The sequence below is a fragment of the Pelophylax lessonae genome, assembly GCF_965119305.1.
Source record: "Pelophylax lessonae genome assembly, chromosome: 11".
Classification (NCBI taxonomy): domain Eukaryota; kingdom Metazoa; phylum Chordata; class Amphibia; order Anura; family Ranidae; genus Pelophylax; species Pelophylax lessonae.
In genome coordinates, this window is record NC_138778.1 from 86,888,259 (window position 1) to 87,176,616 (window position 288,358).

The following is a 288,358-nucleotide window of genomic DNA, read 5'->3' on the forward strand; positions in this document are numbered from 1 at the left end:
CGTTTTCTTCTGGTTCCCAGGAGTTATCCTCGGGAGGGTAGCCGTCCCACCCAATTAGGTATTGTAGTCTTCCCCGGTGGATCCTGGAGTCGAGGATCTTTGCGACAGCGTATTCTTCTTCACCCTGTACCCTCACGGGTGGTGGAGGGGGCGAGTGGCGGCCTGTGAAGGTGTTCTCCACATATGGCTTGAGGAGGGAGCAATGGAAAACAGGGTGCACCCTAATGGAGTCCGGAAGATCGAGCCGGAACGTGACCTCATTAATTTGCGCAGAGATCCGGAATGGACCCATATATTTTTGGGCCAACTTTTTGGAGGGGACCTTCAATCTGAGGTTCCTGGTGGACAGCCACACCTTGTCTCCCACATGGAAGCCCGGGGTGGGTCTGCGGCGTCTGTCTGCTCCCTGTTTAAAGCACCTCTGGGCGAGCTGGAGGTTGTTAATAATGTTCTTTTGTGCCTCCTGTAGGGTTGTTAGGTGTTCGGCCACTGCTGGGAGGGTGGAGGCGACGGGTAGGTGGGGAAAGAATACCGGGTGCGAGCCTGTGTTAGCAAAGAAGGGGCTGTGCTTGGTTGAGCTGTGCTCCGCATTGTTGTAGGCAAACTCGGCCGTGGGGAGATGGTCAAGCCAGTCATCCTGCAGGTGGGAGCTAAAACGGCGTAGGTACTGCTATAGGGTCTGATTAGTTCTCTCCGTCTGCCCATTTGACTGAGGGTGGAAGGCGGAGGACAGGTTCACTTTAACCCCGAGCGCCAGGCAAAAGTTTTTCCAGAACTTAGAGGCAAATTGTACGCCTCGGTCGGAGACCACGTCGTCCGGGATCCCATGCTGCCTGAAGACCTCTCTGAAAATAAGATCGGCCATCTGTTTGGCGGTGGGTAGGCCTTTGTAGGGGATGAAATGGGCCATCTTGGTGAGGCGGTCGACTACGACCAGGATGGTGTTCATCCCTTTTGAAGGAGGAAGGTCTACCACAAAGTCCATGGAGATCGAGCCCCAGGGGCGGGAGGGAATCGGGAGAGGTTGTAATAGACCCACGGGAGAGGAACGAGGAGTCTTATTGCGGGCACAGACCGTGCACGAGGAGATGTACCTCTTGATGTCCTCCTTGTATGTTGGCCACCAGAAGGAGCGGGAGAGAAGCTCCTGGGTCTTTCTTGTGCCTAGATGGCCGGCCAGCTTGGAATCGTGGTTGAGTCTGAGTACTTTGAGCCGTGCGATTTCTGGTACATATAACTGTAGGTCCTGATGAAACCAATGACCGTTCTTAAACGTAAGGCTGACATTCCTTGTGGGATGGGCAAGGAAGGGGTCATTTTCGTATCCTTCTTTGATTGTGCCCAGGAGTTCTTTAGAGTAGGTGACCCCTATGACCCTTCTCTGGGGTAGGATGTTGTTTTGGCCCTTGTTACTCTGCGAGGGCTCGGAAAACATTCTGGAGAGGGCGTCAGCCTTACCATTCTTTGATCCGGGGCGATAGGTGATGAGAAAGTTAAAGCGGGAAAAGAATAGGCTTCATCTGGCCTGTCTGGCTGAGAGTCTCTTAGCGCTGCGGATGAACTCGAGGTTGTTTTGGTCAGTTAGTACGATTATGGGGTTGGTGGCTCCCTCCAGCAGGTGTCTCTACTCAGAGAAGGCATCCTTGATCGCCAGTAGTTCCTTGTTCCTGATGTCATAATTCTTCTCGGAGGGGGACATCTGGCGGGAGAAATATGCGCATGGGTGTAGTAGCATCTTCTCCCCTGTCCGTTGTGACAGAATAGCCCCCACCGCGGAGTCAGATGCATCCACTTCGACTGTAAATGGCAGCTCGGGGGTTTGGGTGGATTAGGATTGGAGCAGAAGTGAAGAGGAATTTCAACTTGGTGAAGGCCTCCTGTGCCTCTGGTGTCCAGGAGAAGGGGACTGATTTCTTGGTGAGTTGGGTAATTGGTGCTATGATCTTGGAGACGTTCCGGATAAACTTCCGATAGAAGTTGGCAAAGCCAATGAATCTTTGTATCTCCTTCTCGTCTCTCGGAATGGGCCAGTTCATCACGGCTTGGACCTTCCCCGGGTCCATACTTAGGCCCTCTGGGGAGATGATGTATCCAAGGAACTGAGTGGTGGTTCGCTCAAACTCACATTTCTCTAGCTTGATATAGAGAGAGTTCTGTCGGAGTCTCTGCAGTACCCTGCGGACGTGTTCACGGTGCTGCTCGAGGTCTTCGGAGAAGATCAAGATGTCGTCCAGGTAAACGACTACAAACAGATCGAGCATGTCCCTGAGGATGTCGTTAATGAAGTGCTGGAAGGTGGCGGGAGCATTGCAGAGTCCGAAAGGCATGACTAGGTACTCGAAGTGACCATAACGTGTCCGAAAGGCGGTCTTCCATTCATCCCCAGGGCGGATTCGGACGAGGTTGTAGGCCCCTCGAAGGTCAAGTTTGGTGAAAATCTTCGCTGCCCGGAGTCTCTCGAGGAGTTCTGAAATCAGTGGGAGTGGATACCGGTTCTTTGCGGTAATGTCGTTAAGCTTCCTGTAGTCAATGCAGGGACGCAGGGAGGAGTCTTTCTTCTCTACAAAGAAAAAGGGGCTCCCGCAGGGGAGGTAGAGGGCCGGATGAACCCCTTCCTTAGGTCCTCGTCCAGGTACTATTTCAAGGCCTTGAGTTCAGGCTCCGAGAGGGGGTAGATACTGCCAAAGGGTATTTCAGCCCCGGGCAACAGTTCTATAGGGCAGTCGTAGGGTCGGTGTGGTGGCAGCTTGTCTGCGTTTTTCTTGTCGCAGACATCCTGGAACTCGCGGTATTGAGGGGGTAGCAGATCCTTGACGGATAGTTCAGAGATGGTGGTGTCTTCGGGTGGAAGGACGGGTTTGTGGGAGCAATTTAGCGAGCAGAACTCGGACGGGAACCGTATGCAGCGGGTTTCCCAGTCCACCGAGGGGTTGTGGGTGGCCAACCATGGGATGCCCAAGATCACCGGGAACTTCGGGGAGGCGATCAGCGAGAAGTGGATCTTCTCGTGGTGATCGGGTTCTATAAGGAGTTGTAGTTCGATGGTCTCGTGAGTCGCCGGCCCCGAGGAGAGTGGGGATCCATCGACGGTTTCCAGGTCAACAGGGGCTGCCTTGATTGTCAGTGGAATGTTCTTTTCGCGTTTTAGGTCCATGAAGTTGCCTCCCGCCCCGGAGTCTAACATCGCAGAACAGGGGAGTTGTCGATGAGGATGGGGATGATGAAGTGGGATCCATGAGCCGCCGTGTTGTTATCTTCAGGGGCTGCTGGCGGGGTTGGAGTCTGTGATTGCTCCTTTAGCTCCGTGACGGCAATAGTTCTTTCGAATCTTATTGTGGCATTTGATGGCAAAATGACCCTGCTCTCCACAGTAGAGGCAGAGGTTTTCGGCCAGCCGTCTCTCCTTCTCAGCTGTGGATAGAGACCTCCTTAGTGCGTCGACCTGCATAGGTTCAGGTGCTGACTGGGGGTCGCGCTGGGCGGTAGAGGAGAAGGAGTAAGTGGGTCTGTGGTCCGAGGACCAGAATCTTTCCCTCTTCCTCTCGGAGAGTATTTGATCTATCCGGATGCATACTTGAATAAAGTCATCCAGATCGTCCGGGGCTTCAACTCTGGCGAGTTCGTCTTTTATTGCTTCGGACAGGCATCGCCGGAATTGGCTCCTCTGTGCTGCTGGGTTCCAGCACCAACGTGACCCAACGGCGAAATTCGGCGGTATATTCGGCGACGGAGCGTCTCCCTTGTCGCAGACTATGTAGTCGCGCCTCGGCCGTCGCACAGCGGTTGGGGTCATCGAAGACTAGGCTCATGGCGGTGATAAAGTTGGTTAGGTTATTCAGGAGCTGATTGTTAGACTCCACGTATGGCGACGCACATGCTAATGCTTCATCCGTCAAGGGATTGATCATGAATAGCACCTTCTTTTTATCGGTGGTGAAGGGGCCCGGGTTCATCTGAAAATAGATGCGGCATTGGTTCAGAAATCCCCGATACTGGCGTCTGTCACTGACAAATTTTGATGGGAGTGGCATGCGGGTGTCTGCGGCCGGGCCGCGGACGTCTAGGAGTTGCCTCTGTAGTTCAATAATCTCCTTCTGTTGGCTTTTGACTACTTCTTGGAGCTAGGCAAATTGCTCCTGATACATAGTACCAAATTCTTGAAGTTCCGTGACCTGTCTACACAGTGTGGTCATTGTGGACTCCATAGTTGGGCTGATTATTCTGTAACAATCCTACAGGCTCACCTGAGTCAGAGGACTGCTGGCCGGAGGTAGGAGTGGAGCCCAGTGGCAAAGACCGCAGGCAGGTAGTAGGTGCTGGATACCGGATGGACACTGCGTAGTACTCTGATGAGGACACGGGTTCATCTGAGGTGCGGAAACTAAGTGCTAGCTGGTTTTCACTAGAGCCCCTGATGGTGGGGATAGACTGCGCTGCAAGCTAACACCAGGACGCGGTCCTCAGAAAAACCCAGCCAGGCAGAGTGCAGGTTCGGTCCGAAGGCAGAGGAGCAGACAAGGGATAACCAGAGAGAGGTCAGACGAGCCAAAGGTCGAGGGCGGGCAGCGGTAAGCGTGGTCAGACAATCCGGATCGGCAACAGAAGTAGCAGTTCAGTAGGTAGGGACAAAGCAGAAGAGTAGTCGGTAGTCAATTCCTGGTCGGCGTTGGATTTGTGGTAGTAGATAAGAGCAGCAGGTGAGGAGTAGCTTGATCAAGGCTCAGGAGCTCAATAATCAGCAAGCTGGAGTGCAAGGGGCTAGACTTATATAGGGAAGTACCAGGTGTGGGGAATCAAGGGTGATGAGCAAGGCTTGGCAAGACTAAGGTTGAAATAATAGGCTTCAGGGAGGAATGTCCAGAGAGGAATGTCCAGAGAGGAATGTCCAGAGAGGATGGTAGCCTAGTAAGCAGGGCTACCGCCTGGGATGTGGCTGGTCACAGGTTCAAATCCTGACACAGGTGAAGATGCAGGCTGTCCGCGATCAGTAATGTTGTTCGCCGGGAAGCTCCTGCGTTCCGCGGCTCTGGCTCCGGGTGCCGGTAATGACGTCGAAGACTCCTCTGATGAAACGCGTAGGGCGGAGTCTTCAACGTCATTACGTCATTTCCGGCACCTGGAGCCAGAGCCGTGGAACGCGGAAGCTTCTTGGCGAACAACATTACTGATCGCGGACAGCCTGCATCTTCACCTGTGAGTCACTACACGCATTTGTTTTGCATACATTTAGGATATGATACCAGGGGGTTTCCTTCTCTACATTTTTCTTTGAGGACTATACGATCTACCAAAGAATCAGAAGGAGTGGAGGAGCCCCTAAGCAGTATCCCCCAGCAAAAAAGCCATACCAGGTTGTATACAGGGTACGACACCTAGCGATCACGCTGGTGTCTGCAACCCGGAGCCTTTTCATTCGTTTTTTATAATTGAAGGGCTCTTTTATTTAATTTTTCACCTCTGCTCACTGCAGCACATATTATATAGTTTTCTTTATAATGTATAATCACTTCTAACTTGTTTTGAGATCGGATGTACACTGCACTTAATATATTTAATTTTAAATAAAAGTCACTGCCCTTTCTCAATTTTGTGATTTCTTTGCACTTGCACTTTGCACTGCATCCTTGCACTATTAAAGGTACAGGATATATTTTTCACTACAACCGGTCTCTGTAAAATAAACTGTGAGTCACATGTGCACTTTATAATTTATATTCATTTCATTTTAAAGGCACATACAGCACTTTATTATCCATTTATTTTAATACCACTACTCACGGTATTTATTTGTTCACTAAGTGTACCTAACTTTTAAACGGTAGCGCCGTTCACAACCCCACTTGCACACATTCCATCCTTTAACCCTTTTGGGTTTGGTTGTTGGCAGCTTACACCGTAATATCAACCTACATTCACTGCATATTCCATAGCGCTGGTCATCCCAGTTTAAATTATAGCAGGTTAGGTGACAATGAGTATAAAACAAGTGGAATTTGGGTGAGCCAAGATTGTTTTCATATAGGAATAGCTTGGTTTCTGATTGAGAATGTCCTATTGAAATGCATGGGAAATAGGTGCCAAGATTGGTGCCATATTCCATGATTTATATCACATGGCTCAGGCCCAATTGAACTTTTCTATATAGAAGGATGCCCAATTAGTATAAAAAAAGCGAAATTTGGGTGACCCAAATGTTTTTTTAAATGGGAATTGCTTGTTTTCTTATTCAGAATTTCCAATTGAAATGCATGGATGATAGGGTGCCAAGTTTGGTGCCATATTTCCTGATATACAGTGCCTTGCGAAAGTATTCGGCCCCCTTGAACTTTTCGACCTTTTGCCACATTTCAGGCTTCAAACATAAAGATATAAAACTGTAATTTTTTTGTGAAGAATCGACAACAAGTGGGACACAATCATGAAGTGGAACGAAATTTATTGGATATTTCAAACTTTGTTAACAAATAAAAAACTGAAAAATTGGGTGTGAAAAATTATTCAGCCCCTTTACTTTCAGTGCAGCAAACTCTCTCCAGAAGTTCAGTGAGGATCTCTAAATGATCCAATGTTGACCTAAATGACTTATGATGATAAATAGAATCCACCTGTGTGTAATCAAGTCTCCGTATAAATGCACCTGCACTGTGATAGTCTCAGAGGTCCGTTTAAAGCGCAGAGAGCATCACGAAGAACAAGGAACACACCAGCCAGGTCCGAGATACTGTTGTGGAGAAGTTTAAAGCCGGATTTGGATACAAAAAGATTTCCCAAGCTTTAAACATCCCAAGGAGCACTGTGCAAGCGATAATATTGAAATGGAAGGAGTATCAGACCACTGCAAATCTACGAAGACCTGGCCGTCCCTCTAAACTTTCAGCTCATACAAGGAGAAGACTGATCAGAGATGCAGCCAAGAGGCCCATGATCACTCTGGATGAACTGCAGAGATCTACAGCTGACGTGGGAGACTCTGTCCATAGGACAACAATCAGTCGTATACTGCACAAATCTGGCCTTTATGGAAGAGTGGCAAGAAGAAAGCCATTTCTTAAAGATATCCATAAAAAGTATAATTTAAAGTTTGCCACAAGTCACCTGGGAGACACACCAATAATGTGGAAGAAGGTGCTCTGGTCAGATGAAACCAAAATCAAACTTTTTGGCAACAATGCAAAACGTTAAATTTGGTGTAAAAGCAACACAGCTCATCACCCTGAACACACCATCCCCACTGTCAAACATGGTGGTGGCAGCATCATGGTTTGGGCCTGCTTTTCTTCAGCAGGGACAGGGAAGATGGTTAAAATTGATGGGAAGATGGATGGAGCCAAATACAGGACCATTCTGGAAGAAAACCTGATGGAGTCTGCAAAAGACCTGAGACTGGGATGGAGATTTGTCTTCCAACAAGACAAAGATCCAAAACATAAAGCAAAATCTACAATGGAATGGTTCACAAATAAACATATCCAGGTGTTAGAATGGCCAAGTCAAAGTCCAGACCTGAATCCAATCGAGAATCTGTGAAAAGAACTGAAAACTGCTGTTCACAAACGCTCTCCATTCAACCTCACTGAGCTCGAGCTGTTTTGCAAGGAGGAATGGGCAAAAATTTCAGTCTCTCGATGTGCAAAACTGATAGAGACATACCCCAAGCGACTTACAACTGTAATCGCAGCAAAAGGTGGCGCTACAATGTATTAACTTAAGGGGGCTGAATAATTTTGCACGCCCAATTTTTCAGTTTTTTATTTGTTAAAAAAGTTTGAAATATCCAATAAATTTAATTCCACATCATGATTGTGTCCCACTTGTTGTTGACTCTTCACAAAAAATTACAGTTTTATATCTTTATGTTTGAAGTCTGAAATGTGGCAAAAGGTTAGAAAAGTTCAAGGGGGCCGAATACTTTCGCAAGGCACTGTATGTAATTTGGCTCAGGTCAGATTTAACTATTTTATATGGAATAGTGCCCAAAGGGTTTAAAAAAAGTGCAATTTGGGTGAACAAAAATGGTTTTCATATACAGTAGGAACAGCATGGCTTCTTAACCACTTACCGCATACTAACATAGGTCTACGTCGGTAAACTTTGCGGTAGTGTACCGGGATGATGCCTCTAGCTAGAGGCACCATCCCGGTACCGTGGTTTAGAGCCGACGGTTGGCTTTCCGTCGGTACCGACCGATGCGGCTCGGGAGCCGCTCGATCGGTACCCGGGGGGGCGGGAGGGGACGTCCCCCCCCTCCCGCCGCCTTCCGTGGCTTTGCCCGGGGCTCCCGTCCCACCGGGAGCCCCGAGCACCCAGCCGGCCCATCCGCCGGCTGGATGGAGTCCCGATGAATGCCGGAAACGGCATCGATCAGGTCTCTGATGACGTAACCCGGAGGCGGCATCCATGACGTCACTTCCGGGTTACTGTGCTGCAAAAGGCGGCAAATTTGAAAAACGGCTGTATGCAAAAATGCCGTTTTCGGCGTTTTGCATACAGGGAAGTGTAGTGGAGGGGTCGAGGGTCTTTTAGACCCTCGATCCCTCCATAAAGTGTACCTGTCACTACGTATTGGTGTCACAAGGGATGTTTACATTGCTTGTGACAGCAATAAAAGTGATCAGATTTTTTTTTTTTAAAACTTTAATAAAGTTAAAAAAATAAATAAAATAAATGGGAAAAAAAAAAAATTTAGCCGCCCCCGTCACCGTTAGCTCGCGCACAAAAAAAAAACGTATACGGAAGTCGAGCCGCAAATTAAATCGCTGTTCAAACCACACATGTGAGGTATCGCCGCGATCGCCAGAGCGTGAGCAATAATTTAAAAAAAAGAGCTACACTCTAACTCAAAACTGGTAACCGTTAAATAAATTTAAAGCGTCGCAGATTGAGATCTCTATTGACCGTAGTTTGTCGCGATCCCACGGGGGGCGCAATTTTAAACCGTAACATGTTGGGTATCTATTTACTCGGCGTGACATGTTCTTTCACAATATACAAAAAAATGGGCTAACTTTACTGTTTAGTATTTTTTTAAATTAGTGAAATGTGATTTTTCAAAAATTTTCCAAAAAAATGGCGTTTTAAAGACCGCTGCGCAAATACCGCGTGATAAAAAATATTACAATGACCGACATTTTATTCTCCAGAGTCTTTGCTAAAAAAATATATATAATGTTTGGGGGTTCTAAGTAGTTTTCTAGGAAAAAATACTGGTTTTAACGCGTGAACAAAAAGTGTCCGAAATAGGGCTGGGGCTTAAGTGGTTAATCGGAATGTCCAATTAAAATGCATAGAAGACATGGTGCCATGATTGGTGCCATATTCCATGATTTATATCACACGGCTCAGGCCAAATTGAACTTTCCTATATAGAAGGATGCACCATTAGTATAAAAAATGTGGAATTTGGTTGAGCCAAGATGGTTTTCATATAGGAATAGCTTGGCTTCTTATTTGTAATTTCCCATTAAAAAGCATAGTTGTCAAGGTGCCAAATTTTATGATTTATATCAGTTGGCTCAGGTCAAATTGAAATTTTCTATATAGAAGGATACCCAATTAGTATAAAATAAGTGGAATGTGTGCGAGCCACGATGGTTTTCATGTAGGAATTGCTTGTTTTCTTATATAGAATTTCCTATTGAAATGTATGGCTGTCATGGTGCCGAGTTTGGTGCCAAATTTTATGATTTATATCACTTGGGCCAAATTAAAGAGGTTGTAAACCCATTAAAATTTTTTTTTTTTTTTGCAACCTGAAAAAGAAACACATAATGAGCTAGTATGTATCGCATACTAGCTCATTATGAAATACTTACCTTAGAACGAGCCCCCGCCGTGACGCCCGCTTACCTCTATGACGGGCGACATGTTCAAGAGGAAGTAAACCCTCCTCTGACACTTTTACCTATAGGTAAGCCTATAATAAGGCTTACCTATAGGTACTGTAAATATCTCCTAAACATGTACCGTTTAGGAGATATTTACCTTACATGCAGCCAGTGACGTCACTGGCGCATGCGCTCTGAAGGAACGGCCGCTGGTGCCGTTTCTTCAGAGCCCCGTGCCGTGACTGTCGGCTCCCGCGCACGTGCGCGGGAGTGACGTCACCGTGGCTCCGGCCAATCAGATGGCCGGATGCCGAGATCCCAGAAGATGGGCGACTGGACATGTCGCCCGTCATACAGGTAAGCGGGCAGGATGGCGGGGGCTCGTTCTAAGGTAAGTATTGCATAATGAGCTAGTATTCGATGCATAGTAGCTCATTATGTGTTTCTCTTACAGGTTGCAAAAAAAAAAAAAAATGTTGTATGGGGTTTACAACCTCTTTCAGTCGCCCGTCTTCCAGGATCGCAGCATCCGGCCATCTGATTGGCCGGAGCCACGGTGACGTCACTCCAGCCGACGGTCACGGCACGAGGCTCTGAAGGAACGGCACGAGCGGCTGTTCCTTCAGAGCGCATGCGCCAGTGATGTCACTGGCTGCATGTAAGGTAAATATCTCCTAAACGGTACATGTTTAGGAGATATTTACAGTACCTATAGGTAAGCCTTATCATAGGCTTACCTATAGGTAAAAGTTGCTGAGGAGGGTTTACTTCCTCTTAAAACTTTACCTAAATAGAGGTATGCCCAATTATATGAAATCAAGTCACATCTGGGTGAGCCAAAATGGTTTTCATAGAGAAAAAAAGTATTTATTCTGAATTACCCCATTAAATACATGGCAGTTAGTGAGATGGAATTGTTGCTAAATTTCACAATTTTGTTATAAACTTTGCACATAGTAAATACTCACTTTCGTGCATAAAGACCCAACATGAATAAGAAGCTGTGTGAAAAGGATAACTTCTGCATTTGAATAGGAAGCTAGCCGAATAAGGAGCCAACTTTAGCATCACATGATCCGTCTTTATTATAAAAGTCCAAAAGCAAGGGAAATTTAGAACGAATACAAGCACGCAAACTGTTATCAGCCAGATATTCACACCAGTCCTCCCACAGCCATAGAGTAATCCCAGCTGGCAGCTAGACAGCGCTCTACAGGAAGTACGTCATGAAAAACACGGCGTGAAAGGACAGCTGCGGCGTAACTACTTCCTTTCTTTTCAGGGCGGCCATTGAGTTGAAACGAGTGAGTACTTGGAGCTCTCCATGCAATCTGGGTCCATCACGGGTGTTGTGTTATCGCTGAATGCTGGAAACGTGACTATATCGTAGTGCAGGGATTGCGCTTTGTTCCAGCGGTTTAATATTCGGGATCTCTCTTAAGGGTTAGCTGGGCGGGTTGTTTCTGGTCAGGCGAGTCCCATCCATAGATGTGATTATATGGCTGCTTGTGGCCTACTCTATAGCGAGCTATTCGCCGATTTCTCTAAGGTTTGGATGTGTTGAGTAGTGGAGTCCTATACGTAGCTCACCTCATTGTGGACTTGTCATTACTAGGTAGTCATACAGTTAATGGCTATTCTGCTGGTGTGACAGAGTTATCACAAATCAATCAGTGTTCTATCTGGTTTAAGCTAACCCTGAAAGATTGGGGGGGAGAGTAAGCCCAATAAAATACTTTTTTTATTTTATATTTTTATAGCTAAAGTCAGTCTGTCTGCTCTGTTGTAAATGCATTCCCCTGCCTGCCAGTGTGTATTTTATTGTGGTGGGGAGGGGAGTTTTATTTTTGTATGAAGAAAGTAAGCTCTCCCACATGGGCAGCCAGCAGGGTAGTAGTACATGATGCAAACGCTTGGCTTGCAGTTGTGATGGGTTCTGTTAAAACTAAAAAAAGTCTGAAAGCTGCTAAAGTGTTTATTTTTGTTCTACTTGCTCTGTGCATGGTTTTGCAGAGTAGCGGCATCCTCTACTTGGGTCCTTTGCTGGCGCTCCTGTCCCTTCCCTCCTGCTGTATGCCCCTGCAGCTAGAAGCTTGCTATGGGGGCAGCCGAGCCACGGCTCTGTCTATTAAGACAGCCGCATTTTGGCCGACCTCACTCTCATAGGCTCACTGACTTGACAACTTGGCAGCCAATGGTGCCCCCTAAGGTGTCTCAGCCAATCAAGAGGGGGGGAGTCCCGAACAGCTGAGATTTTTGGATTAAGATGGGTCTCGGGTAAGTATTAGGGGGGTGCTGCACACTAAAGGTTTTTATCTTAATGTATAGAATGAATTAACCTCTTGCTGACCCCCCACCATAGCATTACTGCGGCAGGGCGGCTCAGCTGCGCAAAATCACGTAGTACTACATGATTTCGTGCACAAGGTTTCGGCGGTGTTTAGCCACAGCGGGAGGAGCGGCGGCGATTGCCGCTGCCCTCCTGCGATCGTCAGGGAAATTGACCGAAGACCAGTCTGCTTATGTAAACAAAAGCAGGTGGATCTTCTGTCAGAGGCAGGGAGAGATCAGAAGTCTCTCTGCCTGTCACAGAACTATCCCCGCACTTCAGGCATACATTTAAAGCGGCGTTCCGGCCACAGAATCGTTTTTTTTTTTTTTTTTTTAATACCTCCCAAACAGTGGCCCACCAACCTTTATATATCAGCTAATCCAGTTTTATACAGTTAAATAACAGGCAATCATAAAATCTTACTTTATATAATCTTTGCAGAGCGTCGCCATCTTTGTCTGGGTTACCCGAGTCCGCAGTGGGGAAATGTCTGCCCTGCTTCTAGAGGGAGGAGGCCTGCTAATCCAGCGCGAAATCTCGCGCATGCCCAGTACTATGCGATCGGCATAGTATGTGTTTCCGCCTAACCGCGTCATTTTCTGTTTGGAAATAACGCGATGAGAGGAGCGGCCGGCCACCTACGTCACTGCCCATTGCATTCTGGGAGCGATGAGTAAGAGCTCCCAGGACGCATTGCGGGACAGGAAGTGACGGCGCGGGCCGAGGAAGGAGGTAGTGAAACCGGGAATATCCAATTCTTTTACAGGTGACAATAAGGAAGCGGATGCCATAAAATCTAAAGATTTTGTGGCCGGAACTCCGCTTTAACCCCTTTGATCATCCCCTATATTAACCCCTTCCCTGCCAGTGTCCTTTATACAGTAACAGTGCATAATATTTAGCACTGATTATGTCACTGGTCCCCAAAAATGTCAGGGGTCCGATCTGTCCGCCACAGTGTCACAGTCCCGCTATAATACGCTGATTGCTGCCATTGCAAATAAAAAGTCCAAAAATCTACCCCATAGTTTGTAAAGGCTATAACTTTTGCGCAAACCAATCAAAATCCGCATGGTGGCGGGAGCCTGCCACTCCATGACTCTTTACCAAGGGAAGGGTGACATGATAAGCTGCTTTTGAATGTTTCTTCCACATCCCAGGTTGAAGTGCTTCAGCATGCAGTTATCACATGTTTGAATCCTGGCAGAGATCTGCAGCATTTGGCACATGCGTGGGCTCTTGTGCTGCGTATGAGCGTGTCAATCCTCACTGAACAGGAGTTTCAAGAGGGCAGCACAGAAGAGCGGTGCAAGGAGAACTTGGGCTGCACAGAAGAGTTATTAAAGGATACGGTCACCTTTTTTAACCTGTGACACCCATATTTGGGGTGTAACATGTTACAGATGTACCAGTCACCGCACCCCCATTCCCTGTTACGACAGTCGTAATCTAAAAAAAATGAAAAGTAATACTGGCATGAGGGACTCCGGCCCCATTATTCATTCAGTGAATGTGAAAACTAAAAGTATGGACATCCCTTGCGGCTGTTGTCTTGTAGTTTTCAAAACTACCAGGGTGCTCTAGGTAGTTTGAGTCTTTCTGTCAGAGTGTAACTGCCTGCTTGTATTAGAGGTACGGGCGCTACAGTCTGCAGGACCTTGGCAATACACCCACAATCTGCTGATCATGGATGCAATGCTCTATAGGCCCCTAACAAAACTAATGCATATATTTTTATTTTTTTTATAAAGGTTAACTTATCCTTTATGGGGACAGAGTTTAGTACACGAATGGTGAAGTTCTTCTTTAACCAGTTCTGGACTGGAAAGATTTCCCCTCTTAATGACCAGGCCATGTTTTGTGATTCGGAACTGCGTTAACATTAACAGAAAATTGTGCGGTCGTGCGACAATGTCCTGAAATTAAATTTGTCTTCCCCCCCCCCCCCCCCCCACAAAGAGGGCTTTCTTTTAGTGGTATTTAATCACCTGTGCGATTTTTTTTTTTTTTTTTTATTCCAATTCTGCTATATAACATTCCCAAAAAAAAAAATTTTTAACTTTTTCATCCTTTTAGGCCAATTTGTATTCTACATATTTTTAGTTAAAAAAAATTGCAATAAGCGTATTTGATTGGTTTGCGCAAAAGTTATCGTGTCTACAGACCAGGGGAAAGATTTGTAATTTTTGTTTTTCTAGTAATGGCAGCGGGACTGCTACATTGCAGCGGACAGATCGAACACCTAACTGCCGATTACTACAGTAATCAGTGCTAAAAATATGCACTGTTACTAGGACATTGGCAGGGAAGGGGTTAACCTAGGGGTGATCAAAGGGTTAGGTGTGAGCCTAGGGGAGTGTTTACTAACTGTATGGGCTTGTGAAATGACCACAGAGACCTGTGATCCTATATACCAGCCCTGTGCATCGGCTTCCCCGCTTCCTAGTGTGGGCAGGAGCCCGCTGCCGGTGGCATGCGCCTGCCCTCCCAGCACCATGCGCGTGACCAATGTACGGCTACGTCTGTTAGCACAGGAGAGGCAGCCTGCCGCAATAAATGTGCAGCGGGGCGGTCTTAATGTGGTTAATGGTGAAATTCAGGCTTTTTGTGGGTACTGTTAAAATATCCGACCCTTAACTGAGTGACGTTAAAAGTGTAGGCTAAAATTTTAGATTTTAGGACAGGGCTAATATGGTATTAAACTCAAAACCAGAATGTAATCTATTACAGTTTACTATTTCTTAAAGCGGCTCTACAGTAATTGTTTTCATCTTTTAAATCTTCTGCCCTTGCTTTAACTTTGGATAGTAAAACATTTTTTTTTTTTCCTGTGGCTTCGTTCACATACTGGCTTCTCGGATTTGCCGCGAGTCTGCCCGCGATCCCCAATCATTGCGGGGTGCTTGTGAGATTCCCGTGACTTGCAATGGCACCCCAAATGTGGCGCCAGTTTGCCGTGATTGTTGCCCGACTATTCGCGGTAGAATCGCGGGGTGCCTGTCGCCCAAAAGTATAAGAACTTGGGTCATAGAACAGCCATCAAGAACAGTGGAGCTGGATGAGGGTGGAGATAATGGGAGACTGCAGAGATCCAGGAGTGTGTGTGTGTATATAATTGCAAAAGTGAGTACACCCCTCAAATTGTGTGACAACACTGAAGAAATGACACTTTGCTACAAAGTAAAGTAGTGTGTACAGCTTGTATAACGTATAACAGTGTCAATTTGCTGTCCCTTCAAAATAACTCAACACAAGCGGAGTGCCACCCATTTTTAATAGGTTGGATTACATAGTTCTATGTAATCCCCTTTAAAACGGCTTTTACCAATGGAAACTTTTTTTTTTTTTTTGCTATTAAATACCTTAATTTCTGCTTTATTCCTCCTCTCCTCACTTCCGGGTCCGATCGGCGATGACGTCATTCGGCGATTCGCAGTGTGTGCTGGGATGTATTCCATTCCAGAAATCTCGCAGGAGCTGAGCTGTACTGAGCCGTGCCTGCCCCGCCTCCGCCCCGCCTCCTCTCAGTGACTTGTATTGTATGCAATGTATTCAGTCCGTTCTCTGCCCCGCCTCCTCTCATTGAGTTGTATTGTATTCAGGCCATTCTCTGCCCTGCCTCCTCTCAGTGAGTTGTATTGTATGCAATGTATTCAGGCCGTTCTCTGCCCCGCCTCCTCTCATTGAGTTGTATTGTATTCAGGCCATTCTCTGCCCTGCCTCCTCTCAGTGAGTTGTATTGTATGCAATGTATTCAGGCCGTTCTCTGCCCCGCCTCCTCTCATTGAGTTGTATTGTATGCATTGTATTCAGGCCGTTCTCCACCCCGCCTCCTCTGTGAGCTCAGTAAGGATATGATTTCAGTCCTCGCTCACTGAGAGGAGGCGGGGCAGAGAACGGCCTGAATACAATGCATACAATACAACTCACTGAGAGGAGGCGGGGCAGGCACGGCTCAGTACAGTTCAGCTCCTGCAAGATTTCTGGAATGGAATACATCCCAGCACACACTGCGAATCGCCGAATGACGTCATCGCCGATCGAACCCGTAAGTGAGGAGAGGAGGAGTAAAGCAGAAATTAGGGTATTTAATAGCAAAAAAGAAAAAGTTTCCATTGGTAAAAGCCGTTTTAAAGGGGATTACATAGATCTAAAGTTACAAAAATGGGTGGAACTCCACTTTAATGTCTAAACTGCTGGCAACAAAAGTTAGTTGGGCCCAATTAGCCATTTCCCCTCCCTGTTGTCATGCGACTCGTTAGTGTTACAAGGTGAATGGGGAGCAGGTGTGTTCAATTTGGTGTTATCGCTCTCTTATACTGATCACTGGAAGTTCAAAATGGCCCCTCATGGCAAAACTCTAGGTAGAGCAACAATTCTTTTTCAGATCCTCAAAGATGGCCTAGGGCCCTAGGCTATAAGAAGATTGCCAAGACCGTGAAACTGAGCTGCAGCACGGTGGCCAAGACCATATAGCGGTTTACCAGGACAGGTTTAACTCGGAACAGGCCTTCCCTTCGGAGATTGGACCTCACTGCCTTGCTAAAGAAGCGGAGGGTGAAAGTGATGGACTGGCCAAGTCTCCAGACCTAAACCCTATTGAGCATCTTTGAGGCATCCTCAAATGGAAGGTGGAGGAGCAACATCCACTCCTCCATGACATCCACTCCACTGACATCACGGAGATTGTGAAAGAGGACTCCAGTGGCAACCTGTGACGCTCTGGTGAATTCCATGCCCAAGAGGGTTTAGGCAGTGCTGGAAAATGGTGGCCACATAAAATATTGGCACTTTGGGCCCACTTAGGGGTATACTCACTTTTGTTGCCAGTGGTTTAGGCGTTAATGGCTGTGGTGTTATTTTGAGGGGACAGCAAATTTATACTTATACAAGCTGTACATTCCTTTACATTGTAGCAAAGTGTAATTTCTTCAGTGTTGTCACATGAAATGAAATATGCAAGATTTACAAAAACGTGAGTCGTGTATTCACTTTAGTGAGATACTGTGTGTGTGTGTGTGTATATATGTATATAAGGGATGCACCGAAATGAAAATTCTGGGCCGAAACCGAAAATGCAGGATGCCCTTGGCCGAAAACCGAAAATCACTTTCCCCAAATTTTTTTAAAAATGGATAGAAGAGAGGCATACACCAAAAACAGGCAGCGACGTACACCTGTCGCTGTCACAGTATATGTACTGTGATGGGTTGGCAAGAGGTTAATTTAATTACCAGTGGTATTTTTATTATGCAGCATGAGGGGGTTAATGTATTGCCACTGCTAGTCACTGATGCATTAGTGACTGACTAGTGGCAGTTAATTAACCCCTTTGTGCTGCATTAGTGCAACCAGTATCAGTGTTAATTAACACTGGTTGCACTGATACTGGTTGCACTAATGCAGCACAAAGGGGTTAATTAACTGCCACTGGTCGGTCACTAATGCATCAGTGACCAGCAGTGGCAATACATTAACCTTCATGCTGCATAATACTCCCCCCACTGCCTCAGCGTCCCCCTCGGCAGTACACCCCCCTCCCCCCCTCTGGCTCAGCGTCCCTCCCCATCCCAATGATTCAATCTCCTTACTGTCACTCTGCTGAGTGCTCCTCCGGTGTCCTTCATTCAAAAGAAGCGCCTCTGGCTGGCGGCCCACCTCCCGGGGATGTCAAAACTACGATGTGTATGAATGAAGTGACACACCGGGCGGGAGGGCGGGCGGTTGGCCGCTAATAGATATAACTATGTGAGCCTTCACTTCCCTGTCAGCGGGACTGTGTGTGAATGAACTGACCTGACACCGGGCGGGGGGAGCGGCCGCTAATAACTATAACTGTGAGCCTTCACTTCCCTGTCAGCAGAGATACGCGCCTGACAGGGAAGTGAAGGCTAACGTAGTTACAGCTATTAGCGGCCGCTCCCCCTGCCCGGTGTCAGTTCATTGTGTGTGCAGCTCTGTCTGGTTGCACAGAGCTGCAGCTTGGCTCAGGTGCCCCCCATAGCAAGCTGCTTGCTGTGGGGACACTCAACAGGAGGGAGGGGCCAGGAGCTCCAGCCAGGGATCCTAGAAAAGGAGGATCCAGGCTGCCCTGTGCAAAACCACTGTACAGAGGAGGTAAGTATGTTTTTGTTTTAATAGAAAGACTTTACAATCCCTTAAGGTTGACCCAGGTGTTTTTCATTGCCCTTCTCCGTGAGCTTCCTGTCTGGGTCCAATCAGATGTTACCACCACTGTGCCTTGGTCTTCAGCCAGGGCGACGCGTAGATTGTGTGGTGGTGGGTGGCACAGCAAGTTCTGGCCTTCGCCATGCATATTCCCGGCATTGAGAATTGGCATGGGAAGTGAGTTCTGTACCCAGATTTATTTTTCTTTTTAAGCAGATTTGTCTACAGTGGAGAGTTCGGGGGGGGGGGGGGGTGGGGGTTGTCCTGATCTGCAGCCTCAGGAGGTTCAATGATTAGGAGAGACTACAGGTACCTCAGGCGGATACATTGCATGCGCTATGTTCCCTTGTCTGCTGTAGAGTTCTTGGGATGGCAACTGTAGGGCTTCCGGTCCTCTGGGTGGCCCCAGACTGCTCTGTAGTAATGGGGGGGGGGAGATTGGGGGGAACAAATCCCAGTACCTTAGTTTGTAGGTACTATTCCCTTTCCTGCAAACCAATCGATATATACTTATTGCGACTTATTTTTTATTTTTTTTTCTTATTAAAAATGTGTAGCAGACTTATCCACCTACTCCTAAGCTTGACCCATGGTTATTGTAGCCGTTATTTTGTTAGCGCATCTGGCTTGTATTTATCTTGTCACTCTGTTTACCAATTGTTACCGGTTTACTTTGTTCTCCAATAAAATGTTTGAACCAAAAATGTGTAGCAGAATACATTTGGGCCAAAAACTTTAAAGACATTTTTAAATTTTCTTTCTTTTTTTTTTTTTTTTCTCCCTTGGATTTTTTTTTTTTTGTTTTATTTTAAATACAGGTCTCAGACCCTAGCTCTACAGTTGCATATCCATCACCCTCTCCTCCATACCATTTTCAAAACAGAGCTTGGGGCCATGTGTTTTGTGAGTTATAACCCGGAGTTGGGCTTTAACAAATGGGTGGCTAGTTATCTTTGGTGGCTGAATTTTGCATGGTAATAGGTTACACCCTCTGCTTTCAGTTTACTTATTTAGCCTTTGAGTAAAACTTTGTTGGAACCCCTGTCAATTTTTTTTTTTTTTTCTTCATTATTTCAGTCTGTAGCCTTGCATCTGATTTAACTTGTAGGTCTGCACTATTTTAAGACCGTTTCAGGTACATTTCAGTCAGTTATCTATTAACTTTTCCTTTTTCAATGAAATAAGTAAGGCATGTAATAGTGCCATGTGTAACTGCTCCAGTCTTTATACCAGCCCTCAATTTTAATAGTTTATTATGGGAAAAAAATACAACATGCAGCACCTATTTACATTGGGAAATATGTAGGTATAATAGAGAAAATTACTTTCTGTCTAGTTTTTTTTTTTTTTTTTTTTTTTTAAGAAAATCTATTTTATTGCAATGCCTTGTCTAACATTTAAAAATTTTCCACAGAAATGGGCAAATTCATGAAACCAGGGAAAGTTGTCCTTGTTTTAGCAGGACGCTATGCAGGCCGCAAAGCAGTCATTGTAAAGGTATGTGGTTTTTCAGCTTTTACCTGTGCAATATGTAACCTTTTTTTTAACTAATTTGTGATTGGGAAATTGATGCTTGTTACCCTGATGCTTATACCATATTCTCTGGTTTAGCAGGCTGTCTTCACTCCCCTGTGACATGCACATGAATGTCCTTCTATTAGTGGGAGACTACTTCCCTCACAAGGATTTGTGACAAGCACTCCTTGTCAACAAAATTTTTTGTTTTGGTCATTTTATTTTTTACCAATTTTGAGTAGATGGTGCTGTCCATCCCATCAGTACACCATCCATCTGGCTGATTTATAGATGCTGCTTACCTGACACATCACCTGTTGTCATTGGGTTGAATGCATAAAGGTAAAAGATGCAGGGTTTTTAATGCTCAGTCTTATCAGATGTAACTTGATTAGTGGGATCGTGACAAAAACCTGCAACTGTTAAACATCGGGTGTTTAGCCTTCACTTACTAATCCGCTCACTGTATAGAGATTTGTAACGTTTAATACATGAAGCTTTTGAGGCAGCATTTTGAACAAATGTCATGTTCTCTTGAACAGAACATTGATGATGGCACCTCTGACCGCCAGTACAGCCACGCCCTGGTTGCTGGCATTGATCGCTATCCTCGTAAGGTGACTGCCACTATGGGCAAGAAGAGAATCGCCAAGCGTTCTAAGATCAAGTCATTTGTAAAGGTGTACAACTACAACCACCTCATGCCAACCAGGTATGTAGAGATATTTATAATGAAATGGATATAAGCTTTCAAAATTACAATGCAAGTTAAAAAGCCACTGTGCTCAGACCACAGCCCCACATACCTTAGATAAACGGAACAAGAAGTCCAGCAACGTGCTTTGTTGGCACATAAAAATCTTCTTATAGATCTATCAGAAGTAAAAAGTATCCTATGCAGAAGTGTTGACGCATTTCAGTCCAGGTGTGCTTTAGTCATGCTAAATCGCTGAAGAACACAAAATTGCTACCTGGTTCAGAAGAGGGGTGGAGGTAGAATATTTAACCCTTTCTGCAGGATAATTCTGTCCGCAAACCAGAAGGTGAAGAGATAAACAGAAACAAGACTATGCACATTAAATTAACCTTATTTCCTGCCTGACCTATTGTAAAAAGGTTGAGTAATAAAAAGATTTTCAAAAAAAAAAAAGGTTGAGTAAAGCCACCCTTCTTCCTGGGGGAAGACTCTCCGTCCTTTAATTTTGACCAGAGCTGCATTTCTGGTCCGATACCTTTACCTTTTTACCATGGCTGGTTCCACACTGCGGCCGGTTTTTGCCATAACTTTGGTTTCCCAGACTTTAACGGAATGGGCTAAGCTCCTGCGCAAGGATTTGGAAGGGGGACAACCTCCTGACCTGGTGGACCAGTTGGTCAAGGGGTTGCAGAAGTATATCTGTGATGTGGCCCCCTTAGCCTGTAGGGTGTCTGTGACAGCGGTGACTTTTCTTCACATGGCTGAAATACTGGTCTGCGGACCAGACTTTCCAAGAAGGTATTGACTGATCTCCCTATTGTAGGAGACCACTTGTTCTGAGCTTTCATGGAATACATCATTAAGGGTCTTACTGGAGGTAAGATTACTCTGCTTCCACAGATTACCAGGAGCAAAGAGTCTCGTTGCAAACGTGGCCCTTTCTTCTCGGCCCATGCCCGGTCCTTTCGTCCCTCGGGATATAAGGACCAGGGATCAAAGTCTGCATGTAACCCCGCAGGGGGTTCCAAGAGGCCCTGGTAGATCAAGAGCGGCTTTCTCCAGGACCAGATAAGCCTGCTTTTGCCTGAAGGGGCGTCTTCACCTGTATCTGGGGTGGGGGAAGTCTTTGCTTCTTTCCAGATCCATGGATCTTCTTGATTCATGACAAATGGGTCCACGAGTTGTATCGGTCCGGTTACAAGATTGAGTTCTGGTCCTTGCCTCAGATTAAGTTCTTTCCTTCCAACCTGCATTTGGCCCCAGATAACTTGCACGGTCATCTTGGGGCGGTACAGGATCTGCTTTCAGAGCCTGGTTTCTTTCGGTGTCTCGTGTTTTGGAGTTTCTCCAAAGAGGTGTATGTCAGCGTTTGGGTACTTTCAAAGGCCAGATTTCAGCCCTAGTGATTTTTTTTTTTTTTTTTTTTTTCAGCGCTTGTTGGCCACAAATTCCTTGGTTCACACCTTTTTGTTCAGGGGTTATCCACCTGGCTCCCCCAGTGAGATCGGTTACCTCCGTGGGACCTCAATTTGGTGCTGTCGGTTCTTCATAAACTGCCTTTTGAAAATATTCATGAGGTTTCTCTGCTTACTGTCACAGAAGGTAGCTGCCTTGGTGGCTATTACTTCTGCGTGCAGGGTGTCGGAGTTGGCTGCGTTGTCTTGTTAACCCTATCTGGTGGTTCAGAGACAAAGGGGTGCTTTGTCCCTGCCAGTTGTTCCTAAAGTCATCTCTGGTTTCCATTTAAATGAAGACATTGTATTTTGCCTTCCTTCTGTCCTAAGCATCCTAAAGAGATGGCCTTACATTCTTTGGATGTGGTTCGGGCACTCGTGGTGTACCTGGCGGCGACTGAGTTGTTCCAAAAATCAGATTTCTCCTTTTTGTCCTTGCGGTTGGACCCCATAAGGGACTTGCTGCGACCATTTCTAGATGGATCAGACAGGCAGTGGTGCATGCATATTCATTAAAGATCAGGACCTCCTCTCCCTGTTAAGGTGCATTCTAGGACGCTTGGGCTTCTGTCATCAGGCATCGGTAGTGAAGGTTTGCAAGGCAACCATCTGGTCGTCCGTGCACACTTTCACAAAAATTTTATAAGCTGAATGTGTTGGGCACCTGCGGATGCTTCATTTGGCTGCAAGGTTTTGCAGGCTGCTGTTGGAGAGGATTAGTCCTTTTTTTAGGATGTTTTTGTTCAAACAACCAGGTAAAACAGGAGCTCATCTATGTTTAGCCTTTGGGGAAGGGTTTTCTTGCTGTGTTCCTCCAGCCCCTCACATTGACACTGCTTTGGGACTTCCCAAGGGTCAAGAAGATCTGGAGCTGTGTCCATCAATGAACGTAAGAACTGGATTTTTGTCTTACCGTAAAATCCTTTTCTCTGATGTTTGACGGACACGCAACCCAACTCAATAGAGGGGTGGGTGCTATGTTCTTCTGACACTGCTTGTTACAAAACTGAAGACCTATAACAGGAAGTGGGAGTATACCCCCTGTAACTGTCCTATAGGCGTAGTCAAACCTTTTTTTTTTTTTTTTTTTTTTTTTTCCCCCGCCTAGTGTCCTACTCCTGTAGGACAGCATAAACCCAATGGTCAGGAAGATCTGGAGCTTTGTCCATCAATGAACCTCAGAAGGATTTTACAGTAAGACAAAAATCCAGTTTTTACCAGTATATCTCCCTTCCACCCTTCATATAGCTTCATGTCTGACTCCTAGTTAAAATGCCCATATATATCCTACTTCTGGGTGTATTTTAGATAGAGATATAGGTAACCTATATTACTTTCACTGTTTCGCAGTATAAATTAACCCCTTATAGTAGCAATTATCTGCTCATTACTATAAAGGGCTAATTTTTGTTTTTTTAACCCCATTATAACAGGTGATACAAAAAAGCATGCTGCTGCTACTAAACTTCTTGGGCCTGGTTCACGCCTATGCATGGGTTATTTTTGGTGCTTTTTGCTGAAATGCACTACAGTTAATGTACCATGGATTTCCTATGGGACATGATCACATATATGCATTTTTCAGCCGCTGCAAATTTTTGATAGGGTCAAGAATATTTTTAATGCAAAAGGTTCTTATTTTGGTTTAATAGACTTCAAAGGAGAAGCAGCAGAAAAGCATGCAGTAGATTTTTGCCGCCATTTGTTTTTTTTTTTTTTTTTCTCCTCTATCGTTTATTGACGGACGCAGTCTTCTGATCTTCATATCAGTAGGGTTATGCTGCCCCCTACAGGAGTAGGACACGAGGCAGAAAAAAGTTCTGGCCACGCCTATGTGCAGTCCCAGGGGTATTCCCTTTCCCCTGGATCTAGGGGACGGGCTAAATATATAGATCCAGTGGTCAACCCCTGCCGGCCAACAAGCACGCTCAGGCCTTAGCTCCGCGCTAGGTCGGCCGCAACTTAGTCCCACTGGACGTTAAAGGTCGCACAAGGTCACATGCGACTGGATCTAGGCCTGAGTCACATCGTTGCTAATTTGGCCGACAGCCCCCCCCCCACTTTGGCAGAGAGGTGTTCAGTCAGATGGCACCCCCTGTTCCTGGTATGGGGAGTAAATGCTCAAAGAATGGGACCGCCCAAAGCGTTACCCTGGGGTGCCTAAGCGGATTGCTAGACACTACCCTTTTGAGGTGACTGAATAAAGCTACCATGATCCCAGTGGCAGATTCCCCGTCCTTTAAGGATCCGGTGGATAGAAAGACAGCTTGTGGGCCGCAAAATGTACTCCCTGGCGGGGTCTGCGCTAAGACCGGTGTTTACGGTTGCCCTTGTCTTGCAAGCATTGACTGAATGGACTAAGTTACTATGCTGTGACCTGAAGGGGAAAGATCTTCCTCCTGCCTCTGTGGAGCTGTTGGATCAGTTGGTGCAGGAGCTGCAATTTGTTTGCGATGCCACGCTGGATACTGCTCCCATATTGGGCTGTCTGTCGATTTTGGCAGTGGTCCTCTGGCGTATACTTTGGCTAAAGTGCTGGTCTGCGGATCAGACTTTAAAGAAAGCCGTGACTGATCTACCTTTTCAAGGAGATCTCCTGTTTGGGGCTACCCTGGATGACATTATCAAAGGTCTAACGGGGGTCTCCTGCAGGCTAACAAGGGTAAGGACCCTCGTCGCAGACGGGGTCCCTCCTTTTCGGCACTCGTGTTTTTTTTTTTTTTTTTCGTCCCTTAGGGTCAATCGATGAGGCAAAGCCCTTCAAGACTCCCTCGGGTTGTTCTAAGTGGCTCTGGTCTGGCAAACAAATCTAGTTTCTCCAGGCCTGAGTACAAGGCCACTTCAGCCTGAAGGTGTGCCCTCGCCCATATTTGGGGTGGGGGGGCTTCTATGCTGCTTCCCAGACCTGTGGCTATCCCGGATACAAGACAAATGGGTTCAAGAGGTCATAGGGTCCGGTTTACAAGATCAAGTTTCGATCCGTCCCACCAGTGAGGTTTTGCCCTTCCAATGTGCGACTGTCTCCGGATTGCTTACAGGCTCTTTGGGGCAGTTCCGGACCTGGCACAATAGGGAGGAATACTTCCAGTTCCGTGTGCGGAGTGTTTTTTCAGGGCTTTTATTCAAACCAGTTTACGGTCCCGAGGAAGGAAGGAAAGGTGCGTACAATCCTGGACTGGAAGGCACTGAATTGCTTTGTGTGAGTTCAAAAATTCAAGATGGAATCAGTTTGCATGGTGGTGGCTTCCCTACATCAGGGGGATTTCCTGGCCTCCATAGACCAAAGATGCCTACCTTCACATCCTAATATGTGCAGGACACCAGTCTGTTTTGCCGTGGGAGAGGATCACTATCAATTTGTGGCGTTACCTTTTGGTTTTTCCTCTACTCATCGGGTCTTCAGAGGTGTTGGCTCTGGCTCCGGTCCTGGGTTACCTGGACAATCTGCTTCTACATGCGGAGTCTCCCACGGTGCTGGAAAAAAATTTGGAAATCACCATGAGAGCTCTGGAGGAGTTCGGGTGGATTCTGAACCTTCAGAAGTCGTCCTTGGTCCCTTTAATGAGACTGGACAGGACTATCTGGGCTTGACTTTGGACTCGTCCTCAGCCAGGGTGTTTCTTCCTCTGGAAAAACTGCAAAAACTCCAGACCGCGATTCAGCTGTTGCTGTCCAGCAAATGGTTGTCCCTTCTGACCTGTATGAGAGTTCTGGGACTGATGGTGTCATTCGAGGCGGCCGCCTTCGCTCAATTCTACATGAGGGTCCTCCAGAAGGAAATCCTTCTCAAATGGAATAAGAATCCAAATTCCCTGGACAATCGGGTCCAGCTGAGCCAGGTGACCAGGGAGTCACTGATATTGGTGGCTTCGGTCCCAGATGCTCAAGCTTGGTAAATCCTTCCTCCCTGTATATTGGACATTTGTCACCACGGATGCCAGTCTATCCGGGTGGGGAGGGGTTCTCGGCAGGTTTTCTGCTCAAGGAGTCTGGTCCCTTGAAGAGTCCAGGTTACTGATCAATGTTCTGGAGCCGAGCGATCAGGCTTTGCCTAGTCCACTAGACCGAGCACTTGCAGGGTTGTCCAGTGTGCAATGCCACGGCCGTGTCTTATGCCCATCACCAAGGGGGCACTGAAAGTGTCCTTGAGGCCTTGGAGGTGGCAAGCATCCTTTGATGGGCGGAATGCTTTGTTCCAGCTCTCTCCGCTGTTCAGATTCCAGGAGTGGAAAATTGGCAGGCGGATTACCTCAGGCGACAGGCCTTGGATGCAGGGGAATGGTCTCTCCATCTGGAGGTATTCCAGCACAGTTTCTCAACTCTGATCATCAGGGCACACTAACAGGCCAGCTTTGCAAGAAAACTGAAATGCATCACATGTGATATCATTTGCTTCTCGGAGATTGCAGTATTCTAGTCTGCATCTCCCCAAGGTATTACTTAAAATCTGGCCTGTTAGTGTGCCCTGAGGACCAGAGTTGAGAAACGCTGTTCCAGCAGTTGTGCCTTCGTTGGAGCACTCCAGATGTAGATCTTTTGGCGTCTCGGATCAAAGGGAAACTGTAGAGGTTTGTGGCCCGCTCCCGTTACCCTCTGGCAGAAGCTGCAGACACGCTGGTGGCCCCGTGGGGATCAGTATCAGCTGATGTATCATTAACATCTAAAACACATCGCTATAGACAGTACATGACCTAATTACCGTGACTAAACCATATGTAATTATAAAAATATATAAATGTAACTAATCCAAAAATAGGTGTCTTCTTTCAGGCGATAAGTGAATATAAAGTCCCAGTGCCAAAACACTATAAAAATCAGACATATATTATATGTGCAAGTGTCCAATGAGAGAACTTGAAAAGTGCTCAAACTTGGAACATCCAGCTGTGCCTCCTGTGTTCACTTATCCACTAAGACACCTACTTTATTTATGTGTGTGTGTGTGTATATATGTATATATATATATATATATATATATATATATATATATATACACACTATACCATATATAGTCACAGTAATAGGTCATGCACTGTCTATAGCGCTAGGTTTTAGTGGTTTATGATTTTCACTGAGTGATGAACAGCAGCGGCAGTTGAAGTTTCTGGTGAATTTATACACATTCTTTTCCGAAGCGCAGGGTGGACTTAGGGTCAGCTGATGTATGCTTTTCCTCCTCTCAAGTTGCTGCCGAGACTTCTTCGCAGGATCGAGACGGAAGGGATTCCAGTCATTCTTGTGGCTCCGGACTGGCCTCGCTGAGCTTGGTACACCGACCTGGTCAGGCTAGTTGCGGATGATCCTTGGAAACTTCCTCTCAGGGAGGATTTACTGTCTCAGGGGCCAATCTTCCATCCTGCTCTATGGTCGCTGGCTTTGGCGGCTTAGCTATTGAAAGCCAGGTGCTGAAGGACGGGATTGTCTGCTTCAATGATCCCCACTCTGCTTAAAGCAAGGAAAGCGACTTCTAGGAAGATCTATCATCGTATGTGGAAGGTGTATATTACATGGTGGGAGTCTCTTGGGGCTCCCCTCGCTGTTACTCAGTGGCTCGGATCTTGGCCTTCCTTCAACTGGGAGTTGATCATAAGTTGGGCTTGAGTACAATCAAGGGTTAGGTCTTGTCCTTGGCAGTTTTCTTCCAAAGGCCATTAGCCACCCATTCCCTGATGTGTAACTTCATCCGGGGGGGGGCCACACTTGGTACCTCCGTTGCCACCTTGGTACCTTAATTTGGTGCTGTTGGCTGCCTTGGTGGCTATTACTTCTGCGCGCAGGGTGTCGGAACCGGTGGCGTTGTCCTGTCGTCCTCTCTATCTGGTGTTTCACAGGGATAAAGTGGTACTTTGTATCTGTCCTTTCTTCCGAAGGTGGTTTCCAGTTTTCAAATAAGGACATCGTCTTACCATCTATGTTCTAAGCCAAAACATCCTAAGGAATTTGCACTGCATACTTTGGATGTGGTTTGGGCAATCGGTGTACTTGGGCGACTGAGTCTTTTCGGAAGTCAGATTTGCTATTTGTACTTATGAATGGCCCCAAAAGGGTTATCTGCGTCTGCTGCGACTATTTCCAGATGGATCAGACAGACGGTGGTGCAGGCTTATTCAATTAAGGGTCAGGTTCCTCCTTTCCCTGTTAGGTGTATTCTACACGGGCGCTTAGTGCTTCCTGGGCTTCTTGCCATCTGGCATCTGTGCTTCAGGTTTGCAAGACGGCTACCTGGTCCGTCTGTTCATACCTTCACAAAATTTTATAAGGTGGATGTGTTGGCATCTGCAGATGCCTCTTTTGGCCGCAAAGTTTTGCAGGCTGCTGTTTTAAGGGGGTTCTTGGTCTCCCTTGAGAGTTTTTGTGGTTTCAGGTGGGTCTCGTCTTGTTCTGATGAGTCCTATGGTGGTATGTTTAGCCTTGGACTTATTTTTCTGCGGTTCCCACCCCTCATTTTATGACACTGCTTTGGGACATCCCTACTGATATGCAGATCAGAAGACTGTCTGTCAATGAACGATAGAGAAAATTGGATTTTTGTCTTACCGTAAAATCCTTTTTTCTGAAGTTCATTGACTGATGCCGTACCCGCCCCTCTGTTTTGATTTGGATTGGTATTATTTTCTCTGGCACTGCTGTGATACAAAACTGATACCCTATAGCAGGGAAAGAGGGTATACTCCCCTGGGACTGCCTATAGGCATAGCCAGAACTTTTTCTGCCTAGTACCCTACTCCTGTAGGGGGGCAGCATAACCCTACTGATATAAAGATCAGAAGACTGCGTCCGTCAATTAACTTCAGAGAAAAGGATTTTATGGTAAGACAAATTTTTATCTGCCCAACAAATTAGCCCAAAAAAAGCATAAGTGTAAATCGCAGCAAAATGGCGTGTGAAAAAAACACAACACGTACTGCAGAAACAGATCAAAAGCAAACTGCATAGTGTGAACCTAGCCTTATGCTTGCCATACACTTATTGATTTTCGAACAAGAATACTCATGAAAAATCTTTACATTCTCTGAATGAGAGAATGTCGTTTTGGAAATTTCACTTGCTTTTAACATTCAGTTTTAAACATCTTTTCTGAACGTAAACTATACACTATCTGAAAATTCCTTTAACCAAGAAGTTTTCTATTCTGCTGCTTAGAATGTGTGCACAATTATTGGGTAGCTATTAGTGTGCAGAATTATTATGAAACTAAATGAAAAACCAACTTTTTCCAATCTCACTTGTTTTCATCTGTTAAAACTGAGAATAAACTTTTACAAATTTCTGACATTTCAAAAAATCTAACCAATATAGCCACCCTTTTCCTTAACCATAAGTCCTAAGCCTTTCATTATTGCAGTTTATGGTTTTATTGATCTGTTGTCAATCCAACATTTTGTGGAGCAGCAACCACAGCCTCCCAGACACTCCGACACTGTTCAGAGAGGTGTACGGTTTTCCCTCACTGTAAATATTCTTAAAAAAAAAAAAAAAAAAAAAAAGGGGCACACACGTTCTCAATAGAGATTTGGTCAGATGAAGGGGGCCATGTCATTATTTCCTCTTTAAGGCCTTTCACTGGCTTGTCAGGCTGTGGAGCACTTCAATGCATGCAATGGAGCATTGTCCTGCATAAATATCATGGTCTTCTTGAAAGATGCAGACTTTTTGTTGAGCCACTGCTTGAAGAAAGTGTTTTCTAATAATGGGCAGTAGGTTTGGGTGTTGATTTTGAGTCCGTGTGTGTGTGTTTATTTAATCCTGCATTTATTTTTCTCTAGATACTCTGTTGATATCCCTCTTGACAAAGCTGTGGTGAACAAAGATGTTTTTAGGGACCCAGCTCTGAAACGGAAAGCCAGAAGGGAGGCCAAAGTCAAATTTGAGGAAAGGTTAGTATTAGGGGAAAAAAAAATTAAGCTGCTTACATAAAATGTCTGTTATAGTGATGACTTAATCCTGACATTCAAGCATTGCTGCAAAACAAGTCCTGTTTTCAGTATTGTAAACCAGCATTTTTTTATTCCTTTTTGTAGGTTTTGTATTGCATATTCAAATTGATTTTCCATTGGTACTTGTAGCAGTCAATCTGTTACATTTTAAAGTATTCAGTTAAAAAGTTTTTTCTCCTTTTGGGTAGAAACGACTAGGATCACTGTCAGGTTTTTACGGTCGATCTCTATTAGATTTATCAAAAAAAAACGAACCTAGAGAAGTAAATGTAATTAGAATCACAATGCAATAGGAAATCTATATTGGGGCTTGATAAGTCATGTAGTCAGAAAGGTAAAGAATGAATAAATGAGGGTTGGCAGCATAGGTATAGTCTGGTTGAAAATACACAGGTTAATACTGAAAAAGTAAATTGAGATGGAAAGGGGATGTGGATAGAAGGGAGTTTGTAAGCATTTTGTGGAATGCATGGAACTGAGGCAGGAAGCTGTTAGGAATGTGTGAAAGGCTATATGGAGCCTAGTATTAGAAGTATGACAGTGGTGAAGGCGAGGGAGAGATATCCTAAAGTAAGCTGATAATTAAGGAAAATATTTTTTTGTATCTTTTTTAGCGAAGGACTTTATGGTAGTTATGCTGAGTGCAGATTAGATCAGAGGGGGTAGAACCAGCAAGCGAGCATGAGGGAGACTGAAATAGTATTTACAGTTCAGTGTGAGGGCAGATGGATTAAGTGTTTGTGAACAATGTTAAATTTGGGGTTAGTAGTATGACTTAAGGGTATGAGGGGAGGGGGGAGAGTGCAGGTAAATGTGAGGGCAGGGGGAAGCAGATATGATAAACTGTTGAAGCTGTAAAGCAAAATGGGGGAAAGGTAATGGATGGCTAGACTCAGACTGCATAATTTTGCTTGGAAAAAGTGCAAGAGGAGTGAAGCAGGGGGGTGCCCTGTCAGGTGAGCTTTGTGAAAGTAACAGAGGAGACAGTGGAAGTCGGAGAGAGAATTTGGGAATGGAGAGCTGGTAAGAGGATGTTTCATCACTCGGGTAGGGGCGATTGCTGGTCGTCTTAGACATTTGGACTAGAGAGGTTGTGGATAAATGAGTCTGCTGCGTGGTAACTCTGTTCCAAGCTACAATTAAGTCTTTCCACACTGTACACTCAAAGTTGCAAAGATTTGCCCTTGGGACTTTAAATGAGGTGTGACACGCCCAATGATGAAATATAAAATGCAAGTTTATTGGAACATACAATGTCAGCAAGTAAACAGACAAGTACCGTATTCTTAAACACATTTGTGATGTTGTATATAGTATATTATATATTCATGGTTAAATTTAGTATTCCATAGAAAAAACCATGGTTGTTATGAAAATGCTTCCTGGTAACCTGACACGTTTGGTCAGGTGATAATGCAATGCAATACATAATTTCTATGAAATAGTTTGTGGCATGTAATTAAGATAGTAGATAATGTCCTACTAAGGAGCCACCAAGGGACCCATACTTACAAATGTGTTAAAGAAATTGCATGCTCATGTTCAGTTGGCTGCCACTGGGAATGTCTGTCCCAGGTGCTGTGGGGCCTGGGGCTATTTGTTTTGGTTCTTGTTTTTATCCGGTGTTCCGTGAAAATTACCTACCCGTGAGAAAAACCTACCCTCGTCACTTCCGGTGCACCCTCAGTGTGTATAACGCGGCCGTTACATTAAAACAGCTGCCCTACAATATGAATCGTCTCCGCTCCTTCCCCTGACACTTCACTGATGTCGGCTAGTAAATATAAAAGCGGCGGCGGGTGTATGAGAAGATACATAACGGAGCCGCCAGACGCTTTTATATTAGCCGACATCAGTGAAGTGTCAGGGGAAGGAGCGGAGATGATTCATATTGTAGGGCAGCTGTTTTAATGTAACGGCCGCGTGGGTAGGTTTTTTTCACGGACACCCTAATACTTTCATACTACTGCGCATGCCCTGTAGTCAGCTCCTTATTTTTTCATTAGGTCTCCGGGGCTCTGAGCATGCGCACTGCTGCGCTGCTCAGCTGTTCATGCCCGGAAGTGACGAGGGTAGGTTTTTCTCACGGGGTAGGTAATTCTCACATTACATCGGCTCCATAGCCAGCCAGGCCATGTCTCCTGACATGCGAATTGGATGCGGAGAAAAATGCATCCGATTCCCAATAGTGAACCCAGCCTTAAGTGTGAAAATTCTACATGGAATCAAGTCAATGGTCACCTTCCTGCGGCAGGAGGGACTTGCTGTGGGATATAAGGGCATAACTCTACACAGCATATATTTCACAGCTGTACCAATGGATTTTGCAGTTGACAACAGATATATTAAGTCATCGTCCAGGACAGCCAAACTAGAGGCTCCACCCACCTGAACACGAAACACCTTCACAATAAGTGGTGGTAAATTGCATTAAAAAAAGGCACTGGGCAGTTTTAAGCACTAGCACATTATGACCGACTGTACCTAAAAACAAAGCCCTCCAGCGGCAGGGTCACCGCTAAAGATGCCTCCATCTTCACCTGGTCTTCCTTCCAGGTCAGCAAAGGGGTCACTCCCGCATGTGTGCAGGAGTTGCTGTTTATGGCACAGCTCTGAAGGAGTGGCACGGTGCATGTATTTTAGGAGAGATTTATTGTCCCTATAGGTAAGCCCTATTATAAACTTAATGGGTAAAAAGCATGCATGGAAGTTTACTTCCACTTTAACAAAAAAAAGCCATAGCATATGGCCCCACAGTAACTCCTTCAGGTCTCCGTGGCAGTGGCCTCTCAGGTACAGTCCCCCATGAGTCAGGGTCTTTGAACTTTGACTACAGCTCTAGCGTTGATTGCCCATCTTTGGTGGACCCTCTCTCCCTTATGTTGAAGTTTTCTCCACAGGGGGATATCTGATAGCATTTAATCACAAGCCCCCAACAAGATTCCTAGCCAACTCCACTCCCATCAGACGGATCAGTCTAAAGCGAATGTATTGAGGTTTCTAATGCAGATATTCTAAATCAAGTAGGTTCTGGAAGATCTTGAACAAAGCAACAAGATGCAAAAGATTCAGGATGGAATTAATATTTTCAGAGAGCTGCTGTCCAGAGTTTTGTGCTTTTTTTTTTTTTTTTTTTTTTGTTTATTTAACACTGGTCTGACTTTTACATCCTTGTCAGGGAAGTTTAAGTGGTAAAAGAAAAAGTAAGCATTTATTGCAGCTTATCATTTCTTGGATGAAATGGCTGCATTCATTTTCATTTTTAGGCTACCTTTTTACCATTTTTCACCTGGTGATCTAGTATGTCTGTTTTTTTCCCCCAAAAAGCATGAACAATGTATTGGTTACAAGGAGGAGACCATTTAACACTGGTGCTTAGAAGTATCCGCTTTTATTCTTTTAAAACCGTTCTCCTTAAAGGGGGGGCTGATGTAACAACTTGTAAAGCAGGAGCATTTTTGACTTACTGGGGGACCCTGGACAATGTTCTGTGAGCAGAGCCTCCGACTGCTCTGATGGAACACCTTGAAGATTATGCTGCGATCTCTGAGGGAGTTTGGTTGAATTCTGAACCTTCAGAGTTTACTCTGGTCCCCTCCACACAACTGGACTATCTGGGTGGATTCAGCCTCAGCCAGAGTGTTGCTTTCTCTGGAAAAACTCCAGAAAGGAGGCAATTGGGCTTCTGTTGTCCAGCAGACGGTCATCCTTCCGGGCTTGCATGTGGGTGCTGGGCCTTATGTTGTCTACCATTGAGGCGGTTCTGTTTGCAGTTCCGCACGCTATCTCTGCAAAAAAGATTCTGGTAAAATGGGACAAGAATCCAGTCTCTAGAGGTGGCTTCGTTCTCTGGCACTTCGACTGGGAAATCGCTCTCCCCGCTATACTGGGTGGTTGTCAACACAGATGCCAGCCTGTCGAGGTGGTAAGGTGTCCTTGGCACAGCTTGTACTCTGGGATGTAGACTAAGGAAGAGTCCAGACTGCTGATCAATGTACTGAACTCCAAGCGATCAGACTTTGTCTGGAAAATTGGGCAATTCGTCCTCAGGGGTGTCCGGTATGGATTCAATCAGATAATGCCGTGGCCTATGTCAATCACCATGGGAAGGCACAAGAAGTGTCCTGGCAGATTGGAAAGTAGCCAGCATTCTAAGGTGTATTAAAAAACAATATCGCACACATTGCAAAAGAAATGACTATCAAATATGGAGACAATCCATAAATAAAAATGGGGATTTAGTCCCACCATATGGCTATATCGTGCTCAAGCCCACCACTACGTCAAAGTACCCCATTATCAGTGGGTCCTACACTATCGGGGTTTGCTCCCCCAATTTTTTGCTTATGTATTCGGTCTGAACAGACTTCTGGGGTTGAGCACCCACTCCCCACACACACCTGTACTCTATCAGTGTCCACTATCAAGTAGATATAGGAGGAGTCCCTTGTAGTGCATTAGCACATCTCTCCCAGCAAGGAGTGTTGTCTCCAAGGGTTAGGCTGGATTCACCCCTTTTTTATGGATAGTGTAGGACCCACTGATAATGGGGTACTTTGACGTAGTGGTGGGCTTGAGCACGATATGGCCATATGGTGGGACTAAATCCCCATTTTTATTTATGGATTGTCTCCATATTTTGATAGTCATTTCTTTTGCATGTGTGCGCTATTCTTTTTTAATATACATGTCGCTTGGTCCATAGCTGCACCGGCTTTAGATATACATGTTCAGGGTTTGCTCCCCCAATTTTTTGCTAGCATTCTAAGGTGGGCAGAACAATTTTTCTAGCGTCTCCGCTGTACACATTCCATGGAAGGTATGGAGGTTTGTGGCATCGTCTCAGCATCCTCTGGCTGATACCTTGGCGGCAGTATTGTCTGATTTTATGCCTTTCCCCCTCTCAAACTTCTGCCAAGACTCGTGTGCAGGATCAAGGCAGCAAGGGATTCCGGTCTTTCTGGTGGCTCCAGATAGGTGCACCAAGATCGTTGAGGCCTATCTGGTCCGGCTGGTCGCCAATGCTCCTTGGAGACTTCCTCTCAGGGAAGATCTGCTGTCTCAATGGCCAATCTTCCATCCTGCTTTACAGTTGCTGGTTTTTAATGGCTTGCCTGTTGAAAGCCAGATGCTGAAGGATAGAGGTTTGTCTGAATTGGTGATTCCCACGCTTGGAGGTTAGAAAATCTACCTCCGTGGAAGATCTACCATTGTATTTGAAAGCTGTATGTTGCGTGATGTGAGTCTTTTGGGGTTCTCACTCGCTTCTATTTTGGTGGCTTGAATCTTGGCTTTCCTCCAATGGGGGGCTAAGCAGTGTCTGGCCTGGAGTACCATCAAGGGCCAGGTTTCCGCCTTGACTGTTTTCTTTCAATGTCCATTGGCAAAACTTTCCTTGGTGCGTACCTTTTTTTTTTTTTATATCCATGAGCTCTCCATTGCTGCCGTGGGTCCTCAAATTGGTCTGAGTTATCCAGGAATCTCCCTTCGTATATATCAGTAGGTTTCCCCTGCTTACCTTGTCCCGGAAGGTGGCCATTACTTCTGCGGGCAGGGTGTCGGAGCTGGCGGCATTGTCTTGTCCACCTTACCTGTTGGTTTACAGAGCTAAGGTGGTTCTTTTTCTCTGTCCCTTGTTCCTTTCAAAGGTCGTCTGATTTCCATTTGAATGAAGACATTGTGTTGCCTTCCGTATGTCCCAGGCCTAAACATCCTAAGGAAATTGCACAAATCACATTCAGGGAATTCAGAGCAATCAGGGTGTGCCTGGCAGCTACGGAGTCTTTTAAGAACTCTGACTCCCCATTTGTACTCACGGTTGGACCCCCAAAGGGTTGGCCGTTTGTCTGATCCACCGGGAAATGGTTGCAGCAGAGACAGTGATTTAGGCCTATTCAACTAGGGGTCTGGTTCCTCCTCTTCCTGTAGTCGCACTACTTGGGCGCTTAGTGCCTCCTGGGCTTTCTGTAAGACATCAGTGATGCAGGTTTGCAAGGTGGCCATCTGGTCGTCTGTGCACACTTTACAAAGTGGATGTTTTGGGATCTGCGGATACTCCTTTTGACCGCAAGGTTTTGCAGGCTGCTGTCTAGAGGACCTAGTCCTCTTTCAGGGGGTATTGTTTTCAGGTGAGCTCCAGTTGGGAACATGCAGCTACATGCATCCTGGGCTCACCAGTATACTGTTGGAGCCTTAGATGTCTGCAGCTACTTTCAGAGGTGCTGGAAGGAACATGGTTCTTTCCTGTGAGTCATGAACCTGAAATACACAGCCCTATGTAGTTTGGAATTTAGAGGTCATTTTATCCTGGATGGGAAAACATCACATGATAGCTTAGGCAGAGTACAATGGGAACGTTGGGTGTACTTTGGGTTCTTTGAAAAAAAGAAGAAAAAAACTATTGCATAGGGGGTTATTCTCTGAAATCTTGATAAATTGATAAGAATGCTTGCAATTTTACTTTGAATTATGTTGCTATTGATTTACTTGATCTTCTCTTGCAACAAATTATGACACCGTGTGCACTAAAACCTTGTGTATTTTTTACGGAAGATGGATTTTATACTGTTGTAATGCAACAAATTGCACTTTTTTTTTTTTTTTCCCCTAATGGGACCTCTGCTTTAAAAAATTATACGAATATATTTTGCAGTGTGTTTTGGTTTTAAATGCAGGAGTGCATTTTATAGTATGAAGCAAAAAGTTTATGCATTACAGAAAAAAGTAGAGTGAACAGTTTAGGCCTGTGCATGAATGAATTCTGCTTGTATGAGCATTGATAGAACGACTGTATAGTTTATCAAAGTACACAACTTTTTGTCCCATTTAACAAACAAAAAATAACCATACTATTTACTTTTGTAGGTACAAGACAGGCAAAAACAAGTGGTTCTTCCAGAAGCTGCGGTTCTAAAGCACTGTTCATTTGGTATACCAATAAACTTCTTGTGAAAAAAAAGTAAACCTGCTTGTCTTTTGCTTTGTATGCAAACAATTTATTTTTTTAATAGAATGTGCACTGTTTCCTGTAAGGTACTGGATACCCATTCAGCTTTACACTTGTTGAACATACACACTGGCTGATCTCATTGCTGTACATTTGCCCCTCTGTTCTCTTCCGATCACCATGTACTACTTCGGCTTTAACCACTTTAAGACCGGAAGATTTTCCTGCTTAACCACTTGCCGACTGCATAACGCCGATCTACGTCGGCAGTCAGCCCCTCACAGGCAAAGTGACGTAGGGCTACGTCACTAGCTTGTGAGGGTCTAGGGAGCGAGCGCGCGCCCCCGGACCCCCCCGCGCGTGTGACCGGCGGACCCGATGTCCGCCGGTCACTCGGCGGGGGAGAGGGAGAATGTCAGGCAGCTTGTGTAAACAAGCCACCTGTCATTCTCCTTGCTGTTAGGATACTGATCACTCGGATCTAGTATGTAGATCCGTTGATCAGTGTCCATACAGCTCAAGCCCCAGCCAATCACAGTAGAAAGCACGCCCCTAGGGATACACACAGCCCCTCCCTCCCAAATAAAGTTAACCCCTTCACTACCAGTGTATTTTTACAGTAACAGTGCATATATATAGCACTGATTACTGTAGAAATGTCACTGGTAACCCCAAAAATGTCAGTCAAGGGTCCGATCTGTCCGCCCCAATGTCGCAGTACCGCAAAAAAAATCGCAGATCGCCGCCATTACACGTTTAAAAAAAAAACAACAAAAATTACATAAATCTTTCCCTTTGTTAGTAAACGCGATAACTTTTGCGCAAACCAATCAAAATACGCTTTTTGCGATTTTTTTTTTTTTTTTTTTTTTTTTTTTTTTTTTTTTTTTTTTTACCCAACATAGGTAGCATAAAACAAATTGGCCGAAAAAGTAAAAAAATTTTGATTTTTAAATTTTTTTTTGGGGAATTTCATATAAAAAAATGTGAAAAATATTGCTATTCTTGCAAAATTGACGCTTTTTTTTGTTTATAGCGCGTGATCAAAAAATCGCACAGGTGATCAAATACCACCAAAAGAAAGCTCTGTTTGTGGGGAAAAAAAGGACGCCAAATTCGTTTAGGTACAGCGTCGCACGACCGCGCAATTGTCCGTTAAAGTCACGCAGTGCCGAATCGCAAAATACCCCCTGGTCGGAATGGGGGTAAAATCTTCCGGGGCTTAAGTGGTTAATGGCCAGGCCCTATTATGCGTTTCGTCACTGCGTTGCTTTAACCACTTAAGCCAGGGGTGGGGAACCTTTTTTTCTGCTAAGGGCCATTTGGATTTTTGTAACATAATTCGGGGGCCGCACAAAATATATGCATAAATGTAATAGGCATTCCTTTGCGGCAAAAAACGCTGTAAAAAAATTGCGTGACTTTGAGGTCACAAGTGTGAAAGGGGCCTTCAGTAATCAAGGTATAGTGTGCCCCCTTTCAATGCAGACTGACCACAGCATGCCCCCTTTCAATGCAGACTGACCACAGCGTGCCCCCTTTCAATGCAGACTGACCACAGCGTGCCAAGCCCCAGTGCACTTGACTTACCTGTTGTAGCGGCGGCTTCCTCTCTTCAGTCCCCGCGTCTCTTCGAGTCGTCCCGCCTCCTCCTCGGCCATTGGCGGAGGAGGATCCGTGAGACAGTAGCTAATTTTCATTCGCTATTGTCACACAAATGGGCGGGCTCAAGGCGCACTGCTCTGCGCCTCGGGTCCACCCTTTTCGGAGATTCAGTGTCAGAGCGGAGCCATCGGCTCCTTCTGACACGGGGGGGGGGGTGGCGGACAGAACGATCGTGCGGGCCGGAGGTTCCCCACCCCTGACTTAAGCCCTGGAAGTTTTGGCTGCTCAAAGACTAGGGCCTAAGTGCAGCCGTGCGACGCTGTACCCAAATTAAATTGACAACTTTTTTTTTTTTGCCTCCACAAACCGCTTTCTTTTGGTGGTATTTGATAACCTGTGCGACTTTTTTTTTTTTTTTTTTTTTTTTTTTTTTTATGAAATTCCCCCCAAAAAATGTAAATCTAATTTTTTTTTTTTTTTTTACATTTTTAGGCCAATTTGTTTTCTGCTACATATTTTTGGTAAAAATTATAGCAAAGAGATCCCCTAGGGGTGGGACTTTAAATGGCAAAGACCAGAGCTTGAGTAGATTTCTTCAAATTTTATTTGTACAATAGATAATATGAATTACATTGTGAGAATGAAAGACAAGTGAAAAAAACTGTATACATAGGTTACAAACAATTAGTGATTAAAAACAAGTGGCCAAGTGCTACATCACAGATAAGAATGGCTGGGATTTCTTGAAAGGAAGGGACCAGACGCGTTTCGGTTGGTAACCTTTCTCAGTGGTCCAACAGGAAAGAATCTCACACTTGAGGACACATCCTAAATGTGACGTGAAAGAGAGGGCCACAAAACATAACGAAGCCAGGAAAAGACCTATGGCTCGTGTTATCAGAGTCGCCAAATATCAGTTTCTCCAGGTCTGTATCTTGCCTTAAAACTGTTTTTGTAACAGTTTAGGTGTTTAATGGTAGACCAAACGTAGAGATATGGAGCGAGGGAGATGCAGTCATCCCACGAGGATCCCAGAAGGGACAGCCCGCACTGCAGGGCGTAGTATGAACAAGTATCCAAAGTTGGATCCCTAAAAAAGGGAATATAGTAGTCTGATCAAAAGATGTGTATCTCCATCTGGAGGGGAGTTCCTTGTATCACTGCATAGCTGTGTAATGGCGGTGCGCGTGCTCCCCCCCCCCCCCCCCCCCCCTGCAGGCTCCTAGGCGAGCGACGTAGTACTACGTCGCTTTGCCCAGGAGGGGCTGACTGCCGCAGTAAATATACTGCGGCCGGCAAGTGGTTAACTGACAATTGCGCGGCCGTGTGACGCTGTACCCAAATAAAATTGATTTTTTTTTCCCCACATCTTTCTTTTGGTGGAAATTGATTATCACCTGTGCGTTGTTTTTTTTTTTTTTTTTTTTTTGGTTGTGTTTATAGCAAAATACAAAAGGCTTGTGAGATGACCATAGAGACATATGATACTATATAGCAGGATCACATGGTCTCTGTCTTCATCTCAGGGAGAAGGACGGATGGCTGGGTTTACATCGGCTGTCAGTCCTCTGTCAGTGGGGGAGATCGCTGGTGTCATGGTGGCAATCGGAGCCGCCTGACACCCGCACTGGCTTCCCCGCCGACGGTCAGGGGTGGGAGCGCACCGGCACGCGCTTGCCCCCTAGCCTCCTGAGATCTAGCGACGTAGAGCTACGTCGCTTTGCCCAGGAGCGGCTGCCCTGCTGCAGTAAATGTGGCGGGCAGTCAAGTGGTTAATGACTCATTATCAGGGAGATCCTGTGAGGGCAGAAATGCAGACTTGGCAGGCACAGGACGGAATTATTCAGGGCATAAATGCATGTTTGCATACACCCTAAACACTGTTGACAGACAAAAACAAATGGAGTCCAACACACACCCAATCCCTAGCCAATGAGCTGGAGCAGATGTTTCCCACCCTAATATTGGTGGAAGCATGTATGTATGTGTGCAGTGTCAACTCGCAGCACACTTATACATGTGATGACACACTCTGCTTCACCCTGCCTGGCTCCCAAGACCACAATCTAGGTGCGAGCAGACAGACTGGTTGACAGTTTAGTTAAAGGATAAGTTCACTTCTTAAAAAAAAATGACTATCTCTTACGTCCTCTTGACAGTTGCCACTCACTCATACAATCTGCACGTCTGGGTATTGGCCTTCTCAGGAGTAAGCTAGGCAGAAGATTTTGTTAGAATATCCACAAAACTTTGCATAGACACACCTACAGGGGGCTGTCCCACTGGTCAATACCCCCAGCTAGCTTCATTCCCAATTCAGTTTGCTGCTGCCTAGCTTAGAAGTAGGCTGGCTTTTCCCTGGCTGGGACTGCGGTCAGCTTTTTTCTTTTTAGGTTTTATATTTCTCTCTAGAAAAGTATTTTTTTCTTTTAAAAGATAGCTTTTTATTTGTTCCTGCGCTTAGTTAGTCGGACTTCGGAAGACTACAGCGTTTGCGGAGCTGGGAATTGCACTGGTTATTCTAGAGCCTTACGGAATCCCAGCCTGCCATCGAGCGTTGGCGGGTTATTGCTACGCCCAAGCCTCGCAAACGACTATGTCCCTGACCTTGGGGTCGAGCCTGCAAAGTTTCTATCTTCGCCGGGATGTCTCAACTGCTGTACGCCTGCGTGTTGCTAGCGTCCCCATTCGGCTGACGGCACCCCCACTCAAGGTGGGAGGCTTCCTGTCGCAGAGCGGTGCCCACGCTGATACCATGATACTCCTGTCTCTGACCATGTCTGTCGGGGTGTGTATGTGGGCCCTCTGTTAATGGGGATGGCAGTTTGGTATGGGTTCTGTGATGTCCCCCTCATGTCTGTAGGTGCGATCCCTGTGTCCCTTCCCGGTCCCTCGGGGGGTGCTGTGGACGTTCCACCGCTGTATGGGGGGTTGCGGGGGTCTCCTATATCCCCGAGGTGCTTGTGCAACTATTTGGGGAGCAGTACATGGTGTGTGGGGGCCGCTTTTGGCGCAAACCGTGCGGCTGCCATTTTAGGTGTGGGCAGGCTGTTTAGCCACATAGTGAGGGCAGCAGCCATTTTCTACTATACTTTTGGCACCAATCGGGCGCCATCTTTAGTGTGGGCAAATGTCCTGCTGTGGACAGTGGCCATTTTCCCATAGACTTGGCAACCTTTTTTTTTTTTTTGTGGCTCAGGGCTGTTTCTGCCTCTAGGGGCGTGAGGTCACATCCTCTTCCCTTCAGATCGTTAAGCAGCATGGGGCAAGTATAGCACACTGTGGGGGGGCTTTTACTGTATTTCCTGGCCTGCATTCCTGCTAGCATTCATTTTTTTGCAGTTTCCTGTAGCACAGGACTTGCTCTCCATTTGTGGTGGGGACTGCAGGAATCGCCGATTTTAAAGGGCCAGCGTCATTTAAATTGAGATTTCTATTATGGAGTCCCAGGATAGCAAATTCCCCCCAGATCTGGTAGAGGGTTCAGGTACTCCTGAATCCCCTGCTAGTCTCACTGCTGCACTTGTGACTTTAGCGTCAGAAGTGGATTTGTTGATGTCTGACCGGGCTTCTAAGAAAAGGCCTATGCCCTCTGTCTTCTGACTCAGAGCCAGATTTGGTTGCCACGGACAGCGTACCCCCTGAGGGGTCTCAGTCGGATGTGGAGGAGGATGATTCCTCCTCAGGATCAGCACAGGACCCTGCTTATTAGCTCTGTTAAGGACACTTTATATTTGGATGATGAGCCCCACCTGTCGGGTAAGGGGTCTTCCTTTGGGACCCACAAAGCCCAAAAATCAGGTCAGGTTTTTCCTTGTCCCAAAGAGTTTCACGAAACCGTGAATGAACAATGGTACCGTATAAAACATAATTTTGTGGTGCCAAAGAGATTTCAGTACCGTTATCCCTTTGCGGATCCAGTGGATTCTCGCTGGACTGCTGCTCCTAAGGTAGACCACACTGTGTCCAGGTTAAATAAGGCCACTTTAATGCCCGTGGAGGATTAAAGACCTGGCGGATAGGCGGGTGGAAACACTTTCCCGCCACATCTATCTGGTAGCTGGTTCCTTGCTGAAACCAGTGTTCGCTTCGGTAATGGTCTCTCAGGCTGTTTTGGAGTGGGCCAAGGTGTTTAAGCACACTCTTAATTGCTGACTCCGCCTCTCCTGCTGCTCTGGAGATGGTGGATCAAATGGGGCAGGCTGTTCTGTACCTGTGTGACGCAGCCTTGGATGAGGCCCCTGCTGACTACAGGGGCAATTCTGGTGTCTTTCTGGCACATACTTCCCAAATTCCACAAGCTATGTGCCAGAAAGAGACAGAATAGTCGTGGTTGTCACTTTCCATACCTGATGACGAATTTTCCCATGAATAGCTATCGCTCAGTTCTTCAAGTAACTCTGTTTCGCTGTCGCTGTTTTCCAGTTCGTCTCAAAAGCGCTTTTGTGCCAAAAGAATGCTTTTTGGATGCCATGGTCGTTCAAAATTTTCCAGGCAGGGCACTGGAAAAGTCACCAGGTGCAATCCTGTGCTGAAATGGCATGATACAGTGTGATCTGTTAGTATCACAGCTTGGTATCATGACATTTGTGCTTTTACACTTTTGAATTTGCTGCCGGTTCCACCCCCCCTGTAGCAACGCTCACAGGGAGGGAACCGGAAACTCAATCGGCCGTGCACAGAGCGGGGAGAGACTGAGGACGCTGGCGGAGCGCAGGGAAGGCGAGTAAGATTGCTAGATAATCCCAGATGTGTTACTGCTTTTGGTACTGAAAGTTAACCCCGAGCCACACAAGAATATTACTAGAGGGGTTATGGATTGGCAAGCGGCTATAGCCGCTTGAACAGCAAAGGAAGCTTTAAGGATTCCAACTTTTTATCTGCTGGATCCTTAAAAACCTGGGCATTATCAACTGGACAGGTCAAATTCTTGTTCACAGAAGAAATGGCAACGTCTACCGAAGGCATACACCACTTCCTCTTGAAGTTCTCCATAGGATAAAGCAAAGAATTTCTTTGGAGGCATGAACAACCTGTCAGGATGATCCCAATCCTCATACACCAGCTGTTCCAGTAGGGGGTGTAAAGGAAAAGCCTGGGAATTCTGCTGAGGGCGCAAAGAAGAAAAGGAGGCTTCTGAAATTTCCAGGGGAGGTAATTTAAAACTAGTCCAAACCATTTTGGAGAGGGACTGAATCGGTAACCTCAGAGTGAGATGCTAAAAATGGTTCCTCGGAGTCTGAACCCTCTGCAGAGGAATCCTCAGCCTGAGCCTCTGCCAAACCATTAACAGATGCTTCCTGTACATCATCTTCTGCCCATTCTTGCTCTAAGCCAGGAGTTCCCGCAAGGCCCAGAGAGCCTAAAAACTCTAGTGGATCTCGGCTGGGCCCAGACACAGGAGAGGGGGATCTACCCTGTCCCCCCCCCCCCCCCCCCCCCACGTGAAACAGAAGCAATCATCCTGGCTATTTTACCTTTTTAAGGCTAGCCAAGGCAGATGCCAAGTCATCCTTAGTAACATAGGTAGACACGGAGGCATTAGAGGTAACAATACCTAATAAAGCGTAATGGCTCTGATGGGTCAGTTGCTTCAGGTCTCTCAGGGGAAGATAGCAGGATCAAGGCTAGGATTTCCTGATTGTGGAACAAGCCAGAAACTCCACATCTGAATGTGTTGAAAGAGATATTCCGGTTCGGGCTAATGCCTTCATGGTACCTACATTGTAACATGCGCAAACTAAGCAGGTAGCGGTAAAGTTAGCAGCTGTGGTAGTGAAGCCAGGGGCAATTCAATGCTCCTCCACCTGTGCACACAAAACCATCTTTGATTGATGCCCAGGGGTAATGAGCAGAGTGGGCCATCAATGAAAAAAGTTATCTGTCTAGGTAAACACCATTTACCATCAAGACTCCAGATGTTGTCTGGACCATGTGTAGTCCCACAAGCCATCCATCTCCTCTTTTCCAGCATTTCCACTTGACTGCAATTTCTTAAATTCCTCTAGCGACACATCAGAGGGGGTGGCTAGCATCAGGGTCTCTGCCACAGGGCTCAGAGCACCTTCCTTGCCAGACCATTATTCCTGATCTTTAAGGATAGTCTACAAAACGGGTATGGTGCCAGCTGATTGGGAAAAAAAAGCCAACGTGGTACCAATGTTTTTAAAAAAAAAAAAGGGTCGAGATATATCCCAGGTAACTATAGGCCGGTCAGCCTAACATCAGTAGTCTGCAAGATTTTGGAGGGGATGTTAAGGGACCACATACAAGACTTTAAATAATGAAAACGGTATTAGTAGTAATCAGCATGGATTCATGAAAAATCGTTCTTGCCAAACCAATCTATTAACCTTCTACGATGTAGTGAGCTGCCACCTAGATAAAGGTAAGCCTGTGGATGTGGTGTATCTGGACTTTGCAAAGGCCTTTGACACCGTTCCCCACAAATGCTTAGTGTACAAACTAAGGAATGTAGGTATGGACCATAGGGTGAGTACCTGGATAGAGAACTGGCTCCAGGGGAGAGTCCAGAAGGTGGTGATTAATGGGGAGTACTTGGATTGGGTGGGTGTGGAAAGTGGGGTCCCCCAAGGTTCTGTCCTGGGACCAATCTTGTTTAATTTATTCATAAATTATCTAGAGGAGGGGATATCTAGCACAATCTCGGTATTTGCGGACGATACTAAATTAAGCATGCCAATATCTTCTATGCAGGATGTGGAAATCTTACAAGCGGACCTGAACAAAATAATGGAGTGGGCAACAACATGGCAGATGAGGTTTAATGTTGAAAAAATGTAAAGTAATGCACTTGGGCGTCAAACATGAAAGCAAGCTACTCCCTAGGGGGGGAAACCTCTGGGTGAATCTAAGATGGAAAAGGACCTGGGGGTCCTAGTGGACAACAGGCTTGGCAGTGGCATGCAATGCCAAGCCGCTGCAAGCAAAGCCAACAGAATATTGGCATGTATAAAAAAGGGGATTCACTCCAGAAATAACGGAAATTTTTGTAAAATCTTACCTGTAAAATTCCTTTCTCTGAGTCCTCCGACAGTCGCCGTCTCTTCATATTCGTCACATATGGGGTATTAGACTTTGCTCCGAAGGAGTAGCTAGGCAACAGAATATGTTAACATTAAAGCTTTTAACATATCCCACCCTCAAGGGGTGGTCCCCTCAGTCAATACCCTCCTACTTCCTGCAACCATATCTCAGTTTTAGTGGAATAGCAGTAGAGTATACAACCAAACCCCAAAAGAGGGGCGGGGGCGGCGACTGTCGGAGGACTCAGAGAAAGGAATTTTACAGGTAAGATTTTACAAAAATTCCGTTTTCTCTTACGTCCTCCGACAGTCGCCGCCTCTTCATATTCGTCACATATGGGGACGTCCCAAAGCAGTGCAAACATGAGGGGTGGGAAACGCATCCGCGCCGAAAAGGCAACGCAGTCTCCGCATCAAAGAAAGGAACCTTACCAAAGGAAGGAAACCAGCTGGGCAACAGAAAAAAACAAGTGCTCAACAGGAGCAACAACCCAGGAAAAGACAAAAAACCAGGGGATATAAAACTTATCCCAACAGCCAGAGATCCCCAACAAGGGACCCTAGGGAACCGCCGCACTAAGAACCTTGCGGCCAAAGGAAGCATCCGCCGATGCCTGAACATCTACTTTGTAGAATCGTGTGTACGGTCGACCAGGTCGCCGCCTTACACACCTGGGCTACAGAAGCCCCATGACGACAGGCCCAAGACGTACTCAAAGATCTAGTAGAGTGCGCCTTCACAGGCACAGGGGGAACCTTCCCCTGCAAAGCATAGGCCTGTTCAATGGTCTGCCTGATCCATTTGGCGATGGTAGAGGCCGAAGCCGCCATGCCCTTCCGAGGACCCTCTGGAAGAACAAACAAGGAGTCCGTCTTTCGAAAAGACTCAGTCGATTTAAGGTAAACCCTTATCGCCCGAACAACATCCAGAGAATGCAATCTCACCTCCTTTAGATGTTTAGGCTTCGCGCACAGCGAAGGTAAGACAATATCCTCATTAAGATGGAATTCCGAAACTCGTTTCGGAAGAAAAGAAGGATTAGGTCGCAAGACCACCTTATCCAAATGAACAACCAGGTACGGAGACTTGCAGGACAAAGCTGCCAGCTCCGACACTCTGCGAGCCAAAGTGATCGCCACCAAAAAGGCGACCTTTTTGGACAACATAGACAACGAGATCTCCCTGATCTGTTCAAAAGGAGCACGTTGCAACACAGACAGAACGAGATTCAAGTCCCAAGGGGGCAAAGGATCCCTCCTAGGAGGAACCAGATGCCGCACACCCTGAACAAAAGTGCCAACCAAGGAGTTGGAAGCCACGGGACGTTGAAACAGAACGGCCAGTGCAGACACCTGACCCTTTATCGTAGCCAGCGCCAAACGCTGATCAACACCCGTTTGAAGGAAAGACAGCACACGGGAAACCGAGTACGTGTGGGGTGAAAACCCCCTGGACTCACACCAGGCAAAATAGGCCTTCCAAGTACGGTAATAAACCTTCCCCGAGGAAGACTTCCTCGCGTTGATCAAAGTTTGAACGACCTCTGGAGAGAGACCCCTCTCCTTCAGGACCTTGGTCTCAACAGCCAGGCCGTCAAAGCCAGCGACTGTAAAGCAGGATGGTATATCGGTCCTTGAGACAGTAGATCGTCTCGAAGAGGCAGACGCCACGGAGCGTCGACCGCCAGATTCACAAGGTCTGCGTACCAGGACCGGCGAGGCCAGTCCGGTGCCACAAGAATCACCGTGCTGCGTTCCGAGTGTAACCTGCGAAGGAACCTGGACAGCAACTGAATCGGTGGAAACGCGTACATCAGCCTGTACTGATGCCACGGGGCCACTAACGCGTCCGACGCATCTGCCCGAGGGTCGCGCGTCCTTGCCACGAACCTTTTCACCTTGTTGTTGAGACGAGACGCGAACAGGTCCACATCTGGAAGACCCCACTTCACGCACAACATCTGGAAGAGAGCCGGGTGGAGAGACCATTCCCCCTGATCCAGGGTCTGGCGACTCAGATAGTCCGCCTGCCAGTTCTCCACCCCCGGAATGTGAACCGCCGTTATCGCCGGGACATGAGTCTCGGCCCAAGACAGAATGTCGGCCACTTCTCGAGCCGCTCGGGCACTCCTGGTGCCCCCTTGGTGGTTGATGTAGGCCACCGCCGTGGCATTGTCCGTCTGCACCCGAACCGGGCAGCCCTGCAGCCGGTCCGTCCAGCGATGAAGACAGAGACTTATCGCACGCAATTCCAGAATGTTGATCGGAAGGGAAGACTCCCCCCTCCGACCAAGTTCCCTGGGCGGATAGAACGCCCAGAACACCACCCCAGCCCGACAGGCTGGCATCCGTGGTGATCACCGTCCACGAGACGAAATGACTTGCCCCCGGACACCATCGGGGACTGGAGCCACCACAGAAGGTTTCTTCTGGTGCGATGACTCAACGAGATTTGAAGATCCAGAGATTGAGGTCGCCCGTCCCACCTGGACAGGATCTCCGCTTGGAGACCCCGCGTGTGAAACTGGGCGAAGGGAATCGCCTCGAAGGCCGAGACCATCAATCCCAGACATCTCATGCATGTCTGCAGAGACGAGTGCGGAACGTCCCTGAGGGACCTGACTTCCTCCTGAAGAGTTCTGAGTTTGTCTTCCGGCAGGAAGACCTTCGCCTGCACCGATTCCAGAATCATTCCCAGGTAGGGAAGACGAACCGACGGGCTCAGTGTCGACTTTGGAAAATTTATCGTCCAACCAAACTCCTGCAGAGTTTGCATCGTGACAGACAGGTCCTTCTTCAGACCCTGGCTGGTCGCAGACCGAACCAGAATGTCGTCCAGATACCCCAGGACAGAAATGCCCTGGGCCCTCAATAATGCCAGAACCGGTGCAAGCACCTTGGTGAAGACCCGCGGAGCCGAGGCGAGACCAAAAGGCAACGCCACGAACTGGTAGTGATCCTCCGCAATGGCAAATCGAAGGAACCTCTGGTGACCCTCGAAAATGGGGATGTGAAGATACGCATCCTTCAAATCGATGGAGGCCATGAATTCCCCCGGAACCAGGGCAGCCACCACCGACCGCAGGGATTCCATGCGGAACTTGCGAACCCGCACAGAGCGGTTCAGAGCCTTCAAGTCCAGAATTGGACGAACCTTGCCCTCCTTTCTGGGCACGGTGAACAGATTGGAATAAAACCCCCGAAATCTGTCCCGATGAGGCACCGGAACCACCACTCCCTGAGCCCTCAGGTCCCGCACCGCCAGGTGCAGGTCCCGCAAACGCTCTGGAGACAGTTGAAGATTTGAGGGAAAAAATCTGCTCTCCGGCCGAGAGAGAAACTCGATCTTGTAACCAGATCGAACGATCTCCTGAACCCATCTGTCCCGCACACGGGCCAACCAGGGTTGAAGAAAACCGAGCAAGCGTCCCCCCACCCCAAAACTGGGTGAGGGCGCCCCTTCAGGCCGAACTGTTATGGGCTGCAGATCCGGATTGGCCGGACTTCTGTTTCCCAGACCAGGGCTTCTTCTGAGAGCCTTGACCTTTGAACGGCTTGCCCTTGTAGTGCGGCCGAAAGGCACGAAAGGACCCCTGAGGGGGCCGAAAATTAGCATGCTTCTTCCCAGAAGCCCCCTTAGCCTTGGGGAAATGGGGCAAGAGAGTGCTCTTACCCCCGGTGATCCCCTTAATCAACACATCCAAGGACTCCCCAAAAAGGCGAGACCCATCATAAGGCAGATTGGCTAAGGTCTTACGTGAAGATTGGTCCACCGACCAACATTTTAACCAAACCAGGCGGCGAGACAACACCGCCACGCTGTGCACACGTGCAGCCAACGGGACTAAGTCCAAGTCCGCATCACACAGATACATGACACCCTGGTGGATTTGATCCACCATATCCAGGGTCGCCGGCGAGGCCGAGTCGGCCACTAGGACGCGCCTAAGCATCTGCGTCCAACTTGCGATCGCCTGGGCCGCCATGAGAGAAGCAAACAGAGCTTTAAGCATAGAACCCGTAACAGAATAAGTATGACAGGCAAGAGACTCCAATCTCCTATCCGTGGCATCATGGAACACAGGGGAATCCTCTGCAGGAATCGCAGTGGCCTTGTTTAAAACCGCAATTGCGTGATCCACTGGGGGAGGCACACACCACCTTTCATCAGTGGAAGGCGAGAAAGGATAACGCAGCTTGAACCTACTTGGTACAGCAAAAGGTTTGCGCAGATTGCGCCATTGTTCCTTAACAGCGCGCTGAAAATCATCATTGCAGGGAAAAACCTGCGGCGTCCTGCGTTTTCTCTGCGTCCCATAGGCCGCCAAGGCAGCGGGGGGACACACTTCATCCTGCAAACGCAGTGTTTGCTTTATGGAAGCAATCCATTCATCCATGATTGCAAGCTCTTCAGGCGAGCCAGGGGGAGAATTATCAACCCCCTCAACTTCAGCCTCCACCTCGGACCCCACCAGATCTAGGGAGGAGCGGGACCCCGATAAGGAGGCCCCCGCCATAACAACCCCATCACCTTCACCCTCAGAATCAGAGGAAAGAGTTATTCTGGGTCTTTTAGTAGATTGAGCAGCCACCAGCATCTGCACCTGAGCAGCAAGGCCAGCCACAATAGTGGCTAAATCCCCCCCCTGGGGGGGAAACAGCGGTCCCCTGGCTTTCCACCAAGGCGGTAGGAAATTTGCCCTCCTGAGAATCCATTGCCCCTGTAATGCCAGACAATAAAGGGTTAACTGCCCCTTTAAGCAAGCCCGGCAAGCGCAGCCCACCGCACCACACTCAAGCACAATGAGACCCCCACAGGGAATATGCAAACTGAACACAGGCAATGGGTAGCAAGAACAGAAGGATAAAACCTGAGGAGACCCTCGCCGCTGCTGCTGCCTCGATCGGTGTTCCTGGAAAGAGGAAGTGATGCTGCCAGGGCGCTCTATGAAAGCCTATGGAGGCTACAAGAAAATGGCCGCCATGCATGTAAAACATGCGGCCGGAGCTTGTGTAGGCAAAATGGCGCCGAAACCGCCGCTCCACAGTGCAGTAATGCACACGTGACATCCCTGTATAGGAATACATGTCAGATCGCCGCAGCGATCGCTGTATATGCCCAAACATGCCAAAAAAACATGCCCCACAGCACACAGCTTCTCATACTGACCAGGCTGACACACACAGTGTCATACAGCTCCCCCCCCCCCCTTGCAGCCCACAGCATGCAGCCGAGAGATAGGGAGACAAGCAGTGTTAATAGAGGCAGGTTACACAGTCCCAGACTGACACCCCCCCAGACAGACAGGTCCCCACATAGATACACTTACCTCTCAATGGCGTGGGGGACCCGCACAGGCGAACAAGCCGCTGCACATGAGGCAGGGAGAGTCGCAATTCAAGACGCACAAAATGGGGGTTAAGAAACCGCACAGCGTCCAGTGAGGTAGCCACCTCACCAATCATCCCTGCACCGAACAGGGATGGGTCGTTCACTGTGCCAGCAGCGTTACCTGGCTGAACGCTCGATGGCAGGCTGGGAAGCCACTGACCCACGACCTGCGACCAGGGGGATCAGCCCGAGACCCAGCCCGCATGATCCTCTTCATCAGAAGAACTAACTAACGCTGACAAAAATAACAGCTAAGTAAAGGTAGAGAGAAAACTCAAACAAAATTTCAAAAAGAAGAAAGAGTCTGGGGCAGAAAGCCCCAGCACAGGAAAAGCCAGCCACTCCTGACAAGCTAGACATTAAAACTGAGATATGGTTGCAGGAAGTAGGAGGGTATTGACTGAGGGGACCACCCCTTGAGGGTGGGATATGTTAAAAGCTTTAATGTTAACATATTCTGTTGCCTAGCTACTCCTTCGGAGCAAAGTCTAATACCCCATATGTGACGAATATGAAGAGGCGGCGACTGTCGGAGGACGTAAGAGAAAGATTATTTTCCTACTCTACAAGACTCTGGTCCGGCCACATCTGGAGTATGCTGTCCAGTTCTGGGCCCTGGTCCTCAGGAAGGATGTGCTGGAACTGGAGAGAGTCCAGAGAAGGGCAACAAAAATAATTAGGGGAATGGAGGGCATCGGCTATGAGGAAAGACTACAAGCATTGAACTTATTCTCTCTGGAGAAGAGATGCTTGAGGGGGGGATATGATATCATTTTACAAATACTGTACTGGTGACCCTAGCATAAGCAACAAACTTTTTAGAGAAAGGGAATACAATAAGACACGTGGCCACTCACTAAAACTAGAGGAAAAACGGTTTAACCTTAAAATACGTAAGGGGTTCTTCACTGTCAGAGCAGTAAGGATGTGGAATTCGCTTCCACAAGCAGTGGTATCAGCAGGGAGCATCGATAGTTTCAAAAAACTATGAGATGGGCACCTTTTAAAGACCACAACATATAGGGGTATACAATGTACGGTTAACAGCAAACACACACACATCATAGGTTGAACTGGATGGACTGATGTCTTTTTTCAACCTCCCTAACTATGTAACCTTTGCAGCTCTATCTGCCAAGGCATTTCCATTGGCTTCCATAGTCGTCTCAGTAGTTACATAGATAGTGAGGTTGAAAAAAGACATCAGTCCATCCAGTTCAACCTATGATGTGTGTGTGTTTGCTGTTAACCGTACATTGTATACCCCTGTATGTTGTGGTCTTTAAGGTGCCCATCTAATAGATTTTTGAAACTATCAATGCTCCCTGCTGATACGACTGTTTGCGGAAGAGAATTCCACATCCTTACTGCTCTCACAGTGAAGAACCCCCTGCGTATTTTAAGGTTAAACCGCCTTTCCTCTAGTTTTAGTGAGTGGCCACGTGTCTTGTATTTCTTTTCTCTGAATGGGTTTTTCCATATGCTAGGGTTTCCAGTACAATATTTGTACATTGATATCATATCCCCCCTCAATCGTCTCTTCTCCAGAGAGAATAAGTTCAGTCCTTGTAGTCTTTCCTCATAGCTGATGTCCTCCATTCCCCTAATTATTTTTGAAAGCCCTCTGGACTTTCTCCAGTTCCAGCACTTCCTTCCTGAGGACCGGTGCCCAGAACTGGACAGCATACTCCAGATGTGGCTGGACCAAAGTCTTTTAGAGTGGGAGAATAATCTCTTTATTTCTGGAGTGAATCCCCTTTTTTATACATCCCAGTATTCTTTTGGCTTTGCTTGCAGCGGCTTGGCATTTGTAGTGGCAGTAGTATGATCCTTTACCTTTTTAGAATAGCTATCTTGTGTGGCAAGCAGAAAGCAATGAACGGTCAGTTTATTAACTCTGCATATTTCACCGGCTTCCCCGATTTAGCCTTCCAGATAGGACCAAAATCATGTGCCACCCCAAATGAGTATCTCCACTCTGTATAGATATTGATCCTCTGATCTTTATGGATCTCACAGGCTCTTGTTAGTGCCCACAACTCAGGACATATGGGAACCTAAGGAACCCTTCTCTGCAATTTCACTGGTTGTAGTCGCCGCATAACCCGTGTGTGGCTTACCATCTTGGGTGTAGTACCTGGAACCATCGACAAAAAAGGTTTTTAGGGTCTGAAATGGAGGTCTCCTTCACCCGCCTTACAGCTGCTGATTCCCACTCCATCAAAGAAAGGCAATTGTGTTCCTTGTGTCCTACTAAAGTTGGAAATTGATTAGTATTGTTAGTAAAGTTTTGAAAATTGTCATTTTCTCTAATCGCCTTCCAGGACGGCCCAAACATGAGAGATGATGGGCTCCTCCTACCGGAAACGCAATTAATCAAACCTAGTTAAAAGGCCCCACCCTTCCCTCCATCCTCAGTTTAGATTGTGTTTCTTCCTACGAAACATTTATTTTCACTGACCTGCAGACATTTTGATAGTCCTATGGTCCCCCTGTGAGCCAGGTTCAGCAAAGCCATTGAGAGTAGAGCTCTACCTGCCACCCCTCCCGGGTTTCTCACAGGTCGCCTTTTCCATCGGTAAAACCGTTGGTCACCCGGGTGACCCTCTAGGTTTTCGCTGTGCCCCGGCAGCTCTCCTCCACAGGATTCGGATTCAAATTTCCCGCTGGAAGTGACATCAGACGCGGGCGCCTCAAGCCTCGCGGTCGGAGCGGAAGGTGCTCGGCAACATCCGGTGACATCAGTTTCTGTCACGATGCGGAAGAGGAAAGTGGAGGAGACGCCAGAACCGCCTTCACGCGGTAGTGCAGACTCCCAAGCTACAGGAGCTCGGACAGCTGCCAGGGAGATGAAGCCTTCTACTCACCCACCTGGGAAGGAAGAAGCGCTGGGCCAAGCAACGGCAGCCAAACCCAGGTTGGACCTGGGTAAGTGCTGCAGTGCATCTAACTTTCAAAAATTGTCTAAAAAGTCTGCTGATGTCTTTTTTTCCTTGAAATTCTTGATGTTCCCTCTCCCTGTCCATAGTAGGACTGTTTAAGTGTCCTTTCTATGGGCCTCTTATCTTTGTCTAAAATTGGAAGAGTGATACTAATTGATGTTGTATCCTGTCTTCCAGAGTCCCAGAGCGGTGCTCAGGAAACCTCTACTGCTTCACCTGTAGGGTTAGGATATGTTGCCTCAAAAAAGTGTGGTAATTGTGCAGACAGATTACCTAGCTCCCACACAAAACCTTTCTGCTACAAATGCATCTATAAGCTGGCAGGGAGGGAATCATCAGCCCTAATGAAGGACTTCCTAAAAACAGTCCAAGAAGAGATGCTGACAATGATTCAGACTGTTAAATCCTCCCTAGGAAATTCAGGATCCTCGGTCTCTCCTGCAGGGGAAGGTACCTCTTCACAGGAGAGCCTTTCTGTCAGGCCAGGACAGGCCAGCCAGTCCTTTCCTCAGAGTCTGCCTTCAGGCCTACAAAGAAATACAGGAGGAAGAGGATATAGACCGCTCAGTCTCCCAATCCAACTCAGAGGAAGAAGGAGACAGGGACTCAGAAGAGGCAGAGGAAACAGAACCATCTAGGAATCTGTTTGGGCTAGATAACATGCAAGGGCTCCTTCAAGCAGTGTATGCCTCTGAAGAAATACCCGATTTGCCAAAAGGGACATCAGCCCAGGATAGACTCTATAAGGGTCTAGGTAATACTCCTTCTAGGGTTTTCCCCATTCACCAATCCCTTAAAGGGTTGGTTCTCCAACAATGGCAACGTCCAGAGACTAAGTTTAAGAAACCAGGGTCCTGGAAACTCAGATTCCCCTTTAAAGAAGAGGATATCGAATAGCTGATTAAAAGTCCTAAACTAGATGCACCCTTGGCTCAAGTGACCAAGAAATCTGACCTCTCCTTTGCTGATACAGGCAGTATTAAGGACGTCATGAATAGGAAAGCGGAGTCTCTCCTGAGGAAGGCCTGGGAGGCCAATGCGTCTACCATGGCTCCAGCCTTGGCTGCCTCCTGTGTAGCAAGAAATACCTGCTGTTGGCTCGACAGGTTGAACATAAACTTACCACTGGAAAAGACCCAGGATTTACAGCAGTGGTTCTCAATTCCGGTCCTCGGGACCCACTAACAGGCCAGATTTTAAGTATTACCTTGGGGGATGCAGACTAGAATACTGCAATCACTGAGCAGCAAATGAGATCACCTGTGATGTAATTTAGTTATCTTGCAAACCTGGCCTGTTGGTGGGTCCCGAGGACCGGAGTTGAGAACCACTGATATACAGGACTCCCTGTCCCTAATTGGGAAAGCTGTAGCTTACCTGGCGGATGCAGCAGTAGAGTCTGTAGTAGCCTCTGCCAAGACAGGTGACCTCTTAAATTCAGCTAGAAGAGCTATTTGGCTGAAAGAATGGGAGGGGGATCTTACCTCAAAGACAAAGCTTTGTGCCTTGCCCTTTGAGGGTTCCCTACTATTTGGATCTGGGTTAGACGAGGTCCTAGCCAGGTCCTCGGAAAGGGGAAAGAAATTTCCGGTGAAGAGGAAGGAAGTTCCCAGAAATTTTTTTTCAAAACCCCCAGGAGCAAAGTCAGAATAGACGGAGAAGGGAACCCAACAAGAGATGGGGTTTCAGGAAGGGAAAACAAAGGAACAGTTTGCTCTTTCCTTCCACTGCAGGTTCAAGAGACAACAAGTGACGCCAGTGTCAAGGTGGGGGGCAGACTGAATCAATTTCTCACTCAGTGGAAAGGAATTTCAGTCTCCCCATATATCTACACCCTCATTCAGGAAGGTTATTGCCTTCAGTTTACTTCAATACCACCCACTACAATTACCTTAACCCAGGTCCCCAAGAAACCTCAAATAAAAGAAGCCTTACTACAGGGAATTCAAGAACTTGCAGAACAATTAGTAATAATTCCGGTCCCGGAGAATCAACATCTCCAAGGGTTTTACTCCCATGTATTTGTGGTCCCAAAATCATCAGGCAAATTCCGCCTAATAATAAACTTTAAAGAAACTCAACAGGTTCTTGACGTACAAAAGGTTTTCAATGGAAAGAATCTATTCAGTATAGAAGAACTTATTAAAGGACGTCTTCATGGCCACCTTGGATCTCAGAGATGCTTATCTGCATGTTCCCATCCACCCAGAACATCAAAAATTCCTGAGATTTGCCATAGAGAACGAGGGAAAAACGACACATTGGCAGTTCAGGGCACTACCCTTTGGTCTGGCTGCCAGCCCAAGGATCTTTACGAAAGTTCTTGCAGAGGCAGTAGCTCACCTACACATGCTAGGGATTGCCCTGATCCCCTACTTGGACGACCTAATGATTTTTGGAAAATCAGAGTCCCAGGTGAACCTAGATACCCATCGGGTGATAATCTTCCTGGAAAGTCTAGGATGGCTCATCAATCTGAAGTCAGCCTTGGTACCATCCCAGCTGCTGAATTTTCTAGGTTTCCTAGTAGACTCAAAAGCTCAAAAACTATTTCTACCCCAAGAAAAAAGGGAAAAAATAGCCACCGCAGTCCAGACGTTAGTAGACTCCCCATCCTGCTCCAGGAGAGAAGTTCTGAGAGTATTGGGATTTATGTCAGCCAGTATACCAGCTTTGGTTTGGGCACAACTGCACGCAAGGGAACTTCTGTTTTACCATCTGTCGTCTTGGGACAGAAAAAGAGTCCTTAGACGAACATGTCGTCCTCACCCCACAGGTACAGGAATCCCTGATATGATGGAAAGACAAGACAAACCTGGGGAAGGGCAGACCCTGGGGACAATGGAATCCGGTAGAGATTACCACGGACGCCAGTACCAAGGGCTGGGGAGCCCAGGCACAGGGGATCTGGGATTATGCAACAACTCAAGCCTCCTCCAATTTCAGGGAGTTGAAAGCTGCAGGGGAAGCCTTGAAAGCCTTCAGAGAGAACATCCTCAACAGAGAAGTCCTCATCCTTTCAGACAATACTACAACCGTAGTATATCTGAACAGGCAAGGAGGAACCAGATCCAGACCTCTCCTAGATCGAACTACCGCAATCCTAAGCTGGGCCAAGGAAAGGGTAGTCTCCCTGGTAGCAGTACACATCAGGGGGAAAAACAACCTGCAAGCAGACTTCCTCAGTCGTCATCTTATTCAGGAGGGAGAGTGGGAGTTAGATCCCAAAATTTTTTAAAAGATAACTCAGACATTCGGAACACCAGAGATAGATTTGTTTGCCACAGCGCAGAACAAAAAGGTGGAAAATTTCTTCTCCCTTACCTAGACCAGAGGGATGACGGAGTTGGATGCACTGGCTCAACCTTTGCAATATGGCCTAGCGTATGCGTTCCCCCCTCTAATGTTGATCCCGAGAGTTCTTCAGAAATTGAACCAATCAGGGGATCTCCGGTTGATTCTAATTGCCCCTTGGTGGCCAAAGAGGCCTTGGTTTGCCACACTGAAGGCCATGGCTCTGGTTCCCCCATGGCACCTGCCGGTTTCACAAAGCCTACTATCACAGGGTCCGGTTTTTTGTCCAAGCCCGGAATTTTTTCAGTTAGCAGCTTGGCTACTGAAAACCAACTCCTAATTTCCAAAGGTTGCTCGCAGAGAGTGGTAGATACTCTCCTGTTGAGCAGGAAACCTGTTACCAAAAAAATCTACACTAAGGTATGGAAGATGTTTTGTACCTGGGGTAAGCAAAAAGGTTTTGCCTCCCCCTCAACCCCCCCCCCCCCCCCCCCGTAATCCTAGCGTTTCTACAGGATGGGGTGGATAAGGGTGTGGACATTAACACCCTTAGGGTACAAATTGCGGCCCACTCGGTGTTCCTAGACACCCGTCTGGCGGGAGAGCCACTAATAAAAAGATTTTTGTTAGCCAAAGAGTTACTCCTTTGTTAAAAGACAGGTTCCCACCTTGGGACCTGACAAGGGTCCTAGAGGCGCTATCTAGGTCTCCCTTCGAACCCTTGGGAGAGATTCCCCTCAGAGGCTGTCCCTTAAGTTGACCTTTTTACTGGCCATCACTACGGCTAGAAGAGTAGTAGATCTCCAGGCCCTCTCTATCAAAGAACCTTTTATGACTGTATGCCCGGACAGGATAGTTCTAAGACCAGATCCTCTGTATCTACCGAAAGTAGCATCTCCCTTTCACAGAGCACAGGAGATTAATTTGCCCTCCTTTTGTGATAACCCAAAGAACAGTAAGGAGGAAAAGTTTCACTGTATTGACGTAAGAAGGGCTCTGCTCATCTATTTAGATAGGACAAGACCCTTTAGAAGGTCAAACCACCTTCTAGTCCTTCACTCTGGACCTAGGAAAGGTTTGCAGGCCTCTAAGCCTTCAATATCTAGATGGATAAGGCAGGCAATTACCACCGCTTATGAGGCATCAGGTGTCCCAGCTCCTGTTAAAATTAAAGCACATTCTACAAGAGCCCTAGCAACATCCTGGGCCAAGAAGGCAGGAGCATCTTGGGAGCAGATCCGCAAGGCAGCCACTTGGTCCAGCCACGACACCTTCCTGAAACACTACAGGATAGAAGTTCTGTCTCAACAGGACCTAGCCTTTGGACGCAAGGTCTTGCAAGCAGTAGTCGCACCCTAAGGTAGGCCAGGGGTAATCTAGTATCCTCTCATGTTTGGGCCGTCCTGGAAGGCGATTAGAGAAAACTTACCGTTAGTTTACCGGTAACGGCTTTTCTGATGAGCCTTCCAGGACGGCCGGCCTACCCGCCCTATCAAAGGGTGCAAACAAAGTAAAAAGGGGTAAGTACCTATGGAATTAAATGTTAACACTTCCTTCAAGAAACTGGTTGTGGAAGATACTTTTTTTACAACTGAGGATGGAGGGAAGGGTGGGGCCTTTTAACTATGTTTGATTGTGTTTCTGGTAGGAGGAGCCTATCATTTCTCATGTTTGGGCCGTCCTGGAAGGCTCATCAGAAAAGCCGTTACCGGTAAACTAACGGTAAGTTTTCCACACCACCTTCTTCCCCCTTCTCTTCCTCCTCAACAGGAAGAAGGGACGCAGGGTTCAAAATAGTGCCTCGTTTAAGAGTGAGGTTAGTAGGTGTTGGGAGGGCCACTTCGTACTTAGTCAATCTAGCAGGTGTCTTGTTTGGACCTTATTTAGAATTTCCAGCACCGAATGGGGAGTATAGAGTGTCAACGGGGAGTCCAAAACTGTCACCTACCTTCTGTAACAATACAGCGCAGGCGGCCACAGCTTGTACACATACTGGTGAGCCTCGGATGACTGGGTCCAATACAGTTGATAGGTACATAATGGGTCTGTACCTGGGACCCTGTAGTTGGGTCAATATACCGGGTTGCATGGCCCTTACTTTCATGACAGAAAAGATAAAAGGGGAAGTCATAGTGCAGGTGCTTTGGACAGTTGCTGGGTCAGATTCTGTAGGATTGCCCAGTCGTCATCAGCCAATTAGAATGGTGTTTGTGAGGCTAACTCATAAAAAGGCCCCAGTTTGGATGAGATGTTGGGGATCCAATCTCTGCAGTAATTGACAAGTCCGAGAATGGCTCTCAGCTGTTGGGTGTTACGAGGTCTCTGGAGGTCCTTCAATGTCTGTATTCTCTGAGTGGTTAAATGTCGGGTACCTTAAGAAATGCAATGACCTAAAAAAAAACAACCTTCTCCTTGCATAACTGGAATTTCTCCTTACTAGCCGTATTGCCTGTGGATGCCAGATGGTTAAGCAATGATACAGTATGCTGATAACAGGCCTCCCGTGTGGAACCACAGAGCAACAGATCATCCACATACTGCAGCAATACAACCTCTGAATCCATCGGGGTCCACTAATCCAACACGAGCTTAAGTTTGCAACTATATTCTGAGGGACTGGTCACTGACTCCTGTGGGAGACATGACCAAGTTAGTTGTTGACCCTGGAATGTAAAAGCAAAAAGGTACTGGCACTGGGGATCCGGTGGTACCGAGAAAAATGCATTGGTTAGATCAATGACTGTGAAAAACTTTGCAGTTGGAGGTTTTGAGGCTAACAAGGTATGTGGGTTATGCACCAAAGGAGCATCACTGACAATGATCCTATTCAAAGCCCTCAAATCATGTACCAATTGGTATGTTGTTTCCTGGCCTTTGGCTGACTTTTTTGCCACTGGAAATAAAGGAATATTGCAGGGAAATTTGATGGGCGTGAGGACCTTTACCTATAGGTATCGGTCTATCTGGATTTTAAGACTATCCATCTGAGCCACACTCAAAGGGTACTTGGTAGTCGGGGAAAGATGCTCCCTGGTTTGACGATGATTGTAGTTGGTGGAACTGGCAGAATCCCCACATCATACTTATCAACCACCCAGAGCTTCGGGTCCACCTCAGCTAACACATCTAACTCAATAAACCAACCTGGTTCTGTTAGATATGGCAGTGCTACCATCGTACATAAGTGTTCGTCTGACAGTGTGCTGCTTACCACAATACCTGTTGGAGTGTACTCGATAATCGCCTGTATTTCTAATAAAATATCAGCTCATAACAGATTATTGGGAACATCATTTGATACCAATACAGACCTAACAGCTTCTGTCGGGCCTGTGAGACCTATCGTGGGAGTTGTCTTGCCTGAAAGGGGAGCCTTACCTCTAAGGTCTTGAGATCTTAGAAAAGGGGATATTTTATTTCCTCGACGGATAGATTGATGTGGGCCGACAACTGATTACCAACGCCCTATGATAAGTCATAGTCCTTGCTGACCATACCTACCATTGGAGTTTCTGAAACCTCTGGAATAAATTTCCACTTACCCCGCGGACCAGCCAGGTTGGTCGGACAATTACACCTGATGTGCCCTGACTTTCCACATCCATAGCAAACCTGTTCCTTTCTGATATGTGTGTTATCTCTGGACCCTCCGTGTATTCGCTCCAGCGAGCGCTCTGAGATATGCTCTACCGTTCGCTCTGGGTAGGGGGCCTGGGAGTCAAAAACCTTGGATGTCTTATCCTGCTTCTTCTGATCCATCTCCCTTTCTAGAGCAGTAAAAGTAGACAGAATGGCAAGCATAGATATCTTGTTAAATTGCGGTCTAGCTAATAGCCGGTCTCAAATTTTTGTGTAGATCCCCTCTAAAAACTTGGCTCTTAGCATAAGATGGATGGCCATGAGTCTCCCACCCTCAACTAGGGTATCAGGGCCAACCTCCAGATCAGCACCCAATGCAGCCTGCTTCAGGCGACTCCAGAAACAAACGCATTCCTCCCATGAATTTTGGCTCAGCTTCATCACATCAGTAGTGGAGGTCTCACCATACAGATCTGGAAGTTTTCCCAGGAGGGCCACACAAAATTCCCTCGCCCCTGATGTTGTCTGCTCCTGAGTGGTAATATGACAACAAGATATTATTGTATTTGCCATCTCATCTTCCACCTTAGGTCTCAGAATCTGGGTGCAATCCGTTAGGCTTATGCCGTAACTAAATTGAGTTTGCCCAAAAATACTTGCGAACGCCAGCGGATTCGTCCTATAGTCCGGCAGGTCGGTTGGATGCTCCTGATCTCTGAGGATGTAAAAGGGACATGCCACACTATTCAATCCTCCCCTTGCTCTCTCTCCTTTAGCATCAGGGGCACCTTCATATTGTTGTACCCGGAATGGATAAGTACCGGGTTCAAAAGCAGGGGTGTACCCGTGGAGGTGGTGGCTTTATCAGTGGATTAACATGAACGGTTTCACCCAAAACTGGTTCGGACATGAAATCCCCAGGGAAGTATACAGGGAAAGGATCTTGGAATCGAAGTCCCTTAGGGATTGTAAGCAATCCACACAATTTCTGTTCCTCACCAGAATCTCCCTTGACTCACACAAGGCTTGTAAAATTCCCCAAGTGAAAAGAGCCCATAGTTTGCCACAGAGTTGGAAGGAGAGGGTTCAGGTGTGATGACAGGCTGTTGAGAGATAGAGACAGTGTGAGGTGGGAGGGTGTTAACAATATGGAGGTCTGTACTGTGAGCTGAAGAAAACGGTTATGAAGGTGCAGAGATGGTAGAGTCAATAACAGGCTGTGAATCAGGAGAGACGGTGACCGGTTCGGTGTCAGCAGATCTGGCTCGTCTCTGTAAAGTTAGCCCAGAAAGCGATTCCTCCACTTCCCTCACCGGATCACTGGACTCAGCTATCACCTCAGGCCAAGTGTACATATTGTGGTTCTTCGGGACTGAAATTGCCTTCTGTACGCCTTGCTGATTGACCATAATAGGTCTCTGAAGCCACAATTGTGCTACGTTTAACATCTTTGTTGCCTGGAGCCTAGTCCTAAATTCAATAATGAACTTCTCCCATCTCCAGACATCAAAAGGTACCTTCCAAAGGGATACACCAACCTGTTCCCTTGGACCCCTTTGCCACTGCTTGTGGGGTTTTATAGCCTGAGCCCCAAATGCAGACTTCATGTACTGCAAAGCCGTATGGCTAGTTTGGGAGGTCTTGATTCCCCTCCCTTGCATGGATGGCCCATTGCCCATGACGATTCAAATTGCTCTTTCGCACCTAGTTTAGGAGAAACACTGTCAGACGCCTCCTTTGACAATGTTGGCTTGCTTCCGGAATCCAATTAGTTTACAAGGCTTCCCTGCCGGTCTGCTAGAAACCTCAACCCAGTGGATTTGTACAGCTATACAGCTCAGCAACTACCACCCGCTCCCCAAATCCGATTATTGTACACGGCAACACGTGGGGTGGGTTTCACTATCTATTCCTCACACGTTGAAAGCCGAAACAAGTGTGTCGCTTTCACCCATTTCACGTGGACCGGCCCAAAGTACACACGTTAGTTCGACCCAACCCAACCCATGCAGCCAAACAACCCCGAAAGCACAATGAAAGTCCTCAATATATAAACCTTGGCTCAGTCTATTCCTTGACGTTACAATAAAAAAAAAAAATAGATGCCGGTTACGGATTGCACACTGTAAAGTATAACCTCTCTGACGGTATTGCGTCCGTCAATTAACCTAAGAGAAAAGGCTTTTACAGTAAGTCAAAAATCCAGTTTTCTCTATCATTCATTGACGGACGCAGTTGTCTGATGCATATCAGTAGGGACGTCCCCAAGCAGTCCCCTAATGAGGGGTGGGAACAGCAGAGCAAAAAACAGTCCCCAAGGCCAAACATAGCCAACCAGGCAACACAGGACTCATCAGAACAACAAGATGAGGTCCACCTGAAAACCAAACAGGAACACCCTCAAGGAAGGCCAAGGGGCCCCCTAAACAGCAGCCTGCAAAACTTTGCAGCCAAAGGAAGCATCCGCAGATGCTAGCACATCCATTTTTTAAAATTTGGTAAAGGTGTGAACAGACGACCAGGTCGCCGCCTTGCAAGCCTTCAGCACAGATGCCTGATGGCGAAAAGCCCAGGAAGCACTAAGCGCCCTAGTAGAATGAGCCTTGACAGGGAAAGGTGGACCCTGACCCTTATTGGGATAAGCCTGCACCACTGTCTGTCTGATCCACCTGGAAATAGTCGCAGCAGATGCAGGCAACCCTTTCTTTGGACCTTCCGTGAGCACAAAGAGCGAGTCTAACTTGTGAAAAGACTCAGTAGACGCCAAATACACCCTGATTGCCTGAAGCACATCCAGGGTATGCAGAGCAAAATCCTTAAGATGTGTAGACTTAGGACACAAAAAAAGGTAACACAATGTCCTCATTTAAGTGAAAACTAGAAACCACCTTTGACAGGAAGGACGGAAGTACCACTTTGTCCCTGTGAACCACCAGATAGGGAGAACGACAGGACAACGCCGCCAGTTCCGACACCCTGCTTGCAGAAGTAATAGCCACCAAGAAGGCCACCTTCTGGGACAAGGTAAGCAGGGGGATCTCCCGAATGTTCTCAAAGGGAGGCCTCTGGAGAACCAAATTAAGGTCCCAAGGTGGTAGCGGAGGTCGCACCGGAGGTACCAAGTGTCGCATCCCCTGGATGAAATTACACATCAGGGAATGGGTGGCCGAAACTTGATCCTTGATGGTACTCAAGGCCAACGTTTGATCAACTCCCCATTGAAGGAAAGCCAAGATCCGAGCCACCGAATAGAAGCGAGGGTGGGTCCCAAGGGATTCACGCAACGCAATATACGACTTACACATGCAATGATAAATCTTCCTAGAAGTCGCTTTTCTCGCTTTAAGCAGATTTGGGATCATTGAAGCAGACAATCCTCTGTCCTTCAGCACCTGGCTTTCAACAGGCAAGCCGTCATAGCCCACGACCCTAAAGCAGGATGGAAGATCGGCCTCTTGACAGTAGATCCTCCATGAGAGGAAGTCTCCATGGAGCGTCTGCGACAAGCCCGACCAGGTCGGCGTACCAAGCTCGATGAGGCCAGTCCGGAGCCACAAGAATGACGGAATCCCTTCCGCCTCTATTCTGCGAAGAAGTCTTGGCAGCACCTTGAGAGGAGGAAAGGCATACATCAGCCGGTACTGGCCCCAGGGGGACACCAGCGTGTCTGCGGCGTCTGCCAGAGGGTCCCGAGAGCGGGCCACAAACCTCCTGCACTTTCCTGTTGATCCAAGACAGATCTAGGGCCAGAGTGCCCCAACGAAGGCACAGCTGCTGGAACACCTCCGGATGGAGAGACCATTCGCCTGGAGTCAAGGCGTGCCAACTGAGGCAATCCGCCTGCCAATTTTCCACTCCTGGACTGTGAACGGCAGAAAGAGCTCAAACAAAACATTCCACCCAATAAAGGATGCTTGCCACCTCTAAGGCCCTTGGTGATTGACATATGCCACAGTCGTGGCATTGTCCGATTGAATGCGCACTGGACAGCCCCGAAGGCACTCCATCCAGTGAACTAGGCAAAGCCTGATCGCTCTCAGATCCAAAACATTGATCGGTAACCGGGATTCCTCCAGCAACCGCACCCCTTGAGCAGAAAGCTTGCCTAGAACACCTCTCCACCCGGACAGACTGGCATCCGTGGTGATCACTGTCCAATATATGGGGAGGAAGGATTTTCCTTGTTTGAGTGTCGGGGACCGAAGCCACCATATCATGGACCCTGGTCACCTGGCTCAACTGGATTGTCTAGGGAATTTGGATAACAAGAACATGAAGAGAATGTGGCCATACACCAAGACAATGACTTTATAGTAGCAAAAATTTATTGTACAAATCTGGATACAATAGAATGGAAATGGTAGACGTGTTTCACGCGACCGACAGCATGCTTGTTGCCCTCCTTCCTAGGGACCGTAAACCCCTTAAAATTCAGAACTATTACTCCTTGTTGTAACAGGTCCTGCACCGCCCCAAAGAGCTTGTAAGCGATCCAGGGACAGACGCACATTGGAAGGGAAAAACCTTACCGGAGGAACCTTACCCTTGTTAGCCTGTGGGATAAAAGTACTCTTACCCTTTGATAATGTCCTCAAGAGTAGCCCCAAACAGGCGATCACCCTGAAAAGGTAGATCAGTCAATGCAGATCAGTCAAAGCCTTCTTAGAAGTCTGATTCACAGACCAGCATGTTAGCCAAAGTATACGCCGGAGGACCACTGCCAAACCCCACAGTTGGGCCAATATTGGAGCCGCATCGCAAAAAAGTGCAGCCTCTAAATCAACTGGTCCGTCGGCTCCGCAAAAGCAGAGGGAAGTTTTACTCCCTCCAGGTCACGGTGTAGTAACTTAGCCCATTTAGTCAAAGTTTGTGACACAAGGGCAATAGTAAACACCGATCTGTGCGCAGACCCGCCCACGTCTGCAGTGGCTGAATCAGATTCAGAATCGGACACATCAGATGAGGCAGGTAGGGGGCGTTTTTTGGCACCTCGCCCTTTACAGGCCACCTCCAGCCGGGACACAAATGATTCTAAGACCACCGCCAGTGCATCTATGGATAGCTGGGGTCCGGAGGGCCCTGCGGCCTCTTTAATATGGGGAATAATGTTCTGCAGGGTCCATGTTGCACCAGCGGAACCCCACAGCAAAAAAGTTTTACATTTTTTTTTTTTTCTAAATGTCCCATCATGTTATAGCGCCCCCAAGACGTCAGGCAGAATGTACAGAGACCCCCAGCAGAGTGAGAGAGACCCCCCAGACTCTCCACCAGCTCCAAAGATGCACCAGGAAGGCCCAGAATGTCTGCACAGCACGTGTCTGCAGCGATCTCGATCATCAGCACTAGGGTATAGGGAGGGGCTCCATCACAAAAAAACTCCTTAAGGGACTCCAAGAACATGGCCGCCATTGAATTCAATGGGGATCCACTGCAAAATGGCTACTCGGGTGTGACAAGATGGCCACCGATCTTCCTCAGCACATGGGCTACAAGAAAATGGTGGCCCCCTGTGGCCTACAGAGCTTCTAGGGGCCCTTGTGGGGACCCCCCAGCCTCCTGGACAGGATCGACAGGAAAAGGGGCCCTAGAGTGACAGGTGAAACCCCCCCCCGCACAATGATCGTTTGGTCGCCGGCGGCGCAGCCCCCGCAGCCACCATCGGCCTGCGCCCGGTCCCAGCCCCCAGGAGTAGCTCCAGTCGCCCCATAGCCCCAATAGTGAGGGGGGGGGACAGGTGGGCGGGTGCGTGACAGGACAGAGTGGAACCCGGGAAAGTAAGGGTCCGACCGTCCCAAGGAGGGGGCCCCGTTCACCCAAAACCTGCCGGGGGGGGAACAGTTTACTTACCATACCTGGAACAGGGGGGTGCCATCTCCTGACAGAACTCCTCTCTGCTGAAGTGGAGGGGCTGTCTGCCAATAGGAAAGCAGTGACTCGGGCCTGACCCCTAATATTGAATAGGCCTGAATCACTGTCTGTCTGATCCATCGAGAGGGTCGCAGCAGAAGCGACCAACCCTTTCCGAAGTTCATCTGTGAGTACAAATAGGGAGTCTGACTTCCTAAAAGACTCCGTAGCTGCCAGGTACACCCTGATTGCCTGAACCACATCCAGGGAATACAAGGATTTTTAGGCTTGGGACATAGGAAAGGCAACACAATGTCTTCATTTAAATAGGAATTTGGAGAGGACTTTTGGAAAAAACGATGGACAGGGATGAAGAACCACCTTACTGTCTCGCTGTGAACCACCAGGTAAGGTGAACAACAAGACAACGCTGCCAGCTCCGACACCCTGCGTGCAGCAGTAATAGCCACCAAAAAAAGGCCACCTTCTAAAACAACATAAGCAGCTGAACCTCCTGAATATTTCCGAAGGCAGGTTTCTGGATAACTGACAACCAAGTTGAGGTCCCACGGCGGCAATGGAGACTGCACTGGAGGATCCAAGTGTCGAACTCCCTGGATAAAGTTACGCACCAAGGAATGTGTGGCCAATGGACGTTGAAAGAAAAACCGCCAAGGCCAAAACCTGGCCCTTGATGGTACTCGGGGCCAGGCCCTGCTTAACCCCCATTGGAGGAAAGCCAAGATCTGAGCCACCGAAAAGGAGCGAGGGAGAACCCCAAAAGTACATCTTCCAAGTACGAGGTTAGATCTTGCTAGAGGTAGATTTTCTAGCCTTTAACAGCGTAGTAATCACCAATTCGGACAAACCTCCATGCTTCAGCACCTGGCTTTCAACAGCCAAGCCATTAAAGCCAGCAACTGTAAAGCAGGACAGAAGATTGGCCCTTGTGACAGCAGATCTTTCCTTATTCTTGATCTGTAAGGATAGTCTACAGACGGGTATGGTGCCAGCTGATTGGAAAAAAGCCAACGTGGTAACAATATTTAAAAAAGGGCAGAGATATATCCCGGGTAACTATAGGCCGGTCAGCCTAACATCAGTAGTCTGCAAGATTTTGGAGGGGATGTTAATGGACCACATACAAGACTTTAGTAATGAAAACAGTATTATTAGTAGTAATCAGCATGGATTCATGAAAAATCATTCTTGCCAAACCAATTAACCTTCTTCGATGAAGTGAGCTGCCACCTAGATAAAGGTAAGCCTGTGGATGTGGTGTATCTGGACTTTGCAAAGGCCTTTGAGACCGTGCCCCACATACGCTTACTGTACAAACTAAGGAATGTAGGTATGGACCATAGGCTGAGTACCTGGATAGAGAACTGGCTCCAGGGGAGAGTACAGAGGGTCGTGATTAATGGGGAGTACTCGGATTGGGTGGGTGTGGAAAACTGGATTTTTGACTTACTGTAAAATACTTTCCTGGTGCCTCCATGGCAGCATACTAGTGATAGAGCCCCGCCTCTACTCCTCCCTCAGGACTAGTGAGTAGCATAAAAGTAAGGCCCAGCCCCCTGTCCCATCATTCTCCTTTTTTTTCCTCATTCCTTCCTGACTGGTGAAGAATAAGCAGTATGTCCATACCTCTGCCTCCAGGCAGCTTTCCGCCGGGTTCAGCCTCTCCTGTGCGCAGTCCCGGTTCTTGGGTCGCTCAAAGCACTAATAAGGCCGGGAACCCCCTTCTGTGGATCTTTGGGGTACAATTTGCAGTGTTTCATCATAGGAACGCATACTGCCACTGTCTCTAAAAAATCTTTAAATGTTTGGCTTTGCAGGATTTTGCACAAGGACCGTCCTTTTTTTTTTTTTTTTTTCTCTTCCTCCCCCCCCTCTTTTCAGCTTGGATTCCCCTTTAGGTTTTCCAGTACTTGTTTGGTTGTTTGTGTGTTTGTGTTCGTTTTCATTTTTATCTTCCCCTTCTCTTTCCCTCTTTTTCTTTCCCTTCTTGCCTTTGTCTTACCTTTTCAGCCTGTCCCTTTAAGTTTTCTGTGAAGACATCCGATCCTGTGTAGATGGCTCCCAGTCCTGGGATTCCCCCTGCAGCGCCATGCAGATCGAGGCCGCCCCTTACTCCACAGAGTCTCGGCGTCTCTGCGGACCGCCTCGCAGGGCGGGGAGTAGGGCCGTGCACGAGGAACGCTCTGCGCATGCGCGGTGCAGTTGAGGCTCGGGCGGCCATCTTGGTTGTGGGAACCAGGTGTAATTTTGCCCTGAGTTCCCACAGAAGCTAAGGGGAGGGGGTTTGGTGCTCTCTTAGGCTGCTCTGCCTATTAAAGGGCCATTCCACCTGCTGTCCACCTGAAAGACAGCATCTTTCCCTGCTCCTACAGACTTGTTAAAGCCCTTGGTAGGTAGCACTTTGTAATACTTTTTTTTTTTTTTCCCTCCGCCCTCATTCCCATTTATTCAGTTTTCATTTGTCTTCAATAAAACTTTTTTTTTTTATTTATTCCTTCTTTTCTTCTCCCTTTTTCTGTTTTCCTCTCACAGCCGGTCCTTCTGCAACGCCCTACGATGAGCCACTCATCACGTAACCAAGATCCTCACAATAGGTATGGGACCACCTTTCTGTAAGTATTGAAGAAAGAAGGAAAAGAGTGCTTGTATGGACTAACAAGTGTCCTTTGTTCCAGCCCAACCCACTCCAAAAGATCCGGGAAGTCTTCGAGGCACCGCGACCATGACAGTCCAGATCGCAGATCAAGATCTTCCCACTATAGATCCTCAGAAAGATCTAGGTCAAGATACCGTCACTCTCCTTCTCCGCCATCACATTCATCAAGGAAGAAGTGCTGGTCTTGTGGCGCGGTACCCTTACCTAGAAAACTAGTTTGCCAGGACTGTTTTCGGGACTACGCAGCCAACTGGGAGTTGGAAAACCAACAAGTGGTGGATCTGCTAAAGCAGACAATGAAGGATTCCCTTTCGGAGTTGACAACTCTAGTACCCGCTCAGGCGGCTCCCTCTGCAGCTCAAGTTCCGGACAGGGATGATAGCGCTCCAGGCCCCTCGGGGCTAAACCCTTCACGCGCTGCGGCTCCATTACTGGGAGAGGCGTCTTCAGGTCACCCTTCGGAAGAATCCACAGAGGATACGGACCCGTCAGGCTTTAACTATGCCTTAATCCCACCTTTTATTCAGGCAGTAAAAACAGCAATTGCCTGGGAGGATCCTGAAGAACCCACTCCTAAGTCGAAAACGTATTTTCCCTTCCTTAAGAGGAAACAAGTATTCTTTCCTCTTATGGGCGAGATAAGAGAAATTATCGAAGAGGAATGGAAGAAGACGGATAAAAAGTTTTCATTGGGCCGTCTTAATAAACTCTACCCTCTAGCCGAGGCTGAAGCGCAATCATTGAATTCCATGCCGGTGGTGGATGCTGCAGTCATACGACTCGCCAAAAATGTGACACTACCTATGGAAGATGCAGCTTCCTTCAAAGATCCGCTAGATCGGAAAATGGATCTGGACCTAAAAAGGAGCTACCTGGCCTCGGGCGCAGCCTGTAAACCGGCTATTGCCCTTACATCTGTCTCCAATGCCATCAGGGCATGGACGGAAAATGTCGAGACAGCGCTACGCCAAAATGTCCTTAGAGAAGACATTGTCAAGGCACTGGAGGAACTGAAAATATCGGCCGATTTCATCGGAGAGGCCGCTATTGATACCATACGCTGTTCCGCACAATCAATGCTCCACACAGTAATGGCCAAAAGGGCCCTCTGGCTAAAACCATGGACAGCTGACCTTGCGTCCAAACAGAGTTGGTGCAAGATTCCGTTCGACGGCAAATCCCTCTTCGGAGAAAAGATGGACAAGGCAATTTCCAGGGTAACTGGAGGCAAGTCTGGTCTCCTGCCCCAAGACAGGAAAGTCAAAAGGACAAGAGTCTATTCGTCTAGATTCCGGCCCTCAAATTCCAGGGATTATAGGCAAGCCAGACAGAACAGGGATAACAGAAGACCCTGGAGAGGCACCCAGGCCTCTTTTTTTGAACACACGCAAAACCAAGGCTTTCACCACTCCCCAGGAGGCAACGAAGCCTTTTTGACGCCAGAAGATCGCAATCCCTTCCAGCCGGAGCCAGGCTACAGGCCTTTTTCCCAATTTGGGCTTCGCGTTGTCGGGACCCCTGGGTTCTGTCAACAATCCATCTGGGTCACCGGTGGGTGTTTGCTCATCCTCCTCCTCATGCATCGTTTCAGGAGTCAAGAATACCAGCCTCGCCATCAAAAGCATTGGCACTATCCCAATTCCTGACAGATCTTCAGCTTCAAGGTGCAGCCATACCGGTTCCATTGGCGGAAGCGTTACACCGGTTTCTATTCTCCACTCTTCTTAGTGCAAAAAAGGACGGGAGGTTGGAGACCGGTGATAGACCTCAAGAGGCTCAACCGACATATAGAGCTCGAGAGCTTCAAAATGGAATCCTTGCAAACTATAATCCAGGTCATTCAACCAGGAGATTGGTTGATATCTCTCGATCTACAAGATGCTTACCTGCACATCCCAATCTTCCCAACTTATCAGAGATTTCTGAGGTTCGCGGTAGGCGAGATACACCTTCAGTTCAAGGCCCTTCCATTCGGGCTCTGCACGTCTCCGCGAGTGTTCACCAAGACCTTGATAACTGTCCTAGCCCCCCTCAGGGAGAGAGGGTTGAGAGTGTACCACTATCTGGACGACATTCTCCTGTTGGCAAGCAATCCAGATCAACTCAGATCCCACAGGGAAATTCTCCTTCAGACTTTGCAGGAGTTCGGCTGGCTCATAAATTTTCAAAAAAGCAACTTGTCCCCAACACAACAGATGGTTTACCTGGGAGCCATGTTCAACACCCAAGTGGGGACAGTGTCCTTACCCAGCCAGAAGATGGATATTATCATACGGAGGATGTTCACTGTAATTCAGAGTACTCATCTGACGGCCTCTCAGTGTCTGAGTCTAGTCGGCACAATGTCCTCTTGTATTCCCATGGTGCCATGGTCCCACTGGCACCTGAGGTTCTTCCAAACAGGTTTTCTGTCACAATGGAGGAAACAACACCTCTCCCAGAAAATCCGAGTGACCGCCTTAATGCGCAGAAGCTTGTTTTGGTGGACGAAGAAGGAAAATCTTGCCACCCCCCGTCACCTAGGCTCATTCAACTGGACCATCCTTACGTCCGATGCGAGTGGGCACGGATGGGGCGCCCATTGCGGGGAGGTCAAGCTTCAGGGAAGATGGTCCCACGCAACCAAAGGAGTGGTATCCAACGTGCTGGAACTAAGAGCGGCATTTCTAGCTCTGATTTCCTTGGCACCCCTCCTCCAAGGCCACAGAGTCCTCCTGAGATTAGACAACAAGTCAGCAGTGGCATACCTGCTGAGACAAGGAGGTACTCGCAGCAGGACCCTCCTCCGGGAGGTCGAACCCATTATGCTGTGGGCAGAAAGGAACCTACGAGATCTCAGGGCCGTTTACATTCCAGGCCGGCTGAACACAGTGGCAGACGCTTTATCCAGGAGGTTCGCAGACAACAACGAGTGGTCGCTGCATCCACAAGTTTTTCTCCAAATTACCAACCTCTGGTACCCTCCTCAAGTGGACATGTTTGCCACTCCGGACAACTCGAAACTCCCCAGGTTCTACTCTCGCCTCCCCTACTCTGTCGGAAGCAGTCGATGCCCTGACATGCCCATGGAATTTCTCGACAGCTTATGCCTTTCCTCCCCGCCCACTGATTCTGAAGTTTCTCCGGAGACTTCTCACAGAATCAGTACAAGTCCTGGCAATACTCCCTTTCTGGCCGAAGAGACCGTGGTTCCCTCTAGCCATCCATCTCAGTGTGGAACCCCCCCATCAGGCTTCCACATTTTCCCAACCTACTGTCCCAGCAGGGACTGTATCATCCGAACCCGCAGAGATTAGATCTGCGGGTTTGGAAACTGAAAGGCAAAGGTTTCAGGCCTTAGGATGTACTGAAGTCATCTCAACACTTTTGAAGGCCAGGAAGCCCTCTACCAACGCGGTCTATTCAAAAGTGTGGAACAAATTCCTAGCGTTTGTCGCGGGGCAGGACTTCAACCCCGTCCTCTCCTCTACCTCTCAAGTTTTAGCCTTCTTACAGACAGGATTGGATTTAGGATTGGGACTAAGCTCCCTCAAAGTACAGGTAGCAGCAATCTCGGCTGCGACCAACAAGAGATGGGCCGAAGATCCTCTAGTGGTTACCTTTTTAAGAGGAGTGTTGAAAATTCGTCCTCCCGTTAGACGTTCTTTTCCACAGTGGGATCTTTCCCTGGTCTTGGAAGTTCTTTGTAACCCCCCATTTTCTCCAGTGGAACAGGCCTCTCTTTGGAACTTGTCATTGCAAACTGCCTTCCTCTTGGCCATCACCTCCGGCAGACGAGTCTCCGAGCTACATGCCCTAGGAATAAGTGAGGATCACATCACCTTTTTTCCGGACAGGGTCGAACTTCGCCCTAGGCAGGGGTTCATCCCCAAGGTCTCCTCCTCTTCTCATCTTCTAGAACCTTGGGCCCTTCCGGTTTTCCAAAACACAGATGCAACTCAGCACGACCTAGACATCTCTAGAGTTCTTCGAGCCTATCTGGAAATCACAAGCTCATTCAGACAGTCTGACAGTCTGTTTGTCATCCCCTTTGGGAAAAACAGGGGCAAAGAGTCCACCAAGAGGACTCTATCATCATGGATCATCAAGCTCATCCAGAAAACCTATAAAGTCAAGGGGCTATCTCCACCTTCACAAGTAAGAGCTCATTCTACTAGGGCAGTCTCGGCTTCCTGGGCGGCAAGGGCCAACGTTTCTTTAGAGACGGTTTGCAGGACCGCCTCATGGTCATCACGTCATACATTCTTCAAACATTATCGTATCGACCCAGGGTCGCTTACAACTGTGGAGTTCGGCAGAAGGACTATTCAGTCGGCCATGTCTTTGTCCAATTAAAGATTTGCATATTTAGCATTACCCACCCATTTGTCTTGCTAGTTATTTATCACTAGTATGCTGCCATGGAGGCACCAGGAAAACGGAAAATTGTTTCATACCGTAATTTTCCTTTCCTGGCGCCTATTCATGGCAGCATATGCTCCCACCCCTGGTATTCTATATGACAGAGAATGATGGGACAGGAAAATTATGGTAAGTATGAAACAATTTTCAGTTTTTAAGCTCATTGACAGACGCAGGACTGATATCTTGATATCCGTAGGGTTATACTGCCCCCTACAGGAGTAGGACACTAGGCAGGAAAAAAGTTCTGGCCACACCTATGGGCAGTCCCAGGGGGTATATCCTCTCTCTCCCTGCTATAGGATGTCAGTTATGTAACAAAGCAGTATCAGAGACTCATACCAACCCAACTCAAAATAGAGGGGCGGGTACTGCGTCTGTCAATGAGCTTAAGAGAAAAGGATTTTACGGTAAGTCAAAAATGCCGCACCCCCTGGATGAAATTCCGCACAACGAAGAATTCCGGCCACTTCCATGGCCGCCAGAACACTCTTGGTGCCCCCTTGGTGATTGACATAAGCCACGGCCGTGGCATTGTCCAATTGAATCCGAACCGGGCAGCCCCGAAGATGCTCGGTCCAGTGAACCAGGCAAAACCTGATCGCTCTCAGTTCCAACACATTTATCGGCAACCTGGATTCTTCCAGGGACCAGAGCCCCTGAGCAGAATCCCTCCCCACCCGGATAGACTGGCATCCGTGGTGACAATCGTCCAATAGATCGGAAGAGAGGACTTCCCCTGACTGAGCATCGGAGACCGAAGTCACCAAACCAGAGATTCCCTGGTCCACTCGCTCAGCCGGATCCGATTGTCCAAGAAATCGGGATTCCGGCTCCATTTGAGAAGAATCTCCTTTTGGAGGGTCTGCGTATGAAACTGAGCCTGTGGCGACTCCGCACAGAGGAGGAGGTCACCAAGATAGCCCAGAACCAATATGCCCCGCTGCCGCAACAGCACCAGAACTGGGGCCAAAACTTTTGTGAAAACCCGGGGAGCAGAGGCGAGACCAAAGGGTAACGCCCCAAATTGATAGTGGTCCTCTCCCACAGCAAAGCGCAGAAACCGCTGGTGTGCTGCGTAAATGGGAACGTGAAGATAGGCATCCTTGATGTCTATGGACGCCAGAAAATCCCCCTGATGCATGGAGGCCACCACTGTGCAAATGGACTCCACTCCTTGTTGCATCAAGTCCTGCACTGCCCCCAACAGAGCAGTTAGGCGATCCGCGGACAGTCGCATATTGGAAGGGAAGCACCGCACCGGTGGAAGCGATCGAAACTCGATCTTGTATCCCGACCGTATGACCTCGTGAACCCATTTGTCTTGAATCCTGGAGAGGCACGGGTCCGGGAACCGACGAAGACGCCCCCCCACCCCTGATATGGGTGGGGGCACACCTTCAGGCTGAAGCGGTCTTATCCTCAGGTCTGGATGGACCGTATTTTTGCTTACCAGACCAGGGTCTCTTGAAACCCCCCGGGGGGGGGGCTTTGGAGGGCTTCGCCTTGTCGCCCGCCCCGGAGGAGCGAAAAAACTTCTTGTGAGCTGAAAAGGAAGGTCCCTGTCTGAGGCGAGGTTCCTTACCCTTATTAGCCTGTGGTAGAAAGGTGCTCTTGCCCCCAGTGAGATCCTTGATAATCTCATCCTAGGTAGCACCAAACAGGCGATCCCCCTGAAAAGGGAGATCAAGGCTTTTTTGGAAGCCTGATCCGCCGACCAGCACTTCAACCATAGCATGCGCCGGAGGACCACCGCCGAGATCTACACACGCCCCAGCAATGGAGCAGCGTCCAGTGCGGTGTCACAAACTGTAGCCCCTGCACCATTTGCTCCAGCAACTCCGCCACAGCAGGGGGGGAGACTTCTCCCCTCCAGGTCATGGCGTAACAGCTTGGCCCATTCCGTCAACGTCTGTGAAACCAGAGCAATGGTAAACACTGGCCTCAAGGCCGACCCTGCCAGGGAGAATATGGAACGGGACACAGATTCCGCCCTACGATCAACTGGATCCCGAAAGGACGGGGAATCCTCCAACAGGATAACAGTAGCCTTATTTAGTCTACGGACGGCCTAGCAGATAGCGCCTAGCAATCCGTTTGGGCATCCCAGGGGGTCGTTTTGGACGGACTCACTCCTTCTTAATGATATCGTCAAAGCATTTGGGAAAGGGAAACACCTTCGCCACCCTGGAGGGCTTGCGAGTGCCAAAGGCAACTTCCGTATGAGCTGCATCCGCAGGTGCAACCTCCAGTTTTAGGGTCTCCCGGACAGACACAATCAGTGCGTCCACCAGTGCCTTGTCTTTCGCTATGGCGGAGGCAGAAAGGTCATCCTCACTATCAGAGGAGACGGGGCGCGAGACAGCAGCCCCAGAGGAGGAACCCGCAGCAGCAGCGACTGGCTCAGAATCTGAGGCATCAGACGAGACAGGGGTAGGCGGGGGTCGCTTTTTAGCCCCCCGTCCCTGACAGGCCACCTCCACCCGGGACACAAATGACTCCAGGACCGCCGAAAGCGCATCAATGGTGAGCGGAGAATCGGAGGGACCTGCGGCCACCTCGAGGGGATCAGGTGGGGACACATGTGCAGCAGGGTCCATGGCAACACCAGAGGAACCCGTCAGCAAAGTATGACAAAATTGAAAAAAAACTTTTTTTTTTTTTGCAAAATGAAACCCAGCGCTACAGCGCCCCTCAATGAGACAGCGTGCCTCGAGACCCCCGCAGAGAGAGAGAGACCCCCAAAAGGCTCACCACACGATGCACCAGAGTTCAAAAGGACTGCTCTCAGCATTGTCTACATGACAAGGAAGTCCTGTGGAGCGATCTTCCCGGGTCTAGGGAGGGGCTCCGCCCCCTCACACGCCCTCAGTAACTCCCACAGCTGCCCAGCTCTGCAAACAAAATGAGCTGGTGTACCAAGATGGCCGCCCCCATGAGCCACACGAGGGACTCCCAAAAAAATGGCGGCCCCGCACGCTGCGGTGGGAAGGGGGGTCCCCACATCACTAACAGACGATCGATCGGCAGGTAGGCCCTAAGAAGCCAGGGAGGAAGCCCCCCCGCACAAACAGGGGGAGGGGGGAGAGGGACACCACGGGGGGGGTGCACAGGGGAACAGAGGGGAACCCAGATTGGTGTGGGTCCGACCGTCCCAGGGAGGGGCCCGGGTCCCCACCAGAGTCAGCCATGAGGAGAAGGGGGGGAAGCATTTACTCACCATACCGGAACAGAGCAGGCGCCACTCCAGACAAAACCCCTCGCTGCCCAGTGGGGGGGGGGTGTCGGCCAAAGGAGACGCTGCGACTCGGCCGTCGAGCGGTCATATGCGACTTGGCGGGACATTTAACCCGCGGGCCAGACCCCGTCCAGCGGGACTATGTCGCGGCCGACCCAGCGCGTAGCTGGGTCTGCACGCGCTCGTAGGCCGGCTGGGGTGACCACTGGATCTCAGCATCCAGCCCGTCGCCCAGATCCAGCATAATTGCTTGAAGATCTCACAGGAACAACTGGAGAAAAAAGCTAACTAAAAAAAAAAGATTTATCTAAAAAAACTTGCCAGGACCAGAGATCCCAGCAAGGAACTTAGGTCCTTACTCCTGACTAGGCAGAAAAAAACTGACATCCTATAGCAGGGAGAGAGAGGATATACCCTCTGGGACTGCCCATAGGTGTGGCCAGAACTTTTTTCCTGCCTAGTGTCCTACTCCTGTAGGGGGCAGTATAGCCCTACGGATATCAAGAATATCAGTCCTGTGTCTGTCAATGAGCGACAGAGAAAGTGGGGTCCCCCAAGGCTCCGTCCTGGGATTAATCCTGTTTAATTTATTCATAAATGATCTAGAGGGGGGAATATCTAGTACAATCTCAGTATTTGCGGATGATACTAAACTCAGCATGCCAATATCTTCTATGCAGGATGTGGAAACCTTACAAGCGGACCTGAACAAAATAATGGGGTAGGAAACTACATGGCAGATGAGGTTTAATGTTGAAAAATTTAAAGTAATGCACTTGGGAGTCAGAAACTCGAAAGCAAGCTACTCACTAGGGGGGAATCCTCTGGGTGAGTCTACGATGGAAAAGGACCTGGGGGTACTGGTGGACAACAGGCTTTGCAGTGGCATGCAATGCCAAGCCGCTGCAAGCAAAGCCAACAGAATACTGGCATGTATAAAAAAAGGGGATTAACTCCAGAAATAAAGAGATTATTCTCCCACTCTTCAAGACTCTGGTCAGGCCACATCTGGAGTATGTTGTCCAGTTCTGGGCACCGGTCCTCAGGAAGGATGTGCTGGAACTGGAGAGAGTCCAGAGAAGGGCAACAAAAATAATTAGGGGAATGGAGAACATCAGCTATGAGGAAAGACTACAAGCACCTGAAGAAGAGATGATTGAGGGGGGATATAATATCAATGTACAAATACTGTACTGGCGACCCTAGCATAAGAAACCAAACTTTTTAGAGAAAGGGAATACACTAGGACACGTGGCCGCTCACTAAAACTAGAGGAAAAACGGTTTAACCTTAAATTACGTAAGGGGTTCTTCACTGTCAGAGCAGTAAGGATGTGGAATTCTCTTCCACAAGCAGTCATATCAGCAGGGAGCATCGATAGTTTCAAAAAACTACTAGATGGGCACCTTAAAGACCACAACATACAGGGGTATACAATGTACGGTTAACAGCAAACACATACACATTATAGGTTGAACTGGATGGACTGATGTCTTTTTTCAACCTCACAAACTATGTAACTATGTATATGTAACTATGAGAGGAAGTCTCAAAGGAGCATCAGCGACCAGCCATACCGGATCAGCGTACCAATACCGGCGAGGCCAGTCTGGAGCCACTAGAATGACCTGAATCCCTTCTGCCTCAATCCTGCACAGGAGTCTTGGCAGAAGTTTGAGAGGGGGTGGAAAGGCATAAATCAGACGATACTGACTCCAAGGAGCCACTAATACATCTGTGGCGTCAGCCAGAGGATCCTGAGACCATGCCACAAACCTCTGTACATTCCATGGAATGTATACAGGAGAAAGAGCTGGAATGAATCAGTCTGCCCACCTTAGAATGCCTGCTACTTCCCGAGCTGCCAAGACACTTCTTGTGCTCCCTTGGTGATTGACATAGACCACGGCTGTGGTATTGTCTGATTGAATTCGTACCAGACACCCCTGAAGACGAATTGTCCAATGATCCAGACAGTCTGATCGCTCAGAGTTCCAGTACATTATTCGGCAGTCTGGATTCTTCCAGAGTCCAGGCCCCCTGAGCACAATCTGTGCTGAGAACGCCTCCCCACCCGGACAGGCTGGCATCTGTGGTGAAAACCGTCCAGTACATGGGGAGAAAGGATTTGCCCTGTCTAAGTGCTGGAGAATGAAGCCACCTCTAGAGACCGTGGATTCTTGTCCCATTTCACTGAAATCTTTTTGCAGAAATCTCACGTGGAACTGTGCAAAAGGAACCACCTCAAAAAGGTAGACACCATCAGGCCCAGCACCCGCATGCAAGTCTGGATGGATGACAGTCTGCTGGACAACAGAAGCTGAATTGCCTCCTGCAATGTCTTGAGTTTTTCCAGAGGAAGAAACACTCTGGCTGAGACCGAGTCCAGAATCAGACCCATATAGTCCAGTTGTGTGGACAGAACCAAAGCAGACTTCTGAAGGGTCAGAACCCAACTGAACTCCCTCAGAGTAATCTCCAAGTTGTCCATCAGAGCAGTCGGAGGCTCCGCTCGCAGAAGATCGTCCAGGTACACTCGTACCGCAATCCCCTGCTGACGCAACAATGCTAGCATTGGGGCCAACACTTGCTTCTTGCACACGGCAAAGCAGAGTAAATCCCCCCTGATGTAGGGATGCCACTACCATGCAAATGGGCTCCATTCTGAACTTCTGTACCTGCACAGAGCAGTTTAGCGCCTTGAAGTCCAGAATTGGGCGTATCTTGCCTTCCTTCCTGGAAACTGTAAAGAGGTTTAAGTAAAATCCCTGAAAACGTTCTGAAGTCGGAACTGGAACAATCCCCCCTTGAAGTAACAAGTCTTGCACTGCCCCAAAGAGACACTGAAAGCGATCTGGGGACAAGTGCAGGGTTGAAGGGAAGAACTTTTCCTGAGGATAAGACAAACTCAATCTTGTAGCCAGGACCAAATGACTTTGTGGACCCAATTACCCTGTACCAGGGAGGTATACGGATCCGGAAACCAGCAAAGACATCCACCCACCCCAGATACGGGTGAGGACGCCCCTCCATGCAGATGAAGGCATGTCCACAGTTTTGGTAGAGCTCGCTCATGGCTTGCCAGACCAGGTCCTCCTGGAACCTCCGGTGAAGGCCCTGAAGGGCTTTGATCCCTTGTCTTGAGACCCTGAGGGACGAAAAGGCCTCTTATGAGCCGAAAAAGAATGGCTCGCATCTATGACGGGGCTCCTTGCCCTTGGTAGCCTGCGGAAGAAGAGTACTCTTCCCCCCTGTGAGACCCTTAATGATGTCATCCAAGGAAACTCCAGACGATCTCCACAAGGGGGAGATCAGATAAGGCCTTCTTAGAAGTCTGGTCCGCAGACCAGCATTTCAGCCAGATAATACGCCGAAGGACCTCTGCTGATACAGACAGCCTAGAAATCAAAGGAGCTCCGCAAAGGCAGGGGGAAGTGATTTCTCCTCCAGGTCCAAGCGTACAAGTTTAGCCCACTCGGTCAGGGTTTGCGACACCAGGGCAATAGTAAATACCGGCCTAGGCTCCGAACCAGCCAGCTAGAGCCTCTGTCCGCCTATCAGATGGATCTTTAAAGGCCGGGGACCCCTCAACCAGAATGAAGGTAGCTTTATTTAAGCTTTATTTAACCTGGAAACCGGCGAGTCCAATACAGGTGGAACCATCCACCTTTTAAGCAGAAAATCCTCATAAGGATACTGCATAGCAAAATGCTTAGGGACCACAAGAGTGTGTTTCGGACAACCCCACTGTTATGCGACAATGTTGTCAAAGTCAGCGGAAAAGGGGAACACCCTGGCTGCTTTGGAGGGCCTGTGGGTGCCAAAAGGGACCAGTGCCTCCCACGCATCAGCCGCATCCTAAATTTTGAAAGTTTTACGCACTAACACAATCCATGCATCAACGGCTAGAGAAGCAGAGGAGTCATCCTCACTATCTGAGCACTCAGGGTGCGTGGACGCAGACCCAGTAGGTTGATTCGTGGCACGGCGACCGAAAAAGATTCAGGATCTGATGAGACAGATGAGGCAGGGGAGCGCTATATACTAAGCTCACCCGGAAAACATAACAAATGGGAGGGCCACCGACTGCGATCCCGCAAAGGGGATGCCGACTAAGGGCCCAAGAATAGACCACCTACTGGATCCTCCGGAAAAAACAAGGGGGTCGTCCTTGAAGCCCCTCCATAGAGGATAACAAAAGAACAAAGATAGGAAAAAGTTCCACTTCAAAGGGAAAAAAAATGGCAGGACCAGAGATCCCAGCAAGGAACTAGGTCCTTACTCCTGACTAGGCAGATAAAAACTGGATTTTTATAAGAACTTACCGCAAAATCCTTTTCTCTGAAGTCCATTGACAGATGCAGCTCTTATGCTTCTTATACCATAGGGTTATGCTGCCCCCTACAGGAGTAGTACTAGGCAGTGAAAAAATGTACTGACACGCCTACAGGGGCTGTCCTTCACAGCATAACCCCACTTACACTCTGCCACAAGCCAGTTTCATAGCAAGCTGTGAAAAAGAAGACACAAACCATCCCCATAACAGAGGGGTGGGTGCTGCGTCTGTCAATGGACTTCAGAGAAAAGGATTTTACGGCAAGTTCTTACAAAAAAACTGTTCTCTATCGTCCATTGACAGACGCAGCTCTTATGCTTCTTAAACCATAGGGACGTCCCAAAGCAGTGTAGGCATGAGGGGTGGGAAGAACGCAAACAAAAAAAAGGTAACATTTTCCAAAGGCTTAACGTAGCCAACTGGGTAACAAAGCTCAACCAGGTACAACAGGAGCTTACCCATAGAAAGCAAATATAAACCCCTGAAAGAGAAAAACAAGTCTCTTTAAACAGCAGCCTGCAAAACCTTGCGGCCAAAGGATGCATCTGAAGATGCCAACAAATCTACCTTGTAGAATTTTGTAAAAATATGTACGGACGACCAAGTCGCAGCCTTACACACTTGAGTAACAGAGGCTTGATGATGAAAAGCACTCAGTGCTCTGGTAGGACGCGCTGTCACTGGAAAAGGAGGAACCTGACCATTCAATGAATAGGCCTGTACAACCGTCTGCCTAATGAATCTGGATATAGTCACAGCAGACGCAGCCAAACCCTTACAAGATCCCTCAGCAAGGACAAAAAAAAAGTGTCTGATTCCCTAAAGGACTCAGATAAACCCTAATCACCCAAACCAAATCCAGAGAGTGCAAGGCAATTGCCTTGGGATGCTTAGGTCAGAGTGAAGGCAAAGTAATGTCTTCATTTAAATGGAAATCAGACACCACTGTAGGAAGAAAAAAACAGATTAGGCCTGATAAATACTTTATCTCTGTGGACGACCAAATAAGGCGAACGACAGGAAAGCGCCGCCAACTCAGATACTCTGTGAGCAGAAGTAATAGCCACCAAAAAGGCAACCTTCTGATATAACAAAGGCAGAGATATGTCCCTATATTCTCAAAAAGAGGCTTTTGAAGAATAGACAAAACCAAAGTCGAATCCCACGGAAGCAAGGGGGATCGTCTCGGAGGAGCCATATGACATACCCCTTGAACAAAAGGTGAGAATTAAGGTATTAGCAGCCAACGGGCATTGGAAGTACAGTCAGGTCCATAAATATTGGGACATTGACACAATTCTAATCTTTTTGGCTCTATACACCACCACAATGGATTTGAAATGAAACAAACAAGACGTGCTTTAACTACAGACTGTCAGCTTTAATTTGAGGGCATTTACATCCAAATCAGGTGAAAGGTGCAGCAATTACAACAGTTTGTATATGTGCCTCCCAATTTTTAAGTGACCAAAAGTAATGGGACAGATTAGCAATCATAAATCAAACTTTCACTTTTTAACCACTTGCCTACCGGGCACTTTCACCCCCTTCCTATCCAGGCCAATTTTCAGCTTTCAGTGCTCTCACGCTTTGAATGACAATTGCGCGGTCATGCTACACTGTACCCATATGAAATTTTTATCATTTTTTTCCACACAAATAGAGCTTTCTTTTGGTGGTATTTAATCATCTCTGGGTTTTTTATTTCTTACAAAAAAAAAGACAGAAAATTTTGAAAAAAAAAAAGTTTTTCTTATTTTCTGCGAGTAAATTTTGAAAATAAATACATTTTTCTCCTTCACTGATGTGCGCTGATGAGGCTGCACTGATGGGCACTGATGAGGTGGAACTTATGGGCACTGATGAGGTGGCACTGATGAGGAGGTACTAATATGCCGCACTGATAGGCGGCACTGATGAGCACTGATAGGTGGCACTGCTGGGCACTGAGAGGCGGCACTGCTGGACACTGATGGGTGGCACTGATGGACACTGACGGGTGGCACTGATGGGCGGCACTGATGAGCACTGATCGGCAGCACCATCAGTATCCACACTCAGTGCCCATAGTGCTCATCAGTGTCTAGATGAGCAGGCACTGATGGGCACTGACTGGCAGCACTATGGGCACTGATGGGGGGCACTGATAGCGGGCACTGATGGTGGGCACTTAGTGTATTTTATTTACCTTGTGTAATCAGGGCACTGGTGATCAGTGCCCTGATTACATTCCTCTGTGTCCCCGAACGGCTGATTGGCTCTGCTCCTTCCTCACACTGCAGTCTCTGTGTGAGGAAGGAGAGCTGGCGATGAGAGATGATCTCATGTTTACATATGAGATCATCTCTCATTGCATGGGCCGATCACGTGGTAAATGGCCGCTGTGATTGGCCGTGTCCAAGGGACACGGCTGACACAGATTTTCCCTGATGCGCACTCACGGGAGCGCGCAGGGAGCCTGTCTGTGGGAGGCCGTTTAAAGACGGCCTCCCAGAAATTTGAGTCCGCGCTGTAGCCGTACTTCGGCTATAGCGCGGATCTGAAGAAGTTAATACTTGGTTGCAAATCCTTTGCAGTCAATTACAACCTGAAGTCTGGAATGCATAGACATCACCAGACGCTGGGTTTCATCCCTGGTGATGCTCTGCCAGGCCTCTACTGCAACTGTCTTCAGTTCCTGCTTGTTCTTGGGGCATTTTCCCTTCAGTAAGTGAAATGCATGCTCAAATCGGATTCAGGTCAGGTGATTGACTTGGCCATTGAATAACATTCCACTTCTTTCCCTTAAAAAACTCTTTGGTTGCTTTCCCAGTATGCTTCGGGTCATTGTCCATCTGCACTGTGAAGCACCGTCCAATGAGTTCTAAAGAATTTGGCTGAATATGAGCAGATAATATTGCCCCGAAACACTTCAGAATTCATCCTGCTGCTTTTGTCAGCAGTCACAACCTCAATAAATACAAGAGAACCAGTTCCATTGGCAGCCATACATGCCTACGCCATGCTTCACTGATGAGGTGGTATGCTTTGGATCATGAGCAGTTCCTTTCCTTCTCCATACTCTTCTCTTCCCATCACTCTGGTACAAGTTGATCTTGGTCTCATCTGTCCACAGGATGTTGTTCCAGGACTTTGAAGGCTTTTTTAGATGTTGTTTGGCAAACTCTATTCTGGCCTTCCTGTTATTGAGGCTCACCAATGGTTTACATCTTGTGGTGAACCCTCTGTATTCACTCTGGTGAAGTCTTCTCTTGATTGCTGACTTTGACATACATACACCTATCACCTGAAGAGTGTTCTTGATCTGGCCAACTGTTGTGAAGGGTTTTTTCTTTACCAGGGAAAGAATTCTTCGGTCATCCACCACAGTTGTTCTTCGTGGTCTTCTGGGTCTTTTGGTGTTGCTGAGCTCACCGGTGCGTTCTCTCTTTTTAAGGATGTTCCAAACAGTTGATTTGTCCACACCTAATGTTTTTGCTATCTCTTGTTTTTTTCAGCCTAATGATGGCTTGCTTCACTGATAGTGACAGCTCTTTGGATCTCATATTGAGAGTTGACAGCAACAGATTCCAAATGCAAATAGCACACTTGAAATGAACTCTGGACCTTTTATCCAAGGAGCTACCAATGTGTCTGTGGCGTCAGCCAGATGATCTCAAACTTTGGCCACGAACCTTTGCACCTCTTTGTTTAGCCGAGACGCAAACTAGTCGACCTTGGGGGTCCCCCAACGGACACACAGGAGACAAAATACCTCTGGATGAAGGGACCATTCCCCGTGATCCAGAACCTGATGACTCAGGTAATCCACTTGCCAATTGTCCACTCCCGGACAGTGAACTGCGGAGAGAGCCAGAACCTATCCTTCTGCCCACGTCAGAATCTCGGCCACCTCCTGGGCCGCCTGGGCACTCTTTGTGCCCCTTTGATGATGTAGGCCACAACCGTGGCATTGTCCGATTGGATCCGAACCAGGAGACAGCGCAGTCGATTTGTCCAATAGATCAGACAAATCGTGATTGCTCTGAGTACCAGAACATCGATCGGTAAAGAAGATTTCTCTGTCAACCAGACTCCCTGGGCACAGGGGTTGTCCAGCACCCTGCCCCAGCCCAACAGGCTGAAATCCATGGTGACCCCCATCCACAGCAGCGGTAGAAAGGACTTGCCCTGACGCAGGGCAGGCGACTGAAGCCACCAAAATGCAATGACCTCGTGAGTCTGCTCAAACTTATTCTGGCTAAGGACTGTAGATCCTTGTTCCACTTGACAAGGATCCCCTTTTGCAGAGGCCTGGATTGAAACCGAGTGAATGGGACAGCCTTGAAGGTCGACACCATCAGACTTGGGGCTTTCATGCATGTCCATAGAGAAGAGAGATCCCTTTCCAGCAGCAACTGGATCTCTCCCTGCAACTTCTGAATTTGTCCCGGGGAAGAAAGACCCTCGCCACGGAGGAGTCCAGAGTTAGTCCCAGGTAATCCAGTCGCACCGACAGGGTCAGTGCAGAATATTAGAAGTTGATGATCCACTCGAACTCTTGAAGGGTCTGAACCGTGATTGACAGATCGCCCCACAAGGCTGGGTGAGAGTTTGCTCTTAACAGGAGATCGTCCAAATATCCTAGGATCGCAATCTTTCTTTTGCGCAGCAATGCTAACACCGGGGCCAAAACCTTGGTGAAGACTCTGGGAGCGGAGGCGAGAACAAAGGGTAACGCCGCAAACTGAAAGTGCTCCTCCACCACCACAAAACTGAGATACCTCTGGTGTCCCCCGGAAGATGTGCAGATACGCATCATGTCAATAAAGGCTAAAAAAAGCTAAAGACGCTACTACCCCAGATCTCCCCCACCATTTTAGCCTGTCGACTCGATATGCAACCTCTCCTTTCCAGGTTTAGAGACAAAATTAATATATGGAACAGGCTTAAAATGTCCCTGGCAGGCAAGGAAAACTTGATCAAGATGATCTTAATGCCCCAGTAATACTAATACGTGTGCAAATAAATCAATAACTGATAAACAATAATAACATTATGACCTTATAATGGCAAACAATACAAGATTGACAAACACAAAAATTAAAATTACGCCCTATTTCATTGTGCAATCGGTGTATGCCATCCAAATGCAGCTACAAGCACAGTATATGATGTAATATAATGTTCTATGATGTTCCTTGCTTCCCAATGTGTTATTATATGTTCAGACCCACCAGCTGAACTACATTCAGACTCCATGTGAGGTCAGACCATAATACCATGGGAAAGAGGCAAACTGTAATGTGAAGCAAATGTACCATTTATTAGGACAATAGTGTTATTACCGGCGGGGCGTCACTGTATGCACCTCCATTTGCGTTGGTGACTTCAGAGTCTTTATATGGATAGCCGGTACCGCCATCCTGGATGCTTCCTGCAGTCTCAAGGACCCGGTGTTCCGTGAGAATTACCTACCCGTGAGAAAAACCTACCCTCGTCACTTCCGGTTGCACGGCAGTGTGTGTAATGCGGCGGTTACATTAAAACAGCTGTGCTGCAATATGAGTCAACTCCGCTCCTGTCACTGTCACTTCCCTGATCTCGGATAGTAAATATAAAAGCGGCGGCGGCTGTATGAAAAGATAAATCACGGAGCCGAGAGCCGCTTTTATATTTACTAGCCCAGATCAGGGAAGTGACAGGAGCGGAGATGACTCGTATTGCAGCACAGCTATTTTAATGTAACCGCCGCGTGGGTAGGTTTTTTTCACGGACACCGTGATCATTTCATCCTAGTGCGCATGCGCACTAGTCAGCTCCTCAGCTGATCCATTACGTATCCGGGGCTGTGAGCATGCGCACTGCTGCGCTGCTCAGCTGTTTCTGGCAGGAAGTGATGAAGGTAGGTTTTTCTCACAGGGTAGGTAATTCTCACGTTACACCGGCTCCACTTGCATCACTTCCAGTTCCAGCGGGGTTGCCGTTTCTGGCGGAAGTGACATTGAGAGGTCCGTCAGGACGTGACTTGTAATCTATGCTGCGCCATCTATCAGGCTTCAGCACGTATTGCATGCTGAGCACTGTAACTAGAAAGTTATTTAAACTGTCATTGAGCTGCATTAAGAACAGACTGATCGCACCTACACTCATCCAGGGGTGGCCAGGTGAACTTGGATTCAGGTCAATAATAATAATAATATAAAATATATAATATATATATGTCAATAGAGTATCAAAAGATTACTATTCTAATACATACTGTATATATGTGTGTAAGACAACTTCAACTAGACCTGAATCGCATTTTTAGGATACCAGCTTCAAGGCCACCCCTCAAGCGCAGGAGTCATTTGCGTTTTGTACATTTTCTGGTTTCATAATAGAAGGCTGATGTCTTTCTTGGCTCTTCAGAGTTGATATGCTTTGCCAGATAGCATGCTATACTACTACTTTCAGTTGGCCCACGCGGTCAAGGTGCAAGGACCGGCTACGGATTGGTCCATGTCACCTACCCCCATCTTTCATCTCATTCAATCAGTAAAGGAGATGAAGGGTTTTATTTCCCAATGCTACTCTATGTTGTTGCTGGAACACTGGAAGGGTTATCTGAAAAGGGCCCTGTCCCAATGGGAGTGGGATGTGGGGGCGCTGACAGGGGACCACTGGGAAGAGGCTCTTCAATCAGTAAAAACTTGCTCCCTTAACGTCTCACAAAACGTGTCCCAACTGTATATTTTACTTAGAGTACATTATACCCCTGTGAAGTTACAGAAGATGGGTAAACTCCCTGAACCATTGTGCAATAGATGTAGGCAAGCCCCGGGTGATCTGATCCACCTCCTCTGGCGGTGCCCCAAACTGCACCGTCACTGGGCTGAGGTTGTCTCCAGGCTGAACAGTGTTTTCTCAGTGACTGTCCCCCTAAAGCCTATCCACTGTCTGTTGGGCATACCCGAGGAGGTAGTACACGAGGAGAGGACTAGGTTAGCCCTCTCCAGGGCGATATTCCAGGCCAGAAAGGTAATACTTCTGGGTTGGAAATTGGCGTCTGCCCACTCGGTGAAGATGTGGGTGGCACCTATTGCAGATATATATATCTGAGGTCCGGTTGGTAACATTTTATTTCTGCAGAGGTCCGAATCTAATTTTTCTGCTATGACTCTTTCACGTCACAGCCCCCTTTAAATGAATGTCCTCAGTCCCCCTTTTCCTATCACAGCCCCCCTTACATCACAACCCCCAACATTAGCAACCCGCTTACATCACAATCCCCCATATCACAGCTCACCCCCGTCTGACATCACAGCCCTTCACATCACATACCCTTCATATCACAGCCCCCTTCTGATATCACAGCTCCCCTATATCACAGCCCCCATTCACATCATAGCCCCCCTCACATCACAGCCCCCTATATCACAGCTTCCCCCTCTCACATAACAGCTCTCCCATATCACAGCTCCCCACATCACCGCTCCCCCTCTAGCATCACAGTCCTCCATATCACAGCCCTCCATATCACAACTTCTCCCTTTCACATTACAGCCCCCAATATCACAGCACCCCCCCCCCCATTCTGATCCCAGCTCCCCCTCTCACATTACAGCTCCCCCTTCTTACATCACCCCATATCACAGCTTCTCTCTCTCACTTTACAGCCCTTTAGTATTATATCCCGTCCTCTCACAGTCGTCCCCCCATTTCTAAGCTCCCCCCTCTCACACCACAGCCACAGATATCACCCCCAGATAATCTTCTCCCTACCTTTAACTCAGTGTTGTGGAGGGCGGGGAGAGTGGCGGGGTGGACTCCTCTTCTGGGTGTGCTCGCCTGCTGCTGCCCCTAGGCTCTGTGCCGTTTGCCCTCCTCCTTGCTTTGGGTTCAGCGGCGGGCGGGTGCATTGGGGGAGGAGAGGGGTTGGACAGCTGCCACTCCCCCTGGAGACCTTCTGTTCCCCCTGCCTGCTCTGCTGTGACTTAAACAGCGGTAGGGGCGGGTGGGTGCATGCAGGCAGGGGTTCGGGGGACAGCTGCTACGGTGCAGATTTAAGTGCATCTGGGTCCGGACGCAGCCCAGAGTCCGCCTATTGAGGACCCCGGGGCTATGGTCTCCATGGTTGGATGTCCCTGGGCTATCCCTGAAGGAGCTGGTCGTGACAAGGGTACTGTAGTGCCCAGTAGGTTGAATGCTTGAGCAATCAAATGTTCCAACTGTACCCTATAGGAGAGTCTAAAGTGTGCTATATGCTCTGCGCAAGATTGGATGTTGTCATGGTAGATACTGGCTTTCGGCTGTGATGCATAATGTGAGCTTGATCATATCAGCAGCACGGTTATGGGATATTTTGTACTTGGTGATTTCTTTATTTCTGTATTGTCTTGTTATTACTTATTAAGCAATTCTGTTGTTTTTTTTCCTCTGTTTTTACTATCTTTTGTTTATCAATAAATATATATATTTTTTTTTTATCCAAGAAAATAAGTAGTTCAGAGACTTGAGGTTTAAATTAGGACACACCTTGCCCTCTTTCCTGGGCACCGTGAACAGGTTTGAATGAAAACCTTGAAATGGACCCTGCGAGGGAACAGACACAATCACTTCTTGTGCAAGGAGGTCCTGCACTGCCTCCCTGAGATCCTTCAAGCGATCTGGAGACAATCTGTCTGCCGGCAGAGACCGAAATTCGAACTTGTGCTCGGAACGAATCGGTTCGTGAAAACCCATTTGTCCCGGATCAAGGACATTCAGGGTTCCTGAAAGAAACACAGACCTCCCCCCTACCCCAGAAAATGGGTGAGGGCGCCCCTTCATGCAGAAGAGAATTTGTCCGCCAAACCTCTCCAGAGGCCCTGAATGCTTTACCTCTCTTGTGTCCCTAGACATGAAAAAAAAGAGAATTTTAGAGAATTGGGAACTCTTATCCCCCATTAAGCCTTTTATCAACTCATCCAAGGAGTCTCCAAACAATCGCTCGCCCAGAAAGGGGACATCTATTAAGGCCTTCTTAGAAGCCTGGTCAGCCGACCAGCTTTTAAGTCACACCATGCGGCGTATGGCAATCCCTACTGCTGACCCTCTGGCAACCAGGGAGCCGCGTCCAAGGACGCATCGCATAGAAACACCAGGGCCTGGGCCATCTGGTCCGTGAGTCCAATCAAGGTCAGGGGAACAATCTCAGTGTTCCAAGTTACCCCTAAGCACTTTAACCCATACCGTTACAGTCTGTGAAACCAGAACGGACACCGAGATCGATTTTTGTACCAAACACGCCAAAACATGGAGGTGGCGGGAAAAGGGATTCCACCCGTCTGTCCACCGGGTCCTTGAAGGCCGGGGAATCTTCCACGGGTACCACAGTATATTTGTTAAACCTGGAAACAGGGTGGTCCACCCTAGGGGGCACCGTCCAGCAGTTCGAGACCGAGTCAGCAAAGGAAGAAAGGCGTTTAGGCACCCCTCCATTGTTCATTCACAATATCGTTAAAAAAAATCCTCGGGACAAGGAAACACCTGACCCGATTTCTGGGCTTTGCAGGAGCCAAAACAACCCGCGTTCTTGACTGTGTGGGCTCATCAGTCAATTGTAAAGTTTACCTTACTGAACAAATCAGTGCTTCCACCATAGCGCGTTCCCTCGCTGTGGCTGAGGACAGGTCCTCTTCGCCACCTGAATGTGAGGACAGTGATCCCACAGGTAGGGGGCTGTCCGTGGTGACCATGTCAGTCTCTGAGTCAGAAGACAGAGAAGGTAGCAGCCATTTTTGGTTAGCAACATGTTTCATGACAAGATCAACCTTTAATGCCAGATTTTCCAATGCTGCAGAAAAAGACACTATGGACTGCGAGCCGGATGTACCGGCAGTCGCACTGAGGGGGTCTGATGGAGAATTTACCTCCTGGGACTCCATTTTGCAATGTGACAAAAAAACATGCACTGCCCCTTTAAATTCGCGATCGCAGTCCACACCGCCCGTTCGCGCTGTACTCGGGGTTATCCTTTAAACAGCGGCAGGTAGCAGAGTGCGCAGGGAATGCCCAGAAACGACCCCCATACTGTATCACCTCACAGAAGAACCAGCAACGTCTGCAGCATGGAGAACTGAGCATAGGAAATGACATCAATCCTCAAGAGGCCGAACTGCCTGTGTAGCTCCAGACTACAACAAAATGGCGCTAATACAACTTTTTAGGAAGTCCAGGGAAAATGGCCACATCACCTCACACACAGGGAGCCGATGCCAACACCTAAGATGGCGGCTGAACGCTGCCATGAGGTCAGGACCCAGATGCAAGGCCACACCAGGGATCTACCTAAAAAGACCCCACAGGATAGGGTACCGCTGTATACCCCACCACCACCCCTCGGGCGCCGAATATAGCGCTCCCCTTGCAGGAGCAGGGAGGGAAGGGCTGGAATCCTGATAGGCCAGGGGGATCTTTTAGAAAAAAAGGGGTCCTATTATCCCCAGGAGTGGGCCCCCTTCCTCCCCCCAGAGGCCACTAGGGACATGGGGGGGGCTCAGTTTACTCACCATACCATGGACTGGTGGGCTCTGCTCCAGACAGACCACCTCCCACTCTGAGTGGGGGTGCTGCAAGCCGAGGGGTGCACTGTGAGCGTTCCAGGTCGAGGTCAACATCCACTCGCAGGCTCGTCCCCGTCCACAGGGGCTCTGTCGTGGCGAGGCCTAGTGCGGAACTATAACCTGCTCACACTCGTTGGCCAGGCTGGGAAACTGTAAGGATCTAGATTATCCAGTGCGAAACCTCAGCCGGCTGTCGCTTGTAGTTCACCAGGAGGATCTGACACTAGCTACCGTTCGCGACTAAAGAGAAATAAACAGAAATATTCTTAAAAGAACCAAAAAAAAAGTCCCAGCAGGAAACCTAGGTCCTACTCCTTCACTAGGCAGCAAGAAACTGGCTTGTGGCAGAGTGTGTGTGGGGTTATGCCGTGAGGGACAGCTCCTGTAGGCATGTCAGTGAATTTTTTGTTACTGCCTAGTACTACTCCTGTAGGGGGCAGCATAACCCTATGGTATAAGAAGCATAAGAGCTGCGTCTGTCAATGGAGGAAAAGAACTGAAAAACGAAGTGCGAGTATACTCCCTGGGACTGAGCCATTGGCGTAATCAAGCTTGTTCCTGCCTGGTGTCCTACTCCTGTAGGGGGCAGTATCACCCAATAGTCAAGAAGATAAGGAGCTGTGGCTGTCAATGAATGAAAAAGGATCTTTAATACAGAAATGTTGGCTTACTAAAAAAGTATGTCCATTTATAGTATAGTATAGTATGCTACCAATACTTGGCCAGGGCTCCTTTTGCATGAACTACTGCATCAATGTGGTGTGGCATGGAGCCGATCCTCCTGTGCCACTGCTGAAGGGTTATGATAGCTCAGGTTGCTTTGGATAGTGGCCTTCAGCTCGTCTGCATTGTTGGGGCTGGTGTCTCATCTTCCTCTTGGCAATATGCCAGAACCAGAAATGTATTCATTTTTTTTTAAATTTATTTCTGCATGTGAGCACCTTTTTGTATGTAATACAGCGCTTGTGTATGAATCTACTGCACTATGGTCTGTTTTTATACACTTCTTTTTTGCGTGGATGCAGTGAATTACACTGGAAAGATTGCCTGTTTATTAAAAGGAGAATTGGAAGAAAAACTGGATTTTTGACTTACCGTAAAATCCTTTTCTCTTAAGCTCATTGACAGACGCAGGACTCGTATCGTGATATCCGTAGGGTTATACTGCCCCCTACAGGAGTAGGACACTAGGCAGAAAAAAAGTTCCGGCTATGCCTATGTGCAGTCCCAGGGGGTATACCCTCTCACTTCCTGCTATAGGATGTCAGTTTTGTATCAAAGCAGTGTCAGAGAAATCATACCAACCCAACTCAAACATAGAGGGGCAGGTACTGCATCTGTCAATGAGCTTAAGAGAAAAGGATTTTACGGTAAGTCAAAAATCCAGTTTTCTCTGTCGCTCATTGACAGACGCAGGACTCATATCTTGATATCCGTAGGGACGTCCCAAAGGAGTGCCATAAATGAGGGGTGGGATAACAGAAGAAAACATCCCATAAGGTCAAAAAACATAGCCAACCAGGAAACACAGGACTCATTGGAACAAAAGATGAGACCCACCTGAAAACCAAAAACAGAAACCCCGAGGTAGACCATGGGTCCCCTCAAACAGCAGCCTGCAAAACCTTGCGGCCAAAAGAGGCATCCGTAGATGCCAGCCCAACAACCATATAAAACATTGTAAAGGTATGAACAGACGACCAGGCAGCCGCCTTGCAAACCTGAAGCACAGACGCCTGATGGCGGAAAACCCAGGAAGCACTAAGTGCCCGAGTAGAGTGCGCCTTAACAGGGAAAGGAGGAACCTGACCCTCAATCAAACAAGCCTGCATCACCGTCTGCCTGATCCATCTGGAGAAAGTCACAGCAGACGCAGGCAACCCCTTCCTAGGGCCATCCGTGATCACAAAGAACGAATCCGACTGACGAAAAGGAGTCAGCAGTGGCCAGGTACACCCCGAGTGCCCGAACCACATCCAAGTTGTGCAAATTCCTTAGGATGGCTGGGCTGAGGACACAGGGAAGTCAACACAATATCCTCATGTAAGTGAAAATGGAGACCACCTTAGGAAAGAAGGACGGATCCGGACGAAGAATCACTTAATCCCCATGAACCACCAGATAGGGGGAACAAAAGGACAACGCAGCCAGTTCCGATACCCTGCGTTCTTAAGTAACAGCCACCAAAAAGGCCACCTTGTGGGATAAGGTAAGCAGGGGAATTTCCCAGTACCTTCAAAGGGAGGTTTCTGGAGAACCGACAACACCAAACTAAGGTCCCAGGGCGACAAGGAAGAACGCACCGGAGGAACCAGGTGCCGCACCCCCTGGATGAAAGTTGGCACCCGGGAATGAGTGGCCAGTAGCCTCTGGGAGAAAAATCGCCAAGGCCGAGACCTGACCCTTGATAATACTCAAAGCCAGCTTCTGCTCACCCCCCCCCCCCCCCCGTTGAAGGAAGGCCAAGACCCGAGCCACCGAGTAAGAACGTGGAGAAACCCCGAGGTACTCACACCACGCAATAACGGAATTTTTGTAAGAAGTTACCGTAAAATTCCTTTCTCTGAGTCCTCTGTCAGTCGCCGCCCACTCATACAGTCTTCACTTATGGGTATTGACCTTTTATCCACAGGAGCAAGCTAGGCATAAGACTTGTTAAAACACAAAACAATTTGCATAGACAGACCTGTAGGGGGCTGTCCCTCTGGTCCAATACCCCCCTGCTATCAGCATTCCCAACTCAATTTGGTAGCAAGCAGTAAATAGTCCAAGAACCCCACAAAAGAGGGGCAGGGGCGGCGACTGTCAGAGGACTCAGAGAAAGTAATTTTACGGTAAGTTCTTACAAAAATTCAGTTTTCTCTTACGTCCTCTGACAGTCGCCGCCCACTCATACAGTCTTCACTTATGGGATGTCCCAAAGCAGTGTAGACATGAGGGGTGGGAAGCGCAGCCGTCACAAAGGCAACGCAGCACCCAGGTCAGAGAAAGGAACCTTATCTGAACCAGAAAGGTAGAAAACACTGGGTAACAAACGCTCAACAGGAGCAAACAACCCAAGAAAGGAAATCAACAAAGGGGAAACCCCCCCCCCCCAACAGAAGGGGACAGACTAACGCCATGTCCCCTTCAAGGTACTGCCGCACACAGAACTTTGTGGCCAAAAGGAGGCATCTGCCGATGCCAACACATCAAGTTTGTAAAAGTTAGAAAAAGTGCGCACGGACGACCAAGTCGCTGCCTTGCACACCTGGGCCACCGACGCTTGATGTCGGAAGGTCCATGACGCACTCACCGCTCTGGTAGAGTGCGCCTTGAAAGGGAAGGGCGGCACCCGTTCCCTAATTGAATAGGCCTGTACTATCGTCTGTCTGATCCATTTTGAAATGGTTGCCGCAGACGCAGCCATACCCTTCGGAGAGACCCTGATCGCCCGGACCACATCCAATGAATGCAGGGCAAACTCCTTAGGATGTTTAGGATTCGCACACAGCGAAGGTAAGACAATGTCCTCGTTAAGATGAAAATCGGATACCACCTTAGGAAGGAAAGATTGGTGAGGTCGCAAGACCACCTTTTCCCTATGAACATCCAGGTAAGGGGAGCGGCAGGACAGGGCCGCCAACTCTGACACTCTGCGGGCAGGTGTGATCGCCACCAGAAAGGCAAACTTCCGTGACAGCACAGGCAGCCACGCCGTTAAAGCCAGTGACTGTAAAGCAGGATGGAAGATCGGCCCCTGAGACAGCAGATTGTCTTGTAACCGGAGCCGCCAGGGAGGCTCGACGACCAGTTGCATGATGTCCGCGTACCAAGACCGGCGCGGCCAGTCCGGGGCCACCAGAATCACCAACTTCGGTTCCGAGACCAAACTTCGAAGGAACCTGGACAACAAACTGAATCGGGGGAGGGGGGGGGAGGCATATATCAGTCGATACCGATTCCAAGGCACCACCAGCGCATCCGAGGCATCTGCCAGAGGATCACGCGTTCTTGCCACGAATCTTCCCACCTTGTTGTTTACACGAGACGTGAACAGATCCACATCCGGGGATCCCCAACGTGCACACAACATCTGAAACACCTCCAGGTGTAAGGACCATTCCCCCTGGTCCAGGGTCTGGCGACTCAGATAGGCCGCCTGCCAGTTCTCCACACCTGGAATGTGAACTGCCGAAATCGCCGGGACCTGCATCTCGGCCCAAGACAGAATTTTTGGACACTTCCTGGGCCGCCCGGGCACTCCTGGTGCCCCCTTGGTGATTGATGCAAGCCACCGCGGGAGCGTTGTCCGTCTGCACATGCACAGGGCGGCCCCGAAGATGATCCGTCCAACGAAGCAAAGCATAGTCTGATCGCTCGCAGTTCCAAGACATTTATTGGCAGGAGGACTCCTCCTCCGACCAAGTGCCCTGGGCAGACAGAGTGCCCAGAATGCCACCCCAGCCCGACAGGCTGGCGTCCATGGTGATCACTGTCCACAACGGCCAGAAAGGATTTCCCCTCCATCAGAGCCAGAGACTGGAGCCACCACAGAAGATCCTCTCTGACCCGGTGGCTCAAAGATATCCTCCTTTCCAAGGAATGAGGATGCCTGTCCCACCTGGCCAGGATCTCCGCTTGAAGAGACCGCATGCAGGTCCTGAGCGATGAGGATTCGTTGTCCCTGAGGGACCTGACCTCGTTCTGTAGAGTCCGGAGTTTGTCCTCCGGCAGAAAAACATTTGCATGAGCGGAGTCCAGGACCATCCCCAAGTAAGAGAGACGAACAGAAGGGGACAACATCGACTTCTGAAAGTTGATGGTCCACCCGAACTCCTGGAGCGTCTGAACTATGGTTGACCGATCGCGCAACAGAATTGAACTGGAACTCGATCTTAACAGGAGATCGTCCAGATAACCCAGGATCGCAATCTCCTGCGCCCGTAACAGGGCCAGAACCGGAGCCAACACTTTGGTAAATACCCTTGGAGTCGAACCGAGACCAAAGGGTAACGCCACAAACTGATAGTGCTCCTCTGTGATTGCGAATCGGAGGTACCCCTGATGACCTTCGAAGTTAGGGATGTGTAGGTACGCATCCTTGAGGTCGATTAGCCAGGAATCTCCCAGGCTCAGAAAGGCCAATACCGATCAGAGGGATTTCATATACGGAATTTTTGAACCCGCACAAAGCAGTTTAGCAACTGTAGGTCCAGAATCGGATGCACCTTGCCCACCTTTCTGGGCACCGTGAACCTTGGACATCTTTCTGAGCACCGTGAACAGATTAGAGTAAAAAACCCCGAAACCTGTCCCGATCTGACACCGGGATGATCACCCCCTGGGCGAAGAGATCCTGAACCGCCCGTTGGAGATCTCAGAAATGATCTGGGGTCAAATGAAGATTTGAGGGAAAGAATCTGTCTGCTGGGTGCGATCGAAATTCGATCTTGTCCCCCGACCGAATGAGTTCCTGAACCCATCTATACTGAATGGCGGACGGGGCCGCCGTGCCAGAGTGGGCAGCTTTAGACGTGCCCACCCAAGGCTTCTTCTGACCACCAGAGGCCTTAAAGGAGTTGCCCTTGTCTTGTGCCTGAAAGTCACGAAAGGACCCCTGGTTAGGTTTAAAGGAAGGGCCCCGCTTACAGCAGAAAAAAACTTACCCTTGGACACATGGGGCAGCAGAGTGCTTTTACCCCCAGTGACCCCTTAACCAAATCGCCCAGGGAGTCCCCAAAAGAGACGATTCCTTGCCTAAGGGATGTCAGACACCGTCTTCCTGGAAGTCTGGTCAGCCGACCAGCTCTACAGCCACACAAGGTGATGGATTATCACTAAAAGAAAAGGGGAATAACTGTGCTAACTCCTCTAAATGAGCAGCAACTTAAATTGCGACAAACAACTAGACAAGATATAAATAAATAAGTTGCGCTAGATTGAAAAATATTATAACGAAAAATATTTAACAAAAAAATCAGAAGTGATGGTGTTAACCATGAACTAAGTGGTGTAAACCATATATAATGTCCAAATAAATTGTCCAAATATTCAAGAGATAGATCCGGAATCTAATCCAAATGTAAGGTATAAGCCACCAGGTGTATAATCTCCTTACCGAATGCAGGTAAAAGATTCGCCCAAATGACAGAGAATGGTTCCAATCCAGCAACCTCAAAGTGACTCCTCAGACTTGTAAGATGTCTCAGTGATGTTGTGTCAAATGCATGTGAAATGAAAAGCAGATGACAGATGTACAGCATGCATTCAGAAAGAAATTAACCTGAATAGCCACCAAGATAGAGTTAGGGACTACCACCGATATCACCGCTGCTTACCAGACACTGATAGCAAATGAGCCAATGGTAATCTCATGCAGGTGTCTTCACGATAAGTCCGAATAGCTGAACTAATTGCTCCAAAGTGATCCAAGAGGGTTACATGGAAAAAGCAAAGCGCTCAATAGTGTAAAACCAACGATTTATTAATAAATATATAGAAAGCAACTTACAAACAAAAGGTTAAGAGAGCGTGGGTGTGAACGACCCGTTCAAAACCCACGCTCTCTTAACCTTTTGTTTGTAAGTTGCTTTCTTTATATTTATTAATAAATCGTTGGTTTTACACTATCGAGCGCTTTGCTTTTTCCATGTAACCCTCTTGGATCACTTTGGAGCAATTAGTTCAGCTATTCGGACTTATCGTGAAGACACCTGCATGAGATTACCATTGGCTCATTTGCTATCAGTGTCTGGTAAGCAGCGGTGATATCGGTGGTAGTCCCTAACTCTATCTTGGTGGCTATTCAGGTTAATTTCTTTCTGAATGCATGCTGTACATCTGTCATCTGCTTTTCTTTTCACATGCATTTGACACAACATCACTGAGACATCTTACAAGTCTGAGGAGTCACTTTGAGGTTGCTGGATTGGAACCATTCTCTGTCATTTGGGCGAATCTTTTACCTGCATTCGGTAAGGAGATTGTATACCTGGTGGCTTATACCTTACATTTGGATTAGATTCCGGATCTATCTCTTGAATATTTGGACAATTTATTTGGACATTATATGTGGTTTACACCACTTAGTTCATGGTTAACACCATCACTTCTGATTTTTTTGTTAAATATTTTTCATTATAATATTTTTCAATCTAGCGCAACTTATTTATTTATATCTTGTCTAGATGGATTATCACTGCAACAGCAGATAAGCGTGAGACTAAAGGGGCCTCAGCCAAGGCTGCATCACACAGGTATAAAACCGCCTGAATAATTTGGTCCACCATCTCCAAAGTAGCAGGAGGGGCGGAATCAGCCACAAGGGTGCGTCTGAGCACCTTTGTGCACTCCACCACAGCCTGAGAGACCATTACTGAGGCGAACACGGGCTTCAGCAAGGAACCTACCACCACATAGGAGTGGCGGGTAAGAGATTCCACCCGCCTATCCGCTGGGTCCCTAAGCACCGGATAAGCCTCCTTGGGCATCAGAGTGGCTTTGTGTAATCTGGATACCGTGTGGTCCACCTTAGGGGCCACAGTCCAGTGCGAATCCGTTGGGGAAGCAAAGGGAGAAGGGGACTGAAACTGCTTAGGTACCACAAAATTGCGCTTTAAATTGCGCCATTGTACAATCACCATTTCGTGAAACTCAGCGGGACAGGGAAATACCTGAGACGCTTTCTGGGTTCTGCGGGTCCCAAAGGAAGACCGCTTACCCGGTGGGTGGGGCTCATCCTCTTAAGTGTAGCGTGTCTGTAACAGAACTAATAAGCACGGGCATAGCAGCGCGTTCTTTGGCCGACCCAGAGAGGTAGTCGTCCCCCTCATCATCCTCCTCCCCTTCCGACTGAGAGGACTGGGACCCTTCAGGGGGCACACAGTCCATTCTAGCTCTGAATCAGAAGACTGAGAAGCCTGGGCCGTTTTCTAGAGGCCCGCTCAGACATCAACAGATCCACTTTAGACACCAAAGTCGCAATGCAGCAGTAAGGGAGCCCATCGCAGAGGATTCAGGCGTACCTGAGCCCCCACCCGAGCTGGGGGGAGTGTGCTATCCTGGGACTCCATAACACCCATATTAAAAAATGTATGGCCCTTTAAATAAGTGACAGCGGCGGATTCCACCGCAATGCATCTCAATGAGTACTAGTCTGTAGCGCTAAGGCACCGAACATAATACTGCCAGCAAAGGTAGTACCCCAAAAAACCAGCACACAAGCCCCCCAGAAGTGTTACCACGCTCCCAGCGTGATCAGGACGAAGGAAATGACGTCACGCCGCTAGAGGCCCAACAGTGGTCTGAGCTAAGCAAAAATGGCCACCAATGCAAAGTAATGGGGAGGCTCTGGGAAAATGGCCGCCGAGCCCTAAGCAAAGAAACATTGCCACACGCAAGATGGCGCCCGAAGGGAGCGAATTACACTAGAGAAAATGGCTGCTGACTGCCCATACATGAAGCCAGAACAGCCTGCCCACATCCAAAATGGCGGCCCCGCAATTTTTACACTGCAGCGCCCCCCACAACCATGCCTGTACCTCCAAAGTGACACAACACACTCCCGAGGGACTCAGGGACCCCCGCAAACCCCCCACAGCGCGGCATGACCGCAAATAGCGCCCCAGCAGGGACCGTGTGGGAGACACAGGGACCAACAGGCAGACATGAGGGGAATCACACAGACTCTGAACAGACTGCAATCCCCATGAGAGAAGGCCCCACACACACACCCCCGGGCATACAATGTCATAGACAGAGGGGGTTGCATGGTACTCACCGATCCATGCGAATTTGTGGGCGCCACTCTGCGACGGGAAGCCTCCCACCCCGGGTGGTGGTGGTGCCGTCAACCAAAACAGGATTCTAGCAACACACGGCGTTCCACAGTTTAGGCATCCTAGCAAAGTGGCCACTTTGCGGGCTTTGTCCCTGAGGACAGGGACAGGTCGTTTGCGATGCCAGGGCTTAAGCGTAGCCTGCTAAACGCTCAATGGCGGGCTGGGATTCCGTAAGGCTCTAGTACAACCAGGCTGATTCCCAGCTCCGCAAATGCTGTAGTCTTCCGAAGTCTGACTAAGCGCAGGAACAAATAAAAAGGTAACAGTGCAAAGAAAACACACTTAGCATAAAATAAAATGTAAGAAAACAGAAGAAAAGGCTGAGACTGTAGCCCCAGCACAGGGAAGCCCATCTTACTCCTAACTAGGCAAAATACAAACTGAGTTGGGAATGCTGATAGCAGGGGGGTATTGGACCAGAGGGACAGCCCCCTACAGGTGTGTCTATGCAAATTGTTTTGTGTTTTAACAAGTCTTATGCCTAGCTTGCTCCTGTGGATAAGAGGTCAATACCCATAAGTGAAGACTGTATGAGTGGGTGGCGACTGTCAGAGGACGTAAGAGGATTAAGACTTCCATGCACGATGAGAGATCATTCTAGAAGTCACTTTCCTCGCTTTAAGCAGAGTAGGCAAAACTGAAGCAGACAATCCCCTGTCCTTCAGCACCTGGCTCTCAACAGCCGAGCCGTCAAGCCAGCGACCGTAAAGCAGGACGGAAGATCGGCCCCTGAGACAGCAGATCCTCCCTGAGAGGAAGCCTCCAAGGAGCGTCTGTGACCAGCCTGACCAAGTCGGCGTACCAGGCACGACAAAGGCCAGTCCGGGGCCACAAGAATGACCAGAATTTCTTCCACCTCTATCCTGTGAAGAAGCCCCAGGCCGCAACTTGAGTGGAGGAAAGGCATACAGCAGCTGATACTGCCCCCACGGGGCCACCAGTGCATCTGTGGTGTCTGCCAGAGGATCTTAGGAAGGGGCTACAAACCTCTGCACCCTCCTGTTGAGCCCCCTTGATGGAAGGTCTGTCGGCTGAGAAAAAATCCGCCTGCCAATTTTCCACGCCTGGAATGTGAACAGTGGAGATAGCTGGAACAAGCGTTCCGCCCAACGAGTACGCCGGCCACTTTCAAGGCCGCAAGGACACTCTTGGTGCCTCCTTGGTGAGTGACATAAGCCACGACCGTGGCATTGTCCGACTGAACCTGCACTGGACAGCCCCAAAGATGCTCGGTCCAGTGAACCAGGCAAAGCCTGATCACTCTCAGTTCCAATACATTTAATCGGCAACCTGGATGCTTCCAGGGACCAGATTCCCTGAGCAGAAAACCTGCCGAGGACCCCTCCCCACTCGGATAGACTGTCATCCGTGGTGACAATCGTCCAATAGATCGGAAGAAAGGACATTTCTTCGACTGAGCAACGGAGACTGAAGCCACCATAGCAGGGACCCCCTGGTCCGCTCGCTCAGCTGGATCTGATTGTCCAGAGAATCGGGATTCCTGTTCCATGTGAGAAGATCTCCTTTTGGAGGGTCCGCGCATGAAACTGAGCAAAAGGTATCGCCTCAAAACACGCCACCAGCAGTCCCAGAATGCTCCAGCAGGTCCGAAGGGACGATCATTTGGTGGCCAGCAACAGCTGAGTCGCTGTTTGGATTTTCTGGAGTTTTTCCGCAGGGAGAAACACCTTGGCCAAGGACGCAATCAAAGCCAGGCCCAGATAGTCCCGTCTCCTGGAGGGGACCAGGGACGACGTCAGCAGGCACACAAGCCACCAGAACTCTTCCAGAGAGATCATGGTGATCTCCAAATTTGCCATCAGAACCTGTGGAGACTCCGCACTGAGGAGGTGGTCATCCAGGTACCCCAGGACCGATCCCGGTTGCCACAACAGCGCCAGAACCGGAGCCAAAACCTTTGAGAAGACCCGGGGAGCAGAGGCGAGACCAAAGGGTAATGCCACAAACAGATAATGGTCCTCTCCCACTGCAAAGCGCAGAAAACGTAGGTGTCCTGCGCAAATGGGAATGTGAAGGTAGGCACATTTGATGTCAATGGAGGCCAAAAAGTCCACCCGATGCAGGGAGGCCACCATTTCTGGGCACTGTGAACAGATGTGAGTAAAAACCCAGAAAAACGTTCTCTAGTTGTACCCAGTCCTGTACAGCCCCCAACAAAGCCTGTAGGCAATCCGGGGACAGCCTCACAATGGAAGGGAATAACCTCACCGGTTGAACCAATCGAAACTCGATCTTGTACCCCGACCGCATGACCTCGTGACCCAGTAGGCTTGAATCCTGGAGAGGCACGGATCTGAGAGTAGGCAAGACGTCCCCCCCACTCCTGACATGGGTGGGGGCGCACCCTCAGGCCGAAGCGGACTCGTTCCCAGGGCTGGAGGAACTTGATTTCCCGTTACCAAACCAGGGTCGCTTGGAACTCCCCGAGGGGGCCCGGAAAGGGCTTCGCCTTGTCGACCGCTCCAGAGGAACGAAAAAACAGCTGTGAGTTGAAATGGAGGGTCCCCGTCTGCGACAAGGGTCCTCACCCTTGGTAGCCTGTGGGAGAAAGGTGCTCTTGACCCCAGTGAGAACTTTGATAATATCATCCAGGGTAACACCAAACAGGTAATCCCCCTAAAAAGTCAAGGCTTTCTTCGAAGCCTGATCTGCTGACCAGCACTACAGCCACAGCATGCCCCGGAGGACCCCAGCCATGGAGCAGTCTCCAGTGTGGCGTCGCAAACAAATTGCAGCCCCTGCACCATCTGATCCAGCAGTGACTCCGACATGGCAGGGGGGAGGTTTCTCCCCTCCAGGTCACGGCGTAGGAACCTGGTCCATTCCGTTAATGTTTGCGAAACCAGGGCAATGGTAAACACTGGTTTGAAGGCAGACCATGCCAGGGAGAACATAGTGCGAGACACAGACTACGCCCTACGATCAACCAGATCCCCAAAGGACGGTAAGACGGAAGACTGTATGAGTGGGTGGCGACTGTCAGAGGACGTAAGAGGATTAAGACTTCCATGCACGATGAGAGATCATTCTAGAAGTCACTTTCCTCGCTTTAAGCAGAGTAGGCAAAACTGAAGCAGACAATCCCCTGTCCTTCAGCACCTGGCTCTCAACAGCCGAGCCGTCAAGCCAGCGACCGTAAAGCAGGACGGAAGATCGGCCCCTGAGACAGCAGATCCTCCCTGAGAGGAAGCCTCCAAGGAGCGTCTGTGACCAGCCTGACCAAGTCGGCGTACCAGGCACGACAAAGGCCAGTCCGGGGCCACAAGAATGACCAGAATTTCTTCCACCTCTATCCTGTGAAGAAGCCCCAGGCCGCAACTTGAGTGGAGGAAAGGCATACAGCAGCTGATACTGCCCCCACGGGGCCACCAGTGCATCTGTGGTGTCTGCCAGAGGATCTTAGGAAGGGGCTACAAACCTCTGCACCCTCCTGTTGAGCCCCCTTGATGGAAGGTCTGTCGGCTGAGAAAAAATCCGCCTGCCAATTTTCCACGCCTGGAATGTGAACAGTGGAGATAGCTGGAACAAGCGTTCCGCCCAACGAGTACGCCGGCAACTTTCAAGGCCGCAAGGACACTCTTGGTGCCTCCTTGGTGAGTGACATAAGCCACGACCGTGGCATTGTCCGACTGAACCTGCACTGGACAGCCCCAAAGATGCTCGGTCCAGTGAACCAGGCAAAGCCTGATCACTCTCAGTTCCAATACATTTAATCGGCAACCTGGATGCTTCCAGGGACCAGATTCCCTGAGCAGAAAACCTGCCGAGGACCCCTCCCCACTCGGATAGACTGTCATCCGTGGTGACAATCGTCCAATAGATCGGAAGAAAGGACATTTCTTCGACTGAGCAACGGAGACTGAAGCCACCATAGCAGGGACCCCCTGGTCCGCTCGCTCAGCTGGATCTGATTGTCCAGAGAATCGGGATTCCTGTTCCATGTGAGAAGATCTCCTTTTGGAGGGTCCGCGCATGAAACTGAGCAAAAGGTATCGCCTCAAAACACGCCACCAGCAGTCCCAGAATGCTCCAGCAGGTCCGAAGGGACGATCATTTGGTGGCCAGCAACAGCTGAGTCGCTGTTTGGATTTTCTGGAGTTTTTCCGCAGGGAGAAACACCTTGGCCAAGGACGCAATCAAAGCCAGGCCCAGATAGTCCCGTCTCCTGGAGGGGACCAGGGACGACGTCAGCAGGCACACAAGCCACCAGAACTCTTCCAGAGAGATCATGGTGATCTCCAAATTTGCCATCAGAACCTGTGGAGACTCCGCACTGAGGAGGTGGTCATCCAGGTACCCCAGGACCGATCCCGGTTGCCACAACAGCGCCAGAACCGGAGCCAAAACCTTTGAGAAGACCCGGGGAGCAGAGGCGAGACCAAAGGGTAATGCCACAAACAGATAATGGTCCTCTCCCACTGCAAAGCGCAGAAAACGTAGGTGTCCTGCGCAAATGGGAATGTGAAGGTAGGCACATTTGATGTCAATGGAGGCCAAAAAGTCCACCCGATGCAGGGAGGCCACCATTTCTGGGCACTGTGAACAGATGTGAGTAAAAACCCAGAAAAACGTTCTCTAGTTGTACCCAGTCCTGTACAGCCCCCAACAAAGCCTGTAGGCAATCCGGGGACAGCCTCACAATGGAAGGGAATAACCTCACCGGTTGAACCAATCGAAACTCGATCTTGTACCCCGACCGCATGACCTCGTGACCCAGTAGGCTTGAATCCTGGAGAGGCACGGATCTGAGAGTAGGCAAGACGTCCCCCCCACTCCTGACATGGGTGGGGGCGCACCCTCAGGCCGAAGCGGACTCGTTCCCAGGGCTGGAGGAACTTGATTTCCCGTTACCAAACCAGGGTCGCTTGGAACTCCCCGAGGGGGCCCGGAAAGGGCTTCGCCTTGTCGACCGCTCCAGAGGAACGAAAAAACAGCTGTGAGTTGAAATGGAGGGTCCCCGTCTGCGACAAGGGTCCTCACCCTTGGTAGCCTGTGGGAGAAAGGTGCTCTTGACCCCAGTGAGAACTTTGATAATATCATCCAGGGTAACACCAAACAGGTAATCCCCCTAAAAAGTCAAGGCTTTCTTCGAAGCCTGATCTGCTGACCAGCACTACAGCCACAGCATGCCCCGGAGGACCCCAGCCATGGAGCAGTCTCCAGTGTGGCGTCGCAAACAAATTGCAGCCCCTGCACCATCTGATCCAGCAGTGACTCCGACATGGCAGGGGGGAGGTTTCTCCCCTCCAGGTCACGGCGTAGAAACCTGGTCCATTCCGTTAATGTTTGCGAAACCAGGGCAATGGTAAACACTGGTTTGAAGGCAGACCATGCCAGGGAGAACATAGTGCGAGACACAGACTACGCCCTACGATCAACCAGATCCCCAAAGGACGGTAAGCCGCACCGTCCACTCTTTTAATGAGGGACTCCTCAAATGGATAGCGCCTAGCCATCTGCGTTAGGCATGCGGGAAAGGGAAAAAAACCTTTGTCACCCTGGAGGGCTTGCGAACGCCAACGGCAACCTGCGTAACAGTGGCAGGGTATCCGGACAGACACAATTAGCGCGTCCACCAGCGCCTCATCTTGCGCGACAGAGGAGGCAGAAAGGTCATCCTCACTATCAGAGGAGATGGGGTGCAAGACAGCAGCCCCAGAGGGGAGACCCGCATCAGCAGGGACTGGTTCAGATTCAAAATTTGAGGCAGCAGACGAGGCAGGGGTAGGCGGAGGTCGCTGTTTAGCACCGCGCCCCTGAAAGGCCACCCCCGCCCGGTACACAAATGACTCCAGACGAGCTGGGAACCAGAGGGCCCTGCGGCCACCACGAGGGGATCAGGTGGAGACACATGATCAGCAGGGTCCATGGGATACCAAAGGAACCCGTTAGCAAAATTTGACAAAATTAAAAAAATTTCATTTTTTTTTAACCACTTAAGCCCCGGAAGATTTTACCCCCTTCCTGACCTATTTTGCGATTCGGCACTGCGTGACTTTAACGGACAATTGCGCGGTCGTGCGACGCTGTACCTAAATGAATTTGACGTCCTTTTTTTCCCACAAACAGAGCTTTCTTTTGGTGGTATTTGATCACCTGTGCGATTTTTTGATCATGCGCTATAAACAAAAAAAGCGTCAATTTTGCAAAAATAACAATATTTTTCAAATTTTTTTATATGAAATTCCCAAAAAAAATGTAAAAATCAAAATTTTTTAACATTTTAGGCCAATTCTTTTTTTTACCATATGTTTGGTCAAAAAAAATCACAAAAAGCGTATTTTGATTGGTTTGCGCAAAAGTTATTGCGTTTACTAACAAAGAGAAAGATTTTTGTCATTTTTGTTGTTTTTTTTAACGCGTAATGGCGGCGATCTGCGATTTTTTTTTTTTGCGGGACTGCGACATTGGGGCGGACAGATCGGACCCTTGACTGACATTTTTGACACTTTTGGGGTTACCAGTGACATTACTACAGTAATCAGTGCTATACATATGCACTGTTACTGTAAAAATTACACTGACAGTGAAGGGGTTAACTTTTTTTGAGAGGGAGGGGTTATGCGTGTCCCTAGGGGCATGTTTCTAACTGTGATTGGCTGTGGCTTGATGTGTAAGAACAGTGATCAACGGTCCTACATAGTAGAACTGTATGATCACCATTCTTACACAGGGGAGAATGACGGCTTTGTTTACATTAGCCGCCTGCCTTTTTTTTCCTGATGTAACGGACGATCGTGAGTGCCCGGCGGACATCGGGTCCGCCGGGCACACGCGCGGTAGCGCGCCTCCGGTAGCGCACGCTCGCTCCCTAGCCTCACAGGCTAGCGACGTAGCCCTACGTCGCTTTGCCTGTGAGGGGCTGACCGCCGCCGTAAATAGTCGTGCGCCGGTCGGCAAGTGGTTAATATAAAAAAGTCTCCCAGTGCTACAGCGCCCCCCAGTGGCCAGGCAGCGTGCCTAGAAACCCCCGCAGAGATGGAGAAAAAGACCCCCAAAGGCTCACCACCCACCGGAGGATGCACCAGAAGTCCCAGGATGACTCAGCAGCGCTTGTCCTCACAAAAGGAAGGCCTGTAGAGTGATGTGCCCGGGTCTAGAGAGGGGCTCCACCCCCTCACACGCCTCCAGGACCTCCCACAGAAGCCCAGCTCTGAGTAAAACTAGCTAGGTGTACCAAGATGGCCACCGACATGTGAAGCACATGGAGGCTACAAGAAAATGGCGGCCCGCGCGGCTGCGGCGGTAAAGGGGGCCCCCGTGGACCCCCCTCCTGACTGACAGATGATCGCCGGCAGGTGGGCCCTGGGGAGTCAGGTAGGAACCCTCCCTGCACAACAGCCGTCCACACCGGCGGGACCCCCCGCCCCCCTCAGCGGCCTGCATGCAGATCCAGCCTCCCCACATATCCCCAGTGGCGACAGAGACCCCCCAGGAGGGGGGAAAAGGGGGGGAGGAAGGAGGCACCATAGGTGGGGGGTGCACAGTGGAACAGAGGGGAACCCAGAAAATTGGGGGTCCGACTGTCCCAGGGAAGGGCCTGTGCCCACACCAGAACCCGACATGAGGAAAAGGGGGAACATTTACTCACCATACCGGAACAGGTGGGCGCCAACTCCTGGCAGAAACCCCTCGCCGCCGTAGTGGGGGGGATGTCGGCCAATAGGAACGCTGCGACTCGGTCGCAGACCGGTCGAATGCGACCTGGCGAAATGTTTAACTCGCGGGCCTGTCCCCGTCCAGCTAGGGTCTGCACGCGCTCATAGGCCGGCTGGTGTGACCACTGGATCTCAACATCCAGCCCATCGCCCAGATCCGGCATAATTGCTTGTAGATCTCACAGGACCAATCCGGAGAAAAAACTAGCTAAAAAAAAAAAGAATATCTAAAAAAGCTTGCCAGGACCATAGATCCCAGCAAGGAACTTAGGTCCTTACTCCTGACTAGGCAGAAAAAAAAATGACATCCTATAGCAGGAAGTGAGAGGGTATAACCCCTGGGACTGACCATAGGCGTAGCCAGAACTTTTTTTCTGCCTAGTGTCCTACTCCTGTAGGGGGCAGTATAACCCTACGGATATCAGGATATGAGTTCTGCGTCTGTCAACTTTCTGCTCTAGCTCTTGAGTTTTGTAACAAGCAATGTCAGAAGACCATAAACCCCAACTCATTAGAGGGGCAGGTGCTGTGGCTGTCAACGAACATCAGAGAAAATAATTTTACGATAAGACAAAAATCCAGTTTTCGCTTTTGTTTTTTGACGGACACAGCTCCATTCTTCTTTGACCCTTGGGACATCCCAAAGCAGTGTCAATTAGGGGTGGGAAGAACACAGCAATAAACATACTTCCCAAAGGCTAAACGTAGCCAACCAGGTAAAACCGGAGCTTAACTAGGAAACAACTTGGGGTCACCTGGAAAAAATTTACACCCTCTAAAAGGACTAATCCTCTCCAACAGCGGCCTGAAAAACGTTGGCATCAACAGATGCCAACATATCTACCCCATAAAATTTTGTGAAAGTGCGCACGGATGACCAGGTGGCTGCCCGCAAACCTGCACCACTGACGTCAGGTGACCGAAGGCCCAGAGGCACTCAGCGCCCTCGTAGAATGCGACTTAACAGGAAAACGGAGGATCCAGACCTTTAACCTCTTTCAGATTGGAGAATTTTCCCCCTTAATGACCAGGCCCTATTTTGCGATTCGGCACTGCGTTACTTTAACGGATAAGTGCGCGGCCGTGTGACGCTGTACCTAAATAACATTGACATCCTTTTTTTCCCACAAATAGAGCTTTCTTTTGGTGGTATTTGATCACCTGTGTGATTTTTATTTTTTTTGCGCTATAAACAAAAAAAGAGCGACAATTTTGCAAGAAAAAAACAATATATATATATATATATATATATATTTCACATTCTGCTATATAACATTCCCCAAAAAAAAAAAAAAAACTTTTAAAATCAAATTTTTTTTAACATTTTAGGGCAATTTGTTTTCTGCTACATATTTTTGGTAAAAAAAAAAATTGAAATAAGCGTATTTTGATCGGTTTGCGCAAAAGTTATCGCGTTTACTAACTACAGGAAAGATTTGGCTGACGCAACAACGCCAACACTCATGAAAGCCTGAGGGGCTGAGATGATACCTCTTGACGATGCTCCTTGCCCACGGCAAGCGGAGGAAGCGCAAATGACCGACATAACGGAATAGGACGGTAAGCCTTCTTAACCACTTTACCACCGGAGGATTTTGCTGTCTTACGTCTGGGCCACTTTTTGCGATTCGGCACTGTGCAACTTTAACTGAAAATTGCGCGGTAATGCAACGCCGTACCCAAATTAAATTTACGTCCCTTTTTTCCCACAAACAGAGCTTTCTTTTGGTGGTATTTGATCATCTCTGCGATTTTTATTTTTTGCGATAGTAATAAAAAAAGCGACAATTTTGAAAAAATAATATTTTTCTACTTTGACAGTTAAAAAATATCCAATATATTCAATTTTTGTCATATATATAGGCCAAAATGTATTTAGCTACATGTCTTTGACAAAAAAATTCTCAATGAGCGTATTTTTACCAGTGACATTACTACAGTAATCAGTGCTATACATATGCACTGTTACTGTAAAAATGACACTGGCAGGGAAGGGGTTAATTTTTATTGGAGAGGGATGGCTTAATATATGCCTGGTGCTTACTGACGTGTGTGGGGGGAGGTGACTGAATGACACAGGGACAGATCGCAGGTTCAGCTATGCTGAACCCTGCAATCTGACCCTGCCTGTCACTTAGGAGATCCGCCCGCTTTATTTACACAAGCGGGTGGATTTCCACACTAGATCCCCGACGATCGGGGAAGAGCAGCGGCGATCGCCGCTGCTCCTCCCCTGGCCCGACTCCCGCTGTAACTGTAGCGCCGCCGAGAGAGGGGAATGTCTGGTGACGTAGGTCTACTTCGCCAGACGATAACAAGCCAGTGAGCAGTGGCCAAGTGGTTAATATTGATAGATGCCACTAACATACTAATAGACTCCATTCTAAACATCTGTATCCTCACAAAAACGGTTCAGAACTGGGAGGTCCAACATTGGACATACCACACTTTCGTTCCTAGGACCTGCGAACAGGTTTGAAATAAAAGCCATGAAACAAACGTTCTGATTCTGAGCCTAGAACAATAACCCCTTGTAGCAGCAAGTTTTGCACCACTCAAATGTGGTCTGGGAATAAATGCAGGTTGGAAGGAGAGAACTAGAGTAGATCGAAAACTTGATCTTGTAGCCGGGCCGATCAAATCATGGACCCACCTGTCTGATCAGGGAAGTCCACCAGTCTGGAGGAAGCAAAGACGTCCTCCCCAACCCCAGGCAGAAGAGGCCTTGTCCGCAGGTTTGGAAGGACCTGCTCTCGGCACACCAGACCGGGTCTGCAAGGAACCTCTGGAGGAGGTTCTTCCAGGGAGACAACGAACAGGCGATTCCCCCAAAGGGAAGATCATACAAGGCCTTCTAGATAGCCTGGTCTGTAGACCAGTATATTCGCCATATATGCGCCGAAGGATATTGCGGTCATGGACAGCCCAGAGGACTATGGGAGTTGCATCCAGAGAGGCATCACAGACGAACTGTAACCCCTGGACAAAAAAGCCCACCAGCTCCGCAAGGGCAGGTGGAGGCTGTTCCCCCTTCCAGATCCCAGCGCAAAAGCTGAGCCCATTTGGGAAGTCAGGGACACCAATCCAATGGTGAACACCGGCTCAAGGACTGAACCGGCTACAGTAAAAACATGTGGCGGAAGAAAGTCTCCACTCTCCTGACACAAAAGGATCTTTTTAAAAACCGGAGTGAGAGGATGGCCAAAAAGTAAGAGGGGCTTTTAAACTAAGTGATGGGGGGGGGGGTACAGATGTAGAATTAGCCAGTGGGGAGCAAGATTCAGAGGGCAAAAATGGGGACATTAGCGGTGTTCAGAGTTCCTAAACCCAAGGTGGGTATGGGGAAAAAAAAAATCACAAGAGCAGCCTAAAAACAACATCAAACGAGGATATATGCAACCGGCCAAAATTACGAGGTTTGTATACCAATGCCAGAAGCCTGGCCAACAAGATGGGAGAGCTGGAGCTGCTGATGTTTGAGGAGGACTTAGATTTTGACGACCATTCAGGAGTATTCCCTTTATAGCAGGGATAGAGAAGGTAAAAAAGGGGGAGGGGTATGTCTATATATTAAGAACAGTGTACAGGTAAATATAAGGGATGATAATAATGGAGCTATAGACAAGGCAGAACCCCTATGGGTAGAACTTAAAAGGGAAGGCACTATAGGGAAGGTAATATTGGGCGTATGTTTTAGGCCCCCCAACCAGAGGGAGGAGGGGGAGGCGAACCTCCTTTTACAGATAGGAGTGGCAGCAAGGGTGGGACATGTCATTATAATGGGGGACTTTAATTATCCAGATATAGACTGGGCAGAAGGAAGCGCGCATTCAGCCAAGGCTCGGCAGTTCCTAAATGTTTTGCGGGACAATTTCATGTGTCAGACGGTGAATGCACCGACAAGAAACAACAGTACTTGACCTACTGATTACCAACAATACAGACCTGCTCACGGATATAGAGATACGGGGCAACTTAGGAAACAGTGGCCATAGTTCAATTAGTATAGGGTATTAATCATAGTAACAGGAAACACAAGGGTAATATAAGGACAATGAATTTCAAAAGAGCCAATTTCCCAATACTGTGCTCTCTGCTAGAAAATATCAAATGGGATAGAACCCTGGGAACAAAGAACACGGAGGAAAAATGGGAGTGCTTCAAGAGCATACTAAACAAAGGAATTGGCCAGTGCATTCCAAAAGGGAAATAAATTTAAAAGAGCAAAACTAAACCCTGGGTGGCTAAACTCCACCATAAAAATGCATATTAAAACTAAAGAAAAGGCCTTCAAAAATACAAGACTGAGGGGTCATTGGCAGCATTCAAGTATTACAAAGAGTGTAATAAGAATATATGTAAATTACCGTGTGGGTCGGCCCATACCCCTAATAATCATATACAAAACCAAAAAGGCTTTTCAGGCCAGTTGGGAGAAGGAGGACCAAGAATCACAACAATTTTAAATAAAATAATATTTATTATTACATATTAAAAAAAAACATATGCAATTGAAAAATACAAACAAGATAAAAAACACAGTGCAGAAATATATTCCCTGGACTGGGAATGCCGATACTTAATGCTGATGTTTGTGCAAGTCCCAGATGACACACGGTCTATGGGTCCCAACAAGCCAACGCGTTTTGCATAGGGCTTCGCCAGGGCCAGAGAGACCAGACAAGACCGATATTTCTGCAATCACACATATATAAATACAAAAAACAGAAATTTATTCACTAAGAGAAAGAACATTGCAAAACAGCGATGTTATATTGTTTTTTCTCTTATTTGTGTATATATATATATATATATATATATATATTTGCAGAAATACCGGTCTTGTCTGGTCTCTCTGGCCCTGACTAAGCCCTATGCGAAACGCGTTGGCTTGCTGGGACCCCTAGACTGTGTGTCATAGTTAGTGAGGATGAAAAAAGACATCAGTCCATCCAGTTCAACCTATGATGTGTATGTGTGTTTGCTGTTAACCGTACATTGTATAACCCTGTATGTTGTGGTCTTTAAGGTGCCCATCTAATCGTTTTTTAAACTATCAATGCTCCCTGCTGATACTACTGCTTGCGGAAGAGAATTCCACATCCTTACTGCTCTTACAGTGATGAACCCCCTGCGTATTTTAAGGTTAAACCGCCTTTCCTCTAGTTTTAGTGAGTGGCCACGTGTCTTATTGTATTCCCTTTCTCTGAATAGGTTTTTCCATATGCTAGGGTTGCCAGTATAGTATTTGTACATTGATATCATATCCCTCCCCAATTGTCTCTCTTCTCCAGAGAGAGAATAGATTCAGTGCTTGTAGTCTTTCCTCATAGCTGATGTCCTCCATTCCCCTAATTATTTTTGTTGCCATTCTCTGGACTTTCTCCAGTTCCAGCACATCCTTCCTGAGGACCGGTGCCCAGAACTGGACAGCATACTCCAGATGTGGCCGGACCAGAGTCTTGTAGAGAGGGAGAATAATCTCTTTATTTCTGGAGTGAATACCCTTTTTAATACATCCCAGTATTCTGTTGGCTTTGCTTGCAGCGGCTTGGCATTACTGCCAAGCCTGTTGTCTACCAGTACCCCCAGGTCCTTTTCCATCTTAGATTCACCCAGAGGTCCCCCCCCCCGTGAGTAGCTTGCTTTCTGGCACCCAAGTGCATTACTTTACATTTTTCAACATTAAACTTCATCTGCCATGTAGTTGCCCACCCCATTATTTTGTTCAGGTCCGCTTGTAAGGTTTCCACATCCTGCCCAGAAGATATTGGCATTCTTAGTTTAGTATCATCCGCAAATACTGAGATTTTACTCGATATCCCCTCCTCTACATCATTTATGAATAAATTAAACTGGATTGGCCCCAGGACAGAACCCCGGGGGACCCTGCTTTCCACACCCGCCCAATCTGAGTACTCCCCATCAATCACCACCCTTTGCAACCTCCCCTGGAGCCAGTTCTCTATCCAGGTACTCACCTTATGGTCCATACCTACCTTCCTTAGTTTGAACAGTAAGCGTTTGTAGGGAACGGTGTCAAAGGCCTTTGCAAAGTCCAGATACACCACATCCACAGGCTTTCCTTTATCTAGGTGGCAGCTCACTTCATCATAGAAGGTTAATAGATTGGTTTGGCAAGAACGATTTTTCATGAATCCATGCTGATTACTACTAATAATACAGTTTTCATTACTAAAGTCTTGTATGTGGTCCCTTAACATCCCCTCAAAAATCTTGCAGACTACTGATGTTAGGCTGACCGGCCTATAGTTACCCGGGATATATCTCGGCCCCTTTTTAAATATTGGTACCACGTTGGCTTTTTTCCAATCAGCTGGCACCATACCCGTCTGTAAACTATCCTTAAAGATCAAGAATAATGGTCTGGCAATCACCTGGCTGAGCTGCTTAAGAACCCTCGGGTGCAAGCCACCCGGTCCCGGTGATTTATTTATGTTAAAGTTTCTCTAGTTTAGTTCTAAGTCTATCTTCTGTTAGCCATGGCGGTATTTCCTGAGGTGTGTTGTTTAGTTTGGCCTTACAAGCTGGGTTAGTGTAGCCCCCCAATTCTTTTGTGAAGACTGAAGAGAAGAAATATTTTAACACTACCGCCTTTTCCCTGTCCTCTGTGGCCAAAACTCCCTTATCGTCTTTTATGGGGCCAATGTGTTCTGGCCTCGCTTTCTTACTGTTTGTATACTTAAAGAATTCCTTGGGGTTCTTTTTACTCTCTTCCACTATATGTCTCTCATGTTCTCATCTTTACATTTCTTATTACACTCTTTGTAATGCTTGAATGCTGCCAATGACCCCTCAGTCTTGTATTTTTTGAAGGCCTTTCCTTTAGCATTAATATGCATTTTTATGTTGGAGTTTAGCCACCCAGGGTTTAGTTTTGCTCTTTTAAATTTATTTCCCTTTGGAATGCACTGGTCAATCCCTTTGTTAAGTATGCTCTTGAAGCACTCCCATTTTTCCTCTGTGTTCTTTGTTCCCAGGGTTCTATCCCATTTGATATTTTCTAGCAGAGAGCGCAGTTTTGGGAAATTGGCTCTTTTGAAATTCAGTGTTCTTATATTGCCCTTGTGTTTCCTATTACTAGAATTAATACTGAAACGAATTGACCTATGGTCACTTTTTCCTAAGTTGCCCCGTATTTCTATATCCGTGAGCATGTCTGTATCGTTGGTAATCAGTAGGTCAAGTACCGCATTGTTTCTTGTCGGTGCATTCACCATCTGACCCATGAAATTGTCCTGCAAAACATTTAGGAAATGCCGAGCCTTGGCTGAATGCGCGGTTCCTTCTGCCCAGTCTATATCTGGATAATTAAAGTCCTGCATTATAATGACATTTCCCATCCTTGCTGTCAATCCTATCTGTAAAAGGAGGTCCGCCTCCCCCTCCTCCCTCTGGTTGGGGGGCCTATAGCATACGCCCAATATTACCTTCCCCACAGTGCCTTTCCTTTGAAGATCTACCCATAGGGATTCTGCCTCGTCCATAGTTCCATTATTAATATCATCCCTCATATTTACCTGTACACTGTTCTTAATATACAGACATACCCCTCCCCCTTTTTTTACCTTCTCTATCTCTGTGATAAAGGGAATACCCCTGAATGGTCGCCAGTCATGAGAGCTGTCAAACCAAGTCTCTGTTATCCCCACAAAATCTAAGTCCTCCTCAAACATCAGTAGCTCCAGCTCTCCCATCTTGTTAGCCAGGCTTCTGGCATTGGTATACAAACCTCGTAATTTTGACGAGTTACATATATCCTCATTTGATGTTTTTAGGCTGCTCTCTTGATTTTTCCCCATACCCACCCTGGGTTTTGGAGCTCCGAACACCCTACCGCTAATGCCCCCATTTCTGCCCTCTGAATCTTGCTTTCCACTGGTTAATTCTACATCTGTACCCTCCCCCCATCACCTAGTTTAAAAGTCCCTCTAACTTTGTGGCCATCCTCTCACCCAGTACGGCTGCACCCTCCCCATTTAGGTGCAATCCGTCCCTACCAAAGAGCCGGTGGCCGACTGAGAAGTCGGCCCAGTTCTCCAGGAACCCAAAACCCTCCTTACTACACCAGCTCCTCAGCCACTTGTTAACTTCCCTAATCTCCCGCTGCCTCTCTGGTGTGGCTCGAGGTACAGGTAGTATTTCTGAAAATACTACCTTGGAGGTCCTACTCCTCAACTTAGCGCCTAAGTCCCTGAAATCATTTAGGACTCTACATCTTCCTCTACCTATGTCATTGGTACCCACGTGTACCATGACAGCTGGGTCTTCCCCAGCCCCACCCAGTTATCTGTCCACCTGATCTGCGATGTGCCGAACCCGAGCGCCCGGTAAACAACAGACTGTTCGGCGCCCACGGTCTTTGTTACAGATTGCCCTCTCTGTCCTTCTAATGATTGAGTCCCCTACCACCAGCACCTGTCTTTCCTTCCCCTTTCTCCCGGCCTCACTGGAGTTCTTCCCCTGGCAGCTAGAGGCGTCACTCTGCTCCAGCAATGCTGGTCCCTGACTGGTTTCCCCAACATCACGCAACAGGGCGTATCTATTGGGGTGCTCCAGCCCAGGACCAGCCTCCTTGCCTTGTCCCCTTCTACTCCTCCTGTCACCCCTCTACTCTGCTCTGATGCCTGCACCTCCAATACTCCGCCCACCTCTGTGCAGGCCCCTGCTTGCGCCTGACCGGTACTATCCCAGCTCTCCTTCGGTATGGACATTCGGCTCAGTGTTACCAGGTGCCTCCCTAGATTCAGGACCTGAGCTTCCAGGGAAGCAACGTGCTAACATTTTGTGCATTTGTATTCGCCCTCAATCGCATGATCGTGGAACGCATACATATCACAAAATGTACACCGAGTCACATCTCCACACCCGCCGGGCATTGTACCTACTTATCTAATCTAATCTAATGGGGATTTATTAATTAAAGTCTGTCCTGTGTGGCTGTTTCCTGGCTTCCTAACTCTACCTTCTCACCCTCTGGTTCTCCGCTACACTCACTTGACACTCAGTCACACAACGCTCACAGTCGCACCACGCCAACAGTCACACAACGCCCACAGTCGCCCAACGCTCACAGTCGCCCAACACTGTCGCACAGCCCGGTCAGACGCACAAGACTCTCAGACGCACAACACTCTCAGTCGCACAGCCCGGTCAGGCGCACAACACTCAGTTGCACAGCCCGGTCAGTCGCACAACACTCACAGTCGCACAGCCCGGTCAGTAGCACACAATACTCACAGTCGCACAGCCCGGTCAGTCTCAGTCGTAGAGCACAGTCGCACAACACCCAGCCCAGTCAGTCACAGAGCCCGGTCAGTCGCAGAGTAGTCGGTCGCAGAGCAGTCAGTCACAGAGCACAGACAGTTGCCTACAGTCCCTAGCTATTCCCCTCTGGTTCCCCCCCACCAGCTGCCAAACAGCTGATCGGTCACCTACTTACGTGCTGCTGTTCCGTTTCACCAGCTCACTCCCAGTCCTTCAGCCCCCCTGGCCGTCCTCTGTCGCTGCCGCCACCGCCGTTTGGTGGTCACAGGTGGTCCCCCGCACGTCTTCCCCCGCAGCTCCTAATCACTCGCACACACACACACACACACTCACTCACAGCGCTGTACACGTTGCCACACACACAGCTTCCGGTCCTTCTCTCAGCGCCTTCCCCGCACGTCCGGCTCACAGCGCGCCTCCTAGCTCACAGGAATGTCCCGTTGCGTCGGTAGTCCCCCTTCAGTCACTGGCTTCTGTCCGAGTCTCCCTCAGCTGTTCCTCCTCTCCTCGTGGTGCTCTCCTCTGCCTCTAGTGGCCACAGGAAGCAATAGCAATCTGGCCACTTCCCAGGTGTGTCATCTGAGACTTGCACAAACATCAGCATTAAGTATCGGCATTCCCAGTCCAGGGAATATATTTCTGCACTGTGTTTTTCATCTTGTTTGCATTTTTCATATGGGACCCTTTTTTTGTCCCAATTGTATATGTTTTTTTTAATATGTAATAATAAATTATTATTTTATTTAAAATTGTTGTGATTCTTGGTCCTCCTTTTCCCAACTGGCCTAAAAAGCCCCATCTTTTTCTTTTTGGTTTTGTATATGAGTGTAATAAGAAATGTAAAGACAAAATCAAGGCAGCTAAAATTGAACACGAGAGACATATAGCGGAAGAGAGTAAAAAGAACCCCAAGAAATTCTTTAAGTATATAAACAGTAAGAAAGCGAGGCCAGGCCCCATAAAAGATAAAGGAAATCTGGCCACAGAGGACAGAGAAAAGGCAGAAGTGTTAAATAATTTCTTCTCTTCAGTCTTCACAAAAGAATCGGGGGGCTACACTAACCCAGCTTGTAAGGCTAAACTAAATAATATACCTCAGGAAGTACCGCCATGGCTAACAGAAGATAGACTTAGAACTAAACTAGAGAAACTTAACATAAATAAATCACCGGGTGGCTTGCACCCAAGGGTTCTTAAAGAGCTCAGCCAGGTGATTGCCAGACCATTATTCTTGATCTTTAAGGATAGTCTACAGACAGGTATGGTGCCAGCTGATTGTAAAAAAGCCAACGTGGTACCAATATTTAAAAAAGGGCCGAGATATATCCCGGGGTAACTATAGGCCGGTCAGCCTAACATCAGTAGCCTGCAAGATTTTGGAGGGGATGTTAAGGGACCACATACAAGACTTTAGTAATGAAAATGGTATTAGTAGTAATCAGCATGGATTCATGAAAAATCATTCTTGCTAAACCAATCTATTAACCTTCTACGATAAAGTGAGCTGCCACCTAGATAAAGGTAAGCCTGTGGATGTGGTGTATCTGGACTTTGCAAAGGCCTTTGACATCTTTTCCCACAAACTTTTACTGTACAAACTAAGGAAGGTAGGTATGGACCATAGGGTGAGTACCTGGATAGAGAACTGGCTCCAGGGGAGAGTCCAGAGGGTGGTGATTAACCACTTTCCGACCGCTCACATGGAGTGTACTGCAGCAAAGTGGTTTGTTATCGTCCAGCGGCGTAGGTCTACGTCGCTGGACTCCTCACCTTGTGGGCGGCACGCGCGCCGCCGGAGACTCGCTCCTGCTGTATTCAGACACAGCGGGAGTCGGGCCAGGGGAGGAGAAGCTGTGATCACCGCCGCTCTTCCCCGATCGTCGGGGATCGAGTGAGGAGATCCGCCCGCTTGTGTAATTAGAGTAGGAATAACTGAAGCTGACAATCCCCTGTCCTTCAGTACCTGGGTCTCAATGGTCAGGCCGTTAAAACCAGTGACTGTAAAGCACGATGGAAGATCGGTCCTTGAGACCGCAGATCCTCCCTGAGAAGAAGTCTCCAAGGAGCGTCTGCGACTAGCCTGCCCAAGTCGGCGTACCCGGCTTGACGAGGCCAGCCCGGAATTACCAGGATAACTGGAGTTCCCTCCACCTCTATCCAGTGGAGAAATCTCAGCAGTAACTTGAGAGGGGGGAAGACATACAGTAGCTGATACTCCCCCTACGGGGCGCTCAGCGCGTCTGCTGCGTCCGCTAGATTATCGCGGGCGCGAGCCCTGTTGAGCCAACCTGCCAACAGATCCATATCCGGGGTGCCCCAATGAAGGGACAGCTGGTGAAATACCTCTGGATGAAGAGACTATTCCTCTTGATCCAGAATCTGACGGCTGAAATAATCTGCCTGTCCACCCCCGTGATAAATATCGTAGCGAGAACTGGAACAACTGTTCCCCCAATAAAGAATGTTGGCCACTTCTATGGCCGCCAGGGCACTCTTGGTGCCCCTTGGTGATTGACATAAGTCATGACCGTGGCATAGTCCGATTGTATCCGAACCGGACTGCCCTGGAGCTGCTCGGTCCAGTAAATCAGACAAAGTCTGATCGCTCTCCGTTCCAACACCTTTATCGGTAACCTGGAATTTATCAGAAGAAATTACTTCCCCTGGCTGAGCATCGGAGACCGAAGCCACCAGACCAGAGCCTCCCTGGTCTGCTCGCTCAATCGGATCCGATTGTCCAGGGAATCAGGATTCCGATTCCATATGAGAAGAATCTCCTCTTTGGAGAATTCGGGTATGAGACTGGGCAAACGGTACTGCCTCTAAGGAGGCGACCATCAATCCCAGCCAGTTGACGGACAGCAACATCCGAATCATTGACTGAATCTTCTGGAGTTTCTCCGCCTGGAGAAACACTCTTGCCAAGGATGTATCCAAAATTAGGCCCAGATAGTTCAGTCTCCTGGTGGGAACCAGGGATGATCTTTGGGAAAAGCAAAGAAAACGCTGATGTCCTGCGAAGATGGGGATATGAAGATAGGCATCCTAAATGTCTATGGACGATAGGAAATCCCCCTGATGCAGGGAGGCCACCACTGTATGGATGGACTCCATCTCTTCCAAGACCAGAATTGGACGCACCTAGCCCTTTTTCCTGGGCATTGTGAACAGGTTCGACTAGAACTCCTCCAAGGAATGGGAACTACCACTGCTTGTTGCATCAAGCTGTTCCCCGCAAAGCTTTTTAAGCGACCCGGGGATGTCGAATATTGGAAGGGAAGAATCGCACCGGTGGAAGTGATCGAAACTCGATCTTGTATCCCGACCATATGACCTTGCGAACCCCTTTATCCGGGATTCTGGAAAGCCCTGGATCCGGAAACCGGTGAAGACGTCCCCCCACCCTAGAGATGGGTGGGGCCCATTCTGTCAATCCAACGAGATAACAGTGGCTTTATTTAGTCTGGAAATCGGTGAGTCCACTATTGGTGGTACCGTCCATCTTTGTAATGAGGGATTCCTCAAAATGATAGCGCCTAGCAATGCGTTTGGAAATAGCAGGGGCTCGTTTACGGAAGACCCCATTTGGGCTAGGGAAACCTTTCACAATTTTGGTAGGCTTGCTAGTACCAAAAAAGGAATATGAGTCTCAGCTACCTCTGCCGGTGTAACCTCAAGATTTAAGGTTTCCCGGCAATGACAAGCTCAGAATCCGTATCTGAAGTATCAGATGACATAGGGGTAGGCGGGGGTCGCTCTTCTTGACCCCCGTCCCTGACAGGCTACCTCCACCCGGGATACCAAAGACTCCAAAACTGCTGATAATGCATCATCACAAGTGGGGTACTGGAGGGTCCTGCAGCCACCTCGAGGGGATCAGGTGGGGATACATGAGTGGCAGGGTTCATGTAACAAGACACTTGCCAGCAAACACAAAAAAATTAATTGCAAGAAAAAAAACATTTTTTTTTTTAACTTAGTCTCCCAGCACAGTAGCGCCCCTCAGTCTACCTGCTTGGACCCCTCAGAAAGAGAGAGAGAGACCCCAAGGCTCACCTGATGCACAGAAGTTTCTTATCAAGCTGCTTCCAGCACTGTCTGTTACAGACAGGAAGTCTTTGGCTTGCTTTCCCTGGGCCAAGGAGGCGGCTCCGCCCCTTTACACGCCTTCCGGCGCCTCCCAATTACTCCACGAGGTGTTTGGTCACCTCAAACATGGCCGCCCCCATGCGGCCTCGTGCGATCTGCAGGAAAATGGCGGCTGCCTGTGTAGGATAGCGGCGGCTTGCAAGCTAGCAGCGGCCTGCGGGATGTGCCTTGGCCTGCGGGAGGTGTCCTCGGCCTGCGGGAGGCTGTGTGGCCTGTGGAAGTGACCGGCTTTCTGGAGGGATGGCGATCTGTGGCTGCAGTAACTCAGGCATAGGCATCGGCCTGTGTACACACTAGACAGGTAGGATACCTCTATACCTCAATAGTAATGCCTTTTAGTAGTCTGCCACTGACTTCAGTCACCCTTACAGTCATATAGTGACTTTAGATAGTCAGCTCCCAAACCAAGCCTCCTGGTTTCTATTCACAAAAATCACACTCAAATTGGGGGATCTGTGACCTGTTATAGGATAGAGGGGAGACCCAGAAAACCAAGTGTCCGACCATCCCAGAGAGGGGCCCGCGTCCACCAACAAACCCGACAGGGGGAGAGGGGGAACATTCTACTCACCATACCGGAACCAGGCGGGTGCCAACTCCTGACAGAACCCCTCTCCACCGGGGTGGGGGGGCTGTCGACCAATACGGACGCCGTGACTCTATTGGTCATTGGCGTCCAGGCGAGACGTTTAACTCGCAGGGTCAGTCCCTGTCCAGTGGGACTATGTCGCGGCCGACCCAGCGCGGAGCTATGGCCTGCATGCGCTCGTAGGCTGAACTGGGGTGACCACTGGATCTCAACATCCAGCCCGTCGCCCAGTTTCAGCGTACTTGCTTGAAGATCTCACAGGAACACTGGAGAAAAAAAGCTGTCTAAAAAAAATCTTGCCAGGACCGAAGATCCTAGCAAGGAATCTAGGTCCTTACTCCTAACTAGACAGAAAAAAACTGATTTGCTGTAGCAGGAAGTGAGAGGATATACCCTCTGGGACTGCCCCTAGGGTGTGGCCAGAACATTTTCTTTCCTGTCTAGTCCTACTCCTGTAGAGGGCAGTATAACCCGAGTTGATATTAATCAAGGAGGACTACGTCTGTCAATGAGCGACAGAGAAAAAAAATCGCAGATCGCCGCCATTACTAGTTAAAAAAAAAAAAAAACAATAAAAATGACATACATTTCCCGTAGTTAGTAGCTGCGATAACTTTTGCGCAAACCAATCAAAATACGCTTATTACGATTTTTTTTACCAAACATATGTAGCAGAAAACAAATTTGCATATAATGTTAAAAAACTTTGATTTTTACATTTTTTGGGGGGAATTTCATATAAAAAAAATGTGAAAAATATTGTTATTTTTTCAAAATAGTCGCTCTTTTTTTGTTTATAGTGCACAAAGTAAAAATCGCACAGGCGATCAAATACCACCAAAAGAAAGCTTTATTTTTGGGGAAAAAAAGGACATACATTTTATTTGGGTACAGCGTTGCACGACCGCTTAATTGTCAGTTAAAGTAACTGTTAGACTTCCAGTACGAAATAGAAATACATTTTTATTATTACAGGTCAAGAACTGTGAACTTTGAGGCCTAAAAGGACCTTGTCACTGATTCAGTCAAAATACCTTCAGTTTCAAGCACACACTGCATCCATTGTTGAAATTGTGTTATTTACATGTCCTTGAGATGAGAAGCTAGGTCGTCTGCCCCCAAAAGGAAATTGTGTTTAGATAAACTTTGAATATAATGCTCTGGCAATGAAAATTCTCTCCGCAATGGCAGATATTCAACCAGTTTCAGGATCACATCTGTGTTCACCCATTCCCTAGCAAATAAACTATTGTTTCTACCCTGAGAAGTCAAACAAACGGAAAACAGCCTGGACAAAGACAAGAACCTGTAATTCATTTACCTACACACCAAGATGGGGGTAGAGATTGTGTCATACAGACAATTGTCCATTGGAAGCTACATGGTGTCAAATAAACATTGTCACTTAGACTGATGAGAACTGCATCTTCAAATGAATTTAATGTAATCATAAGCTTATACAACATCCTTGTCCCATCATATACCAAAGGGGGGTGTGGAACTTATGATTTTATGACAATCTATTGAGAATTACCTTAGATCTATTATATAGTAGTGTATAATGGTCAGAATTTCTCCCATATTTTATAATCCAGTCCCAAATCACGATTGTATTGTTGTTAACATAATAATCCCTTAATGGATAATATTCTGATTGGAAATAACCCATGTGTAGAAATGTTTACATATACAAGTTGTCGTGAAGCAATATATATATAACTGTCTATGTATCTATATAATTTTTACTGCTACTAAATATAAAGTATCTGGGTAAATCAGTAATTTCCAATATACATATCATATTAATAATATATCCTTATTAAATGGTGTTACCAGGTTCAATTCTTATCTAGATACATGATGGAGATATTAGATGGACATGTATATATTAGATGAGAGTATGGATAAATTATTATGTTTTATGATATTCTTAAATGGAGAAATCATATAGTGTTAAATATATCTAATATATATTGGTTAACCAGTAGAGGTGTTACCCAACACCAGTTAATGGATAAGTTATCCCAACCAATGGGGATCAAATTCATCCTTCTGGGTTTGACTTATGGTAATTTTACAGCCCTTTTGTTCAATACAATATAAAAAGGGAACCCCAGATGTGATAGAGACACATGGCATTACAACACACATTACACATACAACACACACGCTACTTTCATCCATACATATACTCATCTATACATACTCCATCTTGCTCCATCGTTCATCTGAAACTTTGAAGGACGCCAAACAAAACTCCTCCCTAACTGGCCACCATTTTGGGAAGGCAGCCATCTTAAGGACTCTGGTAACGACCATTTTAAGCTAGCAGCCATCTTAAGTATGGTAAATATACCTTGCTGTTTATTTACTATCATTTATTTTCTTCCTTATATGTTTTATATTTCATATTTAAGGGTAACGAGATTACAGTCCCAGCCGTATTAACCATATGTAGATTTTTCTCTAAGAGCTGATTTTTTGCTTTTTATACATTTTTATTAATATCAGATTTAGCGCATATTGGCGTATTAGTCTCTCGTTTGCATGGCCTATTCTCGCTCCATCTGCAGTGGAGTGACTGTCGGCTGCGCAATTCGCAGACAATTGTGGTCTGATTATATTTATTAATATTTTTTTTTATTATTAATATTTTTTTATTTTTTTTTTGAGTTGGCTTAGTTATTTATTAATATTGTGGTCTGAATATATAGCACACTTAAATATGGTTTATGCTACTACATCTGGGAAAACGTAATCTTGCTTTATTTTTACTTTCATCATTAAGCTAAATATCACATTGCATTTATCGTTTTAAGTTTGTATTTTATGTAACGTTATCTCTTTATGTCACTCAAGTCTTATCATTTATAGTGAATACATGTCTTGTGAATAAATATTCTTATATATTCCCTACTGTAGACTGTTTTCACTGAGATTGGTATATGCTTTTAAAAAGAAATTAATTGATTAAAAAGAATTTGTTACATATTGATTTGTGGAAATAAGTTGAGATTCTCCTACCTTACAGATCTTTGCTTATTGACATAAATATAGACACTGTTATATTCAGAGCAGTATAAATATTCTGACATAACGCAGTGCCGAATCGCAAAATATGGCCTGGTCAGGAATGGGGTAAAATCTTCCGGTATTAAAGTGGTTAAAAATACGCTCATTGAGAATTTTTTTGTCAAAGACATGTAGCTAAATACATTTTGGCCTAAATATATGACAAAAATTTAATATATTGGATATTTTTTAACTGTCAAATTAGAAAAATATTGTTTTTTCAAAATTGTTGCATTTTTTTATTAATATCGCAAAAAATGAAAAGCGCAGAGGTGATCAAATACCACCAAAAGAAAGCTCTGTTTGTAGGGAAAAAAAAGACGTAAATTTTGTTTGGGTATGGCGTTGCATGACCGCACAATTGTCAGTTAAAATGGCACAGTGCGGAATCACAAAAAGTGGCCTGGACGTAAAGCAGGAAAATCCTCCGGTCCTAAAGTGGTTAATGGGGAGTACTCGGATTGGACGGGTGTGGAAAGTGGGGTCCCCCAAGGTTCTGTCCTGGGGCCAATCCTGTTTAATTTATTCATAAATGATCTAGAGGAGGGAATATAGAGTACAATCTCAGTATTTGCGGATGATACTAAACTAAGCATGCCAATATCTTCTATGCAGGATGTGGAAACCTTACAAGCGGATCTGAACAAAATAATGGGGTGGGCAACTACATGGCAGATGAGGTTTTATTCATAGTTTGTGAGGTTGAAAAAAGACATCAGTCCATCCAGTTCAACCTATGATGTGTGTGTGTTAGTACATTGTATACCCCTGTATGTTGTGGTCTTTAAGGTGCCCATCTAATAGTTTTTTTAAACTATCGATGCTCCCTGCTGATACCACTGCTTGTGGAAGCGAATTCCACATCCTTACTGCTCTGACAGTAAAGAACCCCTTACGTATTTTAAGGTTAAACCGTTTTTCCTCTAGTTTTAGTGAGTGGCCACGTGTCTTATTGTATTCCCTTTCTCTAAAAAGTTTGTTCCTTATGCTAGGGTCCTCACCAGTACAGTATTTGTACATCGATATCATCTCAAGCATCTCTTCTCCAGAGAGAATAAGTTCAATGCTTGTAGTCTTTCCTCATAGCCGATGCACTCCATTCCCCTATTTATTTTTGTTGCCCTTCTCTGGACTCTCTCCAGTTCCAGCGCATCCTTCCAGAGAACCGGTGCCCGAAACTGGACAGCATACTCCAGATGTGGCCGGACCAGAGTCTTGTAGAGTGGGATAATCTATTTCTGGAGTGAATCCCCTTTTTTATACATGCTAGTATTCTGTTGGCTTTGCTTGCAGCGGCTTGGCATTGCATGCCACTGCCAACTAGGACCCCCAGGTTTAATGTTGAAAAATGTAAACTAATGCACTTGGGCAGCAGAAACACGAAAGCAAGCTACTCACTGGGGGGGGAACCTCTGGGTGAGTCTAGGATGGAAAAGGACTTGGGGGTACTGGTATACAACAGGCTTGGCAGTGGCATGCAATGCCAAGCCGCTGCAAGCAAAGCCAACAAAGAATACTAGCATGTATAAAAAAGGGGATTCACTCCAGAAATAGAGATTATTCTCCCACTCTACAAGACTCTGGTCCGGCCACATCTGGAGTATGCTGTCCAGTTCTGTGCACCGGTCCTCTGGAAGGATGTGCTGGAACTGGAGAGAGTACAGAGAAGGGCAACAAAAATAATTAGGGGAATGGAGGGCATCGGCTATGAGAAAAGACTACAAGCACTGAACTTATTCTCTCTGGAGAAGAAACGATTGAGGGGGGGATATGATATCAATGTACAAATACTGTACTGGCGACCCTAGCATAAGGAACAAACTTTCTCTTACGTCCTCCGACAGTCGCCGCCTCTTCATATTCGTCACTAATGGGTTATTGACCTTTGCTCCGTAGGAGTAGCTAGGCAACAGAATATAGCACCCCAGGGGGTGGTCCCCTCAGTCAATACCTCCTTGCTTCCTGCTTACCAACTCAGTTTCTAATGCCTAGCTCAGGAGTACGCAGGCTGTTCCTGTGCTGGGGCTCTTAGTCTCAGCCACTTTTCTCTTTTTTGATTTTATTTGAAGTTTTTTCTCTCTTTCTTTTACTTAGCTGTTTATTTCCAGCAATAGTTAGTTCTTCTGATGAAGATGATCGTGCAGAGCTGGGTCTCAGTCTGGCCACCCTGGATCCCAGGGCTCAGGGCCAGGGGCTTCCCAGCCTGCCATCGAGCGTTCAGCTTAGGTTTTGCCCTGGCACATTGAACGACCCATCCCTGTTCGCTGCAGGGATGCTATCGGTGAGGTGGCTACCTCACTGGACGCCATTGCGGTTTCGCACCGCAACTCCACTGCGTCATGCTTGCGACACTCCCTGTCCTCAGTACTGCGGTTTGGTCGCTGGAGCAGGCTCCCCACGCCATCCGGACTGGTAAGTGTATCTCTATGTGGGGACCTGTCTTTTTTGGGTGTCAGTCTGGGACTGTGTGACCCTGCATGTCTGTGTGGCTGCTGTGCTCCCTGTCAGCTCCTGTGTGCACTTGCTGCCTGTGTGTGGGCTGTGAGGGGGGGGGGGGCTCTCCCGCTCTGCTGGGTGTCATATGAAGCAGTAAGATTTTAGACATGCTGTGCGGCGATCGCTGCGGCGATCCGCCATTTTTTCTGGGGCAAAAATTATGGTGGCAGGTCCTGTGAGGTACTGCACACGTTTTTGGCGCCAAACGCCGCCATTTTGAGCAGCGATCGATCCCACATGTCAGCGCCATGTTCTCTTTGCCCAGGGTTTTGTCCTCAGCCAGCGGCCATGTTTGTGTAGCCTTGCAGAGGCTTCATAGGGGCGGTCAGTCTTGCATCACTTCCTTTTCCTCTGGGACAGCGATCGGTGCAGCAGCCTGTGTGAGCTCTCCAGGTTTTATATCTCCTTTTTTCCTGTATTCCTTGCCCAGTTTCTTATCCCTGTGGGGGTCAGTGTGTTCAGTGGGTGCGGTGGGCAGCGCTCGCCGCGATCTTAAAGGGGCAGTACCCTTTATTAATTATTTTGCTGGGGCATGGATTCTCAGGATTGCAAGTTTCCTCCCACCCTGGTGGGGGGCCAAGGGGCTGCTGCTTCCCCCGAGGGGGCTGATCTGGCCACTATTGTGGCAAACTTGGCTGCTCAGGTGCAGATGCTGGTGGCTGATCGATCCACAAAACGGCCCAGGGTGTCTATTTACTCTGATTCAGAGGGCGATGGGGCTGCTATGGCTGGAGTGCCCTTCTCAGGGTCTCCCTCATCCCTGGACCTTGTGGGGTCTGACGGGGAGGCTGAGGTGGAAGGGGTTGATAATTCTCCCCCTGGCTCGTCTGAAGAGCTTGCACTCATGGATGAGTTGGTTGCTTCTATCAAGCAAACGCTGCATTTGCAGGATGAACCATGTCCTCCTGCTTTGTTGTCCTCTTATGGGACGCAGAGGAAACGCAAAACATCGCAGGTTTTTCCTTGCTCTACGGAATTTCAGCGTGCGGTTGATGAGCAATGGCGCAATTTAAAAAAGCCTTTTGCTGTGCCGAGTAGGTTCAAGCTGCGTTATCCCTTTATACCGGCTACTGATGACCGTTGGTGTGTACCGCCTCAGGTGGATCACGCGGTGGCGATTTTGAATAAATCAACTGCGATCCCTGCTGAGGATACCCCGGTGTTCCGGGACCCTACGGACAGGAGATTGGAATCTCTGGCCCGTCATGCCTATACGGTTGCTGGTTCTATGCTGAAGCCTATTTTTGCTTCCATTATGGCAGCCCAGGCTATTGCGGATTGGACGCAGGTGATCAGGCGCACTCTGGTGGCTGACTCTGCCCCACCGACAACTTTGGCTATGGTGGATCAGATTCATCAGGGTGTCATGTATTTGTGTGATGCGGACTTGGATTTAGTCCCTTTGGCGGCGCGCCTTTCTAGTGTGGCGGTCTTGAACCGTCGCCTGATATGGTTGAAATGTTGGTCGGTTGACCAATCTCTGGCAATCTCAAGACTCTGGCAAATTTGCCCTACGCGGGATCCCGCCTTTTTGGCGAATCTTTGGATTCTCTGATAAAGGGTATTTCTGGGGGTAAGAGCACTCTCTTGCCCCAATCTCACAAGAATAAGTTTTTTCGTGGTAAGAAGAATGCTTTGTTTAGGCCCTCTCAGGGGTCCTTTCCTGCCTTTCGGTCGCACTATAAGGGCAAGCCCTTCAAAGGCCAAGGCTCCCAGAAGAAGCCGTGGGCGGGTAAGCAGAAGTCCGGCCAGTCCGGCCTGAAGGGGCGCCCTCACCCGTTTCTGGGGTGGGGGGACGTTTGCTCGGTTTTCTTCAACCCTGGCTGGACCGCGTTCGGGACAGGTGGGTTCAGGAAATCGTTCGATCTGGATACAAGATCGAGTTTCTCTCTCGGCCGGCGGGCAGATTTTTCCCCTCAAACCTTCAGCTGACCCTGGAGCGCTTGCGAGATCTGCACCTGGCGGTGCGGGACCTGCGGGCCCAGGGAGTGGTGGTTCCGGTGCCTCATCGGGACAGATTTCGGGGGTTCTATTCCAATCTGTTCACTGTGCCCAGGATGGAGGGCATAGTACGTCCGATTCTGGACTTGAAAGCTCTGAACCGCTTTGTGCGGGTTCGCAAGTTTCGCATGGAATCCCTGCGCTCGGTGGTGGCTGCCCTGGTTCCAGGGGAATTCATGGCCTCCATCGACTTGAAGGATGCATACCTACACATCCCCATTTTCGAGGGTCACCAGAGGTTCCTTCGATTTGCCATTGCGGAGGATCATTATCAATTCATGGCGTTGCCCTTCGGTCTCGCTTCGGCTCCTCGGGTTTTCACCAAGGTGCTTGCGCCGGTTCTGGCTTTACTGAGGGCCCAGGGCATTTCTGTCCTGGGGTATCTGGACGATATCCTGATTCGGTCCGCGTCCAATCAGGGTCTGATGAACGACCTGTCCATCAGGATGCAGACTGCAGGAATTCGGCTGGACGATAAATTTTCCAAAATCGACGTTGTGTCCGTCGGTTCGTCTTCCCTACCTGGGGATGATTCTGGACTCTGTTCAGGCGAAGGTCTTCCTGCCGGAAGACAAGCTTCGGACACTTCAGTGCGAAGTCAGGTCCCTCAGGGACAATCAGTGCTCGTCCCTCCGGACGTGTATGAGGTGTCTGGGATTGATGGTTTCGGCCTTCGAGGCGATTCCCTTCGCCCAGTTTCACACACGAGAGCTTCAGGCGGAGGTCCTGGCCGTGTGGGACGGGCGTCCGCAATCTCTGGATCTGCGGATTTCGTTGAGCCGCCACACCCGAAGGGGTCTTTTGTGGTGGCTCCAGTCCCCGGCGGTGTCGGGGGGCAAGTCCTTTCGTCCCTTGTCGTGGACGGTGATCACCACGGATGCCAGCCTGTTGGGCTGGGGTGGTGTTCTGGGCGTTTTGTCCGCCCAGGGAACTTGGTCGGAGGAGGAAGCTTCCCTTCCGATCAACATTCTGGAATTGCGAGCGATAAATCTCTGTCTTCTGCGTTGGACGGACAGGCTTCAGGGACGTCCAGTTCGGGTGCAGACGGACAATGCCACAGCGGTGGCCTACATCAACCACCAAGGGGGCACCAGGAGTGCCCGGGCGGCTCGGGAAGTGGCCGACATTCTGTCTTGGGCCGAGACGCACGTCCCGGCGATCTCTGCAGATCACATTCCGGGGGTGGAAAACTGGCAGGCGGATTATCTGAGCCCCCAGACCCTGGACCAGGGGGAATGGTCCCTTCACCCGGATGTCTTCCAGATGTTGTGCGCGAAGTGGGGGTTCCCAGATGTGGACCTGTTCGCGTCTCGTCTAAATCACAAGGTGGAAAGGTTCGTGGCAAGGACGCACGATCCTCGGGCAGATGTCTCGGACGCGTTAGTGACGCCCTGGCATCAGTATCGTCTGATGTATGCCTTTCCACCGATTCAGCTGCTGTCCAGGTTCCTTTGCAGGTTGGCCTCGGACCCGAAAACGGTGATTCTGGTGGCACCGGACTGGCCTCGCCGGTCTTGGTACGCCGACCTCGTGAATCTGGCGGTCGACGCTCCGTGGCATCTGCCTCTTCGATCAGACCTTTTGTCTCAAGGACCGATATTCCATCCTGCTTTACAGTCGCTGGCTTTAACGGCTTGGCTGTTGAAAGCCAGGTCTTGAAGGATAGGGGTCTCTCCCCTGAGGTCATTCCCACTTTGATCAAGGCCAGGAAGGCCTCTTCAGGGAAGATTTACTACCGTACTTGGAAGGCATATTTTGCCTGGTGTGAGTCCAGGGGGTATTCCCCTCGCTCATACTCGGTGTCTAGAGTGTTGGCTTTCCTTCAAACGGGCGTGGACCAGCGTTTGGCGTTGGCCACGATTAAGGGTCAGATTTCTGCGCTGGCCGTTCTTTTTCAACGTCCTGTGGCGTCTAACTCTTTGGTTAGCACCTTTGTTCAAGGGGTGCGACATTTGGTCCCTCCTAGGAGGGAGCCTTTGCCTCCATGGGATTTGAACTTTGTTCTGTCCGTGTTGCAACATGCTCCTTTTGAAAATATCAGGGAGATCTCGTTGTCTTTGTTGTCCAAGAAGGTTGCCTTCTTAGTGGCGATCACTTCGGCTCGCAGGGTGTCGGAGCTGGCGGCCTTGTCCTGCAAGTCTCCGTATTTGGTGATTCACTTGGATAAGGTGGTCTTGCGACCTAACCCATCTTTTCTTCCGAAGAGAATTTCTGAATTTCACCTCAATGAGGACATTGTCTTGCCTTTGCTTTGCGCGAAGCCTAAGCATCCGAAGGAGGTGGCTTTACATTCCTTGGATGTTGTTAGGGCGCTCAGGGTTTACCTGTCATAGACAAAATCCTTTCGCAAGTCGGATTCTCTCTTTGTCCTTCCTGAGGGACCTCGGAAGGGTATGGCGGCGTCGGCTTCTACTATCGCCAAATGGATCAGACAGACCATTGAGCAGGCCTATGCTTTGAGGGGGAAGGTTCCTCCCGTGCCTGTGAAGGCGCACTCTACCAGATCTCTGAGTACGTCTTGGGCCTGTCATCATCGGGCTTCTGTGGCCCAGGTGTGTAAGGGGGCGACTTGGTCGTCCGTTCACACCTTCTCCAAATTTTACAAGGTGGATGTTCAGGCATCGGCAGATGCTTCTTTTGGCCGTAAAGTCCTTAGTGCGGCAGTGCCTTAGGGTCCCTTATTTGGGCCCTTGGCTGTTGGGGTGTTTTTACCCCTGAGTTACTTGTTTTTTCCTTGGTTGTTGCTCCTGTTGAGCACGTTTTCCTGTTGCCCAGTTGGTTCTCTTACTTTGGTAAGGTTCCTTTCTCTGATGTGGGTATTGCGTTGCTTTAGGCGCGGCTGCTGTTTTCCCACCCCTCATGTCTACACTGCTTTGGGACGTCCCCATTAGTGACGAATATGAAGAGGCGGCGACTGTCAGAGGACGTAAGAGAAAACTGAATTTTTGTAAAATCTTACCTGTAAAATTCCTTTCTCTGAGTCCTCCGACAGTCGCCGCCCCCGCCCCTCTTTTGGGCAGTATGTACTCTACTGCTATTCTACTGAAACTGAGTTGGTAAGCAGGAAGCAAGGAGGTATTGACTGAGGGGACCACCCCCTGGGGGTGGGATATGCTAAAAGCTTTGATATTAATATATTCTGTTGTCTAGCTACTCCTACGGAGCAAAGGTCAATAACCCATTAGTGACGAATATGAAGAGCCGGTGACTGTCGGAGGACTCAGAGAAAGGAATTTTACAGGTAAGATTTTACAAAAATTAAATTTTTCAGAGAAAGGGAATACAATAAGACACGTGGCCACTCACTAAAACTAGAGGAAAAATGGTTTAACCTTGGCCAGGGCAATAACTGCACAGCATGAAGCAGATATCCTACAGAATGACCTAGACAAAATAACGGAGTGGGCAACGACATGGCAAATGAGGTTTAATGTGGAGAAGTGTAAGGTTTTGCACTTGGGGACTAAAAACATAAAAGCACAATACACGTTAGGGGGGGAACACTTGGGGGAATCAAAAATGGAGAAGGATCTGGGAGTCTTGGTGGATGATAGATTAGGAAATAGCATGCAATGCCAAGCGGCAGCTGCCAAAGCCAGCAGAATATCAGCATGCATAAAGAAAGGGATGTATTCCAGAGATAAGACTATAATCCTTCCACTTTATAAATCTGTGGTCCGACCGGAGTATTCTGTCCAGTTCTGGTCGCCAGTCCTCAGGAAGGATGTGTTGGAGCTGGAGAGAGTCCAGAGAAGGGCAACTAAACTGATTAGGGGATTGGAGGACCTTAATTACGAAGAGCGTCTGCAATCGCTCGATTTATTCTCCCTGGAGAAGAAACGCCTGAGGGGGGACATGATCGCAATTTATAAATATCTCAATGGGGATCCCAGCTTAGAAAAAAAGCTGTTCAGTCGAAGGGATTCCATGAGGACAAGAGGGCATACAATGCGATTAGAGGAGAAGCGTTTTAACCTCAGGCAACGTGGGGGGTTCTTTACTGTTAGGGCTACAAGAGTGTGGAATTCTCTACCACAAGAGGTGGCCACTGCGGGAAGTATGGTGGCTTTCAAAAGACTCTTAGACTTACATCTCAAGGATCAGGACATTCAGGGCTATGTGAGATGATTACAGCCACACACACCTACACAGGTTGAACTGGATGGACTATTGTCTTTATTCAACCTCAACTACTATGTAACTATGTAACCTTAAAATACATAAGGGGTTCTTCACTGTCAGAGCAGTAAGGATGAGGAATTCTCTTCCACAGCAGGGAGCATCGATAGTTTTGAAAAACTATTAGATGGGCACCTTAAAGACCACAACATACAGGGGTATACAATGTACGGTTAACATCAAACACATCATAGGTTGAACTGGATGGACCGATTTCTTTTTTCAACCTCACAAACTATGTAACTATGGAGACTCCTCCACCGGAATTATGGTGGATTTATTCAGCCTGGAATCCTGAGAGTCCACAGGTGGAACTGCCCACGTACTCAGAGACTCCTCAAGGAATACTATCTATGGAAATGCTCAGGCACCGCCATATTGCATTTAGAACAAGTCCACTGGGGGTGTGGCTTGGTGATGGCGCCGTGAGGACGCAGGAAGTAGGAGTTCTGTGTAGCGGAGCTCGTTCCTCTGCAGCAGGTGACCTGATCCCCGAAGGCACACGTCGGCAACCAGCGTTCTGAACCCCGCACATGTAGTCGATGCCTATAAGCCGGCAACACAAATGTCGGCACAGCCGGGGGTTCCTGTGAAGCATTCGGACATTACCTCATACTTTTTAAGATGATCCGCAGCCCCTCAGGGCACTATGGCTGCCTCAAAGATGGCGTTGACACGATCTCAGACCACCTGTCCGGCCTTGCAAAAAAAAAAACCCTCCAAAACGAATACAGATCAGATGGGAGAGTCCCTTTCCTCTATACAGGGTTTCCACCCGCAGGATCTAGTAATGGAAGAGCTAGGGGCAACACAGACCCCACACACCTCTCTGCCTCAATATCTGCCTGTCACAGAATGGAAGGAGTTTGTATCACGCATCCCAACCAAGCAAGACATCAGCGACATAGCGACTACAATTGTGAGTAACCTAAAAGGTGAAATTAATTCTATTAAGTTAAAAGTGGACCAGGTGGATGATAGGATTGGGTTGGTGGAGGAGACACAATCCCTATCTGACTCCAGAATCCAAAAGCTAGTACAATTACAGTTGTTAATGCAAAGACAGATTACTATACTACAACTTCTTTCTCTCTCCCCTCTCTTGGTTCCCCCCTCCCCCGTCTCTTTTTGGGACGGGGGGAGGAGGGACTCTACCCCTGTTTTTTCCGTCCTCCCCTCTGAGTTTACTAGAGGAGGGCCCGCTCCTGTCCATGGCTCCATGTTTAGAGTGTTAATTATTTTGTTTTTTTGGCTTTTTTAAAGCCTTTTTTGTTTTTCTTTTGTTTTTTTGGCTCTCTTTCTATGTAATAGAGTTTTTGGGTTCGGTTTCTCACGGAGCCTGCCAACTACCTGTTTACCCCACAGTAGGCCACGCCTGGTTGCGCAAAGTTAAGATAACTTGTTTTCTTTTTTTTTTTTTAGCTGGATTGTATATAGGGGGTAGGGAAGGGGGTGGGGGGGGGGGGTGTTTGTTGTTCCTGTATTTGTCTTGGTTTTTCCTTTTTTCTCTACTTTCCTGTGTCTATGGCTTTGGCCGGGTCTGAGGGGGGGGGGGGAGGAGGGGAGAAGGGGGAAGGAGACCTCCACAATATCGAGCACCCACAGACGAGCAGAAGTTGGCTGTAAGATCTCCACACTTAACGTTAGAGGGTTGTCTACCCCGCAGAAGCGTACTCGCCTGTTGCAGGATTTAAAACGTTGCCATACTCAAATAGCATTTCTACAGGAAACCTATTTTAGGAAGGACTTTTCACCTAAACTCTACAACAGAGATTTCCCCTGGGCATATCATGCCCCTTCTCCCATTGCTAAATCAAAGGGGGTTAGTATCCTTATTTCTAAAACGATCCCATGTACACTTTAGGAGACATTGGCAGATCCTATGGGAAGATATTTGCTAGTGAAGGGGAGTACTGGCCATACAGAACTTACACTGGTAAATGTCTACTTACCCAACTTGGATCACTTGACATTTTTACAACAGTTAATACCAGTTCTCTTGGGATTTCGGGAGGGTCATTTGGTGAAGGGGGAGATTTCAATTTTGTCCCGGAACCCCTTTTAGATACCTCAAAAAAGTCTTCATGTATCTCGTATGCCCAGCTGCAGCACCTACAGCGGGAACTCTCTATATTAAATTTGGCTGACCCTTGGAGGTTAATGCACCCGAGCGTTCGAGATTTCACTTATTACTCTCCGATCCACAACGCCTATACCCGAATTGACCGTATTTTGATTCCTCAGTTGGATTTACCGTTAGTTCTCTCATCCTGTATTGACAATTTCTCTATGTCAGACCATGCCCCGTCACATGTGTGCATGGACTGGGACTCTAGACCATCCAGACCCGCTACATGGCGCCTGAATGAGTCATTACTGCAATTTCCAGAGACTAGGGCAACAATTGACGAGGCGTTGAGCAACTTTTTTTCGGAAAACAGGGATGATTCTGTGTCCCCTTCAATAACTTGGGAGGCCCATAAATGTGTGGTGCGGGGAGTCATAATGCGGTTGGCATCTCAACGCAAAAAGACCCAGGAGAAAAAAGGTAAATGAGTTGCTCTCCCAAATTGAAGATCTCAGTAGGCAGCATAAAAGGTCACTGGCTATTGAACATCTAGGCCCCCTCACTCGAGTGAGAGAGGAGCTGAATTGCCTCCTCTTTCAGAAGACAAATCAAAGATTAATATGGTCTAAGAGACATTTTTTGAATTTGCTAACAAACCAGGGGCAATGTTGGCAAGGGCACTAAGGGGTCAGAGGAAACAAACACACATTTCCCGCATAAAAACGCAGGGTGGTGGGGAAGTACATACCTCGTCCGCAATTGCGGGCGAGTTTTGTTCATTTTATCACTCCCTGTACAATCTGCAGACTGCAGGAGAAAGGAAAAGGGATCAGGGGAAAAAATCAGAGCGGATAAAAGTCTACCTTCGAGACTCTGAAATGCCAGTATTATCTGCGGAACAAACACTAGCTATGGAAGGAGAAATTACAGAGCAAGAATTAGATGTTGCTATCGCTCAGGCCAAGTCTCAAAAAGCCCCTGGCCCTGATGGGCTTACACTGCCTTACTATCAATACTTTAAGACACGTTTAACTCAACCTCTTCTGAGACATATGAATTCAGTTCAGGAGGGCACGGTGTTACCCACAGATTTATTAAGGGCTTATATTACCCTTATACCTAAGGAGGGGAAAGACCCATTATTATGCGGCAGCTACCGCCCCATCTCACTTCTAAATTGTGACACAAAGTTTTTAGCAAAAATACTTGCAAATCGCCTCTTACCTTATATCCTGCATCTAATACACTATGACCAAGTAGGTTTTGTACCGTCACGTGAGGCAAGGGACAATACGACCTGGGTAATAGATATCATTCAAGCGGCACATGTATCCCATAATAGAATGGTGTTACTTTCAACAGATGCAGAGAAGGCTTTTGACAGGGTGGCCAGGAGTTTTATCGAGGCCGCCCTGTCATATATTGGACTTGGCCGACAGATGTTGACATACAGTGGGTACGGAAAGTATTCAGACCCCCTTAATTTTTCACTCTTTGTTATATTGCAGCCATTTGCTAAAATCATTTAAGTTCATTCTTCTTCCTCATGAATGTACACATAGCACCCCATACTGACAGAAAAACACAGAATTGTTGACATTGTTGCAGATTTATTAAAAAAGAAAAACTGAAATATCACATGGTCTTAAGTATTCAGACCCTTTGCTCAGTATTTAGTAGAAGCCCCCTTTTGATCTAATACAGCCAGGAGTCTTTTTGGGAAAGATGCAACAAGTCTTTCACACCTGGATTTGGGGATCCTCTGCCATTCCTCCTTGCAGATCCTCTTCAGTTCTGTCAGGTTGGATGGTAAACGTTGGTGGACAGCCATTTTTAGGTCTCTCCAGAGATGCTCAATTGGGTTTAAGTCAGGGCTCTGGCTGGGCCATTCAAGAACAGTCACGGAGTTGTTGTGAAGCCACTCCTTCGTTATTTTAGCTGTGCGCTTAGGGTCATTGTCTTGTTGAAAGGTAAACCTTCGGCCCAGTCTGAGGTCCAGAGCACTCTGGAGAAGGTTTTTGTCCAGGACATCCCTGTACTTGGCCGCATTCATCTTTCCCTCGATTGCAACCAATCGTCCTGTCCCTGCAGCTGAAAAACACCTCCACAGCATGATGCTGCCACCACCATGCTTCACTGTTGGGACTGTATTGGACAGGTGATGAGCAGTGCCTGGTTTTCTCCACACATACCGCTTAGAATTAAGGCCAAAAAGTTCTATTTTGGTCTCATCAGACCAGAGAATCTTATTTCTCACCATCTTGGAGTCCTTCAGGTGTTTTTTTAGCAAACTCCATGCGGGCTTTCATGTGTCTTACACTGAGGAGAGGCTTCCGTCGGGCCACTCTGCCATAAAGCCCCGACTGGTGGAGGGCTGCAGTGATGGTTGACTTTCTACAACTTTGTGCCATCTCCTGACTGCATCTCTGGAGCTCAGCCACAGTGATCTTTGGGTTCTTCTTTACCTCTCTCACCAAGGCTCTTCTCCCCCGATAGCTCAGTTTGGCCGGACGGCCAGCTCTAGGAAGGGTTCTGGTCGTCCCAAACGTCCTCCATTTGAGGATTATGGAGGCCACTGTGCTCTTAGGAACCTTAAGTGCAGCAGAAATCTTTTTGTAACCTTTTGCATATCTGTGCCTTGCCACAATTCTGTCTCTGAGCTTTTCAGGCAGTTCCTTTGACCTCATGATTCTCATTTGCTCTGACATGCATTGTGATCTGGAAGGTCTTATATAGACAGGTGTGTGGCTTTCCTAATCAAGTCCAATCAGTATAATCAAACACAGCTGGACTCAAATGAAGGTGTAGAACCATCTCAAGGATGATCAGAAGAAATGGAAAGCACCTGAGTTAAATATATGAGTGTCACAGCAAAGGGTCTGAATACTTAGGACCATGTGATATTTCAGTTTTTCTTTTTTAATAAATCTGCAACAATGTCAACAATTCTGTGTTTTTCTGTCAGTATGGGGTGCTATGTGTACATTCATGAGGAAGAATGAACTTAAATGATTTTAGCAAATGGCTGCAATATAACAAAGAGTGAAAAATTTAAGGGGGTCTGAATACTTTCCGTACCCACTGTATATTCTATCACTATATACCAACCCTTCCGCAGCAGTACGTGTCAACGACTGGAGATCAGATTACTTTTTAATTTCGAACGGGACTAGGCAGGGATGCCCATTATCGCCTCTTATTTTTATTTTAACACTTGAGCCCTTGCTATGCTCAATCCGTAGATCACCAGATATTGCGGGGATGTGGGTTGCGGGCCTTTGCGGATGAGCATGTGTTCTTTGTGACCAATCCATCTGTGACACTCCCAAATATCTTGGAGGTACTCAAGAGTTTATGGATCATTAGCCAACTACAAGATCAATCTTACTAAATCGGCAGCGTTGAGCATATCTATGTCATTACAGGAGGAACTTCGATTACTTGCATCCTTCCCATTCCATTGGGTCAGAGGATCATTAAAATACTTGGGGATTCAAATTACAGTGGCACCGGCAGATCTGTATCGGAAAAATTTTCTCCCTCTATTAGGGAAGATCAAGACTGACCTAAGGCTATGGCAACAGGTAACTTTAACTTGGTTTGGCAGGTGCAATGCCCTTAAAATGAATATTCTATCCAGGATTTTGTATGTAATGCAGGCCCTTCCAATTACAATCCCCCTTGCCTTTTTTCAACAGATCAGGGGGATGTTCCGCGCCTTTATCTGGGCCCATAAGTCTCAGTGGATTCGGTTACAGATACTTTCTATGACAAAATCCCAGGGGGGGATAGGGCTACCGGATGTTTTTCGATATTATAGGGCCAAACATCTGACACGGGTAGTGGACTGGAACTGTAATATGGCTAATAAACGTTGGGTTAAATTGGAGATCGGCGAGACGGCTCGACCGACCCCCCCCAGCACCATGGTCAATCTACACCCCTGCGGACAAGACTCTCCTACACCCTACCATAGGGACGACAATACGAGAGACTAGACACATTCAACAACACCCCAAGATAGCTCCAGCTCCTTCCCCTTTGATACCTATTTTGGGAAATCTGGAATTTCCTCCAGGTTGTATGAATGCGAAAATACGACGATTGGCACAGGTTGGCAAAACTCGTATATTTGATGTGTGGCAAAAAGGTCATATACCTACCCAGGAGGAAATAACAGCATGGCCAGACATAGATCTGGGTTTTTTCAGTATCCATCAACTGAGACATTTTCTCAAAACATACCAGCAAAGGGGGTACGTTCCACGTAATTTGACCCCATTCGAAACAATGTGTAATTCAGATGCCCCGCCTAAACATTTGATATCCCTATTTTATACATGGCTATCAGAGGATCAAGAAGGCCAGCAGCTGCCATTTATTTGTCAATGGGAACGTGAGCTCGGAGTATCTTTGACCCCCAGGCAAGTGAACAAGATTCTAACTACTGTCCATAAATCCTCTATGGACAGCAAAACCCAGGAAACGGGGTACAAAATACTCACCAGGTGGTATAGAGTCCCTGAGGTGTTGCACAAAATGGATGAGAACTGTTCAGATAGAGGTTGGCGTTGTGGATCGGAGGTAGGGACGATGTTCCATATTTTTTGGACATGCCCCCTTATAAAGGCGTTCTGGACAAAAACTTACCGTTAGTGTACTGGTAACGGCCTCTCTCTTAATCCTTCCAGGACGGCCTACATATGAGAGAGATTGTGGCTCCGCCTCACAGGAAACACAACTAATTTGCAGCTGTTAAAAGGGTCCCACCCATCCTTGAGCTTCAGTAATAGAAAAGTACCTTTCCAACCAAACTTTCAAGGGATACAGTTATTCAATAACATACAGCTACACATATATACATATATATATATACATTTTTTAACTCACCACCATCTTGGGCAGGAAGTAGGCCGGCCGTCCTGGAAGGATTAAGAGAAAGGCCGTTACCAGTACACTAACGGTAAGTTTTCTCCTTTCATCCTTCGAGGACGGCCTACATATGAGAGGATAATAAAGGAATCCATACTGGCCTACCTTAGGGCAGGACCACTGCCTGTAAAACCTTTCTGCCAAAGGCAAGGTCTTGTTGTGACAGTACTTCCACACGATAGTGCTTTAGGAAGGTATCTTGGCTGGATCAGGTGGCTGCATGGCGGATCTGCTCCCAGGATGCTCCGGCTTTTTCGGCCCAGGAAGTTGCCATGCCCCTTGTGGAATGTGCCTTTAGATTTGTTGGTGTGGGGTACCTGACACCTTATATGACATACTAATGGCTTGTTTAATCCACCTAGAGATTGAGGGTTTTGATGCTTGTAATCCCCTCCTTGGTCCAGAATGTAGAACCAATAGGTGGCTAGATCTTCTAAAGCCCTTGGTTCTTTCTAAATATGCTAGAAGACACCTTCTTACATCTAAGCAATGGAATTGTTGTTCTTTTGCACATTTAGGTTTTTCACAGAAAGATGGGAGAACCATCTCTTGATTCCTATGAAAAGACGACACTACCTTGGGTAGGTACAGTGGGTCTGGTTTAAGAATCACCCTATCTTGGAGAATTCGCATAAAAGGTTCCTTTATGGATAAGCTTTGTAAATCTCCCACTCTCCTGGCTGTGGTGATTGCCAACAGAAAAGTTAACTTGATTGACAAAATGTTTAAACTAATTTTGTTCAAAGGTTCAAATGCTTCACTAGATAATGTCTCTAGTACTAGCGTTAGGTTCCAAACTGGAACATTAGTTCTGTTAATTGGAGATACTCTGCTCCGGGCTAACAGAAACCTCTTAATTAAAGGTTCTTTGGCCAGACTTTTGTCTAAAAAAAACAGAAAGTGCTGCTACCTGTACTTTAAGGGTGTTCACTGCCACCCCCTTATCTACCCCATCCTGTAAAAAATCCAGGATCCTTGGGATTGAGGCAGAGGAATCCTTCTTCTGACTCTGCCAAGTACAGAATGTTTTCCAGATTTTGGAATAAATTTTCCTAGTTACTGGCTTTCTACTTGAAAGGAGGGTCTCAATGACTTTGTCTAAGCATCCTTTTTCTTTTAATATTTGGCGTTCACTACCCAGGCTGTTAACTGAAAAAACTGCAGTCGGGGTGAATCAGAGGTCCTTGTAGTAACAGGTCTGGAACTTCTGGCAGTTTCCATGATGCTGTCACTGATAGGGATACCAGGGTTGCAAACCACGTTCTCTTTGGCCACCCGGGTGTGACTAGGATGAGGCGTAGTTGCGGCCATCCGCTGAGTTTCTGCAGAACTCTCGCAATTAGATTCTGTGGGGGAAAGGCATAGGCTAGCCTGAAGGGCCAAAGTTGTGCTAGAGCATCCAAGCCCAGCATACCCCTCTGTTTTGTCAGAAAAGAACTGTTCTACTTTTCAGTTCTGCCGAGTGGCAAACATGTCCACTTCTGGCTGACCAAATTTTTGGACTAGGCGTTGAAAAATTATAGGGTTCAGTTCCCATTCTGCTTGTTTGATGTGATGACGACTGAGGAAGTCCGCTTCCCAGTTGTCCTTCCCTTTTATGTACATGGCTGAAAGGGAAATTACTCTTTTCTGCCCAGCTCAATGTCTCCTGAGCTAATTTTAGCAGAGAGCTTGATCTGGTCCCCCCTTGATGATTCAGGTAAGCTACTGCTGTAGCATTGTCTGATTGGACCTGGACTTCTTTCCCTAGAATGTCCTTCTCGAAGGCTTTTAAAGGCCTTTTCCACAGCCTTCAGTTCCCTGTAATTGGAGGAGGCTTGACTCAGCTTCGAATCCCAGGTACCCTGGGTCCGGGCTTCTTTTAGGTGAGCTCCCCACCCCTCGGAACTTGCGTCCATGGTAATCTTTACGGGCAGCTCTTGACCCCACAGTCGCCCCTTCTCTAGGTTTTGGGGGACTGTCCACCATTTCAGTGACAAAATTACTTGTGGGGACAATGTAATTTTTTCGTCTATGGAGTCCTGTCTCCTGTTCCAAGAGGCCAGGTGAAAAAATTGGAGGTCTCTTGAATGTAGTTGGGCCCACTCTACAGCTGGAATACACGCTGTCATTAGCCCTAGGACTTGCATGATCTGTCTCCTGGAACACCAAGGATGAGAACAGATGCCTCTTACCGCTGAGACCACTTTTTCCACCTTTTCCCTTGGGAGGAAAAGTTTTTTGAGTCTGGTATCTATTTTGTATCCTAGATACACTTGGACCTGTGCTGGCTGTATTGAGGATTTCTTCAAATTTTATAGCCATCCTACTGCTTGAAGAACTGACATCACCTTTTGGGTGTCTGCCATAGCCTGTTCTTCTGATCTTGCAAAGATCAACATATAGTCCAGATACGGGATCAAACTTAGGCCTTGTAGGTGAAGATGGCCTACTACCTCGGCTAAGATTTTTGTAAAGATCCTTGGACTTGTTGCCAAGCCAAAAGGAAGAGCTCTGAATTGCCAATGTGCAGTGCCTTCTTCCGTCACAATGGCGAATCTGAGAAATGCTTGATGTTCCGGATAAATTGGAACATGTAGGTAAGCATCTCTTAAATCCAATGTTGTCATAAAGACATTCTGGTACAGATTTTTTCTGACCGCATAAATGTTCTCCATGGAGAACTTCTTGTATATCAGAAATTTGTTTAGTTTCTTGAGGTTTATGACTAGTCGGAATTTTCCTGAGGGCTTTGGCACCACAAATATGTGGGAGTAAAAGCCTTGGAATGCCTGACCCTTTGGTACAGGTGAAATCACCCTCTGCTCCGCTAGTTCCTGAATACCGTCTAACAGTGCCTTCCTCTTTTGTTCTATTTTTGAGGGATAGGTCACTGTTATATCTGGCACCGGCTGTGAGGCAAACTCCAGTCGGTACCCTTCCCGAATTATCTGGAGAATGTAGGGGCTGGCAGAGATGTTTTCCCATTGGGAGAAAAAATGGGTCAGTCTGCCCCCTACCCTGAAGCTGGCGTCAGTTGGTTTCTTTGGACTTAGGTCCAGGTTTAAGGAACAATAAGTTGGTTCCTTGTTTTCCCTTTTCAGGACCACCTTTCCTGGCCTGTCCCTTGAAAGGCCTTCTTTGGTTTTTGTCCTGGAAGTTCCGAAAGGAATATCTTCCTGTTTTGTCCTTTCTTTTACTGGGAAATTTCTTCCCCTTCTCTGCAGATCTGGACAAGGTATCATCCAGTCCTGAACCGAACAGTAATGAACCTTCAAAGGGTAATGCGCAGAGTCTTACTTTGGAGGCTATATCACCTTCCCATGCTTTGACCCAAAGCGCCCTTCTAGCAGAATTTACTAATGCTGCTGTTTTTGCAGATGCTACTATTGACTTCACAGCTGAGTCTGCTAAGTAGGATACTGCTTTTCCAATCATAGCTAGGGAATCTATCAGGTCTTGTGATCCCGCCATAGTGAGGACATGTTTTGACAGTTCCTTGAGCCAAAAGTCTGCATTCCTGGCCATACAGGTATCAGCTAAGGCTGTAGTTAAATTGTAGGCGTTAGAATCCCAAGCCTTTTTTTAACAAGGATTCAATCCTGCGATCCATAGGATCTGTAATATGACCGGCATTTTCAAAGGATAAATCTGTTCCTTTTGATAGCTGTGCCAGAGGAGCGTCCAGTTTTGGATTTTTTGTAAAAACCTCCAATTCCTGTGGCTCAAAGGGATACCTTCTTTTCCAGCTATTTGGCCTGGATAAGGCATGTGTAGGGCATTTCCATTCTTGGTGTATTATGTCTTTTAATGACTGGTGAATGGGAATTGTTCTGTACTGGGCTCTTTCCAAGCCTTTGTACACTTTGTCTTTACTGGAAGACTTTTACTGGGGTAGGTATTCCTTCAGTGTCATGTACCACTTTAAGGAGACCCTCCATATATTCCAGCGAAAAAAAAAAGATTTTTGTTACTTTTAAACTGCTCTTTTTCCTCCTCACTGTTACTTTCTGAGTCCTTATCCGAACTGGAAGGACCTCCCATGTAACTAGTGCCTTCCCCTGGATCCTCCTGTTCCCTAACTTGTGTTGAGGGAATGGTTTGAGACTCTGACCAGAGAGATGAGGGTCCTTTTGACCTCCCACTGTCCTGGGAGGATAAGCTATCCTTGGATACTTCCTCTGCTGGGGTTTGAGGGATAGCTGCTGTAGTCCTGCATGACTGAATAGTAGCTAACATTTCCTCTTGCATGGATTTAAGAAAATCTTTCATTAGGATTGATGCTTCCTGCCCTGCTAACTTATTAATACAAGTATGGCATAAGGGCTTTAAATAAGACTTAGACAATCTGACCCCACAGTTCCCACATTTTCTAGACATGCTAGTGCTGACTGTGGAAGGGGGTCTGGCAGGGGCTTCCTGTCCCGGTGGCAGACCTGTGTAAAACACCAGAAGACAAGAAAAAGAGACACAATAATGTGACACAATAGCATCTCTTGTCTACCACTGCGGCTAACATTAGGTCAGGAAAATGGCAAGGCATGCCTGTCTTTGCAATAGACAGCAGTTGGCCCGCCACCGGTGTAGTCACTTACCCGTTCCTGTCGCCACCTGCGCTGCCGCTTTTTCCTCTGTAGGGAGTGCGGACATCCGTGTCTCTTTTTGGGGCAATTTCAGCCCTCTCATAGCCGGAGAATCAGCCATGCCACTTGCGCTGAGCTCACATGGACCCGGGTGTCTCCTCCACGCTGTGCCTCTTCCGGGTATCACCCGCTCCGCCTTTTCCGCCGGAACTTCCGGTCTCCATAGCGAGGCTTGAGGCGCGCTCACTGGCGGGAAATTCAAAATCCTTACCGCCCAACGGAGCTAATGGAGGAGACTTCCTGCAGAGACAACAGGACTTCAGGTATAGAGGGACCTTCACTGTAAGGTAAACCGCACTACCTGGCATGTTGGCGACCTGAAAGCTCCTGTTTCCAGGATGCAGCTAGGGAGAAACCTGCCATTAGGCTGACCGAAGCTGCCTTCCAGGGGTACCTGTCAGACAGTCCTTTGCCTTCAGGTCACAACTGAACTGAAGCTCAAGGATGGGTGGGACCCTTTTAACAGCTGCAAATTAGCTGTGTTTCCTGTGAGGCAGAGCCACAATCTCTCTCATATGTAGGCTGTCCTGGAAGGATGAAAGGAGAAAATTGCTTTAGTTATTAAACGGCTAACTGATGTTGAGGTTCAAGATGATCCGGCTTTATGCCTACTTCACCTTACGAAAAGCTTGTTAAAAAGATATAGAAAATCGTTGACACTTTTGAATGCTGCAAAGGCGTGTATACCTGCTTTATGGAGACAAACCTGTGGAGAAAGGTTGTGGTAGTTGGGGACTCAATTATCAAGAGGACAGGGAGGGCAATCTGTAAGAAAGATCTCGGTAACCGAACAGTATGTTGTTTACCGGGCGCCCGCGTTCGGCACATCTGACAGACAGATTGTTGTGTGGGGCTGGGGATGACCCAGCGGTCATGGTGCATGTGGGCACTAATGACAAAGTAAAAGGTAGGTGGAGGATCCTTAAGAACGATTTCTGGGACTTCGGTAATAGATTGAGGAAAAAGGACCTCCAAGGTGGTTTTCTCTGAAATACTGCCTGTACCTCGAGCCACACAGGAGAGGCAGAAGGAGATTAGGGAACTTAACAAGTGGCTGAGGAATTGGTGTAGGAAGGAGGGGTTTGGGTTCCTGGAGAACTGGGCTGACTTCTCAGTTGGCTACCAGCTCTTTAGTAAGGATGGGCTGCACCTTAATGGGGACGGTACAGCTCTTTTGGGAAGAAAGATGGCCACCAAGTTGGAGGGGCTTTTAAACTAGGAGACAGGGGGGAGGGCTCAGAAGTAGAATCAGTCAGGAGGGAGGAAAGGACTGAAGGCAGTTGTAGGGTCAGCAGCAACAGTAGGTCCACAACGTCAATTGTCGGGTCTGTGCAGGAAAACCGCAGACCAAACAGAAATAAACATAACCGCCAATCACATTTAACTTCCGTAAAACTAAGAGGGGGTATATGCTAATGCCAGGAGCCTAGCTAATAAAATGGATGAGTTGGAAATGTTAGTACATGAGGATGACATAGACCTTGTGGGAATAACAGAGACTTGGTTCGACCCCTCACATGACTGGCTGGCCAATATCCAAGGGTATTCGGTGTACCGGAAGGACAGGGTAGGAAAAAGAAGGGGAGGGGTATGTCTCTATGTCAAGAACAATATAAAATTGTTAGAAAGGAGTGACATTACGGATGGGAGGAGCATGGATTTAGAATCTGTGTGGGTTGAACTCGATAGGGAAGAAGATAAGGGAAAAGTAGTTGTGGGGGTTTGCTATAGGCCACCTAACCAAGGGGAGGAGGTAGAGCTGGAATTTTTAGCACTAATGGGTAAAGTGGCAAAACTGGGATCAGTCATCATATTGGGGGACTTCAATTATCCCGACATTGACTGGGAAGAGGGGACTGCACACTCACAGAAGGCCCGTCTATTCACGGAAACCTTACAGGACAACTACATGTCACAGTTGGTGGATTCCCCTACCAGAGAAAACGCAGTCCTGGATCTATTGATCACTAATGACCCAGACATAATCTCGGAGGTAGGAGTCCAGGACAACCTGGGCTCTAGCGATCACAGGATGATCACATTTAGTATAAATAACAATATAACAAGGCAAGTGGGGAACATAAGAACCCTAAACTTCAGAAGGGCAAACTTTCCAAAATTGTACTCATTGATGGAAAGGGTAAACTGGGACCAAACCCTGGGATCACTGACCACAGAGGAAAAATGGGAATGCTTTAGGAACATATTAAGCAAATGCATCTTGCAGTGCATTCCTATGGGAAATAAATTTAGAAGAGACAAAGCCAAACCTGGCTGGCTAAACCGTAGCGTTAAACTTATTAGGGGAAAAAAATTGGCCTTCAAGAAATATAAATCAGAGGGCACAGTATCGTCCTTCCAGCAATACAAGGAGGCAAATAAGAAAAGTAAACAAGAAATCAAGATGGCTAAAATCAACTTTTAGAGACAAATAGCGGAGGATAGAAAAAAAACCCCAAAGAAATTCTTTAAATATAAATATATCAACAGCAAAAAAACTAGGGCAGAGCATATTGCACACATAATTAACGATGATGGGAGGATGGTTACAGAGGACACTGAAAAAGCAACCAGGCTGAATGCTTTTTTCTCGTCAGTCTTTATGCAGGAAAAGGAGGGGTACACTGACCATGACTATATGGTTAGTAGTAATACACAGGACTTGCCACTATGGCTGACAGAGGGTGAAATCAGGGAAAGACTGGATAAATTTAACACAAACAAATCACCAGGTCCGGATGGCGTACAAGTTTATATCTAGACCACTGTTCCTTATCTTTGTTGACAGTATTAGGACAGTAGATGTACCAGGGGATTGAAGGAAGGCTAACGTGATTCCGATATTCAAAAAGGGCCAGAGGCATATCCCGGGAAATTATAGGCCTGTCAGCTTGACATCAATAATATGTAAACTTTTGGAGGGGATGATAAGGGACTATATCCAGGGTTCATACACATTTTCACCAATAAAATTCCATGACTTTTCCATGACTTCACGTAAATATTCATGACCTAATGTTTCATGAAATGTCTATGTATACATGTTAAATAAGAAGAAAATTCATGTCACACCCAGCATATTTTTACTAAAATAAATGACAATCTTTGTAGTGTACAGTATCTCTGCAGTTAGGGTTTAGTTTCTGGATACAGCGTGACTCAAAATGGTCCCTTGTTTTACAGTGGATGAGATGGAAGCACCGCTGCCGCAGCTGGGAGCCGGTGTCACTTCAGGCGCATGGGTGAAAAAGCGCTGCCTCTCCCATGTTCGAAATGTCAAATGTTTTACGACACACACTGTACATTTAGCGGACATTAGAGTTGCACGATTCTGGCCAAAATGAGAATCACGATTTTTTAGCTTGGAATAAAGATCACGATTCTCTCACGATTCTCTGTGTAACAAAAAAAAAATTGGGATAACTTTACTGTTACTTTTTTTTTTTTTTTTTATTCATTAAAGTCTATTAATTGCGTTTGAAAGACTGCTGCGCAAATACAGTGTGACATAAAATATTACAACAATCGCCATTTTATTCTGTAGGGTCTCTGCTAAAAAAATATATAAAATGTTTGGGGGTTCTAAGTACTTTTCTAGCAAAAAAAACGGATTTTAACTTGCAAGCAACAAGTGTCAGAAAAAGGTCCAGTCTTTAAGAGGTTAAACTTCCTTTCTCCCTGGCAGAGGGAAGGAAAAGATACAATGTAATCATTTTTGTTTATAGTTACTGGGAGACTGATGCTGATAGGCGTTTGCGGGAGGCTTTTTTTTTTTCCACAGCTGTTCTCTCTGCTATGCAGCTATGCAAAGAATCGAGCATATGTCAGGTTCAGATCGTCAGGGGGGGTGAATCGAGATCGCGATTTTCATACGATTAATCGTGCAGCTCTAGCGGACATGATACAGGAGAAGGTCAGAGGCTGCAGACATGATACAGGAGGTGGTCAGAGACTGCAGACATGATACAGGAGGTGGTCAGAGGCTGCGGACATGATACAAGAGAAGGTCAGAGGCTGCGGACATGATACAGGAGGTGGTCAGAGGCTGCGGACATGATACAGGAGGTGGTCAGAGGCTGCGGACATGATACAGGAGGTGGTCAGAGGCTGCGGACATGATACAGGAGGTGGTCAGAGGCTGCGGACATGATATAGGAGGTGGTCAGAGGCTGCGGACATGATACAGGAGGTGGTCAGAGGCTGCGGACATGATACAGGAGGTGGTCAGAGGCTGCGGACATAATACAGGAGGTGGTCAGAGGCTGCGGACATGATACAAGAGAAGGTCAGAGACTGCAGATATGATAGAAGATAGAAGAGCACAGGGGAAGCAGAGAGCACTGGAGGAGCTTAAGGGCACGGGGTGGGGGGGACTGGAGAGAATTAAGGGGGGGTTTGGAAAGCATTGCAGGGGGGTTGGAAGGCGCGGGGGGGGGGCATGGAAAACCAGGGGGATGGAGAGCACAGGGGGAGGGGGGGACTGGAGAGCACTGTCTGGGGGGAACTGGAAATCACTGAGGGGGGAGGCAGGGAGCTGAAGAGCACTGGGGGAGCCAGAAGGCATGGGGGGGGGAAGAGATTAAAATCACTGTGGGGAGCTGAAGAGCACAGGGGGGGGCTTAAGAGCACGGGGGGGGGACTAAGAGCACTGGGGGGGAGACTAAGAGCACGGGGGGGGGGACTAAGAGCACGGGGGGGGGACTAAGAGCACGGGGGGGGGGGACTAAGAGCACGGGGGGGACTAAGAGCATGGGCCAGCAGCAGCAGCAGCAGCCGAGGAGATGACCCAATCAGGCAGCGGGGAGGGCCGGCCGCGGCTTGCCTGGAGACACTGTGACTGGCTAGCAGCAGCAGTAACAGCCGGGAGATTATCAACCAATGAGGCAGCGGAAGCGTCACTGGAGGGCGGGCCGGCCGAATGAACGTGATGACGCGGAGTTGCGGTAACCAAAACGGTTACTGCACCCTTCCGCGTCATCATCACGTTCATGCAGCCGGCCCGCCCTCCAGTGACGCTTCCGCTGCCTCATTGGTTGATAATCTCCCGGCTGTTACTGCTGCTGCTAGCCAGTCACAGTGTCTCCAGGCAAACCGCGGCCGGCCCTCCCCGCTGCCTGATTGAGTCATCTCTTCGGCTGCTGCTGGCCAATGACAGCACGCGCATACCGCGGACCCGGAAGGACGGTAATACAGCAAAATGTAAATACAGTATGTGGCAATATAATTCTCATAAAATAATTAAGCATCCGCTCCCCGCTGCTCCCACAGTAATTTAATTCCATGACTTTTCCAAAACCTAGTGTATTTCCTAATTTTCCATGACCTTTCCAAAACTTTTCCAGGATTTCCAGGACCGTATGAACCCTGTATATCGTAGAATATGCTAAAGACAACAACATCATCAGCAGTAACCAGCACGGGTTTACAAATGGGCGTTCTTGTCAAACCAATCTCAGCATTCTACGAGGAGGTGAGCTGTGAGCTAGATAGGGGCAGACGAGTGGATGTGGTGTACTTGGATTTCGCTAAGGCGTTTGATACAGTTCCCCACAAGCGCATAATTTATAAAATAAGGTCTGCAGGTATCGACAGCAGGGTTTGCTCTTGGATACGGACCTGGCTAAAAGGCCGTGTCCAAAGGGTGGTAATAAACAGCGCATACTCAGACTGGTCTGAGGTAGTAAGCAGGGTGCCCCAGGGCTCAGTCCTGGGACCAACCTTGTTCAATTTATTCATAAACAGCATTGAGGACGGGATCAGTAGTTCATTATCAGTTTTTGCAGATGACACAAAATTGGCCAGGGCAATAACTGCAAAGCATGAAGCAGATATCCTACAGAATGACCTGGACAAAATTATGGAGTGGGCAACGACATGGCAAATGAGGTTTAACGTGGAGAAGTTTAAGGTTTTGCACTTGGGGACTAAAAACATAAAAACACAATACACGTTAGGAGGGGAACCCTTGGAGGAATCAAAAATGGAGAAAGATCTGGGAGTCTTGGTTGATGATAGATTAGGCAACAGCATGCAATGTCAAGCGGCAGCTTCCAAAGCCAACATAATATTAGCATGCATAAAGAAAGGGATGTATTCCAGAGATAAGACTATAATCCTTCCACTTTATAAAACTCCGGTCCGACCGCATCTGGAGTATTCTGTCCAGTTCTGGTCGCCAGTCCTCAGGAGGGATGTGTTGGAGCTGGAGAGAGTCCAGAGAAGGGCAACTAAACTGATTAGGGGGTTGGAGGACCTTAACTATGAAGAGCGGCTGCAATCGCTCAATTTATTTTCCCTGAAGAAGAGATGTCTGAGAGGGGACATGATAGCAATTTATAAATATCTTAATGGGGATCTCAGCTTAGAAAAAAAGCTGTTCATTCGAAGGAATTGCATGAGGACTCGAGGACATACAATGCGATTAGAGGAGAAGTGTTTTAACCACAGGCAACAAGGAGGGTTCTTTACTGTTAGGGCTACAAGATTGTGGAATACCACAAGAGGTGGTTTCTGCGGGTAGTATGGTGACTTTCAAAAGACTCTTAGACTTACATCTCAAGGATCAGGACATTAAGGGCTATGTAGGTTGAACTGGATGGACAATTGTCTTTATTCAACCTCACCTACTATGTAAACCCAGCCGCCCGCTTTGACGCTATGGTACTCAAAAGTAAAAGAGATTCACAAAATGGAGGAACTCACAGCCTCTCTGAAAAGTACAGAGGAGGAGACTAGAGCCCAATGGTTGCCGTGGGTGCATTTGAGTCGTACGGAAACTCTTCCAATATAATATGACTAAATGCAGTCTGGATCCCTCCCTCTCTCCCCTCTGTTCTCACTTTTTATTTTTTTCCTTTTTTTTTTCTCTTACCTTCCCCTCCCCCTTTGATGGGTGGGGATGGATATATCTATTCACAAGTTGTATATAATTGCAATGTGTAATGATTTCATGAATATAATAGGGGTTGTTCCCCTTCTTCTACACGTTAAAAATTTTTTATTCTTTTTTTTTTTTGCACGATTTTCTCACAATTTGAGTGGTATAGATGTGGTTTGGACTCAAGCATCATCACTCCGTTGCTTACGGAGATAAGGGGGTTGGGGGTATGTATTCACATTTGATCACTTGGTAAACACAGATCAACATGGGCACTTCTATCCTACACCTTCCAAGGGGAATTTTTTTTTTTTTTTGCGTGGTTGTTGGGAGCAGATATTACAATGAAACAAATATGTGTATATATTTCTGTATCCTATACATACTATTTTTTTCCTTTCGTACTTGTTTTTTTTTTTAGTATGTCTGTAAAAATCAATAAAAATTGTCAAATTTAAAAAAAAAAAAAAAAAAAAACCCAACAAGTCCACTGATTTGACAATGTCACAGTAGGCCAAAGCATCTCCCCTCCACTCACCATTGTCCGCAGCCTCTGGAATGGGGGCCAGGTCCTCTGCCATTAAGACCGCCTGGAGGGAAGGGACACACACCCCAGCTGCCAGGGAAGACCGAGCACCATGTCCAGGGAAGAGAGGGGAGTTGTATATCAAGAAAAGCCTGGGTTCCCCTTCCTGTAATCAGCTGAATCAGCGTGCAGCAGTGCCCTTTTCCAAGATGGCTGCCGCCCTACTTCCGGTGGTGGCGACATCTTGAAAATGTCACGTCACTTCCGCCGCGCCACCGGCGCAGCCGGCTAGTAAGAATGACGCTGGAAACTCCCCCTGGAGCCCCGCGTGCGAAAGCCACGAGGAGAGAAGTGGCAGACAGCTCAGCGCGGCCTCTGGCCGTGACCAGGTAGAGGGAAGAGGTGTCTCGGGACGCCTGCCGAGGACAGGGAAAGAAAATAAACAGGGGATGAGAGTGTACCATGCTCGTGTAAGCAGGACAGGAAAGGAAACACAAGAAAACTGAGGGGCAGCCTTGAGGCGGCCATTTTAAACTTAACTGTGCTTATCCTTTCCAGTAGAAGGAGCCAATCCTCCCATGTGACCATCCTGGAGGATGACTTGGGAAAAGGGGAATACCTTTGCCGCTTTTGAGGAACTGCGGGCCCCAAGGAGACCGGCGACGCAGCAGCATGCCAATATTTAAATTACCCACACTGATACAATCAGTGTATTCCCCAGTGCCCTAGCATGTGCATTTGCAGTAAAGAGTAATTACCCTCACCGTCGGAGCACCCGAAGTGCGTGGACGCAGACCCAGCAGAGTCGCTTTATACCAAGCTCACCCTGAGAACATAACAAGCAGGGGAGGTCGCCGACCAAAGTCCAGATGCGCAGGCAGAGAACCCTCACCCACACAATAATGGCTGCTACACTTTGCTAAAAAATTAAGCACCCCCACGGCGCCCCCCCCCATTCAAGGCCAGGCTGACCATATGCCTACCCCCCCCCCACCCGGCAGCTTGGACAGCCAAGTCAACAGCTCGGACAGCTTGACGGTTTAGGAGGGTCTGGGGGCATGGAAGGGAACCCGGGGGTCCGACCATCCCAATGAGGGACCCATGTCTACCCCGAGGAACTACAAAGGGAGAGGGGGGACACTACTCACCACACCTTGGAACCGGGCAGATCACTGCCCCCATCTTGGAATGGGGAGTGCTGCAAGCCCAGGAGGTACAACACTGAGACTCAGGCCGCGACCAGGTCGTGTGCGTCCTCGCAAGGTGTTTCAATCGCTGGTCAGCCCCCATCCAGTAGGGCTATGTCGGGCCCGACCCATTGTGGAGCTGCGGTCTGCACACACTTACTGACCAGACTGGGGAGACCGTAAGGATCTAGGATATCCAGTGCTTCACCCAGTCCGGCAGTTGATTGTAGTTCTCACTGAACAGACTTGATTGTAGAAAGAAATCAAAGGAAAAAAGTTCAGTTTAAAAAGGAAAGATCCCAGCAGGGAGCTAGGTCCTTACACCTGACTAGGCAGAAAAAAGCTGAAGAGCTAGAGCAGGAAGTGGGAATATACCCCCTGCAACTGCCCTATGGGCGTAGTCAAACTCTTAGCTCTTTTCCGCCTGGTGTCCTACTTCTAATGAGAGCAGCATAACCCAAGGGTCTAAGACGATACGGAGCTGTGTCCGTCAATGAACGAAAGAGAAATAAATATTTATAATAAGCGCTCTTTGATCCTGTGGAGTGAGGGCAATCTGGTCAGGTTTGGTCAAGAGGAGGAGGAGAAGGAGGGAGGGAGAGTGAGGGAGGGGAGGAGAGGAGAGGAGAGGAAGAAAGAAGAAGAGGAGGAGAAGATTTGAATTACAGGAAGAGAAAAATAATTAGTAGCATATGCTTTGTTTGAATTGTATATAAATAAAAGAGTCAGGTGGTCTGGTGAGAATTTAAAAGTAAAAAAAAAAAAAAAGGGGAAAGATTAAAGGAAATGCAATACATTGTGTTATGGGTAGAGCTGCACGATTCTGGCCAAAATGAGAATCACGATTTTTTAGCTTGGAATAAAGATCATGATTCTCTCACGATTCTCTGTGTAACAAAAAAAAATTGGGATAACTTTACTGTTACGTTTTTTTTTTATTCATTAAAGTCTATTAATTGCGTTTGAAAGACTGCTGCGCAAATACAGTGTGACATAAAATATTACAACAATCGCCATTTTATTCTGTAGGGTCTCTGCTAAAAAAATATATAAAATGTTTGGGGGTTCTAAGTACTTTTCTAGCAAAAAAAAACTGATTTTAATTTGCAAGCAACAAGTGTCAGAAAAAGGTCCAGTCTTTAAGAGGTTAAACTTCCTTTCTCCCTGGCAGAGGGAAGGAAAAGATACAATGTAATCATTTTTGTTTATAGTTACTGGGAGACTTTGCTGATAGGCGTTTGGGAGGCTTTTTTTTTTTTTTTCCACAGCTGTTCTCTCTGCTATGCAAAGAATCGAGCATATTTCAGGTTTAGATCGTCAGGGGGGGTGAATCGAGATCGCGATTTTCATACGATTAATCGTGCAGCTCTAGTTATGGGCATCATCATATAAGCACTGGTATCCCCATTCTCACTGTATAGCTACCCATCCAGGGTGGGTGAAAGAAAAATAACATATGATCCCTTTTAGAAGATGACCATGCTGAACAGTGAAAAATTGGGCTGGACAGGAAGGGAGATCACCATCCTAGTCTTCAGTGTTTAAAAATATAAAATGAGGAAATGTGCACATATTGGAGAGGTACAGATTTTTTTTCCCCTTCATACCCTTTAAAAGTGAGATAACAAGAGTAGCCAAGGCTCAGCATCTTTAACCTCTAAAAAGATTTTTTTAGCAAACTCGTGCTGTAGCAGATTGTTGGGCACAGCTGCCCCTACTCTGCTCCTTACTTTTAGACATGTTTTTCTAGTCACTTCATTATATATAGTTATATGTGTTATAGTTTTGCCAACAGCGGAAAAAAAAAAAAAAAAAAAAAAAAAAAAAAAAAAAGAAGAAGGAGAACAAACTACAAGATCCCCCAAAAAATGATTTTATTTCATAAAAAAAAAAAAAAAATGGTTACAGTGTTCAGTTTCAGAAAAAATTAATCCATGCGTGCCTTCAGTGTCCGTGTAGTAACCTTATCTTTTTCTCTGTAAAGACAAAAGTTCAAAAGTTTAGTCTTTGAATGGATTTTCACAAAAGTTTGTATATAAGAGAATTTGTAACAATCATTTTACAGAATCACATCCTTTTATGGCCTTTCATTTCTTACTTTAAGAAAATATCCAGAAAAAGTAAAACAATAGGCTCATTGACAGACAGTGCTCCATATTCAGAACCATCAGGTTATATTGCACCCCTACAGGAGTAGGACACTTGGCAGAAAAAAAAGACTTGGCTACGCCTGCATAGGCCGTCCTAGCTGGTATACATATTTTTTTATTTTTCTTACCCTCCCCCCCCTTTTTTTTTCCCTCTAGCTTCAATCCCCCCCCCCCTCTCTATTCATTTTAATCTCTTATTTGTTTATGCCATTGGATGTCTGCGATTTTATGTTTCCCTCCTTTCCCATTATGTATATTGACCGATCTATTTGGTCAAAGACATATATGGAATATATTTCGGTGTTCTAAACAATATATTAAATAATTTCAAACACTACGTGTATATTTTTTTATTCTGTTTTGTGCAACTACCTTTGGGACCTCTGGGGGCGCTGTGTTGTCTAGCTCCGATCACCTGTCTACTGGTCTATGTGCGGCCAGATAGGCCACAGGATACTTCCTCCCATCCGGGTTGGAACTTCCTGTGGCACCTGGGCTTAGATCGTTAGAGCATATCCTGCTTCTTTCTGTCTGAGCCGTTTCCAACTCGAGCAGCCCTCGGTCCTTCGCGGCCTTGCGCACGCGCATACCCACGACACGGACCGCGCATGCCCAATGGAGCTGGCCGGGGCGATGACGTCACTCCGTGACACACCGCCTGGGATCCACACTATAAGAAGGGCAGCGCTTCCTGCCCTCATTATGGTGGCGGTTCCCCATCCGGGGAGGGTGTATCACTACTGCAGGAGCTGTTCTATTGGCAAGTCATCCTCATTTACTTGGTCTGGTTACTTGCAAAGCCCACTCCATCTTGGACACAACTTGCTATACTTTCTATATATGAACTTCTGTTCTACTGTTTTTACTTTTATTTTACTTCGCTCTTGCAGCCCCCAGCACTTCTACAGATACATACGCTGTAGGGATGCACCAAAATGACAATTCTGGCCCAAAACCGAAAATGCAGGATGCCCTTGGCCGAAAACCGAAACCGAAAATGACTCCCCCCCCCCCCCCCCCAAATAATTTTAAAATAGATAGAAGAGGGGCATACACCAAAAACAGGCAGCGACGTACACCTGTCACAGTATATGTACTGTGACGGGTTGGCAATAGGTTAATTTAATTACCAATGGTATTTCTATTATGCAGCATGAGGGGGTTAATGTATTGTCACTGCTGGTCACTGATGCATTCGTGACCAACCAGTGGCAGTTAATTAACCCCTTTGTGCTGCATTAGTGCAACCAGTATCAGTGTTAATTAACACTGATTGCACTGATACTGGTTGCACTAATGCAGCACAAAGGGGTTAATTAACTGCCACTGGTCGGTCACTAATGCATCAGTGACCAGCAGTGACAATACATTAACCCCCTCATGCTTCATAATACTAATACCATTGGTAAGCTCGCCTCAGCTCCCCCCCCCCCCCCCCACTGCCTCAGCATCCCTCACTCTGCTCCTCCGGTGTCCTTCCAGTTTCAAAAGACGCGCCTCTGGCCGGCGGCCCACCTCCCTGTGATGTCACTACTACTACGATCTGTGCATGAATGAACTGACACACGGGGCGGGAGGGCGGGCGAGCGGCCGCTAATAGCTATAACTATGTGAGCTCTTCACTTCCCTCTCAGAGGAGATACCCGCATGACAGGGAAGTGAAGCGCTCACTTAGTTATAGCTATTAGCGGCCGCTCGCCTGCCCTCCCACCCGGTGTGTCAGTTTATTCATACACATAGTCCCGCTGACAGGGAAGTGAAGTGCTCGCATAGTTATAGCTATTAGCGGCCTCCCGCCCGGTGTCAGGTCAGTTCATTCATACACATCGTAGTAGTAGGGACATCAATGAGAGGCGGGCGGTCGGCCAGAGGCGGGACTTTTCAAACCTGCGCCCTCCTCCTTCCTCACGGTGGCCATTAATTTCGTCATTTTTAACCCATTTTCTGCCGAAAATTTTGGTGGCCGAAATTTTGGTGCATCCCTAATACGCTGTATTTATGCTTTGGTACTATTCCATCTCTGGCGGGGTGAGTTGAGACACATTTTTGTCTCAAGATTGATCACCTTTATCATACAGATTCCTCTATTTACTACTCTGGCATTACTACTGAATATTTGATGTACTAAGACATCACATATAATTTCTGGCCACTATTTTGGTGGGTTGTACAGGTGTTTGCATGTATCTGATTATACATCTCATGGTCTCCGAACCGGTTTCTGGTATTTGCTTATTCACTTATTTATCTTAACCACACCTGGGCACCTCTTATACCTTCTGAGGCACCTCTTATACCTTCCATTTGTTTCCATTTCCTTACTAATTAACTCTGTTGTGTTCCTTGATATAGATGGTTCTGATATGCATTTATAGATGGTTCTGATATGCATTTAATCAACCCAAAATGCAATCCTCTACAAGGATAAAGCTCTACATTTTTGCTTATGTGTCTTACTCCTGCATGTGTTCATGTCACCTTCCTCGTTAGTTCTATGCTGTTGGCAATAAGCCCCTCTACTACATTACAGTACTATACAGGTATGCAATATGTTACCAATTATTTTTCTTCTCCCCTTTTGCCTCAGACATTGATTTGTTTGAAATTATTCTTTTGGTACAGATTGGTACTGTGTGGTATCCCCACATATGACTTTGTTTTGGATCTTCTTGCTTTTCAACCCTTGGTCCCCCTAGCTCTGGAGCCCATTTGGCAATGTGCTTTCATCATTACATGTAACTAGATCATATCTATGTGAATACATTCAATGTCAATTTTTAAAATGTCCTTGTAATGTGAAAATGTTGGTAAATAACTTATATGTACCGTCATCTAATTATTCACTCTTTAATCATACAGAATATCCTATTATAAGCTCCCGATGAAGCTATTTTATCGAAACATGTCGAGCATTATGACAGTATAATCTACCAATCGTTTAAATACAACATCAACTGATCTTGATGGACGGCTTCATCTTCTGTCACCCTTCATGAGATCCCCTTGATGTGACGCATTTTGAAAAAATGTATCAAAAAAATATTATTGTCTATTTTGTATATTACATGTTATTCAATGGATCAATAGTTTGATTAACCTATGCCTCCGTTTGGGGCCTACGGTTCATGTTTTGATGGTTAATAATAAAATTGTAATTTTAAACTATTTTGGTGCCTTTAAAGTCCTTGCCTGTCCAATCCATTTTTTCTTCTTCAAACATTTTTATTAAGGTTTACAAGTGAAGAGATGAAGCGTCCAAAGAACATTGAACAAAAGAATGGATACAGCAAGGTGTACAATAACCTAGTTTTACAACATGCCACAGAGGCGAAACCAAACAGTGCAAGCAAGTGGCTACTGAGGTGGGCCACCAGTAATGAGGATGAGAGGAGGAGTGGCCGTCGCTGCCAGCACCCAGGCACCCCGTAATGGGAACACACTGTGCCTGCGTGGAGCAGCGCGACCTCCCACTCCTCATCATGTAGAGAAAAGTGGCTCCGAGAGGGATATACGTAATTAATTAAAACAAAAAAACATTGCAACAAAAGGTGAAGTCAACAACCATATAGGTATAAACAGGGTGTCCGCATACAGAATGAAAAGGAGGAGATAGCATTCGTGGCGAGGACAAAGGCATAACCATGCTGTCAAGAGGCATCACGTCCAGGACGTAATAGCAAACACATGAGAACACATACAGAAGAGGAAAGGGAAGTGGGAGAAGGAGAGCTCCAAGATAGAGGGAGGGAGGAAGAGAGAAGGTAAGGGGGGGGGGGGGGGGGGGGAGTGGAGAGGGAAGAGGGGTGTTGCAGGGGGGTGGACAGCTGACGCCACAGAAGTGCGTTAGCAAAGCACAAGAAGGAAAATCATGGCATTAGGAGCGAGGAGTCAAAATCAGACGGGAGAAAATGGTCGACCCAAGGTTGCCAGAGCCTATCATATTTATCCATTTTATCTAATCGTACCGCTTCAATTTTGGCATGAATCATCGCTTTTGTGATCCTGTGTTTTACTTCAGGTATGGGCAAGTGTGGGGATTTCCAGGCCCTCCCTATGGTTTGTTTGGCTGCAGTGGTAACTTGTAAAAACAATTTATGTCGGGATTTGGAGACGTTGTCCGGTTTCATGTTCAGAAGGGCCAGAGAGGGAGATGGATGTATCCAGCAGAGTGGAAAGAATGCGAAAGATAGCCTCCCAGAACTCCTGCACTTTGGGGCACGTCCACCATATATGCAAGTGGGTGCCCCAATCCATTTTTTCTAGCTGGTATACAGCCCCCTCTCTTCTATAGGCCTTTAGTTTAGTAACAAGCAGTGTCAGAAGTATCAAAACTCCAGAGAGGTGAGTGCTGTGTCCGTCAATGAACTCATAGAAATGGATTTGAAAAATGGACGGCAAGTACAAAAATTCTATTTTCGTTCAGTGACGGACACAGTGCTCCATATTCAGAACCATAAGGAAGTCCCCAAGCAGTGCCAAAACATGAGGGATGGGACAACAAAAAATCCCAAGGCTAAACACAGAAGCCAACCAGGTAAGAGAAGCATAACAAAAAACTGGAGCCCAACCTGAACAAAAACACCCCCAAAGAGGGAACAAACCCTCTAAACAGTAGCCTGCAAAACCTTGCGACCAAAGGAAGCATCAGCAGATGCCCAAACATCTACCTTGTAGAATTTTGTGAAAGTGTGTACCGGCGACTAAGTGGCCGCTTTGCAAACCCACGCCACTGACGCCTGATGACGGAAGGCCCAAGAAGCACTAAACGCCCGAGTAGAGTGCCCTGTTACAGGGAAAGGAGGAACCTGAACTCCTATGAGGGACCACTCCCCTTGGTCAAACGCCTGCTGACCGAGATAGTCCGCCTGCCAATTTTCTACACCTGGAAGGTGTACGGTGGAGAGGGTTGGAATGAAGCGTTCTGCCCGCTGGAGAATGCCGGCTACTTCCAGAGCCACCAACACATTTTTGCTCCGCCCTGGTGATTGACAAAAGCCACCGCCATAGTATTGTCTGACTGGATCCATACTGGGAGCCCCCAGAGACAATTCGAACAGTACAATACAAAGAGAGAAAAAGATTTGCCCTGCCAAAGAGTCAGAGAGCGAAGTCGCGAGACCAGGGAAACCCTGGTTTCCCGGCTCAGCCGAATCTGATTGTCCAGAGACTTTGGACACTTGTCCCATTGCGCCAGGACCATCCTTTGGAGGAACCTTGTATGGAACTGTGCAAAGGGAACCGCCTCGAGGGTAGATACCATCTGGCCCAGCACCAACATGCAAGTCCGGAGGGAGGACCACCTGCGGGACTGCAACAGATGAATCGCAGCATGCAACTTCTGGAGTTTGGTCCAGAGGAAGGGACACTTTGGCTAGAGCGGAATTGAGAGTCAGACCCAGATAATCCAATTTTCTGGATAGAATCAGGGCAGATTTTTGGTAGTTTAGAAGCCAACCAAACGCCTTCAAGGTCTGAATTGTGATCTCCATTTTGTCCAATGCAGAAGAGGACTTTATTCTCAAGAGGAGGTAGTCCAGGTAACCCAGTACAGCAATTCCCCTTTGAGGTAGCAACACCAGAACCGGGGCCAACACTTTTGTATGGACCCGAGGAGGTGAGACCAAACCGTAATACCACAACTGGATAGTGCTCCTCTCCCACAGCAAAGCAGAGGAAACGCTGGGGTCGGGCACATATTGGAATGTTTAGGTAGGTAAGCAGCCTTGATGTCGATAGAGGCTAAAAAATCCCCCTGATGTAAGGATGCCACCAACAGGTCCTACACTGCCCCGAAGAGAGCTTTCAGGCAGTCCAGAGACAGACGCACATTGGAAGGAAAGAACCGTTCTGGAGGGCAAGGAACGAAACTATTTTGTAACTGGACAGAATTACTTTGTGGACCCATTTGTCATTCACTAAGGAGGTCCACGGACCTGGAAACCAACAAAGACGTCCCCCCACCCCAGGTATGGGTGAGGGCACATCTTCATTCTGAAGGAGCCTTGCCCGCGGGTCTTGAGAATCCTGTTCTGGGCTTGCCAGACTAAGGCTGCTTGGAACCTCCCGAGGAGGGCTTGAAAGGTTTTAAAACCCTCGTCAGTGGACCCTAAGGGACGAAAAAAAATCTGGTGCCAAGAAAGAAGGGCCTGTCTGTGACGAGGCTCTTTTCCCTTCCTGAAAGGATCCAGGAGTTAACACCAGGGGATGAGGAGAGGCTCCCACTGCCGAAAACGCCACCCAGAGGGCTACACTGTTATGTCCGCAGCTATTTTCAATGGCATACCACAGCAAAATGGTTGTCGGACTACACAAACCTGGCCACCGTGTATAGAAACACACAGGCTACAACAAAATGGCGGCCCCCACGCGGCCTACAGGGACCCAGGAGGGAATCCAGCCTTCAAGGACAGAACCAGCACAGTTGATCGTCTCCAGTCACTGGTAGCACACCCCCCCCTCCAGCTAGCGCCCTGCCCCCACCCCAGGAGGTGGACCAGATCACCCAAATAACCCCAACATAAGTGGAGGGGGGGTAGGATGGGGGACACTGGAAAGGGGGGGTGCCTGATGGGAAGGAGGGGAACCCGGTGGTCCGACCATCCCAAAACCCTTCAGGGGGAGAGGGGGGACCGCTACCCACCATACCAGGAACCAGGTGGGCACCGCTGCAGAAAGAAGCCCTCTCCATTAAAATGGGAGGACTGTCTGCCAGGAGGAACGCTGCGACTAGGGCAGAGACCCTGTCATATGTGACCTCGCGAGGTCACTTTTTTTTCTGCCTAGTGTCTTACTCCTGTAGGGAGCAGTATAATCCAATGGTTATGGTGAATATCAGGAGCTGTGTCCATCAATAAACCAAAAAAAAAAAGGATTTTTGTAAGAACTTACCGTAAAATCCTTTTCTCTGAAGTTAATCGACATACGCAGCTCCGTAGCTTATTACCATGGGGTTATGCTCTTCCAATCAGGAATAGGCACTATGCAGAAAAAAAAAAAAAAAAAAAAAAAAAAAACTTTACCACGCCCATGGGGGCTGTTCCTGCAGGCATAATCCAACACATCCTGCTATCATCAAGCAGTTTAGTTGCAAGCAGTGTTTAAAATAGAAAAAAAAAAAACATTCACTCAGAAGTAGAGGGGTGGGTGCTACGCCTGTCGAACTTCAGAGAAAAGGATTTTACAGTGAGTTCTTACAAAAATCCAGTTTTCTCTATCATTCGACAGATGCAGCTCCATATCTTATTACCATTGGGGTGTCCCAAAGCAGTATTGTCATGAGGGGTGGGAGAACAATGCAAAGAAGAACGTAATTCCCAAAAAGGTGAAGGTTAGCCAACCAAGTAAAACCGGAGCTCACACAGAAAAAACAAACATACATCCTCAAAGAGAACTAACCGAAAAATATTCTCTTTAAACAGCAGCCTGCAAAACCTTGCGGCCAAAAAGAAGTAGCCAAAGATGCCAACACATCTACATTGTAGAACTCTGTATAAGTATGCATGGACAACCAAGTTGCCGCCTTGCAAACTTGTCTCACAGACGCTTGATAGCGAAAAGCCCAAGAGGCACTCAGCGCCCTGGTAGAATGCGCCTTCACAGGGAAAGGAGGAACCTGACTTTCAGTGAATAAGCCTGAACCACTGTCTGCCCGATGTATCTGGATATGGTCGCAGCAGACGCAGTCAATCCTTTACGAGGTCCCTCGGTAAAGACAAAAAGAGCATCTGATTTTCTAAAAGACTCAGTGGCCTCCAGGTAAACCCTGATCGCCCGAACTACATCCAAAGAATGCAAAGCAATTTCCTTAGAATGCTTAGGCTTGGGACAGAATGAAGGCAACACAATGTCTTCATTCAAACGAAAATCAGAAACCACCAAAGGAAGAAAAGACTGATTAGGGCGAAGTACCACTATCTCTGTGGACCACCAGATAAGGTTTCTTCACCGTGAGAGCTGTGAAAATGTGGAATAGACTCCCTCCAGAGGTGGTTCTGGCTAGCTCACTAGATTGCTTTAAAAAAGGCCTGGATTCTTTCCTGGGTGTACTTATAAGTGGGTACTAATATTTATAGGTGGTAAAGTTGATCCAGGGAATATCCGATTGCCTCTCGGGGGATCAGGAAGGAATTTTTTCCCCTGCTGTAACAAATTGGATCATGCTTTGCTGGGGGTTTTTTCGCCTTCCTCTGGATCAACTGCAGGTATAGGAATGTGTAATCCCTGCACTAAGTGATCTGCCAGCTCCGTCAGCTCAGGAGGATGCTAACCCCCTTTCAAATCCTGGTGCAGAAGCTTTGCCCATTTTGTTAAGGTCTGGGAGACTAAGGTTATGGCAAACACCAGCCTCAAAATTGAACCAGCCATGGTAAAAAGGTATCGGACCAGACATGCAGCTCTCCTGTCAACAGGGTCCTTAAAGGACGAAAAGTCCTCCACCGGTAGCAGTGTGGCTTTATTTAACCTAGAAACCTAAGAATCCACCACCGGCGGAACTGTAAGTTTCTTCAAAAGGGACTCTTCAAAAGGATACTTTCTAGCGAAACGCTTAGGTATCCCAACCATGCATTTTGGGGAACCCCACTGACTTACGACAATGTTGTCAAAATAGGCAGGAAAACTGGATTTTTGACTTACCGTAAAATCCTTCTCTTAAGTTCATAGGACACTAGGCAGAAAAAGTTCTGGCTACGCCTATGGGCAGTCCCGGAGGGTACACCCTCTCTCTTCCTGCATAGGATTGGCAGTTTTGAATCAAAGCAGTGTCAGAAAGTAACACCAACCCGTACTGCGTCCGTCAATGAACTTAAGAGAAAATCCAGTTCTCTATGGTTCATTGACAGACGCAGTTCTCTCTGATTCATATCAGTAGGGATGTCCCAAAGCAGTGCCATAAAATGAGGGGTGGGAACAGCAGAAAAGAACAAGTCTCCAAGGCCAAACATAGCCAACCAGGCAACATAGGACTCAGCAGAACAAAAGAGGAGGCCCGCCTGAAACAAACAGTAAAACACCCCCAAGGAAGGCCAAAAGCTCTCCAGACAGCAGCCAGCAAAAACTTGCATCTGCAGATGCCAGCAAATCCACCTTATAAAATTTGGTAAAAGTGTGAACAGACTACCAGGTAGCTACCTTGCAACCTGGTTGCACGGAGAAGCAGATCGGCCAGGAAACCCGGACCGATACACCCCGCTGCCGCAACAGCACCAGGACCGGAGACAACACCTTTGTGAAGACCCGAGTAGCAGAAGCGAGACCAAGGGGCAACTCCACAAACTGATAAGAGATCCTTCCCCATGGCAAAAATGGAGAACCCGTTGGTGTCCTGAACACAACGGGACGGGAAGGTAGGCATCTTGATGTCTATGGAGGCCAGGAATCCCCCTGATGTAGGGAAGCCACCATTGTGCGAACCGATACCGCCATGAATTTTTGATCCGCATGGAACCATCAAAGGGCCAGAAGGTCCAGCTTGTTGAACCAGAGCCTGAAACTGCCCCACAGAGCGCCTGCAAGTGATCCGGGGACAGCCGTACATTGGAAGAGAAAACCTCACTGGAAAAAACGGATCGAAACGAATCTTGCAACTGGACCGCATGACCTCTTGAACCCAGCTGCCTGGGATCCGGGCCAGCAGTAGGTCCAAGAAAGGGCAAAGATGACCCCCCCCCCCCACCCCAGATGGGTGAGGACGCACCTTCAAGCCGAGTAGGCCTTGTCCGCAGGTCTGGAAAAAAACGATCTCTCGTTCGCCAGACTAGGGTTGTTTGGAATCACCAGAGGAAGTCTTGAAGGACTTTGCCACATCGACTGTCCCAGAGGGATGAAGAAACAGTTGTGAGTCGAAAGGGAGGGACCCCGTCCTTGTTAGCCCGTGGAAGAAAGGCACTCTTTCCCCCCGTGAGACCCTTGTGTAATGTCATCCAGGGCAGTGACAAACAGGCGATCCCCCTATAAGGGGAGATCCATTAAGGCCTTCCGAGAAGTTTGATCCGCAGACCAACACATCAGCCAAGTTTACGCCAGATAACCACCGCCGAACCAGACAGGTGACACGATAAAAAGGAGCCGTGTGAAGTGTGGCATCACAAACAAATTGCAGCCCCTGCGCCAGCTGGTCCAACAGCTCCCCCAGGGCAGGAACTCCGCCCATCAGGCAGAGTCTGCGTGGCAAGGGCAATGAACACTGTTCCCAGTGCAGACCCCACCAGGGAGTACAGATCGTGGGCCACAGCCTGCGCCATCCTATCCCCCCAAGTCCTAAAAAGACGGGGATTCCTCCACCAGAACAACGGTAGCCTATGCAGCCTTGAGACCGTACGTTCACCATAGGCAGAACAGTCCACTGTACCAGAGACTCCTCAAAAGGGTAACGTCTAGCAGCCGCTTGGACACCCCAGACAGTCCTATCCTACATGAGCATGCTAGCAAAATAAGCTGCTCCGGATGGCATGTGAGATGCTACCAGCGGGAAACCCAGGAGTGTGAGGGTCTGACCGTCCCAGGGAGGGGGCCTGCGTCCACCCCAAAATCCACCGGGGGGGGGGGGGGGTGAACATTTACTCACCATACCGGGAACACAGGCGGGCGCCATCTCCTGACAGGACCCCACATCACTGGAGTGGGGGGGGGGGGGGTCTGTCGGCCAAATAGGAACGCTGAGACATAAGCCTAGACCCTGCCGTATGCATCCTGGCGAGACATTTAACTCGTGGGGCCAGTCCTTGTCCAGTGGGACTATGTCGCGGCCGACCCAGCGTGGAGCTAAGGCCTGCACGCCTCCACAAGCGCCTTTTCTAGCGCGGCTGTAGTGGAAGAGGATTCATTCTAACTGTCAGAGCACTCCGGGTGCGTGGATGCAGACCCAATAGGGTGACACGTGTCTGCGGCGGCCAAATCAACCCAACCTCAGAATCTGAGGAGGCAGAGGATGCAGGTGAAGGCGGGGGACGCTTTTTGCTAGGCCTATTTTGAAGAGTCATATCAACTTTTGACACCAGAGACTGCAGGACCGCCAGGGCGGACTGAGACCAAGAGGGTCCCACAGTTTCTAAGAGTGGGTCAGGTGGTGACATATGCTCCAGGAACTCCATGGTTAACCTGGGGACTGCCAGCAAAAAAAAAAAAAAAAAAATCGCTGTAAAACCAGCGCACCAAAAGCGCTGCTATAGAAGAAATAGGTTGCTTGCACACCCACATGTACTCCCCCCCCATCGACTCAGGAGGGACACAGAGCACCAGGCAGCATGCCGTGCGGCGATCAGAGAGGGAGAGGAAATGCAGGCACTGCCGCCAGAGGCCCACCGCCGAATCACCGCTCTACAGGCTACAAGAAAATGACCACCGCATTGATTTCAATGGGGAACTACCAAAACATGGCTGCCGAGCTACACAAAGATGCCTGTCAATACCAATATCAGCCATCCACAGCAAAATGGTGGTGACCGCACGACTCCCGGGACCCCAGTTCAGAAAATAAAAGGGAAAAAATTCAGGTTAAAAAAGGAAAAAATGCAAGGACCAGAGATCCCAGCAAGGAACTAAGTTCTTACTTCTGACTAGGCAGAAAAAAACTGAAGCTCTATAGCAGGAAGTGGGAGTATACCCCCTAGGACTGCCCTATAGGCCTAGTGTCCTACTCCTGTAGGGGGAAGCATAACCTCAAGGGTGAAAAAGATATGGAGATGTGTCCGTCAACGAACAAAAGACAAAACAAGGTTTGTAAGACACAAGTTTACATGCCAATGGATTCATAATTCTAGTTAGTCAACATATAAACCTATGTATTAAGCCATTCACATGGAGTCCAATGTTGCCAATATGTAATTCAAGCAAACTGAAAGATGTGGATTTAGCTGCTCACACAACAGGGAGAGATTTATGTATTGATATTTTTTTTAAGATTATTAAGACAACCATTAACACAATTAATATAAAGTAGAACTATGGCAAAATAGAACATCTACAAAAAAACTGTCATTAACACAGTAAATCTAGTTTTTCTGAGTCGTCTTGTAAGAAAGTAGTGATCAGCTTTTCACAGAATATGAGGGGGACATTTATCAAAACTGGAGCAGACAATCTGGAACAGCTTTGCATGGCAACCAATCAGCTTCTATCATTCACTTTCAAAGCTTAAGGCCTCAGTCTGTGAATATGCCATTTGTTTATGTGGTTGGAGTCATGTCTACAGTAATGCAACAGTCCCAAATGCAGTTAGTGTGCTTTTAGGGCCACTCACCCACAAGGCTGTCAAACTAGGACGATTGGCTGTGTCTGTGCCTGCATGCAGCACCTGATGCCTATGTGAATGAGACCTAACTGAACACAGAAGCTGATTGATTGTCCTGGGACACCCTTTAAATGCTACTAAAGATTTAATTCTTGCCAGATGGCAAGAAGAATGTCCTTGCTTGGTCCAACCATAAGAAGAATGTCCTTGCTTGGTCCAACCATAGCTTGAAGTGGAAGGGGCCTAGGAAGCTAGAGGACTTGGCGCATATCAACTTATCTATTCAAGTGAAGGTAAGCCTTGCACAGCTGCACTGGATCCAGTCTGCTTCTGTTTTGATACTTTTTCTTCAAGGTGTTTTGTGAGTGGAGAAGGGGTTGAGAATGGGAGGATGAACATGATCCCTCCAATGTCAACCACAATCCTTATCTCTGCAGCATGGAAGTACAGTGCTGACTGTACTTTTGTGCTTGAGTGAGACTAGGCAATTGAAACTAAGCATCTGCCCAGACCCAGAAATATCATCATTAGAGGCAACTTGCTTTTATACAGCACAGGTCAAAAATGTTTTACTAGAGTTGATCTTTAACCACTTCCCAACCATAGGACGCCCTTAGGCTGAAGTGGTTATTCCGGAGTGATGCCTGCAGCTACAGGCATCAATCCATCCCCCTTTTTGTAAAAGCCATCCTAGTGGCTGGATTGCTTTTTACCGGCAGCGGGAAGGGATGACGCTGCCCGCCCCTCACATGTGATCGGGGAGCCCGCTATGCAATCTGACAGGTTACCATAGAGCAGGCCGTGGACCAGAACTTCTGGTTCTGGCATATGTAAAAACTACCTTTTTTTTTGGAAAGCAGAGAACACTTTTTTTTTTTTGTCTCATGCTTGCCATGGTAGAAGAGAGATTTGGGTTCATATAGACCCCAAATGTCTCCATAAAGAGGACTTGTCATGCCTTATTTCTATTAAAAAAGGAATGTTTACATGCTGTCAACACTCTCAGATAGTACCACTTCCCTGGGGAAAGGAGTTGCACACTTTAACTGCACTAACAGTAAAGAACCTTTTCCCCGATCTAAGGGTAACCCTCCTTCCTTTGGGGACCTTAGAGTGTAGTGTACATTTTATTACAGTTACTGGAGTCACCCTTTATATATTTGTATATTATATCATCCCCTCTTATGTGCATCCTCTATAAAGTAAAATCTATTTTGCCGATAAAGGCAGATTTGTCAAGGTTATGGTTACTGGTACTCACATGATGTGTACTACCACCCCCATTCCAGACACAGCATCTCTGTCCACAGCATTCAGCATGGCCTGTGAGATAGTTTCAAAAAGGTCCTCTGGCTCCTTGAGAGAGAAAACAAGAGTACATTGTTGAGAAAAAAAAAAGTGTTAAGTTACAGAAAATGATCAAGTACACTTTTTGGTATTATAATGTTAACATTCACTTGGCAATCCCTCTTGTCTGCTGTTCTCTATTGGCATTTTTGTATTTACGTACAAATTTAGAGATTCAACCTAAATGAAATAAAAACGACAATACCTATACACTCAAAGTACAGAGAATGGTAAAGCACAATCACTGTGCAGTACAGCTTAATAGTTTGCACAGTCTAACTGTGTAACAAGAACATTTGGCTGTTTTTAAATCCTGAACACTCACTCATGTCCTATCCGCACAGTTATATCCTTTTCCTTTGCTGTACATTTATGTGCAATGTGGTAAACCAGCCTTTTCATTTGGATGGGCTGGGTGCTATGAAACACGTTACCCCAATAAAACAAAGTGCATAGACTCCTAAAGCGGAACTTCACCTGAAAATGAAATTTTTTCTTATTGTTTTCCTCCTTGCAGTCTCCAATTGAAAAGCACTAGGGTAGGGGTGGAGGGTTAAGGGGGAGTGGTACTATATATACATATATATATATACATACACACACACACACACACACACACACACAGGTACCGCTTACCCAATCCCAGGTACCCACTTTCCTAACCCTTACCTAGGTGAGGATAGAGTCACCTTGGGCTACAGGACCATTTCTATTACAATCCAACCCGCATTTTTAGCAGTGCAACGACTTTAAATTTTATTTAAAATAAAAAGTATTATCTTGGCTACTCCACAAAATTGTTCTATACTCACCAAGTCTGGCTCCCAGAGAGATTCACACATGCCATACATCTGTTCTGAACATGTCCCACTAACAACAAAGTCTTCAGTTTCCATTGGACATCCGATAAGATCCAGAGAGCAAATGAATGGCTCAAAGGTCTTGGGGTCTAAACCAGCAATAACTGGTTCAATATAGTAAGGACCAAACCTAGGAAGAAAAAAATGTATTTCTGAAAAACAAATCTAAATCAATGCATACGCTATATAGCAAAATAATCAATACATAAAACAGGTTATTCTCCAAGTATAACTCTTACCTAAAAACGTTTGTTTTTAGTATTAGATAAAATAGTATAATAGAATATAACCTGGCTGCATTGATTGCTGTCTGTATCCCTAATGGGGAGATTTCCTCTCATTTCCAGTTTGGTCTCAGTAAGAAGAACTTCCAAACTTTTCCAATAAAAGACCGACCTCATTCGAACAACTTCTGGGTCTGGGCTTTTTTTGCAGCTGACAATGTTCCTGTTGACATTACTTTTTTCCTTTTGGGTCACCAGTATAAGGGGGTAATCTCTATAACAAACACATAGACAGAACCCACTCTGTCAACATATAAAAACAAGTTAAAATAACAAGATCAGCATCTTGCAGAGACCTCCTATTAAACTGTGCAAACTGAAGCACCTCAAAAAAAGGTAGACACCATCAGGCCCAGCACACGCATGCAAGTCCGGAGGGATGACCTTCTGTTGGACAGCAGGAGGCAAATTGCAGCTCTACAATTTCTGGAGTTTGTCCAGAGGAAGGAGCACTCTGGCTAAGGCAGAGTCCAGAGTCTGACCCAGATAGTCCAGGTTGTGGATAGAACCAGAGCAGACTTCTGAGAATTCAGAATTCAGCCAAACACCCGCAGAGTTTGTATTGTGATCTCCAGGTTCTCAACCAAAGCAGGAGGAGACTCAGTTCGCAGAAGATCATCCAAGTAGCCCAGTACCATGATTCCCCATTGGCGTAGCAAAGCTAGCACTGGGGCTAACCCTTTTGTGAAGACCCCAGGAGCATATGCGAGACCAAAGGGTAACGCCACAAACAAACAGACAAAGCTCCTATCCCACAGCAAAGCGGATAAAACGCAGGTGACTGGCACAAATTAGAATGTGAAGCTAGGCATTCTTGATATAGAGGCAGGGAAATCCCCCTGATGCAGGGATGCCACCACCATTCGAATGGACTCCATTCTGAACTGCTGTACCCGCCCAAAGCAGTTTAGCGCCTTAAGGTCCAGGATAGGACACACTTTGCCTTCCTTCCTGGGAACTGTGAAGAGGTTTGAGTAAAAACCCTGAAAACATTCCAAGGTCGGAACCCTTGAAGCAACAGGTCTTGTACCGCCCCAAACAGGCCCTGTAAGCGCTCTGGGGACCGGTGCAAGTTAGAAGGAAAAAACCTTGCCAGGGACAACAGCAAAAACTCGATTTTGTAGCCGAACCAAATTACTTTGTGGACACACTCGTCTTGTACCCAGGAAGTCTAGGGGTCCGAAAGCCAGCAAAGACATCCCCCCCCCACTCCCAATACGAGTGAAGGCACACCTACATGCAATAGGAGCCTTGTCCACAGGTCTGGAGAAGCCCGGTTTTGGCTTGCCAGACCAGGTTTGTTTGAATCCTCCAGAAGAGGCCCTGAAAGGCTTCGAGCCCTTGTCAGCCGACCCTGAGGAACAAAAAAACTGCTTATGAGCAGAGAAGGAAGGCCCACGTCTACGACAAGGTTCTTTGCCCTTAGTAGCCTATGGAAGAAAGGTACTCTCCCCCCCCCCCCCCCCCCCCGAGACCTTTAATGAGGTCATCCAGGGTAGCTCTAAACAGGTGATCTCCTTAAAAAGGAAAATCAGTCAAGACCTTTTTTTAAGTCTGATCCGCAGACCAGCGCTTGAGCCAAAAGACACGCCGAAGGAGCACTGCCAAAACAGGCGAGCCATCAGGGGAGCTGAATGTAAAGAGGCATCACAGCTAAACTGAAGCCCCTGGACCAGCTGCTCCGTCAGCTCGGCAAAGGCGGGGGGAAGCTGTTCTCCCGCCAGGTCACGGCGTAAGAGCTCAGCCCACTCGTTCAGAGTTTGCGACACTAGGCCAATGTTGAATACCGGCCTCATTGACGAACCAGCCAGAGTGTACATAGTGCAGGCCACAGCCTCCAGGTCAGCCGGATCCGATAAGGTCGGGAACTCTAACTGGAATCATTGTTGCCTTGTTTAATCTGGAAACTGGAGGGTCCACCACCGGTGACACAGACCGCTTCTTAAGGAGGTACACCTTATTAAAGCTCAAACACGAATGCCTAGTAAAGCACTTAGAGACCCCACGGGGATGCTTTGGTCACCCCCACTCTTTAGCGACAATTCTATCAAAATAGGCTGGGAAAGGAAACACCTTAGCTGCTTTGGATGGCTTGTGTGTGCCAAAGTCCCATCACAGCTTCAGCTGTGTCCTCCATCTTCAGGGTCTTCAAGATTTAATGAGATCGGGGGGGGGGGCGCTTTTTCCTAGCCCTTTGCCCGCAAGCCACCTCCACCCTGGGACACAAGGGACTCCAGGTCCGCTGTCAGTGCATGGACGGATGGTTGGAACCCAGAGGGCCAGCAGGGGATCAGGTGGGGAAACGTCTTCCAAAGACTCCATGAGTCACCAGGGGGACCCCGCACAAAGTGTAAAACACTGCTAGGGGATAATCTCCACTGCGCTGGCAGCACCACCAGGTCGCCAGGCACAAAGCACTAAGCAATCCTCAGCAGATCCCCCCATCAGACTCCACACCCACAGAAACAGGCACCTGCAGTCACCAGGGGAATCTGCACTACAGGTGCAGCGCTCAACAAGAAAAATGATCCAGGAGTCAGCACCAGGGGATGAGGAGGGGCTCCCATCGCCAAAACTGCCGCCCACAGGGCTCCACTGTCATGGCCGTCGCCATTTCCAATGGCAAAACCACAAGAAAATGGCTGCCGGTCTACACAAACATTGTCGTGTAACATGGTCGTGTATGGAAACACAGGCTACAACAAAATGGCAGCCCCGTGCAGCGCCACGGGGCTTACACGGACCCAGGAGGCAGACCAGCTTTAAGGACAGGTGCAGGCAGGATGAGGGGCCCTGGCAGGAGCCCCTACCAGGTACAACCCCCCCCCCCTCCGCACAATCGATCGTCCGGTCATTGGCAGCACAGAACCGCCCCCCATCACAAGATGGCGCCCTGCACCCATCCCAGAACACCCAAATAGCCCCAGAGTGGAGGGGGGAGCAGGATGAGGGACTTGGCAAGGGCGGGGGGTGCTTGCGGAAAGGAGGGGAACCCGGGGGTCCGACCATCCCAAGGAGGGGCCCGCGTTTAACCCAAACCCTCCGGGAAGAACCTAGAATATGACATTTTCAGTTGTTTCACACTTTTTTGTTATGTATATAATTCCACATGTGTTAATTCATAGTTTTGATGCCTTCAGTGTGAATCTACAATTTTCAGTCATGAAAATAAAGAAAACTCTTTGAATGAGAAGGCGTGTCCAAACTTTTGGTCTGTACTGTGTGTGCATATATATATATATATATATATATATATATATATATATATATATATATATATATATATATATATATATATATATATATATATACACACACACACACACACACACACACACACACACACACACTATATTTGGGGGTTCCAAGTAATTTTCTAGCAAAAAATACTGATTTTAACTTGTAAACAAGTGTCAGAAATAGGCCTGGTCCTTAAGTGGTTAAAAGGAGTTGAAAAGGCAGAAGGTCATTCTATGCATTAAGATAAAAATGCCTTCTGTGTGTAGCAGCCTCCCCAGCACCCCCTAATACTTACCCGAGTCCCATCTCCGTCCAGTCATGTCCACGAGTCCCTCGGCCGCCTGGGACTCTCCTTCCTGATTGGCTGAGACAGCAGCAGCGCCCCTGGCTCCCCCAGCTGTCAAAGTCAGTAAGCCAATCAGGAGAGGGGGGGTGGGGGCCAAATGGCAGCTCTGTGTCTGAATGGACACATGGAGCCGCAGCTCCGCTTGGGTGGCCCCATAGCAAGCGGGTTGCTGTGTGGGCACTTGACAGGAGGGAGGGGCCAGGAGCACCGAAGAGGGACCAGAGAAGAGATGGATCTGGGCTGTTCTGTGCAAAACCAACTGCACAGAACAGAAAAGTATGACACTTTTTTTTTTTTTAAGAACACACAAGACTTTAATATCACTAAGTCCATAATAAGTAGACTAAAAATGAGAAATTATTTGAATAAAATAGTTCACAATAATGGTGCTATGTGCGTTGCCGTGTAAAAACTCTACTGTGCTCTGTTGCCACTCCCCCTTTAATTTTCTTGCTCACCAGACTCTTTAGACCTACTACAAAACAAGAAGGTCTCCAATCACGTCTTTTTTTCCTTATAGTCAGACAGCTTCTCTCCACCATCATACAAGGAGTATATGGCACCAGAATGTCTTTTTATGTAAGCCAGCAGAAAAGGTCCCCAAAGTAGGTCACCCAAACTTTTTTTCTATCACTCCAAACCATCCACAAAGGACACAGACTAGAAGGATTGGCATGGATTACAAATATTTATTGTGTATAAAAGCAACGATAAAACAAAGCAGATACAGTTAGTAAATAAACCTGTTTAAAAGTTTTTTTTTTTTTTAAAAAAAAGCAGCAATTGCAATAAGGCCAACATTGAAAAGGCAAAATTCTTTGAAATAATATGCCTGGGCTGGGAATGCCCTCTATAAAATTAGCAAATCTGTAGGATTTAAAATCTACTAAGGCATTGTCTCACTCTACTCAGTGCAGCCTTAGTAGCCCTCTACCCTCGGCACTGTGCCAATAATCAGGAAGTCAGTAAAGGCCATTTATTGCTGCTGAGGGGGGCAGGAAGCAACATGAATGACAGACTACCGAGGAAGGACACATTAACCTCTTCCCGCCGATGTTGCATATATATGCAGCCTCTCAGCGGATGGGGTTTAACGGTAAGAGGCCGTATATATGTGCGGCTTTTGTAAACACTTTTCTGTGCTGAGAGCACACACTCTGCATGCTCCCAGCACAGTCACCGGTGGGGACCAGAAAAGCTCTTGATGCATACTTGCGATTGGGAGCTTTACAATCATGTGATCGCTGTGACAGCCAATCACAGCGGTCACATGACTCAAATGCCCGCCTCCCAGCATTTAGAAGCTCTTAAAAGGCTGGGAGGTGGCGGCGGGAAGGGGTTAGGGAGAGAGAAAAGCAGGAGAGGCAAGAGGACAACTTCTGTCGCCAGGAAGACACACAAAAAGGTTAAACTTAAAGGATAATATATTATTCTCCTGAATTCTTCTCCATTCTCCCTGGGCAGCAGGGCTGTGAATTCCAACACTATATGGCCTCATGCACACTGGACATTTTTGGAGCTGCTGTTAGCAGCGTCAGACGTTTTTTTTTGCAGCTGCAGAACGCCCATCCATGTTATTCTATGGCCTCATGCACACACAGAGCTTTTAGGAGCTCCAAGTGGCATAGGCGTTTTACAGCTCCAAAAAAAAAACAGGAACTGTGCATTCTGGAGCTGCAGCGTCAAGCTGTAAAAACGTCTGACGCTGCTAAAGGCTGAATAACGTGGCTTAACGTGCGCTAAGCCACGTTATACGTTTTTTTTTCTTCCATTCAAAATCAATGGTTCCCTATGGGAGCCTATTGATTTGAATGGAAGTCGCACCGCAAGTCGGATCAGGATGATCCGACTTGCGCTGTGAGAATCTTGAGGGGGAACTCCACGCCAAAATGGGGAAAAAAACGGCGTGGGGTTCCCCCCCAGGCCCTTCGGGTCCGGTATGGAATTTGAGGGTAGCCCCACGCCGAAAAAGCGGCATGGGGTCCCCCCCAAAATCCATGGAAAGGGGAGGGGACGAGCGAGCAGCCCCACCCCACCTGGATCATACCAGGCCACACGCCCTCAACATGGGGGGGTGTGGGTGCTCTGCACCCCCCACCTCAAAGCACCTTGCCCCCATGTTGATGAGGACAAGGGCCTCATCCCCACAACCCTGGCCGGTGGTTGTGGGGGTCTGCGGGCAGGGGGCTCATCGGAATCTGGAAGCCCCCTTTAACAATTAGGGGCGTGGCCGCCAGATGACGTCATCGGGAGACCCCGCCCCCTTGTGTCACATGTGACGTCACATGCGACACAAGGGGGCGGGGTCTCCCGATGTCATCTGGCGGCCACGCCCCTAATGGCTATATAATAAGCTGCAGAGACCGGAGACGGGGGATAATCGCCGGAGACGTCGTCGTCGGAGGACCGGAGGAAGAAGAAGAGCCGACCGGAGAGGAGAAGAAAAGAAGAGAGAGGACAGCAGAAGGGCGGACAGCAAAAGAGCAGAAGACCCCGGAGAGGAGCGGACAGCAAAAGAGCAGAAGACCCCCGGAGAGGAGAAGACAAGAAGAGCCGGATGAAGATTTTTAATAAACTTTCCAAAGCGTCTCCTGTCGTTATTTCCATACACTGCCTTTTATGTGGTGAATGAGTAGGGGTACAGTGTACCCCATACCCATTCACATAGGGAGGGGGTCCGGGATCTGGGGGGCCCCCTTGTTAAAGGGGGCTTCCAGATTCCGATGAGCCCCCTGCACGCAGACCCCCACAACCACCGGCCAGGGTTGTGGGGATGAGGCCCTTGTCCTCATCAACATGGGGGCAAGGTGCTTTGAGGTGCGGGTGGCAGAGCACCCCCTGCCCCAAAGCACCCACACCCCCCCCCCCCATGTTGAGGGCGTGTGGCCTGGTATGATCCAGGGGGGGTGGGGCCGCTCGCTCGTCCCCTCCCCTTTCCTGGTATGCCGGGCTGCATGCTTGGATAAGGGTTTGGTATGGATTTTGGGGGGGACCCCACGCCGTTTTTTCGGCGTGGGGCTGCCCTCAAATTCCATACCGGACCCGAAGGGCCTGGTTTGGAACCTGGGGGGAACCCCACGCCATTTTTTTCCCCATTTTGGCGTGGAGTTCCCCCTCAAGATTCTCACAGCGCAAGTCGCGCCACAAGTCGGATCACCCTGATCCGACCTGCGGTGCGACTTCCATTTAAATCAATAGGCTCCCATAGGGAACCATTGATTTTGAATGGAGGCAGAAAAAACGCTGCTAACAGCTACTGTGGCCAAACGTGCAATAACGCTAATGGAAAAAGCTACTGAAAGCACGTTTTTACAGCTGCTGTTTCCCGGCGTCAAGTAAACAGCTTTGGAGCACGTTTTTATGACGCCCTGTGTGCATGGAGCCTAAGACTTGATGTACAATAGCTTACACTGGCAGCTCCTAAACAGGCAACTAGCCCCTTTCTAAAGCCTGGCAGGGAAAAGGTACATAAATAAGAGATAGGTCAGGTTAAAAAAAAAAAAAAAAAACCATTATGGGCTCTTTCACACGGAGTGGACCGTATTGCGATCCGCTCCGGCACTTTTTTTTTTCACGGACACGGATGACACTTGTGTCATCCGGTCCTTATATCCGCATATCATCCCATCCGTTTGCGGATGATATACGGACATAATGTAGGTCTATGGGCATTGCGGATGTCAGCGGATGACACGGCTGACATCCGATTTTGCATCTGTTCCTTTTTTTAAAACGGAACAAAAGTAGGGTTTCTTTTCCGTTTCAAAAAACGGAACAGAACTGAAAGGACGAAAATCGGATGTCAGCGGATGGTCATCCGCTGACATCCGCAATCCCATAGAAATTAATTATGTCCGTATATCACCCGCAAACGGATGGGGTGATTTACGGACATACGGAACGTCCATGTGAAAGAGCCCTAATGGTGTGGGCTGGCTTGTAAAACCCAAAGAGGACAGACACCTCTTTGGTAGCTCCAGCAGGATCCTTAATCTTTAGGGTATCGATAGCTCACCGCAGTAATGAGCGCAGCCACCAGTGCTTTTTATTGTGCAGATTCCTCCTTACTGTCAAAGGGATTGGGGGCGCCATCATCTGAGCACTCCAGGAAGGATAGACGTGCTACAGCGGACCCTGACTTTGGTTCAGAGTCCCTCCCTGAGGAAGGGGAAGGCAGGGGACATTTTTTACCTGCCTTAGACCCACACGCCACCTTAATCGGGGAGACGAATGATTCCAGGACAGAGAGTCCAAGGGAATAGCAGACCCAGAGGAACTAGCAGTCGCCACAGGGGGTCTGGGGGATGGGCACCCACTTCGGACAGCATAGAAGGGTCCCATGCTAAAAAGAGCCAGGAACAGAAGCCCACAAGGGAAAGAAGTAAACACCCCACCAGCTGCCGCAGACCAGGAGGACTCACCACCACTGACCCAGACTTCTAAGGAGCAGTGCTGTGCGCTGTCTGTCTGCCAGCTGAGGGGATAATTCCACATGGAGATACGCTCCAGGCTCAGGAGATTGCACCCCGCCCCCACACATAGGTCACATAGGTCCTGTAGCAGAGGACAACAGCTAGAATCCTCCTAAGAGCTACAAGAAAATGGCCGCCGTCCACCCTTCAGTAGAACCTAAACAGACCCCCAAACAAAATGGCCATCCGTGGGCTACAGAAAAAAAAACTAGATTTTTGTGTCTTACCGTAAAATCCTTTTCTCTGATGTTCATTGACTGACACAGCTTCATATCTTTTGACCCTTGGGTTATGATGCTCTCCATAGGAGTAGGAAACTAGGCGGGGGGGGGGGGGGGATGGACTACACCCATTGGGCCGTCCTAGGGTGTATACTCCCACTTTCTGCTATAGGACTTCAGTTTTGTAACAAGCAGTGTCAGAAGAATACATAACTCAGAGGAGTGGGTGCTCTGTTCGTCAATGAACATCAGAGAAAAGGGGTTTACGATAAGTCAAAAATCCAGTTCTCTTTTGTACATTGACGGACATAGCTCCAGATCTTCTTTGACCCTTGGGATGTCCCAAAGCAGAGGGGTGGGAAGAACACAGCAATAAACACTTCCCAAAGGCCCTAGCCAACCAGGAAAAACTGAGCCCACCTACCAAAGAAAAATACACCCTCAAAGGCAGGAGCCTCTGCACCAGCAGCCTCCAAAACTTTGCAAGCCAAAAGCAGCAGCTGCAGATGCGAGTGCATCCACCTTTGTAAAACTTTGTGAATGTGTGCACAAGCGACCAGGTGGCCGCCTTGCAAACCTGGACCACTGACGCCTGATGATGGAAGGCCCAGGAGGCACTAAGCACCCTAGTAGAATGCACCTTAACAGGGAAAGGAGGAACCTGACACTCGAAGGAATAGGCCTGCACCACCGTCTGCCTGATCCATCTGAAAAAGGTTGCAGCAGATGCGGCCTGCCCCTTACAAGAGCTATCCTTAAGGACAAACAAGGAATCTGATTTTCGAATCAACGTGATCGCCGCCAGGTACACCCTGATTGCCCAAACCACATCCAGGGAATGCAAGGCGATTTATTTTTTAGGATGGCAACACAATGTCTTCATTAAAGTGGAAACTTGAGACGACCTTAAAGTGGAGTTCCACCCTATTTTTATACTTACCTCCATCTTCTCGCTCCGGGTCACCTGAAAAAGAAATGGATAATCGCATATTTTTTTTTTTTTTTACTTACCTCGTAGCGAAGAAAATATACTTACCTTACTTCCTTCTTCCTCCTTCCTCGGCCGCGGCCCGTCGTCACTTCCTGGCTCTGCAATGATTCCTGGGAGCTGGACGTCATAGCTCCCAGGAATCATTGCGCCTGCACCGGCCCCGACGTCAGTTCCGGGTCGCGCGCGTCATCTCCTTCTAAACAGCTTCTGGGCATGCCCAGAAGCTGTGGAGGGATGACGCGCGCGACCCGGAAGTGACGTCGGGGCCGGCGCAGAGCATCGTGGGACCAAAGAAGGCGGAAGAAGACGCCGAAGAGGACGCGCTGGCTTCAAGCTGCCCACACATCTGAGATGGCAGCGCTGGACAAGACGTTTGCAAGGTAAGTATTTGTCCTAACAGGTAAGTGCAACCCGGGACAGATCAGAGGCTAGCCATTGTGGAATGCACTAGCCCTGACTGTCCCGGGGGTATTAAAAAAAAAAAAAAAAAATCCAGGGTGGAACTCCGCTTTAAGAAGGAATGCCTGGCAGGGGCGTAGCACTACTTTGTCCCTGTGAACAACCAGGTAAGGTGACCCGACAGGATGATGCAGCCAACTCTGACACCCTGCATGCAGAAGTAATAGCCACCAAAAAAAGCCACCTTCTGTGACAAAATAAGCAGAGGCAGTCCACAAATAATTTTCAAAAGGCGGTTTTTGAAGAACCGACAGTTCCAAACTGAGGTCCCATGGAGGCACCAAGGACCTTACTGGAGGAGCCAGGTGGCGTACCCCCTGAACAAAAGTGTTAATCAAGGAATTTTTGGGCCAACATGCATTGGAAGAAGATTGCAAAAGCAGAAATCTGGCCCTTGATGGTGCCCAGGGCCAAACGCTGATCTACACCTTTTTGTAGAAACTCCAGGAGAAACACCGAAAAGAACGGAAGGAACCGCCCATCCCCGAGACTCACACCAAGTAATGTACGCCATCCAAACTCGATAAATCTTCCTAAAAGTAGATTTCCTAGCTTTCAACAGTATAGGAATTATCAGATCCGACAACCCTGTGTCCCTCAGTACCTGGCTTTCAATAAGCAGGCCGTTAAAGCCAGCGACCGTAAACCAGAATGGAAGATTAGTGCTTGAGACAAAAGATCTTCTCAGAGAGGGAGTCTCGAAGGGGCATCAGCTACCAGTCTTGCTAGGCCTGCGTACCAAGACCAGCGGGGCCAGTCTGGGCCACCAGAATGACTGGAATCCCTTCTGCCTCAATTCTGCACAGAGGTCTTGGCAGAATTTGTAATAGGGGAAAGGCATACATTAGACCAGCCCTCAAATTTTCCACTCGCCTACTCGCATTTTGCGAGTGGAAAATTATGTATGGCGAGCTACTGCCAGGGGAAGAGAGGAGAGGAAAGCCGCTGAAGGATTGGATAATGTCAGCGGCGGATCATCCCGCTCAGCTTTAATTGTAATGGCCGGGGCGCTCGCCGACACACAGTTCCATCTCCTAGCCCGGCTTCTTTGATAGACAGAACACCTGGCCAACCAGGACGTGTTCTGTCTATCAAAGAAGCCGGGCTAGGAGGCGGGACTGTGTATGTCAGCGAGCGCCCGCCAATTACAATTAAAGCTGAGCGGGATGATCCGCCGCTCCGACATTATCCAGCAGGACTGATGGAGGGGTTCAAGCCCAAGTTGGAAAAATCGGCAGTACACCCGTACAAGGTAGGGTGGGATGGATGGATGGATGGATGCTCTGGCTGGGCGTCTGTGTCATGGGAGGTGGAGGGGCGCTGCCAGGAGTGTTTCTGTGACAGGAGAGAGCGGGATGCGCTCTCTATGTCTTCTCACCGGGCTTCACACACTCCTGTCAGATCGGGACTTCTCCCCTGAGTCAGAGTGGAGGTGGAGCGGAGGAGAAGACAATTAATTCCTAAAGCTTTGCACGGACAGCTCGGGAGAGATGCGGCTGCAGAAGGGGAAGAAGATTGCGGCTCAGGATGGACACTGCATGTCAGATCGGGACTATTCAGAGTTTGTTATCCCCTCTCCTCCGAGTCAAAGCAATGTGGAAAGGGGGCGGGTAACAAACTCTGTATAGTCCCGATCTGACATGCAGTGACCTTCCTGAGCTGCAATCTTCTTCCCCTTCTGCAGCCGCATCTCTCCCGCCAGCTGTCCGTGCAAAGCTTTAGGAATAGGAATCGGCTTCTCCTCCGCTCCACCTCCGCTCTGACATATGAAGAGGAGGATCACAGAGCGATGTATCTGGTATCACAGGTGCTGAATCTGAGGTCTGTGACATGCTGGAGGAAAGGGTGAACTACACTGGGGTACAAATCTTATCCTGTCACCTCCCAAATTCCCATCTCAGCACAATCCCCCCCCCTCCCTCCTAGCACAACCCCCCCATCTCAGCACAGTCCCCCCCCCTCCTAGCACAACCCCCCCATCTCAGCACAGTCCCCCCCTCCTAGCACAACCCCCCCATCTCAGCACAGTCCCCCCACCCTCCTAGCACAACCCCCCTCCCCATCTCAGCACAGTCCCCCCTCCTAGCACAACCCCCCCCCCTCCTAGCACAACCCCCCCATCTCAGCACAGTCCCCCCCTCCTAGCACAACCCCCCCATCTCAGCACAGTCCCCCCCCTCCTAGCACAACCCCCCCCCCATCTCAGCACAGTCCCCCCCCCTCCTAGCACAACCCCCCTCCCCATCTCAGCACAGTCCCCCCCCCTCCTAGCACAACCCCCCCCCCATCTCAGCACAGTCCCCCCCCTCCTAGCACAACCCCCCTCCCCATCTCAGCACAGTCCCCCCCCCCTCCTAGCACAACCCCCCTCCCCATCTCAGCACAGTCCCCCCCCCTCCTAGCACAACCCCCCCCCCCCATCTCAGCACAGTCCCCCCCCTCCTAGCACAACCCCCCCCCCATCTCAGCACAGTCCCCCCCCCTCCTAGCACAACCCCCCCCCCATCTCAGCACAGTCCCCCCCCCTCCTAGCACAGTCCCCCCATCTCAGCACAGTCCCCCCCCCTCCTAGCACAACCCCCCTCCCCATCTCAGCACAGTCCCCCCCCCTCCTAGCACAACCCCCCCCATCTCAGCACAGTCCCCCCCCCTCCTAGCACAACCCCCCCCCCCATCTCAGCACAGTCCCCCCCCCTCCTAGCACAACCCCCCCCCCCATCTCAGCACAGTCCCCCCCCCCTCCTAGCACAACCCCCCCATCTCAGCACAGTCCCCTCCCTCCTAGCACAACCCCCCATCTCAGCACAGTCCCCCCTCCTAGCACAACCCCCCCATCTCAGCACAGTCCCCCCCCCCTCCTAGCACAACCCCCCCATCTCAGCACAGTCCCTCCCCTGCTAGCACAACCCCCCCCCCCCAATCTCAGCACATTCCCCCCTTCTAGCACAACCACCCCCCCATCTCAGCACAGTCCCCCCCCCTCCTAGCACAACCCCCCTCCCCATCTCAGCACAGTCCCCCCCCCTCCTAGCACAACCCCCCCCCATCTCAGCACAGTCCCCCCCCCTCCTAGCACAACCCCCCCCCATCTCAGCACAGTCCCCCCCCTCCTAGCACAACCCCCCTCCCCATCTCAGCACAGTCCCCCCCCTCCTAGCACAACCCCCCTCCCCATCTCAGCACAGTCCCCCCCCTCCTAGCACAACCCCCCCCCCCATCTCAGCACAGTCCCCCCCCTCCTAGCACAACCCCCCCCCCATCTCAGCACAGTCCCCCCCCCCCCCCTCCTAGCACAACCCCCCCATCTCAGCACAGTCCCCCCCCCTCCTAGCACAGTCCCCCCATCTCAGCACAGTCCCCCCCCTCCTAGCACAACCCCCCTCCCCATCTCAGCACAGTCCCCCCCCCCCCTCCTAGCACAACCCCCCCCATCTCAGCACAGTCCCCCCCCTCCTAGCACAACCCCCCTCCCCATCTCAGCACAGTCCCCCCCCCCTCCTAGCACAACCCCCCCCATCTCAGCACAGTCCCCCCCCCTCCTAGCACAACCCCCCCCCCCATCTCAGCACAGTCCCCCCCCCCCTCCTAGCACAACCCCCCCATCTCAGCACAGTCCCCTCCCTCCTAGCACAACCCCCCATCTCAGCACAGTCCCCCCTCCTAGCACAACCCCCCCCCATCTCAGCACAGTCCCCCCCCCCTCCTAGCACAACCCCCCCATCTCAGCACAGTCCCTCCCCTGCTAGCACAACCCCCCCCCCCCCAATCTCAGCACATTCCCCCCTTCTAGCACAACCACCCCATCTCAGCACAGTCCCCCCCCTCTTAGCACAACCCCCCTCCCATATTGATCCCACCTAGAAGTAATCATCTTCTCCCCACCCCTCATGCTACAAATTCTCTTATTCCAACCCCCCCCCCCAGGGACAATCCCCCAAAAAGTATTTGTACTAGGAGGGGTGGGGAGAAGATGATTACTTCTAAGTGGGATCGATATGGGGGGGGAGCGGGGTTGTGCTGGGATGGGGAATTTGAGAGGTGACAATATAAGATTTCTTCTAGCAGGGGAATTGGGGGGGGGGGGAGGGTGCTAGGAGGAGTGATTCGTGCTGGGGGGGTGAGGATTTGTGCCAGGAGTGAGGATTTGTGCCAGGAGTGGGGATTTGGGGATCGCCCTTATAGAGATTATTGGAATGGGGTGGGGGGATGGATTTGTGCCAGAACAGGAAGTCTTGGGGCTGTTAAAAAGGGGTATTGGGGGGGGGGGGGGGGGTTGTGTCAGTAGGAATAACGGAATTTTTGTAAAATCTTACCTGTAAAATTCCTTTCTCTGAGTCCTCCGACAGTCGCCGCCTCTTCATATTCGTCACATATGGGGTATTAGACTTTGCTCCGAAGGAGTAGCTAGGCAACAGAATATGTTAACAATAAAGCTTTAACATATCCCACCCTCAAGGGGTGGTCCCCTCAGTCAATACCCTCCTACTTCCTGCAACCATATCTCAGTTTTAGTGGAATAGCAGTAGAGTATACATTCAAACCCCAAAAGAGGGGCGGGGGCGGCGACTGTCGGAGGACTCAGAGAAAGGAATTTTACAGGTAAGATTTTACAAAAATTCCGTTTTCTCTTACGTCCTCCGACAGTCGCCGCCTCTTCATATTCGTCACATATGGGGACGTCCCAAAGCAGTGCAAACATGAGGGGTGGGAAACGCATCCGCGCCGAAAGGCAACGCAGTCTCCACATCAAAGAAAGGAACCTTACCAAAGGAAGGAAACCAGCCGGGCAACAGCAAAAATAAGTGCTCAACAGGAGCAACAACCCAGGAAAAGACAAAAAACCAGGGGATACAAAACTTATCCCAACAGCCAGGAGTCCCCAACAAGGGACCCTAGGGAACAGCCGCACTAAGAACCTTGCGGCCAAAGGAAGCATCCGCCGATGCCTGAACATCTACTTTGTAGAATTTTGTGAAAGTGTGTACGGTCGACCAAGTCGCCGCCTTACACACCTGGGCTACAGAAGCCCCATGACGACAGGCCCAAGACGTACTCAGAGATCTAGTAGAGTGCGCCTTCACAGGCACAGGGGGAACCTTCCCCTGCAAGGCATAGGCCTGTTCAATGGTCTGCCTGATCCATTTGGCAATGGTAGAGGCGGAAGCCGCCATGCCCTTCCGAGGACCCTCTGGAAGAACAAAACAAGGAGTCCGTCTTTCGAAAAGACTCAGTCGATTTAAGGTAAACCCTAATCGCCCGAACAACATCCAGAGAATGTAGTCTCACCTCCTTTGGATGTTTAGGCTTCGTGCACAACGAAGGCAAAACAATATCCTCGTTAAGATGGAATTCCGAAACTCGTTTCGGCAGAAAAGAAGGATTAGGTCGCAAGACCACCTTATCCAAATGAACAACCAGGTACGGAGACTTGCAGGACAAAGCCGCCAGTTCCGACACTCTGCGAGCCGAAGTGATCGCCACCAAAAAGGCGACCTTTTTGGACAACATAGACAACGATATCTCCCTGATCTGTTCAAAAGGAGCACGTTGTAACACAGACAGGACTAGATTCAAGTCCCAAGGGGGCAAAGGATCCCTCCTAGGAGGAACCAGATGCCGCACACCCTGAATAAAAGTGCCAACCAAGGAGTTGGAAGCCACGGGACGTTGAAACAGAACGGCCAGCGCAGACACCTGACCCTTTATCGTAGCCAGCGCCAAACGCTGATCGACACCCGTCTGAAGGAAAGACAGCACACGGGAAACCGAGTACGTGCGGGGTGAAAACCCCCTGGACTCACACCAGGCAAAATAGGCCTTCCAAGTACGGTAATAAACCTTTCCCGAGGAAGACTTCCTCGCGTTGATCAAGGTATGAACAACCTCTGGAGAGAGACCCTTCTCCTTCAGGACCTCGGTCTCAACAGCCAGGCCGTCAAAGCCAGCGACTGTAAAGCAGGATGGTAAATCGGTCCTTGAGACAGTAGATCGTCCCGAAGAGGCAGACGCCAGGGGGCGTCGACCGCCAGATTCACGAGGTCTGCGTACCAGGACTGGCGAGGCCAGTCCGGTGCCACAAGAATCACCGTGCTGCGTTCCGAGTGTAACCTGCGAAGGAACCGGGACAGCAACTGAATCGGTGGAAACGCGTACATCAGCCTGTACTGATGCCACGGGGCCACTAACGCGTCCGACGCGTCTGCCCGAGGGTCGCGCGTCCTTGCCACGAACCTCTTCACCTTGTAGTTGAGGCGAGACGCGAACAGGTCCACATCTGGAAGACCCCACTTCGCGCACAACATCTGGAAGACAGCCGGGTGGAGAGACCATTCCCCCTGATCCAGGGTCTGGCGACTCAGATAGTCCGCCTGCCAGTTCTCCACTCCCGAAATGTGAACCGCCGTTATCGCCGGGACATGAGTCTCGGCCCAAGACAGAATGTCGGCCACTTCTCGAGCCGCTCGGGCACTCCTGGTGCCCCCTTGGTGGTTGATGTAGGCCACCGCCGTGGCATTGTCCGTCTGCACCCGAACCGGGCAGCCCTGCAGCCGGTCCGTCCAGCGATGAAGACAGAGCCTTATCGCACGCAATTCCAGAATGTTGATCGGGAGGGAAGACTCCCCCTCCGACCAGGTCCCCTGGGCGGACAGAACGCCCAGAACACCACCCCAGCCCGACAGGCTGGCATCCGTGGTGATTATCGTCCACGAGATCGGACGAAACGACTTGCCCCCGGACACCAACGGGGACTGGAGCCACCACAGAAGGTTTTCCCTGGTGCGATGACTCAACGAGATCTGAAGATCCAGAGATTGAGGTCGCCCGTCCCACTTGGACAAGATCTCCGCCTGGAGACCCCGCGTGTGAAACTGCGCAAAAGGAATCGCCTCGAAAGCCGAGACCATCAATCCCAGACATCCCATACACGTCCGCAGAGACGAGTTCGGAACGTCCCTGAGGGACCTGACTTCCTCCTGAAGAGTCCTGAGTTTGTCTTCCGGCAGGAAGACCTTCGCCTGCACCGAGTCCAGTATCATTCCCAGATAGGGAAGACGAACCGACGGACTCAGTGTCGACTTTGGAACATTTATCGTCCAACCGAACTCCTGCAGAGTTTGCATCGTGACAGACAGGTCCTTCTCCAGACCCTGACTGGTCGCAGACCGAATCCGAATGTCGTCCAGATACCCCAGGACAGAAATGCCCTGGGCTCTCAATAATGCCAGAACCGGTGCAAGCACCTTGGTGAAGACCCGCGGAGCCGAGGCGAGCCCAAAGGGCAACGCCACGAACTGGTAGTGATCCTCCGCAATGGCAAATCGAAGGTATCTCTGATGACCCTCGAATATGGGGATGTGAAGATACGCATCCTTCAAATCGATGGAGGCCATGAATTCCCCCGGAACCAGGGCAGCCACCACCGAGCGCAGGGATTCCATGCGGAACTTGCGAACCCGCACAGAGCGGTTCAGAGCTTTCAAGTCCAGAATAGGACGAACCTTGCCCTCCTTTCTGGGCACGGTGAACAGATTGGAATAAAACCCCCGAAATCTGTCCCGATGAGGCACCGGAACCACCACTCCCTGAGCCCTCAGGTCCCGCACCGCCAGGTGCAGATCCCGCAGGCGCTCTGGAGACAGTTGTAGATTTGAGGGAAAAAATCTGCTCTCTGGCCGAGAGAGAAACTCGATCTTGTAACCAGATCGAACGATTTCCAGAACCCATCTGTCCCGCACACGGGCCAACCAGGGCTGAAGAAAACCGAGCAAGCGTCCCCCCACCCCAAAACTGGGTGAGGGCGCCCCTTCAGGCCGAACTGTTATGGGCCGCAGGTCCGGATTGGCCGGACTTCTGTTTCCCAGACCAGGGTTTCTTCTGAGAGCCCTGGCCCTTGAACGGTTTGCCCTTGTAGTGCGGCCGAAAGGCACGAAAGGACCCCTGAGGGGGCCGAAAATGAGCATGCTTCTTCCCAGAAGCCCCCTTAGCCTTGGGGAAAAGGGGCAAGAGAGTGCTCTTACCCCCGGTAATCCCCTTAATCAACACATCCAGGGACTCCCCAAAAAGGCGAGACCCATCATAAGGCAGATTGGCTAAGGTTTTACGTGAAGATTGGTCCACCGACCAACATTTCAACCAAACCAGGCGGCGAGACAACACCGCCACGCTGTGCACACGCGCGGCCAACGGAATCAGGTCCAGGTCCGCATCACACAGATACATGACACCCTGGTGGATCTGATCCACCATATCCAGGGTCGCCGCCGAGGCCGAATCGGCCACTAGGACGCGCCTAAGCATCTGCGTCCAACTTGCGATCGCCTGGGCCGCCATGAGAGAAGCAAACAGAGCCTTAAGCATAGAACCCGTAACAGAATAAGTATGACGGGCAAGAGACTCCAGTCTCCTATCCGTGGCATCACGGAAAACAGGGGATCCCTCTGCAGGGATCGCAGTGGCTTTGTTCAAAACCGCAATAGCATGATCCACTGGCGGAGGCACACACCACCGTTCATCAGTGGCAGGCGAGAAAGGATAACGCAGCTTAAATTTACTTGGTACCGCAAAAGGCTTGCGCAAATCGCGCCATTGGTCCTTAACAGCGCGCTGAAAATCAGCATTGCAGGGAAAAACCTGCGGCGTCCTGCGTTTTCTCTGCGTCCCATAAGCCGCCAAGGCAGCTGGGGGACACACCTCGTCCTGCAAACGTAGCGTCTGCTTAATGGAAGCAATCAACTCATCCATGATTGCAAGCTCTTCAGGCGAGCCAGGGGGAGAATTATCAACCCCCTCAACTTCAGCCTCTACCTCAGACCCCACTAGATCAAGAGAGGAGCGGGACCCCGATAGGGGGGTCCCCGCCAGAACAGCCCCATCACCTTCACCCTCAGAATCAGAGGACAGAGCAACTCTGGGCCGTTTAGTAGATTGAGCAGCCACCAGCATTTGCACCTGTGCAGCAAGGCCAGCCACAATCGTGGCCAAATCCCCCCCTGGGGGGGAAACAGCGGTCCCCTGGCTTTCCACCAATACTGTGGGAAACTTGCCCTCCTGAGAATCCATTGCCCCTGTATGCCAGACAACCAAGGGTTAACTGCCCCCTTACAGCAAGCGCGGCAAGCGCAGCCCACCGCACCACACTCAGGCACAATGAGACCCCCACAGGGAATATACAGACTGAATACAGGCAATGGAACACAGGAATAGAAGGATAAAACCTGAGGAGACTCCGCTGCTGCTGCTGCCTCGATCGGTGCTTCCAGGAGAGAGGAAGTGATGCTGCCAGGGCGCTCTATGTAAGCCTATGGAGGCTACAAGAAAATGGCCGCCGTGCATGTAAACCATGCGGCCGGAGCGGGCGCCGGTAAAATGGCGCCGTTTGGCGCCGAAATCGCCGCTCCACAGTGCATAAAATCACACACAATATTATCCCATCATATGGATACATGTTAGATCGCCGCAGCGATCGCTGTATATGCCCCAACATGCCATTAAAAACATGCCCCACAGCACACAGCTCCTCACACTGCCCAGCCTGACATACTCAGTGTCATACAGCTCCCCCCCCCCTTGCAGCCCACAGCATGCAGCCGAGATATAGGGAGACAAGCAGTGTGATTAAAGGCAGGTTACACAGTCCCAGACTGAGACCCCCCCCAGACAGACAGGTCCCCACATAGATACACTTACCTCACATGGCGTGGGGAACCCGCACAGGCGAACAAGCCGCTGCACATGAGGCAGGGAGAGTCGCAATTCAAGACGCACACAATGGCGGTTCAGAAACCGCACAGCGTCCGGTGAGGTAGCCACCTCACCAATCATCCCTGCACCGAACAGGGATGGGTCGTTCACCGTGCCAGGAGCGTTACCTGGCTGAACGCTCGATGGCAGACTGGGAAGCCACTGACCCACGACCTGCGACCAGGGGGATCAGCCCGAGACCCAGTCCGCATGATCCTCTTCGTCCGAAGAACTAACTAATGCTGACAAAAATAACAGCTAAGTAAAGGTAGAGAGAAAACTCAAACAAAATATCAAAAAGAAGAAAGAGTCTGGGACAAAAAGTCCCAGCACAGAGAGAGCCAGCCACTCCTGACAAGCTAGACATTAAAACTGAGATATGGTTGCAGGAAGTAGGAGGGTATTGACTGAGGGGACCACCCCTTGAGGGTGGGATATGTTAAAGCTTTATTGTTAACATATTCTGTTGCCTAGCTACTCCTTCGGAGCAAAGTCTAATACCCCATATGTGACGAATATGAAGAGGCGGCGACTGTCGGAGGACGTAAGAGAAAATGGGTTTTTTTGTGCTAGGGGGAAAATTTTGATGGGGGGAGGATTTGACGGGTAGGATTTGTTCTAGGAGGTGAAATTTGGGGGGGGGGGGGGGTTACTAGGATGGTGATTTGGGGGTTCCAGACCCTTGATGGGCACTGATTAGGCTGCACTGATGGGCACTGAAAACGTTATTAATATTTATTTTTGTAACTTCTGCATTAATGCAAAAACATTTAACAGTATAATTTTATGGCGTGTTTAGGGGCGGAATTAGGGGCGGGGCAGGGTAGGAGTTGGGTGGGGCAACTGGTGGCGAGTAACCCTTAAGGCCTGGCTAGTAGCTCAGGACTTTAAATTTTGAGCCCTGCATTAGACGATACCGACCCCAAGGTGCCACCAGAGCGTCCGCGGCATCAGCCAGAGGATCCTGAGACCTTGCCACAAACCTCTGAACCTTCCTTGATGAGAAGACGAGAGGCCAACAGGTCCAAATCGGGAGTCCCCCCACTGAAGACACAGTTGATGACACACCTCCGGGTGCAGAGACCATTCGCCCGGATCCAGTGCCTGCCGACTGAGGTAGTCTGCCTGCCAATTTTTCCACCCCTGGAATGTGCACAGCAGAGAGAGCTGGAACAAAGCATCCCTCAATGAACAATTAGAGAAATGGACTTTACGGCAAGTCAAAAATCCCATTTTTGCTTTCATTCATTGACGGACACAGTTCTTCATCTTCATGACCGTAGGGATGAACAAAAGCAGTGCCAAACACGAGGGGTGGGAAACGCAGAAAACTAACTTCCTCAGGGTTCATACACATTTTCACCAATAAAATTCCATGACTTTTCCATGACTTCTCCATGACTTTACGTAAATATTTATGACCTAATGTTTCATGAAAGGTCTATGTATACATGTTAACTAACGCACGCATGCTCTGAAACCGGTTACCACCCCATCTCTTTAATCCAGGACACATAATAATTACACAGGTTCTGAGGCTAATGCACCTAAGGTACCAAGTGAGTTTAATTACCACCTTAATCAGCCACAGAACCTGTGTAATTAATATGTGTCCTGGTTTAAAGGGATGAGGTGGTAACCCTACACGCAGTCCTTTTCCCTTTGTTTCTGGACCTGAATGAATGAAAAGGGGGTAGGTGTAAACAGACACAAGTCTATTTACATCAGCCTGCCCATAGACCTGCATGGACCTCATGATCAGGCCTGCCTGAAAAAGAGACAAGACGACCCTGGTTGGAAAGGTTGTGTGAAAGGGCCCTAGGGGAGAGTTGTTGGGGGTGGTAAAAAAAAAAAAAAAAAAAAAAAAAAAAAAAAGCAGCTCAGCTGCACATTTTTACTGCCCTCCAAAATACAAGTGTAAACAAGGCCTAAGCAGAAGCATCTCACTATGTTTACAGTATGATCATTATGATGATCATAGTACAGTAGGTGCTATATGGCTGTACTTTATATGCCGATTCTGTGGCTGTACTGTATACACTGATTCCGTGTCTGTGTGTTATATTCCGATATTGTGTCTGTGTGTTATATTCCGATATTGTGTCTGTAGTGTCGATACTGTGTCTGTAGTGTATATGCCGATACTGTGTCTGTAGTGTATATGCCGATACTGTGGCTGTAGTGTATATACCGATACTGTGGCTGTAGTGTATATACCGATACTGTGGCTGTAGTGTATATACCGATACTGTGGCTGTACTGTATATGCTGATAAGTATCAGCATATGCAGCCATATACAGAAAAAGCCACAGTATCAGAATACACAGCCATATACACTACAGCCACAGAATCAGTATATACACTACAGCCACAGAATCAGTATATACACTACAGCCACAGAATCAGCATATACACTACAACCACAGAATCAGTGTATACACTACAGCCACAGAATCAGTGTATACAGTACAGCTATTGAATCTGTATATACACTACAGCCACGGTATCAGTTTATAAAGTACAGCCACAGAATCAGCATATACAGTGCAGCCATAGTATCAGAATACACAGCCATATAATCAGTATATACAGTACAGCCATAGTGTCAGAATATAACACATAGACCCAGTATTAGTATATAAAGTACAGCCACAGAATCAATATATACAGCCATATAGAGTAGGAACACTGTGGCCTAATATGTTGGTACTGAGGCTGTAATCACTGTACCTTCCATGTCCTGCTGCCTGACTATGCATGCACGTGCACCCGCCGCTGGAATCCCCCACCTGCTCCTGCAGCCACCTCTTACTCCTGCACAGACTCTTCAGAGTATCACTCTGCAAGGGAAAGGATGGTGGCTGCCGTGGCCGGCCAGATCATAACTTCAGGATCAGGACATGCGGCGCCCGCTTTATCCACCTGCGCGCTGAAATTAAAGAAAAAAAATGCCCTCACTGCTCTCACCTCCTGGGCCCCTCAAACCTAGTAGTAGTGGTGGTTCTGCGCTGCTCCTCCATTTAAAGAAAAAAATGCCCTCATGGCTCTCACCTCCTGGGCCCCTCAAACCTAGTAGTAGTGGTGGTTCTGCGCTGCTCCTCCACAAGTCAATGTAAAGCTGCCCGCCTCCCCGCTGGGCGGATAGGGACCGAGCACAGCACTGAAGGGGCGGTTCAGCAGCCCTAGCACTGCCCCTGACTGCTATACGCCTACCTATAGGTAGCACCGACCCTGCTCCTATGCAGATAGACGCTTACACAATGTAAAATGTCATGTCACTGTAGAGCTGCACGATTCTGGATGAAATGAGAATCACAATTTTTTTGCTTGGAATTAAGATCACGATTCTCTGCGTAACATTATCTTTTACATTATAAAAAAAAAAAAACAAAATTGGGATAACTTTACTGTTTCATTTTTTTTTTGTTATTCATTAAAGTGTATTAATTGCGTTTGAAAGACTGCTGCGCAAATACAGTGTGACATAAAATATTACAACAATCACCATTTTATTCTGTAGGGTCTCTGCTAAAAAAAAATATATAAATGTTTGGGGGTTCCAAGTACTTTTCTAGCAAAAATACTTATTTTAACTTGCAAGCAACAAGTGTCAAAAAAGGTTTAGTCTTTAAGAGGTTAAATTTCCCTCCTCCGGGCAGACAGAAGGAAAAGATACATTGTATTTCATTGTGTTTATAGTACTGAACTGGGAGACTGATGTTAATAGACAGGAGGCCGCCGATCTCTGCTATCTCACAGCTATGTAAACAATGCAGCAAAGGTCATGTTAAGATTGTCGGGAGGAGAATGGAGATCGTGATTTTTTTACTTTTATCAATCGTGCAGCTCTCTGTCACTGTCAATAAAATAATTAAGCATCTGCTCCACAGCAGTGGTGCCTTTCCCAATTCCATGACTTCTCCAAAACCTTGTGGGATTCAGTCATTTTCCAATATTTTTCCAGGCCTGGAAAGTGTCATGTCAAAATCCCATGACTTTTCCAGGAATTTCATGACCGTACGAACCCTGCTTCCTAAACATAACCAACCAGGTAACAAAGCTCAATTGAGAACAGCTGGAGCTCACCTGAAAAAAAAAAAACACCTACAAAAAGAATCCTCTAAACAGCAGCCTGGAAACCTTTGTGGCCAAAAGAAGCAACCGCAGATGCCAACACATCCACTTTATAAAAAACTTTGTGAATGTGTGCACAGACGACCAAGTGCCAGATTTGCAAACTTGCACCACTGATGCCTAATGATGGAAGGACCAGGAGGCACTAAGCGCCCCAGTAGAGTATGCCCTGACAGGTAAAGGAGGAACCTGACCCTTAATAGAATAAGCCTGAACCACAGTCTGCCTGATCCATCTGCAGATGGTCACAGCAGAAGCAGCCAGCTCCTTGCGAGGTACATCCGTGAGGACAAACAGTGAGTCTGACTTATGAAACTGCTCTGTAGCTGCCAGGTACACCCTGATTGCCTGAACCACATCCAGGGAATGCAGGGCAACTTCCTTAGGATGCTTAGGCTTAGGACACAGGGAAGGCAACACAATGTCTTCAGTCAGAAGAAAATCGGAGACGACCTTTGGAAGGAACGATGGACATGGTCGCAGAACCACCTTATCCCTGTGAAGAACTAGAGGTGAACGGCAAGACAGTGCCACCAGATCAGACACCCTGCATGCTGAAGTAATAGCCACCATAAAGGCCACCTTCTGGGACAATGTAAGCAGGGAAATCTAACATACATAAATTTGTAGCGCTAACACTTAAGTTTAGAGTCCTTAAAATTAAGAAAGGAAACAGTCTTTTTAAAATAATCCAGGTGTTGGAGAACCACGTGCAAGTTGGAAAGTAATGTGAGCAATCCTTCCTTCCTTCAAGGGCTGCGTGACTCAAACCACCACCAAAGTAGGTATCAAAAATACCCTTACCAGATAACACCACAAATGGAGCAATCAAATGGCATGGACCTCAAGGACAGCTGATCGACCCTGATGGATGTCCTGGGAACTCATAAACACCGGAGTCTTCCCGCACATATATCATAGACATAGAAAAGAAAGGCTCTCATGGTGTAGTATGCTCGATAAAAAGGGAATTTATTGAAAAAATCCTGTATTGCACTCACATGATTGCAGAGTATTAGCAGCGTTTGGAAGCATGCATCTCCGGATGTTTCCAACCAACAAGATGGCCGCCGTCGTCCACTGCACATGCGCCCGCCTCCACCAATAGGGCCGCCCGACGTACGTTTCGTCACACGGAAATGACGTCGTCAGGGGCGTGGCCACACGGTGGAGGGACGCAGTACATATAGAGGGACGACGAAGCGGATTGGCTAAATAATTCAACCGGAAATGTGGAGCTATGCGCTCCACAGACCGGAAACAAACTTACATAAACCCGGCAGCAGCGCAAAGTCACTCCAAATGGACATAAAAATATGTGTTATGCCGGGAGAAAAGGAGAAAATTAAATAAATAACAATCTCCATTGTGTAAAACAATAAATTAGTACCCGCGCTGTGATGAATAAATATTAGTGAATTATAAAATTATATATGTATCTATCTAACCTGAAGCTGCTGCTCACCAAGTAAAAAACCGGGGAAGACTAAAAGACAAATAGGCAGCGCTAGCAGGTAAAATCTATAAATAAGTGCTGAATGGTAAAAAATAAGGTATGATGTGATGAAAATTGTACTAAAAATTAAGTGCATATAATTCAATTATAAAATCATGAATGCATAAATTACTACAACGAATATGGTTAAATGTATGCACAAATCAGAAAATTCATAAAGTGCAACAAAAAAATATAATCCAGTGTCCACAAATTTTAAATAAAGTGCAAAATGTGTTTAAGGTGCAGTCCAAATTTATATTCTTCCAAAGAAGTTTATGGTGCAAAAAAGTGCTCAAAGTCCAAATAAAGTGCCCAAGTGCTCTTCAAAGAAAGTCCCCCTATGGGGATGCACTCACCAAATTTGGGATGTAAATGAGCCTTAAATATATATAATCTTCCGCTTAGAAAGTCGGGGCAGCCATACGGAGATTAAAGGTTTCCCTTGTCCGGATGGATGGATGGCTGCAATCCTTTACTATGGGCTCCTTATTAGCTCCTCTCCACTCTAAAAGTAAGGTATAGTTAGGCATTAATCGGTAAAAACAGCGATGTCCTTCTCTTCCGTGTCCGCTGCCGGCGTGCGGTTCACGGTGGTTAACAGGAAATGACGCTGTAGCGTACCACTGCCCGGAAGTGCGTCGACGCGTTTCGCCCGCCTTGTGGGCGTTATCAAAGACATCATGTACCTTACTTTTAGAGTGGAGAGGAGCTAATAAGGAGCCCATAGTAAAGGATTGCAGCCATCCATCCATCCGGACAAGGGAAACCTTTAATCTCCGTATGGCTGCCCCGACTTTCAAAGCGGAAGATTATATATATTTAAGGCTCATTTACATCCCAAATTTGGTGAGTGCATCCCCATAGGGGGACTTTCTTTGAAGAGCACTTGGGCACTTTATTTGGACTTTGAGCACTTTTTTGCACCATAAACTTCTTTGGAAGAATATAAATTTGGACTGCACCTTAAACACATTTTGCACTTTATTTAAAATTTGTGGACACTGGATTATATTTTTTTGTTGCACTTTATGAATTTTCTGATTTGTGCATACATTTAACCATATTCGTTGTAGTAATTTATGCATTCATGATTTTATAATTGAATTATATGCACTTAATTTTTAGTACAATTTTCATCACATCATACCTTATTTTTTACCATTCAGCACTTATTTATAGATTTTACCTGCTAGCGCTGCCTATTTGTCTTTTAACAATCTCCATTGGCCCAGAATCATTTTGATAGAAATCTACTTTGGCCAAAACAAATGGTATAAATCTGTACCAGCACACATGTACAGCGTCGAGACGGCGCCATCTAGTGGTTAAACAAAACATCATCATGCCAGCTATCCAAAACACTGCCACTAATAAAATACAAAAATAAAACACTAAATAATGACATAAAGCAAACATTAAAAATCACTCATTAAGAGTGTAGTGCAGGCAGACATATAGGTAAAATATTCATACAAATTGTTATACACAATCACAATATCAAAGTTAGGGAAAATATCTCATGAAGCTAAAAAAAATATATATATATATAAAACATATAGAAGGAGAAATGGGACTATCAGGCGTTGTTTATAAATGCATTTAAATCCCATTCCACATTAAGTCCATGGGGAGCATAGGCCTTAACCCGGTATATCCAGGAAGTTTCCAACCTGGACACACCCCTGGTGAGATTACTTCCCCGCCAGTTTCCTGCATATCTATTGATTCCAAGAAACAGCGTGCCCGCAGGGTTCCTTGTTGTGGTGGGTATCATAGTGGCGGGAAACACTTATGTTTAGGGAATCCATTACAGATGTTAGTAATGTGCTCATTGAGACGGACCTTGAGGATCCTCGTGGTCCTCCCAATGTATTCCAGACCACATGGGCACCTGATCAGATACACCACGTGTGTGGATGCACAGGTAATGAAAGTGTTAATTTTATGTACCTCCCTCGTACAAGTAGCTTCAAACTGCTCACACTTTCTCCTACATCCCGTATTGACCTTGCAGACGCTGCAACGTCTGCAGGGAAAAAACCCCACTTTATTTTGAAAGAGAGACACCCTGTTGGGGGGGGGGGTTAATGACATTGGGGGCCATTTGTAACCTCAATGGAGGTACACCCCTAAAAACTACCTGGGGTGTTTCTGGCAAAACCGGACCTAGAACCCCATCACTCTTTAACACTGGCCAGTGTTTTTTCAAGATCTGTTTTATGGAGAAATGTTGAGTGGAGAATGATGAAAAAAAGGCACATGAAAAAGAATTATCCGTATGTTTAACACGAGGTTGGAGCAACTCTTCCCTATCCTTTTGTTCCGCCCTCATTATGGCGGAATCAAGGTCGCTCTCGGCGTAACCTTTCTCCAAAAATTTTTTCTTTAGGACGGCTGCTTCTATGGCAAAGTCCTCCTTTCTGGAGCAGTTACGCCTAAGCCTCAGGAATTGACTGACAGGAACGGATCTAAGCCAAGCTGGGTATTGACAGCTGGTATTATCAATAAATCCGTTCCTGTCAATCTCCTTAAAGTAGGTAGAGGTCATGATCTGACCCTCCACAATCTTGATGTTCAAGTCCAGAAAGTGGATAGTGGTCTTACTCCACTCGAAGGACAATATGATCCCCCTGTCATTTGCATTTAGTCTTGTCATAAATGCTTCAAGGGAGGCAAAATCGCCATCCCACAAGAGGAGGATGTCATCGATGTACCGCCTCCAGAGAACCAACTCTGGCTGGGGAACCCCACCGATGACATCCTCCTCCCATTTGGCCATAAATAAATTGGCCATACTTGGCGCATATTTAGCTCCCATAGCCACTCCCCGACTTTGGCGGTAGTAAGTATTATCGAACCAAAAATAATTCCGGCTCATTGCAAAGTCGAGGAGTGACATTAGGAACTCTCTCTGGAACCCCAGAGGTACACCCTGTTCTAGATAATGACCAACAGCCTCCATTCCATGTTCATGTGAAATGATAGTATATAATGAGGAAACGTCAGCGGTAGCCAAGATGCAAGTCTCCTTCCAACTGACGTACCTCATTTCATTCACCACTTGCATGGAATCACGCAAAAAAGATGGGGTCTTAACCACCAGAGGCTGAAGAAACTTGTCAATATATTTACCCACCCGGGAGGTCACGGAATCAATTCCGCTGACAATAGGCCGCCCGGGTGGGTTAACAGGATTTTTATGTACCTTTGGAAGATAGTACATGACCGGGGTTCTCGGAGCCAAAAGGGACCAGGAAATCTTTTTCTTTCTTAGTAAGGAGCTTCTTTTTAAAGCCAACCTCCACTAGGGCACACAGCTCTTTTTTATATTTAATAGTGGGGTTACCCCTTAAAATTTCATAAGTTTCCCGATCTGATAATCGGAGCATTTCATTATTGTAGGCGGAACTGTCCAAAATAACAATTCCCCCGCCTTTATCGGCGGGTCGTACAACAATGTCGTCCCTTTCCTTAAGACTCTTTAGACCTCTCGCAAACGTGGGATTCGTCTCAAAACGTCTAAGAGGCAAGGTATCAATATCCTTGGCGACTAGATCCCTAAAAACCGTCAGGGACGAGGCCATAGCGCCTAGGGGGTTAAAGGTTGAGGCGTTAAAACCACTACGTTGGCTAACACCCATCACGTAGTCATGCTTAGGTTGAACCGGGTACGAAAAGAAATGGCGTTTGATGCTCATTTTCCAAACGAACTTCTGCAGATCGATAAAAGTATCGAATTTGCTTAGAGATTTAGAAGGTGCGTATTTAAGGCCATGGTTCAAAACGTGTCTCTCAGCATTAGAGATAAACGCTGAACCTAAGTTAAAAAGGCCCACATCCTTTAAAATCGCCTCTTTTTTCTTACGGACCCGTCGCCCCCCTCTGGACCCTCTTTTAGGTTTTTTAGCCTTTTGCCTTTCGGTGTTTCGTGAAAAAAAACATTATGTCGATTATTATGTCCACCCTGTGCCTGGGTTCCAGAATATGGACTTCCATAATCGTAATCATAATCCTGATGAAAATACTGGGGTCCTTGATACCCTCTGCTCTGACCAGGCTCAGCACGGTCATCATATCTACCAAATCCCGACTGTTCCCGCGGATGTGAAGTTATAGAGCGGCCCGGATCCTCAAACCTCTCTGACAGAGGTTCAAATCTATTTTGGTAGTTAACAGGATAATTATTATTCGGACGTTGTTTTCCCGCCCCTCTGCCTCTTCCCCTACCTCTACCCCTACCCCTCTGGATCCACTGAGCCGGTGGGGGCCCAGGAGTAGAGGCGGTTGTAATACTGGGAACGGGTCCTGGCAGTGCAGATGGTTGGGTGGCGGGGATCTCCATTTCCCCTGAAGCATCCCCTGCAACACCTTCTCCTGGTACTGCACTCAAGGTTACAGTGGATTGCCACTTAAAAACCTCACCCCTCTTGTAGTCACCTAAATCTCTGGAAAACTTTTTCCTCTTTTTGTTCTTTTGCTCTAAGGCCTCCTTCGGGTTTCAGATTTCTTTTTATACTCGTCTCCACTCTTAAAGGCAGTGGAGATGAGGAGGTTGGCTTTAAAAAGAAGCTCCTTACTAAGAAAGAAAAAGATTTCCTGGTCCCTTTGGCTCCGAGAACCCCGGTCATGTACTATCTTCCAAAAGGTACATAAAAATCCTGTTAACCCACCCGGGCGGCCTATTGTCAGCGGAAATTGATTCCGTGACCTCCCGGGTGGGTAAATATATTGACAAGTTTCTTCAGCCTCTGGTGGTTAAGACCCCATCTTTTTTGCGTGATTCCATGCAAGTGGTGAATGAATTGAGGTACGTCAGTTGGAAGGAGACTTACATCTTGGCTACCGCTGACGTTTCCTCATTATATACTATCATTTCACATGAACATGGAATGGAGGCTGTTGGTCATTATCTAGAACAGGGTGTACCTCTGGGGTTCCAGAGACAGTTCCTAATGTCACTCCTCGACTTTGCAATGAGCCGGAATTATTTTTGGTTCGATAATACTTACTACCGTCAAAGTCGGGGAGTGGCTATGGGAGCTAAATATGCGCCAAGTATGGCCAATTTATTTATGGCCAAATGGGAGGAGGATGTCATCGGTGGGGTTCCCCAGCCAGAGTTTGTTCTCTGGAGGCGGTACATCGATGACATTCTCCTCTTGTGGGATGGCGATTTTGCCTCCCTTGAAGAATTTATGACAAGACTAAATGCAAATGACAGGGGGATCATATTGTCCTTCGAGTGGAGTAAGACCACTATCCACTTTCTGGACTTGAACATCAAGATTGTGGAGGGTCAGATCATGACCTCTACCTACTTTAAGGAGATTGACCGGAACGGATTTATTGATAATACCAGCTGTCACCACCCAGCTTGGCTTAGATCCGTTCCTGTCAGTCAATTCCTGAGGCTTAGGCGTAACTGCTCCAGAAAGGAGGACTTTGACATAGAAGCAGCCGTCCTAAAGAAAAAATTTTTGGAGAAAGGTTACGCCGAGAGCGACCTCGATTCCGCCATAATGAGGGCGGAACAAAAAGGATAGGGAAGAGTTGCTCCAACCTCGTGTTAAACATACGGATAATTCTTTTTCATGTGCCTTTTTTTCATCATTCTCCACTCAACATTTCTCCATAAAACAGATCTTGAAAAAACACTGGCCAGTGTTAAAGAGTGATGGGGTTCTAGGTCCGGTTTTGCCAGAAACACCCCAGGTAGTTTTTAGGGGTGTACCTCCGTTGAGGTTACAAATAGCCCCCAATGTCATTAACCCCCCCCAACAGGGTGTCTTTCTTTCAAAATAAAGTGGGGTTTTTTTCCCTGCAGACGTTGCAGCGTCTGCAAGGTCAATACTGGAGGTAAGAGAAAGTGTGAGCAGTTTGAAGCTACTTGTACGAGGGAGGTACATAAAATTAACACTTTCATTACCTGTGCATCCACACACGTGGTGTATCTGATCAGGTGCCCATGTGGTCTGAAATACATTGGGAGGACCACGAGGATGCTCAAGGTCCCTCTCAATGAGCACATTACTAACATCTGTAATGGATTCCCTAAACATAGTGTTTCCCGCCACTATGATACCCACCACAATAGGAACCCTGCGGGCACGCTGTTTCTTGGAATCGATAGATATGCGGGAAACTGGCGGGGAAGTAATCTCACCAGGGGTGTGTCCAGGTTGGAAACTTCCTGGATATACCGGGTTAAGGCCTATGCTCCCCATGGACTTAATGTGGAATGGGATTTAAATGCATTTATAAACAACGCCTGATAGTCCCATTTCTCCTTCTATATCTTTTATATATATATTTTTTTTTTTAGCTTCATGAGATATTTTCCCTAACTTTGATATTGTGATTGTGTATAACAATTTCTATGAATATTTTACCTATATGTCTGCCTGCACTACACTCTTAATGAGTGATTTTTAATGTTTGCTTTATGTCATTATTTAGTGTTTTATTTTTGTATTTTATTAGTGGCAGTGTTTTGGATAGCTGGCATGATGACGTTTTGTTTAACCACTAGATGGCGCCGTCTCGACGCTGTACATGTGTGCTGGTACAGATTTATACCATTTGTTTTGGCCAAAGTAGATTTCTATCAAAATGATTCTGGGCCAATGGAGATTGTTATTTATTTAATTTTCTCCTTTTCTCCCGGCATAACACATTTTTATGTCCATTTGGAGTGGCTTTGCGCTGCTGCCGGGTTTATGTAAGTTTGTTTCCGGTCTGTGGAGCGCATAGCTCCACATTTCCGGTTGAATTATTTAGCCAATCCGCTTCGTCGTCCCTCTATATGTACTGCGTCCCTCCACCGTGTTGCCACGCCCCTGACGACATCATTTCTGTGTGACGAAACGTACGTCGGGCGGCCCTATTGGTGGAGGCGGGCGCATGTGCAGTGGACGACGACGGCGGCCATCTTGTTGGTTGGAAACATCCGGAGATGCACGCTTCCAAACGCTGCTAATACTCTGCAATCATGTGAGTGCAATACAGGATTTTTTCAATAAATTCCCTTTTTATCGAGCTTACTACACCATGAGAGCCTTTCTTTTCTATGTCTATGATATATGTGCGGGAAGACTCCGGTGTTTATGAGTTCCCAGGACATCCATCAGGGTCGATCAGCTGTCCTTGAGGTCCATGCCATTTGATTGCTCTATTTGTGGTGTTATCTGGTAAGGGTATTTTTGATACCTACTTTGGTGGTGGTTTGAGTCACGCAGCCCTTGAAGGAAGGAAGGATTGCTCACATTACTTTCCAACTTGCACGTGGTTCTCCAACACCTGGATTATTTTAAAAAGACCGTTTCCTTTCTTAATTTTAAGGACTCTAAACTTAAGTGTTAGCGCTACAAATTTACGTATGTTATGCTTCATGACTTATCAGGGTCATTTTCTGTGTAGCTGCTTTCCATATTAATTTATTTGATCATCGTGAATAAGGTTAATGCGAATCACTCATTTTTTAGCTTGTTGGTGCATAGCGCAGCTGTTCTTTTATATTTAAGCAGGGAAATCTGCCAAATATTTTCAAAGGGAGGTTTCTGAAGAACTGTCAACACCAAACTGAGGTCCCACGGCGGCAACGGAGACTGCACTGGGGGAGCCAAGTGTCTCACTCCCTGGAGAAAGGTACGTACCAAGGATTGTGAGGCCAAGGGACATTGAAAGAAAAATCGCCAAGGCTGAGACCTGGCCCTCGATGGTACTCAGGGCCCTCGACCCCTCGCTGGAGGAAAGCCAAGATCAGAGTCACCAAAAAGGAGAGAGGGTGAACCCCAAGAGACTCACACCACGCAACGTACATTATCTAAGTACGATGATAAATCCTCCTGGAAGTAGATTTTCTAGTTTTTAAAAGCGTAGGAATCACCAAATCAGACAACCCTTTATACTACAGCACCTGGCTTTCAACAGACAGGCCGTCAAAGCAAGCGACTAAAGCAGGATGGAAGATCGGTCCTTGAGTCAGTTGAGAGGGAGTCTCCAAGGAACATCGACGACCAGCTGTACCAGATCGGCGAGATCAGTCTGGAGCCACTATTGACTAAAATCCCTTCTGCCTCGATCCTGCACAGGAGTCTCGGCAGAAGATTGAGAGGAAGAAAGGAGTATATCAGACGATAATGACACCAGGAAGCCACTAGGGAGTCTGTGGCGTCGGCTAGAGGGTCCAGAGACCGTGCCACAAACCTCTGAACTTTCCTGTTGAGGCAAAAGGCCAACAGGCCCATCTCGGGAGTCCCACACCTGAGACACAACTGACTGAACACCTCCGGATGAAGTGACTATTCTCCCTGGTCCAACGCCTGTAGACTGAGATAGTCAGCCTGACATTTTTGCACCCCTGGAATATGTACAGCAGAGATGGCTGTAACAAACCGTTCTGCCCATCTTAGAATGTTGGCTACTTCTCGAGCCGCCAGCACACTTCTCGTGCCCCCTTGGTGATTGACATAGGCCACGGCTGTGGCTTTTTCCAATTGAATCCGTCTTGGACATCCCTGGAGACGAACTGTCCAATGATCCAGGCAAAGCCTGATCGCTCGGAGCTCCAGTATATTGATCGGTAGCCTCGACTCGTCCATACCTTGAGCACTTAATGATGTTTTACTTGGATATGTATTTATATGGTTACTATTCTACATATTACGGTTTTGTTAATAAACCAGACGCATTGCATTTTAATGACACATTGAGTCCTCCTCATTTAAAGTCCCACCGGCTCTCTTTTCCTGTTGTGTACAAATTATTGGGATGGAGGTGTACTCAATTTACAGAGTGGATCCAATACGTCCTGTTCCTTATGTTTTCGGGTGGAAGACGCCCACTAGCCCCCGTTTTTGGTTCCACACTGTGTGTTTTCAACTAGTGCGATATTTTAACACTGGTTAGGTCATTATAAATAAATATATAATGTTTATTGTTAGTCTGGTTAACATGCAGAGTGCTTGCAGTTCATATGGTTGACTAATCGGTTATATGCTTTTGACAGTGTTCTGCTTGCTTGGTTAACAGTGCTCCCTTTAGTGGAGTCCGACTGGGGGCTGCGATGCACACACAGGGAAGCCTTTCTCTCCCCCGCTGACTCCTCCTGGTACGCCGGGCGGGGCCACCTGTGGCATCTGCGTCATGTTCCCGCAGCACATGCACCACCCGTGGTGGTGTTTTGCAATGTGATTTACTTCCGGGGGTATGGACGCCAGCGTCCAGCTGGTGTCTCCAGCCAGGGTTGCTGTGCTCTTTGGCGGCTCACATCCGCCTTTCCACACCCAGACATGACGGTAGGGGCAGGACCCGCTGTGCTCCACCGGATATACAAGGAGAGGATGTAGACAGGACAAGTGGGCACATTTCACACCACAGGGTGGATACTGGACATGATTTCTCAGTTGCTACATGGTGGGCACACAGCCATGTTGCATGTGTACCAATTCACTGCTTTTATACGTGTCTTTCGTTATTTCACCTGTTTCTTCTTGCACACCTTGGTTCCTGGTTTATATCCATGACTGTTCCTACCCACACCCTTTTTACAGCTTCTATGGAGGTTTATGTTCATACACCTCCCCCCTTAAGCACCTGTTGACTTTATTTGCATTCTTAGGGGCGGGACCCACTGTTCTCTACCAGATATAAAAGGAGAGGTATTATAGACAGGATAGGTGTCCACATTTCACAACACAGGGTGGATACCAGACATGATTTTTCAGTCGCCACATGGTGGGTACACAGCTATGTCGTGTTGATTTGACACCTATTCACTGTTTCCATTCATGTCTTTCTTTATTTCACCTGTTTCTTGTCTCTCACACCTTGGTTTCTGGTTCATATTCAGCACTGTTCCTACCCACACCCTTTTCACTGCTTCCCATGGAGGTCAATGTCCATACACAACCGTTCCCCCCCCTTTAGTACCTGGTTACTTCATTTGTATTCTTCCTGCCTGCCTACACTCCTGAAAATATTTCCATCTTTTGATCCATATCCATGTCTCTACATGCGGAATATATGTTGATACTTGTTACTTGCCCGCTATCATCTAGGATGATAGAATTGCATACTTATTTACACATATACATATATCCAACTTTGTTTCAGAGACTGGTTAAATTGGAGATACTCAAACACTCTTCACATACTAAGGCACATCCTCATCCCTGATCCGGTGTAGCATCCCTTTGGGCTCCTGCTCCTTCAGCACCCTTTCGGACATATTGTCTGCCACCGTATGGCAGCGCTGTTTTTAAGCAAGATGACATGACTTTGTATGTGAGCATGGTGTCTCCCTACTTGGGTCTTACATTTATTGAGTATCCATGCCCCATCTGTCATTCACTCTGCATGTCGACTAACAACATTATATTTTCAAATATGCTTTTATACACATATTCCCGATGATTGGACAATGCGACCCATGAAACCCGCCGAGTTCAACGTTCAAAATGTATTTATGTGCATACTGTTATTACCATGTCATGTAATGATGTTTTACTTGGATATATATTTATATGGTTACTATTCTACATATTACGGTTTTGTTAATAAACCAGACGCATTGCATTTTAATGACACATTGAGTCGTCCTCATTTAAAGTCCCACCGGGCTCTCTTTTTCTGTTGTAGACCCCTTGAGCACAATCCGTGCCGAGGACGCCTCCCCACACGGATAGGCTGGCATCCATGGTGACCACAGTCCAGTACAGAGGAAGAAAGGGGTTTACCTGAAGTGCCGGAGAACGAAGTCACCTAACCAGAGACCCCCTTGTTCTCCGGCTCAACGTGATCAGATTGTCCAGAGACTGCGCATGCTTGTTCCACATCACCAGAATCTCCTTTTGCAGATATCATGTGTGGAACTGTGCAAACGGAACAGCCTCAAAAAAGGTAGACACCATCAGGCCCAGCACCCGCATGAGAGTTTGAAAAGCTGACCATTTGTTGGACAGCAGAAGCCGAATCGCCTTCTGCAACTTTTGAAATTTTGCCAGAGGGAGAAACACTCTGGCCGAAGCGGAGTCCAGGGTCAGTCCCAAATATTCCATGCTCGTGGACAGGACCAGAGCAGACTTCTGAAGATTCAGAATCCAACCAAACTCCCTAAGCGTTTGCAGAGTGATCTCCAAGTTGGCCTTCCTGAGAACTGTAAACAGGTTTGAATAGAAACCTTGAAAGCTGTGACGGGAGTCACTTTGGGCATGGGGGTTGTGGACTCCAAATTCCTTTTGAGAGGTTGGGGAACACCATGCCCAGCCTTATGGGGCTCTCTTATGTTTAAGTCACCCTGCATCTGTTATGGATGCAGGGTGACCAGGAGGGTGGTGAACACTGAAAATATGGTTTGGACTACTACAAATGGGACAGTCATATTCAGGAATAATGTCGCCCTTGTAATATGAAGATTTTTATCCCCAAAAGCATGAGGTCTCTGACCAGGAAGTTCAACTCCTAATATGGTAATTCCAGGAAGTTCAATGTGGAGACGGGCTGTTTAAACAATGTTGCTTTTGGTCTGAGGTGGCTTTCCATTCACCTATTGTCAGGTGTGCTAATGACCTCACCTGCTGTCTGCTAAGGGATGTATTGACACTCAGAGTAATGTGTATTGAGGGCTCGTTAGGGAACCATTGTTCTGTATCTGACCAATCCCTGTTGACTCATTTTCAAGTCCTCATTTGCACGGCAGTCCTTCTGGTCAAGCTATCTGACCAATCACTGCTGACTCATTTTCAATTCCTCATTTGCATGGCTAAAGAGGACCTGAATGGGAACTGCAGGTACTTTGTAATTGACCAATGGGAGGGCGGTTGTTGGGGGCAGGATGTTCCAAATTCTGTATAAAAGTGTGCTGTGTTCTTCCAATAAATGTCTTCCTGTTTGAACTTACATACAGCCTTGCCTGGTGTTTGTTCTAATGGATTCCGGACGGCACATAGCTGTAGTTCGGATCCCGGATCCTTGGTTGACCGAACCTTCAGACGTTGCGATCTGCAAGCTGACTCACTAGAAACAGAGGAGTGTCGGGAGAGCGGACAGAGCGAGCAAGGGTCTCGTCACAAAAGCGTTCTGACATCGGAACCAGGACAATCACTCCGAGACAACAAGTCTTGCACTGCCCCATAGAGATCCTGTAAGCGATCTGGGGATAAGTGCGGGTTGGAAGGAAAGAACCTTGCTGACGGATATGATCGAAACTCGATCTTGTAGCTGGATCGAACAACTATGTGGACTCACTTGTCCTGAATTAGGAAGGTCCTCGGGTCCGGAAAACAGAGAAGAAGACGTCCCCACACCCCCGACACGGGTGAGGGAGCACCTTCACGCAGAAGAGTTTTTGTCTGCAGGTCTGGCATTCCCCGCTCTTGGTTTGCCTGACCAACCCTTCTTGGAACCCCCATTGGAGGCCCTGAAAGGTTTTGCGTCCTTTTCCTGAGATCCTGAGGAGCAAAAAAGGAGATTGTGAGCAGAAAAGGAGGGTCCCAGTCTGCAACTGGACTCCCTATCCTTGAAAGCCTGAGGAGAAAGTACTATTTCCCCCTAGAAGGCCCTTGATGATGTCATCCAAAAAGTTCTAAACAGGCGATCTCCCACGAATGGAAGATCCGACAAGGCCTTCTTAGAAGCCTGGTCCGCAGACCAGCACTTCAGCCAGATAATGCTCCGCAGGACCATCGCAGAGACAGACAGTCTAGAAAGCAAGGGAGTGGCATCCAAAGAGGCGTCACAGACGAACTGTAGCCCTTGATCTGCCAGCTCCAGGGAGTTGTTTCTCCTGCAGGTCCTGGCGTAAAGCTTTTGCCCATTCAGTCATAGCTTGCGAAACAAGGATGATGGTTAACACCGGCCTAAGTGCCGACCCAGCCACAATGAACATATGGAGGGTCAAGGCCTCCGACCTATCAGCCGGATCAGAGACTCCATTTTTTAAAGGAGCGACTCCTCATAAAAAGGGTACAGCATTGCAAAATGCTTAGGGATTACAAAAGGTGCATGTTGGGTATCCCCAATGTTTTGAGAAGGTGGGAAAGGGGAACACCCTTGCCATTTTGGACAACTTGTGAGTGCCAAAAGTGACCCCGTGCTTCTGATGCTGCATTAGTCGCATCTTCCAAATGTAAGGTTTCCCGCACCGATACAATCAGTGCATCCACTAGTGCCTCCTCATTTGGTTCATTTTGTTAAACCAGATGAACTTATCTCTTTTTTCAAACTGATTAACTATGTGCGGCTAAAGGAACCGAGAAATCATCCTCACTATCTGAGCAGCCAGGGTGCGTGGACACAGACCCCGAAAGGCAACTGGCATCTGCGGCGGCCGATTGAGACTCTGGATCTGGAGATAGAGAAAGCAGGTGAAGGCGGGGGGGGGGGGGCGGGGGCGACAACGCTTTTTGGTAGCCCATTTACCCAGGCACCAAATCTACTTTAGACACCAGGGACTCCCGGACCGCCATCAATGCAGCCAGTTGTGGGGCCCGAGAGCCCGGCATCCTCAGAGTTGATCAGGTGGTGAAATGGGTTTCAGTGACTCCATGACTGGAGAGGAATCTGCACCACAAGTGTAAAAACACACTGTAAGGGACAAACCACCGCACTGTCCGCACCACAAGGCCCAGCACAGCACTACTGCTGTATAGCAGCAAGAGAGAGGGACCCCCAGGCACTCCCCACCACCAGACAGCTCACAGTAAGCTTCTGCACAGCGATCAGTAAAAGGCATGTCTGGCGTTTAGTGTTTTGGGCCGAGGCTACACAAACTTGGCCACCGACCTGAAGCAAACCAGGCGACAAGTAAATGGTGGCACTACGCTGCTCCCAGTTGAGGAGGTCCCACAGCTGGAAAAATTGGTCCCAACAGGGAGGGGGGCCCAGACAGGTGCCCCCACCAGGCCCATCCCCCCTTAAGGACTGATAGTTTTGGATGCCAGCGACACTCCCCTCCCCCCCCCAATCACCAGTGCCGCACCCCAATTCACCAAGAGAAGTATGTCCGCCGGGGGGGGAGCAAACGAGGGCCATCCCAGGGAGGGGGCCACGTCCGCCCCAAACCCGCCTGGGGTAGAGGGGGGACAGCTACTTACCACACCAGGAACAGGGTGGGCACAACTTCGGACAGGTCACCGCTCCATCGTAATGTGAGTGCTGTCGGCCAGGAAATGCTGAGACTCAGGCTGTTTAACTCGCAGGCCAGCACCTGTCCAGTGGGGCTATGTCATGGCCGACCTAGCGTGGAGCTGCAGTCTACAGGCGCTCGCTGGCCAGACTAGGAATCTAGATTATCCAGTTAATTGCCCAGTCCGGCAGTTGATAGATTTTCACAAAAACAAAAATAAAAAAAAAAAAAAAAAAAAAAAAAAAAAAAAAAAAGGAGGAAAAAAAACTTGATTTTTTTACTTACCGTAAAATCATTTTCTCTTAAGTTCATTGACAGACACAGTTCTCTGACCCATATCAGTAGGGTTATAACCCCTACAGGAGTAGGACACTAGGCAGAAAAAAAAACTGAATTTTTGTAAAAGCTTACCTGTAAAATTCCTTTCTCTGAGTCCTCCGACAGTCGCCGCCTCCTCTAAGTCATCACTATTGGGTATTGTCCACCTATCCGTAGGAATAGCTAGGCATATAGACTTAGTCAAAAGACAAAAGGCATTAGCATATACACACCCACGGGGGCTGTCCCATCTGGTCAATACCCCCCCTGCATCACCAATCCCAACTCAGTTTTGGTAGTATAGCAGTAGGTAATAAGAACCCCAAAAGAGGGGCAGGGGCGGCGACTGTCGGAGGACTCAGGGAAAGGAATTTTACAGGTAAGATTTTACAAAAATTCCTTTTTCTCTTACGTCCTCCGACAGTCGCCGCCTCCTCTAAGTCATCACTATTGGGATGTCCCAAAGCAGTATGACATGAGGGGTGGGAGACGCAACCGTAGAAAAGGCAACGCAGTACCCACATCAGAGAAAGGAATCTTACATGCAACGTAAGACCCAACTGGGCAACAGAAAAAAAACAATGCTCAACAGGAGCAAAAGCCCAGTAAAGCAAATGCCAACAGCCAGGGACCCAGAGACAAAATGCAAGGGTCCATCATGGCACAGCCGCACTGAGAACTTTGCGGCCAAAAGAAGCATCAGCTGATGCCAGAACATCTACTTTGTAAAACTTGGAAAAAGTGTGCACCGACGACCAAGTCGCCGCCTTGCACACCTGGGCCACCGAGGCCCGATGCCAACAGGCCCAGGAAGTACTCAAAGACCTGGTAGAGTGCGCCTTAACAGGGAAGGGCGGAACCCGTTCCTTCAAGGCATAGGCCTGCTCAACGGTCTGTCTGATCCACTTGGCAATAGTCGCTGCCGATGCAGCCATGCCCTTTCCCTCAGAAAGGACAAAGAGAGAGTCCGCCTTTCCGAAAAGGATTCCGTAGACTTCAGGTAAACCCTGATCGCCCTGACAACATCCAAGGAATGCAAAGCAAAGCAATCTCCTTCGGATGTTTAGGCTTTGTACAAAGCGAAGGCAGGACAATTTCCTCATTAAGGTGGAACTCAGTGATCACCTTGGGAAGAAAGGATGGGGGTGTCCTCAACACCACCTTATCCTTGTGGATTATCAAGTAAGGGGAGCGGCAAGACAACGCCGCCAGCTCCGACACTCTGCGAGCCGAAGTGATCGCCACAAGAAAAGCAACCTTTTTCGACAGCAGAGGCAACGATATATCCCTGATATTTTCAAAAGGAGCACGCTGCAATGCGGACAGGACCAAGTTCAAGTCCCATGGAGGTAAAGGCTCCTTCTAGGAGGAGCCAAATATCGCACACCTTGAATGAATGTGCGCACTAAGGAATGAGACGCCACAGGGCGTTGGAAAAGGACCGCCAGTGATGACACCTGGCCCTTTATAGTGGCCAGCGCCAGGCGCTGATCCACTCCAGACTGGAGGAAGCCAAGATTCTCGACACCGAGTAAGAACGAGGGGAGAACCCCCTGGACTCACACCAGGTGAAGTAGGCTTTCCAGGTACGGTAATAGATCTTACCAGAGGAAGACTTCCTAGCCTTGATCAGGGTAGGGATAACCTCAGGAGGATAGACCCTCGTCCTTCAAGACCTGGGTCTCAACAGCCAGGCCGTTAAAGCCAGCAACTGTGAAGCAGGATGGAAGAACAGATCCTGAGACAGGAGATCTTCCCGCAGAGGCAGACGCCACGGAGGCGCCACTGCCAGGTGAACAACGTCGGCGTACCAAGACCGGCGAGGCCAGTCTGGCGCCACCAGAATCACCATGTGCGGTTCCGAGATCAATCTGCGAAGGAACCGGGATAGTAACTGAATCGGAGGAAAGGCGTACATCAGACGATACTGATGCCAAGGTGCCACCAACGCATCCGAGGCGTCCGCCAACGGGTCGCGCGTTCTTGCCACAAACCTTTCCACCTATCAGTTTAGCCGGGATGCGAACAGATCCACGTCTGGGAATCCCCACTGCGCACACAGCATCTGAAAGACGCCCGGGTGTAGGGACCATTCCCCCTGGTCCAGGGTCTGGCGGCTCAGATAGTCTGCCTGCCAATTCTCCACACCCGGAATGTGAACTGCCGAAATCGCCGGGACATGAGTCTCGGCCCAAGACAGGATGTCGGTCACTTCCCGGGCCGCTCGAGCACTTCTGGTGCCCCCCTGGTGGTTGATGTAAGCCACCGCGGTAGCATTGTCCGTCTGTACGCGAACAGGCAGGCCCTGGAGACGGTCCGACCACTGGAAGAGACAGTTTTATCGCTCGTAGTTCCAGCACATTTATCGGGAGGGAGGATTCCTCCTCCGACCAAGTGCCCTGGGCAGACAGGGTGCCCAGGACTCCACCCCAGCCCGACAGGCTGGCATCCGTGGTAACCACTGTCCACACCAACGGGCGGAAGGACTTGCCTTCCGCCACCGACGGGGACTGGATCCACCACAGAAGAGCCAATCTGGTCTGGCGACTCAAGGAGACATCCAGATCCAAGGACTGAGGAAGTCTGTCCCACTTGGCCAGGATCTCCGTCTGGAGAGCCCGTGTGTGGAACTGGGCAAAGGGAATCGTCTCGAAGGCCGACACTATCAACCCCAGGCCCCGCATGCAGGTCCTGAGTGATGAGGACGGATTGTCCCTGAGGGACCTGATCTCGTCCCGCAAAGTCCGGAGCTTGTCCTCCAGCAAGAACACCTTTGCCTGAGCAGAGTCCAGAACCATTCCCAGATAGGGAAGGCGAAGCGACGGAGACAACGCTGATATTTTAACGTTGATGGTCCATCCGAACTCCTGGAGCGTCTGTACCGTGATGGACAGATCGCGCACAAGGTCCTGACTGGCACGCGATCTCAGAAGCAGATCGTCCAGGTACCCCAGGACCGCAATGCCCTGGGCCTGCAGCAGGCCCAGGACCGGCGCCAACACCTTGGTAAACACCCTGGGTGCCGAAGCGAGACCAAACGGTAACGCCACAAACTGGTAGTGGTCCTCTGCGATAGCGAACCGAAGGTACCGCTGATGACCCTCGATAATGGGGATGTGCAGGTACGCATCCTTCAGATCTATCGAAGCCAGGAATTCTCCTGGACTCAAGGAGGCCACAACCGAACGGAGGGACTCCATTCGAAACTTCCGAACCCGCACGAAGCGGTTCAGCGCTTTCAGGTCCAGAATAGGACGCACTTTGCCCTCCTTCCTGGGCACAGTGAACAGATTCGAATAAAACCCCCGAAACCTGTCCCGATGAGGCACCGGGACAATCGCCCCCTGAGCAAGCATGTCCTGCACCGCTTGATGCAAGTCCTGCAGACGCCCAGGAAGCAGATGGAGATTGGAGGGAAAGAATCTGTCCGCCGGCCTGGAAAGGAATTCGATCTTGTAACCTGATCGAACGATTTCCTGGACCCACCTGTCCGAGATCCGGAGCAGCCAAGGTTGGAGGAAACCGCGCAAACGTCCCCCCACCCCAGAAATGGGTGAGGGCACCCCTTCAGGCAGAGGCGGAAAGTCCCGCCGAACCGGCATTGCCGGTCTTCTGCTTACCCTGGGCCTTGAAGGGCTTGCCCTTGGATTGGTTCCGAAAGGCACGAAAGGACCCCTGATTCGATCTAGGCGCAGAACCCCGCTTGCCACGGAAAGACTTGTTCTTTGGGTTCTGGGGCAGCATAGTGCTCTTACCCCCCGTGACTCCTTTCACCAGGGTATCCAACGCCTCGCCAAAAAGGCGAGAGCCAGCATAGGGTAAATCAGCAACAGTTTTCTGCGAGGACTGGTCAGCCGACCAGCTCTTCAGCCATATCAGTCGCCGGTTAAGTACCGCGACACTCGAGAGGCGAGCCACCAAGGGGGCCTCATTTAGGGCTGCATCACACAGATACATGACTCCTTGATGGATCTGGTCCACCATTTCCAGACGCGCAGGCGGCACGTCATCGGACACTAGGTTGCTTCTAAGCACCTTAATCCAATCAGCCACCGCCTGGGCCACCATAACGGACACGAAAACAGGTTTGAGCAACGAACCCGCCACCGTATAGGAATGGCGGGCTAGAGACTCCAACCGCCGGTCCGTGGGATCCCGGAAAACCGGGGTATCCTCAGTAGGAACCAAGGTAGCCTTGTTCAGCACGGCCACAGTGTGATCTACCTGTGGAGGCACACACCATCGCGATTCCGTAGCCGGCGCAAAAGGATAAAGCAATTTGAACCGACTAGGTACCAGGAATGGACGTTTTAACGTGCGCTACATTTCATTAACAGTGTAATGGAATTCCGCTGGGCAGGGAAAAACCTGCGCAGACTTGCGGGTCCTGTGCATCCCAAAAGAGGACACAACGCCCGGAGGACTGGGCTCGTCCTCCAGATGTAAGGTATCCTTAACCGAAATAATCAACTCATCCATGGTCGCCCGTTCTTCCGGTGACCCTGGGGAGGATGTATCAACACCCTCACCTCAGCCTCCCCCTCAGACCCCGGGGGGTCCAAGGATGAGCGGGACCCTGAAAAGGGCACGCTCGCAGCAGCAGCAGCATCCATATCCCCATCTGAATCAGAAGAGAGAGACAGCCTGGGCCGTTTTCTCGCAGCCCATTCAGACATCAGCATTTCCATATTTGCCACTAAAGTCGCAACCACAGCAGCCAGATCAGGTCGCAGCGGGGCCACAGGAGAACTGGGGCCCCCCACTAAAGCTGGAGGAAACTTGCTTTCCTGAGAATCCATGGCTCAATGTAAGAAAAAACTACAGTGCCAAAAAGTAGTGTACTGTCCCCTTAAATAGTAACAGAGAAAAGAAACAAGGGCGCCAAGTCATAAAGGTAGAACAGCTGTGTAATTTAATGTAGTAACTTACATGTTAAAAACAGGTGTTCCAATGAAACCGCATGCATGGTGTAAAAGGACAGTCCCCACAGTAGATCCGATGGAAGATGCAAATGAAGGACAGTCACATCTGGGTCCTGTGTGGCGCGTCCTGTGTAGTGGTGAAGGAAGTCCTGAATACCGGCAATGCCGGGTGATGCTGCAAATGGCGTGGGCTCCCTGGCTGGGCAGCCTCACCGCTGTCTGCCGTACAGCAGGAAGGTAATAACCCGGAACCGGAAATAGAAGGACAAGTCTGTCGGTTCCTCCACGGAAGCCGACAGGAACGTACACTGAACCGAGAGTGGAGGGCGGGCTGCAACGTCGTTTCAGAGGACCTCCTCCATCAGGCAAGCCCACCCCTCCACCATAGAAAGTTTTTATAATCCTGAGAAACAATCGCACTGCTGAGGATTGGACAAACCTCAGGTGTCACCAATAAAAAAGGAAGGGAAAATTAACAACAAGAAAAAAACGGGAGGGAGGGGGGGAGAAACGAACACCTCCCAGCAGCAACAGAGGCAATCATTATTAAAGGAACATCACATTAATAGACATTATGAAAAAACCCTATATAAAAGAGCAGAGTAACTAACTCATCACAATAATTGGCATATGTAGAACCCTATATAGGAGCGGAGTGACTAGCTCAATGCGGACATCTCCCCATTGGATTCATATAAAATTATAAATATATAAATACATAAGATATAATTAAAACATTAAAATTAATATAACCTCCGCTTTGAACGAGGTATAACCTATCTTGTGTGAACGTGTCACATATATAAAATATGTAGGTATATATGAATATAGCTGTAAATATGGGACTCTATTTAAAATCCTAAATATTATATAGCATTAGTGGATGAATAATAAAATATAACTCTATAAAAAACAATCAATAAAATACATAAAAGGCAAACAACCTCACTGGGGGTTAACCGATTAACCGCTGGCAAGGACAAAAATAGGGGGGGGGGGATGGAGGGAAAAAAAAGCAAATATCAGCAGGACTCGTTGTAAAAGGAAGGGAAATGCATAAAATTACCGAAAGTACCAAAATTAGCAACGATACATAATCACATCCATAGTGCTCACTATAAAATGGTGTTGATTTCGAGCTCCTCATTTAACCCAACGGGGGCCAAGTCCAGAAAGTTTCCCTATGGCAGAGGGTCTGGAAACGCTCTGCCACTGAATCGCAAGGGGGGATGGTCTCGATGACCCAAACCCGTAGTCCCTCGGTCGACTGATTATGATGGAGACGGAAATGTCTGGGAACACTATGCTCCACAGACCCCTTTTCAATTAATCTCCTGTGGTCTCCAAAACGGGCACGCACTGTGCGGATGGTGCGTCCCACATAAAGGAGACCACAGGGACACGCCAGGCAATACACCACAAACTCAGTGGAGCAACTGTAGAAATGTTTATCGATGTATTTTTTCCCCAATGGACCCTGAAACCATTTCTGTCTATGCGTAACAAAGGGGCACATCTTGCATAAGATTTTTTTACATTGGTACATGCCCACTAAGTTACAAAAGGTAAGAAGGGACTGTGTGGAAATTTTGGGCTTATTGAACCTGCTCGGGGCTATTATGTTTTTTACATTTCTGGGCCTCCTATAGATGACTCGTGGATACTTGGGTAAAACAGGAGCCAATGTCCCCTTAAATAGCGCTGCGGAGTGCGTAGCCCACCGCTACTGTCACAGCTATGAAGACCCCCAAAAGGAGAAAGAAACTGAGCCAGAAGCAGTATACAGAGGAAGACAGAGAGATAAACTGCAGAGCCCACAGATCGTTGCTACCTGTGTCCTTGCTGCCTGAGAGGAAAAGGAAATGCTGCTGGAGGGGGCTGGCTATAAGCCAGACCCCAGGGAAAATGGCTGCCCCATAGGGATGCATAGGAGGCTACGCCAAGATGGCCGCCGACATGCGGCTGAACCGACCCATCCACCGCCCACAAAATGGCGGCGAATGGCGCCAAAATGAGCTGTATACTCGCCCCAGAGGGGCTATACACGTGTGCATAGTAAAAACATGGCGGACCGCGCGACCTTGCCCCCGCAGTGGTCGCCGCACAACACACAAGTCTGTACCCCCAAACATGCACCTAAGGTGACACAGGGACAGGGACCCCCGGCAAACATCCAGATCTGCATACAGCGAACCCCGCAGGGATCGCACAGGGAGTCACACAGGCACAGACATGGGGACACACAGCAACACAGACTGCCACCCCAGGCAGAGGCCCCACACAGAAAGGCACTTACCTGTACCCGATGGCGTGGGGGAGCCTCTATGCACGGATAAACCTCTGTCCTCATCTGACAGGGAGTGCCGTGAGCCAGAGACATGACGCTGCAGTACCGCAGTCAAGTCCTGTGAGGTAGCCACCTCACGGCTGCATCTCTGCAGCGAACAGGGATGGGTCGTTCTTAATGCCAGGGCGAACCATAGCTGAACACTCGATGGCGGGCTGGGGGTCCATCTGACCCTCTGTGCCCTGGAGAACCAGGGCGGCTAGTCCGAATCCCAGCACCGCATGATCCATCTTCATCTGAAGAATAAACTAACACTAAAAGCTGACAAAATAAACAGCTAGTAAAGTGAGAGAAAAAAAAACTGACATTTAAAAAGAAAAATCAAATAAAAGATTTAGGAAGGCTGAGACTGAAGCCCCAGCACAAGGTAGCCTGACTATTCCTGATGCTAGGCAAACTAAAACTGAGTTGGGAGTGGTGATGCAGGGGGGTATTGACCAGATGGGACAGCCCCCATGGGTGTGTATATGCTAATGCCTTTTGTCTTTTGACTAAGTCTATATGCCTAGCTATTCCTACGGATAGGTGGACAATACCCAATAGTGATGACTTAGAGGAGGCGGCGACTGTCGGAGGACGTAAGAGAAAAAAAGTTTTGGCTACGCCTATGGGCAGTCCCGGAGGGTACACCCTCTCTCTTCCTGCATAGGATGTCAGTTTTGTATCAAAGCAGTGTCAAAATAACACCAACCCAACTCAAAATAAAGGGGCGAGTACTGTGTCCGTCAATGAACTTAAAGCGGAGTTCCGGCCTCAAAATCGAAAAAAATCTATTTTGGGCAATCCGCTTGCTGAGGGTCACCTGAAAAAGAACTTACCATAAAATTATTTTCTCTGAGTCCTCTGACAGTCGCCGCCCACTCATACAATCTGCACGTCTAGGTATTGGCCTCATCCACAGGAGTAAGCTAGGCAGAAGATTTTGTTAGAATATACCCAAAAACTTTGCATACACACACCTACAGGGGGCTGCCCCACTGGTCCAATACCCTCCAGCTAGCAGCATTCCCAATTCAGTTTGGTAGCAAGCAGTATAGAGATCCATGAACCCCAAAAGAGGGGTGGGGGGCGGCGACTGTCAGAGGACTCAGAGAAAAGAATTTTACTGTAAGTTCTTACAAAAATTCTATTTTCTCTTACGTCCTCTGACAGTCGCCGCCCACTCATGCAATCTGCACATCTGGGACGTCCTACAGCAGCGTAGATGTAAGGGGTGGGAAACGTAACCGTCAAAAAGGCAACGCAGCACCCAGGTCAGAGAAAAGAACCTTTTCTGAACCAGAAAGGCAAGCACTGGGCAACAAGAAAGCTCAACAGGAGCGAAAACCCAGGAAAACTAAACCAAAAAAAGGGGGAAACCCCCGACAGGAGGAGACAGGCCGAAACTACCCTGTCTCCCCTAAGGTACTGCCGCACACAAAACTTTGCTGCCAAAAGAGGCATCTGCTGATGCCAGAACATCAAGTTTGTAAAATCTTGTAAAAGGTATGCACGGACGACCAAGTCGCCGCTGTGCACACCTGACTCACCGACGCCTGATGGTGAAAAACCCAAGATGCACTAACCGCTCTGGTTAAGTGCACAGTGACAGGGAAAGGCGGAACCTGAACCCTAATCGAAAAGGCCTGCGCAATCGGTCTGTCTGAGCCATTTAGAAATGGTAGCCGCAGACGCAGCCGTACCCTTCCGAGGTCCCTCAGGAAGAACAAAAAAACAATCCGGCTGTCTGAAGGATTCAATAGACGACTGCCCGGACCACATCCAAGGAATGCAAGGCAAACCCCGTGGGATGCTAAGGCTTCGCACACAGCAAAAGGTAAGACAATGTCCTCTTGTTGAGATGGAAGTCTGAAAACACCTTCGAAAGAAGGGCCCGATGAGGTCGCAAGACCACTTCATCCCTATGAACAACCAGAAATGGGGAGCGGCAAGACAGGGCCGCCAACTCAGACACTCTGCAAGCAGATGTGATCGCCACCAGAATGGCAACTTTCCGTGACAGCACCGGCAGAGGAATCTCCCGGATGTTCACAAAGGGAGGACGTTGCAAAACGGACAGAACCAAATTCAGGTCCCAAGGGGACAAGGGTGCCCCTCCTAGGGGGAGCCAGATGACGCACCCCTTGAATGAAGGTGCGGATCTCGGAATTTCTCGCCAAGGGGCGTTGAAAAAGAATGGCCAGCGCAGACAACTGGCCCTTAATGCCCCGTACACACGTGCAGATTATCTGCAGACTTTTGTCTGCAGACTTACCTTTTCTATGTAGTGCAAGGGCCTGCCGGATTGCATACAAATTGAAAGTGTTTAGGTTTGACCTCATATTATATGGTTTTGGTAAGTCTGCAGACAAAAGTCTGCAGATAATCTGCACGTGTGTATGGGGCATAACAGTGGTCAGCGCAAGGCGCTGCTCCACACCATATTGCAGGAAAGCCAACACTCCCTCCACCGAAACGGAGCGTGGATGGAACCCCTGCGACTCACACCAGGCGAAATAAACCTTCCAGGTATGATGATAATCTTACCTGAGGAGGCCTTCCTGGCCTTGAGCAAGGTAGGAATGACCGCCGACGAGAGACCTCCGTCTCTCAAGACCTGGCTTTCAACAGCCACGTCGTCAAAGCCAGCAACTGTAAAGCAGGATGGAAAATTGGCCCTTGAGACAGAAGATCGTCTCTTAGCGGGAGCCGTCAGGGAGGCTCGACAAACAGTTGCATGATGTCCGCGTACCAAGACCGACGCGGCCAGTCTGGGGCCATCAGAATCACCAACCTCGGTTCCGAGACCAACTTGCGAAGGAATCCCGACAACTGAATCGGGGGGGAAAGGCATAATTCAGCCGATACTGATGCCAAGGCACCACCAACGCGTCCGCCAGAGGGTCGCCGTGCTACGAACCTTCCCACCGGTTGTTGAGACGAAACGCGAACAGATCCACGTCCGGGGATCCCCAACGCGCACACAGCATCCGAAACACCTCCGGATGGCGAGACCCTACCCCTTGGTCCAGGGTCTGGTGACTGATAGTCCGCCTACCAGTTCTCCACACCTGGAATGTGAACAGTCGAAATCGGCGGGACCTGCATCTCGGCCCAGGACAGAAACTCGGCCACTCCTGGTGCCCACTTGGTGATCAATGTAAGCCACCGCGGTTGCGTTGTCTGTCTGGACACGCACTGGGCAGCCCTGAAGTCGATCCGACCAATGGAGCAAACAGAGCATGATTGCACGCAGTTCCAAGACATCTATTGGCAGGGAGGAGTCCCCCTCCAACCAAGTGCCCTGGGCAGACAACTTGCCCAGAACTCCACCCCAGCCTGACAGGCTGGCGCCCGTGGCGACCACAGTCCCTAGCAACGGACGAAAGGACTTGCCTGCCTTCAGAGCCGGAGACTGGAGGTCAAAACTCCCGGCCACCACAAGAGGGCGCCAGTCCCCCCTTCTCTCACTCAAGGCCTCAAGGCGGCCGAAAAGCCGTGGCCTCAATTTTTGGACGGCGCGGAAGTCTGTGCACTCGGTGAGTGGTTGGGGGGGGGGCGCAAAAGGGACAGGACACCTCTTGCAGTGCACCCCAGGCACCAGGTCGCTAATTCTAGTCGCCAATGCGACCTGGCGCCCGGGGTTTGTCGAGCCCTGCCGTAGTAACAGGGCTAGAACAGGAGCAAACACTTTGGTAAAAACCCTGACGTCCCCCCACCCCAGAACGGGTGAGGACGCCCCTTCAGGACGAGGCGGACTGAGCCGCCGTGCCAATGTGGGCGGCTTTTGACTTCTCCTGGCCACTAGAGGCCTAGAAGGACTTACCTTTGTCATGTTTGCCTTGAAGGCATGAAAGGACCCCTGGTTAGTTTTAAAGGAGGGACCCTGCTTGCCACGGGAGGATTGTCCCCTAGGCACCTGGGGCAAAAAAGAGTGCTCTTGCTCCCAGTGAGCCCCTTGACCAGATTATCTAGAGAGTCCCCAAAAGACGACTCCCCACATAGGGGATGACAGACTGTCTACGTGGAAGACTGGTCGGCCGACCAGCTTTTGAACCAAACGATGCGATGAATCGCAACTGCGACTGCCGAAAGTCGTGCGACTAAAGGGGCCTCACTTGATCCACCATCTCCAGAGCAGCAGGAGAGGTGGAGTCAGCAATTAGAGCGCGCTTAAGCACCTTGGCCCACTCCACAACAGCCTGAGAGACCATTACCGAAGCGAACAGGGGTTTCAGCAAGGAACCCGCTACCAGATAGATGTGGCGGGAAAGAGTTATCACCCGCCTATCCGCTTTTTTTTTTTTTTTTTTTTAAACACCGGGAAAACCTCCACGGGCATTAAAGTGGCTTTGTTAAACCTGGATACAGTGGGACCCGCCTTAGGAGCCGCAGTCCAGCGAGAATCCACCGGATCCGCAAAGGGATAACGGTACTGAAATCTCATTGGCACTCCACAATTACATTTCAAATGACGCCATTGTTCATTCACGGTATCATGAAAATCAGCGGGACAAGGAAAACCTGACCCGATGTTTTGGGCTTTGCGGGTCCCAAGGGAAGACCGCTTACCCGACAGGTGGGGCTCATCATCCAAATTTTAAGTGTCTTTAACAGAGCTATTAGACTCGGACACTGCAGCATGGTCCCGCGCTGATCCGGAGGAGGAATCCTCCCCTTCCAGATACGAACGAGACCCCCAGGGGGTACGCCAAATCTGGCTCTGAAACAGAAGACTGAGAGGGCATAGGCCTTTTCTTAAAAACCCGGTCACACATCAACAATCCACTTATGACGCTAAAGTCGCAAGTGCAGCAGTAAAAGGAGACTATAGCAGAGGATTCAGGAGTACCTGAACCCTCAACCAGATCTGGGGGGAATTTGCTATCCTGGGACTCCATATAGCAATCTCAATTTTAAATTACGCTGGCCCTTTAAAAATCGGCAATTTTCGCAGTCCCCACCGCAAATGAAGAACAAGTTCTATGCTGCAAGAAACTGCAAAAAAATGAATGCCAGCAGGAATGCAGGCCAGGAAACACAATAAAATCCCCCCACAGTGTGTCATACTTGCTGATCGATCTGCATGTGAAGAAAGAGGAAGTGACCTCATGCCTCTAGAGGCAGACACAGCCCTGAGCCACATAAAAAATGGTTGTCAATGTAAGTCTATGGGGAAGCTCTGGGAAAATGGCCGCTGTCCACATAAGGACATTGTGCCCACACTAAAGATGGCGCCCGATCGGCACCAACAGCATTGCAGAAAATGGCTGCTGCCCTCACAATGAGGTCAAACAGCCTGCCCACACCTAAAATGGTGGCCGCTCAGTTTCGTGCCGATTGCGGCCGCCACACACCATGTACTGTACCCCAAACAGTTGCACAAGCACCTCAGGGACTATGTACGAGACCCCCGCAACCCCCCATACAACGCTAGAACCGCCGCAGGGACCGGGAAGGGACACACAGGGACCGCACTTACAGCCATGAGGGGGACATTACAGAACCCATACCGAACTGCCATCCCCATAAACAGAGGGCCCACATACACACCCCGACAGATAATGCATGCCCAGTTGTGCAGGGATGCACCGGAAGTGATGGGCGGGGCCGGTGCAGGGCATTCTGGGACTCAGACGTCACCGAAGAGGACGCGCTGGCTTCAGCTGCCCACACCTGAGATGGCAGCGCCGGAGAAGAAATTTTCAAGGTAAGTATTTCTTCTAAAAAGGCAAGTGCGACCCGGGACAGTTCAGAGGCTATCCATTGTGGAATGTACTAGCCCTGACTGTCCCGGGGGTATTTGTAGCTAAAATTCACCCCCTAGACCGGAACTCCGCTTTAAGAGAAAAGGATTTTTTACGGTATTTTCGAAATCCAGTTTTCCCTATAGTTTAGTTTATTGACGGACGCAGTTCTCTGATCCATATCAGTAGGGACGTCCCAAAGCAGTGCCATAAAATGAGGGGTGGGAACAGCAGAAAAGGACCAGTCCCCAAGGCTAAACATTGACAAGGCATCACAAGACTCATCAGAACAAAAGATGAGGCCCACCTTAAACAATCAGTAAACACCCTCAAGGAAAGCCCTCCAGACAGCAGCCAGAAAAAAACTTTGCAGCCAAAAGAGGCATCTGCAGATGCCAGCAAATCCACCTCATAAAATTTAGTAAAAAGGTGTGAACAGAGGACCAGGTAGCCATCTTGCAACCTGAAGCACAGATGCCTGTATGGCAAAGTGAAGTGCTTCTCCCACCAAAAGAATGGCTCCAGACACTCCCACCAGCCTTCACAGCAAGAAATCCACTGCAAAATTGCCGAAAACGGGTGTACCAAGATGGCCGCCGCCATAGAAGCAGACAGAGGCTACAGGAAAAAATGTCAGGAACTCGGTAATCGGGACCCACAGGGGGACCCCCCGCCAGCCCATCTACACCATCCAGCCGTAGGAACCCCACCAAGGACCCCCCCCCCGCACACGATCGGTCGAGCGCCGCGGACGGCGAACTCCTTGGCCCCCCATGCAGCCTGCAAAAGAGGTCCCAGCCCCAAACAGTCCCCCACGTGGAGGGAAGGGTGGGAGGAGTCACAACAGGATAGAGGGAAACCCAGGAGTGTGAGGGTCCGATCATCCCAGGGAGGGGGCCCATGTCCATCCCAAAATCCACCAGGAAGGGGGGGGGGGGGGACGTTTACTCACCATACCAGGAACACAGGCGGGCGCCATCTCCTGACAGGACCCCACGCCGCCGAAGTGGGGGGAGGCTGTCGGCCAATTAGGAACGCTTAGACATAAGCCTAGGCCCTGTCGTGTGCGTCCTGGCGAGACGCTTAACTCGTGGGGCCAGTCCCCGTCCAGTGGGACTATGTCGTGGCCGACCCAGCGCGGAGCCAAGCCTGCACGCACACACTGGCCAGACTGGGGTGACCACTGGTTATGGATATCCAGCCCGTCCCGGCATAGTTGCTTGAAGATCTCAAAGGAAAATATTCCGGAGAAAAAAGGCTACCTAAAAAAAAAAAAAATCTACATAAAGATATACTTTTATGCCAAAACCAAAGATCCCAGCAAGGAACTAGTTCCTGACTAGGCAGATTAAAACGGACATCCTATACAGGAAGAGATGGTGTACCCTCTGGGACTGCCCACGGGGCGTAGCCAGAACTTTTTTCTGCCTAGTGTCCTACTCCTGTAGGGGGCAGCATAACCCTACAGTCATGAAGATGAAGAGCTGTGTCCGTCAATGAACAAAAGAGAAATAACCTTTTTTGTATGATATCATGGGTTCTAAGGTACAACCATACCCTTGGATTTGCCTGCTGGATCTTCTTGAGCCTTTCAACTGTCTATGTAATAAAGTCCTGTGTATGCAAAGACCTTGTTTTATCTGTTCCTTTGACTGAATACATACAACAAAGGTGCATGTCTTTGTAAGCATTGATGTTGTTACTTCATGCCCATTTCAATACGAATAGAAACTCTTAGCTTTAAATAAGAATATATCAACTTCCACAAAATGTATTAGCCTAAAAAAAAAAAAAGCAGTAAACAAAAGAAGCAACACCATCCAATAGTTGGTTAGCAACAATATATTCAAATTTTGTTCTAAAGTTTAGATATGCTTTAAAGTTATTGCTAAGGCAGAATGTTTTTTTGTTTTTTTTATCTTAATGGACCATATGCATTAAGATAAAAATAACCCTCTGTGCGTAGCAGCCCCCCTAATACTTACCTGAGCCTGTCTATATCCAGTAGTCTCTAAGCTGCCGGGGACTCCCCTCCACACTGGCTAAGACAGCAGCACGGCGCGATTGGCTCCCGTTGCTGTAAAAATCATTCAGGAGAGAGAGAGGGGTGGGGGGGGGGGGGCTGAGTCGCAGCTCCGTTTCTGAATGAAAGGGAGCTGTGACTCAGCTCGGGTGCCCCCATAGCAAGCTGCTTGCTGTGGGTGCACTCAACAGGAGGGATGGGCCAGGAGAGCCGAAGAGGGACCCGAGAAGGAGGAGGATCCAGACTGCTCTGTGCAAAACCAACTGCACAGAGCAGGTAAATATAACATGTTTGTTATTGGGAAAAAAATAAGGAGACTTTACAATCACTTTAAGCAAATCCCATGTAAAGGGGACACTGTTGGGTTAATTTGTTGCATGTAATATTGTAGCAGGGAAGTTAAACCTACTCTCTAAATCACTGCCTTGAAACCAGAATGGAGGCTCAGTCAAGCAACAGGTGCTTTCCTGCGAGCCTAATTACACCAGCCTCTGCCATTCTGATAGTCCTAAAATAGAATTTAAATAATGATGCATCTCTTACCTTCTCTCATACAGCAAGTTAGCCACCATGCTTTTAAAAGTTTTAGGTTTTATCTGGCGCCCTTCTTTCAGCTCATAAAGATTCAATCTGAACTTCAAACGCTGTGCCCTACAAAAAAAAAAATACATAGTTTTAACAAACAGGCTATTTGGCATAGTGTAAATAAAGTCTCTATACCGTGTTTCCCCAAAAATAAGACCCACCCCCAAAAATAAGACCCCTCTGTTTTCCAGGATGGCTGCAATATAAGCCCTACCCTGAAAATAAGCCCTAGTTAAAATCATGTAATCCACTCTGTAAAAAGGATATTATGTCCAGTGTGTGCCTTTATGTAACATGATTGTAGAAAATACCTTATTTACGGTGCCGCTGGGCACTCACGTGAACCGCCAGAGCTCTCCTCCCCCCGGCTAACATCAACGGCCCCTCCCTCTGCAGTGCTCGGAGCAGAGCCAACGTTAGCCAGGATCTTTGCATCTCCATCGGCAGTGCTTGGAGTGGGAAAGAAGAGCATCGGCAGGTCATGTCGGCGCCCAGCGACACTGTATAGAAGGAATTTTATACAATGTTATGTAGCGGACTGCCATTTTTTTTATAATGCAGACTTACTTTCTGCTCCTTCAGACTTTCTCTGTACCTCTGGGGGGGGGGGGGGGGGGGGGGAGAGCGAGAACTGCGGCCTACTGCACACCACCCATCTGCATACAGACTCAGCCCTGGTGGGATGTATGTTCATCGATGCATCGCAGACATCCCTGCAGCATTGTTGACAGGGTGAAGTCGGCGGGACTCGCTGAGACAGAAGAGCGCAGCCATCTCTGGGCTAAATAGTGTGGAGGATAGCCATCGCCTGTTCTTCCAAGACTCTCATTGCTGAACATCATGATTTGGTGAGAGGGCATCTGCCCAGAGTTCAGACCCCAGTCATTACAGCTCTTTGATACACTGAACACAGACTTCTCAGTTGGATCATTTACAGGATATTTTGCAAATCAGAATCAGCTGTTCCGATTGTGCTATGTTGGGAATCCTATGTTCATGAGCTCCAACTGCCGGTGAAGATTTTAGCAAGCCCCTGCAAGTAGAACATTGCTATTATGTTGCTCTTAAATGGGACACGTTACTGGTATATAGATTACCTCATTTCTTATTACTATACAAGTATTATAGGCCGGCCCAGGGTTCCCCTTTAGTAAAAGCGTTTCTTATAGCAATTTGTAGCTTCCTGAGATATTCCATTTTCAGAGCTGATTAAATGATTTTACAAGGACTTTAAAGCAGAGTTCCGGACAAATTATTTTATTTTTTGTTTGCTAAAAATACCACTAGAATAGTCAGGACTAGTGCATTTAAATAAAGTTATCCTGTAAATTGTCCCCTGTTTTGTGTACAGCAGCATGAATTACTTACTTTGTGCAGTTCTTGTACAGCGCAGCCATCTGCGGTGTGGGCATCTGAAGCCGCAGTCTCTCTTCCTGGATTTCGCACATGCGCAGTGCGTTGTGAGTCCCACAGCTTGTAGGCTGGTGTTCTGACAGAATGCTATACCCTCGTCACTTCCGGTGCAGGCGAATCATCCCACAGCTGGTTCTGCGTCATTGCGCATGCCCAGAAGCTGTTCTCGATCCATCGGCAGAGAATGGCGATCGATGCGACACCGAGCAACTGTGCGCAATGTCACTGCCCCTTCCCCCACAGAATACAGGCCGCCCTTCCCCACAATGTACAGTGTATCCCCCCCACAATGTACAGTGCCCCCTCTACAGAATACAGACTGCCCCCCACAATATACAGTGTATCCCACCCACAGAATACAGACCGCCCCCCACAATGTACAGTGCCCCACCTCTACAGAATACAGACTGCCCCCCACAATGTACAGTGCCCCCCCTCTACAGAATACAGACCGCCCCCCACAATGTACAGAGTATTCTGTGGGGGGGGGGGGGGGAATACACTGTACATTGTGGGGGGGGGGGGGGCGGCCTGTATTCTGTGAGGGGGGATACTCTGTACATTGTGGGTAGCGGCCTGTATTATGTAGAGGGGGTGGTCTGTATTCTGTAGAGGGGGGGCACTGTACATTGTGGGGGGGGCGGTCTGCATTCTGTAGAGGGGGGGGGCACTGTACATTGTGGGGGGGGGGGGGATACACTGTATATTGTGGGGGTAGTCTGTATTCTGTAGAGGGGGAAACTGTACTTTGTGGGGGGTTCACTGTACATTGTGGGGGGGCTGTATTCTGTGGGGGGAGGGGCAGTGACATTGCGCACAGTTGCTCAGTGTCGCAACGATTGTCATTCTCTGCCGGTGGGTCAAGAACAGCTTCTGGGTATGCGCAATGACGCGTAACCAGCTGTGGGATGAAAGTTATGCATGATGGGAAGTTTAAAATGTGTCCGGAACTCTGCTTTAACTAGAGTTTATTTTGGGGATTACAGAGATACTGACTCCTGAGCTGACAGGGAAGGAGAGGGGGAGAGAAGACAAGGGACGAATAAGACATCCCCCGAAAATGAGCCCTAATTCATTTTTTGTAGCCAGAATTAACCACTTCAATACAGGGCACTTTCCTCCCTTCCTGCCCAGGCCAATTTTCCCCTTTTAGAGCTGTTGCATTTTGAATGACAATTGCGCGGTCATGCAACACTGTACCTACACCAAATTTATGTAATTTTCCCCCCACAAATAGAGATTTCTTTTGGTGGTATTTGATCACCGCAAGGTTTTTTCCTTTTTGCTAAACAAATAAAAAAAGACCGAAAAGTTTGAAAAAAAAAAAAAAAAAGTTTTTTGTTTAGGTTATACAATTTTGTAAATAAATACGTTTTTTCCTGCACTGATGAACACTGATGAGACTGCACTGACAAGCACTGATGAGGAGGCACTGATAGGTAGCACAGATATGCAGCATTGGTGGGCACTGATAGGCGGCACTGCTGGGCACTGATAGGCGGCATTGATGGGCACTGATAGGCGGCACTGACGGGCACTGACAGGCGGCACTGGTGGGCGACACTAAAAGATGGCAATGATGGGCACTTGTGGGCAGCACTGATGGGGAGGGCAATGGGGGTCTCCCTGAGCCCTGATTGCCATCCCTGGTGACCAGCCGTGATTGGACAAGGCTGATCACATGGTAAAGAGCTACGTCAGTAGTCTCTTTACCGAGATCGGAGATGCAGGGTGTCAGGCTGACACCTCGCATCACCGATCGCCGCTCTGCGCGCCCCCGGGGGGCGCCCAGAGCTGCATTATCCTGCCGCCGTCATATGACGTCCGGTCAGGATAATACAACCACATTCCCGCCGTCAATTGCCTATAGGGCGGGCGGGAAGTGGTTAATATAAGACCGGGCTTATTTATTTTCGGGGAAACACAGTATTACATGGATAGGCTGAAAAAAAAAAAAAAAAAAAAAAAAGAAGACCATTTGGTTCAACCAAGAAAAAAAAAAAAAATAAATAAAACCTACAATCCCATATACACAATCCTATACCCACAGTTGATCCAGAGGAAGGGGAAAAACCCCAGCAAAGCATGATCCGATTTGCCTACAGCAGGGGAATAAATTCCTTCCTGATTTCCTGAGAAGCAATTGGATTTTCCCTGGATCTACTTTACCTATAAATGCAAGTACCCAGTTATATTATGTACACCCAGGAAAGAATTCAGGCCTTTTTTAAAGCAATCTACTGAGCTGGCCAGAACCACCTCTGGAAGGAGTCTATTCCACATTTTCACAGCCCTTACTGCGAAGAAACCTTTCCGTATTTGGAGATGAAATCTCTTTTCCTCTAGACGTAAAGAGTGCCCCCTAGTCTTCTGTGATGACCTTAAAGTGAATAACTCAACAAGTTCACTTTATGGACCCCGTATGTATTTATACATGTTGATCATATCCCCCCTCAATCTCCTCTGCTCAAGAGAGAATTCAGTTCCTCTAATCCATGGGTGTCCAACCTTTTGGCTTCTCTGGGCCACATTGAGTGTAGAGAAATTTTCTCGGGCCGCATATAAAATATATACTATAGTTAAGGTATATAAATAATACAACCCTGCCACGCCCTTCCCACGCCGCTACGCCCCCTGCACTAATTTAACACAACTAGAGGACAATCAAATTAAATGGAATCAGTATACAAAGGCTTACTTATTCTGAGTGATATTAAAGGAAAACTCTAACCAGTGATTTGAAGTGGTCATGGTGGTAGGAGTCAGAAACACTGCACATGCTTGCCCCCCCTCCCCTCCGAGGCAGCCTTTGCCTACCGTTAGTTGGAAGCCGCTATGGCCGTGCCACCGACCCGACTTCCTTCCTCCCCAGCAAAAAAAAAAAAAACAAAAAAGATTGTCGGGGGTAGTGGGCCGCATTGCCTGCGGTTCTGGGCCCCATGCGGCCCCCGGGCCGCAGGTTGGACATGCCTGCTCTTTACTTTTCCTTATAGCCGAGCTCCTCCATGCCTCTTTGTAGTTGGGTTGCCCTTCTCTGCACCTTCTCCAGTTCCCTGATATCCTTTTTGAAAACTAGCACCCAAAACTGAAATGCATATTTCAGATGGAGGTCTTACTGATGATTTGTACAGGGGAAAAATTATATCGCACTCTCTGGAGTCCATACCTCTCTTAATACAAGAAACCTCATTTGCCACATAGTTGCTGAGTTGGAGACCTCCTGTAAGGAAGTTATTCCACTGCATAGCTTGGTGTCATTTGAAAAAAAATGAAATGCTAGTTTTAAATCCCAGACCCTATATCATTTAAAGATATTAAACATTTCTAATGTGTGTGATGATGGTGGACAATGGTAATTTGACTTCTGCAATGTATTATGTTAGACTGAAAATGTTTTAGATAACTACTACTAGAACGTTCTTTAGTTACCAGCAAAACCCTTACACTGTCTGCACATCAGTTGCCAAGCCGGCCAGTCCAATATACAATCGATCCCCCATTGGAAAGATCTTCTGGAAGTCTGTTGTCACCATCTGGGCTTGAATTCCAAAGCGTTTATCAGCAGCTATGGCCACACAGTTTTTTCCTCTCATGGCCATGACGGCCCCTCCATTATAGGTCATAATAGACTAAAAAAAAAAAAAAAAAACAAGAAAAAAAAAGAAAATTAGACAACCTGATAAATTGTATAGTACTATGGATGAAACAATTTAAAATTGACAGTAAAAAGTGAGAGGTGAAAACACTGATGTAAAAGGAAAGTTACTTATGTAATGGAGGCACTGAGATGTACTAGGGGTGCTGTGATGTAAAAGAGGAGCGCTATAATATAAAAAAAAAAAAAAAAAAAAAAAGGGGGGGTCCTGTAAAAGAGGACTTGATGTAGCAGGGGATGCAATACCGAAAGTAATCTTCCATAAAAATGGGTGCCCTGTAAAGGGGGGGGGGGGATTTGATGTACAGGGGGTGCTATAATGTAAAGGTGTAACTGATGAAAGGGGAGGGGGCTACAATGTTAAGATGGGGGACTGTAGTAAAGGTTGGGGACTATGATGCAAAGGGGGGGGGGGCACAATGTTCACTGTGCCCAGAAAGGAGGGCAAAGTGCGTCCTATTCTGGACCTGAAAGCGCTGAACCGATTCATGCACGTTCGGAAGTTCCGTATGGAGTCTCTCCGTTCGGTGGTGGCCTCCCTGAGTCCAGGGGAGTTTCTGGCCTCGATAGATCTAAAAGATGCGTACCTGCACATCCCCATTTTCGAGGGTCATCAGCGGTACCTTCGGTTTGCTATCGCAGAGGACCACTACCAGTTTGTGGCGTTACCTTTCGGTCTCGCTTCGGCACCAAGGGTTTTTACCAAGGTGTTGGCGCCGGTTCTGGGCCTGCAGGGCATTGCGGTCTTGGGTTACCTGGATGATCTACTTCTGAGATCACGTGCCAGCCAGGACCTTGTGCGCGATCTGTCCACCACGGTACAGACGCTCCAGGAGTTCGGATGGACCATCAACGTCAGAAATCGGCGTTGTCTCCATCGGTTCGTCTTCCCTATCTGGGAATGATTCTGGACTCTGCTCAGGCAAAGGTGTTCTTGCCGGAGGACAAGCTCCGAACCTTGCAGGACGAGCTCAGGTCCCTCAGGGACAACCCGTTCTCGTCACTCAGGACATGTATGCGGGGCCTGGGGTTGATGGTGTCAGCTTTCGAGGCGATACCCTTTGCTCAGTTTCACACGCGGGCTCTCCAGGCGGAGATCCTGGCCAGGTGGGACAGACTGCCTCAGTCCCTGGATCTGAGGGTCTCCTTGAGTCGTCAGACCAGATTGGCTCTTCTGTGTGGGCTCCAGTCCCCGTCGGTGGCGGAAGGCAAGTCCTTCCGTCTGTTGGTGTGGACGGTGATTACCACAGATGCCAGCCTGTCGGGCTGGGGTGGAGTCCTGGGCAACTTGTCTGCCCAGGGCACTTGGTAAGAGGAGGAATCCTCCCTCCCGATAAATGTGCTGGAATTGCGTGCGATAAAACTCTGTCTCTTCCAGTGGTCGGACCGTCTGCGGGGCCGCCCTGTCCGGATACAGACGGACAATGCTACCGCGGTGGCTTACATCAACCACCAAGGGGGCACCAGTAGTGCTTGGGCGGCCCGGGAGGTGACCGACATTCTGTCTTGGGCCGAGACTCATGTCCCGGCGATCTCAGCAGTTCACATTCCGGGTGTAGAGAATTGGCAGGCCCAACTATCTGAGCTGCCAGACCAGGGGGAATGGTCCCTACACCCGGAGGTCTTCCAAATACTGTGTGCGAAGTGGGGATCCCCGGACGTGGATCTGTTCGCATCTCGGCTAAACCGAAAGGTGGAAACCCTCTGCCCTGGAGAACCAGGGTGGTCAGTCCAAATCCCAGCACCGCATGATCCATCTTCATCCGAAGATCCAACTAAAAACTAAAAGCTGACAAAATAAACAGCTAGTAAAGTAAGAAAAAAAAATGAAATTTTCAAAGAAAATCAAATAAAAGATTAGTTAGGCTGAGACTGTAGCCTCAGCACAGGGAATCCTAACTACTCCTGACGCTAGGCAGAAAGAAACTGAGTTGGGAGTGGTCACTGCAGGGGGGTATTGACAGAGGGGACAGCCCCCATGGGTGTGTATATGCAAATGCCTTTGTTCTCTTGACTAAGTCTTTATGCCTAGCTACTCCTGCGGAGCGGAACAGTGATGACTTAGAAGCGGCGGCGACTGTCAGAGGACGTAAGAGAAAAAGGGTTTGTGCATGGTCAGCATAAGGGACAGCAGGCGCAGGGAGCATGTATCAAGCTACCTGCCCAATAATAAGGGAGTCTGTCATGAATATTATATACCAATCTGGTCTGAAAATTTGCAAAACAGTGTTTTAGGTCTTTTAAAAATATTGATCTCTGAGTCTGATATGTACCACATTTAAACCTCTAATAATTCATATATCTGTCTCAGAGTGGATTAAATATCCAACTATATAGCTGGATATTCTACATTATACACCAACCTTTTTGAGGTTTTTATCCGATTAATCGAAACCATAATCGGCCAACTAATCTATTATGAAAATAATCTTTAGTTGCAGCCTTAATTACATAGGATTATCTCTGTTACTACATGCCGCTAGCAGATGGTCCAACACATCTGCTGATTCATTTTACTGCTATTGTAAAAGGTAACTGATGCTAAAAAACGTCAACCACCCGCCAGGCGTTAAAATATATATATAAATCAGTGTAAGGTATAAAGAAATAAATATATCTACTCAAATCATGAATAAATAGTAAATAAAATCATGTAAAACATGTCACTCTGTGCATCCTTTTAATGCACTAGCTGCCACTGTAAAAGTGAAGGATTAGTGATACTGTGTGTACAATCACTGGTGCTGAACATCAGAGGAGAAATCTTTTTGCTGGCTGTGACTGCTCATCCTGTGGAGTTGGGACTAGTTTGCAATTGCAGGCTCTGAAGCACTGCAGGAACTGACTAATATACTTGCACACATACATTGTGTGTGCTGAAGCGCCGCTGAATGTATGATATAACGAACTGAGACGCACAGATTGGGCTATTATTATACATTTGATTTTACATTTTACTGCTATGTTGTGCACACCCTTAAAGGCCAAGTTCACCTTTAGTAACATGTTACACCCGTATTTAACCACAAATCATGGCGGAGCGGTGCCGATCTTGTTCTGGGACGACGTCATATGACAGCGCACCAAAACAGCCTCTCATGAGCGCGCAGTGCGGCGATCGTGGCCACGCCGTGTTGCTAGGACACGGCCCGACCCTGATCTTGGTAAAGAGCCAATGGCATGGCTCTTTACCCATGTGATCAGCTGTGTCTAATCACAGCCGGTCACATGTAACATGTCACATGTAAATGAGGAAATGCAGTTTATCGGCTCTCCTCACCTCACTGTCAGTGTGTGGTGAGGGGAGCCAATCAGCGGCTCCTCCTCAAAGGGGAGCCTAGGACACATACTCAGGGCACTGATCATCTGTAAAGTAAAAAAAAAAAAAAAAAGTGCCCACAATCAGTGCCCACTCATCTGTGCAGCATATTAGTACCTCCTTATCAGTGCCCATCAGTGCAGCCTATCGGCACCCATCAGTGAAGGAGAAAAATTACTTATTTTCAAAAATGTACTCACAGAAAATAACAACTTTTTTTTTCAAAATTTTCTGTCTTTTTTTTTTTTTTTAGTAAGGAATATAAACCTCAGCGGTGATTAAAAACCACCAAAAAGAAAGCTATATTTGTGTGAAAAAAAATTTCATATGGGTACAGTGTAGCATGACCGCGCAATTGTCATTCAAAGTGTGACAGCGCTGAAAGCTGAAAATTGGCCTGGGCTGGAAGGGGGTGAAAGGACCCTGTACTGAAGTGGTTAAAAAATATAACATGTTACAAGGCAGCACCCCCTGGTCACCCCGATCAACCATTGTGACAGTGGGCAGGGATCCTTCTCCCACACCCTGTCACAATTTAAAATTGGCACGTCTGCATCATTCATTCACTGGGACCTGTGAATGAAAACACTACAAGTGGCTTCTCCCTGGAGAAGAGACGCTTGAGAGGAGAAATGATCACGATATACAAATACCTCAATGGTAATCCCAGTGTAGATAGGAAACAATTCAGTCTCAGGGAGTGCAAGAGGACATGGGACCACACAATGAGATTGGAGGAAAAGTGGTTTAACCTTAAGCTGCATAGGAGGGGGGTTCACTGTCAGGGCGGTAAGGATGTGGAACTCCCTCCCACGATCTGTGGTGTTAGCAGGACGTATTGATAGTTTTAAAAGACTTTTGGACGTGTATCTTAGTAAACACAATATACAGGGATATAGGAAATTATTATCTACACAAACACACACACCAACAAAGGTTGAACAGGATTGACTGTTTTCTTTATTCAACCTTACCTACTATGTAACAAAGCCCTGTCTGCCACTGCAACAGAGGAATGAACTGTTAAAATGATGTACTTCATTCACATCGCCTACAGCTCAGGAATGGTCTGCCCATAAAAAAGGTACGGGCAGAGAGTTCTAGGCTGTGTGTGCAAGAGCCTGACATTGCACCTGTGATCTACCGATCGTTGGTATAATGCTCCTGCAGGGTCCTAAGAAGAATAATGCACAATTGTTTTACCTGTAAAAATAGGTGTATGTATTATTATTTTTTTGTTGTTTATGTTGAACTTAGCCTTTAAGGCAGGAGTGGGGAGCCTTTTTGCTGCCAAGGGCCATTTGGGTATTTATAAAATCATTCGGGGGCCGTACAAAATTATCAACTTAAATATTTGCCTGTTATATTTGGTCAAACATTTAATTAACTCACCCCTACACCCCTAATGTGATGGCTGCTCTGGGTACTGCTGGCTCAGGCTGGTACTGCTGGCTGGTACTGTGCTGTGAGTACTGCTGGCTCAAGCTGGTACTACTGGCTTGTACTGCTGGCTTATGCTGGTACTGCTGAGAGTGCTGGTTCTGGCTGGTACTGTTGTGAATACTGCTGGCTCTGGCTGGCTCTAGCTGATACTGCTGTGAGTACTGCTGGCTCTGGCTGGTACAGCTGGTTCTGGCTGGTACTGCTGTGAGTACTGCTGGCTCTGGCTGGTACTGCTGTTTGTGCTGCTGGCGGGAAATGCTGGCTAGCAGCGGTGCAGCGCTGGAGGAAGAGCACATTTGATATCACTCCGCCTATGACTCACTCAGACTGTCAGAATGGAGCCAAAACTATACAGGAAACATCGGCTCCGTTCTGACAGATCAGCTGAGAGACACAGACTCAGCTGCACGGGGGGGGGGGGCCGGACCAAATGACCTCAAGGGCCGCATACGGCCCCCGGGCCGTAGGTTCCCCATCCCTGCTTTAAGGGCTCGTTAAAGGTTCATTAACACATGCTTAGATTTCAACACAACATGCTTTTTTGATTCTGGGATGCATCGTGGTGCTTTAATGAAGCTTGGCAGATACCCCGTGTGTGTGATCTCATACCTGCAATACCTCCAAAAAAAAGCAAAACTAAAGCTGAATTAAAGCCTCTCAAGAGCTGCAGGTGCTTCAAGTCACAGACGTCTATGGAGGCTTTAAACAAGCTCTGCAGCGCCACTAAAGTTACATGGGGTATAATTTTTGAAACAAAGCAAAAACAAGGTTTAAAAAGGGCTGTAAGCTAACAATCTTTTTAAGTGATGGGTGCTTTGACTGAAAATCAGAGAGCATTTAAAAATCATGTCCAAAGCCATGTTTTGCAGCAAGTGTTAAGGACTCATTTACACTTGCTCCAAAAACATGGCTTTGGGCACGCTTTTGTTTAAAGCTCTGAACACCAGTCAAAGCACCCATCTCTAAATGAAATGGAAACCTTGCAGTCCTGTGTACATCTTGCGTTTGTTTTGCTTCAAAAATGATACTCCATGTTGCTTTAGTGGTGCTTGAAAGCGTCTACAAAGCCTCCATTGAAGTCTATGAACAAAGCACGCTTGAAGCACAAGAAAGCTTTTAAGAGGCTTTAATTTAGCTTTGGAGAAATTACAGGTATGAGATATACACACATGCACACACAGGGCATTGGCTATGCTTTATTAAAGCTTAACCACTTGCCGACCGCCGCACAACTATTTACTGCGGCGGTCAGCCCCTCACAGGCAGAGCGATGTAGTACTACGTCGCTAGCCTGTGAGGGTCTAGGGAGCGAGCGTACGCCCCCGGAGGCACGCTCCCGCTACCGAGTGGTCACGGACCCCCCCGCGCGTGTGACTGGCGGACCCGATGTCCGCCGGTCACTGGGCGATCGTCGGTGCAGAGGGAAAAAGGCAGGCGGCTAATGTAAACAAGCCGCCTGTCATTCTCCCCTGTGTATGAATGGTGATGATACGGTTCTACTATGTAGGACCGTTGATCACTGTTCATACACCTCAAGCCACAGCCAATCACAGTTAGAATCACGCCCCTAGGGACACACACAGCCCCTCCCTCTCAAAAAAAAGTTAACCCCTTCACTGCCAGTGTAATTTTACAGTAACAGTGCATATGTATAGCACTGATTACCGTAGTAATGTCACTGGTAACCCCAAAAGTGTCAAAAATGTCAGTCAAGGGTCCGATCTGTCCGCCGCAATGTCGCAGAACCGCAAAAAAAAATAAATCGCAGATCGCTGCCATTACGCGTTAAAAAAAAAAACCAACAAAAATCTTTCCCTTTGTTAGTAAACGTGATAACTTTTGCGCAAACCAATCAAAATACACCAAATACGAAACATATGGAGCATAAAACAAATTGGCCAAAAATGTTAAAAAATTTTGATTTTTACATTTTTTTGGGGGAATTTCATATAAAAAAAAATGTGAGAAATATTGTTATTTTTGCAAAATTGACGCTCTTTTTTTGTTTATAGCGCATGATCAAAAAATTGCACAGGTGATCAAATACCACCAAAAGAAAGCTCTGTTTGTGGGAAAAAAACGACGTCAAATTCGTTTAGGTACAGCATTGCACGACCGCGCAATTGTCCGTTAAAGTCACGCAGTGCCGAATCGCAAAATAGGTCCTGGTCAGGAAGGGGGTAAAATCTTCCGGGGCTTAAGTGGTTTAAAAAGAAAAAAAAAAAAAAAAAAGCATAATCGAAGCATCACAAACATCAAAAAAGCATGTTGGCTTTTAAAGCAGAGCACCAGTCACCATAATCAGTTTTTATATAAAAAGCACCCCCTTGATAGGCACAGATTGTACATCTGGATACTGTTGCAAATGTACCTATGTGTTTTTTTTTTTAAATCTGTAAAAAAAAAAAAAAATCCTGACCTCGGAAGCAGGCAGGGGCCATCGCAGTTTTGGGCATCTGAAGCCCGCTTGTGTCCATTTCCTGGATTAGGTGCAGCTGGCTACCCAGCATGCACCTCCTGATCTCACGCCTGTGCAGTGTCTGATTGCAGGTTGACATAGCGATGGCGGCAGTGGAAGTTCCCGCTCTGTTGTTATGGCAACCTATCAAAAGAGAATTAGGCGATTCCCTTGGACTTCTGGGATCGAGGACACCGATATCCCAGGAGTCCAAGGGAATCGCCTGATGGCCAGGAACTGGAAGTGCCGCTGACACATGTAAAATAAAGATATTTGGACATAATTTTATGAATATCCATTTAGGGCTGCACTGCGGGTGGGCATGCGAGTAAAGGCAACTTGCAAATATTGGTGGAACTCCACTTTAATGTGTGTTGAAGTTGAAGCAAGTGTAAAAGAACCCTTACAGTTTGGTTTAATTTGATCTCTTGCTAGTCAGGCCCCTTCTCTACAAATATGATAAATAACGACTGAGTACCGGTTCACATTTGTGCGGCTGCGGCGATCGCATGTAATTCGGAGTGCACTGCTCCTTCATTACATGAGATCTCCTGTGCGGATGCGCACCAAAGACACAGAGGACCCTTTTTTTCAGCCGCATCAGGATCGGATCGCACATTGGTTCACACTTGTGCGATCCGATCCTGTCAGATCACACTGCGATATGCAATCAAACTGGGGGTGTCGTAACATTTAATTGACACCCCCGCGTATCGCATATGGCAAGGTGAACTGCCTCTTGTGTGGATGCGATGCGGGAACACACAAATTTGCAGCCTTCCCGCATCGCACAAGTGTGAACCGGCCCTAAAAGCACAACCTTTTAAAGTCTGTGTACTAAAAATCTCAAGGGTCCTTTAAACAATCAATGGCTATTCTGATCAGCAGACGATCAATGAACAGAATGAGTATTGTGTGTGAGATCTACGTCTTTTCAATTTTTTCCTCACTGACCCATGTAAGATCTTTGGGTAAGCAATCTATTGCATTTGGGGCTCATTCACACAAACAGAAAAAACAGTGCGTTTAGATGTGTACAACAGATAGTTTTATATGCATTTAAACTTAGCACTAATGAGCCCATACACACAGCTGCATCGACATGCATAAAATGTGAGCGGCCTTTACGCGCATACACGCGAGTACTTCAGGCACGTATTTTATGCAGGAGCGTCTAAATCTGCCAACAAAAACCTTTCATGCAGAAAATTACGAGCAATGCCCCCATGAATGAGCCCCAAGTCTAAAAAACAAACTCAGATCTTTTTTCATTTTTTCCAGACCTGGATATACTTAGACTTTATTGTACTCGTCAAAGAAAACCAATTTCGCTTTCATATTTATCCACAGCGGTGTCTCATGGCTGACTTCATTCAGCTATAGAGAGGTGCGCACTTATGAAATACAGTCTCTGCTGGCCTTTCTCCCATACTCCTACTCCTCAGCCCCAAGCCACATTGCAATGTACCCCCTACACACACCCGCATCACTTACCATCTTGGTTTTTCGTGTCCTGGCCTTCTTCTAGTCAAAATTGAAACTAACTCCCTTTCCGAGCAGCGACACTTGGACACACCCACCACAAGCTGATAGGCACTGCAACATGCCGGTTTTAGTGCCGATTCGTTTAGGGACCTGTCAGTCACACGTGATTGGTCGAGTCTACAAAAGGAGGTGGCAAAAAATGAAATACGCGCAGTCATAGAGGGCCGCGGTGGTTGCTGGGTACAGGAAAAACGTATAGACGGTCCTAGAGTATTGTGGGATAATGGTGAAGTGCGACGGAAATGACGTTACAATAGGGTTCTAGCAAGGGACAGTACTCTCTCTCTCTCATTACAACCAGGTACTAGTCATAGTAGTGTCATGTGCATAATAGGGTGGCCAGACGTCACCAGACCAAGTCTGTCCCCTGAGCTGTGCGGCGCTGGGGACAGTTACAAGCACGGATCTCCCTGTGTGGCTTTCAAAGAAGCTGCAGACAGACGCTTCTCCTCCTCTCACTCTCAAGGCTGTCAGCTGCTTCATTGAAAGCCACACAGGCAGATTGGTGTTTGTAATTCCCCTAACTGCCGCACAGATCACCCCCTAATGCCCATAAAATGTTCCTAATCTCTGGCTCCCCATGTCCCCCATCTGTGTCCTCAGTCCCTTTCTCTGTCTCAAAGGCGAGACCCCTGATATCTCACAAAAGCCACCCCCCCCCCCCAACAGGGCTGATTAACCACTATACCACTGGAGGATTTTGCTGTCTTACGTCCAGGCCGCTTTTTGTGATTCGGCACTGTGCGACTTTAACTGACAATTGCGCGGTCATGCAGCGCCGTACCCAAACGAAATGTATGTCTTTTTTCCCCCATAAACAGAGCTTTCTTTTGGTGGTATTTGATCACCTGTGCGATTTTTACTTTTTGCGCTATAAACAAAAAATTGAGAAAATTTTGAAAAAAATAACTATTTTTCACATTTTTAATATGAAATTCCCCCCAAAAAAATGTAAAAATCAAAATATTTTATAATTTTTGGCCAATTTGTTTTCTGCTACGTATTTTTGGTAAAAAAAAATCGCAATAAGCGTATTTTGATTGGTTTGCGGGAAAGATTTCTGTCATTTTTGGTGTTTTTTTTTTTAACGAGTAATAGCGGCGATCTGCAATTTTTTTTTTGCGGGACTGCGACATTGCGGCGGACAGATCGGACCCTTGACTGACATTTTTGACACTTTTGGGGGTACCAGTGACATTACTACAGTAATCAGTGCTATAAATATGCACTGTTACTGTAAAAATGACACTGGCAGGGAAGGGGTTAAATTTATTGGAGAGGGAGGGGTTAATGTATGCCTGGTGCTTACTGACATGTGTGGGGGGAGGTGACTGAATGACACAGGGACAGATCGCAGGTTCAGCTATGCTGAACCCTGCAATCTGACCCTGCCTGTCACTTAGGAGATCCGCCCGCTTTGTTTACACAAGTGGGCGGATCTCCACACTCGATTCCCCGACGATCAGGGAAGAGCAGCGCAGATCGCCGCTGCTCCTCCCCTGGCCCGACTCCCGCTGTAACTGAACACAGCGGGAGCGAGCCTCCGGCGGTGCGCGCGCCGCCCACAAGGGGAGGAGTCCAGCGACGTAGGTGTGGACGATAACGAGCCACATTGCTGCAGTAGCAGCAATGTGAGCGGACGTAAAGTGGTTAAAAAATAAATAAATATCTATTACATTATAAAAAAAAAAAAAAAAAACACTGACAATGTCCACCCCCCCCCCCCCCCCAAAAGAAAGCATTGTAAATAAAAAATAAATATACATTGTAAAAAATAAACAAAACGACTGACACCATTCACTGCCCCACTGATACAATCCACTGCCATCCTCTCCTCCCCCCCCCCCCCCCAAATTGTGAAAAAAAAAAAAAAATTAAATTGTAAAAAAAAAAAAAAAACTAAATATATTAATTTAAAAAAAAAAACATTAAAAAAACTACTGACACTGTCCACTGCTCTGACACATTGTCCAGCCATAACAGTCCACAACCCCCACCCTCAACCGAAGCACTTTGAAAAAAATATAAAAAGAATAAAAATAAAATTGTAAAAAATAATACATAATAAAAAAACTACTGACACCATCTGCACTGCTCTACTGGTACTGCCCTCACAAAATGTTTGTAAAAATATAATACAAAAATAACATTTAAAAAAATAAAATAATAAACAAAAAAAATTGACACTATTTATTGCTCTACTAACACAGTCCACTGCCCTACTGACACCATCCTGCAAATACTACCCACCACCATATACCCCACACTCTTCTCCTGCACATACTACCCACCACCATATACCCCACACTCTTCTCCTGCACATACTACCCACCACCATATACCCCACACTCTTCTCCTACCTGCGCATACTACCCACTGCCACTACCCTCTGCACTCCTCTACCTTTGCTGATCATTATAATAGTGCCACTGTTGAGGTCAGAGTCAGTTAAGCAAGCCATATATGATTAGAACCTTGCCTGGTTTAGCAGAGACCAGCTAAGATTCAAACTAGAGATCAACCGATTATCGGCAATGCCGATATGCACATTCCCTGATATATCGGCTTTTGGATTTACCAATATTGCCGATATTCGTGACATCATCGCCTATGTTGCGCCACGCGCCTCCGCGCACTGGACAGCTCTTAGGCCGCCACCCTCTGCCTCCTTACAGTGTCTTTTACCCGCTGCTGGCACACTGGAGTCTGCATGCGCACAGGCGGTCGGTCGGGAGAGTCGGGACAGAGTTCTTCTACATCTAGTGAGTGCAGTGACCAACAGTCTGACACACGTTCTGTATTCTGTTCTGTGATAATTGAGAACAGTGACCAACAAAAAACACTCTCTCTGACACATGTTCTGTATCTGTTCTGTTCTGTAACACAGCCGACGCGGCCACCCATCTACAGCTGCCCGGTGCCAGCCAGCAACCCAGTCCCACACACTCCACAGTGTAGTGTACCAGCCAGAGTCCTCCTCCTGACTGTACCAGCTCTCCAGCCACAGCCCTGGGCCTGTACGTACCAGACCAGCCAACACACAGGGTGCCAGCCAGCCAGAAAAGGGTGCAAGCCAGCCACCAAAGCTTGACGACAGCCAGCCATCCACCCACCCGGTGCCAGCCAGCCACGAAAGGGTGCCAGCCAGCCACCCACCCACCACACAGGGTGCCAGCCAGCCACCCACCCACCACACAGGGTGCCAGCCAGCCACCCACCACAGAGTGCCAGCCAGCCACCACAGGGTGCCAGGCAGCCACCCACCCACCACAGGGTGCCAGCCATCCACCACACGGTGCTTGCCAGACAGCCACCCACAACAGGGTGCCAGCCAGCCAACCACAGGGGGCCAGCCAGGCATTTTGTGTAAGCCTAAATTAGTGTTTGACTCTTTCTTGTTTCAATAAAGATGGATGGAGATAGAAAAATTAAAAGGTCTGGGAGTATTTCTCTTCTCCATCGCCAGGAAAATCAGCAGCACTGTGCAACACATGCAAAAACAATGTGAGCATGGGACCAATAACTGCAAAACCAAAAATATGTCCAATCTATGGGCCCATCTAAGAGTTCATCAACTTGAATTGTATAATGCAGCACAGAAAAACCAAAATGAATCACAAGGTGAATCATCCCTATCCCAGGCAACAATAACAGATGTTTAAAAAAAAAAACACAGGTGGCTAAAATCTGATGGAAGATCACAACTGCTGGACAGAGTAATCACAGAGATGATGGTCACTGATAACCAGCCATTTACAATAGTGTCTGACTCTGGATTTAAGCGATGTCCATAGTTGGTACACACTGAAGAGTGACAAGTTTTATCGAACTGAAATGCTGCAAAAGATTCACCAAAAGGTTGTTGACAAAGTTAAGAATATGCTTCAACCAGAGAATGCTGGCAACCTGTCTGACATACAGTCTTTAAAGTTGAATATGAAGGAAAAATTGTTTTTTCTTTTTTAAATGCAGATTAAGCACACACATATGCACTGAGGTTGCATGAAATGTGCAGCACCGCACGCCTAACAGACTGATACAATTTTTTTGTTTCTCCCTTCTCCTCCTCACTTGGCTCAGGTCAGGGCATAATGATCGTTCACTGCACCCCCACACAATACAATCAATGTAGATCGCTTGTTGATTAAAGCAGATTGTTCCTATCCTATGCTTTCCCTACAAGCAATCTCTCCAGCCTGGCCCTACAGTAAACTCCTATCTCTCCCTCCGGGCAAAAACATTGTGCACTGCACCCCACAAGATCAAATCAATGTAGATCGCTGTATGATAAAGCAGATTGTTCTTCCTATGCTTTCCCTAAAAGCAATCTCTCCAGCCTCGCCCTATAGTAAACTCCTATCTCTCCCTCAGCAGCAGCAGTCAGGAACCTCTCCCTACAGTAGAGGATAAAAAAGGGGACATGATCTTGTGGTGTGACAATGACTAGACCTCCATCCCTGATATACATATGAAAATAAAGAGGAATAAGGGGGAGCAAAGGGGGCGTTGGGACTTTAAATGAAGTCAGTCATGTTGTTGAATATCGAAAACGATATAAAATGTCAAAAATATTGGTATATATTGTTTAATGAGAATTTCATAGAGGGTACAATAATATAAAATAGACATACACAGATCAAGAACTGTACATGCAATACATAAATTCATATAAATACATTTTCCATAAATTCAATAAATGAATAACATTAGGGTCAGCACATTGTATATATATATAAAAACAACATGTAATCAGTCTTTGATTGATCTGGCTTCAAATCTTCTAGGCTCTACACGTTTCGTGGCTCACAGCCACTCATCAGGAGCCGAATAAAATTATGATCTATAAATCAACATTAAAACATACACATATTAATTGTATATGGGGAATATAACGTCTTGCTCCAAAGGATAAAGGTATACACAAAGTTAAACTACTTACTAGGGTCAACCAGATTCTAAAAGAGAAATACAGTTGGCCCCCCAAAAAATGGCGACTGTCTAACCCAGGGCTGAGGCGGGTATAATCCCCGAGGCCAGGACACGAGGAGGAAGAGATGGAGGGATCACAGAAGAAGGGACATCGCATAATTGAGCAAAATTGGGAAGACCAAAACGTGACTATAATATTCTGAAAGAGATTCAGTTGAGAAGTGTAATTAATTTACTGGATTTGCATCATGTTGTAAGGTATTTCACCAAGTGCACAAAAGATTGTGGTGTGAGGTCCAAAGAAGGGATAGTATCTGCAAATAAGTACCCACAGTGGTGAGAGTGAGAGGGCGTTGGCGGGACCAGGACACTACTTCCTCTACCTCCTTCACGGGTTGGTCTGATTTGGTTCTATTTATGTGTTCAATCTGCTTACTACCCCTTTCAACTGTCAGTAAGATGTCTTCTGTTACACTTTTATTTTCTTGAGTTTGGTGTTTTTTTGCATGGGGTATTCGACTGACTCTATCGTTTCATCCTCCTCTTTGATGGCAACCCTTTTACTACTACCCCGTCACCTTATTTTTCACTTCCCTCTCACTCTCACCACTGTGGGTACTTATTTGCAGATACTATCCCTTCTTTGGACCTCACACCACAATCTTTTGTGCACTTGGTGAAATACCTTACAACATGATGCAAATCCAGTAAATGAATTACACTTCTCAACTGAATCTCTTTCAGAATATTATAGTCACGTTTTGGTCTTCCCAATTTTGCTCAATTATGCGATGTCCCTTCTTCTGTGATCCCTCCATCTCTTCCTCCTCGTGTCCTGGCCTCGGGGATTATACCCGCCTCAGCCCCGGGTTAGACAGTCGCCATTTTTTGGGGGGCCGACTGTATTTCTCTTTTAGAATCTGGTTGACCCTAGTGAGTAGTTTAACTTTGTGTATACCTTTATCCTTTGGAGCAAGACGTTATATTCCCCATATACAATTAATATGTGTATGTTTTAATGTTGATTTATAGATCATAATTTTATTCGGCTCCTGATGAGTGGCTGTGAGCCACGAAACACGTAGAGCCTAGAAGATTTGAAGCCAGATCAATCAAAGACTGATTACATGTTGTTTTTATATATATACAATGTGCTGACCCTAATGTTATTAATTTATTGAATTTATGGAAAATGTATTTATATGAATTTATGTATTGCATGTACAGTTCTTGATCTGTGTATGCCTATTTTATATTATTGTACCCTCTATGAAATTCTCATTAAACAATATATACCAATATTTTTGACATTTTATATCGTTTTCGATATTCAACAACATGACTGACTTCATTTAAAGTCCCAACGCCCCCTTTGCTCCCCCTTATTCCTCTTTATTTTCATTTTTCTCTCCCTACAGTAGTTATAGCAGAGTGACGCGCGGCGCTCTGTGACTCCAGCTTATATAGAGTCTGGGTCACATGCTGCACTGGCCTATCACAGCCATGCCATTAGTAGACATGGCTGTGATCGCTTCTACGGCACACTAGTTAAACGCTTGCTGATTGGCTGCCTTGCACCTGTTGAAAGCGCGCCATTAAAACCGTGCCAAAACATCAAATAACGTTACCGAACAACGGAAAATACCCGAACATACAGTGAAATGTCTGGGTTCGGGTCCGGGTACCGAATACCCAAAAGTCCGGTACCAACACGAACAATACAGTCCGGGTTCGCTTAACCCTTATCCTGGCCCAATGGCCCAAGGGATCTCTTGAACAGCACATTGTGGTTCTTTTCTCCTGAAAATTAGAGGGTTGGCCCTCTGAAGTGAGTCCACTAGCCAGTGGTGTCTTGTAGCTTCCTCAAACCCTTCTGCAAGGATAGAAGGGGAAGGGATAACAGGAATAGGGCATAAGCCCCAGCAACAACTGAACATTAACTTTTCTCTCCTTTTCCTGAACTCTGACTGACCAAGCCTGCCCAGATCCATCTGGGCGGTGGACCTCAACCCGGTCTATGTAGATTGCCCGCCCATGATTCCAATGCGCCTTCACCGACAGGAAGGTCTTCCATAATTCCAGCTTAGACTGATTGCGATAGGGTTTGGGAACAAAGAGAAAGTCCCATACAGCCTCATCATACCAGGCTTCTCTTTTGGCTTCTATCTCCAACATGACCTCCCGTGGAGCATAGGGATAGTCATTCCTATACTCTAAGGCCACCTTCCGCTGTATCTATCTTTGCATCCTGGAGAATCTGGGGAGGGTTTTCTGGTTACCGCTCCCTGATGGGGAATATAGGGTCTCCTTTCTTTTGATGAGGGAGGCATAGGCCTCATTTTGATCCGGAGCCTGGGCATAGTTTCGAGGCTGGGATAGATCTGGGACCCGATTAGCATAGGCCTCACAGAACTCCAGATTCCTGGCGCACTGTCCTCACACTACGGACTCCCTATTCTCCTCATCAGGAACACTTGAACTGGCTGAACTGCTCTGGTCATCCGACCCCCACACCCATTTGGTCTCTTCCTCTAATTTCCACACATCCAATCTTTCCTCCAAGGATATAAAGAGTGGTTGGAGGGCTAGAGAGGGGGCTATATCGGTGCTGTATATCCCACCCCTGGAGACAAAAGATTTGATTCAAACAAAATAAATATAATATAAAATAAAAAAACTTTATTTAAAGGTTTAAATAAAGGTTTTTTATATTATATTTATTTTGTTTGAATCAAATCTTTTGTCTCCAGGGGCGGGATATACAGCACCGATATAGCCCCCTCTCTAGCCCTCCAACCACTCTTTATATTCTCAATTTTGGGGTGATGGTGCAGTTTGCTGACTGATGGAACGCTTATCTTCTTACCTTTCCTCCAAGGATCCATACTGATGCTGGAAACTGGGAGACCCCACATCGATTACCCCGGCCTCTTCCTCGCTGCTCACACTAACAGCCTTGGTCACCGCAGGCCATCTATTCCCCTCTACCTTGATTGGAGCAGACTTTGTTTCTGCTACTGCAGTTTTCTGTACATCAGGTGGCCGCTCCCTGGCCCGCACTAACTGCATGCGCACAGACTCGGAAGTTCGGGTTTCCCTTACTTTACACACTACTGTATATCACCGGCAGATTGCATAGCGCATAGTTCCGCTAGCACTCTAAGGACTCCTCTTCCTCTGCCCACAAAGGTTCCCGCTCCCACACCCGACAGGGCATGAGTGACCCCAGTCTCCCATGTAACACTCAATCTTCTGGGCTGACCTTCACTCCTCTCTGCCCGCAGCAGCAGATTGCTGCAGTGCCCGCACTGGCCCCAAACAATGCATCTGCATGGTAACACTGACTACATACCAGGCCTAAGTGCTCTACGCCTCCTCCAGTGCACAACACCAGTCTTCCATCGGGCACTAATCGCACCCCTGTATCCCACAGGGTCGATGTCGACTCTCCGGTTTGCTCCGCGGGATCTCCACCAACACGTGGGATAGCCTCCGGTACTCGCCATCTTGCTCCTCCACACACGTGTCTCCCTCTCAGCCCCACCCAAACGTGGAAGTAATTTATGGACTCCCTTCCTCTTTCCGGAATGGCTGTGTGTAGGCGGCGTCTCCACCCATGACTTCGGATTGGCGGTGGCTCCTCCTGCAAGGCAGATTTCTCCAGCTCGCGCTTTCCCGCGTGGTACAGTAACCTGTAAGAGACACTCAGCTGGACCCAAACAGATGTTTGTGCGCATGCCCAGGCACACAGGAAGGAATATGCGCATGCGCGAACGTGCGTACTCAACGTGCGCACGTAATTGGCGCCAAACGGCCTATTTATACTGAGCGGTGACAGGAGCATATTGCTGAGTGGTCTTTCAGCTTGTTCCTGTTTACCTGTGCCCTGACCTGCTTCTGGATTACCTGTTATACCAACCCGGGTTGCCCTTGACTCTCCTTTGGATTCCTGCCTGCCTACCTGTGACCTCGGCTTGTGTCTGACCTTGCTTTTGCCTTATGCTTTTGTACCACGCTGCCAGACTGTGTACCGACTTCGGCTTGTATCCTGACTCCGCTCCTGTCTCACGTTCCTGTACCCGTGCTGTCCGGCTGTTGACGACTCCTTGGCTTGTGTTCCGGCTTCGCTCCTGCCTTCTCATCCAGCATCAACGAGTTCCAGTTCCAGGTGTTCATCCGGTGATCCACAGCCATCAGTCTTCTGTCAAGACACCACCTGCTATACTGGCCCTCGTGCCACTCTGTCATCTCTACCAGGGGTGTTGGACAGGAGGTGCAAGAGAAGCCCTCTCTACAGCTTGGTCTCCACCAGGTACGTGATAGTACCACTCAGTCAGATGCCGGAGACCAAGAGAGGGGCTGCACCTCTAGAGACATTATGCCAGTAACTTGCCTCGCTTACCCAAGCAGTCAAATCCCTGCAAGAGGGCTACTTCCAGTTAGAGGGTCACATCCAATCCATGGCCTCCACCCCAGCAACCCCTGCACCTGGGTCCTCCTTGCCCGAACGGGCCCTATCTGCATTTGCAGTGGTTTTACCACCACCAGAACCTCGGGTACCTGCTCTAGAACGATTTTCGGGTGACCGACACAAATTCCGGGCTTTCAGGAATTCTTGTGAGCTGTACTTTGCCCTGCAACCACGGACTTTCTCACTTGAATCCACCAAGGTGGGGTTCGTAATCTCTCTACTTCTCGGAGAGCCGCAATCCTGGGCCCACTGTCTCCTGGAACAAAATACAGCCCTGAACACCATCTCATCATTCTTTGAAGCAATGGCACAACTTTATGACAATCCCCAGCCATCTGTTAAAGCCGAAGCAACTCTACATACACTACAACAAGGCCGCCGCCCTGCTGAAGACTATGTCGCAGAATTCCGTAGATGGGCCTCTGATACAGGCTGGAATGATGCAGCCTTACGACATCAATTCCGTCTCGGCCTATCGGAGGGCCTTAAGGACGAACTTGCCAGAGTAGGTACGCCTGATTCCCTTGACGACCTTATTAGTCTTGCTATCCAGCTTGATCGCAGGCTCGGGGAGAGGAGAGTGGAAAGAGCCGGAAGTTCTAGACCTACCTGGATGTTGCCTAAAGTTCCATCGCCTCCGGGCCTTTCGTCCATCTGTCACTTCCCCCACAGCCTCCGGGGTGGAACCCATGCAACTAGGACTCTTACGCTCTCCACTGACCACTGAGGAGAGATTACGAAGACGCCGGAACAACCTATGCCTCTATTGTGGGGAAGCAGGACATTACCTTCAGACCTGCCCTGTGCGGCCTAGTAAGTCTCAGTTTACCTTCCCTTCTTACCTCGCTAACAGTTCTAGGAGAGATCTATCCACTCACATTACTCTACCTCTCTCACTACAGATTCTCGAAAAGAACATCCAAGTCCCAGTCATTATTGACACTGCTTCATGAACAGTGACTTTGCTCAGCGTCATCAAATCCCTCTGCAAGCAAAGACCCGCTAGTTATCTATCCATCTAGCTGACGGATCCCATCTAAAGTCCGGACCTATAACCCAAGAAACCTGCCCACTACTGGCTATATCTAGTAATGGCCACTGAGAATACTTGTGTTTGGATATTATCCCATCTCCTCTGTTCCCTGTCATTCTGGGCATCCCATGGTTACAAGCACACAACCCTTAGATAAATTGGAAGTCAGGTGAAGTGGCATTTCCATCTACCTATTGTCAACAAAACGGCTTCCAACCCAGTCCTGTGAAACCTGCATCACTTCTGGGTCTACAACCTGATCTCTCTGCATCCCAGCTTGTGCCCTCAGCTTACCATGAGTTCTTGGAGGTCTTTGATAAACAGAAAGCAGACATCCTGCCACCTCATCGGCCGTGTGACTGCCCAATTGAACTTTTACCAGGTGCTGAGATACTGTTTGGGAGTATCTTCCCCCTCTCTTAACTGGAACTCGAAGCATTGCGCCTTTACATTGACGAAAATCTGAAAAAAGGCTTCATCCGGCCCTCTACGTCTCCTGCAGGGGCTGGTATCTTCTTTGTCGAAATAAAGATCATTCCTTACACCCCTGTGTTGATTATCGGGAGTTGAACAAAATCACTGTCAAAAACAGATATCCTCTGCCCTTAGTTCCTGAACTTTTTCAACGTTTCAGGGCAGCCACGGTATTCACAAAACTTGACCTACGAGGAGCATACAATCTAGTACGGATCTGCGAGGGCAACGAGTGGAAGACCGCATTTCGCACAAGATTTGGCTACTTTGAGTACCTTGTCATGCCCTTTGGATTGTGCAATGCTCCAGCCACCTTTCAGCATTTTGTGAATAATATTTTCAGAGACTTTCTTGATCTGTTTATGATTGTCTACCTTGATGACATTCTTATCTTTTCAGGTTCCATCGAATTGCACTGTGAACATGTCAAAAAGGTTCTCGGCCGCCTAAGAGACCATGGATTGTACACGAAAGCCTAGAAATGCGAGTTCGAAAGGGAATCAATCCAGTTCTTGGGACTTGTCATTTCCACTTCTGGGATCTCCATGGACCCCCAGAAAGTTAAATCGATCCTCGAATGGCCCACTCCCACAGACAGGAAGAGCATGCAAAGGTTCATTGGATTTGCTATCTTCTACCGCAAGTTTATCAAAAACTTCTCTGCCATTATCCTTCCAGTCACCCAGCTAACGAGGCAAGGTACCCGCTTCCAATGGACACCGGCAGCACAAGCTGTGTTTGATCAGTTGAAGATCCTATTCACCACAGCACCTATTCTACGACACCCAAATCCTGCATTGCCCTATGTTCTTGAGGTAGATGCCTCAGAAAATGCTGTAGGTGCCATCCTGTCACAGTGTTTAGGTACAAAATCTCTTCTTCACCCTGTAGCCTTCTTTTCCAGAAAACTCAGTCCAGCAGAAAGAAACTACGATGTAGGGGACCAGGAACTGCTGGCTATAAAGACGGCCTTGGAAGAATGGCGCTACCTATTAGAAGGGGCATCTCACCCTATCCTGATCTTTACCGATTACAAAAATCTGGAGTACCTCAGAACTGCTAAGAGACTAAAACCACGTCAAGCCAGATGGGCACTGTTTTTTTCTCGCTTTACTTTTCACATCACCTACAGACCAGGCTCCAAGAATGGCAAACCTGATGCGCTATCCCGCATGTACCCAGAGGACGAAGAATGTCGCCAAGTAGACACAATCCTGCCGGCCCAAAGTTTCCTACTTTTGCAACTTTTGCAGTTGAAGCAGGCATCCATAAGGGATGTTCTACCATCAGGTATGTGCCTTCAGGAACAAGAGGGACTGTTTTTCTTTAACTCGAAAGGTATTTGCACCTCCGAGTCTACGTGCCAAGGTCCTCGGCCTGTGCCAAGATCATCCCTTGGCAGGGCACTTTGGGATATCCAAGACGCTCGACCTGGTACAACGTTCCTTTTGGTGGCCTGGTCTGAGGTCCGACTGCCGGAATTATGTCAGAACCTGTGAAATCTGCATCCGGAACAAGAATGACAAGACCAAAGCCTGGGGTCTACTAAGGACCTTGCCCATTCCCAAGAGGCCTTGGGAGATGATTAAAATGGATTTTATCATCGAGCTCCCTCCTTCTGAAGGATTCACGACCATCTTTGTGGTGGTCGACAGATTAACGAAGATAGCCCATTTTATCCCTATGTAGGGAACCCCCTCAGCAATGGAAACTGCCCATACTTTCATCAAGGAAGTAGTCCGGCTCCACGGTGTACCTAGCAACATCACCTCAGATCGGGGGGTGCAATTTACTTCCAGATTCTGGAAAGACCTTTGCAGAACATAAAAATCGAGACGTACTTTTCTTCAGCCTAACATCCACAAACGAATGATCAAACAGAGCGAACAAACCAAACCCTGGAACAGTATCTCCGGTGTTTTTCATCGTTTTCACAGGATGACTGGGCATCGCTTTTACCCCTGGCAGAGTTTGCATATAATGACGCAGTGCATTCAGCCACAGGTCAAGCCCCGTTTTTTGCAAACTATGGGTACTTCCCAGCCTTTCTACCTGATGTGATGCCTGATTCCTTGGTTCCTGCAGTCCAGGAAAGAGCCACATTTCTGCAAACCAACAACAGACTATTGCAAGACGCAATTGTCAAGGCACAACAAGACAATAAAAATTTTTTTGATAGAAAGAGAAGGGGAGATCTAAACCTCAAACAAGGAGACAAAGTTTGGCTATCCACCACTAATCTGAAGCTGTCGTGCCCATCCAAGAAACTAGGGCCTAGATATATTGGTCCATTCTCTATTAACCTGCTGCCATCCGCGCTACAGCCTATATACGGCTGCAGCGCGGACTCGAATTTTCGGGAGGCCGTTTTTAAACGGCCTCCAGTGACACGCCCCCCCGCGCGCTCCCGCGAGCGCGCAGCGGGGAAAATCTGTGTCGGCCGTGTCCCTTGGACACGGCCGATCACAGATCGTGGTGAATGGCCAATCACAGCGGCCATTCACCACGTGATCGGGCCGTCCAATGAGCGATGATCTCATATGTAAACATATGAGATCATCTCTCATTGCCGGCGCTCCTTCCTCACACAGAGCCTGCAGTGTGATGAAGGAGGGGGAGCCTCACAGCGCCGGGGACACACAGCGATGTAATCAGGGCACTGATCACCAGTGCCCTGATTACTAAAAGGTAAAAACATACACACAGTGCCCCCCCATCAGTTCCCACAGTGCCCGCCATCAGTGCCCCCATCAATGCCCACAATCAGTGCCCATAGAGCTGCCAGTCAGTGCCCATCAGTGCCTGCTCATCTAGGCACTGATGAGCACTGACTGGCAGCACTATGGGCACTGAGTGTGGGTACTGATGGTGCTGCCCATCAGTGCCGCTCATCAGTGCCACCCGTCAGTGTCCAGTGCCATCCGCCAGTGCCCATCAGTGCCGCCTATCAGTGCCCATCAGTGCCGCCTCTCAGTGCCCAGCAGTGCCACCTCTCAGTGCCCAGCAGTGCCACCTCTCAGTGCCCAGCAGTGCTGCCTATCAGTGCTCATCAGTGCCGCCTATCAGTGCCGCCTATCACTGCCGCTAGGCTTGTGACGGTATCAGATTTTCATGCTGCGATTAATTGATTAAGGTTTTGCCACGGTATACGGTATTATCACGGTATTCTATTATTAAATTTAAATTATTAAATTTCCACCTAACTTCAATTTCATTGCTGAATTTAGGGGCTTTGGTTCACTTATGCACATTATTATACAGTCAGTCAGTACAGACTCTGTGAACCAGGCCTAAAATAGGTCATCAAGCAGTGTCTGGCCTAACTGGTGATAACTGGTCCTGGCGCTCGGCTCCGATCCGATGGCCTGGTCATTAAGAGGGCAAATCCTTGTGGTCAAGAAGTGGTTAAACCTGAAGGAGGTGTTGTTTATAAATTACTTTACTATTGCTTAAGGCCTGGTTCACATGTATGCGGGTTGGTGGTTCACATGTATGCGGGTTGGCGGTTCACATGTATGCGGGTTGGCGGCCCACATTTGCACAGGCATAGCAGCCCATTGATTTGAACGGGCTGCTATGCCCTCATTTTCCGCAGAAAAAAGGTGCATGCAGCATTTTTTTAAAATTCAGTGGCCTTGAAATCCATCCTGCTTTTGCACCATGCGACTAACCTGCAGTTCCTGCTCTGGCAAGCTTTCTGCATTTTTTGTATACGTGGGCAGGGCATTTAAAAACAGTTTGCGTGTGCAGCAACGGCAGGTAAGTCGCATGGTGCAAAAGAAGGATGGATTTCACGGCCACTGCATTTTTTTAAATTCTGCATGCACCTTTTTTCAGCTGAAAACGCAGGCATAGCAGCTCAAGCCCATTCACATCAATGGGCTGCTATGCCTGTGCAAATGTGGGCCCCCAACCCGCATACATGTGAACCAGGCCTAAAGCAATAGTAAAGTCATTAATTGGTTAAACCTGCAGGAGGACCGGTGTTTTTATCTTGATTTGCCCCTTTAAAGACCAGGCCATCGGATCAGAGCGCCAGAACCAGTCATCACCAGGTAGGCCAGACACTGCTTGATGGCTATATAATAATGTAATGTGGGCTGCTATGCGTGTGTGTGTGTGTATATATATTTATTAGAGCTGCACGATTCTGGCCAAAATGAGAATCACGATTTTTTAGCTTGGAATAAAGATCACGATTCTCTCACGATTCTCTGTGTAACAAAAAAAAAAAAAATTGGGATAACTTTACTGTTACGTTTTTTTTTTTTTCATTAAAGTCTATTAATTGCGTTTGAAAGACTGCTGCGCAAATACAGTGTGACATAAAATATTACAACAATCACCATTTTTTTCTGTAGGGTCTCTGCTAAAAAAATATATAAAATGTTTGGGGGTTCTAAGTACTTTTCTAGCAAAAAAAAAAACTGATTTTAACTTGCAAGCAACAATTGTCAGAAAAAGGTCCAGTCTTTAAGAGGTTAAACTTCCTTTCTCCCTGGCAGAGGGAAGGAAAAGATACAAATGTAAACATTTTTGTTTATAGTTAGGAGACTTAATGCTGAAAGGCTTAGCTGTGTGAGTGAATGAGTCATCCAGCTCACTAAAATGTATCAATTCACAAGTCAGACCCAGGAGCAGATAAACTCGGTATTTTAAAAATGCCACAATAACAATACCGTGGCTATGCAATACCGCGATATATCGAATTACCGAAAACCGGCATATGTCTAACTGCCGCCTATCAGTGCCGCCTATCAGTGCTCATCAGTGCGGCATATTAGTACCTCCTCATCAGTGCCCATAAGTGCCACCTCATCAGTGCCCATAAGTGCCACCTCATCAGTGCCCATCAGTGCCGCCTCATCAGCGCACATCAGTGAAGGAGAAAAATTTATTTTCAAAATTTACTCGCAGAAAATAAGAAAAACTTTTTTGTTTTTCAAAATTTGCTGTCTTTATTCTTTTTTTAGAAATAAAAAACCCAGAGGTGATTACATACCACCAAAAGAAAGCTCTATTTGTGTGAAAAAAATGATAAAAATTTCATATGGGTACAGTGTAGCATGACCGCGCAATTGTCATTCAAAGTGTGACAGCGCTGAAAGCTGAAAATTGGCCTGGATGGGAAGGGTGTTTAAGTGCACAGTAGGCAAGTGGTTAAGAGACAAATCAATCCAGCAGCCTATGAACATTCACTTCCGGAAACATACAAGATTCACCCTGTCTTTCATGTATCCCTGCTAAAGCCTACCAGACCTAATCCATTTCCTGACCGTGAGTCGGATCCACCTCCACCTGAAATTATTGATGGCAACGAAGAGTACGAGGTTGAAACAATTGTGGACTGTAGGAAGAGAGGAAGTACTGTCCAGTACCTGATTAAATGGAAGGGCTATGGCCCAGAGGAAAATTCATTGGGAACCAGAAGCTAACTTTCATGCTACAAATCTAATACGAACTTTTTTTTCAGTTTCATCCTGAGAAGATGTTGCAGATGGGCATCCGAAGGTTGCCCATTGGGGGGGGGGGCAATATAAGAGACGCTCAGCTGGACCCAAACAGACGTTTGTGCGCATGCCCAGGCACACAGGAAGGAATGTGCGTATGCGTGAACGCGCGCACGCAACGTGCGCATGTAATTGGCGCCAAACGGCCTATTTATACTGAGCGGTGACAGGAGCATATTGCTAAATGGTCTTTCAGCTTGTTCCTGTTTACCTGTGCCCTGACCTGCTTCTGGATTACCTGTTATACCGACCCAGGTTGCCCTTGACTCTCATTTGGATTCCTGCCTGCCTACCAGTGACCTCGGCTTGTGTCTGACCCTGCTTTTGCCTTATGCTTTTGTACCTCGCTGCCAGACTGTGTACCGACTTCGGCTTGTATCCTGACTCCGCTCTTGTCTCACGTTCCTGTACCTGTGCTGTCCGGCTGTTGACGACTCCTTGGCTTGTGTTCCGGCTTCGCTCCTGCCTTCTCATCCAGCATTACCGAGTTCCAGTTCCAGGTGTTCACCTGGTGATCCACAGCCATCAGTCTTCTGTCAAGACACCACCTGCTATACCGGCCCTCGTGCCACTCTGTGTCGTACACCGCCTGTCATCTCTACCAGGGGTGTTGAACAGGAGGTGCAAGAGAAGCCCTCTCTACAGCTTGGTCTCCACCAGGTACGTGATAGTAACCTTTTCAATGCCGCTTGATCTCAGCTCAGCTAGCATGAAAGTCACTGTAAGACATATCGTGCTCTTCAATCCGCACGCATCTGCCATCCTTGCCTGTACTAGGGCTCCAGCTGCGCCTCCATCACTCTGAGCCAGCTGACCCTCTTTGCTATTCAGTAGAATTGTCCCGCTGTCAGATGCACGGCCGACATTTCTCTTCTTAGCTTTTGTACAGGCAAGACTTACCATATGGTCTTGGAAAAATGTCCCGCTGTCTTTAAAGCATCCGCACTGCCACTACTTTGGAAGAATGTCCATTGGCCTATGGACACCTTCAAGTTCGCCTGTCATTACTAAGGCTCATGGTCCTGTGGTCTCTGGACAGCCGAAGGAACTCTTTTGGTTTTCGCTTTCACATAGAGTACTGTTGTGAGTAGAATGCATGATGTGGTTTTAACAATTTGTCAATAAATATCTTATGGTATTGCACTAGGTCGGTGCGCCCTTCTCTTGTTTTTTCCTTTCCGCTGTCATTGGAAGCACGGTCAACATTTTCCTGCATAGCTCTGGCACACACATGGCCCCCGGCACACCGATCCACATGCCCTGGGCCGCCATTTTCTCAGTCCACACTTGCACCATCTACTGTTAAGCAGGCACAGTCCATTTTTACAGCAAGATGCAACTCTCCCACTCTCCAGCACATTACTTGAACAGACAATTTACAGTCCCGACAAAGATTCTTCCATTGCCGTTGGCAACCATCACTGTGAATTTGATTCTTCATCCCACTCTCCCTATCTCCTGTAGAACACCCCTCACACTTCTCTTGAGCATTAGAACACAGTTCTTTCAGAGGAAAATTATATTTTCTGAATTTTTCTTCGGCCGTTGCCGTTAGCAACCATTCCGGTAACCCAAGGCGATATCCCAAACGAGCCCCAAAATGTAGCACTGCCCCCTAGAGGACTGCTGAGAATTACACTTTCTGGATTCCCCTGGGTTACCCTTAGCAAGGGACAGCAGATAACAGCATTAAAAGTTCTTGGCTCAGTCAATAATCAATCCAGGGGATGTTGGTTTTTGTGGTTTTATTGAGAACTTGGATAGGAGAAGGTATGAGTGGGATTCTCCAACTATTAACTATTCACAGTCTTAAGGACAGCTTACTGTAGAATGCGGCAAGGCCACTGCTTCACTTGAAGGTAATGAAGGTACTTTAAATGTTCCTGTGTAAATATTCTCTTCAGGGTTCTGAAACTGGCATCCCTTTTTTCTCAATGCCTGTGTGCTGACACCCGTCCGCTGACCCTAGCTTCTGGAGTGGTACCCTTCCTGGTAGACCCCCCGGCAAGTTCCTCTGTACTCACAGATACTGTTTTTCTAGAGTCACTGTTGCCTCCAAACTCCACTTGTAAGCATCCACTGGACCTCCGGGTTCATCCACACCTTCAGGTTCACCAGGCCAACTGCCTGTGACCACCTTTCACAACTTCAGAAGGAGAGACAGCCGTACCCTCCTTCTGGGACTTGGCTTCCCACCCAAAGACCCCTTGCCACATGTGCCCTTGGCTTTTATAGCCTATCCTAGGATGCACCACTGTCTGTGCCAACCCATTGGGTCAGCTACAAAAGCCTGCTTGTTACTGGCTGGGTTTCCTCCACTGTCCAACAGGCCTCCCTATTGAACAAAGTGGGGACACTCACTCAGACCAGATGAATCACACATGGACACATGCAACAGGCATAACTAACAATCAGGCTCCCCTGATAAGCAGACAGAGCAAACTATATTTCACCTGCCTAGCACCTATCTAGGAGGGTGCTACATGCGTGATCGCTAAATTAGTGCACTTGGCCCTTAAAACCAGGCGATAAGAGGCGAGCAGTACAGAAATTAATGTTTTAAATGCACACATTTAATATTCCTATCAATTGCTGAATTCTTAAACACTATTATCCTTCCTATATTTTTGGGGTTCCCTGCTCAAGCATTTTTATTGCAAACAATGTTAAAAATTGTAAAAGATATATCTCTGTTCCTGCTCTAATGGCAGCAATACTGGATATTAGTGGTGCAAATAATGGTACAAGGCATATATACCTGCATCAAAATATACAAAAATTGGCAGAAAATTGGGTACTACTCAATAATACTCAATCAGCAATCATAATCAATCAACAATAATATTGCACATGATAAACATATAAAAGTCCATAAAGTGTTGAGTCCCAAATCAATTGTGAAATGATAATTGAAACCAAAGATGGTCAGTGGTCATTAACCACCTCCCACCCGGGCCATTATAAATATATGGCCGGGTGGGAGTCTCCTCCTTCTGATCGGACGTTCCGGAACGTCCTTCAGAAGGAGAGAGATCGCACCGCCGCGGGCACGCTCAGCGGCGCGATCTCGATGTGCCTGTGTCCCTAGGACACAGAGCGACAAGACTCGGCAGGAGGGCCCTGTGATTGGCCCTCCTGATCACATGACGGCTTTGTCCAATCACAGCCGTCATGTAATGTCAATACAGCCGTTGTAACGGCTTCGATCTCTTCTCCTCCTGACAGATCCTGTCAGTGAGGAGAAGAGAAGAGGATCGATTTTGCAGCTGGGGTGATCAGTGAGTATTTCTAATTACTCACTGATCACAGGGGGGTCTGTGCTGGTAATCAGATGATTGATTACCAGTGCAGCCCTGGGGGGAGGGGGTGCCACTAGAGCCACCAGGGATGCCCACCCATGACCACCAGGGATGCCCACCATGGCCACCAGGGATGGCAAACAGGGCTCAGAGAGCCTGCCAGTGGTGCCCCCTATCAGTGCTGCCCACCAATGCCATCTATCAGTGCTGCCCACCAGTGCCCGTTATTGCCATCTATCAGTGCCGCCCACCAGTGCCCATTATTGCCCACCAGTGCTGCCTATCAGTGCCCCCCATCAGTGCCGATCAGTGCCGCCCATCAGTGCCACCTATCAGTGCCCATCAGTGCTGCCTATCAGTGCCCATCAGTGCCGCCGATCAGTCCCCATCAGTGCTGCCTATCAGTGCCCATCAGCGCTGCCTATCAGTGCCCACCAATGCTGCATATCAGTGCTATCTATCAGTGCCACATATCAGTGTCATCAGTGCTGCATATCAGTGCTACCTATCAGTGCCCATCAGTGCTGCATATCAGTGCCACTCCATCAGTGCCACCCCATCAGTGCCACCCCATCAGTGTCTCCTCATCAGTGCCTGTCAGTGCGGCGTCATCAGTGCTCATCAGTGCAGGAAAAAACGTATCTATTTACAAAATTTTATAACCTAAACAAAAAAACTTTTTTTTTTTTTTCAACATTTTCGGTCTTTTTTTATTTGTGCACCAAAAAAGAAAAAACCTGGCGGTGATCAAATACCACCAAAAGAAAGCTCTATTTGTGGGGAAAAAATGACACAAATTTGGTTTAGGTACAGTGTTGCATGACCGCGCAATTGTCATTCAAAATGCAACAGCGCTAAAAGCTGAAAATTGGTCTGGAAAGGAAGGGGGTTTAAGTGCCCAGTATTGAGGTGGTTAAAGGGGTACACCGTCACACATCAACCTCTACCGTGTGAGAAATAGAGAAAGTGACCACTCACCAACTTTCCATGCCTGTCCACTCACATGAATCAGGCTCACCCAGCTTTTCAAAATGATGATGATCAATCGCAGCTCACTCCTAAATTCTCCACTCCTCAAATGTTCATAAAGGTGAAGAAAAAAAGGTGCCTATAGCGTGATACCGTCTCAAACACAATATTTATTAAGATATATAAAAGGTGCACTCACATGAACATAAAATCAAGTAAGCGTATCATCACATCAGCTTGGTGCAGCCCAGCAATCCAAAGGTAGCTCCACGCCGACCATATGGACACATCCGGGTGAATCCTCGCTGTCTGTAGTGTGCAGTGGATGCCGTCTAGCCACGCCCCGACGCGTTTCATCACTTCCTGACTTCTTCATCGGGGGCGTGGCTATACGGCACGGCTACTCCACTAATATACTGCTCCGCTGCCCTTCCGCCAATCACAAGAGGGTGCGGGTTAGTGCTAACAACAACACACGGCTGCTGGGAATCTTTTATCCGTCTGTCTACACGGAAGGAAGCAACCAACTGTGCATTTAACCCCAGACACCCCAGACTTCCATGGGACCGCAATTACACATAGCAATGTGCATTACAGTCCAAGCACAGTAACATATATTATGACACTTGCAACTGGTGGGAACTGTAATAGCAGTGTCTGCGGCCCCAAGACAAGTATACGTCTGTGAAATTAACCCTCTAGGTGCTGAAACTCATCAGCACACTGTGGATAATAATAATCTTGGACTGTATTTTTGGGGGGTAACAAATATTATTCTTGCTCGCTATACAGCAAGCAAGAATAATATCTCCCCCCCCCCCCCAGACAAAAAAAAAATATTATTTCAAATGTATATTTATTATTATATTTATAATTATTATATATATTTATATATAATTATATATATAACTTTTTATTAAAGAGGTCTTGGGTTCAACTGAACATGCTCAAACACTTTGCCATTTCTCAGAGTTTTCAGCTCAACTGCGCATGCTCAAACACTGCCATTTTCACAGTTTTCTGTTCAAAATGCACTACACCACGTCCACAAACATTACTAATCCAATCAAAAATGTCCTGACCAACTAGTGGCTAAGTGGTTAGAAATTATGCCTTGAAGCACTGGTGTTGTGGGTTCGAATCCCCTACCTACCTATGACTTTCTCTGTGGTTCTATGTAGCAAGCAAGAATAATATCCCCCTCCCCCCCAAACAAAAACTAATATGTTATTTCATATATATATGATTTTTTATTAAAGAGTTCTTGGGTTAAACTGCACATGCTCAAACACTTTGCCATTTCTCAGAGTTTTCAGCTCAACTGCACATACTAAAACACTTTGCCATTTCTCAGAGTTTTCAGCTCAACTGCACATGCTCAAACACTTTGCCATTTCACACAGTTTTCAGCTCAACTGCACATGCTCAAACCAGTTGCGTCACTAGGGTGGGGCCAGAGAGGGCCACGGCCCCTCCAAAATTACAGTGTGCCCCCCCCCAAAAAATGAGGCTATTCATTTAACTTCAGTAAGTAAGTCTCGCAGGCGCCGGCGCGGCGGCGCTAAAAGGAACTAGAAAGAAAGGAGGAAGGACTGCCAGGCGACCGACACAGCAGGAGGGCGTTCCCCATGGAGGCGTGTCAGTCCCGCCCACTCGCCCAGGCTAGCAGCAGGCAGCGCGGTGCGTGTGGTGACATTGAGGGAGAGCGGGCGCCTGCGCTGCCGCTGTGTGAAAGAGGAGAAGAAGCGGGAGCCGAGTCAGCCAGCGCCAGCAGAGGAGAGGAGGAGGACAGTCACAGGACACACACGAGTCGAGGATGGAGCAGCCTGCAGGCCGGGACCGACATCATCCGAATACATGATCCATTTAGGTCAGTGGGGGTCCTGTCCTGTTCCTGGGGGTCCTGTCCTGGAGGGTCATGTCCTGTCCTGGGGGGTCCTGTCCTGTTCCTGGGGGGTCCTGTCCTGGGGGTCCGGTCCTGTCCTGGGGGGTCCTGTCCTGTTCCTTGGGGGTCCTGTCCTGTTCCTGGGGGGTCCTGTCCTTGGGGGTCCTGTCCTGTTCCTTGGGGGTCCTGTCCTGTCCTTGGAGGTCCTGTCCTGTCCTTGGGGGTTCTGTCCTGTTCCTTGGGGGTCCTGTCCTGTCCTTGGAGGTCCTGTCCTTGGGGGTCCTGTCCTTGGTGGTCCTGTCCTGGAGGGTCCGGTCCTGTTCCTGGGGGGTCCTGTCCTGGGGGTCCGGTCCTGTCATGGGGGGTCCTGTCCTGTTCCTTGGGGGTCCTGTCCTTGGGGGTCCTGTCCTGTTCCTTGGGGTCCTGCCCTGTCCTTGGAGGTCCTGTCCTGTCCTTGGGGGTCCTGTCCTGTCCTTGGAGGTCCTGTCCTGTCCTTGGGGGTCCTGTCCTGTCCTTGGGGGGTCCTGTCCTATCCTTGGGGGTCCTGTTCCTTGGGGGGTCCTGTCTTATCCTGGGGGGTCCTTTCCTGTCTTTGGGGGGTCCTGTCTTGTCCTTGGGGGTCCTTTCCTGTCCTTGGGGAGTCCTGTTCTGTCCTTGGGGGGTTCTGTCCTTGGGGGGTTCTGTTCTGTCCTTGGGGGGTCCTGTTCTGGGGGGGTCCTGTCCTGTTCCTGGGGGGTCCTGTCCTGTTCCTGGGGGGTCCTTTCCTATTCCTGGGGGGTCCTGTCCTTGGGGGTCCTGTCCTGTCCTGTCCTTGGAGGTCCTGTCCTGTCCTTGGGGGTCCTGTCCTGTCCTTGGGGGGTCCTGTCCTATCCTTGGGGGTCCTGTTCCTTGGGGGGTCCTGTCTTATCCTGGGGGGTCCTTTCCTGTCTTTGGGGGGTCCTGTCTTGTCCTTGGGGGTCCTTTCCTGTCCTTGGGGAGTCCTGTTCTGTCCTTGGGGAGTCCTGTTCTGTCCTTGGGGGGTTCTGTTCTGTCCTTGGGGGGTCCTGTTCTGGGGGGGTCCTGTCCTGTTCCTGGGGGGTCCTGTCCTGTTCCTGGGGGGTCCTTTCCTATTCCTGGGGGGTCCTGTCATTGGGGGGTCCAGTCCTGTTCCTGGGGTGTCCTGTCATTGGGGGGTCCAGTCCTGTTCCTGAGGGGTCCTGTCATTGGGGGGTCCAGTCCTGTCCTGGGGGTCCTATCCTTGGGGTCCGGGGATGTGCGGCCTGGTGTGGTCCGGGGGGGCGGGGTGTATGGTGCGGTCCATCCGCCGCCCCCCCCCCCCCCCTGGCCCATGGAGCACCAGCCGCCACTGCCAGCCTAACAGCAGTCTGTCTGACTGTGAGGCTCAGAGCAACGGGTGGAAGGTGAAGAGGAGGAGCCAGGCCATCCACAAAAAAAGCAGAGCACCTCAGGCAGGACACCACACGAATAGCAGGCCGCCATCCATTCTAAAGGGCACAGACAGGTCAGGTCAGTCAGACTCACAGACCACCAGAGTCTGGTGAAGAGGAGGAGCCACTGAGCCACAGCCAGACACAGGAGTCAGGACACGAGGAGCAGGCCCGGGGCATCTATTTTAGAGTGAGGTCAGCCAGGTTATGGTCCAGTCTGTGGCTGTGCAGACCGAGTGCACCGCACCAGCCCAGCAGAGGCACCGTGACCGCACGCATAGCTGCCAACTGTCCTGTTTTTGACGGGATAGTCCCAGCAAATAGGACCTTGTCCCGGCTAACTTACTCTGCCGGGACTTGTCCCGGCCAGTGGGGGAGGCTGGAGGGTCTGTCTGACCTTTTTATTTCCTAATATCTCCCTGCGCTCCAGCTGCCATGATATTCAGGCTCAGGATGGCCAGGGGGCGCCCTGTGATTGGGCAACATGGCGGGGGCTGGCCTCTGTGCCTGTCCAGTAACGCAGGTGGCGCATGCGTAGGTGGCAGTTTGGAGCCAGACCCTGCCCTCGCAGTATCAGACTGTCACCAGGCATGCTCAGCAACAGCCTTTTCAGCCCCCTGCTGTTCAGCAGCTCCAGACCCGACCAAAATTCTTCTTCCTAACAGTGAGTGTGTGCCGGCAGATAATTAAATTACATCCCAAAAGGGGGTACAAGGAGAGAGCAGAATGCTGTTTATAAGAGTGGGGAACAAAAGACAGATTATACTGGAGAGGTCACAGGGGCACTGGCGCCTGCGGGTGAGTTGAGCAGTGAGTCCACTGCAGTGGTCATTTACAAATGACCATCTCATATGATTTTACAGCTGGACATATCAAACCTAATGACATGTTTGCCATGTTCAGCTGTAAAATTCTGACAGAGTGCGTGTCAGGCCACATTGTCCTTTGCAGGGTGAGGGTGATACCATCCTCACCCTGCAAAGGACAATGTGGACTGACACTCTGACAGGATTTTACAGCTGAACATGGCAAATATATAATACATGTCAGTAAGTTTGATATGTCCAGCTGTAAAATTATGTCAGGAATATTTCATAATTATGCATTTGATGCCCATTGTTTCTTGACAGTGGGCAGAGCCAAAGCACAGGAGGACATGAGAAGCAGCAGTCCTGGGGCATCTATTGCAGAGGTCACGGCGTCGGTGGGTGAGTTGAGCAGTGAGTCCACTGCAGTGCTCGTTTACAAATGACAATCTCATGATTTTACACGTTGGCAATTGAGGCCAGACTTGCATCCCAAATAGATATGGATCTTGTGGTTAGCAGGTTTTCAGAAATCCATAAAATTAATATTGAACACTAATTTAGTGTGAATGACTACATTTAAGTTCAATTATTTATTTTATTTTGGTTCAGTCAGTTATCAGTCCAGGCAGGGATTTGTAGTTGTTTTTGGTGTTTTATTTTAAATGGGGATCGGAGAAGGAAATAGTGGGATACTCCAAATTAACTATTCACAAGATAAAGGACTTTTAATTCTCCATACAGCCAGGCGGTTGATTCATCCTGCCACTTAGGTGAATTTGGAGTTAAGTCTCTATCCAGATGACTTGATTAACTAAATTATCTTCTGGGCTCTTTCCTAGCATCCTCTTTCTCGACCACTGACATCCATCCTCTGACTATCCTACTCCGAGGTGGCCCTCATCAGGTCAGACCCCAATGACACGATCCCCTGTACTCATGATACTGTTTTTCTAGGGTCTCCAGTGTCTCCACCCCCTCAGTCAGCTTTCCTGGACCTATGGGTTCAGCTCTGTTCTCTGGCCCTCAGGACAACCACCTGATGCCACATGCCACTGCGACAGATGAGAAGGCAGCCACCACCCTCCCTTTGGGACTCTGCTCACCAGCCAAAGACCCCGCAGCGCATGTGCTCCTGGCTTTCATACCGTATCCCAGAATGCATCAATGACCCATACCCAAGTAAGGTTGTTTTTGGATGAATACTTTTGCCTCTCTAAAGGTTTTATATTGTTTTTGCAAAGTGTGTGTTTTTCTCAAATCTCTACATGTGTTTTTGATTTTCATGCCTCTGTGGAGCCGTATTTTCTAGTGATTTGATCGTGATAGTGGTTTAAATGGAAAGGCAGGTTCATGCAAACACTAATCATAAATGTATGTTAGGTATGTATTATGCTTAATGCTAAGGTGTGTACAACTTTTTGGGCCTGACCCTTGTAGATTGTAAGCTCTATATCCATGTAGCAAACGTTTATCTTTGCACTGTAATTTGAATAAAGAATCCTTGATTGCTGGGTAATTTCACATGACTGCTACAGTGATTCATGATGTCTATACATGTTCAATAAAGCTTATTTGCCTCTATACAGCTCATGTTTTTTTTTTTTTTTTTTTTTATTTATTTGTCTATATGTAATTGTGTATTTTGAACTTTATCCATTTTGAGGCGTTCTCGCGGACGCCACAAGCGACCGGAAATGACACATTAGAGTGTGCACATGTTCCCGGAAGTCGTACAGCTCCTCGAGCAATACGAACAACAATGGCTCCCCCCCCCTGTACTCCTGTGAACAGCTTGTATTAATTTGCAGGGTAAGTCAGGGAGGGGTAATTATGTCCCTTAGGCAGGGGGGGGATTTGTCAGCTGGTGGGGGGAGGTGGAATGTCTTTTAGTGCACTTCCTGCCTAGCACACACATCAGTTCCTAATTCCAGCTACATTACACTTACTGCATGTGAACATGTTCCAGGATATATATATATATATATATATATATATATTAGGGATAGACCGATATGGTTTTTTCAGGGCCGATACCGATATTTTAGTCACAACGTATCGGTATCGGCCGATATTTTGTACATTTAATGTTTTGAAAAACAAAGACAATTTTTGACACAAATCTGGTACTGAACATGTTAATTTTTGTTTAATGCTTAATGGCTGGCACCCTGTGGTGGGTGGCTGGCTGGCTGTCACCCTGTGGTGGGTGGCTGGCTGGCACCCTGTGGTAATATGGGTGGCTGGCACAGGGGCTGTAGGTGGCTGGCTGGTACAGTGCCTGTGGCTGGCTGGTACAGGGCCTGTGGGTGAATGGCTGTCTAGCACCCTGTCTGTGGCTGACTGGCACCCTGTGGTGTGTGGCTGGCTGGCTGGCACCCTGTGGTGGGTAGGTGGCTGGCTGGTACAGGGCCTGTGGGTGGCTAGCTGGTACAGTGCCTGTGGCTGACTGGTACAGGGCCTGTGGGTGGCTGGCTGGTACAGTGCCTGTGGCTGGCTGGTACAGGGCCTGTGGATGTGGGTGGCTGGCTGGCACCGGGCTGCTGTGGGTGGGTGTATGACTGTGATACACTCCCGCGAGACTAGTCCCGACTCCAGATGAGGCTGTCCAAGGCGAGGGAGGCGGCCTAAGAAGGCAGAATAATGTCACAAAAATATCGGCCAGTTCTGGGGCCGATACCGATATATCGGGAAAAGTGCATATCGCCCCCCGATATATTGGCCTTGCCGATGTATGTGTGTATATATATATATATATATATATATATATATATATATATAGTGTGTGTGTGTTTGTATATATATGTGTGTATATATATCTGTGTGTGTATATATATATATGTGTGTGTATATGTATATGTGTGTGTATATATATATATATATATATATATATATATATATATATATACATATATATATATATATATATATTTATTTTTTTTACCTCCAAACAAATATATATTTGTTTAAATTTATGTACATATATACATACATATACATACATATACAAACACATATTCTATATATTTATGCCCAAAAAAAATATATATCTACCAGAAAATAATATTAATAAAAAAAAAAAATACATACATATATATAAATATATATATCTGAAAATAATCAACAGAAACATATATATAATATATACATACACACTGCAAATTCCTTTTTGCTACTTGTATTTGGCACTTTGTAGATCATAAGACGGCCAATCATGCTGTGCATACTGTATGTCCATAAGCCCTGCCACCCAGAAGAGCCAATCCTAAGGTGGTCACCTCATCCCTTAAACATAGCAATTCCAACCGTTCGGAGGCAAATGGATTGCACATCCTGCATCAAGGGAGTTTCATTAACACAGGAATTTGCCAAAGAACCTGTGTCATTAATATGCGGATGTTTTTAAAGGGATGCGGTGCCAACCAGAGCAAACCCCTTAAAGTGACATTGGTAGCCACTCTAGGTTCCATTTTGTTGACCGTCCTCCAGGCTTGGAGGGAAGCTTTAACCGTAGGTGGGAGTATAGCTAAGTTCCATGGGATCCAAAGATCTCTTAGGAGCATCAGATTAAGGCTAGAGGTAGGTACTAGATGTTTCTCGATTTGTGACCCCAGAGGGGTGCATCGTCATGGGGGGACCAATGTTTAAGCTGATCTAGTCTAGTGGCCAGTAATAGGCGGAGATATCGGGTAGGCCCGCTCCTCCCAGGTATTTGTGGGTTGTGAGTATATTGTATGCAACTCTTGCTTTCTTACCCAGCCAAAGGAATTTCCTCAGTGTGGTTACTAGAGATTGTAGTTGTGCTTTGGTAAAAGGGACTGGGAGGACTCTGAATAAATAGAGAATTTGCGGTAAGATATTCATCTTAATCGCCGAGATTCTAGCCCCCCGTGATAGATTCAGGGAAGCTATCCTTTCTAATTCAGTCGTCAGTTTTTGTTTAAGGGGATCTAGATTTTTCTTGACGAGGTCTGTGGTTTTGGAGGTAATAAAAATCCCTAAGTATGCGATCTTATCCTCTGTCCAGGGGAAAGGGCAGGTGTTGATTCGATTCTGTTTAGTGTCTGGGGGTATTCCCAGGTCAAGGATCGTCAATTTTGTGGTATTAATTTTATAGAATGAAATTTTACTGAATTCATTCAAAATTTGATATGCAGTGGGTAATGAGATTTCTTTTTTTTTCAGCATTAATATAATGTCGTCAGCGAACAAGTTTATCTTATGTTCATAACCGTCAGTGTTAAATCCATGAACATGTCTGTCAGAGCGTAGGGTTGCAGCAAGGGGTTCTATAATTAAATTGAAGACTGTTGGGGACAAGGGACACCCCTGTCTTGTGCCATTGGATATGGTGATCGGTTTGGACAAGGGCCATAATGGCAGAAAATATATTGCCTCGAAGGCCAAATTTGTGTAGGGTAGCCGTCATGTAATTCCAGTTGACCCTGTCAAAGGCCTTCTCTGCATCCAGGGAGAGTAGGAGAGAAGGCGCTTGACTTTTTTTGGCCATGTGTAATACATCCACTATACGTCTATTGTAGTCTGACGTTTGGCGACCCGGTATGAAACCCATTTGGTCGTTTCCTATCAGGGAAGGAACCATCTCCTGTAGGCGCCCTGCAAGCATTTTGGCAAAAAATTTTATGTCTGTATTCAACAGAGATATAGGGCGGTAGTTGCCCGGAAGAGATGGATCCTTCCCTGGTTTTGGTATGGTAACGATGTATGCTCCCAGCATCTCTGCAGGAAAACTAGTCTCGGTTGTGGCTTTATTATAAACATCCAATAAATGCGGAATTAGAATATCACTGTATAGTTTATAATATTCGCTCGGGAATCCGTCAGGTCCCGGGGATTTACCATTGGGAAGTAAGTTTATGTTTTTTTTTAATTTCGTTTTGTGTAAATGGAGCATTAAGTGTAGACAATTGGTGCTCAGTAAGGGATGGTAGTTCTAATTTGTCCAAAAAGGACGATATTTCAGATATGGGCGGGGTGTGAGTGGTGTTGTCTTGGTCAAGATTATACAGTGAGTGATAGTAATTTGCAAATTCATTTGCTATATCTTGGGGATGGGAAAATGTAGTGTTTGTCTGAGGGTTAGTCATGTGGGAGATTTTAGATTTGGTCTGTTTGGCTTTGATTCTGTTGGCTAGTGTTTTTCCTGGCCTGTTAGCGTGGGCGTAGTATGTTGTTTTAAGTTTACGGAAAATCTTGTCATGTTGTATCAGCAAGAGTTGGGGTAGGTCATGTCTCAAGTTATGCAGGATATTACCTAGGGATGGGTCAGGTACCACCTTGTGTTTTTGTTCTAGGGTGTTGATTTGGGACAGTAAATTGGAGAGTTTTTGGTTGTATAATTTTTTCATTTTGGAGTTTTGTTGGATGCATATGCCCCTTATGAAAGCCTTATGGGCACCCCACAAGGACCATGGGCTGGAGACCGAGTTCATATTAAGGCTAAAGAATTCCTGCACTTGCTGGGATACATACTCAGAGTCCTGTCTACAAATGCTCGCAGTTTAGGTAAAAAAATCAATGAACTTGGGTCAATAATGGCATCTGAGAATGTAGATTTAGTGGCTGTTACGGAGACATGGTTTAATGAAAGAAATGACTGGGACATAACCATACCAGGGTACTCTATATACAGAAGAGACAGAGAAGGCAAGAAAGGAGGAGGAGTGGCCCTGTATGTCAAAGATAGCATTAAATCTAACCTAATACAAGTTGGTGAGGCCAACATAGAGTCAGTTTGGGTTACGTTGCAGTTTGCTAATCATGCAGTAACTCATGTAGGTGTGATATATAGACCACCTGGTCAAGTTAAAGAACTAGATGATCTACTAGTTGAAGAAATAGCTAAAATGACAATGAAAGGAGAAGTTATCATTATGGGAGATTTCAATCTTCCAGATATAAACTGGAAAACCAAAATAGCAAGTTCTACCAGGAGTACAGATATTCTAAATTCCCTACTGGGGTTGTCTCTGCAACAAGTGGTTGAGGAGCCAACCCGGAGGGAGGCCATTTTGGATTTGGTATTCACAAATGGGGATTCGGTATATGATGTCATTGTAGGCGAAACCTTGGGATCTAGTGATCACCAGTCAGTGTGGTTTAATATAAGAACTGTGAAAGAGTCACACCACACAAAAACAAAAGTTTAAGATTTTAGAAAAACAGACTTTTCAAAAATGAAATTATTCATAAATGAGTCCTTATCAGACTGGAACGGATTACATGGAGCCCAGGAGAAATGGGACTACTTAAAAGGTGCATTATTGAAGGCAACAGAAAATTGCATTAGACTTGTCAGTAAAAGCAAAAAAAGGAAGAGACCACTGTGGTACTCAGCAGAAGTGGCCCAAATCATTAAAAATAAAAAGCTAGCATTTTGTAATTATAAAAAAACCCAGAGCAATGAAGATAAGGAAATCTACAAGATTAGGCAGAAAGAGGCCAAGCAAGTTATAAGAACTTCTAAAGCGCAGGCAGAAGAAAAACTAGCTCAGTCTATGAAAAAGGGGGATAAGACATTCTTCAGATATATAAATGAAAAAAGGAAATTAAAACAAGGAATAACTAAATTAAAAACAAAGGACGGAAGGTATGTAGAAGAGAATAAAGGGCTAGCCGACTGCCTTAATGAATACTTCTGTTCAGTTTTTACAGAAGAAAAAGAAGGAGAAGGACCTCCACTTGAAAGGATGACTAATGAATCGTTTGATGCATGTGTCTTTACAGAGGAAGACGTTCTAAGATTGCTGTCTAAAGTGAAGACAAATAAGTCACAGGGTCCTGATGAGATACACCCAAAATTATTAAAAGAGCTTAGTGGTGAGCTGGCAAAACCATTAACAGATTTATTTAACCAATCATTAGTAACAGGAGTCGTCCCGGAAGATTGGAAATTGGCAAATGTCGTGCCCATTCACAAGAAAGGTAGTAGGGAGGAATCGAGAAACTATAGACCAGTGAGTCTGACATCAATAGTAGGCAAATTAATGGAAACCCTATTAAAGGATAGGATTGTGGAACATCTTAAATCCCATGGATTGCAAGATGAAAAACAACACGGGTTTACTTCAGGGAGATCATGTCAAACAAATCTTATAGATTTTTTTGACTGGGTGACTAAAATAATAGACGGTGGAGGTGCAGTAGACATTGCATATCTAGATTTTAGTAAGGCTTTTGACACTGTGCCACATAGAAGACTTATCAATAAACTGCAGTCATTGAGCATGGACTCCCATATTGTTGAGTGGATTAGGCAGTGGCTGAGTGACAGACAACAGAGGGTTGTAGTCAAAGGAGAACATTCAGAACAAGGTCATGTTACCAGTGGGGTACCTCAGGGATCTGTACTGGGACCAATTTTGTTTAATATCTTCATAAGTGATATTGCAAAAGGCCTCGATGGTAAGGTTTGTCTTTTTGCTGATGACACAAAGATATGTAACAGGGTTGATGTTCCTGGAGGGAAACGCCACATGGAAAAGGATTTAGGCAAACTAGAAGAATGGTCAGAACTCTGGCAACTGAAATTTAATGTGGATAAGTGCAAGATAATGCACCTGGGGCATAAAAACCCAAGGGCAGAATATAGAATATTTGACACAGTCCTGACCTCAGTATCTGAGGAAAGGGATTTAGGAGTAATTATTTCAGAAGACTTAAAGGTGGGAAGACAATGTAATAGAGCAGCACGAAATGCCAGCAGAATGCTTGGATGTATAGGGAGAGGTATAAGCAGTAGAAAGAGAGAAGTGCTTATGCCGCTGTACAGAACACTGGTGAGACCTCACTTGGAGTATTGTGCGCAGTACTGGAGGCCATATCTCCAGAAGGATATAGATACTCTAGAGAGAGTTCAGAGAAGAGCTATTAAACTAGTACATGGATTGCAGGAAAAAACTTACCAGGAAAGGTTAAAGGACCTTAACATGTATAGCTTGGAAGAAAGAAGAGACAGAGGGGATATGATAGAAACTTTTAAATACATAAAGGGAATCAACTCGGTAAAGGAGGAGAGCATATTTAAAAGAAGAAAAACTACCACAAGAGGACACAGTTTTAAATTAGAGGGGCAAAGGTTTAAAAGTAATATGAGGAAGTATTACTTTACTGAGAGAGTAGTGGATGCATGGAATAACCTTCCTGCAGAAGTGGTAGCTGCAAATACAGTGAAGGAGTTTAAGCATGCATGGGATAGGCATAAGGCTATCCTTCATATAAGATAGGGCCAGGGACTATTCATAGGATTCAGATATATTGGGCAGACTAGATGGGCCAAATGGTTCTTATCTGCCGACACATTCTATATGTTTCTATGTTTCTCACCAACCTGTTCAGTCTGAAGATTTCTAACATTACATCTCCATACTTGCCCCGCTGGTCTCGGAATTCCCTCATCAACAGTCCATTCTATTGCTGCATGGTCGGACCATGTAATGTTTTTAATCTCCGCAGAGGAAGTTCTTCCCAGCAGGTGCCAGTCCACTAGAAAGAGGTCGATCCTAGAATAGGATTTATGACGTACAGAGTAAAAGGTAAAGTCTCTTTCTGAAGCATGAAGGCACCTCCATGCGTCGTAGAGATGCTCACCTTTAAGTAGGTTGAGCAGAGAAATCCTGCGGCCCGTAGAGGAAGCGGAAGTATCTATATCTGGATTTACCGTGAGGTTAAAGTCTCCACATATGACTAGGTTTCCATATTTCTTCTTGGCAACAATTTTGAGAAGTCTATGTAGAAACCTGAGCTGATGCGTGTTTGGCGCATACACTGAGACAAAGGTCATTGGCAGATTGTTGAAGTCTCCTGTAATGATCAAATACCGGCCTTCTGGGTCTGCACACTGTTCTTTCAGGTGGAAGGTGATGGTATTTTTTATGGCAAAAAGGATTTCTTTCTTTTTAGCCAAGGACGTTGCTAGAAAGATGTTGGGGAAGTCTCTGTGGGAACATTTAGGATGGTTTGCAGTCTGGAAGTGTGTCTCCTGGACTGAGAGGATGTTGGCGTTGGAAGATTTCACCTCCTTCCACATTGCAAATCTTTTAACCGGGTGATTTAGCCCATTGGCGTTGATTGAAAGGCACTTAAAAGGCATCACGGTGGGTAGCTGGCTACATTCAGGGGCGATGTGACGTAAGTAAAGTTGCTAGCCCGCTTAGTGGCTAGGAGAATTCCTTGAGAGAGAGGAATAGCAATATGGCTATCTTGTACAGGTTGTGCATTGGAAGAACAAAACAAAAACGAACAGGGATAAGGGGTATGAATCAATAATAAAGGGGACCAAAATATAGGTCCGTAATTAACTACAACAGTTAATAACCATTCTGGGTGAGGAGCCATATGGATTTAGGAAGATCCATTGGCCTGGGGACCGTGAAGATGAGGATGTGTAGTAGGAAAACCATCCGCATGGGTTTTTTTACTTTGTTTTCCTGACCTTTTTTTGGATAATACGTGCCATTCTTCGGATAAATGAGAGGGGCCCGGGCCCCTGTGGTGGGGGTCCTCCGCAGGGAGGAGTATTCCCCATTTTTGAAGCAGGGCAATGCCTTCCTCAAGCGCTGTGACTGTGGTAGAATTCCCACTGTAGGTGATGATCAGGGAAGCGGGGTACTTCCACTTGTGTGGAATTTTGTGGTTTCTGAGCGCTTTGGTTATAGTTGCCAGGTTACGTCGCATCTGTAGGGTGTGTCGTGATAAGTCCGGCAAGATTTGCAGGCCTGCGAACTCTCCCGACAAGTCGTTGGTTTGGCGGGAAGCCGACATAATTTTTTCTTTCGACTGAAAAAAGTGTATACGCAGTAGGACGTCTCTAGGGATTTCTGCTGCCAGGAATGCAGGTTTTGGTAAGCGGTGTATTCTGTCAATGGCAAGTTCTGCAACAGACAGTGAGGGGACTAAGATGGTAAACAGATGAGTCGCATACTGCATCAGGTCAGGGGCTTGGATCGTTTCCGGGATACCCCACAACTTTACGTTGTTGCGCCTGGACCTGTCTTCCAAGTCTGCCACTTTGTCCTTCAGCCAGGCAATATCTTCAGAGTGGTGGTTGTGAGCATCCACCATAGCATTGAAGGACAAAGCATGGTTCCCCAGTGATTCTTCCACTGTATGAATTCTATTCCCCATGTTAGACATTTCCTGTCTGATCTGATGCATACAGGACATGATGTCCGCATGCATTGACGCTTTGAGTGAATACAGCATTTTCTTCAAAGTGGTCTCTGAAGCAGGCTGACCCCCAGTGGGGAAGGATTCAAAGGGATCCTGAGTGTGTGGTATTTGGCTACTGTTGAAGCCTGTTTGCTGCAGGGTGTTACTGTCCATGCTGTGCCACGGTTTGGCTGGGGAGTTAATCCTTCGTTTAGTTTTGGCAGGACTTTTGGAGGATGGGGAGACAGGAGAGGATGAGCTGGAGGAGCCCTCACTGTCTGGATTGCCCACTTTGTAAAGCGGATGGATGGAGATGTATTGCAGAGCTGTGATGAGCTGCTTGCACTGTGCTGTGTGGAGCCGCCACCCTTTTGGAGAGGTCCAGTATTCAGATGTGGCATAGGGTTACTCATTTTACTGAGTTTAGGTGAGTCTCTCCTTCTTCTGGCCATGTATAGGGATGTCACAGGCTGCTTATGGGTCAGTTATTTGAGGCTGGTCTACGGATGGTTTATGCTGCGGGTATCACGGTCCCATCTGGCATGAAAACTAGAGGTCTATGTGGCCATCTGCAGCACCTGTCATCACATCCCCCAGGCTGTAAATTCTGCAATAGTGGACGTATTGAAGGTTGTAGCTTGTGGCCAGCCTGTGGGGACACTGTTGTGGTGGATGAGCGGTGTAGGATGAGCGGTGTACAGTTAGAATGTGGCCTTACCGAGATGCCGATCGCGGCCGGGTGCCGCTTTTAGGCGAGTCCCCGGCTTCTGGCTGTGACTAGGCCGCAATCGTAACTCCGCTCCCGGTAGTCCGATTTTGACAATTTATGGCTTGATGGATTCCTTATGATGCAGGGAAGCTTGCTGCATGAGCGATGATCCTCTAGATGTAGCGTGATCCGAGGATTGCGAGGGATTATATTTGGGATCGGCGGAGCTTTCTCCCGCACGTCCGCCTTGGTTCACTTCCGGCCACGCCCCCACCTTGTCCATATGTTGATGGGGACTTGGGCCTCTTTCCTAGAAGCCAGGCCAGTGGTTATGTCAGCTCTGCTCCCAGGAGACTTTGGGATGTCTGAATGCCTCCTTTAACAAGTGTGCTCCGAGATCATAGCCCCTTCCCTTCTGTGAATGCCCCTCCCTCCTGTGAATGAGTATGGGTTGTGTTAAGCAACAGCTAATTAAAGGAGGTATTACACATAGGGGGTTGGTGGGTGACAGGATTTGGGTGACACCTTGTAAAGGGGGCTTGACCATCCATGAAAACCCCCTGCTCCCCAAACACTGCCCTGGGTGATGTGGATAACCCTTTCACATGGGGACAAGATACTTTGAAGTGGGTGTTTAGGGCCCCCTTTCCCCAATGCAAACCCCATGTTGAGGTCATCACCACTGTGTGGCAACATAGGGCATGGGGATAGATGTGTACATAGATATATGTGTATCACCAGAAACGGTAATCATTGGTCACAAATCTCTAAATGTTTCTTATGTATGTTTTGAGCTTTGTTAACACATTTTTATGGTCTGTTAGTAAAACATAAATAGCTTTTTCCACAAACCCTCCTCCTTCGCCGCTATTATGCAAACATCAAGCTCTTCACCAAGCAGACCATCATGTGCGGCCTCCGGATGAAGCTGTGGAGGAGATTCAAACTCCGCACGTCTGTGCAGGATCTTCAGCGCTCTTGGAGTGACGTTAAGAGGCGCACTCCAAGAGCGCTGAAGAAGGCAGTGGAGAGAATCTCTGGTAAGTCAATATGTGGATTAAATATGCCCAAAGATGTGTGTGTGTGTTTGTGTGGGGGGGGTGTGTGGGTGTGTGTGTGGGCCAGAATCCCCCCTCCATCAACTGCCCAGAATACCTCCCATCAACTGCCCGGAATACCCCCCCCTCCATCAACTGCCCAGAATACCCCCCCCCCCCCCGTGTGTGTGTGTGTGTGTGTTCACAGCCTTTTTAACCCCCTTTAGAATTTGTCATTAAATTATATTTTCTTTATCTTCTGGTTCTAGACACAGCTGACTGGGCCAAGCGGTGGTCTGCTTGGTGAAGAAGGGGAGGAGGTAGCTGCATGAAGCACACGCTGCATGCAATCATGGACAGGGCACTTGAGGCAGAACAGAGGGAGGAAGAGGAGGACTTCCTTTCCTCGCAAGGCCCCTTTTATGCAGATATCATTCCTGCAGGGCCACAAAACACACAGGAGGAAGAGGAGGAGGAGGATTTTGGCAGCAGGGATGTCGAGGATAGCATACAGCAGTCTTCAAGGGATGGTTTTTGATTTCCAAGAAACCCAAGGAGTTGTACGTGGTTGGGGAGAGGTTGCTCCTGCTGACAATGTCATCCTTAGTGACCCAGAGGATTCAGAAGCTCATGCCTCCTCCAATCCTCCAACTTATGTTGCATGGGCTCCCTGATCCTGCAAAGCCTGCGAACGGACCCCAGGATTTGTGCTATCAAAGAGAGGAATAATTACTGGTTGGCAACCCTTCTTGATCCACGTTACAAGGGTAAAGTTGCAGAGCTCATCCTGCCTTCCCAGAGGGAGCAGAGGATGAAACATCTTGAGGAGGCTTGAAAAAAATTTGTGTACTACCTTTCCAGACACTGGGAGGTCAACATTCTCTGGATTTGTTTCTGAGGCATCGTTCAGCCAAAGGAGGAGCGGTGGAGAAGGCGGCCGGCTGACCGATGCCTTTAAACAGTTCTTTAGTCCTCAGCAGCACTCAGGGCTGTTAGGTTTAAGCAACCATCGGCAGCGTTTCCATCATATGGTGCATGAATATCCATGCGCAAGAGTAGACTTGGAGACCTTTCCAGCTGAGCATCCACTGGGTTACTGGGTCTTGAGGATGGACTACTGGCCAGAACTTGCTCAATTTGCAATGGAGCTACTGGCCTGTCCTGCTTCCAGCTTGCTTTCCGAATGGAGGTTCAGTGCTGCTGGAGGTTTTGTGATGGACAAAAGAGTGGATCTGTGCACAGACTCTGTTGACCAGCTGACTTTTATCAAAATGAACCAGTCCTGGATCAACAAGAGCTATCAAGCCCCTGATGCTGATGTAACTGATTGAATTTGCTAGGGGTCTGCCATCCCTTGAAGACTGCATATGCCGCCTATCCTATTCCTCTACCTTGATTCTGCTAGCTTCCAACAATGTTTTTGGTTTAGGTCACCACCAACCCCCAAGGCCTAATTTTTCTGCACTTGTATGACAGGTGTATACAATTTAAATGTCGTATGTAATTTTTAACAGCAGGCTCTGTCCCTGTGCCCTGTGCCCAGCAAGAGTAACTGTGAGGGGTTACGGCCCAATTTTTGTCACCTGACTGTCAGGGAACCATGAACCAGACGTACAACAACAGATAAGTGAAAATAAGAAGCTTTATTGAAAATCAAGCTGTAAAGCAAAAGTCCAAACGGATGGCAAAACCGAAGCAGAGTCTTTGCGAAGCCAGAGGTCAGGAGCCAGGAGGGTAGTCAGACGAAGCCGGGATCAGGAACCAGCAGGGTAGTCAGACGAAGCCAGGATCAGGAACCAGCAGGGTAGTCAGACGAAGCCAGGATCAGGAACCAGCAGGGTAATCAGACGAAGCCAGGATCAGGAACCAGAAGCAGCAGCAGTCTTAGAAGCATGTGAACACAGGAGGACCAAGCAAGGAACTGAAGCCACAGACCTCCTATATATATGAGCTAGGCATCCAGCTCCTCCCAGTGGGAAGGAGGAACCGCAGAGTGGGAGGCTACAAGAAACCCAGAAACCAAGATGGCCGCCAGCACATGTCAAACGAAGGAGAACAGCAAGAAGGTAAGACCATGACAGTACCTCCCCCTCAAGGGCCCCTCCTCCGCGGAGTAAAGAACGGTTTCTGAGGGAAGCGTGCGTGGAAGGCACGGAGCAAGGCAGGAGCATGGACATCTGCGGAGGGAACCCAGGAACGCTCCTCTGGACCATAACCACGCCAATGAACCAAAAACTGCACCCGACTGCGGACCAGGCGTGAGTCCAGGATATTGTTCACCTCATACTCCTCATGATTGCCCACTTGGACCGGACGAGGCCGAGGAACCGAGGAAGTGAAACGATTACACACCAGTGGCTTCAACAGGGAGACATGAAACACGTTGGAGATCCGCATGCCAGGAGGAAGCGCAAGGGCATAGGCTACCGGGTTTACCCTGCGAAGCACTCGGAAGGGACCAACAAAGCGAGGCGCCAGCTTGGGAGTGGGCACTCGAAGGTTGAGGTTGCGGGTGGACAACCATACACGGTCTCCGGCCTGGTAGGAAGGAGCAGGCGCTCGTCTGCGATCAGCCTGGAGTCTCTGGCGCTGCGCAGAGGCCTCAAGGGACTTCTGGATCTGTACCCAAGAAGCACGTAGGACGGAAAGGTGATCCTCCACAGCCGGAATATCCTGGGGAGAGAATACCTCCGGTAACACAGCAGGTTGGAACCCATAATTGGCCATGAAGGGAGACGTCCCAGAGGAAGAGTTCACCGCCGTGTTCCTGGCAAACTCAGCCCAAGGCAGGAGGTCAACCCAATTGTCTTGGTGATCGGAGACATAGCAACGAAGGAATTGCTCCAAGGCCTGATTGGATCGTTCTGCGGCCCCATTGGACTGAGGGTGGTAGGCCGAGGAGAAGGAGAGATGAATCCCCAACTGGGAGCAAAAGGCGCGCCAGAACCTGGACACAAACTGACTCCCCCGATCCGACACAATCTCCTTGGGCAAACCGTGCAACCGGAAAACCTCCCTGGCAAAAATCGTGGCCAACTCCTGTGCAGAGGGTAACTTCTTGAGAGGAACACAGTGGCACATTTTGGAAAACCGATCCACAATCATGAGAATGACCGTATGGCCTCGGGATGCAGGGAGGTCCACAATGAAATCCATCCCCAGGTGTGACCATGGGCGCTCCCCGGTGGCTATGGGTTGCAGAAGGCCCAACGGAAGGTGCCGAGGGGACTTACTCTGGGCACAAACGGAGCATGCCGCTACATATGCGGCGATGTCGGAACGTAGGGAAGGCCACCAGAACAGAAGTGAAACAGCCCAGGACAGCTGATTCTTTCCAGGATGCCCCGCGGTCTTGGAGTTATGGTAGGTTCGCAACAACCGAGTGCGCAACTCCTCAGGCACAAAACATCTGCCGTTGGGTCTCCCAGAGGGAGCACCAGATTGAGCCGCCAAAATCTGCTCACCCAGGGGAGAGGTCAGGCTGGTGCGAATGGCGGCCAGGATCTGATTCGGAGGTATGACAGGTCGGAGTACTGCCGTGATAAGGCATCCGCCCTGATGTTCTTGGAACCGGGTAGGTAGGAGACCACGTAATTAAAACGTGACAAGAACAGAGCCCATCTGGCCTGACGTGGTGTCAATCTCTTGGCCTCAGAAAGGTAGGTCAGATTCTTGTGGTCCGTCAGGATGAGGACCGGAACCACCGAACCCTCGAGCAAGTGCCTCCATTCTTTAAGGGCCTGCACGATGGCCAATAACTCCCTGTCACCAATCTGATAGTTGCACTCCGCGGAAGACAGTTTCCGGGAGTAAAACCCACAAGGCAGCAGAGGACCCTCTGGTGTTCTACGCTGAGACAGAAGGGCGCCTACTCCCGTCTCAGACGCGTCCACCTCGAGGACAAAGGGCAACCCAGGGTTGGGATGCGACAGAATCGGAGCCGACACAAAGGCGGAATTTAGAGCCTCAAAAGCTCGGATGGCCTCGAGCGGCCAGACCTGGGAATTACTGCCCTTCCTGGTCAGATCTGTGAGAGGCTTGGCTAGCATGGAAAAGTCCCTGATGAACTTCCGATAATAATTGGCGAAGCCCAAAAAACGCTGCAGGGAGCGAAGACCACTGGGCTGGGGCCACTGTAAGACAGCCGAAACCTTCTCAGGATCCATGGAGAACCCCTCAGCGGAAATGATGTAACCTAAGAAGGTTACCTGGGATCGGTGAAATTCGCATTTCTCAAGCTTACCGAACAGCTTGTTCTCTCGTAACCGTTGCAACACTCGTCTGACATCCAGAATGTGGGTCTCCATGGATTCAGAATATACCAAGATGTCATCCAAATAGACCACCACACACTGCTGCAACAGGTCACGGAAAACATCGTTGATGAATTCCTGAAAGACTGCGGGCGCATTGCACAACCCAAAGGGCATAACCAAGGATTCATAATGACCGGTCCTGGTGTTAAACGCGGTCTTCCACTCATCGCCCGCCTTGATCCTTACGAGGTTATATGCCGCCCTCAGGTCGAGTTTGGAAAAGACCGTGGCCCCTTTAAGGCGATCGAACAGCTCGGAAATCAAGGGTATCGGGTAAGCGTTCTTGATCGTGATGCGATTGAGACCCCTGTAATCGAAGCAAGGCCTCAACTCACCGCCCCTCTTTTTCACAAAGAAAAATCCAGCCCCTGCCGGGGACGAGGATTTGCGAATGTGTCCGCGTGAAAGCGCCTCCTTCACGTACTCCTCCATGGCCTCATTCTCCGCTACCGACAGTGGATAGACCTTGCCACGAGGAGGAACGGCACCAGGTTGTAACTCGATGGCACAATCGTATGGGCGGTGCGGAGGTAGGGCAACCGCGCGCACCTTATCGAATACATCCCGGTACTCCTCGTATTCAGGAGGCAACAGAGAGTCCGAGGAAGTACACAGCAACTTGACAGGCCCATGGATGCAACTAGCCCCACACTGTGGTGACCACGAGAGGATCTCCGCCGATCTCCAATCGAAAGTCGGATTATGCTTCTGGAGCCAGGGGTACCCCAAGACCACCGAGTAGTGTGGAGACGAAATAACCTGGAAGCAGACCGACTCTCTGTGAACGGCACCAATGGCTATCCCCACTGGAAGGGTCTCATGAGTCACGTGTGGCGGCAGAAGGGGTCTGCCGTCTATCGCCTCAAGAGCCAGTGGAGAACCTCGGGCCTGCAGAGGAATGGAATTGGCGGCAGCGAACACACTATCAATGAACAAACCACCAGCACCAGAGTCCACCAACGCCTGGGTCGTCACTGAGCCCCCGACCCAGGAGAGGACAACAGTGATCAGTGGTTTGTCAACACGGGAAACCGGGGACGAGGAGACTCCACCCAAGATCTGCCCCCGACAGGATCTCAGGTGCGAGCGTTTCCCGGACGGTTCGGACATGCCAACCGAAAATGCCCACCGAGACCACAGTACATGCATCAGCCCTCGCGTCTCCAGAGTACCCTCTCCCCCTCGGACAGGCGAGCAAAGCCCAGCTGCATGGGTTCATCCCCAGCCAAGTCATCCCCAGGAGGCGTGGGGGGAGAGGGAGGCACGGGTGGGACAGCAAAGGCATGCGCCAATCTGTTAGGAGGCCTCCGCAGACTCTCCTTAAAGGAAGGTCTCTCCCTGAGTCTGGTGTCAATCAAAATCAGGAAAGAAATAAGAGACTCGAGCTCCACTGGTAGGTCCTTAGCTGCAACCTCATCCTTCAAGGCATCCGAGAGACCATGAGAGAAAGCAGCGACCAGAGCCTCATTATTCCAGCCCACCTCTGCTGCCAGGGTACGAAACTCAATGGCGTATTCAGCTACGGATCGTGAACCCTGTCTGATGGACATAAGGAGCTTCGCAGCAGAGGCAGCACGAGCCGGCACATCGAATACCCTCCGAAGAGAAGCAACAAAACCGGAAAACTCGGCAACCACCGGATTGTTGTTCTCCCATAAAGGGCTGGCCCAGGCCAAGGCCTTGTCCGAGAGCAGCGAAATTAAGAAGCCCACCTTTGATCTCTCAGTAGGAAAGGCATGTGGCAGCAACTCGAAATAAATGCCCACCTGGTTGAGGAAACCTCGGCACTGAGTTGGCTCTCCCCCAAAGCGTTGTGGAAGGGGGGCAGAACCGGTCATACCCCGAAACACCGCAGGCGCAACAACAGGTGTCGGGGTAGACTCTGGCGCAACAACCGGAGCGGCAGTGGGAGCGGACCCAGGAGCGACAACCGACCCATCGGCAACGGGAGCGAAATGAGCCGTGCGTTCAAGCAGGATTTGCAACGCCACGGCGAACTGACCCAACAGGTGATCCTGCTGATCAAGTCTGGCAACCAGCGTGGGTAGCGAGGATGGCCCTGTACCGTCAAAATTCATGGCTTGGTCCTAATGTCAGGGAACCATGAACCAGACGTACAACAACAGATAAGTGAAAATAAGAAGCTTTATTGAAAATCAAGCTGTAAAGCAAAAGTCCAAACGGATGGCAAAACCGAAGCAGAGTCTTTGCGAAGCCAGAGGTCAGGAGCCAGGAGGGTAGTCAGACGAAGCCGGGATCAGGAACCAGCAGGGTAGTCAGACGAAGCCAGGATCAGGAACCAGCAGGGTAGTCAGACGAAGCCAGGATCAGGAACCAGCAGGGTAATCAGACGAAGCCAGGATCAGGAACCAGAAGCAGCAGCAGTCTTAGAAGCATGTGAACACAGGAGGACCAAGCAAGGAACTGAAGCCACAGACCTCCTATATATATGAGCTAGGCATCCAGCTCCTCCCAGTGGGAAGGAGGAACCGCAGAGTGGGAGGCTACAAGAAACCCAGAAACCAAGATGGCCGCCAGCACATGTCAAACGAAGGAGAACAGCAAGAAGGTAAGACCATGACAATGACAAGTACATGCGATTTCAAATTTGTATGGAATTCTTACCAGCAGGTCCCGTTCCTGCGCCCATTAAGAGTAACTGTGAGGGGTTACGGTGTTCAGGCACCACCAACAGCAAAGGCCCAATTTTTGGCACCTGTTGTAAGATTCTGGTACCTTCGCTACCCTTCCAGCCCATTTCTTCCACATTGCGTTCCACCATTTAGGTAGGTGGAACGCATATAGCTACCTGTCCCTTTAATTCTCATGACGTTATCACTAGGCGCCGCTCTGAGCGGCTATTTCAATCGCCGGCTTTCACTCACAAGGTGTTCGTGCAAACCGCTTGTTATACAGCCTTGTCTGATGCTGCCAAAGCCTCCAGCTATTTCCTGTATCTCGCTACTGATCCTGTATGTCGCTACCTGATCCTTATCTCAATACCGGACCCCTCATCTCTATAAACCAACTAGTGATAAGTACCCCACAGGGGATTCCTTCCTATCAACTTACACTATCTACTCTTGCATACTAAAGACTGTTGCTATCTATGCATTACTATTTCTATAATCTGCACTGTTACATAGATTGCTAGCTCTTGAGTCTACTACCATCTATATCCTTGCACTGAGTTAGCAATTCCTGTACACTTCATCTGCTGTCCCCTACCACCTGTTATTTGTACATGATTGCTAACCTATCTGCATACTATCTATCACCATCTGCTAACACTCCTGAACATTACTATTGAGTGCCTATCATTGCTATCACTACTCACGCCTGTCCTTTCAGCACATCACCTCTATACTATCGTATACAACCTATCACTCCAGGAACATCTTATCTGAGTGCCTGTATATTTGCATGCTGAGGCAGGCTGGGCCACAATGATGAGTCTGGAGAGTTGGATATGGTGATTCAACACATCTCTACACGACTACTGAGTGGAAATTCTGCAGCTGCAAATCCAGTTCACTAAACAAACGCCGGAGCGTTACAGATTGCACGAACCTGAAAAAAAAAATGGATTCAGCAGAATTAGCCACTCATGTGTTACAACTAACACAAAAGGTAGATGCATTAATCCTTTCCCTTGCCGAAGTGAAAAATGAAAATCAGACTTTGAGACAGCAGATAGCCCGTGTTTCACAGCTCACTGCTGCTCAACCTCGTGAGCCCAAAATAAACCCTCCTCTAGTGTTTACAGGTGATCGGAAAAAATTTCGTGAATTTAAAAACGCATGTCAATTGCTTTTTAATTTAAAACCTCGTACTTACACTACAGACCAAATTAAAGTCTGCACCACTATCTCATATTTGTCGGGTGATCCACGGGCTTGGGCAGACTCTCTCTTTGAGAAAAATGACCCTCTTCTTAACTCCTATCCTTTATTCTTAGCAGAACTCGCTAGCTTATATGAAGACCCAAATAGGCAGAGTACTGCTGACAGCCAATTGAGGGCTTTAAAACAAGGAAGGAGACCTGTTGAAGACTTCGTAGCAGAGTTCATAGATGGACCCTTGATTCAGGGTGGAATGATGCATCTTTGCGAACCCAGTTCAGACTTGGGTTATCAGAAGCCGTTAAAGACGAGCTCGCCCGAGCGGATTTACCTGGCACTTTGGATGCCTTAATACAACTCAGCATCAATATTGACAGGCGACTGCGAGAAAGAAAGGCTGAGAAAATGGGAGTACCATTATCCAATCCTTCTCGGGTTTCGCCCGTTGACCCTACTCCTATGGAGGTAGGAACCATACGCCCACCATTATTGTCTACTGAACGAGCCAGGAGAAGATCTGAAAATCTCTGCATGTACTGCGCCTCCCCGGATCATTTGATAAGCGTCTGTCCCCTTGTCCGCAAAAAAGAGGGTGAGTGTTCACATGTCTTGCTGGGGGGATTAACGACTTCTTTTTCTAATCCCTATCTTTTTATTCATTTGACCTTACAGTGGGACCACAATAGGATCACCACCAAGGCTATGATCGACACAGGATCTTGTGGGAACTACATTGACACTAGTTTTGTTGCTTTAAATAAAATACCTATTATTTCAAAATCTAAACCTGTCTCTGTTAGTTTTATTAACGGTATTCCGTTATCTTCTGGTCCAATTACCAATCAGACACAAGCACTCCTTGCTACTGCTAACGAGTCTCATGCTGAGACCACCACTTTTGATGTATTACCTTCACCACATTTTCCCATTATTTTGGGACTTCCCTGGTTACACATACATCAACCAATCATTGATTGGAAAACACGGACTTTAACCTTCCCCTCTCACTACTGCGAGACCACGTGTAACCTTCAATCATATAAAAAAATCCTGTCCATGGTGTCAGATGAAATTCCACCACCGCCATGTTATCAGGATCTATCAGAAGTCTTCCTTGAGAAAAATGCTCAAGTATTGCCTCCCCATAGGGACTACGATTGTTCTATTGATCTACTCCCTAATAGTAAACTACCTTTCGGTCATGTTTATCCTCTTTCTCAGGATGAACTTTCTCATCTCAAGGAATACTTGGATGAGAATTTAGCGAAAGGGTTTATTAGACCCTCTACTTCTTCCACAGCTGCAGGACTTTTCTTTGTCCGCAATAAGGATTTAAGTCTCAGGCCTATTATTGACTATAGGCAATTAAATACCATTACGATAAAGGATCGCTATCCTTTACCTCTCATTCCCGAACTCATTGAACAAGTGCGCGGAGCTACCTACTTTTCAAAATTGGACCTAAAAGGGGCATACAACCTCATCCGAATCCGTAATGGGGATGAGTGGAAGACGGCATTCAGAACCAGATACGGATTATTCGAATATCTAGTGATGCCTTTTGGGTTGTGTAATGCTCCCGCAGCATTTCAGCGATTCATAAATGACATCTTCAGAGACTTACTTGATGTTTGTGTTGTGGTATATCTGGATGATATACTCATTTATTCTCAGTCCTTGTCCGAACATGTAAGACATGTAAGACTTGTGCTATCCAGATTACTCGCACACAATTTATAAGTAAAATTGAAAAAATGCCTATTTCATAAGGAAGAAGTACTATTCCTAGGATACATCATATCTAAGAACGGTATCAAGATGGATATGAGCAAGATATCGTGTATACTGGATTGGCCTGTACCAACAACTCGTAAGGCATTACAACGATTCCTTGGATTTTCAAACTTCTATAGGAAGTTCATCAAGAACTTCTCTTCTATTGTGAGACCGCTCACACAACTTACAAGTGTAAAGAAACCATTCAAATGGTCTGAAGAAGCAAATAAAGCTTTCCGCTTGTTAAAATCAAGCTTCACTTCTGCTCCCATACTACGCCATCCAGACCCATCCCTCCAATACATCCTGGAGGTAGATGCGTCAAATATGGCTGTAGGAGCAGTTATTTCCCAATGACCAACGAATACTTCACCACTCCACCCAGTTGCTTTTTTCTCTAAATCACTAAGTAGCCCAGAGGTGAATTACCCAGTGGGTGAAAAAGAGTTGCTTGCCATAAAACTGGCACTAGAAAATTGGCGACATTTACTTGAAGGTACTCGATTGCCAATACTCATATATACAGATCATAAGAATCTCCAATACCTTCAGACCAACAAGACTCTTTCCCACCGGCAGGTACGTTGGTCATTATTCTTCCTAAGATTCAACTTCCTAGTGACCTACACGCCTGCAGACAAAAACAAAAAAGCGGATGCGCTATCACGGCTAACCGAAGATAACTGCGCCGAAATCCCTTCACTTCCTATAATACCCCATGACCGTATTATTGGTGTTGTTCGTTCCTTGAAGGAAGAGATTCTGCACAGTATAGGACTGGGTTCACCACCACCACAACTAAGTGCTGATGCAGAAGGCTTCCTCTACTTTAACGACAAACTCTACATACCTCCTGGTATGCGTACCAAGATCTTGGAATTATCACATGACGTACCTATGGCAGGACATATGGGTATGACTAAGACATTCAATTTGCTCACCAGGCAATTTTGGTGGCCTGATATGAAGACGTCTGTACAAAAATTTGTTTCCTCATGTGACATCTGTGCAAGGTCCAAAATTGACACTACAAAACCATCTGGTCTACTTTGCAGTCTACCAATACCCAAAGTTCCATGGGAAGTTGTGTCCTTAGACTTTATAGTAGAATTACCACCTTCCAAAGGATTTACTACCATTCTAGTGTCAGTGGACCATCTGACAAAGATGGCACATTTCATTTCTATTCGCAGACTACCTTCATCTAAGGAAACAGCGGAATTACTAGTGAAACATGTGTTCAAGCTACATGGAATTCCAAAGACTCTTTTATCTGACCGAGGTTCACAGTTCATCTCCAAGTTTTGGCAAGCTCTATGTCATATACTACGAATTGAGAGAAAACTTACATCTCCCTACCACCCTCAGACCAATGGACAAACTGAAAGAGTTAACCAGTGCATTGAACAATATTTGCGTTGCTACACCTCATACCTACAGGATGATTGGGTGGACCTCCTCCCTCTGGCAGAATTTGCTTACAATAACGCAACCCACAGTACTACTAAGCAAAGTCCATTCTACCTAAACTATGGGTTTCATCCCACACTTCTTCCACCACGCATACT

General features: G+C 48.0%; 2 protein-coding genes across 5 annotated transcripts; one reads left to right on the forward strand and one right to left on the reverse strand.

The window, feature by feature from the left end:
• The first annotated feature begins 11,015 nt into the window (after window positions 1–11,015).
• On the forward strand, window positions 11,016–36,882 carry RPL27 (ribosomal protein L27). 3 transcript variants are annotated; one of them, XM_082272544.1, is made up of 5 exons: window positions 11,016–11,128; window positions 19,739–19,821; window positions 20,382–20,551; window positions 29,757–29,867; window positions 36,792–36,882. In XM_082272544.1, exons 2-5 carry the CDS (start codon window positions 19,741–19,743, stop codon window positions 36,838–36,840), a joined length of 411 nt encoding a protein of 136 aa, XP_082128670.1. In that variant the 5' UTR covers window positions 11,016–11,128; window positions 19,739–19,740; the 3' UTR covers window positions 36,841–36,882. The 3 variants fall into 3 exon arrangements, with proteins under 3 accessions (XP_082128670.1, XP_082128671.1, XP_082128672.1); XM_082272545.1 differs by lacking the exon at window positions 11,016–11,128 and adding an exon at window positions 11,135–11,267; XM_082272546.1 differs by lacking the exon at window positions 11,016–11,128 and adding an exon at window positions 11,356–11,373.
• Window positions 36,883–55,539: 18,657 nt separating this feature from the next.
• Window positions 55,540–231,350, reverse strand: PSMB3 (proteasome 20S subunit beta 3). Of its 2 annotated transcripts, XM_082271907.1 has the most exons (6): window positions 231,162–231,350; window positions 226,263–226,370; window positions 170,824–171,001; window positions 169,926–170,020; window positions 156,213–156,261; window positions 55,540–55,551 (listed from the first exon to the last, which is right to left on the reverse strand). In XM_082271907.1, exons 1-5 carry the CDS (start codon window positions 231,338–231,340, stop codon window positions 156,213–156,215), a joined length of 609 nt encoding a protein of 202 aa, XP_082128033.1. In that variant the 5' UTR covers window positions 231,341–231,350; the 3' UTR covers window positions 55,540–55,551. The 2 variants fall into 2 exon arrangements, with proteins under 2 accessions (XP_082128033.1, XP_082128032.1); XM_082271906.1 differs by lacking the exon at window positions 55,540–55,551 and having other exon boundaries at window positions 156,169–156,261.
• Between the last annotated feature and the right edge of the window lie 57,008 nt (window positions 231,351–288,358).

What these genes read in the sequence shown, in the direction of transcription:
- RPL27 (XM_082272544.1), top strand. Translation starts at nt 19,741, where the DNA reads ATGGGCAAATTCATGAAACCAGGGAAAGTTGTCCTTGTTTTAGCAGGA. An exon ending in AACCACCTCATGCCAACCAG is followed by an intron (nt 20,552 to 29,756) that starts GTATGTAGAGAT and finishes ATTTTTCTCTAG; the next exon opens with ATACTCTGTTGATATCCCTC. An exon ending in AAAGTCAAATTTGAGGAAAG is followed by an intron (nt 29,868 to 36,791) that starts GTTAGTATTAGG and finishes TTACTTTTGTAG; the next exon opens with GTACAAGACAGGCAAAAACA.
- PSMB3 (XM_082271907.1), bottom strand. Translation starts at nt 231,340, where the DNA reads ATGACCTATAATGGAGGGGCCGTCATGGCCATGAGAGGAAAAAACTGT. An exon ending in CTCTCTGGGAGCCAGACTTG is followed by an intron (nt 170,021 to 170,823) that starts GTGAGTATAGAA and finishes TTCTCTCTCAAG; the next exon opens with GAGCCAGAGGACCTTTTTGA. An exon ending in GGGGTGGTAGTACACATCAT is followed by an intron (nt 156,262 to 169,925) that starts GTGAGTACCAGT and finishes TTGTCTTTACAG; the next exon opens with AGAAAAAGATAAGGTTACTA.